The sequence below is a fragment of the Rhea pennata genome, chromosome 8 (genome assembly GCF_028389875.1).
Source record: "Rhea pennata isolate bPtePen1 chromosome 8, bPtePen1.pri, whole genome shotgun sequence".
In the NCBI taxonomy this organism is placed as follows: domain Eukaryota; kingdom Metazoa; phylum Chordata; class Aves; order Rheiformes; family Rheidae; genus Rhea; species Rhea pennata.
Window position 1 is genome coordinate 27221015 of NC_084670.1, and position 216706 is coordinate 27437720.

Sequence of the window (216706 nt, forward strand, 5' to 3'; positions counted from 1 at the left end):
TATTTTCGCAACAGCAAGAGTGAAGCTCCAGATTATCAGCTGATATGAACAAACATAGTCATACGAGTTGAAAATCTAGCTGCAAAGTTTAAGTTTTGTGCCTGTATTCGTAATAGAGCCACTCTTAATGCTAAAAAGAGCTATCAGATAAGGATGTGGCACTCGGCAGGATGTAGTCTGGACAGGTGAGCCCACAGAAAAACATTTTGGGTGCAGCAACAGCTAGTAAGTCTTTGCACACAGAACTACGGTTTGCTAGCAGCAGTTGGATCCACTTTTTTTTTATAAACAACTTTATAAATAGAGTTTAATATGGGAAAGAAAGGTCTGTCTTGCTGTAGCTCTCTCCTACTGTCATCTGACACAGCATGCAAGAACTGCTGGGCAAAAATAGTGAGGCCTACAGCAAGGGAGAGTGTGTTGATACACGAGGCAAGAAGGTTATAGACAGCCTGTAAGAGTCTAGGCACCTGGGATGGTTGAATTTCTCAGCCCTTCTGCAAAGAAACATTAGAACCAAGCCTGAATGCGCTGAATGTGTGTGAAGAGCTGGCCATGAAACTAAACAGGAGAACATGAGACAGTCCCTCTTGATTTGCAGAAAAAGGATTGGAGAGATTGCAGAAAAAGGAGTGAAAACACTTGTTAGGAATAATGCCCCAGAGAGTGGAGTAGCTATGCAGTAAAAGGACGTTGAATAATTTGATTATACCACAAAGAAGGGAAGTCTTTGAGATGGTCTATTCTTTTTCTTTAACAAAATGGTAATACAAACTATAGATACATGCATATTTTAAATACATGAGAACTCTGACATCTGGATGTTGCTGGTGATACAGAAATTCCCTAGTTAGAAACGGGATTATTTCTGGGAGAACTGCTTTGTGTTTAAAGAACAGAGAAATAGTCTGAGAAGGGGGAAATTTCTAGAGAAATTTCTAGAGAAATGCCTCCAAAGAGCAAGGATAAATGATCTATTTGGAAAAAATATGCCGACTTCAGCACAGGAAGTTGCCCTTCTCTGCATTCGTTCGTTCATTCTTGTGACATCTGTGGCAGTGACCACGGGAGTGTTGACAATTCATAAAAAATGAAGGCTGACAAGCTCAAAAGGTGCATTTCGTAGTGGTAATGATATACATAACGGAAATACAACATCAGCGCTGCTATGGACTTTGGGTTTATCCTTGAATTGCTGTGCCCGCGTTGTGGCTGCTTACGCGCTTGGAAACAGTACGGGTCTTCAGCGTTCGCTGGTGTGAGACTTCTACCTTAGGTCTTTGGGCTCAGGGAAGAGTAACGAGAGAAACGAGCAAGCCTCATCACCCTCACAGGGGCAGAGATGTTTCCTATCCGATTCCCAGGTAAGCCTAAGAGCTCGCGGAGGGCTGTGATCCCAGGTCTCCGCAGCCTTCCCTGGGGCGTTCCAGACCTCCGCGCTTTGCGTACGGTGGTGACACCGTTGATTGAAACAGTAGCCATCTCAACTCATATTGAATTATAAAGGCTTCACTACACTCTGTTTTATTCATCCATGTATTAATGATAAACTGACATCTCGACAACCTTTTAAGTAGATCACTTTGCATTTATTGAAAGTTAGTAAAACGGACACTGAAGCCCTCCAACTGAGCAGTTCACATATAGCCTGAATTAGCAATGAGCATGTGAAGTCCTGTCCTCAGGAGCTGTCTCTCTTAATTTTGATGCCTTACTGAAAGGGGGGTGGGTGGGAAGGAGGAATAAAAATTAAATTCCATGTAAGATGACTGAACATAGAAGCCACAGTTATAATTAAAACTTGCAGTAACTTAGTTGTTAAACTATACAATTAATAATACTTTAAAAACTGCCACACACTTCAAGATATCTCTACATCAATCCTGAAAAAAAAGCTGCATATGCTGACCACAAAAATGGTATGCATGACTTGAGTAGTAAAGAAATAAAAGGGAGAATTTTTCTTTCCTCCTGTCATTTCCTCCTGGAGAGTGTTAGTGACAGGTAGAACTGAAGATCATTCTACCTTAATCCAAGAGCTGTTATTTTCAGATTCTTTTTCAAAATAAAAGGCAGAGAAATTTTAGAATAATGTTTAGTAACAAAAATAGCATAGCACAAACATTTACAAATGAAAGTAAATGTGTACATATTTATATATCTATATATACACATATATGTACATTGACCAGATGTTTAATGACACTGTGTTTAAAATAACATTCTCGGCCCTTTGTTACTGCTATCTGTTTGCAAAAAATTAGAATACAAATATTTGATGGCAAAGGTAGTCTATACAGCAGAATTTAAACACATAAAACAGACACACGTTAGAAGAGCATAAAATATACCGCTATAAAAATTAAATAGATATTCTTACGTTCCTCTTAAATTATGCAATAGCAAATTTTACTTATGCAGTGGCTGTAGTTAAAACCTTTGTAATTTTACTTTTTACCGAATTAATGTTACTGTGTGTTCTATAGCATGAGAAAATACCACAAAAAGTGTGTGCTTAGTGTAGGAAATACTGCAAAAACATATGTGCAAAGGCTGGGTCTATAAATTCAAACTGTGACAAAAGTGTTCTAAATAATACAGGGCCAGGATACATGATGGATATTATCAACTGGCATTTTAAATAACTAAATATAATTAGAAATCTTGAGTTAAAAAAAAAAAATGTATGAGCCCTTTATATCTAATGCATCTTGCCGATATGTTGCCTTTTTCTCTATTGTAAATGAGATTAATCACTGGCTACAGAACTCTGACCTGACATGAGTAGGTGTAACTGTGCTGAAGTCGCATACATTTACATCAGTTAAAAATTTGGATTTTAAGACACACATGATTTGCTGCTGTAGCTAGAATACATGTGGGCTGAGTTTCCCTGTTACCAAATGGTAAAGTCTGATCGCACATCCTGGAATTCATTGACAGTAAAAGACCGTGATCGTCTCCTAAGGGCAGGACGACTGGGATTTCTCCCCTTAACTAAATTTAAATAAAGATCAGATCTTAGGAAGCGTGGGTAACTGTCGTGCTCCATCAGCTTGTAGACTGTGCTTTGTGCTGCATCAAAGGTGGTGGTGATGGGCTGCTCGATGTTCTGACTTGTGACTTCCTTGGTCTGAAAATCCAGATTCACCTGGAGAATAGCAAAAAATGTATTTCTTTAATGAACATCAATGCATTTCCTATATTATTATCCAAAGATTGTCATAAATAATCTGACAGAATTATGGGCTGAAATTGTAACATTTTGCAAATGTTTTCCTAAGATGAGAATTATACATTTTTCACCACGTTACAGGGAAGTAGCTGCTAATATTTAACACTTGCTATTCTGACAAATAAAAGAACAACACATGGAAAAAAGGAGCATAGGCAAATGATATACTTCATCTGTTCAGAATTAGTAGAGCTATATGAAATTATAAATCCAAAGGATTTATTGAAGAACCTGATCTTAGGTTCAGTGAGAGTTTATCATCTCCCAATCTGCTGATCGCCTTCCGAGAGTAGCCAAAAAATATTCCTTTTTCTCGTTTATACATTTATACTTCCTTTATAAAACACTTCAGCAAGGTGAAAATTTGTAAATATAGAGACTTCTTGCACTACTAGAGTAATGTAAGTACGTCTTAGTGTTAATGAGGATCACTGTATTTTTGTGTGCTGCCTGTACCATACCAAGAATATTCTATTAGAACTTTTTTTCAAAAGGAGTATTTAAATGTTATGATTAGTCCTTCAAAAGATGTTTAATAATTTCTTTTAGTCATTTGGGTTATTTAAATTACATAGCTGAGATTCAGAATTTTTTAGTAGTTTAATTTATAATTACTGGTTAAGAGAATGAGAGAATTTTCTGCTTTCCTGGAGGTAGCTTTAAAGGCAGACAGGCAAGATGTCTTCACAAATGCCAGCTGGTATGTCTCACAGCAGCATTAATGTTTAGCATCGCAATATTTCCTTAAATATACCCTGTATATTTAAATGCATTTCCTGGCTTTATAGACCATTCGGAATCTTTGATTCCTATGGCATAATATTTAAACTCATGTTCTTTCTTTACACCTTAATGCTACAGAGGTGACATTGAAAGGAGTATGAAGGAAAGTGAAAATATTAATGCAGTGGCTTCCAGATTTCCCTCTGAAGCTTTGACATTTGAGTTATAGACTTCTTATGTCAGTGGCAACATGATTAACTATTGTCACTGCTTCTGGGTATGCACTCCTAAAAGCAGATTGCATCAGATGCAGTTGTGTCAAATAATGTCTACCCTGAAGAGCGTGTTTTTACTGTACCTCTTTTGGTGCATCTTTCTGTATGAATGTTTCATAAATGGTCTTAGCTTTGGGGAAAAGTTCATGTGCAGTTTTGCTTTTCTTGTAATCCTCACAAGCTATCCAGAACTCGATGTTCTCCTCACTGAACTCAGTTTTCAGAAACTCTGTAAAGGCATCCAATCCAGCTACAGAAGGGAATATTGAATTGCATTAAAAAAAAAAAAATCTGTACCAGACAGTTACTCTTTACATACAATCTGTGCAAGGTACATAGGTTGTGCTCCCTTTGAAATACATCACATTACAGGTAACTGCATATAAGTCTTAAAAGTGCAGTTTTTTTGTTAGGATTCTGCATGCTGCGACTCCCATGAAAGTTTGCGGAAAGAGTTCTCAGCCTCTATAAAAACCCACTACCAAAGGCTTGTGAGCTAACTACTTAGAAATGGAGGCAATGAAAACATGTGATGTTTCAGACAGAGATGAACTTTGTTCCGGCTGAATATCAGATTTAGGTTGCTCCAAACAGTCTTTGAATCTTGGCTCAAAAGTAGACTCTTCTCCAGGAGTAATTTAAAATGAATGGCTTTCAGCATTTTTACAATTTGTTTATCCTACTTTTGTCATTATGTTGCAGATATTTCTTTCCCCAATATTGGAAAGTATTGCAATTGTGTTAGCTGTTTGAGGAAAGGATTTGAAGAGCACATGGTGTCCAGCACTGTGCCATTCTCATTCCTGCTGAATCAAACATGTCTCCCTCCAAAATGGAAAGCGAGTGGCCTATGAATATTCAAGCTCTTGTTATATGTGCACTTGGTAATTATGTAAGGAATGGACCTTTCCAAATAATGGCCAATTCTGTTCCTGTCACTGGTTTAGAAACAAATTGCATCAAAAGACAGATCCTTTTCCTAAGGACATAGAAAATGTTTTCACTTGTAAGGGTCATATACTTAGGAATACTGGAACAGCATTCAAAACAAAGGGCTGGAAGATATTAAATCTTTATTGTAACCATCATGAGTAATCTGTTCTCTGGCCAAAAATTGCCTCCTATAGGTCTGTTATATCTAAGCAAAAGGCTTTTGCCTTGGAAAACTTTAAGCTTCTGCAGATATAAGGCTAAATATTGTGAGCGCTTAATTCACTTGCTTTGATCACTGTCTCTCAGCTTAAAACTACTGAGATGGTGATGCTGGAAGGATGTATCTACCTGACAGGGGTACTGATGACACGCACCAGAAATGATGGTCCTAAATCAATGACCAGACGTTTCTAGACTTTCCTGATCTTCCAAAGCCTGCTTAATTTCTCTTATTTTCCCAACAACAGAATAGTAAAGTAGTCTAGCTCCAGTGTAACAATGAGAAATGGGCATTTGCTGGAAGCAATGGCTACTGTTTTTCTCTTGTTAATGTAAGAACTGATACATTCCTCTAAGAAAACCTTTTCATTAACAACCATTTCACTTAGTTCTAGCCTTTAGATGAGATCCCAATGAATACTAGTAAGTTGTTTGACTAAGGAATGCAGAATGAAACTTACAGATCATCTGCAAAAGTGTGGCATTTATTGCCTTGCAAATTCAGATTTTTTTGCTTATTCTTGGATTTCTCCCCATAAAAGTTTAAAGGCATTTTCTACAGCAAGTCCTTTTTTAATACAAGCTCATTTTAACAGTCTCTTCTGCCACACATGGCTAGTTATCCCCAGGATAAAAATAATTACCATGAAGTATTGCAGAACAAAAAGCCTATAACTTCACGCAATATAAAGAAAAGGTTTTGTAGCCTTCATTAAATAAAACTTATAATAAGACAGGATAGTCACAACTCAGTGGGATGTTGCGAACAGGTAAAATGATGGATGAGATAGTAGCCAGATAGATATTTCCAGCCATTTTTAACAACTGCCATTCAGGATTTATGCTAATATAGCAGTTAGCTCTCCAGAATATAGCAAATCATCTTTGCTAGTTCAAAAAATATAGTCCAAGAAAGATAAGGCAGGCCTCTGTTGATTTCATTGAATATTTTTTCTAAATAATTGGTTAATAGGTCACTATTTTAATGGATTTTATCTAAGTACTTGCTAAGTGTTCATACAGGAGAAAAAACTTAATGTTCATTACAGAACAACAGTTTAATTACCTCTGTTCATCTCTTACTGTTTATTGAAGGAACTCTTCACTGACTCTTACATCATTCGATTCAGTGAAATACTAAACTTAAAAATTATAAATCAATTCTTTGTTCTCAGTATTTGGCAGCATGCTATACCCTAAATGCACAAGTAGAGCAGAAACTCATACTGATATAAATGATACCTCATTAATTTAGGTAATGCACAGGTCTATCTAATTTGCAAAACTGTATTTTATGATTTTACATCAAGCAAATGATAGTCTTCAGAGAGACAAAAACACTACTAACCTTTCTGGGAAAGCAGTTTGTCAAAAGATTCACCCCATTTAACTGCTTCTTCAGGAGACACACTGTTTACAAAGCAAGAAGTGGTTTTGATGAAGTGCATGCATTTATGAAGCTGCTGTAACCAGTTATCTGTTAGCATTATTGTTTTGTACTATTTCACAAAGTGTTTATTAGATTACATTACAAAACAAACTTGTTCTATGACAGACTAAAGAAACATCTGGTTTAACTTTTTCTGACTTTTTTCCTGTAGAATTATACTTTTTTTCACCTTTTTGAGAAAAGATTAAAGAGATTTTCTCTTTAATGTTTGTGTTTCACTGCTATTCTTAAAGGAAATTGAGATCATGCAGCACAGTAAAACTCATACAGGAATCACCTTTTTAAACTTCAGGGTTAGTTGCCTAGTTAAACTTAAAAAAGAAGGCTTTGGTTGCTAAAACTGACATTCTCTTGCAAGCATGTGGTTTTGAATGCGCTCGATCTGAGACTGTGTTACCACAATCTATTTTTAATGAAATACGGAAATTCTATAGCATGAAGACAAAGCTGTAGCAATATGGTTTAGACGATGATCTCACTAGTTAATATCACACGTAGCCTAGGGGGGTTTTGTTTGTTTTTTTTTGGTTTTTTACCACAAGCATTTTTAAAGTGTCATTATATTTTGGGATGCTGAACTCTATTTACCCTCCACTTTGTAAACCAGTACTGAATTAGGCTAGGAGATGAAATTTATTGGGCTAGGGCTATGACTTATATCTAGGCCTGAAGAGGAAGACCAATGTGTTAGGTGCCATGTGAACACCCATTTTCACTGAAGGGCAAAGGACTGCACAATGAATGTATCAAAATCTTCACATAAGCAACTTGTCCTGAGTCAGTAGGTTGGTAGTGGAGCTGAGAAGCAAATCAGCTTCTTATAGATTAAATGCTCCCTGAAAATGGTTCCTCCTTCCCAGCTGAGGCTTGAAGTTCTCTTATTGCCTGATTTATATATCCTGGTTTCCGCCGGCAAAATTTGTAGGCACCTGAAGTTTAGATGACGTGAAATTCCAATCACTTTGGGAAGGAATTCAAGCAATAAGGATCTTGATTTTACACGAAACTGAAAGGAGTGTTTGTTATAGGTGTCATTTCTCTTCCAGCTGAAGTCATTGCTTATAGGAAGGAAACTTTTAGCTAGGGAGAGAAGAATTCTCAAGTCGTACAAATACTAGAGAACTGAAATTTAAGAAATGAGGGTAGGCCAATGAAGAGGGGAATTCCATAGCTGGGGAAAATGATACCTCACTCCTTGAAGGAGCTTTCTAATTGTAGGAAATATAAAAAGCGCAGTTCTCTGAACTGTGTGGATCTGTATGTTTGGGAATAATGGGTTCCTGTAGCTACAAAAATGAATCTGGTGATAGCAAAAGATAAACTCAAGCCACATATACAGTCTAAAAGAGTACAGAATGCTGAAAGACTTCTTTACTGTTTTTGGAAACTTCTAGGGTGAATTTTTGATTTTCTTTCAAACTACACCAGCTCAGCCTCACACATCTGACCTGGGACCTGGAAGCAGCAATAAGTGGGGCAGTAAACAGAAACCAAGATCTGTTCCTCTTTGCCACTTTTTAAAGATGAGAAGAAACATGATTAGTTTACAGGTCATACGTATTTCCACTATGACCACACTGTCCATCTGCAGTCTTCCAAAAAATTGTTTTCTAGTTAGGCTGTTTAGTATCTCTGTGTAAAGAATGGAAATCACTAAAACTAAGTAAAAGCACTAGGCATCCAAAACTATTATCTGGCTTTGTTACTTGAAAAGGTCCCTGTTTTTTTTTTTAATTTTTTTTTCAGTGAAAACAATCTAAATCTCTCTATATAGAGAGTGTGTATATACAGATCAACAAATATCTACCAGTTGCTCTTCTATACAGTAAGAATGGTACGATCCTTCCTAGTCAACCCCTGGCTGAGAGTAACATGTGACTAAAAGCAGTTGGCTGAGCAAGGAAGCAATGATGTCTGGTGCAAGAGGAAAATTCTGCAGAGCATTATTTATTGCCATTGTATCTACCTCCCATGAACGTGTTTTTTCACGTTCACGATGATCAGAATGTATTGATGACTGTGTACTTTACATGAAATGTCTGTGTTTTATCAGCTACTCTCTCTATATATATGTGTGTATATATATATATAACCACCTGTAGCATGGTTTTACATGTCTAGAAATTAGGTGATGAAAAGGGATGTTCTCAGGCCTATTTCACCTTTGCTCATAATTGCAAGGTCCTATATTTGAGTGAACTGTAAAACTTTTTGAGTTAGTTAAGCTTCCTGTCAGCAGCAACACAAGGTGGAGAGAGGAAAAATAGAAAAGTCCTGACCCCCACTCTGACTGTGGAGTGGAAAGTATTCCACATCATGACTGTCTCCTACCATTTGGGTGTGCAGGATATTTGGATACGTGAGCAGCAAACATAGCATAACTACCCAGATGCAAATGTTTAGATACCAAATTCTTAGCTGCTTTTTCATGGATTCCAGAAACAGAGTTTAGGCCTTTATATAACCTTTACCATATATTTACAGTCAGTAAGGGGTTTGTAGAAGCAATTACTGAAGTGTTCTGGTCAGGGGCAGGCATCTTGGCCCCCCAAAACAGTAACTACTGAAACAAGCTGGGTAAGTTTAACAAGGAGATAGAATAAAACCAGAAGCACTGAAGTGTTCTGAAGTGATCTGTGATGAAAAGAAATGAACTGCAAAATTTTTAGACCATTAAGTTGTAGTACTCCAGTACTTCTTTCCAATCAAGCCCTACCACTGCAGTTCTTGGCAAGTTAGTGAGATTCTGGCTCCCCAGTGAAGTCAGGAACAAACCTCGTAGTGAGTTCAACAAAACCAGAATTCACCCTACATCTTTAAGGGAAATAGTATAATGTGGATAATATTACACAATATTTAAATGACTTTTTTGGGGGGGGAGACAAGACAGTGTTCAATCAATTATTGCAGTCATTGAGGAACTACGAATTCAGTATTTGACTTGCAGCTGGTGTTCACACATCACAGGATTATTTGAAAAAGCTATTTGCCAAGGATCTGTATAAATTCTTTGTAAGAAGTAATTTGTCAGGTACATACTCAAGTTAATGCTTGTTCAGTATTGTCAATGAACTAAGAAAAATGCTGTCGGCATGACTAAAGTTTTATATATGTGTGTGCATATGTACATACTTTTTTTATACAGACACAAATACATTTGAAGTCAGCAATATGAAGGAAAAGTTATGGAAAAATTCTCAACAAGTACAGACTTGCCCCCATACTAATTATAATAAAAGTAAGCAGTACACAAAGATTAGAAGAAAATGAAAGCTTGAATTTGAAGTAGCTGAGAAAGCAGATTATGCTATCCACATTTTTCTTCCACTTTGTTTCTTCCTTCCTTTTTTTTTCTTAGAAAAAATGTTTGCTTTTTTTCTTAGAAAAAATGTTTGTTGGATCAGATCATACTTCATACCACAGAAAATCTCTCTGAAAACTATGTAATGACTTGAGACTAACCTATTTATCGCTATGAATCTGAGTAGCAGTCTATGCCAATCATGTAAAAACATGAGTCGTGAGTTAGCTTGATATATGTTGTTTGTATGCTTGGGTTAGACTGCCAATTTATAAGTGAAATCGATCTTAAAAGCATTATTCTGTGCCAAGCCTGAATGCACACAGACAAGCGCAGGAAACGTTCTGAGTCGCACAACCACTTCCTGAGAGGAATCCCCAGCTCACAGCACTTATACTCTTACCTTGCTGCTTTTTTCAGGTTTGTAGGTTTGCCAAGATGATCATCTTCGTGGTATTCAGATTTCTGCAGGAAAAGGCTCAGCCTATTTCTCTTCTGCTTAGCTCTACAACAGAGTTCAGATGGCCTTTAAAGCAACGTGTTTAAAGATTTTTGTTTCCAACGTTTCCTTTGACTAATACATCCCTGCCTCTGCGTCGCAGACCATTACCATTCAGTTCTACATTCAGTTACAGTAATGTTGATGTTATTTCTCCTACATACTGATGTAGGAGACTTCTCCTTCCAGTAATGCTCACATTAATGCCTTTTTTCTTTACACCTTAGCATGAATTTACATACGAAGTACTGGCAAAGGGTAAAGGAAATGTCTTCATTTTCATTTACCTTTTTCATTTATTTTAAAAAAGGGGTAGGTTGAATTTTATGTTATTGAACAAGTGCAGTTGGGTCAACATCTTCTATTTTTATCTTTTTTAAAGAAAAAAGGAAGTATTGCTTCCTGTCATTTGAAACTTTTAAAAAGAAACTTTTCGCGATCATATTTAGGCTTTAAAAAGGGATTTCTCAGAATTTCCTGTTTTTTTGTTAATCATTTGATTTGTTTCATACTTCTGTTCTTAAGTACTCCCTTGATGAATTAATATTTTATGTATACAATTCCCAGACTTGCAATTCATGAGTTTTTGCATATATCAGCCAAAAATGAAAAGAACTGTGCCCTAAATTCATACCCACCAGCTGCGGTAGAAGAATCGTCTATGTACACAGAACACTTAAAGTATCGATATGACCTTAAAACTTACCCAGGCTTGCTTGCTTTATTCATCTCCTCTTCATTTGTTGATTTCGTGACTTTGTAATAGGATTTATCCTTTGAAGCGGAGATGTTTAATTGAGGGAATAAAAGAAGTGGATTCTCCATCTTCCTCTAACAAAGCTTCCTAGTTTCAGCAAATGTTTCCTCAACTTCCTTACAGGAGTTGCAGCTGGTATAATTAGTGCATGCAGGAAGGTTGTCACATGCTGTATCTGGCTCGGCTGTTGCTCAACTGGCAGTTGAAAAGTTTCCAGAGCAGGTAGTGGAAAGCGGGAGGTTCTCCACCTTCGCTGTCGCTGCAGCTGCACGTAGGCAGGACTTTAAGTAGCGTTTTGTTTTTACGGTCGTCATTTAGGGAAGTGAGACTATAACTTTGCAAAATGGCCGTTGATTATCCACGCAAACACGGCGCTTAGCAGAGAACAGCTCCTGGTTTTGAGCGCGTGGAACTCGATGTTTTGCTAGACTTAGATGACACCATCGTTTTCTCCCAAACACTTGGGAGAAGTGAATACAGTTGGTCTAAAAGGAACTCTAACAGAAAATCGTTTTGCACAAATTAATGGGCATCATTGCCTTAAGCTCTTAGAAGAACTTTTAGCTGACTTTAAACTGCCCTCCGCAGTCTCCGGTGCTACGTGCTGGACGTAGAAATCAGGTTTAGCTACAAAATGCTAACCTGGAACTCGGAGCCTCCCAGAAGGGCCAGATGAAGCTGTGTTTGATCAGATACTTTGTAAATAGAGATTTAATTTTTTTACTATTTTTCAGAAGTGATAAGTACCTACTTCTAATTTTGAGTTTGTTCACGTATCAAGGAAAGGTTTGCAATACTGAACAGTGTATTATTCACTTTATATTCACCCCTAGGGCACTGCTGAGTAGTGCAGTTTTGAAAGTGCATTTCTTCTGTGCGGTCGCCTCTGTTGGGCATTAGATAGGAAAGTCATTGATTATGTATCAGCACCAAGGCCAGTGATTATTAACCCAGCTTGGTTACTAAACAACCTGATCTAGAGCTGAACAAAGATTTTTGAGAATGAAAAATGGTGAGAAGATATGACCTCATCCTTTTGCAATGAGACTGACCGGTTCTGCCCGCTTACTGCCACACTGGCATGTTCTGATGAGAGTCCCACCATGGCCTTTCCTTGTGGCTGGGGATCGAGGGGAGGAGATGCTAACAGTCAGAAGAACTAAAAAGACTGTGCTAGAACTCTGAATTCCTGAAATAGAACAAAGAAAGAAGCTATTTTAGTTTTAAGAAAAAAAAAACAGGAAGAGAGAAAAACAAGAACGAACATTGAGTTATTACATGTGTAACAAATTTTAAGATCAGATGGAATGAGAAATATTCAGTGCAAAGCTTCCTTCTGTAGCCCAAAAATCTCTGAGAAACAGGGTTTTGTACTTAAACTGCATTTTCAGTTTCAGAGTAGGCCTATAGATCATATCCTGCTTATTATAAATTGGGTTGAACAACAGAGCTGTCTTTAATGTATTCTGCCTTTTACCAATATGTAAAAGACTATAGAAAATATTTTGATTTTTTCTCCAAGTCACATGAACTTTTTTTTTCACCTACTGATAGGCATATAATACTATCTTTGTGTTGCTCAGTCATAATTTTATTACCACATAATTTTATTGTGTTGCTCAGGTGATTTTAGTCCCTGAAAAAATGTTGTCAGTTGTGGCCTTAATAGTTCATGTAAGCTGATTTAAGAAAGATTTGTAGTATGGAACTTCATTCATAACTGAATTACGTTCTGGTGACCTTGCCACTACATCATGTGCACTACAGATGGAAATGACCCGTTACGTCACCTGTTGCAATGCCAAGCCTGTGATGAGATCTTCCCAGAATATGCTGGAATGGCTTGTCCAATCTGTTTTTAAATGACTCTAGAGCAATGGGTTTTGTGTCTTAGATGCTTGAAATTTTTCTGTAACATATCATGATGATAACATCTATTCTGAGTAGAGCAATGTAATGAACATCTCTTGGGAATTTATTTGGAACTCTTGAAAGGAAACAGAATAATTGCAAGCACTCACTTTTTTTTTTCCCCCCATTAGTAGAAAGCTAATGTCAAATCTGGGCCCATGAAGTAGCCAAATTGCATCAAAGTCAGTCTGTGTCTTGTCAACAATGGTGCTGGTGCTAATAGGCATTTCTACTTTCCTCTGCAGGCCTCAGTAGTTATAGCAACAGTATTAATGACCTTATTATGCTTTGGGCAGTCTTGTGTACTCCAGGATCACTTTCACAAAAGTGAAGAAGAGTTATTTTAAGCTAGAATAAGCAGACACAGAATACTATGTATGTTGCTGATGATATAACTAGAACAATAGAAAGCTCTAAAGAAATTTATGAAGAGACCCAAATGTCCTGATTCCTGACCTTTTCTCTATCCACTGAACTGTATTCACAGACCTTTTGGAAAGGATATAATGATTTTAAGACCCTCAAATCAAAGTCATCTATGCAAAGTCACAGACATGTTGATATAATGATTTATTATTTGTAGAAAAGAATAAATATGTTTTTCAAGAGCTTTCATATATAGGTGAATAGAATGTGTATTTTCAAAATATCCTTTATTTAATGAAAAAGCAAAACTGAATAGCTCATAATGTCCTAGAAGTTCTTTGAAATGATGTCCTAGTCTCTTTGGGCCTCTTCTTCAGTTCTAAAGTCTCTGCACTGACTTCCATTGGTATTTGATAAGGATCCACTATAGCTGATAGCAAAATTGTGCTTGACTGATCTAGCACAGTAACTGCCCTCTGTGAAAGAAAAATAGGCATTAGCAATAAGGATATTACATTATATTCTGAATAGGTCATAAAACTCCTTTGCAAAATGGAAGCACAAAAGTATTCAGACTTTCAATTCAGTTGAACAAAAGTGAAGCTAAGAACTAGAGGGCAGTTCTCCTTCTTCAGCAGTCCTTCTGTGTGTCTCTCAAAATTGTTTTTGTTATTTGCTAGCAAAGTGTTAACTTTTCTTACTTTATATCTGTGCTTGTGTCCTATCAATGTCCAGGCTTCTCCACAATGGAGCTGTGCCACTGTTCTCAATTCAGATTTATTTTTACCAACTGTGTGGCTTTTGTAGGGTTGCATCTGTTTTATTTTCTGCTGAAGGAAAACAATATTCACCTCCACGCAAAAAAAAAAGAAAATAAAAAGTAGAACAATGTTTTCGCTGTGTTGTGAAGAATAAGCATATAAGCATGGAAAGAAACGACTGAAGAGTATAGGCTGAAAAGATGTATTCCTTTATTTTTCTTTTTACTGCAATGGGAGTTGAAATGTTTTAAAAGAATTTGGTTTGGAAAAATAACTTTGATGCTCTTCAGAAACATCTTGACAGTTTATCAGTCTCATCAATATTTATGTTGTTTACCCACTACTGCAAACCATAGAATCAATAAGGTTGGAAGGGACCTCTGGAGATCATCCAGAGGATGGAGATCACCCATGCTCAGCAGGGTCACCTAGAGCATGTTAGACAGGGTTGCATCCAGGCGGGCCTTGAATATCTCCAGAGAAGGAGACTCCACAACCTCTCTGGGCAACCTGTTCCAGTGCTCCGTCCCTCTCACAGGGAAGACATTCCCATAATTGGACCTACTATTTCGTAATGCTATAACATACAGTTGTTCTGTTTATCTTCAGATAAAAACCCATTTTTGCTTCACAGAACAATACCAAAGTGAAAATAATTTTACTTTAAATCTCAAGTAGAGGTGCTTGTAGTCTGCTAACTTAGTGATTTTCTTTAGTGGTGCACTTAAGAGATTCACCCTAATGGAGGAACCTGGCATGTGGGATACTTCAAAATTAGTGGAAGAGAAACATTATAATGTCTACACATAGTTCATGTTACATAACTTCCCTTTGTTGCTATTTAAAAGGAAGGAAAGAAATTGCATTGCTTCAGATATGCATCGCTCTAAACAGCAATGTAATACTTTTTATGGTCCATAGGTCCTCTCAGCTAGGGATCGCAAAAGGATTTTGTAAGACATCCACAGGGAAAACTCATACTTCATATCTCTCATGTAGCCTTATGTCTTCTTGACACACAGGCTCTGATTCTGGAAAAGCTAGTGAATGTTATTTTGGGCAAGCCTAGCTTATTTTGAGATTAGAGGGTTATATTATCACAATCCTGTTGATTTCAGCAGGACTCCTTAAATACTACATTTTAGCCCACCATGAATAAGCATTTAATTGCTTTTGTTTTCCTCTAAAAAGAAGTACAATTGCCAGTAGATTGGAATAAACTATATTAATTCAAATGAAATACCATCTCTGACTAGGTATGTATAACATATCTAGAAATGAAACAGGCAGGTTACGAGTAGCCATGGAAAGGAAGGCCTTTCCACTGCTTTATTCATTACTGCACAGTAGCTCTGTAATGATGGTCTTGCAGGGATTTCTGTTTTTCTGGGTTTAAGGTGTAGTGGGCTTCAAAGTTCTAGGGTTTTTTTCTGAAATGGCACTCCTAGGCTTTAAGAGTTTGACCTGTTTACCTAAGTTCATCAACTTTCATGAGCTATGTAAATCACTTTTTATCTATAGTTGCAGCTAATGTGGTCTGCCAGCTTGCTTGTATTTCAAATGGAAATTTTAACTGTCTTGAAAATTCCTTGGGAATCCTTAGTTTTTGCACAACTTCAGCTGTGGAATATGCTTACCTGAATGTTAAACTAAATTAATTTATTTAGTCTTTTGAAAGGTCAAAATTAGAAAGTGAGTCTGCAAAGTCCTCAGCTGTGTTCATTTCCTGTCTGCCCCACTGTTATTTGGCCTGTGTCTCTGGTTAATTCTATTTATGTATTATATACATCACTGTCATAATTAATCTACAGGAAGCTGGTTTCTCAGTTGAACCACTCTATGTTTACAACTAACTTTCCACAAGTGTATAGCAATGACACCAGTGGTCATTAGACAACTGTTTTAATGTCCAGCCTTCAGAAATGCTCACCTAGGGCTTGTCACAGAGGAAATATATATTTTGAAATGTGTTTTTTTTAGTGTGGTATTCACAGGAAATTTTGAAGGCAGGAATGTATTCTAAATCCTGCCCAAAATATCCCACTGGATTTATTTCTGTCTATCAGAAGCTCGTAGGGATTCCCTATATGATAACCTGCCTGTTTTCCAAGATAAAGGTTTTATCCAGCCATATTCACAATGCAAGCAACAGCATGTATTCAGCTGAGGGTTTTCTGGTCCTTCTGTGAAAGATGAAGAAGAAGGGATAGGAGAGATTATGACTCAGTAACCTCATAGTCCCATGGAAGAAAGCAATGACTCCTGGGCCTCTGAGTATTAGCCATAAGATCAAATCCCCTAGCATTTGATAAAGGAATCAAACCTCAACTTTCTACACCAGAACAAACTCCACTTCCACTGAGCTACTGTGTGGTTTGAGCAGAGAGCTCAGGTATTAGGTGTTAAGTATGTTCTCACTCTGCTTTTCTGCCCAGATGATTTGAGAGTATCTCAGGGATGCCTGTGGCACAAGTTGAACTCCTCTGCACTGCTAGGCCTGGCCCTGTCAAGCCTCTGTAACAGCAGAACCTGGGAAGCCATAAGGAGTATTTCATAACAAAAAGCTCTCCAGGCAAGTACCCCTAGTGCTGGGAGAGAAGTCAGAAGAGGTTTTGAAGGTCACAATTTTAGGTATTTAGGATGAAATTACGCAGGATGTAGGAGCTTAAGTTCTGCTCTGGAGCACCCTCAGTGGCATCATATGCTCCCTCATTATAATAAGGAATTATAACACAGCACCTATACAGAAGGTACAGAATTCTACTCATTTGGAGCACAGCTAAGATTTTTGCAAAAATACTGCCTTCAGCTTATACATTACTATGTTTTATTTGTTATTACTTTTTCCTTAAAGTACATTGTTTTGATGTCCTGACTTAACTGATCTAAACAGTGCTAGGGTTCCCAAAGTAGCATGGCAGGTTCCTCTTCAGAGCAGTAACAGAAGTGATGCAGGGAAGTAAAAATGAGTGTCTCAGTCATCACTAAAAATATAAATACAAAAGTATGAAAAATTAGCTTCAGCATCTCTCTGTCAAAAGAAAACAATATTTGAAGCCTTAAAGCTACCAATTATTTTGTTTTTTCTCTTTAGTATATAACCCAAGGGAGTTCACCACTAAAATTATATATAAACCTAATTTCAGGTCATACTTGAATGAGTATCAAATCTTCAGAAGGACTGAGGAATTGTCCAGGAGGGTTCACGTAGTTTCTGAAGATCAAGAAAAGCTGTATTCTAAAATGAAAGTTGAGGCAGTTTTATTTCCTTTATGATCTGAGTTTTGCAATAGTAGTTTCCTGTATCTCCTCCTAAATTGTTGCAAACCTTCTGTTGAGGAAAGGCTGGCTTCAGGGTAGGGGCAGCCCACTCACTGTTGGTGTTTGCCAGCCAGTCATAATCTCCCCTCTTCTTAGTTAATCACAGAATTTCCAACAAAAGGCTTTAGCTGTCAAGCCTCAGGGTGAGATGAGCTTTCCCATAGCCTACCAGCCACTATTTTGTTCAGATTTGCAAAACTCTTGTGAACAGCTTGTTAGTTACCCAATGCAGTAATATGCAGGGGACAATGATCTTAATTAGGCTTCAGAAAAGTTTCAGGTACAGTATAGATTTTGGACCTGTAAGTGTATAGAATTTAGCTTTAAAGCTCCACTCTATGCATATATTTAACTTATGAAAGAAGTCTTATCTGATGAGTTTGTTTTGTTGGACTGAAGACTATGTGATCTGGGCAAAATCTGAGACATCTTGAGATGCACTGAATATGAGCAGCAATAAAATCAGAATGGAAGCAGCTCTTCCTTCTGGACTCTACTTGGCAGTAGGGATTTTGTGGATTCCTCCTTGTCAGCCTTGCCTTCATGAAAAATGACCTTGCTGTCTGTGCACTGTTGGTTTCTCTAATGCTTCTGGCTTCTAGCCCAAATCATGATATGCTTCACTGTTTGGCTTTTGATTTGACACTGTCCTTGTCTTCTCTAATTTTTGAACTTGGCCAGCGTTGACTTTGACACCCACATCTAAACCTAATTCTCTACTGGCCTGACCTGCAGATGCTCTCTTTCTCCTGATGGAGTTTCCCTGACACGGTTAAAATACTGTTGTCACAAAAATAAGTTTTGCAAGGCATGCCAAAAATGTTTCCTCAAAACAGAGGAAATGTGATTTTTGCACTTTAGTATGCACACCAGGAAGCAAGCTATTCTCATCCCTTTGTGTTGAGTAAAAACAGATGATCATTTATCAGTTTACATTGTCAATTTGATAAACATTAATAATTTTCATATTATTATAGCCACCAAATCTAATATAAATGCTGCATTTGTTCTGTTCCAAATCAGGTCAGATTGCCTTGAGCGGAAAATTGTTAGTCCATGTGATATGTATGAAACTATTTTAATTCCAATTCATGGTGATCACAAGTTACTGTTTGTAACTCATAGAGGTCTGTAGACTGCTTTGCTTGATCCACAGATGCTTTTCAAATCCTTACTGTTAGAGGTTGTCAGTGAGGCTAAGTAAGACTTGATTTTTTTTCAGAATGGTCTCTAAGTTTAAAATCTGTGCTTTCTGATGTTCAGATTATGACCCAATCGTGCCAACGTTGTATAGGGCAAGTACCAAACCAGGCAATGCAAATCGATGGAGTTGAAGGTTAAACCCCACAACTAGCCCATGGCTCCCTCTATCGGAAAAGATCTGATTTTTTTTCTTTTCCTTCAAGAAATGGAAAACGGATGACCTTGCTTGCAAATCCGTGTCCTAAATCTTTTTTGTTCGACCCCAGAAAAGCCGCGCACGAGTGACACGCGCACGCGTGCCAGGCTTTCGCTCCTTAAAAACTGCAGGCCCTTCATCTTTCCTTCCCTTTATTAATGTGCACTGCTGAGAATTTGTCTGGCACAATCCAGCAGAGAGAGGGTTCCCCTTTTCTCTTTTGAACCGCAGCAGCACTAACACAGATCAGTAGGTTTTTATGACCTTAAAATAAATAAATAAAAAAAAAGAAGGCCGCGAGACTACATCTCCCGGCGTGCTGCGACATGGCGGCCGTCACGTGACTGCCCCCCGCACGCGCCGCGGGGCGCGGACTCCAGCTCCCGGCATCCCCCTGGGCAGGCCCCGGCCGGAAGTGGGGTTGGCGGCGGCAGGGGGCGCCCCGGGTCGGGCGCGATGGCGGCCGCGGGGCCTGTTGAGGGGCGCCGCCATCCGGGAGGCGCCCTGCAGACCCCGCAGCACCTCCAGAGGCGCGGGAGCAGCCTGGAAACGCGGCGGCGGCCCTGCAGGTTCTGAGGCAGCTGCCGTTAGAGGCAGCCCAGGCTGCAGCCTTGCGAGGGCCACTGGAGGCCGCCGCCTGGCGGTACCCCTCACCCTCGGTGGAGGCTTTTGCGAAGCGGCCGTGCTCCACTGGCTCCGCAGCCAGCAGCAAGGAGGGGTTTGCGAGGCGATCGCTGAGAGCGTGATTCAACACGTGCCTCTAGTCTGCCTCTGGTCTTAACCGGACTCTTGACTTCCTTAAATGGGCAGAGAGCAGAGTGCAGCAGCAGGGCAGAGGCTAAAGAGATGTGACCTTGGAGGCGTGGCAAGACCATAGATCATGTCAGATGGAGTCATAAAAATAACATTCTGGCCACGAGGTTTCCTACCATAAGCGAGTAATGGAAAGTCCTGCACCATCAGTTATTGTTGGTTGTAAACAGTTGTGCTGGGTCTGGGTCAGTTGTGACTAAAGACAGGCAGATTTGGCTGTGTGGTCTCACTAATTCTGTTCCTTTTCCTTATCGCTACTATGCTGCTTTTCTGGAGAACCACGTCCTCTCCTGTTGTAGTTTCCCCCAAGGTTCAGCTTGCTCTTTGAGCAAGGCCAGGACTGCAGCCACCAAAAAGACTAGCTGGCAAGAGCTGAAAACAACTGGGCCAACCTGAGGTAGAGGTGAGAGCTCATGTCAGTGGTATGCCCTATAGCTGAGCCCTGCTGTGTCTCTTGGTGGGCCATCTGAGTATTGTCTTGATTGTTGTTCTGGCTTTAGACTTGAGATTGCAGCCCATGTTCCTTGATCATCTAATCTGTGGGTTAGGAGAAAGCTCACATGTGAACTAGGCCTCTTTCAGACCTTCAGTTTTGCTATCCAGTACCCATCAAAACTCACCTCAGAAGTTGGCGAGAGTATGAGCTTCCCTGTCAGCCATCTGGCTGACAAGGGCGTTGGGCTCCTTCAAGTCTGCAAACTCAGGCCTGAATCTGACCTCAGCTGCCCAAGACAGTCTGCTGAGCATCTGACCAGGACTAAGAAGAGGAAGTCTTGAGCCCAGGCAAATGAGCACTACCCCAGACAGAGCCTAAGTCAGTCTGAATCTCAGTGCTTGAGGTAGGCACACAGTCAAGGGCAGTATCTTGCAAGCTTTACTTGGCTGCACATGTATGCAAGTAGGGGTTCAGGAAAGGTCTTTTCCTAATCCAACTGACAGAAATTAAATACGTTGCCAGGTCTGGAGACCTCAGATTCGTGTGTTGTTTAGGATGTCTACTAAACTGTTAGCTTTAGCGTGCCTCATTCAGAGGCTACATTTAGAGCTGTCGCTGCTCCATTGCAGTTTCTGAAATGATTCTCAAACTTTGAGCTGACCCTAGAGCTACTGGCTCTGTCCCTGCTGTGCTGTGTCTGTTAAGTGCCTGGGTTGAATCTGGTGGCCTCCATGGACACTGAGCACAGCCATGTAGCTCTGGCGTGAGCTAGCAAGGTGTATGAATGAGTACCAGTGCACAGTGTGCAGTGTTTCATGTTGCATAGTTGTCTGTTGAACAGCATTTCAGGACACCCTACTCCTTCCACTTTCACCCCCCACTTTAAAGATTATCTACATCAATGAAATGCCTGACTCTGCTGAGAATCACCAAGATGTTATTATCTAACGCATCTGATCAACCTATACGTTGTAGCTTCTGGTGAATCTCCAGTGTCTAGAGCTAGGAGATAACGCACAGGTTTCCTCATCACCATCTTCTACTCAGAGCCCCGTCAGCAAGAAATCTGTGTTTGTGCTGAGGGCCTGCAGACTGCTCTCTCAAAACTTGGGGTCATTATCTAGTAACTGAGTTCAGGAACTTGCATAGTCTCTGTTGCAAGAAGCGGTTGGACTGTAATCCTTTTATGGCTGCTGAAAGAACATGTTACTGGTTTGCATCTGTGCCTGCCACACCCTTCATTTAACCAGACTGACTGTGATGGATATTTGAGCACAGATGAGAAGGAACCTCACTCCTACATGTAGGCCAGTCCTTGGGGCTAAGCCAGAGCAGACCCTAGGCTTGAGCCCATGACAAGTGAGGGAAAACCTCTCTTGCACAGGTGGGTTGCTCTGGGGTCCCACTCAAGCTCCTGCAAGATGTGTTTGTTTTCATGTGGCTGTGTTATCTCTGCTTTCTGCTTGTAGTCACTTCGGGCAGTGAAGCTTGTACCTAGTCCTAACTAAGCAGGAGTTGATCACATTTTAGTATTTTAAGCTGTAAAATGATTTAAAAAAATAGCTCAAGCAAGGACAAATTAATACAAATAGAATAGAGCAGACATGATCAAAGTTTCCTTGAGTGGCTTGAGATCTGTTTCCTAGAATGACATTCAAGCAAGTGAGGGAGGGAAAAGGACAGAAAGGGTATGAGAAGAGAAGCAGAGGGAGGGGAGTTGTATTTTCAGGCTTTGCTGAAAGGATAAGGTTTAGAGCTCCCAGTAGTGTTCTAGAAAGTGCCAGTAGAGCAAAGTAGGAAGCCCAGAACAAAGGAGATACAATAAATTTCTTTTTTCTTCATCCCAGTGTGACAGAGCAGCCTTCTTGGGAATCATAAAGGACCAGGGACTTGGGGCTGGGCAGTCCCATGCAGGTAAAAGCAAGCTGGGATGAAGTGACCCATGTAGAAGATTGCAGAGCAGAGAGAGCTGGTACTGCTGGAGTGACGAGACAGAAGGAGAGGACTTAGGGGCTGTGCCAAGGAACTGCTATGGTGCCTCACATTTAATGGTGAGGAAGCTGTTTCACATCAACTGCTATTTTTCACGGTGGGATGGGGTGCTCCTAGCTTCTCCCTTTGCTTGAACACTGCCTGCTTTAGTAGATCAGCTGGTGCACCGTAATACTCAAGAGCACTAGGCATTAGGATGGCCTGTGGTATTTCTTAATGCAATCTGACCCATGTGGAAGTCAAGCCCTTGGACAGAAGATGTTGGCAAACTGTGTGTTAGTCACAGGAGAACAGTGGTCCTCCTGTGATGGAGGCTAAGTGTATTTAGTTGTAGCTGAATGCCACAAAGTTAACAGGAGGCTGACTAAGTCCTGCCTCAGTGAGTTTTTTGAATGGGATAGAAAATTCTTACCTCTGTCCCCACTGGGCTGGACTCACTGGCTTTCTGTGGACCATAAGTAAGGTATATGTGGACACATTAGAAATGAGCACTGGAGCTCCCCAGCTTGAGGGTTGCAGTGTTGAGGCCAGAAGGCCAAGATGCATATAGAGAAGTGAGGTTTCAAGTCATAAGCATGTGGTGAAAACCAGTATAAACAAAAGGGATGCTCGGTGCAAGTAGGTCCCCAGCGAACTAGAAATTTGTAGAGCAACAAGTGAGATGGCACAAACTCCATTGACCTTTGGCTCGATCCAGCACTACAAGTGAGGGAATTGTACCCTGGATTCCCAGCCAGTTTTGTCTGAGCCACTCTTTCTAGGAGCTGCAGGTCCCTGGTATGGGGGGAACGTACCTCAATATGCCTTGGGCAAGTACTCCAGCTGCTACTATTGTATCTGAGTAATTGACAGGGAAGGATGTTTCAGAGAGCAGCTACATGAGGATCTCCCTGTCAGTCAGAAATTGTGGAGGGTTGTTTGGCCAGATTTAAGACAGAAGCAAAATACAAAGTTTTCACCAAAGCTGATGTTTAGCCACTACAGGACTGTTCTGTGCACACCAGCAGTGGGCAGTCTAAGTCTGCTCTAATCCACCCAGTGTCTGAGAAGCACCTGCACCAAGCAGGGGGGGAGCAGAATTTTTGCCTTGTATTTTTAATTGCAGGATGATGCTGAATTTCCATTTGGTATCAGCACTGCACTGGAAGCCAGCACCAAAGTGGACTCTGCAAGCCAAGTAGGAGCTGGAAAGAAGTTTCAATGTAAGGAAAGAGGTAAAAGAGCTTTGATTAATTTTCTGAGACAGATGAGATAATTTTTTCCCTCCAAGCACAGTCCTAGGCTCTTGTATTTATCATGCTTCATTACAAGTGTTTGTAATTATATGAGTGGCTTTAAAGGCCAATTAAGCCTTCATTTTGAGGTTGCTCTGGATGCTGGAAGTCCTCCATTAGCCTGGGTTGCTGCCAGAGAAAAACACTACATTGTTTTTAAAAACTGCACCAGCTCCTGTCTGCTTAATGTTGATTTTCCTATTAAGCTCAGCTAATACTTTTCTAATTGTGTGAACTGTGCCTGAAGCCAGGCGGGGTGACTTTTGCCTGCTGCCTCTTAGGCTGAAGCAGAGATTAGCAAACCCTGCACAAACAGCTCACTGTGCACTTGTTCACTCTCATTTAAATAGCAGGTATCCTTCCCAGAACTGACTTATGCTGCACATCTTGTGTTAGTGGTACCCAGGAAAGACCCTGGCAGGAACCTGAGAGCTGATATTAGCTTAAAGTGTTTCTTCCTTGTTAGCCTGGTAAGGGAAACATGGCATCTCCTGAAAAACAGATCAACCTCGGAGAAGGATTGTTAAGAGATCCAGTGTGGCATGCCCCCAGAGAGATTCTGGTGACAGAACACTTATGGAAAGATGTTTTTTTTTTTTCCTTTTTTCTTTTGGAAGTGAGTTAACAGGCAACATCCAAAGTCTGTATCTTACTATATTGGTAGAAGAAAGGTTGGCTACTCTCTGAGAGTCAGGCTGGGTAATGGAAGCCATTACCAGCATATGACTGATAGCTATCAACAGAGGAGACCCAAGGTCTACTCTTTGAAAGTGTGTCCTTCCCAAGCCTTTGCTCTCAGGTTCTAGTTCAAAAATACGTGTGATTAACCTTAAGGAAATGTACACAAATGTATAGATTCACTATTGAATAGGGATGAAGCTAAGCCCATGTAAGATCATTTTATTTAATAATTGAATTGCATATTCATTAATTAAATGTGACAGGCAATCCAGAAATTAATAAAAACACTTATTTAATTTGAATTTGCTGTAAGTAATGACTGTACCTTCAGTTTAAAGGATCAATAGGGATAGAACAGTAGTTTTGAAATCTTCATTTTAGAAACATTACTCTATCTTAACTGTAAAACTCTTACAACTAATAGACGCTAGTCAAGTTTATCGTACCGTAATACTGACGAATTCAAAGGAAATGGACCCCACCTTTTGAGAGTTTGTGTCTGGAGCTGATTTGCTTCTGAATGCAACAGCCACTGTCCTATGTTTCAAGCTTTGGATCTTCACTGAGGCCCAGGCTGGGTCATTAACAACATCTCTACCTACAAACTGAGCACTGGCCAAACCCACCAGGGTCAGCCACCTTACAGCGAGCTTGGAGCTATCGCTGTCCTGACAGCACCTGGTGTTGGCCAGGGTCTCCAAGCTAGCGAAAGGCAACATTTACCCTGATCCGAGGGAGGACGACAGCCCGCAAGCAGGTGTGTCCTAGTCACAGAGCAGTGACTAGTGGGTGGCACTGTTGGGCACTGCGGCTGCTCTGTGACCAGGCACCCCACGCAGTCTGGATCAATATTCCCAATGCCCTGAGTGATCAGGAGAGCCTTGTGTCACAGCATACGACAGGCTCATCCCGGCATCACCCGTGACAAACCACCATAACTCATTGGGGCTTTTAGGATTCATGCAAATGGCTTAAAATAGAGAATTTTGTTATAAAATAAAAGGTATATAGTGCTTTTCATCTCTTGCCAGCGTCGCTGGTTAGTAAATACAGATGTTTTCCCTTTTCTGTTGATGTTGCTGGGCTCGTGCAGGTGACTGGAATCTGTGCAGTTACTACTTATCCCACAGCACCTGCTAGCATGTCCCCCCCACCAGCTGTGACAGATGGGGGAAATCACTGATGGCCACACAATCACTTGCCGTCATCGCATGCTTAGATTGCACAGACTAGCAGGTCTGATCCTGTAGACCTGTTGGAGCTCTTGTTTTTCAAGCAGGTTTGTTCCTCTACTAATTTGGGAGAAATAAAAGGAGAAACATTGTTGAAAAGATAGTTTAGGATGGTAAATAAGGCGTGGTAGCAAAAATCATCATTAGTTTCTTGTTCATAAAGAATAAAATCAAATCTAAAAATTAACCAAGTAATAGGTTCAGAAGTTAATTCATTTTGGAATTTCTGGCAGCAAAATGTACCTCCTGCTTCAGGTGTTTAATACGCAGATAGAAAAGTTCAGAGAGCTTGAAATTCATTGTAACAGAGCACTAGACATCCAGGCAAATCATTATTGTTGAATGTTTCTTGGTAGAGTGAAGAAGCAAGACAGAGCCAGGGCTATTTCAGTGCAAAGCTGAAAAAGCTAATTGACTTTTACTCACTGGGAAAAAAGATGTAACATGACAAATGGGTTTGTGGTTTAAATCATTAGAGAATGAGGAGGGAGCTGGTGGCTAATGGGACTGTTGCTGGACAGATACAGCAGAATTAAGATTACTGTGAGCAATTTGCAAGATTTGCTCATAGACCGCAGGAGGAATCAGCAGGAGCCCAGGTGACACTGTAGCCAGGAAGAAAGTGAGGAGGTGGCAGAATGAGATTGGAATGGATCAGAGAGGAGCCAGGCAGCATCTGAGGGTTGTCTTCCTGTCTAGGACAAACAATGCTGCACAGATCTTCCTGGGGAGCTTCAGAGATTGTTCTGCCTAGCTGAGAAGTAGGCCCAGAGAACAGACACAGTTTATTGCCCTGACTAGCCTCACCTGGGCCCCTGCCCATGCCTTGCCCACAGCCCAGGAGCTCCATTTAAGCTCAGGCCTGGGACCTCCATCCTTTGTTGAGCTGCATTATAGGTAGGCTTGTTTCCAGCCCCACTCGTGCTGTTCCTGATGAGGCTTCATGGATGACATTGGTCAGCCTCCATGCGGTGCCTGGGCCTGTCAATGGGCTGTTAGCTCCTCTGCTACCTGTCCTGCTGGGGCCCTGCAGGAGGGCCCTTATTGGTGAGGGTGTAGCTCGCATGGGAGTCATCCTTGGCTCCCAGCTCAGCCTCTCATGAAGCACATGCTACTGCTACTTTCTGACAAACAGTGCATTTCAAAGTAGGGTCTCCTGAAAAGTCTGTCAAGCTGCGGAGCATCACTAGACAGGCACTAGATGGAAGTGCTCTTCTGTCTCTGTACTTTTTCCTGTTAGCACTGGAACAGATTGCCCAGAGAGGTGGTGGAGTCTTCTTCTCAGGGGATATTCAAAACCTGCCTGGACATGATGCTGTGCAATATGCTGTAGATGACCCCGCTTGAGCAGGGGGGTTGGACTAGATGATCTCCAGAGGACCTTTCCAACCACAAACATTCTGTGATTGTCACCTGGAGGAGGTTTTCCGGTTTTCTAACATGAGGCTAGATTTGTCTTTATTTTCCTTAACATATCTGGCCAAGGCTCAAGACACTCTGATGTTATGTATTGTTCAGTAAACACAATTAACTGGAAACTCAGAAATACTGAAATCATCCTTTCCCTGGGGACTGGTCTCTGTGAGCTGCCTTCTCTAGGCAGGAAATCAACCTCACTTTCACCAGGGTTGCAGAGTGCTTGGAAATCCGCTCAGCTCAAAAAAAATAGAAGTTTGAGCGTAGGGACACAGACGGGAAATTTTGGAGACAATGATCTTCTATATCCAAATGAAAGATTGTAGTTTGAGTTTGACTGTGTTGCCTGGGCCAGCATGACTTCTGCAGAAAGGCTGCTCTTGGGCGCCATAGACCTTTACAGAGTTTGCAGCCTGAGAGCCTTCAGGTTTGATGATGCAGCTGTAGCTTGACTGCAGTGGTCGAAGATGCAGTAGCAAAGCTTGGTAAGAGAAGGAAGGTCTGGACTGCAAAGGGCAGCAGCCTCGTTGAAGATAGGTTGTATGGAGCCAGTGGATGTCTGCTGTTTGGTGCTTATTCAAAAGCAGTTGGATTGAAGCAGTCAGGCAAATCTTGGGGGGCAGTATCTACTGTGCACCCAACACTTAGCCAAAAAACCTACATATGGATGGCAAAGCTGAACTTTAGACTCCTGTTTTATCACCTCCAGAATAAACCCCACTGAGGGTGTGTGTAGAGGACATCTAGACCCTGCAAAGCTAGGCAGAGACAAGTAAACTTCTGATACAAGCATTTCTAAGTAGTTTTTACAAGCCCTTCCCCAGGTGATGCAGTGCGGTACTTCACAATCTTAAAGCTAGAACATGTCTAATCTAATCCTCCCTTACTGTAATTCAGGACAAACATTTCTTGTCCTAACCAGCTTGGACAGGGTGATCAGTTTATCATCTTTCTCTCTGTAAGAGCAACCTTTTATGGATATGACATTTAGGTACTACTTGTATCATTACCCTGTGTCCATTTCTTCTGCTCACCTCTAGACTGAATGAACTCTCATTCTTCCGTCTCTGTAATATATCTGTGTTCTGGACTCTCTCCAGTTGGTCTACAGCTTTCCTGAAGAGCAATACCCATCTTCCAGCCTGTTGCTGAGTATCTGAATAGAGCAGAATATACTGGTTATCCCCTATAAATGTATGTAGAGATTTGTAACAGAAATGTTAAGGTTGAGGCAAGTCTGAGTGGAAATCTGTGTGTAAACACAAAATATGGAATAAAAGAATGACTAGCATTGCTAATGAAGAACACTGCTTCCAGGACGCTATTCCCAGCAGTAAAATTGAGGAGTGTGTTTATGGCATGTCCCAAAAGCCTGTGCTCTGATAAGACCACAGCACAGACGACTCATCAGCAGGAGATCTCACATCCTACTGGGAGGATGACAACAAGGTTGTAGCATATCACAGACCCTTCCTTTTCCTCTTAGACCCCCAGGAAATGAGACATGTATTCCAAACCTGGAGAAGCAGACAATGGGTAGCAACCTGGCTGAACATTTATGGAAGCTGAAGTTGGCAGGATTCAGAGGCCAAGAATTGCTCTATAATAATTGATGAGTCCTGTGTCACACACAGATGATCCCGTCCAAACCCCTTGGACACTTGCACCATGGTGCTTGTGAGTATGTGAGTGTGAGAGTTTGAGTGAACAAAACCTATAAGATAATTATTACAAGTACATAAAATAGTTCTACTTAAAGATTTTCTAAATAACTATGAGCATTCCCTTTCATAAGATCCCACGTTGAATATTAATACACATTTTTTTTCTACATATAGTCATAAGTAAATATCTGGTATTATTAGTAAACCTCTGGTGTTGTTTAACCAGTATGAATGAACCCATATTTTCAGACAGAAAAACAAAGGGAAGGTCTTAAGAGTCATTAAGGACAAGTTAAGAGTCAAGGACATTTCTAAACCACTGAGAAAAGTGGAGTTTCTTGCCTTAAGAACTATATGAGCACACTGTAATTATAATGCACTGAGACTCTAGCTTTCTATGGCACCTGCAGCTCCTCCCCCAAACATCTCCTGTCTTAAATAATTCTCAGATCTGGAGAGTTTAGCCAGTGCTGTTGGCTGCAAGAAGGGTGCTGTTATGGCTTCAGAGTGATATGCCTGGCTTTCTGCACCTCCTGTGTCTTGCCCTGCTCTCAGCAGCCTTGCTGTTCCCTTTTTTCTGGCAAAACTGGGCTGCCCCAGGCTTTGATATTCTCTTGTCTGTACTTCCAGGTCTTTCATTCTTTGGTCTCTGCTTCCCTTGTGCAATCTATCATCTTTTTCTCATCTTGCAAACTTTCAGTTCTGCTGCTGCATCCCAACTGCCTTTTATTTTTTTTCCCAGCTGCCATGAATTTCCAACTACCCACTGCCCCTTGGGCTGCTTCCTGTTGTGATTGCTTAATGAGGCTTTTGGCTGCATAGTCCCAGTCCTGCTTCTCAGTGCGAGGTGGCCCCAGGCTGATGGCCTTTTTCCTCCAGGGAAGAAGTTTGAGCTGCTTAGCTGTGTATTTGGTTGAGAGCTTCTGTATCTTGTCCATTTTTCCTGCAGTGACCTTCAGCAAACTGCCTTTGAGGACAGCATGCTATGCTCTCCCTTCCTTCGTTCCCTATGCTGGATTGCTCATGTTATAATTCTCCATGTCTTTCCTTAGGTGAACATGTCTCATTACCATGTCTCTTGTTTACAGTGCTTCTTAGCCCTGTATGTGCTAGATCCACCACTGCTTTCCTATGGATGTATATTTGAATATTCTGGACCTATCAAGAAGGAGGTATGCCTCCGCCCAAGCCCCTTGGATGTCCCAATCCGGTGTATCAGCAGAGCAACCTATTGCACTGACAGGGTGCTGTAAAGCAGTGTCAACCTCTCAGTTGGGGACCACTCTGAAAGCCAGCTTGGATAGCATTTCCCATGAGAAAAGTTCATCTGGGGAATCTGATTATCATCTTATTTCAGTGACCTTCTTTCAGACCCCACAGCTGCATCAGTTCAGATAGGTCAACAACCAAGTTGGGGATGGGTGAACTTCTCTTTGCGTCTGGACAAAGTATTTGCTTCACTGAGTTGGAAGCTCTGGGAAATTGAGACAGGTACCGTGGAGCCAGATAATTCAGCCGTGGAGGTGGTTTGAGATGGAAGTCATCTTTCTGCACCAGTGCTGAAACAGGTTTCCTGAAAATATATTAGCAGCTCCAGAATGCAGAATAGGATAAAAATTGGATGATGTCTCAACTGGGAATAACTTGCATGTTTCCATATGATAACACCTGAGCGTGTACTGCAGGTCATTTGAGGGTTCAGGGTATATTCCTGCTTTGTGTAAGGTCTAGTGGAGATTGTTTCAGATTGAAGGATTTGCTGCACAGCTGGGCTGATCTCAGGCTGGAGGCAGCATATCCTTTCCCCCCGCTCTTTCATGAACAATTCAATATGAAAGGAAAACAGAAGAAAAAGAAAGTCCGCTCTTTATAGCTGTCCCTATTCCCCTTACAGCCTCTGCTGCACATTGCTTTGTGACGTTGCCAGTGACTCAAGACAAGCAGCAGGATTTCAGAGCTAATGTCTTTAAAATTTGAGCCCACTTAAGTCTCTGCTACTGACAGAGTCCAACTGCCTCCCCGCACTGCACTGATGGTTTTGGACCAACTGTGCCTGTATTAGAGAATTTAAAAAGCAGCAAAACACCATAGTAGGATTCAGCCTCTGTTGTCTGGGAGCCATAAAAACAGACAGTGTACAGCTGGATGCAGTAGAAATGGAGAAAGCAGAAGCACAAAGTTCTCTAGTGAACACCAGATTGAATGAAGCAGAATAAGTCCGTTAAGCTCAGTGCTGACGTACTCTGGCTATGAAGGTGCATGATGTAGGTGCCATCTGCTTGGTCAGCAGTGCCCGTTCCCTCCTAGCATGAACATCGTGGTGTAAAATCCTATGAACAAACCAGCCCTGGGGACTTTGTAGTGATCAGAAAGTCCTAAACTGGAATATGCCAACCCCAGGGCAGTGGGGAATATGTATGAATTCTTGAGCAGGAGCAGTCTGAGCTTCCCTGAGAGAGACAGATTTTCATGGGATACAGCGTTCACTGAGCAGGGAATGCCCTCGGTTCCCAGTCACTTTCTTGATGACATATTACACTTTTTGTGATAGGGATGCAGCTGGCAAGACAGCTGGCCTCTGTGCCTTAAGGCTTACTTCCTTCACATCCAGTTGATCTGAAGTTGTCTCAGGGGTTGCTCATTAACTCTAGAAGAGAAAAATCCTACTGAAACACATCTTTTTGCTGGATACAGAAAATTTCACAATCCTAACACCAGGAAGCTGCAACATAAGAGCTCTGCAGGCCAGTAGCATATGCCAAGGATGATGCCCTTGCCTCACAAAGATATAAGGCTCAATGATTAAGAGAGAAACCAGGCTTTAGGGCTTGTTTTGATTTCTGCTTCAGTCTTTCAACCTAACATACTTAATGCACATCAGGGAACAGGGCAAGGAAACACTTTGTTCTCATATCTTGCAAAGTCAATCAGTTGCATAATAGGAATCACAGAGGCAGCAGGAACGTGATCAAGTGCAGAAAAGAGACGCATCAAACATTTTATTGTGGCTATGGGGAGGGAGAGCCAGGCCACTAACTACCCAAGTTATCTTTCCCAAACTGCCTTTGAACCTGTTCTATATCAGCTGCCTGTCATTCTAAATACCACTCAGATTGCAAGGTAACTTCCCTGGAGGCCCTGCCTATTTGAACAGGAGATGTAAGCACCCCCAAAAGCCTCTGGAATGATTCAAAGTCTAAATTGGCAACTTCCTTCGCTTTAGTCCCACAGGGGTAGGGGTTACTCAGTGTCTGTGCAAAGCTGTGCATTAAACAGAATACAGTTAGAGCCTGAATGGATGGGAGAGAGGTGTGAGACAGCACCAGGTCAAGGTTTTCACCCCAGCTTTTTGGTTCAAAGGGCTGAGCTTCTTTCAAGGGAAAATGGCCTTATTGTTAAGATAAGAGCTCTTGCTTCTTGGGAGAGGTGTCTAGGCAGTTGGCTGTCCTGTGGCACAGGTAGGTTTCTTTCTATGCCCTTCTGCAGCTGAACCGCTGTGCCAGGAGTAGCTGTCACAGTGTCTTAATGAGTGAGAGCAGCAGGGATCCAGCTGTCTTGTAGCCTGACCTCTCTGCTGTTTTCCCTCCTGAGGCCTCTGCTTTTTATTATTATTATTATTTTATTTATTTTTTTATCAGCAAGTGCCTAACATAATATGACAAACCTGTAGTGCTTCAGCTGCAGATGTGCTGGCCTGCATCAGAGGGGACAGAATCTCCAACAAGGGCAAAAATTGCAACACCTTATCTGATAATGAGATTGGAAAGGCTATGAGAATTTTTGGCAATTTCTGTCTCTAAGAAGAAACTCCTCTTTTAAACTTGCTACCGACTTAGAAAATGGGCAAATAGTCAATGTGTTCTCTCCCAGTGCAGCATTTGGTGTGGTGCATTACCAAATGCTCTGTGCACACCTGCTGGCAGCTAAAGCCCCACATATTTTGATAGAAGAGATGCTAGGGGTTTGGAGAAAGCAGGATTGTGAGGCAGATCCCATAGAGGCATGTGAAAGGAAGAGGAAACAGGAAGAAATCACTCCAATATGGAGCCTTCCAGTGTCTTGCCAGTGTCTTAGGCTTGCCAGTGTCTTAGGCAATTTCCTTCTTTGCCTAACAAACAAGAACATTTGCTGTTGATGAGCCCAGCTGAGAGCTGCGGAAGTGCCTAATGACTGTAAGGGGCTTCTGGGCTTTCTTGCTCCACCTTGTAAATTTATCTCTCTTCCTCATTATATTAGCAGTATTTTTAGCTGCTCTTGCTCAGAGAGAAAGTAAGTTATTCTCCATTATGAATCTCGAGCACAAGAAAACAGTAAAGACTGTTAGAGACAATGCTAAGCGGAGATCCCTCTGCACTATCCCAGAAGCCTTGTGGTGCTGGTTCAGCTCTTAGTGACCTTCCTTGGAGGGTAGTAAGCCATGCAGCTCATGGACATGCTCCCCCTGTGACAGCCAAGTCTCCTAGGAGATTCCCAGCTGCCGGACAACGTTCCCATGGACAGTCTTGTTCAGATGCCAGGAGATGCATCCTTCTCCTTCCCACGGCTCATCTCTAGCGTGTCTCCTCACATGGCCTTCTGCCCTTTCTGTTGCTGTGCACTTTTCTGTCTCCTGTTCTCTCCTCTGGCTCTGATGACCCTGCTGTCTTTCCCCCTTTCTTGCCAGTCTGTTCTTTGACCTGGTCTTCCCTCTGTGGCCACTCCAAGAGATGCTTGTAGGGTGAGGGGGAGTGTGGCCGGAGCCTGATGGGAATGAGCTAGGGCACATCTTGTGGAGTGGATGTGAACGCAGGGCACTAGTGTGATCATGCTGCGAGGACTTTTGCAGCGGCGGAGGATGACAACTAAGAGTGCCAAGAGAGGGTTTACTGACTGACAGGATGCGTGTTTTGATGAGGATCTAGCTTTCTCTGTAGCAGAGCTGGGTCCTTGTCCATCCTCTTGTACTGTGTATGATGATCTTCTCTAGGTGGGACTAGCTCTTAAAATTGAGCTGACTGGCAATCTCAGATGAAAATGCTGTGGATGAAGTTTAGCTGGACTGACCGGAACTGTAGCATTATTTAACAGAATGTGGAAGCACAATTTGTCACCAGAGACTTGCAATTCCCTATTATATGTAAATACAATTTAACAGTCTCTACTTAGGGAATATCAAGCTCTTTGAATATGATAGTTTATACCATGATAATGCTGAGCAATACAACTCCTTTCAGAACTACAAATGTCTCTGTGATGCCCTGGATCTGAACATACCTGATCTCAGGAAGTATAAGTCCAAAATGTAAATTATTGGGTCCACCTCTGAGAATAGCAGGAAGCATCTTGTTTGATTTTCATGTTATATGGAAGTCTAAGGACTACTCTGTCCTCATCTTGTCCTGAGTTATCAGCTCAACCTTAACATCTGTTTGAGTCAGAAAGGATCTTCCCCCGCCGTCACCCTAGGTGAAGCACTAAGTCCTCCTCAATCTACACCGTTCAATTTCTTGTCCCTTCGTGCCTTCTTACAGGCCTTACCTGCGCCTGTCCCTTTCCTCACAGGCAGCTCTGCTCTGCTACCTGGGCTATCTCACAAGTGTGACACCTGGAAGTCACCTAGTGGCCACCCAGTCAGACCTGTCTGCCACCCTGGCCAGAGAATGCTGGTCAGCAATTCCAGCAACCATCCTGATGACATCTGGTTAGGAAGATGCTCAATCTGGCTTTTAAAATGTGAAGAGAAGGGCCGCCTCCTGCACCTTCAGTTCCATTATTCCTCTGGCTGAGGTCTGGCATCTTTTTTTGGCATCTGCAAGACCTGGGAGCTCTTCCCCAGCAGTGGTAAAGCAGTGCAGACACTGAGCAAGGAATGGAGAAAGTGTTGGGAAAGGCTTGTTATGATACCACTTAGCACATGGACTGCTCCTGGCCACAGATGTTCTGGTACTGCTGTGGAAGCTGGATTTCTTCTTGGCATCTCTTCATTTATTTATTTTACTTTTTAATTGCTTCACTTAGAGACCTTTCCCTATGGAAATTTCCAAGTGGTGCTTGTATTAAAAGAGCCAGTTTTTGGATACTAGAGGTTGATTCAAAGTAAGTGCAGAAGCCCATATGTTTTCTTCTATGTTAAGCCTGTTTTCCCAGCTGAAACACCAAAGCACAAATGGGCCTTGGGATGGAAGATTACAAGAGTCTCACCAGCTGAGCCAGTAACTGCAGTCTTTAGTGTCCAGCCTACATCAGAAAGACAAGCAAATACAGTTTCAAAAGAGACAGTAAGATTGCAACCATACCCTGCTAGGAAGTTCGAAAGGATGAAATAAAATACCGTGGAGCATTTTTTTTTCTTTCTTAGAAAGCCTAATTGTCCAGAAGCAGAAGTGTCTAACTGATGAAGCATTAGATGTGTTCTCAGCTTTGATACTGTGATCATCAGCTGCAGGGCACAACTACATGCTGTGTGCCATTGATTCTGCTCCCAGCTCTTTCTCTATTTTTTCTGTGTCACAGCAGAGCTCAGACCTGCTTGGATTTTAATCCCTGCTGCAACATACATTTTAAATAGTATGAGCAAAACAGAACTCACCGAGAGGTGACTCTTTTGTAGTAGTCTTCATTACATACTACTACATGTTTCTGTGCAATCATTCACTTCAGCAAGTGACTTTTTCCTGCTGTTTCAATTCCACATTTTTGCTACACTGGGAGTCTGCCACTTTTGTAGTTTCCTTCCGTCTGATTCACCTCCAAGACACAGAACAGGGAACTTCAGGCTAGAATCAGCTATTTTTCAGTGCATTCTTATTTTACTGTTTTTTGTGTGTGTGCTGTCTAAAGTAGCTGCCCCCCAGACTGTGAGAGAGAGACATTAGGGCTGACTGATCCATTGAATAACTGGACCTGTTAGAATTGCCATTCAGGTTGGGGGCACGTGAAAGGCATTTACTTCAACTGCAGGTCAATTTTGCTATTGTATTTAGCAAGCTGGCACCACAAAGTGCTTTTGAATGGTTGCTGTTTCTCTGCTGCAGGTGCTTGTCCTTGCTTTTGTGTTTCTCTAGCCTGCAATCGTGATGTGATGCTCGGTAAGCCCAGCCACAGACCTGTCAGACATCACCTTTTAAATAGCAGGCATACCCTTGAGGCAGACATTGACAGATGCTTGCTGTTTCCAGGCTGCCTTTTGTAAGCAGGCTTAGAAAATTAAACAACTAAACTGTGACCAGAGCAGTAAGCAGTGTGCTTTGGATGCTGAGCCATGACCCCAGTGACAAAATGTCCCCTGGGCACATTTTGTGCGCAAAGCCACTGGGCTTTGTAATTCTGAACGAAGCTGTAGCCTTTGTTCCCTAGCATGGTCTTTTCTGGTGTAGCAGCTCGAGTAATGCTCAGCTGCCAATGGAAAGCAGAGAAGGAAAGAAGGTTTGTCAAAAGTTAAGGTGCAGCACTTTATCTCCTTGGATCTGCAGCTAGGAAAGATTTAGCCTTGCACCATGTAACTACATGTCCTCTAGTAATTGCCTAGGCGGAAGATTCTTCACGCACATTAGAAAGCCAAGTTATTTGAAGCCATAGAAAAGAAGTCAGTGCACAGCTGAGTTGCTAAGGTGCAGAAGGTGTGAGGAGTGTTTTAGCTGTACACTGTACAGGCAGGAGTTGATGCTCTTAATTTCTGACGCATCAACCCTCTTTGCCTCCCTTTATGCCTCCTCCTCTCTTTGTACCTTATGGCACATTTGGGTGAAGCAATCAGCCCGCAAGTGAGAGATCCCTAAACGGGGTGTGCACAAAACACTGCGTCTTTTAGCTAGCGTGGTGATGGGCCCACATAGGCTAGTTAGAGCTGTTCCCACTGCTGTCTTCATAGGGAGTTTCTAAGTAACCTTCAAATATTAAGCGCAAACAACTTGCAAAGAAGAACGTGAAGGAACATAGAGTGGTGTGCTTGCATGAACAGCAGCTTACTTCCTATTGCACTGCACACCAGGTAGAAACACGGAGTGAAAATGCTTACATATGGTTGCTGTTGAAGGTAAAACTCTCTGCTGGGAGCGGTCCACAGCGAATGTGTGTCTCTCTAGCGAATGTTTGCTTGACGGGAGCTGCAGTCCACTCGCAGCTCTTTTGGCGGGGGGTGCGGTGCTGAGCTTGCTGCTTGCACGCAAATAGGACAAAATCGGCTGCTTCCCCCCCACACACACATGCATTTGGGGAACAAAAGGAGTAATGGCAGCAGTGGAGGCCTAGCACTGGGAGACTTCAGCAGAGCTGTGGGCAGAGCTGGGACATTCTGTACGAGCACCTGCTTGGTGTCCCTCGTATGGACCCCAGCAAGTGTACCCCTGTCTGGAGGCTGCACAGCCCCAGGCACAGTTTAGGGTTTTTTATATCAACCAAGTACAACAGGCTCGCAACAAAGACTCTTGGAGGAATAGGCTAAAAAGCTCTTGCGACCAAGGATAGTCATTTTAAACGTATTTTAGAAAAAAAGAGGATCCCAGAAGAGTGAAAGAAAGCCATACTGTAAAAGGGGGTAAGCTATACTGTCGTAGAGCTATTAATCTTTTGGTCACTGCAGGAGTGCTATTAGTGTAGATGATAGCAGACTCGCTTGTGAAAGTGGTGATATAACTGATGCTAGCTGACATGTTTTTATGGAAAGATAGGCTACCTCATTAGAGGTATGTGGTGCTGAAATATGTTTCTAAATGCGTATGACTTGCTATCAATATTTGGATTAAAATATCGTAAAATCCATGTTGGATTTTAATGGACTTAAACTGGCTAAGCAAGAGATTTCAGAGTGCTTTTAGTATTGGTAAAGCGTCAGTGTATAGGTGTATCCTGGACTGGCTTGCAGTCTAATGTTATTCAGAACTTCTGTAGTGATTAAGAGGAAGTTTTTTAGGGGCTGTTAATCAAGATGGCAGATGAGATAGAGATTTGGAAAATCAGAAAGAAAATTACACAAATTGTAGCTTTTTCTGTTGTTTGAGACTCTGGGAACAAGAACAGCAATAGTCAGATAGAAGACTACTTATTTTATTAGCAAACCCAAACTAGGAGGAAAGAAAAGTCCATTAGGGGCCAGACAAAAGTCTACCATTGATACAAAATGAATTTTTTATTTTGATTTTCCCAGATATTTTGATAAATAATAATAAGTAGGCAACTAAGAAACTAGGGGTTGAAGCAAACAAAAATAATCCCCCAAACTCTATTATGGTCCTTCAGGAAGATAACTGAACAGGAACTTCCAAGCACTAAGAAATTATGAAATACTGTTGATGTTGTAGGTGCATATGTAAGTGGAAAAAAACTGAGATTGATGGGAAAACTATGTGATGTGTGATGTTTGATTGTGTGAACTGTATGAAGTTAGTGCCAGGAAACCTGATCCTAGAATCTACTGCCTTCTGTAGAGAAGAGCAGGTTCAGCAAGAAACTACAAGAATGAGCCAAAGCGGGGAAAACCGCTCTATCTTTAAAAATTTCTCTTCAGGTTGGTCAAGAGAAAAAAGGTGACTGCGTGAACGTGAAGGTGCATCCACTTGCAAAAGGTTTTGAGCAGCAAATTTACCACATGCTGGAGTGGTTAGTTATTCCTTTTGTGAGGACTAAGTCAGGAAGAGATGCCTTCTCCTAAAAGGCTGCATCTTTGGACTGGGTTTTGAAGGCTGTGACTGTGGTCATGCGTGAAGCCGGGCTGTGCATTGCAGAGTCATGGGAAAGAATAATTTCCTCAGCCTGTGCTGTGGGACATCATTTCTGGGAATCCCAGTGTTGGCTAAGGGAACCCATGGGGACAAACTTGGCTGTGCCCATATCTCTTACAGAAGGCAGACCACAGTCAGTGCCCTGGGAGAGGAAATTTCGCTGTCTACAGTGTCAGGCTAAGGCACACGCTGAACTGATTCATCTAAACTCTGATGTCCTCCCAGAGTGCTGTCAGCTCATTAGCCATAATTCAAGGTGCACACACATGTGGAGAAGATGTAGCCATTATTACTTGAAGGAAATCTTATCCCAATGATGTGCTTTTTTGGAGAAGAACTTAGTGAGCGGGGAGTTAGAGTGTAAGGATTTTCATGTAAAGAGTGCTTGGGGTGGGGGAGAAGAAGAAAAAAACTGGGGAGTTCAGCCCAGCCCCTCTCTGCAGCAGGACCTGGCACGTGGACCTGGCACATGGGTGTGCACTGTGCTGCACACCCATGCAGCAGTGTCACAGTGGCAGATGCTTGTGTGGGTCTTACAGCCAAGGCCCTGTACCATGGACAGTGTTTCTCAAGCGTGTAGGTGCCACACAGAGTCCTCACCAATGCTGTCTGTAAAACAGATCCAGAGCTAGATGCACTGGGGTGGTGATGTCTGTGAGCAAGATGGGCCGTGCCAGCAGCCAGTAGGCCCTCTCAGTGCTCTGCCCGTGTCCCCAGAGTACCCAGGTGATTTGCTAGCCTGGTCCCAAGGAACTTGGCTGCCTTTGCAAGACTAATAGGAGTGGAAGGAAGATGAGTGGGCCTCTGTTAGCCTCAGCAAGATGGACTAGGGGAGAAGCTCATGACAGGGCTCTGTCTCAGTTGCACATCCTCACAGCTCCCATGTCATTCCCTTCTCTGTTTCCAGTGACACAAAGCAGCCACCTTCCTCGTGCACTAGTGCATCCCACAGCATGCTGCTCTGAGGTGGGAAGGGACCAAGGCAGGAGAGTTTTAGGCTATTGGGAGGGCAATAGCCTCCGGTAGCTTGACTCTAGGCAATGACCGCAGAAATAGCATCTCCATTCTCCCTGCCTCTTCCCACAGCCTTCCGCTTGCGTCACCCGTACACTTTCGTGTGGGAGTGAGGACGTGCAAGTGTGCAGTTATCCCTTAGCAATGCTGATAGGAGAGAGTGCTTTGTTTAGTATCCTTGTCTCTAGCTGTATCCTCCAGGCCACAGTGAAGAATTTCTTGGCATTTACTAAATGCTCCTTAGGTGTTTCTTTCTTCTGGTCAAGCGTTGTTTTAAGATTAAAGTAGTATTTTGCTTTGAACTGATCTTTAAAGGCCCCTAAAATCATACCAGCCCAGCACAGGGACATCAGTTGCTGTGGCCAGGTTGGAGGATGCTGATGGTAAAGCTTGGGAGTTATTTGGATCAGCAGGCAGAAGCATGGTGAGTTAAGTGGATTGTCACATCCAGGGCCAAGCCTGCAGTGCCAGCGCACCCTGCATGCCTTTAAAGCTGCTAGGTCTTCCTGATGCATGCCACTTTGGAGAAGGAGGGAGGATGATGCACAAGATGTACTACTGTGACCTGGTATCCAATATCTGGGGCCATATACTAGTTTCAGAGGGCTGAGACTCCACTCTATCCCACGGAGGCAAAGGTAGGTTGGCCTACTTGGACCCTTCCTGTCCCCACCACAGCAGCAGAGAGTCTGGGCAGGTAACCAGTGTCCTTTAGTGCACAGCAGGCTCAAAATTGCCAGAAATCCCCTCAGAGCAGGTACAGTTATGCATATTGTTTTAATGAAGTATTTTCCAGTAGAAGTCTGTACTTTCAAGTCCAAAGGCTGTAGGTTTTTAGTAGAGGTAAATGTAAATGGAGGATGAAATGTTACAGCAATACCAGCATATCCAAAGCAGCCATGTTCTCAGCCTCCTGTCTTTCTTTTTTCAACACATGTACATGCACAGTCTCCAAATGTAAGCGTGCTGGGATGTGCTAACTCATGCATATGTTTGTGGTCAAGTACTGATCTGCCCCTCAGAGCTTGTTCTTTCAGCATCACCACAGGTACATATCCCTATGGCTTTAAAAGAAATAGAGACAATCTCATTTTCCTGGGTGGTTCCCTGGTGATTTTCTGTTCTTGTTTCCTTGAAGCTCCTATTCCTGCATTTGTTGGGATTATGGGAGCCTTTTTTGTTTAAAATTCTTGTTTCTTATTTTTTCCAGGCTGCTTTAAATAGAAGGGGAAAATGAATGGAAAAACCCACAAAGCTCATCTCACTTCTCCAGATTGATTCTTTGACCCTTTTCACTATCCTAGGCCTTCCGAAATCTCCTTCAGTTTGTATCTGCACCCTTCCAACTTTTGCAATACAGGAAAGCCCCGAGAGATTTTTTCTGTTCTCTTGAAAGATTCCACCTCTGCAGTCAGACAGCAAGCTTCATTTCTGGTAAGGTTTTCAGTCCCACTCAGTCCTTTGTCTTGGCTTTTACGTCACCAGCTTCCTCCTGGGTGGGCAAAAAGGGGATGGGTGCTGCTGCTGAGCTGTCTCCTGACTGGGTCACACACTGCTGCTGGGCTGTCTAGGCTAGGCTATAAAACAGAGCCAAGCCAGTGCAGCTGGCTTAGAGAAAAGACTGAATTCTGCAGCCGGCAAAGGACCCTCACACAGCCTCTATCACCTCCTGCATTTTTTTTCCCCGGAATACAGAGCTGACCTTTGGAGCAAGATGTGCAAGGGACTCGCTGCACTGCCAGCCACATGCTTGAAAAGGTACTGTTTGTTTCTGAGCATCTGTTACGGTCTTGTTAGTCTGTAGATATGCTGATGTATTGCATTTTATGTCTGAAACAGGAGTGGCAGGCTTGGCTCCGATTCTTCTGTAAGATTAGATACAAATGATTTGTTTTCAGGCTTTTTTTTTCTATCACTTGGAAACAGAATTGCATAAAGGTTTTGTGCATTTAAATTTTGTAGCTTTTTTTTATACCTTTTTGTACCTGTAGGAACTCTAAACCCACCCTTCCTATCAGCAAAACAAGCAGCTCTCAGCGGTGCTGTATTTTAATCTCACTGCCCTCTGCTTCTGCTGCTGGCTTTGCACTCCTTTTTTCCTTTGAACCCTCTTTCTCTAGTGAGTGGAGGCAATTTGCTTTTCTTGATTTTAAGGGGAAAGCAAGGTGGACGGATTTCACAAAAATGGAGAATTGTTCCCCCAAACCCAGCCCAAATGCAGGAGCTGAGCTTGGCAAGACTGATGACTTGTTTACAGGCACCTGGGTGCCAGCAGGCAGAGCAGGGTGTGGGCTGGCCAGGGTACCATGGTGCCGTGGCCCTGGGTGCGGCAGCAGCCGGCGTGGGGTTGCAGTGGGGTCAGGCTGTACCCCCAGTGCACAGTACTGAGGGGCCAGTGTGGGCCTGACCTGAGCTGTCCCCTGGCATGCAGTAGTGGTTGGTGTGGCCTGGGTCAGGCTGGGTTGTGCTGCCACTGTGAAATCGGGTGGTGCCAGGTCAGACTGTACCCTGGTGTGCTCTCATCTGGGAAAAATAATCCTTGCTTGTGGTCAGTTTGAAAAATGTGCTGAAAAAATGGTGAAAAATGTACACCCCCCCCCCAAAAAAAAAAGAAAACTTAGGGGAAAAAAAAGAGCATTTTAAAAAATCCACAGGAAAAAAATGACATCTTTTAACTCTGTCCAGGTATCCTCAGGATTTTCCATCTCTCAGAAAGTTGCAGAAGTCACTGCAAATGGCAGTGACTTGTTCCCTTCTGCTGCCTTCCTCCTGCAGAAGCAGAGTGGTCTTACTCTTCTTGTGGCAGCTGGCATCACAGTGAGTCTGGCACTGCAGAGCTAGCGCATCCTCAGCTCCCTGCTTCTACCTGGTCAGGGCCTAGATTTGTCCTGGTCATAAGAGCCTTGCATTAGAGAAATTGTGAGTTTCTTCACTCTCACCTTAGTACTGCTGAAATAGAACTGAGTCTGCTCAAGTTGTTAAGAAAACATTTATGAGAATAGGCAAGCAGTGGGATAAGATACATCTTAGACTGCTGAAAGAGTTCTACTAGTGGAGCAAAAAACAGTGCTGGGAGGCCAAGCAGCTGCCAGGACTCAGCCTTAACAGCACATACTCCTGGTCTTTTCTAAGCTCTGATATGAGAAGCAAGAGGAGAATTTCCTGCTTATACCAGTGTTGCACCCTGAGGCAGGCTGTGGCTCACAATGCTGAGCAAGCAGGATTGATTAACTACCACCATCGTTCTTAAATTGAAAGCAATCCTGAAAGGTGCTGAGACCAATATCAGTTGCGTATTTTTATTGTGCAGCCCATCACTGGCTGCACTGGTCCTGAGCATGCTGAAAAGCAGAACAAAGTTAAGCATGCATCCTCTTAGGAGCTTGCTGTAGAAGAAAGGAATAACTTGCAATCAAAGTGTGGGCTGGATCTAGTGAAGATCTGGTCTCATCTCCTGATCTCACCATATGTAATCCTGCTCCTAGCCCGTTGCTTCCTTCCCTCTGTGTCACAGACAGCTGCTTCGTGGAATGGTCCGGGAGGGCACGGTTGCCTGTGCAGCCCAGTGATGAGTTGTGGAGAAGGCAGGGGCTATAGGGGTGGATTGGTAAGTGTATTAAAACCAGCCATTTGGTAGCTGGGCAAATCAATTCAGAGAGAGATGTCACATTTACAGAATTATGGTACCTATCTATCGCAGTCTTTTTACTGCTAACGAACGATAGGAGCTTCTCCCCTTTTGCTATCACTTCCCACAGGCTGATGACAGCCTTCTTCTCAACAAGAAGGTTGTGCTGTTGAAAGTGAGAAATTACTTTTATTTGACTCTGATGCTTAACAGAAGTACAAACTATGAAGAGTGACATGTCAGCACTGGAATCAATGACAGCAACCTGCATTTGTGTCACTGACTATCTCTGAAAGTACTTATAGTGGGTGAAGAGGCTGCAGGAAGAGTTTTAAAACACTATCTTCATTTCATTCTTGAATTATTTTTTTCAGTGCCAAAGATATGAAACATCGTCTGGGCTTCTTGCTGCAGAAGTCAGATTCCTGTGACTACAGTTCTTCCCAGGGCAAGAAGGAGAAAATATCTCCTACTCAGAGGTAAGAGCAAATGTGGCTATGTAGTTAAGCCCAGGCTGGCTACAGGATGCTTGCTTATTACTTCAGTAAGCTGAACTTCATTAGCATTTCTGCTGCTACTGCTTTCCAGTACGTGCTGAAGGCATGTATGTTTGACTCTAGTGTGGGCAATAGTTCTCAAGTATTGATGACAGTCCCTTTCCAAGGAGAAGGTTGGTCTAAATACTTCCCGAGGTCCCTTCCCACCAACATTCCGGTGATTCAAAGCATGTGCGCGTATGGAAAGATTTGTGCAGTCTCCTGCGCAGGGGAACAAGGTGATCACAAGACCTAGTGTGACTTCACGTAATTCAGAATCAGCAGCACTGGTTCTTTAGACAGATTTGTGCAATGGTCCACGCAGCTGCACAGAGTTATTGGCACAAAAAAAAAATAGAGCAGCCTGTCAAGGTATCACTTCTGTCACTGAGGTGTAAGCAGATGTTGTTTTCTCTAAGGAGAATTCTAAAGGCCAAGACATGTCCCTAGAACAGATAAGCCCTAGAATGCCCCCTTACCACCTCTCTGTGGTAGGGAGATTAATGCAGGGTGTGCAAATGTGGTATGGTAGTTCCCTCATTTCCCTCTTTTCTCTATAACCAGTGTTACTCTGACAAATTAAAAGAAATCGGCTTTGATTCTCTTTGGAGCTCACTGATGTGACCTGAAAGAGTGATCTCAGCTCCATACCCCAGAGAAAGATGCAGCCAGCCAACAAAATAGAGTTCCCAACTATTTTTCTAGAAAAATTCCTTTCCAGCCTCTGGCTGGTGACTGGAAATGCAAACTGGAATTTCTGGGATTCCCAGAGGTCCCCTGTAAACCAGGTAGACATTTCCTTCTTGGTCTTGCATGTATGCCTTTGAACAATTATGGAAAGAGACTCTGTAATGGTACTGAACAAAAAACCCAAATCTATCCTTTCTGTACTCCCCTTAAACCTTCTCTATATATCTTCCTTTGTTTCCTTTTAGGGTTAGCCAAGAGGAAGTCAGAAAGTGGGCAGACTCTTTGGAAAACTTGATCCATCATGACAGTAAGTAGAGAGAGCCCTTCTGCTAGAGATGTTGAGGGGGAGTCAGCATGCTGAGCAGTCCCTGGAGGTGGCATGAGACATGTTATCTTTTGTCTCCTGGCAGTATACAATAACTCCTTTGGTCTCCTGGGTCACTGGGAGGAATGATGAAGCATGTCTGATTGTGAACAGGGCCTCAACCTACTAGTAAGCTGTTCCTTTTGTGAGGGCAATTAGAAAAGGAAAGACCCTATACCTATGGCTCTGTGGGGCAACTCTGCAGGCTCCTATGCTGTCCTCTGGCTTGCTGAGAAGAGATCTCTTACTACTTCAGCAGCTGAGCTGAGTTCAGCTACTGACCCTTTCTACTGTATGCGCAAGAGAAGAGAACCTATTGAACTAAATCCAAGTTGTGTGGCTGCTCAGCAGTCAGCAACGCTCCTGCAAACAGGTGTGCTTAGTCCATCTTGCTTCCCCTCTCACTTCCACTTTGCACGCTGCCTGCTGTGGTGGTCACAGTGGTGCCACACTTGTTTCCCTTCCTCCCTCCCTCCTCCCCAGACAGTGGTCTCCTGAGTGCCCTGTTTCAGTCCTTGTGCAAGCTGATCTCAGGGGCACCAAAACTGCACCACACAGCGGGTTAAACAAGCCAGAGAGTGGAGAAACTGTTTCCAGCTGAGCCCATGGGAGTCTGTCTTCCCATCAGTTCCAGGCTAAACTTATGTCCTTGAGGTTTCCTTCACACTGTTCCCATGGCCTGAGACTCTGCAGTGTGTGTTAGCTGTCTTCTCAGGGCTTCCGGGGGACATATGATTTGCGTGTGTTCTCCTGGCTGTGTCACTAAAGGTCACTGTTTGGGAGTAGGCAGCTGAGGACCCACGCATGACATCCCTTTGGGGCCTGTCTGAATTCCACCTTCCCTCGGCTTGCACAAGCAATTGCTGTGGAGGCAGACAAGCATCTCTGACTGCCTGCAGCAGGGGAGTTGCTCATTCAGCTCTAGGAGGGAGAACCCAGCATTGCTGTTTTCCGAGGTGTTGGAGTTCACAGGCACTTCCAGTCACAGGAACTATCAGTCTGACCTGCTCTGGTTTCTTCTAAACAATCTATAGGAGGACTGGCTGCTTTCCGGGCTTTTCTCAAATCTGAGTACAGTGAAGAAAACATTGAGTTCTGGGTCAGTTGTGAGGACTACAAGAAAACCAAGTCACCAGCCAAGCTCAGCCCCAAGGCTAGAAAGATCTACGATGAGTTCATCTCTGTGCAGGCAACGAAAGAGGTATGTGCACCATCTCTTAGAGAATATTCCTGGGCATGGGCATCACGCCAAATCCTCAACCAGGTGAGAAACACGGGGAAGCAGGGGTTTGGTAGTGTCACAGAAGTTGAAGGGTGCTGCTTGTCTTCTCATTAGCAAGAGAATGATGCTATTTGTATTACTTAAAAATTAAACTTGGACAGAGTGAAAGGGTGTTCAGTTAACGACCACATGGCTGTCCCACATATTCAGGTGGGAAAAGCCTTTGAGGAATAAGATTCTCCAGTATTCTGGCTGCTCCTGTGCAATTACTTGAGTTTACTGGCTAATCGCACCCAGAGGCATGTGTGCCAGTCCCTGGTGGCTGACTGCACAGATTCTCCCAAGGCTGCACAATGTCAAATGGCCATTTCAGACAACTGCCCCTCAAGAAGAGCTTAAGCTTACTTGGTGAGGATTGGATTCTCCCTTACCTATGCTAGCTGCTTCTGGGACAGATGCTATTTATGCTGTCCCTCTTGCCTGCAGGTGAACCTGGATTCATGCACACGGGACAAGACAAGCCGGAATATGCTGGAGCCTACACTGTCCTGCTTTGATGAGGCTCAGAGAAAAATATTTATCCTCATGGAGAAGGATTCTTACCGCCGTTTCCTCAAGTCCCACTTCTACCTGGACTTGGTGAGCCCACCTGCTGTTGGCTGTGGGCCTGAAAACTGCAAAAGAAGCCATGTTCACACCTTAGACTGCAACTCTAACATCGTCTCTCAGTGTGCCTGAACCTGTAGCAAGCCAGGAGCAGGCAGGGCTCTTGCAGGAATATATGGCAGCAAAAGCATTCATTGGCATGAAGCAACAGAGCTGTCTCCAGTAGCTGTCTAATATCCCAGTTGTGTTCCATGTCATGCAACAGTCAGCATTTGTAACCCAAGCCAGGCTCTGTTTGTGTAGCAAACCCTCCTGTGACTCCATCTGTGTAGGAGCCCTGGAGTCTGTTCGACATGAAAGCTGGGTGAAATCATTGTGTGTCTGCTGTGTTTTTGATATGCATTGCGAGCCCGGGTGGGCTGGTGCTGTCAGAAAGAGGTGCACTCACTCAAACCTAGCAGTAATCACAAAGGGTCCAGATGTGCAATGTTGCAATGAGACACCTAGAAAGGAGCAGGGGGAAGAGGAAGCCAAGGGAAGTGTTGGAGACTGCGATCTCCCCTTTTATAATCACAAAAGCTTAGATAAAAAGAACTTTCTCTGTACCTTAGCTGTTCATATAGCTCGTAAGTATCCAGGCTTTCAGTAGTATTTGCACAGAGTTCAGGATGTGTTGCATATACTAGTCAGACTTAGGAACCACTCCTACCCTTTCTTAAAAGGGACACCAAAACTTTCCAGACTAACAGCATCCCTTGATCATTACAGCCAAAATTGTATGAAAGGCCTCCTCCATGGGTGCTTTTCCCGCTGTAGTATCTAATTTATGCTGGCCAAGGATCTTTCCTAGGACTACACAGAGCTCTTATTGGGAAAGGTTCATTCCTTCAGTAATAATTGTATCTTTCATGCTCTCAGATTAAAGAGACCTTCCTAATACCATGACCAAGCAGGGTAGAAATGTTTCCTTCTCTGCCAGACTGGCAAGTCTATATTGGCAAGTGTATGTTACTAACTCTGGGAGGAGCATCTGAATTTATATTTGCCTGCTTTGGCTTGTCTGAAGCAGTTTGTGATTGGGACTGGATCGCTACTGCACTAGCTGAGAAGAAGAGGACATGCTTGAGAATGCTTGATACATGAATACTTTTTATGTGAGTCTGTAGTTCGGTAGTAGCGTTACTCATTTTTTTGCCTGAAGATGGTAGGAGATTGACACATTTGTCAGTCTCCTTACTAATCCTGGGCTTGGCCAGAGGGCAATATATTTTTTAATCACTATGTTTAGATTTGGCTTTCACTCAGGTGCCTTGGGACCTGACGCTGACCTGCACTTGGAGGCAGAAGGAATAAATGCTGAGCTTGCTGTCTTGGGCTGGAGATACCAGGCATTTCCAGTGAGCAGCTGGAGAGCAGTGGGTCCTGCTCTCCTCAGTGCTTGATCTTTCCCTAGCTTGGATAGAGCTGCTCTAACAACTGTGTATTCCTCACTCTGCATCCCAGTCTTGTCACACCAGGGTTTTGTCATGGTAGGAGAAGGTTGTGGTTTTTACAGTAGGCACTTCCAGGCTCACGAAGAAACATCTTTTTTAGTACTTGCTTATTTTGTATTTATTAGCTCATATTGAAACATACTAGCTTGCATGTTGAGCTAGGAGGAGATGGAGAGGCTTGCTAAGGATTCACTCAGCTCTGAACTTGCCAAGCATGTGGCTTTATTTTATTTTCCTGTGGTACTGGGAACTCCTGATAATGCTTGAAAAAAATGTATCGATACTTAAATAAGGACAAATGCATTCTAAATAAAAGATACGTGCATTAGTCTCTTTTAAGATACTATTCTGTGAACCAAAGAATGTGCACAGATACAACTCACTGACTCAGCTTACTTTAAAAAGTCATTTTACAAATGGCTTCACTCCAAGATTGTTTTAAAACATGGAAAGGGAAAGAGCCATTATATCTCTCAGGTACCCTGGGTTCAGAGGAACCCAGTCCCTTTCACTTATTTCTGATATTTCAGTTATATTCGGTGGAGGGGAACCCAGCTGCAACCCCCTCTGAGGAGTGGTGCCGCACCGCAGCCGGCACAAGCAGAGCCTGTCCTGCTCCATGCCAGGGAAACCTCGGGGGAGCCTTTCCCGCTAGCTCAAGAGGACATTTTCCTCGCCAGAGCTCCAGAGGAGCCACATTTTAGTTCAGCTGCGTGGAGCTGCTGGCTGAAGGCAGCATGGATGCAGGGTGAAAAGGGCTGGCTCTTACTCAGTCCCCTGGGGCAGTGAATAAATGTTGCACCTTACTGCAAAGAGACAAAATAAATAAACAGTCCATCAAGATAGTAGTAGAAATATGTTTATATATGGATTACTGAGTGGTACAGGAATATGAGTTAACACAACCACCCCAACGTTCCGTGTCTTCACCATGCGATGGAAATCTTGCTAGTGGACCTCACACAGGAGAGCTTCAGACTAAAAAATGACTACTCAGTTGTGTTGGGTGGCCATGGTCAGATCCCTGGCTGTGGCATTCAGCACCCTCCAGCTGGGACACTTCTACAAGCGGCCAAGGTGGGAAGTGGGTCTGGGCAGGTGCTCGGACTCGCTCAGCCTCACGCGCGGCAGCTCCCACCGCTGTCTCACGGTGCAGCAGCCACTGAGGCTGGGGTGGGTAGGTCGTTCCGCTGTCAGCATGCAGGGAGCCTTGGCAGGCCGGGGAGGTTGGGGTTGCCAAATTAACCAGGTAACACACAGTAAATAACGCCCAGGGTGGAAGGGAAGGAAGCAGCGAGCGAGTGGTGCCGAGCCGCAGCGGGGAGCTCGCCTCTCCGTGGCCCCGGCTGGGAGCTGGGGACACACAACGCCGGGCATCAGGGACCGCCGTGCTGCGGCATGGGGTTGCCTTGCCCCATGGCAGCGAGGCAGGGACCCCTGGCTGCATGGGGAGCACGAGACTCACCGCCTGCACCTGCTTGGTCAGGGTTGCCCCATGGCTCTGCAGAGGCGGGCACGGGCTAAGGGCGCAGAGGCTATTTCTCGAGGAGATGCGTGTTCATTTTCACCCCAGCGAAGGCCGAGGGGGATGTGCTAAATCCACTCAGGCTCGTCCCCGCGACAGACCTGAAGCCCTAGCCGACCGCTCTGCACTTTGAATCAGTGCCTCGCTGGAGATCACGGTGCCAATGTCAGGAGTAGGGTGTGTGTGTGCTTATATAGGTCCGTGATGCTATGGCTAGGTAACAGTATGTGTCCGGTGCTCATACATACGTCTAATTTGATAAGAGCAAGAGTGACAAAATATATGAAATATTTCTTACTAGAAGTATGGTAATTGGTGTTGACCCTACAATAAATGTTTCTTGGCCTTCAGACAGCAGAGTGGCCGGGGAGATGCAGCCGCTGCCGCCCGATCAGCCAAACCCGCATGCTGCCCCAACACAACTCAGCCGCCCTCCGCACCGCGCTCCCGTGAGCCACGGCCGCGTCGGGCCCCGCTGAGCGCCGCGGCGCATCCCGGAGCGGGCTGCCCGGCACGCGCCTCCGCCGTCCCACACGGGGAGCTGCTCCGAACTCAGCCGAGGACGCGCTTCTCGCAGACCTCAGGAGGCTGCCCACGGAGCCCGTGCGTTCATCCCGCATGCGAGTCTGAGCCTCCTGGGCAACGTTTTCCACCTGACGTTTGATGCTCGGTTAGCACTTCCAGCTGACACCTCGGCAGAAGCTATTTCACCTCTCCTGATTCTGGCCTCCACCTTTCTTTCCCATACCTACGTAACAAGACGCTTTCTCTCTGCCCCGCACAGCACTGTTACAGCTCGTGACACCTCGGGTTTGTCTCACGCGCAGCAATTCACCCTTCAGCAGGGGACGTTTGCTAGAATCCAGCTGTCTACAGTATTAGCATTGTATTTAACTGTGAAAATATGAGAGTAACTTGAAATACATACTGAACTATTAAGTAAATATGAAATACATGAGTCTCTGCAAGGAAGCTTTTTGGTTTTGCGTTTCTATGAGTAGAGCCATGAACGAGGAGCATAAACACACCGAACCCAGGTTATGGTGATACCACTGCGTGAAGATGCCGGGACCGCAGCAGAGCCCACCGGCTCTGGATATTCACAGGGAATACCCCGTGTTGTGGCTGCTGAAGCAGCTGCCCTCTTGCTCTAAGCCCTGCTCTTGCCTCTTGCTCGTTCCACACCAGCTCCAGGCAGCCCAGAGAGACCTCCTGTTGTTTTGAAGGGTAGACTTGCGCTTTCTCACAGCAGAGGTGTTATCTGCTTGGGGTCCTCTTGCCAGGCATTGGCCACGCTGCAGCTCTGCTGATCTGTGGCAGCCCAAGCTGACTTTGGAAATGCTCCGTGAGCATCACCCACTGCTGCTCTAACACCAACTTTCCCAGGCCATTTGCTGGGAAGAAGAAAAAGCCCATGTGCAGAGTGCATTTGGGATCTCCTTCATCTTTCCTCTGCCTCCCCAACCCTGCCGGGAAAGTGCAGGCCACTTCCTGCAGCTAGAGATGTATTTTTATTCATCACCATAGTGACAACATGTAAATATTTGGGGCTGCTGGGGTTTTTTGATCAGACTTTTTAAGTCTTTAAGAGGTTGGCAAACCCATTGTTTATGTTCTTGCATTTTGCATGGAGTCTCATGATTTGTAGTGTGAGTATAGCAGTGTGAGGGCGGGTGGCTGGTCTGAGAAGCCTCCTGGAAGCATAATCACAGATATTTCAGCTATATATGTTGGAGTGCCCGCTGCTCAGGTGGGTCCGCACAGCATGCTCACTGCAAGCCGTGGCCCTGTGGTGGCTGTACGAAAGCTCATCCCAGGGACGACACTTTCAGACCCCAAGGACTTAATACGTTCACATCAGAGAACTCTCCAGGCTGAGACTGAGATGAGACCCCAGCTTCCTCTTATGCATGCCTTCGCCCCATTGCCAGATGTGATACCTTCTGTCAGCAAAGCGGGCTGGATTTGAATCATTTGCAAAGAACTGGTCTTTTTAAGAGACAGCCTTAAAAAACACTTGCTCTGGGCAGACTGGAGGAGACTGAGGAGAGAAGAGCAGGCTTCACAAACTCAGCAGAGTTTGCCATCTGTTCAAGAAGACAGGGTTTTATTCTTCATCTTTCAATAGTATTTTTTCTTTTAGGAATTGGATCTGAACAGTTGCAATCAGCAGCCTTTTTCTCCCACAGTAGGGTTTTCCTCCCTGGACTACTCGATTGCTCTTGGTTGGGTGTGTGCAGAAGTATCGCTTCGGCATGCCTGCTGCAGAGAGAGCTCCAGCTGGAAGGAGAAGCCGCGGCAGCAGCATCCCCAGACATGCATCCAAGTGCGCCGGCAGCCACCTCGGCAGTGCTGCTTGAGGCCGTGCGTAGGCACCGGGGACAGGCTGGAAATTAAGAGCTCAGTAACTAACGCGAGCGGCTGGAGCAGGCAGGAGACCTGCTTTGCTAAACAGTCCCAGTGTTTTGAGCGGAGAGGTTCGGGTCCATCCCTCTTGCTGCCTCCAGCAGGCTCTTGGGCAGGCAGCTCCCAGGAGGAGCCGTTCGGCGAGGTGCCGCTGCACCGCTCGCCTGGTGCGCGCTGGGGGCACGGGTTCACGGCTCCCTCCCTTCCCTGTTGCCTTCTCTTCCGCCCACTGCATCTGCCCAGCTGCCCTTTTCCAAAGACAGGCTGCTGCCAGTGCTCGGCTACGAGCTACCCCGGTCCTTGGGGCCGCAAACCGGCCGGACTTAGCCGGGGTTGGGAGCACACGGCAAATAACCAGCGGGGCCTCGGCGACAGCCCGGAAAGTTGCCAGGAGGGAAAGCACCTGGGCCAAACTAGTGGCATGGGCAAACCTGGGAAAAACACGGGCCATGTCCCAGCAGCTTCAGACAAACAGCCGAGTCGGAGCAACGATCCCGGAGCAGCTGGGGGCACCAGCCCTCACCCTGCGCGTGCAAACGCAGACCAGCAGCGGCATGTGCACGCACGTGGCAGGAGTTTGCAGCAGAAACATTCGCGCAGGGGACCGGTGCGCTGGGGCTGAAGTGGCTGGAGGGGCAGGCAGGGCAGTTTGCCTGGGTGAAACCCCGCTTGCCTGGGTTAGGCCGGCACCCAGAACTCCTCCAACAGCACTCACATGGGGCCTGCAGGGCAGAGGCTGGCAGCTGAAAACCTCCATTGAAGACGAGCGTTGCAGCCCCAGGGAAGTACTGCCTGGCCCTGGCCCTGGCCCTGGCCCTGGCCCTGGCCCTGGCCCTGGCCCCCGTGCTCCAGCTACTGTGGGGTCACAGCCAGGATCAGCTGCTCAGCTGCTTCCGGTGCCCTCACCTAAAGTCCAGGAGAGGTTCACCAGGTGTTTCTGCTAATTGGTCTTATGATGAGAGAAGACAGAGACCATAACAGAAGAGACATCAGGCATCTCTGATGGAGTCCAAAGCACTGGGAGGGATGTTTAGCAACGCTCCTGCATGCTATTGAGAAAGCAAAGCAGCGAGAGGAGAAGGGGAAGGCAATCAGACAGAAGCGGTGGAATCACTCGGGGAGTGCCTCGCACAGCCTGGCCACGTTGCTACTTGATCAACTCCTGATAAAACTCCGACCGCACAAATCTGGGCAGGGAGTCCTTCTCCATCAGGGCAAAGATCCTCTTCTGGGCTATGTCAAAGCTGCTTACTGATGGCTCCACCAGGTTCTTCATGGTCATGGCTTTGGTGAAGTGGTCAATATTCACCTGTGATGGGAGTGTAAGAATGATGGGCATCTCCCTGGCCTGCTTTCTCCCACCAACAGCCAGGTAAAGATTGAGGGGAGTGACTGAACCAGTCTGGCTTATTTGGGTGGTGCAAATCTGTAGTGACAGATGAGGTCTCTTCTGCAGGGTCAGTAGCTTTGTGGGGAAGACTACAGTAACAGCTGCTAGGCTCTAAGATTAATGTCAGTGTAAAGAGCCCGGTGGCAGTTCCTCCATGGGGTGCAGGGGCTGGAGGTGTGCTGGAAGCTCCTACAACAGGCATTAGCCCAGTGAAGGCAGCTCCAGGGAGCTGCTGAGTGCACAGCTGGGGGAACCCAGCCCAGGGCTGCCCCCCCTCCCCAATCCCTGGGGCACTGACCTCCTTAGGTGCCTCTGTCTGGATGAACTCCTCGTAGATCTTCTTGGCCTTCTCTGCCATCTTCTCAGGAGACTTGGTTTTCTTGTAGTCCTCGCAGGCGACCCAGAACTCGATGTTCTCCTCGCTGAACTCGGAGCGCAGGAAGCTGCTGAAGCTGGCCAGCCCGTCTGCAGGGGAGCGCAGGGCTGCAGCTGAGCGCCGGGGACCAGGCAGGGATGGATGGACAGGCAGCAGGGAATGGTGGCAAGCATGGTGGCAGGGGGCACCAGACTAAGCTCAGGATGGGCCACGTGCAGCAGTGGGGTGGGCCCTAGGTGTCCCCTAGGGGTGGTGTGGGGCCCAAAAGGGCTTTCCCCGGGCCAGCTCCTCCCTCCGCAAGCACCAGCAGCTGCAATGCCTCTGGGCTCCTGGGGAAACGGCGGACGTGCTGCACCGCGCTACTCATCTCGGAAAGCGGAAAAATGCCCCGGGCTGGCACGGGGCTGACGTGCGGGAGGGCAGGGTGATGATGTGAACTTACAGGTGTTTTGCAGGAGCTTCTCCAGGGAATCGCGCCACTGCAAAGCCTCCTCTGGCGATGGCCTGAAGGGAAGAAAGGAAAAAACCTGGGGAGTCCATGCTTGCAGCACGGGGGCGTGGGGAGGCAGGATGCCGCCGGGCAGCAGAGGGCCGTGCCGGCGCCGGTGCCGTGGCCTCTCCTGGGGAGGCTCAGCCGTGCGGCACGGGGCCGGGAGGCTGCGCTGGGGCTTGCCGCGCTGCCCTTGCCCAGCGCTTTGCTTTCGCTGACTTTTCGCAGCTGGGAAGCATCCCCGAGCCTCCCGCGGCGGCCGGAGTCTCGGTGGTGGGACGAGCATCTCCCACCTCTGACCCCTCCGCGGTTCCCCGGCGCCTTCCTGCGCCGAGGCGCTCGAGCAGCCCGTCTCCAGCGGGACGCGGGCGTCCCGGCCCGGCGGGGAAGGACGCTTCCCCGGGGCGGGGGGCGGAGGCCGGGATGGTTTTGGCCGGGCGTCCCCGCGGGGCCGTGGCCGGGGGCAGGTCCCCTCCGCTCCCACGGCCTGCGGGCCCGTTCCCACGGCCGGCGGCGGGGCAGGGCGCCCGCTCCCGCTGCTCCCTCGCAAGGGAAAACTGTGAGTGCTTCCCGTGTGTTGGGGAGGGAGGATTTCTGTTAGATTGTGTCCTGCCGGAGCCGGGGACACACTTCTGGGGCTGGAAAGCCGTGTGAGCGGTGCATCCTTTGCTGGGGCCGCCGTGCCCGGGGCGAGCCAGCGCATCGCTCCCGGCCAGGCTGCGCGGGAGAGCCCGCGGCAGGGCTCGGCGCAGAGCTGCTCCGGGCGAGCCGCGACAGCGGAAAACGAAGCGGCTCTGTGCCCGGGGACGGGAGAAGCAGAGGGTGCAGGCGCCGTGCGAGCCCCGGGGCGCTGCAGCCGCCCAGCGCAGCTGAAGGCAGGGTCACGCGGAGGCACCGGCGCGCTCGGAGCTGCTGGGCTGTGCAGAGCTAATAAATACCTCGGCTGCTGCCCTTTCCCTGCTCGCCCTCGCCTGGCTCCAGACGTCGCCCCGGGGCTGCGCTTCCCTCCCTACGTGCCGCTCCAAGTGTCCATGCACGGAGCAGCCCCTGAGCGACAGCTCCCCTGGGCCGGGTCCTGGCGTCAGTGATGGAGAGCTCAAAGGAAAAAGCAAATTGAGGCTCAGCAGCCAGGAGAAAAACAGACAACAGCATAAGAACTACTAGGGGAGGAGTAGCTCTTCCCCATCCCGCTCTCCGCGTGCTCCCGCGTGAGTCAGCGCCTTGCTGGTGCCTCGGGATGGCATATGGCTCTGCTCCTCTCGGGTTGCTGCCCCAGGAAAAGGCTTGGGGGGCAGCACGGCTGCAGCGGCCTCCCCGCCGGGGCATGACGGCGGGTCTGTGGGGTGGGAAGCGCCAAGCAAGGACCGCGGTGAAGCTTCCATCGTCAGGTTGAAAAACGGGGAGCATGTTTGTGACGACAACCAAGTGCCCTTTTGTCATCAACCTGGCAGCATCCAGCCTTAAGGGCCCAAGATGAAGGATTATTTGTTTTCTAGCTCCTGAAACGCTCACACTTGCCATCAAGGATCATCACCACCCCCAAGGAGTTTATGCATGTCCTTCCCAAGCCAGGCACTCATGTTCTCCCTGCAAGAACTTTCCCTTGTCTCTTCACCCCCAGGTGAGTGTGAGGGAAAAGCACCTAGCTGTAGTGGCCTGATACAATCCAAGAATCCAGATTTCCTGGAAATTAAATTCACTTTTGTAGCAGCTGAATGTCCCGGGGACTATATTAACTGAGACAGAGATGCTCATTGATGAATTATAGCTGGGCTGAACAACAATAAAAGGCAGGAGAAAACAACCCCTCCAGCTAGCCGGGAGTGAATACGCTCTCCGGTTGTCAGCAGGGACAAATAACGGGGACGAATGTGTCTCCTTCGCAGAGGCATCCTGGCCACGGCAGAGAGCAAACGGCGCTGCCGAACAGCTGCTCGCCCCCTCCTGCCGTGCCCCGGGCAGCTCTTGCCGGGCACCGCGGCAGTCGGCAGGGCAGCACGCAGGCGTTTCACCGGTAGCGCAGCCGCCACCTGGAAAGCGCGCGGCAGCTTCCTGCAGACCAGCGGGAGAGCGAGCACCGGCGGCACACGGTCGCCCGCGTTCACCGGAGGGTTGTGATTTCAACCTCCTGGTTTATGCTGGCAATCTCTTTTTGGAAAGTTATCGTTTTAGACTAACTGCCTGGACTGAAAGAGTTTGGGGTGAATGCAACCAGAAAACTTTAGCTGTGATTTCGTTTAGTAGAAATAGAAACTCAATGAAGAGTCTCCTGGGAGAGAAAAAATAAAATGTACGTTCCTATCTAAAGGTGTGGAACTTGCTGGCCCTCTGACGGAGAAACCTGCTACCCCAAAAAACCTGTGGAGCAACAAGAGCCCCCAAAGTGCAGCCCAGTTGGGTCTGGCAGCTGTCTAGGAGGGCGCCCAAAAGTGCCATGTGTTCTCCTGTGCTGTGTCGGGGGGTTGGTGGCATCCCAAATCAGGAGGTACGTATGGCACTAGCTACTGTGAGAACACTGTACCTCCTTTCTGCTTAGGGGCACCTAAAGGGATGGAAGCAACTCCCAGGGACCAATGCTCATCTCCAAGAGAATCATCATCTGCCTTTGGGTGGCAGCAGGGCTGTGAGACACTACAAGAGCAACCAGCATCACGGCTCAGACTTGCTGTTAGGCTGGAAAAATCCTAGGTGAGGCTATCATCCTACCTCTAGGAAGGAGTCCTGCTTTAAAATTTAAGCTAAATTTTCCTTTAAAGGTTTATTTTGCTTTCTAATGTATGGCTCAATCCTTTGAACTGATAATCCTACAGACCAAACCATCTGGCTCTCTATCATCTCCTCCTCTGCTTTGCTCTCCTCTTAAGCCAGCCTGGTGCTGGACAGCAGAGGATCAGGATGAAAACAACCAGGCAAGGACGTGCGGTCTCTGTGGAACCGCCTAGAGCAAAGCAGCATGTCCAGGGAACTACACGTCCGAGGTCTGGGACACGCGCTGCCAGCCTGAAACCACCACCCCGCTGCTGCGCAGTGATGCTGAACAAAGCTGACAGTTTCTGGTCGGAAACGTCACAACAACCTGAGGCAAATGACTCAGAGACGTCTAAGTGCCTTGCGCCTCTAGAGTAACTTTTATCAAATGAACGTGAAATCTCATCAAATGTAAATTGAGTTTCCCTGGGAAATCTGATTTCCAAAACACTATACTGCCTGACATCCCTCATGCTGCCGTGACGTAGTTCTCCGAGCCTGCAACCAGCGCAGGTCATGGGGAATGCGCCATGAGCCACCTTTACATAATACCCTACCATGCCTGCCCTGGCCACCTGTAGCTAGATGTTAGTTCCCCCTTTTTCCAAAAGGGCTTGAATCTGCGCTGTCTGCATGCCAGAAAAACACCAGCGCCACAGGGCATGGGGATGCTCCATGTGAAAGCACTTGCTGGCCCTCCTCGAAGCAGTCAGGACCGCTGCAGCTGCAGGTCCGGAGGGAGCAGATGTGGATTATCTCTGTATTCTGCTCTCCGGCGGGGAGGGAAGGTCCGTGCCTTGGGCCCCAAGGCTCCCAGCTCACCTTACAGCACTTAAAGGCACTGATACAACGACACAGTCCTCCCAGCAGCTGGCAAGCGATATGCCTCCGCACGGCGTGCAGCTGCCAGGGCTGGGGGCGGTGTCCTGGGACGGTCAGGGCAGGGCACCAGCACTGGGGGCTGAGCCACCGAGGGATGCTGCAGCGCAGGGAGCTGTGCAGCCCAGCCCGGCCCAGCCGCGCGGCTCTGCCGGCGCTGCCGGCTCCAGCGGCCTCCGCCTTGCTCACCCAGTGGCATTGGCCATGTCAAACGGGAAGTACTCACTTCTGGGCTTTGGCAGGCTTCTCCGGCTTCTCCGGATAGGGGATGATGAGGTCAATGGCCGAGTCAGGCTTCTGGAGGAGCGTGCCCAACTTGGTCTTGATCTCCTTGGCTCTGCAGAGGAGACAAAAAGAGTGGGTCAGATGAGGAGGGCACTGACCTGGCTGTCCCTGAGCCCCGTGCTGCTGCCAGGGAGGGACCTTGCTGCAGCGTGCTTGGGGCAGACCCTGCAGCCTCCACCACCCAGACTGGATGTGACAGAGGAAGAGGCTGGAGAAGTAACGAGACCGGCCACCAGCAGATCCCAAGCAGCATTTGCAGAGCTGGTCCCTGCCCTACAGGACACTGGCAGCAGAGGAGACTCAGCGAGATGTTTGAGCTGGCTTGGCCAACACCAGGACCAGGTGCAAAGCTGAGCAGCTTTGCAGTGGCAAACAGCCCTCGATGCCCTGAAGGTGCAGGTTTGAGGCACGGCCAGCCAGGCGCTCAGAATCAGTGGTGACTCTTGATCTTGATCTCTCCGCTTGGTCCCCATCTGTGGCGGAGCTAATCAGATCATCCCCACGCGGAGCCAAATTAGCAGGCGTCTGCGCAGCGCGTGGTTTCTGCAGCGACGAGCCAGGAGGAGCCATCGGCGGGGAGAGCGGTGCCCTCCTCGGAGAGGACCGGCGTTAACGGTGCTCTTGGAGAGGACCGGCGCGGCGCGTGGTGGGGCAGGCCCGCGGCAGGCAGCGAGCTGCGTGCCCAGGCCTCAGCCCCGGGAAGGAATACGGGGGGAGCCCCGAGCCCCCGTGCCCCGGCTTTGCCCGGAGCCGCCGGGGCGCCCGGCCGGGTGGTCTGCAAACCCGTGGGAGGCTGCGCCGGCTCCCCGCGGCTGGGCCCTCGGGGCTCCTCGCTCTTCTGCTCGCCGCTGTTTATTTTCACGTGCCTTCCCTTGCTATGTCTGCTATTTCGTTTCCATTCCTTTATTTTTATTTATTTCGTTTCTCCCCCTCTTCTTGTAAAACTGCCTCTGTGTTTTGTTTTCCACCACGCAGGCTCTGCCGAGGAATTTGCGAGACCTGGTGCCGGCCCCTCTCGAGCGCCGGCCGCGGCCTGCGCGTCGGCCGGGGAGGCGTGCGAGCCGCCGGCGCCGCCTCCGCGCTCGCTGCGGGCTGCGGGCTGATGCCGGGGGACGCTCGCGCCGCAGAGCGGGCGTGCGCGCCTGGCGCTCGCCCCCGAGGGCTTTCTCGCGGCCGCTGCTCGCGGGCGGCTGCGGCACCTTGCCCTCCCCGCTGCTTTCGCAGGAAATCCCGGCGTTTCTGAGGGCGTCCCCTCTGTCTGCGGTTTTCCAGGAGGAAAAGGGCAGTCTCCGTTTGCTCGCTGTTTTCTCAGTAAATATCAGTGTTACGGGGACGATTTCCCTTGCTTGCGCTTCCAAGGAAACTTGCGTCTGGCCTGGACCCTTAGGTGAAGGTGATGAGGTCCCCACGCTCCCACCGCCCGAGATGTCTCCAGTGCGGAGGTGCCGGCACGTCCCGTGTGTCCCTGTCCCTCCGAGGACATGGAGAGCCCCTTCAGGGGCAGCGCCGTGGCCGCGTTGGGCCAGCTCCCCCCCCCCCCAGACCTGGCTCCCGGTGCTGCGGGAGCGTGCAGTGGCTTGGGGCCAGGAATGCGTCCAACGTCCTCAAAAAATCCTTGACCACGGCGCTCCAAAGAGAAATGGGGATGCTACATGGAAGTGAGGAGGTTTGTTGAAAGGAAGCGCAAAGGGGCAGCCGAGCAGGCTCATGGGTTAGCAGGAGGGGAGGACTTCTCAAGGACACCATCCTGGAGCCCTCCAGAAGACGCATTACTGGCTTTTAGGCAAGGCTTTGGAAAAGGCTAAACAGGAGGAGAAGGCAGCTATAAATAAAAAGGCATCCTTCAAAAAACCCCTGAAACTATGTCGGAGTGAGAAAAATTGAAAGGACCATAAACTATGGAAGGTTAAGTGTAAAAACATAAGCAAGCAAGCCAAGAAAAAGTCTGAGAAACAACTTCCAAAAGGCACTAAAAGAAAATATGGACTCTTTCAAACACATCAAGAGCAGGAAGGCTGCCAGAGGAGGGCCGAGAGGAGATCAAGCTTAAAAACAAAACAAAAAAAAAAAAAGAAGTTCAAAGAAGTTAAAGCTATAGCTGAAAAGAAGTATGTATTTTTTTATTTGCTTTTAGTTAGCTTTCACACAGAAAATTCTTGGAGACTGTTTCCCCAGGAAAACCTTTCTCTGTGCAGGATCTGCTTTGGGCAGCAGGATGGGTTGTGGCAGGAGTAGCCAAAATGTGGCAAGGTACCCCAACCGCACGGTGGTCTCCACGGAGGCCCAAGGTCTCCAGGGAGGATGGAGGTGCTGACAGGTAATGTCTTTCTTAACACTGCTGCCGTATCTGAGGTCAGGGAGGTGCCAAATATAGTGCCACTTGGGGAAAAGGATTGCAGAGGAGCTTCTAGGAGCTATAAAGCTGCAAGTCTGATGCCTGTATGGACAAATTAGTAGCAACTGTAATAGACAGCCTTAGAGGACACATGCACAAATATGGTATATTGGAGAAGAGTCAACATAGCTTTGGCAGCAGGGAGTGATTCCTCACAAACCTATTGGCCCTCCCTGAAGCCAACGAGCATGCGCCTTGGAGAGACGCAGCAGATACCAGCCCTTGGGTTTCCAGAGGAGCTTTGACAAGATCCTCGCCAGGGGCTGCACACACCCTGTACTGCTGTAGGAGGAAAGGTCGTCTCATGGGTAATGAGATGGGAAACAGCAAGAAAAAGGAAAAAAAAAATAGGAATAAAAGGTGTGTTTTGCTACATGAGGGAAGTCCTACGGGAACATGGGCTGGGACCTTGTTGTTTAATGCGGGGGGAGGGGGTTCGCAGTCAGGCAGCATCTGTGTTGAACACTCAAGGACTGATTGTGAAGCACTGCAGGAGGGTCTTGCTAGACTGGCAGCAAAGTGGCTGGTGAAAGTTCCCAGAGAACAATATAAAATGATGCCCTGGGAGAAAACAATCCTAAATCCATGTGTAAAATGGGGACTATAAGCTAAGTCATCTTTCAAGAGCAGGAACATGGATGTGTATGAGAGGTTCATGAAAACATCGGTGCAGTGGCACTGGAAAAAAGCAAATCCAGTGTGAGAAAGTAGGAGAAAAGATAAGAAAGCAAAGAGGAACATTATAGCATAATACAAATCTGTGGTTCACCCACGACTTGAAGAGTGCTGTTGTAGTGCCTTCAGCTCAAAAGGACACAGGACAGCAGGAAAAGGTTCAGAAAAGGGCCACAAAGATGATGGAAGACCTCGAGTAGCTTGTTTTGGGGGAACAACTAAGTATCGAAGACTCTTCACTGTGGGAAAGAGACATGTAAGGAGGCTATAAAGGTGGACTAAAAAATTATGAGAGCAATGGAGAGTGTAAACAGGGTTCACTATGCAGTTCATTAGAGACCTTCCAACATGTGAACCACAGGACCCCAAACACAGGGCACATTCAAAAGAAAGAAAAGCAGCACTTTTCCTAAAAAAAAAAAAAAAAGAAAAGAGCAGTAAGGACTGCATCTTTCCCATGCTGTGAACAACTGGGCAGCTGATGGCGCTTGAGCTCTTGCAGAGGGACTTCTGCTATGCCTCCGCATAAGACACCAACTGCCATCCGTGGTCCGCTCTGACAACAAGTTCGCCTTAAAAGAGTATTTGCAGCTGCCACCCTCAGTTGATATTTCACATTTGAAATGCTTTACTGAGTTTCTTCCTAAAGAGAAGGGTTTGAACGCATGCTGTCATCCGCAAGCAGCTGCTGCCAGTGAGGCTCTCCTGTGCAAGCCCTGAGCCTTGGGCAGCAGTTCCAGCTCTCCTCCCACCAAAGCCAGGACTGCATCCTGCAGAAAAGCCCCTGGCCACCTCACTAGCATGGAGAGACCCTCCACAAGAGGGACTGGAGACCAGCGACCTCACCTCAGCCCCCTGTGCCAGAGCTCCCATGCTCGCTGACCGCGTTGGACCTACCGTGCTGTGAATACCCTCGCACAGGCATGTGCTTCTGGTTCCAACCACAACCCTTCCAAAAATCCCTCAAATCTCAGACGTTTTTCAATGAATTACGTTTGTGGACGGGGCTTGGCTAGCCTGCTGGCCGCTTCCTTGGCTGCTCTGAACCGGAGACGAGATAAATGTTGTGGTGCCACGGGCTGAGATAAGGGAGACGGGGCAATGTTCCCATTAGTGAACGGGCAAGAAAAGACCCTGTGCAAAGCAGCGTCTTGTGCGAGGGATCAGGGTTTGGTCCCCCACCATGTGCTGAGGGAACTCTAGGAAACAAGAGGGGATTTTGAAGCACTTTTTACAGCCAGAGCAGCTTCTGAGCACACATGGACTGTTCTCGACTCAGAAAGGCAACTGCTTGCCTGCTTTTTTCCCTCCACACCAACATTAAAGTTGCAAATCGGAGTCCCAACAGGAGACAGCCACTTTGAGCTGGGACTACATGCAGCCCTCATCTCCAGCTGGTCCACGCCAGCCCCCAAGCCTGAGGATTAAAATGCTAAAGCAAGGGAATTGCCTTGTTTGCAGCAGGTCTCTCTGGGCAGCTGTGCACCCCAGGACGGCTTCACATGGGGCTCCAGCCCCACTGCCCAGGGCGAGGAGTCCTGAGCCACCGAGGCCCCTCTGGGGCTTTTGGGAGGGAGCAGCCAGTCTGCACAGATCCTCCCCAGTGTGCTGGGTGGGGAGAGAGGGCAGAGACGGGTCCTGAGTGCACCCCTCCGCTCCATGAGCAACGCAGCCACCAGCCCTGCTCCAGGGACCACTGCCCCCACCCCGGACCAGCGCCGGTCCCTGTCCTTCTGCAGCACAGGTTTCCAAACCAGACAGGGGCCTCTGGGGCCACAGGACCAGCACCCACCCGGCCAGAGGGAGTAAAGCACCAGCAGCATCTCGCTGGAGCGGCCGACAGCAGACAGTCCCTTCCCCTCGCCGCCCGCCGCCGCGCCGGAGCGGAGCGGGACCGTCGGGGCAGCTCCGTCCTGGGGCCACACCGGAGCGAAAGCTGCATCGCTCCCAGCCGGGCGACGCAGCCTCCGGCCGCCCTCCGAGCTCTGCCTCAGCTCCCGCGCCGGGCAGCCGCAGCGGCTGCGCCGGGCGGCCGGCCAGGACCCTCGCGCCCCGCGGGAGCCGCCTGCCCCTGCCCCGGGCGCCCGCCGACGCCGGGCGGCTCTCACCTCTCCAGGCACGTGTGGGGCAGCGCGGCTAATCCTTTGCACATCTTGGCGCGCTGCGGTTCCTCCGGCTCCGAGCAAAGCGTGAGCGCGTGCTAACGCGGGCGTCTCCGGCTCTGCCTGCAGCCCTGCTCCCCCCTCTCCCGCATATATAGCAGCCGGGCGCTGGAGCCCGGCCAGCCCCGTAAGCAGCGCCGTCCCACAGCAGCTGGCCCCGGAGAACGCGGCTTCTGGCGTCTGCTGCGTCCTCTCCAAACTCACACGGGTGGAAAATGGTTTTTTTTTTCCTGGGGTGAGAGCAGGTAATCAAACCGGAACGGCCGAGCTGCAGTTTGGGAAGCTCCAGGGAGCCCGTGAGGTTTCCTCCTTCTGAAGCACCGGGCTCCAAAGCAGCATTTAGCAGACTCAGGTAGAAATGTTTGTTTGTGTGGATTTCTTTCAACAAAAATATCACTTCCATCAAAATAAAATGCTTCGGAGAAGGTCATCCCTTTGATTTTAGAGCTGCACCTAACGTAAAAAATATATATGGTTTCAAGAGTGGTTATCAGCTGGGGGATAACAGATAATTTTTGTTCCAGAACAAATTCATTTTTATGTAAGCTAAAAAAAAATAAATTTCTTAACCATAGCAAATGTTTCAGGTTTATCTGACAGTAACGCTTGGATAAAGCCAAAGATGATCCTCTCCAGAATTTTGCTATGTGGGAAACTCTGGTATTTTGCCTCTCAGGTGGATATAAACAAATCCCGGAGCACGGCGCTGGCTGGGAAGCGGGCTCGGTCCCTGCTCGGGGCCGGCCCTCCGGTCTCCGCTGTCCCCCCGGCTCCGGCTCCCATCGCTCGCTAGCTCTCCCGGGGAAGCCCACCAGCTCGGACCCCCTTGCTCAACCGGTTTTAGCCCATCGGCCCTGGGTTAAAACCCGCCAGAGGAGCCGACGGGGAAGCCCTGTGAGCAGGGATCACCTCCAGGACTCGCCGTGCAGGGGACGGAGTAGCTGGATCCGTGTAAAACTTATTCTGGGGCGTTTTAAGTGCAAAAACTTAACACGCGACGGCCCCACCGGGGCAGCCCGGCGGCCGCAGCTGGACGGCGCCGCGCGGCACCGGCCACGCGCGAGCCCCGAGGCCGGCGCGTTGGCTGGCAGCAGCCTGGGCGCCTGCTTCACCCGGGGCTGTGCATTAGCCGACGTCGCCTGAAAGCTGCCCGACGTCTGCTCCAGACGTCCGGGCCGGGAGCGGGCAGCGCGGGAGGCGCGGGGGCGACGGCGCTGACGGCCGGGAGCGGGAACGCGCACCCCCCCGGACCGCGGCGCTGGGAGCGATGAGCTCACGGCTGTGGGCTTCACGGCCGGGGAGCAAGGCGGGCCCTGGCCCCGCGTCAGCCAGGGATCGGCGCTGAGCGGAGGGCCAGGCAGCCCCGTCTCTGGGCCTCGTCTCTGACGCTGGGTTTTTGTCCAGCGGCTCCTTGCCGTCGAGCTCGCCCCGCCGGGCTGCACGTCGGTGCGTCACCTCGTTTCCTCGGGCAGGGCGGAGGGGCAGGAGGAGCGTCCCCAAGGGGACCGAGGGGCCCTGGCAAGCAGTGTCCTGGGACAGTGGTTTCTCCGCTTGTCCCGAGCGCCAGTGCCAGATCTCTTCCCTAATGGCACGTTACTGGCGTGTGCTGGATTGTGTTGGCATAGCTGCACCAGGAGACGGCGTCTTTTGGAGCTGACCCTCTCACCGCCTCCAGCTGGGGGGAGCAGCTGGGGACGTGGGAGCGTGGTCAGGGGCTCCCACGCAATGTTGGGGCGCTATTCTCTGGAAGTCACCCACTTTCTTCATGTCACCAGTTCACAGGAAAGCCCCCTGACAAACAGGCCATGAGCCCTAACACCACTAACTCGAGCCTTGAGCTGCTTGTACGAAGCTGGGCAGTCATAGACCCACATCAGCTCAGGGCAGCCAGAACCCAGGACAGAGGTGGAGGTTTCTGAGCAGAGTGAACTGGTGCAGGAGGGTCTGAATAGGTTCATTTGGGACATGACTTATTGCCATGTCTGCAAGAGCCCATGAAGCTGTTGGGTCCTCAGCACCACCTGCTTTGCACTGCAGATCTGCTCTTCTTGCACAGCAGGACTTCCTAAGCGCCTTTTCTAACACCCACAAGTCAGAGGCAGAGCTGGGAATAGGAGATCTCACTGCCAACCTGGTTGCCTGGGCCCCAAAGGCATCAACATGCCTTAATCGCTCAGACCAGCCCCACCTGGGACCTCACCCACACCCTGCCTGCAGGCCTGGGGGCTCCATTTAAGCTGGGGTTTGAGGGCCAATTCCTTCCTTAGGCTGTATTGTAGGTGTGCCTATCTGTCTCCTGGATGGATGTTGGACCTCTGCTGTAGCTCTGTCTCTAGCCCTGCTCTGGCTGCTCCCCGGTCTACCCCTCACTGTGCTCAGGGCTGTTGATGGGCCACAAGCAGTTGGTGAGCCATTTGCATTTCACTGTGTGAATGCAGTAAGTGAAGAGCAGAAATCTTCTAGAAACTGGAAGCAGTCATCTTTGCCTCTCTGAAGAGTCCGATTTAGCTTTTTGCTGGTTTGTAAAGGAAATTAATGAAAAAAGAACACTCCAAAATTTCAGAGGAGAAGATGCACAAATGGCCTCTGTCAAAGCTTTCTCCCCTGCAGGCCAGTATCATTTTGATCTTTTTAAGGGTGGTGGGGAGCTGGTTGGGGGGAGAAGGCTCTCTGTTAGCATGCCCTGGGAGCTGAGGTGCAGCCTCCCTCACTGAGGGAGCTCAGGCATGCAAACTACACAGGGTGCTCTACTGTATTGCCTGCCTTTGGGGCTGGACAGTCATCCCAGACTGCTAATTTGCTAGTATGGATGTCACACAGGTGACCTGGGTTCCAACCTGGTGCCTGCTGGCTCAGCTCTATTGCTTTGAAAGACTCCTGTAAGCCAAGGTGATGTCTGCAGCTGTTTTTGCCATCTGGCTGAGCATGTTCTGGGCTCCGAGCAGAAGGGGACCACGGCTGGCATGGTGGTAACATGGAGCAGATGGGGAGATGCTGGCTGCTCTTGCAGTTCCCTGGATGGGAAAGGTAGCAGCTGTGAGAGCTATATGGGAAACCTCAGCGGCCTTGTGCTTTGCTGAAGAGACACTGAGATGATGTGTATTTTTTTTCCTTGCTAATCTTCAATAATAAGGTCAACGTCAAACCTCAAGGGAGCTCTGCTCTGTGGGATCAGGCAGTTCGTATGAATGCTGTCCGGCAGACACTGAGCAACCTTACGTGCTCCTTGTTCCAACCGCAGCCTGGACCAAAGGCCAAGCACTCTGTACAGCAGAGAACCTCTCCCAGGCACCATGGGCCCAAGCAGAGGCACGTTGCCAGCTCTGCAGACCCCCTCCTGCTTAAGGATACCCGGAGGTTTGCCCTGTGTGATTTCGTGGGGGAATTAGGAGCCTTCCTTGGAGTCTAAGTCCAAAGACCTAGCCCTCTATCCATCTTCTACTTCACCTCTTTCAGACCTGGTGGGGGGGAAGTCCCTGGACTTGTGCTTCTGCCATGGTTAAATGTGCAAACACTCTATAATCTCTTCCACAGCCCTAGAGCGAATGTTTTAATAAGTGTACAAACTGCATTGCACTGCAACACAGAAAATAAAGGCCCAAAATAAGAGCTATGAAATTCCACCCAACAAGCTCATAAGGAACCTGTACTATGGGCTGGCAATGGCCTCCCGTTTATGTACAAAATTCAGTGAGTTTCATGTAAGGCAGCCACACTGGGGTGCTTGCAGGCAATGGTTGCTTCCACCTGATAATGTTTATAAAAGTGGACTACAACAGCTCCATGTCCTGGGACTGAAGTACAGGACAAGGGTGTGGTGGTCCCTGAAGAGAAAACAGCAAGCAAGCTGGAGAGCTGCTCCGTGGGGCGCAATGCCAAGGCATGACGTGTCTGGCAGGCAGGTCTGGGTAGCCTCTGCCTTGACCAGGTCCCCAAGGCAATGGAAATATTGAGAAAGGAAAAGTCTGGCACACCTTGTCTCTCCTCAGTGTCCTCCTACTGGGCTGCACCCTGGCCTCTGCTGGCCCAAATCCTTCATCTCAGAGCCAGCATCTCCAGGATCCTCTTTGATAGCTATCACCAGGGTATCATGAACTACATCTAATGGTGAGTAAAACGGGCTGAGGATGGTTCTGGCTGACTTGGGCTGTCTTTCACCTTTGTGGCATGCTCCAGCCTGCCTCAGCAGCAATGTCCCGCCAGTGCTGACTTCCAAGCCATGCTGCGTGCTGTCCAGGGCATGCCAAACAGTTCACAGTGCCAGCCACAGTGGGACTGTGTCTGCATGTGCCCTTGTTCAGCTTCCTGGTTTAGATCTAGTTCTTTCAGTCCTTGTGCCATTATTATATAAAGAATTGTAATGAGGTATTTCAGAAAAGATTCATTCGAAACATGAAAGGAAGTCTTACACCATGGAAGAGAAACAAGAGTTGCACAGAAATAGCTCGTGTTTTCCACAGAGGTCTGTCTAGCAATAAATGTTTGTGTGCTTCAAGGCTTTGGAGCACTAAGAAAACATTTCCATTAAGAGGACCTTCCTTTTCTTCCCACGACAGCTTAATGTTTTTAAGAGCCCTTTTGGGAGGGCTTTTTGGAAATCCAAGTGCACTCTGTGGACCAGACTGTCTTGTGTATGCAATGGCCATTTCCTCGAAGAACTCTATAGGTTTGCAACTTTTGACTTCCCCCCTCTAAAGCCATGTGGAATCTCCCATCACACCATATTTATCCCTGCGTCTGTTATTTCAAGACTTCATTAGCAGGTCTAACAACTTGCCTTTTATAGAACCTCAGGCTTACTGATTTGCCATTTCCTGGTTCCCACTAGAACTTTTTAAAAATTAACATTTTATTAATAACATCTAGTGCTTGGTAGAAGGACCACTGTACTGCTTGCCTGAGTGAGTATTTGGTAGTTTATCCAAGAGTATCCAAGAGTTCCTTGTGGTTCTGGCAGGTCTTTTTGTATTTTCTTTTCCTTTTTTTTTACTGTATGTTCTAAAAATAAAGTTAAAATGTTTTCTCCTGATACTTTGAGATAGTCCTGCAAATGCATGCCCTCTAAGGAACGATGCTAGCAAGAGCTGTGTCACAATAAAGGCTAATACAAATAATTCATTTAGCTTTTCTGCAATGGCTCTTTCATACCCACACAACCTGATCATGCCCTCCCTGTTCCATGAGGTTCTCTGGAAAGCTTTCTGCTTCTCATGTAGTCATGGTTTTTATGCCTTTGGGATGCTTTTCTGGAATCTTGTGGCCTGCCTTGTACGTGTAACTTTCCAGAACTTGTGGGTTTTTTTTTATTCTTTTGTCTCTATGCAATTTCCACATCTTTTAAGGTCTTATTTCCAGTGTTTGTTTCTACTCTCCTGTTTAAGCCTGTTATTTTTCTTTAAATTAGAGTCTCTTTGAGCATTAGTGGGCATTTGATCCTATGTAACCTAATACTGTAGGTTTAAATAGCCTTCATGCTGCACACAAGTTTGAATACCCTCCAGGTGAAGCCCATTTGACTAGTCTACCTCTCATTCCTCTTTTGTAACTAAATATTATTTTAAGGTACCACTTTTGTCCTTGCTAGGACAGTCTGATCGGTAACTGCTGCTCAATTGCCCTTCATCTATTACCTTGTGAGCTGAGCCCTGTGTACGGCTCAGGAGCATGGCTCTCCTCGGAATAACGTCCCTGCAGTCCCTGTGCGTAGTGTGGGGTTGCACCATCTTCTTCCCACCAAGCCTGAGGTACCAGCCTGCTGTTCAAAGTGCCTGTGTAGACACAAGGAAACCAGGGCTCCCCTCAGCTCATCAACTCCAAGTCACTGACACTGGAGCCACGGGTGAGGTCAAAGAGGAGAAAACCCTGGAAAGCAGCATTACCCGGAGCACTGGGACTTCTGCCAGCTGGGAATTTGGGAGTCACGTAAGTCCCCCAGGCCTGCTGTGGCTCAGCTGTGGAGTCACCAAGTTCCTTGACCTCAAGCAGAAGGCCTGAGAACCGCCAAGGCGGCAGGGGGTAGCAGCTGGGATGCGGTGCTGCTCTTAGCTCCTGCTTTGTGCAAGGCAGGAGAGTGTCCTGGCAGCCCCAGTTCCCCAGGCTTGTTCTCCTCAAAGCCGAGTCTTCCCCAGCCTTTGCCACAGAGGGCAAAGCTGCTGAAATGTCACACTTGTTTCTCGAGCAGCTGGTCCATATGGGGTCATAGCACAGCAGAGTCAAGCTGTCAGTGTGAGGAACTGGGACCTGCTCCCCTTTCTGCACCACAATAGTGTAGAAGTACCAGGCTGGGAAGGCAGAGGTCAGGTGTTCCAACTACGGTGCCAACACTTCGGCATAGTAGCAGTTCTCTGCCTTGGAGGCAATCTGCTGGTTACTCCTAACATAGGTGCTGAACACACTAAACCCCAAGTATTTCAAAGGGACAGCAGCATGGTATTTCCTAGAGGATCCTACCAGCAAGTAGCCCGGCATTATTTAGACCTGCATGATTCTAAGGAACCTGAACACATCACAAGAGCTTCATCTCACTTGAGTGCAATGGACATGATGATCCAGCTCTGCTGACAAAGCAAATGGGAGCATTTAGCAACCAGTGGGGTGTGTGAGGCAAGCCTTGCCTTGAGCCACGCATGCTGCTGGCCTCACCTTTCGACATGGTGAGTGCCTTTTGTAACAGGGCTGAACTTCAGTTTACTAAGGCTTTAAGGAAAATCCAGCTGAACCTGCAGTGACAGAAGTTTTCAAGCCAACACAAGTATTCATGTAGGGTTGACACACCTGGGAAGTAACAGCTTCTGAAGAAATGGCTCTGATCTCATCACCAGTGTCCCCAGAGCAGTCCCTCTGTGCCCAGAACAGAAGTGAGCTCAAATTTGCATGCTCTGTGTCTGCAGGGACCTACTGTCAGTACAACCATTGCCTCAGGGACACTCAACAACCATGTCTGAGTTTCCAAGAGCTCCATTAAACAAGCTGTACTGGTGCTGCCATGTGTCTTGCAGGGTGCAGTCTCAGGCAGCTGCTCACTCTTTTCCTGTGTTATTCTACAGTATGGACACAAACCCCAGCTGCTTGGCCTTGTCAAACCCTTGGAGTGATGCAAGACAGTCTGTGAACAGATCTGATGGGGTCAGCAGTGTGCAGGTGATAAGACATAATTTCAATACAAAATTGGCACAAAGAGACCAGTCACAGGATTTTATTTAAGGATTGAAGAAATTGCCTAGATTACCCAATTTTTACTTGGATTCACATGCTAGATCCAGGAAGCGCACAGCACATTTTCTTCACCCACCAGCTAGCACCTGCATTTCTAGATCACTTAAGAGAATTAGCTGCCATGCAAAGAAATGCACCTCATTAGCCATGCAACATGCCACTTCTATCCCATGTCTGCATCCATCCTTGGTCCAGAAGAGCACCTGAAAGGTGAATCATGCTCTCCTGCCCTTCCCTTTTACTCTGTGCCCTGTTGCGGCTCTGCCTTTCCCAGCTCATGGATGGCCTTGTTCTCTAGCACCTCCACCTTCCCCTCACCCGGCTTCAGCACGCTGGCCACCATTGCCCTTGCCACTGTCTCCACGGGAACTGAGTAAGCAGTGGGGCAGACCCGTGCCACAAGACGGAGAAACTTTTGGGCTATCCACTCAGCAGGGCGGGACTCCTGGCGTGCGCACAGCAGCACTCTGCGGAGCGGGGAGGTAAGGCAAGTCAGGCTGAAATAGTGGCCTGAAGAAAAACTAGAAACAGATCTCCAGATACACTGGGAGCCCCAGCTTGGATTGCTGAACTTGTGTAGGGCCCAAGGAGGGGCTTCTGTGGGGCTGTGGAACATGACCAGATTGAGCCCTGGGACACTCAACTCCTCTCCCACACAGTGCTGTCCAGACAAGATGCCAGTTTTCCTAGGCCACAAGAATATGGCAGAGAGGAGGCAGGAGACACTCCCCTCTGCACAAGGTCAAGCTCTGTGCAGAGCTAAGTTACAACCTCTGTCCCCCAATCTCTTCTTTCAACTCCATTCTCTCCTAGTGTGACATGTGTGACCTTACCTCTGGGAAGGTCCCTGAGAAACTGCTGTGTTTGCTCCCTGCTGCAGTGGGGAAGGGGTGCACCGAGATGGGAGCGGTGTTTGCATCTGGCTTTCTCCCCTCTCCTTCCCTCCCCAGACGCTGCCTTATGTATCCTGGCCCTAGCCCATCCTCAATCTCCCCAGTCCTCTGGCCTCGCAACCCGCCACCCGAGCCCCATGCCCTCCCTCTTCCAGTGCTACTCACGCCGGCCGGAGAATGGTACAGTGATCAAAACCAACAGTCTGGACCAAGTTCTCCACTTCTCCCTGTCAGAGCAGTCAGGCAGGATGAAACAAGACAAGGATGACTACAAGTACCATGTCTGCGGCCCCCAAGAACTGAGGAGAGAGGAACTGCTGCACTGTGGGTAGAGCAGCACTAGGCAACTGGCTGGTACCGCACTGAGGCCCTGGAGATGCCAGGGTAACTTGCAGTCTAGAGCCATGTGCACAGCACAGCTGCACGCTTCTGACTCCGCTTCAGTAGCGGAGCTGCATGGCTTTAGCTCGTGGGCTCCACAAGATGAAAAAGGTAAAAACAAAGACCTAAGGGAAATTGCTGAGTTGGCGATAGTAACCTGGGAGAAAAATGCCGACATAAAAAGGGAAAAAGAATCAGAAGACAGCATCTCAGTAAGGTAGGTAGCCAAGGAGCAGCAGTGGCTCACCCTTCCCCACCTCACTGCCACCTGCCTGGTCACAGACTCATCAGGTGTCTCGTGAAGGGCTTTAAGCACACCAGTGCTAAGCCTAATAGTGCCTTAAGCCCTGCCACCTCCCATGCGTATAGCTAACAGTAACTGGCATGTACTTGTGAACCATACACAATCCTGCTTGCAAAGGACACGCGAGCAACAACCTAGGAAAGAGGGTTAGCGGAGAAAATGCACCGGGTGCCCAAGGAGGCAGGAGAGCAAGTGTGTAGTGAGCCATGGATAAGGGTCACCGAAGTCCCAGCCACACACCCCAGAGAAGAGCTTCAGAGAGGTGAGGAAAGGAGGAACTGCAGCTGATCCTGGCCACAGTGCAACACACGAGGCCAAGAGGCCACTTATTAAACTGGAGGGCAGGGCTGCTGCTCGGGGGGATCTCCACAGGGCACAAGAACGGGCCAGCAGCTGCCCTATAAACGTCAGTAAAGCTAAATGCAAAGCCCTGCCCTGGCACCGGCGGGACACCAGCTGGGCAGAGCGCAGCCTCCAGGAAAGGAAGCGCGGGCAGAGGGCTGTCTGCGCAGGCAAGCTGACCGCAAGCCGGCAGCGCACCCTTGCAACCACAGTGCTAACTACAACTGTGGGCGCGTTAGCAAGCGTGCAGCCAGCAGGACACTTCACATCTCGCCTGGACATGGTCCTGAGCTGCCCAACCCGCCAGTGAAGCTATCCCAGCTTGGAGTAAGGTTTGGACTGGACACCCCAGAAGGTCTGTTCCACCTCGAGCTTTCTTGCAGCTCTAAGAGGCAGAAGGACGTGACGTGCAGGCGTTTTGCTGCTCAGGTTAAGGCAGATCACGCTTGTCCTGCCAGCCTCATTCCCCGATTTTCTGTTCTCCAGGTTCAGGAGGACCCCAGAGCCATTTGGACATTTTGCAGCCTGAGCCCTTGCTTCGTTCCCAAGCATCCTGGTGTCTCCTGACCCCCTGTTGCTTCCCACCTCACCTTCACCCTGAGGTAGAGGAAACTGCTGTGCTCGTTCGCACCCTGCGAGGACTGCAGGACGAAGTGTTTGCACCCCCCAGCCCGCGCCAGCTCTGCTGCCTGCGCGACGTAGTCCCGGTCCACACGGACGAAGCCGGCCTGCAGGCAGAGCGGGAGAAGGGGATCAGTGCAGCCCCCGCACAGGTCGGGGAGCAGGTCGCCCAGCCGAACGCTCCGTCCCGCAGCGCTCGGCAGCGCCGGACGCGGAACCCCGGACGGGCTCAGCGCGCTCTCGGGGCACGCCCCACGCCGTGCCCGCTCACCGCGCCGGCCTTGGCCCGCGTCGTGCCCAGGCAGCAGAAGCCGACGTCGTGGCCCTGGAAGGCGGCGGCGTGTTCGCTCAGCCGCTCAAAGTCCACCACCACCTGCTCCTGCGGGGACAGCGCGGGTCAGCACGCGCGGCCGGGGCTCCCGGGCGCCCCGCAGCGCCTTCGGGTGCTGCAGCGCTGGGAGGGTCCGAGGGTCCGTCCCCGTCCCCCTCTGCCCCGGGCCACGCACTGGGCACCCCGGACGCCCCAGCACCCCCACGGCCCCCGCGTTCCCCTGGGCCCCCTCGATCCTGCACCCCCCGATCCCACACCGCCCCCACGGCCCCTGCACCCCCCGGGAACTCACTGATCCTCCACCCCGGATCCCACACCGCCCCCACGGCCCCTGCACCCCCCAGCACCCCCTGATCCTGCACCCCTCAGTCCCACACCACCCCCACAGCCCTGCACCCCCCGGGAACTCCCCGATCCTCCACCCCGGATCCCACACCACCCCCACGGCCCCTGCACCCCCCAGCACCCCCTGATCCTGCACCCCGGATCCCACACTACCCCCACAACCCTGCACCCCCCGGGACTGCTGCGATCCTGCACCCCTCAAATCCCATACCACCCCCATGGCCATGCAGCCCCCAGGACCCCCCCGGTCCCTGCACCCCCGATCCCGCCGCACCCCCCGGTCCCTGCACCCCCGATCCCGCCGCACCCTCCAGGACCCCCCAATCCTGCACCTCCGATCCCGCCGCACCCCCCAGGACCCCCCCGGTCCCTGCACCCCCGATCCCGCCGCACCCTCCGGGACCCCCCAATCCTGCACCCCCCGATCCCGCCGCACCCCCACGGCCCCCGCACCAGGGCGGCCGCCTCCTCGCTCTCGCCGCCGCCGCCGAGGCTGAGCCGCCGCCGCCCGACGGCCGCCACCCGGGCGAAGAGCCGCCGCGCCAGCAGCTCCCGCACCAGCGCCCGGCCCGTCTCGCCCGTGGCGCCCAGCACGAAGCAGGAGCCGCGGGGCCCCTCGCCGCCGCCCGCTGCCGCCGCCATGCTCGGGCGGCCCCGCTGCGCCCGGCCCGGTCCCGCCGGCCCGGCGGCTGCGCGCGCGCGCACGGGGGAGCCTGCGCGTGCGCAGGGGCAGGCTGCGCGCATGCAAGGGGAGGTTGCGCGCGTGCAAGGGGGAGGCTGCGCGCATGCAAGGGGAGGCTGCGCGCGCGCACGGGGGAGGCTGCGCGCGTGCAAGGGGAGGCTGCGTGCGCGCACGGGGGAGGCTGCGCGCGTGCAAGGGGGCAGGTTGCGCGCGTGCAAGGGGGGAGGCTGCGCGCGCCCACGGGGGAGGCTGCGCGCGCGCACGGGGGGAAGCTGCGTGCGTGCAAGGGGGGAGGCTGCACGCGCGCACGGGGGGAAGCTGCGTGCATGGCCTCCCTGGGATCGGCCATCGAGGCCAGCGGTGGTGGTTCCCGACGCCTCTGTGCTGCACGCAGAGAGGTGCTGTTGTGTCCCCCCCCCCCGCCGCACCCCTTCCTGGTTAAAACACCAGGATTTGATGGCAGCGCGTGGGAAGCGGGCAGCGGTGGCGGCATTTCGACTCAGTGCAACGTTTTGATTGCTTTTCCAGTTTGTAGGCGGTCTGGAAACCCCCCCCCCCCATGGAAGGAAACGCTTCCCATTCGGCCTGCTTTGGCGTGCATCTCTCCGGCACCAGGTTTCCTCTGATCCCCAGAAAGGCCTGTGATTATGATGATCTACTGATGGCCAGGATTTTTTTCAGTCTTCAGCCAGGAACTTTTGTGTTGGCAAGTAAAATGCTGAAACAGTGCAATTTCCCACGTGAAGCAAAACTTTCCCGCAGAAGGAGGTGTGCCAGCTCGTGGCCGCAGGTGTAGTTGGGGGGAGTGCACTCTGGGCTGCAGCAGGCAGAGCGCTGCCGCGGGGCGAGGGAGGGAATCGCTCCCCTCTGCGAGGCACAGCTGGGGCCAGCACTGGGCTGCCCAGGACAAGGGAGATGTGGACACACTGGAGTGATGAGTACAAAGATGAGTAAGAGGTTGGAGCATCGCCCATATAAGACTCTTCTCAGTGGTATCTAGGGGCAGGCAAGATGCCGTGGGCACAAACTGAAATGCAGGAAATTGTACTTAAACATAAGGAAAAACCTTTTTTTTCTTCCTGCAAATATGGTCAAACACAGGAACAGGTTGCCCAAAGAGGTGTGGGAGTATCTCCATCCTTGGAGATACTCAAACTCAACTGGACAGAGTCCTGGGTAAACTGCTGTAGGTGGCCTGTTAGAGCCGGGGTTGGACCAGATGATCTGCCGAGATCCCTCCTGACCGTGTCAGTTCTGCAATGCTGTAAGCACATGTGGACAGCCGGACAGATGTGCGTGACTTTCCTTCCCTCTTGTTTCTCTGCTCAGCATCAGGGACAGCTGGAAGGGTCCGTGCCTTGCCGTGCATCTCCTGATGCTGAAGGGGGTGGCAAAGAGGGAGGGTGGCTGCCCCTGAGCAGGATATGAATCAGCCACACAAGCTCTGACTCTGGCCCTGGACATGGCTTTGGGGCTCTTACCTCACCCGGGACAGCTGCTGGGCCATGTGAGCCATCCATGTCCTCCCAAACAGGAAGAGCCTTGTGGTGACTTTGGCATCAAGCAGCCCTCAGGTGAACATGGCACCCTACGAGCAAAGGCCGTGGTGCAGGAGCCACATCGTGCAGGGTCTGTGCTGCTAGGTGCCAGGAGGCATCCTCAGGAGGCCCTGGCAGGTGCCACCATCCCCGCTCCCCCTCGCCCTGGCACTGCGCTCCTGGCAGCTCTGCAGACGGCAGCCCCGGAGCAGGAGCCGGCCGTGGCTGTGGCTCTGGAGCGAGCGCGTTGGCGAAGGAGCCCTGGGGAGCCGGGAGCTGGATCCAGTTTGTCCTGATTCCTGGAGAGGGAGGTGGAGCGGCCCGAATGGCTGCATCCACCGGGCGGTTTTCCAGCCCGACTCGTCAGCTGAGCGCTTTCCTTTGCCGAGGACGGCGGGCGAACTCCCGGCGCGCGTGCCCCGCACGCGAGGCGTGACATGTCCCGTGATGGTTGCCCAGTTAACAGCCAGCATCCCGCCGAGGCTGCCAGAGCGCAGGCGCGAGGCCGTGCTCATGCGCGTCAAGGAGGAGCTGCCCCTCTTGGCCCGGCCCGGCTTCGCCGCCGGCCTCCGGCGCTGCCTGGCCCGGGAGGGAGGGGGCCGCGTGGGACGTCGTCGTCATGGACTTCCCCGGGGCCGACCTCGTGCGCCTCGTCGGGGAGAGCAACGCGCCCGGCCCGGGCACGGCGGCGCCCGCCGAGCAAAAGCGCGATCCCGGCTCTTCCCGGCTGCGTCGGGAAGGCTTCGCCCGGCCGCGACGCCCGCCCGGGTCCGCGGAGAGCCCGCGGCGGCGGCCGCCCCTGGGACCCGTCGCGCCGGGGCCGAGGCTAAGGCAGCCCGGGCCCCGGCGGGGCGGGGGGCGGTAAGTCCGTTCTTTGCAAAACAGTGATTTTCCTTTCACCAAGAATTAAAATAAAAAGAAGCTAGGAAAGCACTTAGTATGCTGCCTAGCAAAAACGTGGAGAATAGTGCAGAAAAGACTCTTTGCTTTTGCTGCTTGGCAATTAAAAGGCCCCTATCCTTCTGTCCCTTGCCCAAACACGGTTAAATTGGTGTTTGTAGCCATCTTGCTCTTAAACAAGAGGTGTAAGGGGTCAAAATATGGAGGAGGAAGAGGAGGAAGCAATTTCAAAGGTGGCCACAAAATGTTAGTTGGGAACATGGTTCCCCTTGTTATTTTAGGTTATGCTTTTTTTTTTCTTGCAGGGGGCTGCCCCAAAAGTCAAAACTATAAAAAAGAGGCAATTTCAGCAGGCCAGAGAGATGCATTCCTACAGGGAGACAGCGCGATATGGTCAGGTCCAGCTTGACACCCAGGAGGAGCCCACGGCGAGAAGCTGTCAGCACTCAGTGCAGGACCTGGGACCCGCTGCAGCCCCAAAGTCGACATCTCCTGTCCCCCCGGAGACCAGGATGTCCTCGGGCCAGGCAGGGAGATGCGGTCCGTTGTGGAGCAAAACCAAGGAAATGCCAAGTGGTGAGAGAAGTGTCATCCCCACCGAACAGCGGGACCTGAGGTCTGTGCACTCGGCGCATAGGTGCCGGCAGCAGCACAGCATGGCCTGACAGCCCTCGGCACACGTTATGCCCCCAGCGTGCAGCTCCCTGCCGACCCGACTCTCTGTGGAGAGCTGGACCTCCTGCTCATTTTAATCAAAACGACCATAATAAATATTTCTGCCTAGGAGGACCAGTGGCTGGAGCACAGCCATAGCCCTTCTTGGTTGCTCTTCACGAGGCTCCTGTTCAAACCCAGGCAGTCATGCAGCAAGACCCTTAAATGTCCGAGGCAAGAAGCACCTTGGCGTCTCCGGGCCCCGAACGCTGAGTGTGCCCAGAGGTGCCTCCACAAGCATGGGAAGGTGCCCCACGCAGAAGAGAGTTTTTCAACGTCTCGTGCATTAGCCTCACATGTAGACCAGTTAGGAAAGTGTAAGGGGAAGTAAAACTCACACCTTACCAGCAGAAAAGCAAACCAGCAGTTTAAATAAAGCCTGACCCAGGACACAGCCCTTGTTACTTGCAGCAGAAAAATGGCCAAGAGCCCGAGAGACAAAACATCAAGCTGTTGGTTGCACTGAAACAGAGAGGTCAGAAAGCACAAGACAGAGTGTGTGCCCAGGCTGGCTGAGTGGAGGAAAGCTCAGCCTTGGCTGCCGAAAGGTGAAGAGCCTTTGGCTCAAGGATGCTCGTGTCAGCAGGGACAAATGCAGCTGTCCTTAACAAGTGCCGCGGGGGTCGCCTTGGGGTTTCCTGGCTGGTGGGGAGGACGTTGTTTGCTTTGCAAGGGCCAGCTCTGGATGGAGACGAGACTCGCCGTGCTGAGGATGTTCATCTGTCCGCCCCGGGCAGGCTGCAGCGATGGACGAGGGAGTCCGTCCTGGCGCTCGTTGTGGTGGACACAAGAAGGTGGAAATCACCACGCTAAGCCAGGTTGTCCAGATAGGTGACGAAAGCAGTGGTGAGGTCCAGGCTGCGTCGGGCACCGAGATCTGCACAATTCTCCACCTCCTGCCACCGCCGCCTCCGCATGGAGCCGGCACGACAGCTCCGGGCACCGCTCGGGGATACGGGAAGGGACAGGTCTGCAGGGGGTTCAGCGCAGCCCGGCCCCCCGGCTGCTGGCGAGGACGGGCGGAGGCGCGCTGCCCGGGGTTCCCCGTGGGCAGAGCCGCTTGTTTACTCCGTGCCACACCGGCAGCGAGATAACCTCGGTGCTACCTACGCCCCTGACATCCTGTTTGGCAAACCGTTCTCCGTGCCAGGCACGTGCTGCCGCTGCCAGGGGCCGCGGGGCTGGCAAGCATGGCGCGGGCAGCGGCGGCACACCAGCTCTCGGCAGCCCGCTGCAGGAGCAGGGGAACGGACCCGCCTGGTCTCTGGTGGGGTCCCCTCAGCCGCCGTCAGCCGGTGCGGGGAGCGCGGTGGGCCTGGTGAGGCCGGGGCTCCCGTGCGAGAGAGGCGCGAGGTGGAAAGCCCTCCTGCAGGAACGACCGCAGGAAACCTCTCTGAGAGGCGTTAGCAGGGCACACGGCCCCTGTGGGGCGGGCAGGGATAACTTGCCCCAAAATGCTCCTGCGCCCTATGGCGAGAGCACCCGGAGATGCCCCCGATCCGGTCTGTGCGTGGGGGCGACTGGGCCGTGCTGTCGCACCCTGCCCTGCTCGGCGGCGGCGGCGGCGGCGCGCTGCCCAGGAACGGCGCTCGCGGTATCGCCGGCAGCAGCCGAGCCGGCGGGCGCCGCGTCAGGGTGACTCGGTTCCTGTGCGGTTTGCCGGGGAACGTTGCACAAGGCGTGGGGGGAACGTGCTGTGCCACCGAGGGACAGAGCCTCTGCCAACAGCAGCGCGAGCGTGCCCCGCGTGGGCAGGGGGGTCGCGGCGGTGGCGGTGGCGGGGGTGCCCCTTCGCGCCCCGCGCTCGCCTCCCGCTGCCCTGGGTCCTGCGGGCTCCCCGGGGGGCTGCAGCCCAGCCTTGGCCCACGTCGCGCTGAGCAGGGGCTAAGTGGGAGGGGGCAGCCCCAAGGCAGGTGCAAAGGAGCAGAAGGGAGCCCTGCCTCGGGAGGGTCCTTCCTCGGGAAGCGCGTAACGCGCTCCCTGGGCAGGCGCGGGGGGCTCCAGAGCTGGCATAGGCTGTCTCCCCCCTCCACTGCAGGAACCTCCTTTCCACCACCCGCGAAGCAGCCCTTGGTGCTGCTCTCAGGATGCCCGGAGCAGAGGGCCAGCCCCGTGGGCACGAGCCCAGGGAGCCCGCAGACGCTGTTTCCGAGTAGGCACGCTTCGGATTCTGGCAAAGCAGTGAATTCGAGCCAACCAAGTGATGCGGATAGTCCCTGCTCCCTCTCTAAGCCGCAAGGTAAACACGCCACCATTCCCTGGAAATAGCTGCTTGAGCTCTTGGCAGAGCCAGGCCAGGCTGCGATCCCAGAGGAGGAAGAGCCGGGGGCTCCTCCAGCACAGCCCCTTGCTGGCGGGGTGAGCTGGTTCTTGGCCATGTTCTGCCCTTTACAACAGCAGCCACTGGGTCTCTGCCACCTTGTTTCCATTTTGAAAACAACATCAGAAATTATTTGTAGTTACAAAAATAAAGGAGGGCGTATTTTTTTCTACAGCTCTGCCCTACCACGTCTTGTCATAGCAGAAGTGAAACTGGCAGGGGGCACAGCTTATTTTTCTCACCTTCTCCCCTCTGGGCGTGCAGAGTGGAGCACACCTCTGAGGGTCCACGGCATGGGAGATGCAGCTCCCAGCCTGCCCGGGTGGACCTCAGCATTGCAGAGAGGCCACGCCGCTCCGCAGCCTTTCTGCCACCAGCTTTCTTGTTTCCTTCTTTTCGTTGCATGCCTTCTGCACATAAGCTCATCGGAAATGAGTGCTTCTGAATTAGTGGACATAATACAGACTGAGCACTGAGCACTTCCATAAGAATGGACAATTGCAGCAAAACATATTGCAAGGAAGATTACCAGAGACAGGAACTGAGCTTGATTTGTATTGGCCAAGTATAGGCTCATTGTAGTAGATCACAGATTTTGTGGGATGGGTTCCTCCTTTTGTCTAGTATTGCTCCCAGTGGAGCATCATTAATTTCTCTGGAACTGGAAAATTCATGTGACCTGAAAGTTCTCACTTCAGCTTTAGCTGGAAGTGAGCAGAATAATTCCTGCAGAAAACCCTGCCAAGGCAATTTTACTTCAAAGAAGGATAGGGTAAAAAAAGATTTATGATGATTCAGGAATGATCCCAGAGGAGATGGACACAATGGGGGATGTTTCTAAAGCGTTGGTGGAAGCTCATAAAGGATATTAACAACTGCGGGGAAGTTCCTCTGCCCTGCTCTTAAATCTTTCTAATACAGGCTTAAGAGACAGGAAAACACATTGTGTAACTAATTCTTCATAAACAGCCTACACGAAAATTCAGAGCTGGAGCAAACCCCCTTTAACAGGGAGCGTGCCCAAGAGCTCCTTCGCACCGGCAGGAGGTGAGGCCCGCCGCTGCGCGCCAGAAGCACCGCGCTCCTGCAGCACGGGGAGACCCGGCCGCGCTCGCTCGTGAGCCGGCGGCTGGTGCGTCCCCTCCGCCCGCGGGACGGGTGCCAGGGCCCGGCCAGGGCAGGGCCCGGCGGGGGAAGCGGTGCCGGGGCGGGGGGGGAGGCGATGCGCTGCGCTGCGCTGCGCTGCGCTGCACGCTCGGAGGAAGCGCCCGGAGCTGCGCCGAGCGCAGGGGCCAGGCGCGGCGGCTCGCGGGGTGCGCGCGCGGCGCCGGCGTGGTAGGTCCCGCTCCTCTGCCCGCGGACGGGGCTGGGGCACGGCAGGGCGGTGGGCAGGCGCTGCCGGGAGCCTGCAGGCGCTGGGCTCCCCCCCACCCCCGGACAGCAACCCCGGCGCGGGGCGGCGGGGGTCCCCAGGCGCTGCCAGCGCGGGCGGCCGAGGCTCCTGGACGGGCTGGGGGGCGTCGGGGGCGCAGGGCACTGGGGGCGACTGAGCCCCCACTGTGCCCCCGGCAAAGCCCTGGCCGCTGCCCAGCTGCGCGCCGGGCAGAGCCGCGGCCGGGCACGCCACCCTCACGCCTGTTTCCCCGACACGCAGGGCACGGCCATGGGACTGCGCTCCGCTGGACGGACCTGGCGTCCTGCCTCCCGTGGCATCTGCTACCTGGGCATCGCTGCCGCTACGTGGGGTAAGGCGCCTGCCGCGGGCTCGGCCGGCGGAGCACGACCTGGCTGCCTGTGGGTCTGGGGAGGTTTATTCTGGGGTGCCACCAGCCTCCTCGGGCCGCCAGCCCCCAGCGCAGACCCTCCAGGGCCCGGAGGGGGCTGCCTCTGCCGGGCTGCGCTGGCTGCGGGAGCGCTCTGCCGCCGCGGCACGGCTGCGCGGCGGCTCCCAGCTGCGCGGCCAGGTCCCCGAGCACACCAGCGCCTGCTCGGCCAGCAGCGCGGTGGCCGACACGTCGTTTCGTGCCTTGTCTGGGCAGCGAGGGGAGCCCACGCCATCTCTCCTTCCCCGTCCCCACATTTCCTCTTAGTCACTAGTTTTGTTGAACTGGAGAAAGGCAACAGCAGCTCTCCTGCCTGCGCTGTGCCCAAGAGCCAAGCACGAACATAGCCAACACGACCCACGGGCATACGTGCTGGATTGAATTAAAGCTGCTGATTCACACCAGGAGAAGCAGTGGGTCTCAGGGACAGCCAGAGAAATTAGAAGAGGAAATTAATGTTATTTTGGAGAAAGCTGGGTTGGCTGCCTGTAGGACCGGCTTTCTCTCGCACATCGGCACTGTACAGAGCAAGAGCTGCTGCTACCTGCTCCGTCCCCAGAGATACTAGGCTTAGATCCTGAGCAATGTGGGTTATTTTTCAAGTGACCTTCTGTGATATATCTAAGGAACAGAGGTAAATGCAGAAATATCATGAGGAGACTGAGATTTAGGTCTGAGGGAAAAACAAGCATGCAAAACCGTCCTCCAGCACTGCAGATGCTCTCAAGTGCTACGTGGGCAGGAAGCTGCCTGGGAGAGCAAAGGAGTCAAAATCTGGGCAAACAGCACCCAAATGTGAGGTTTTCATTTCCAGGTGGGGCAGGGAGAATTAATATAAGGCTGAGGATGAGCAGCAGAGAGGAGTAGAAGGTGTGTGGATGAGCAGTGCTCCTGGAAAGGAGAGGGTGTTATTAGTACATGAGCTAGCAGAAAGGAGCAGGAGGGAGCATGGAAGGCTGGCAAGCAGTGGATGAATTTCCTGGTCCTTTTTGGTTTGGGGATGGGAAGTGTGAGGGCATCAGGAGCTGCTGCTCTGAGCTGTGCTGCAGAGGTGGTGATGGTTCAGGTGCTGTGTGGTGGGAGCTGAGGGCCAGTCAGGTTCCTAGGAGGCCCCCGAACTCACAAGGAGTGAAGAGAAGGGCTATTGTTGAAGACCAGACTTTCTTCAGCTTCAATATTGTTTAACAAAATGGCTAGTTTGATCTTTGATGATGAAAAATAGTCAAATTATGGAAATTTCTTTTGCATTACTGTTTCCTTATGAGCCCAGTTGGAACTGGGAAGCCCTGAATTTGCATTTGATCTTTGATGCCCAGACCTTTGCCTCCATAATGAAATGATGTGATATGCTTTCTTGAGAAAAAGGTGTACCTCAAGCTGATTGTTTGGAATGAACTGTGATATCCATCTTTATTTCAGATAGTTTTCTGCAGTTGTGGAGATGCCTGATTACAAGGAGGAGGGAGGAAGCTTTTTTTTTTGTGGCTAAAATCTTTTGATTGCATCAAGCTGTGGTGAGAAATCTTGTAAATAGAAGCAGCATTTCAGCTAAATCCCTTCCATTTCTGGGTATGAGTTGCAGTTAATCTTTGGTTTTGCCCTGCCTGATGGGCATAACCAGCATGTGAACTTCACTTTTGCAAGACTTTGTTTTGCAATGTTGCATTCTACAAGACTCTTCAGACTTCTAGCTTAGGTTACAGCTACTTGAAAACAAAGCCTGTAGTAGCTTTTGATTTCAAAAGCTACTTGAAATCAAAAGCTACTTAGGAACCAAAGGCTTTTGCTGGGGAGAGGTGCTTATTGCTCTTTCTTGCTCCAGGATGACTCATGTAAAAGTGTGAAGCAAAAAACTGAAGTAGTATGTTTCTGTACCTGTGGAAGGAAATGGTTTTTTTTAAGGAAACATCTTGATACTATTTTTCCTCTTAGGGAAACCTTTGTGGTCTTCCCCAGTGACAGCCTCACTATGCTTTGCAGGGGCGGTGTGAGATGCTTATGGAGTTGATGAACATCAGGCGGGTTTTAGTGGGGGAACGGAGCTTCAAGGTCTGGGACTTCATCCTCTGTGCTGGCTCTGTGTGTTCGCCAGCCCCACTCTGCCAGCTGTTTGGCTGCATGAGTGAGGTGGTGGCACTGCTGTCCTCTCCTGCAGGCCTCGTCGTGAAGCTAGAGGTGGGAGCCTGGACGTACCATTACAATGATCAGAAGGACTACACATGGGAGCAGTCAAGGAACTACTGCCAGACCTATTTCACGGACCTCGTGGCCATCCAGAACAAGAAGGAAGTCGAGTACCTCAACAAATGGCTGCCCTTCCACCAGCCGTACTACTGGATCGGCATTCGCAAGCTGAACGGCATCTGGACCTGGGTGGGCACCGGGAAGGCACTGACGAAGGAGGCTGAGAACTGGGCTGAGAAAGAGCCCAACAACAAGCGCTCCAACCAGGACTGCGTGGAGATCTACATCAAGAGGCAGCGGGAGTCGGGGAAGTGGAACGATGAGCCCTGCAACAAGAGGAAACGGGCGCTGTGCTACCAGGGTGATGTCCAGGGGCTGTAGTGGGGTGGGTGGCCTGGGCAGGGGGCACCGGGGATGGTGTCGGGGAGGGTGCTGTGGGACTTGCTGGCATCTGGGGTGGCGCAGTGGCCACCTCATGCTGCCACCTCTGTCCCCGTTTTGGAGCACAGTGATGTGAGCACAGCCACCTGGGTGTGCCACGCTGGGGATCTCTGTGGGGACATCGGGGTGCTGCCAGGCAGGGCCTGGATGGCTCCTCATGGCAGTGTGTGCCCACAGCCTCCTGCCAGCCCTTCCCCTGCAGCCAGCGTGGCGAGTGCGTGGAGACCATCGGGAACTACAGCTGCGAGTGCTGGCCTGGCTTCCACGGCCGCGACTGCGAGAACGGTGAGGGCACGCTGCAGGCGGCTGGGTATCGCAGCCCAGGTGCTGTCGGGATGTTGTAGCCTGCGTTAACCCCTTGCACCTGCAAAGCAAGACACACAACCTCTCCATCTGGGTTGCCACTGTGCTGCCCAAACAGCTGCCCCTTGCAGTGCTTGTTCTGGCGCAGCCAGCACGTGCAGCCAACTCCCTGGTCTCCCATGCAGCACTTCATCTTTGCATTCTCATCCTCTGAGCTGAGTGTCGTCAAAGCCCATTTGTCACCTGCCAGCCCCATGTCATAGACAAAACAGTCTTAACTCAGGGAATTTCTACTTAATTTAACTTTTTGCTAGTCAACGCAATGTTCTGATTGCTGATTTGGGGATTGGTCATGCAATAACTGTTTCTGGCTCCTACTCCTCCATGGTGTGGGTTGCTGTCGGCCACTTCGAAGTATGTCCCTTGGGCATGAAGCGTGTCTCCTCCCAGGGATGGGACTATCCTCCAATACCAGTCTTGGGAAGCAGGGAAAGAATCAGCCTTGATGTGAACCAGAATTTGTGCCACCCTGGCTGGAGCAATCTTGGAGCTCAAGCAGTAATGGTTGCCTGGACCGGGTCCAGTGCTGCTGGGACACTGCTGCTCCCACTGTGCAAACCCTGCAGCAGCTCGTGCTGCCTGCTGGCCGCAAATGAGCCCCCTCACCATGAAGAGAGGCTTCCTGCGGCTCGTGGGAATAGGGAGTCTCTTAGTGGGATTTCAGTCCAGGTGATCCAAGTTTGCTGTCCCCACACACTTTGTGTTCTCTTCACTTTCCTGGGGGTAAGCAAACTGCCCTCCCTGGGTCTCCCCTTCTCTCTGCTTGCTCTGTCCTGAGTCCAGCCTTGGTGGTGGCACCTGCCCTGCTGAGATCATGGGACCAGAGTTGCTGCCTTCGCCCCTCCACTACCTGGCTGCCTGCTTCTATGCCTTGCACCCCCAGTCTGTCCTGGTCAGCCTTGAGAAGGTGTTTGGCATCTTGGGGGCCTTGAGAAAAAAGCAAGAGGAAGATATTGTCAGGCTGCTGGAGGAAGGGAGTATCCTGGCAGCACTGGGCAGCAGATGGCATGGGAGAAGTTGTGGTCAGATGAGGTTAGATAAGCTGGGAGGGGGACAAGTGAGGCAGGAACTGGCAGCACTCAGGAGAAAGCCACAAAAGAAAGTAAGTAGAGACATGTTGTGCAGCAGGAGTAGAAAGAGCCTTCCCATTGGCACCCCGCGGGGCTGTGGCAGCGTGCTGGTGCTGCGGTTGTGCTGAGCTATGTGGTGCTAGGTGGCCATGGAAGCCCTGCTCCATCTTCCTTGCCACGCAGGTCCCGGGCCTTGCACCAGGACAGGATGAATCAAGGCTGGGAGCAGACATGGGACACAGTGGTCCACCCCAGGGGTGGCCTTTCTAAGGCTGAGACCAGCAAAGCTTCCTGCCGTTAAGGGAAGTTGAGGCACTGAGCAGTGATACGACAGCCCTGTGTTCAGTGTCCCAGCAGCAGCAGGATCAGGAGCAGCCTCCAGCCAATGTGGAAGTCCCCGTGTGCACTATCTTAAATGCCACTCTGAGCCTCCCCACTGAAGGCTTTTCAATTTGCCAAAGTTTTGGTTTTTTTAAGCAGAGTTAGCCTGTTTTTTTCCTGTTAGGCTTAAGTAGAATTTCTTTCTTTTTGTTTTTTTTCCAAAGAATAAAATGAGTCAGTCAAACTGCCCCTGCTGATAATAAAGTTGCTCTAACACTTCTAGTTGGTTTTAGTCCAAGAATAAGAAAAGCATCCTGCTGTGGAGGGGCTGAATGTGCTGCGTATACCGAGCGTTCTGCCAGGACGGAGGCTGCCCTTTTTGCACTGTCCTCGTGCGCGTTGGATTGGGTCTAGTTGCAGCCATTTCATGCCCTGAGCTGGCCACCCTGTAGCAGTTATCACCATCAGGCAGAGAGATCCTGCCATAGTCCAGTGTGGCCCCAAAGCCACGGGACGTCCTTCCTCCTGCCACCGTGATGGGGACGGAGGCAGGTCTGGGAGGACGCTGATGCCTGTGGGGCTGGGGAGGGAGGTGAACAGGCCTGCGGTAGCTGTGATCTGCAGGGTGCAGGAGATAAACGAGGCTCTGGCAGAGCAGCAGCTGTCCCTAGTGGCACCATTGGTCTGGTGGAAGAAATTGCTGGAGCAAAGGGAGCGTTAATCTAGTTGAGTGAGATGTCCCTTTTAGCATCTGGGGGAGGAAGGTACATCAAGGATGTGTTGCTGTAGATGTGGTTTTATTTAATTAGGAAAGAATCAAGAGTAATTCTAAGCCCTATCCCTGGATTTAATCTCATTTATATCCTGCCCCTGAGACCTGCTCTCCCATTACAGTCGTCACATGCCCAGTGCTCAGCGCTCCAGACTGGGGAGAGCTCAGCTGCTCCCACCTCCATGGAAACTTCAGCTTTGGCTCCACGTGCACCTACTCCTGCCAGACAGGGTTTGTGCTGATGGGACCACAGAGCCGCGAGTGCACAGCCACCGGGGACTGGACTGGGCAACCCCCGCAATGTGAAGGTAGAGGTTGATCCTGGAGGTCAGGGGGTCACTGGCCTGCGGTGACTCTGGGATGCTCCTGGACCCCTAAGTCCTCTGGTCCCAGCAATCTGACCCTGTGGTCCCCATGCTCCTGCTTCACATGTGCCTCCTTGACTTGCAGCCATCAAATGCCCTGCACTGGCCGTCCCCGCCATCGGACACGCAACCTGCTCCCACCTCCATGGAAACTTTAGCTTTGGCTCCACGTGCACCTTCTCCTGCCAGACGGGCTTTGTACTGACGGGACCACAGAGCCGCGAGTGCACAGCCACTGGGGACTGGACTGGGCAACTCACCCAGTGCAAAGGTAGAGGTTGATGCTGGAGCCCACGGGGTCACCGGCCTCTGCCCCAAAACTCGGCCTTCTGGCACTGCTTGCATCCAGGTCTGCCTGCTGATACTCCTTTCTTCTTGGGGAAATCAACCCTCCTGCCCTTTCCTGAGGTCCAGCCAAGGATCCACACTCAGCCACCAGCACCAAATAGCAGCTCTTGTCCAGAACTCCTTCGCTGGCAGACCCCTCTGTTGAATCTTGTGGGTGGCTCACAACTCCAAAATCCCTTCCCCTGTTAGCGCCCACACCAGTGCCTCCAGGTCTCCTGCTGTCTTTCTGTGCTTGCATGCAACCCTTGCAGTCAAAGTTCACGGCACATCTCTGCCCAGTGCCTCAAGTCTGGCCTCCCAACTGCTCTGCCTTTCTGTTGCACCCCTCAGCCCCAGCAATGCCTGCAGTGGTTGCGGCTCCCCTGGTACTGTCCCCGCCTCACAGCCCATAGTCGGCCTGGCACACGCTGCATGTCCCCCACCAACAGCCCTGCAACCATGAGCAGAGGGGATTGGGTCTGCCTACACCTGCCTGCCCAGCTCACCAGCCCTCAGTACAGCTGCCCCCACAGAGGATGGACAGGCACTGTGCCCATCACCCCAACCCAGCAGGCACAGGTAGTGACAAGGACCTGCTGCTGCCAGCATTGCCACGGTCCTGCCCTTGAGATCTGGTTTCCCATTGCAGTCGTCACATGCCCAGTGCTCAGCGCTCCAGATCAGGGAGAGCTCAGCTGCTCCCACCTCCACGGCAACTTCAGCTTTGGCTCCACGTGCACCTTCTCCTGCCAGACGGGCTTTACACTGATGGGATCACAGAGCCGCGAGTGCACAACCACCGGGGACTGGACTGGACAACCCCCGCAATGTGAAGGTAGAGGTTGATCCTGGAGGTCAGGGGGTCACTGGCCTGCAGTGACTCTGCGATGCTCCTGGACCCCTAACTCCTGCAGATCCCACAGTTCAGTCTCGCAGTCCCCATGCTCCTCTTCATGTGTGTCTTCTTGACTTGCAGCCATCAAATGCCCCGCACTGGCCATCCCCGCCATGGGACATGCAACCTGCTCCCACCTCCATGGAAACTTTAGCTTTGGCTCCACGTGCACCTTCTCCTGCCAGACGGGCTTTGTACTGATGGGACCACAGAGCCGCGAGTGCACAGCCACTGGGGACTGGACTGGGCAACCCCCACAATGTGAAGGTAGAGGTTGATCCTGGAGGTCAGGGGGTCACTGGCCTGCGGTGAATTGGGATGCTCTTGGACCCCTAACTCCTGCAGATCCCACAGTTCAATCTTGCAGTCCCTGTACTCCTCCTTCATGTGTTCCTCTTTGACTTGCAGCCATCAAATGCCCCGCACTGGCCGTCCCCACCATGGGACACATAGCCTGCTCCCACCTCCATGGAAACTTCAGCTTTGGCTCCACGTGCACCTACTCCTGCCAGACGGGCTTTGTACTGATGGGACAACAGAGCCGCGAGTGCACAGCCACCGGGGACTGGACTGGACAACCCCCGCAATGTGAAGGTAGAGGCTGATCCTGGAGGTCAGGGCATCATCAGCCTGTAGTGAATTGGGGTGCTCCTGGACCCCTAATTTCTTCACATCCCACAGTTCAATCTTGCAGTCCCTGTACTCCTCCTTCATGTGTTCCTCTTTGACTTGCAGCCATCAAATGCCCCGCACTGGCCGTCCCCACTATGGGACACGCAGCCTGCTCCCACCTCCATGGAAACTTCAGCTTTGGCTCCACGTGCACCTACTCCTGCCAGACGGGCTTTGTACTGATGGGACAACAGAGCCGCGAGTGCACAGCCACCGGGGACTGGACTGGACAACCCCCGCAATGTGAAGGTAGAGGCTGATCCTGGAGGTCAGGGCATCATCAGCCTGTAGTGAATTGGGGTGCTCCTGGACCCCTAATTTCTTCACATCCCACAGTTCAATCTTGCAGTCCCCATGCTCCTCCTTCACGTGTGCCTCTTTGACTTGCAGCCATCAAATGCCCCGCACTGGCCGTCCCCACTATGGGACACGCAGCCTGCTCCCACCTCCATGGAAACTTCAGCTTTGGCTCCACGTGCACCTTCTCCTGCCAGACGGGCTTTGTACTGATGGGACCACAGAGCCGCGAGTGCACAGCCACTGGGGACTGGACTGGACAACCCCCACAATGTGAAGGTAGAGGTTGATCCTGGAGGTCAGGGGGTCACTGGCCTGCAGTGACTCTGCGATGCTCCTGGACCCCTAACTCCTGCAGATCCCACAGTTCAGTCTCGCAGTCCCCGTACTCCTCCTTCATGTGTGCCTCTTTGACTTGCAGCCATCAAATGCCCCACACTGGCCGTCCCCACCATGGGACACATAGCCTGCTCCCACCTCCATGGAAACTTCAGCTTTGGCTCCACGTGCACCTTCTCCTGCCAGACGGGCTTTACACTGATGGGACCACAGAGCCGCGAGTGCACAGCCACCGGGGACTGGACTGGGCAACCCCCGCAATGTGAAGGTAGAGGTTGATCCTGGAGGTCAGGGGGTCACTGGCCTGCAGTGACTCTGCGATGTTCCTGGACCCCTAACTCCTGCAGATCCCACAGTTCAGTCTCGCAGTCCCCATGCTCCTCCTTCACGTGTGTCTTCTTGACTTGCAGCCATCAAATGCCCTGCACTGGCCGTCCCCACCATGGGACATGCAGCCTGCTCCCACCTCCATGGAAACTTCAGCTTTGGCTCCACGTGCACCTTCTCCTGCCAGACGGGCTTTGTACTGATGGGACCACAGAGCCGCGAGTGCACAGCCACTGGGGACTGGACTGGGCAACCCCCACAATGTGAAGGTAGAGGTTGATCCTGGAGGTCAGGGAGTCACTGGCCTGCAGTGACTCTGCGATGTTCCTGGACCCCTAACTCCTGCAGATCCCACAGTTCAGTCTCGCAGTCCCCATGCTCCTCCTTCACATGTGTCCCATTGACTTGCAGCCATCAAATGCCCCACACTGGCCGTCCCCACCATGGGACATGCAGCCTGCTCCCACCTCCATGGAAACTTCAGCTTTGGCTCCACGTGCACCTTCTCCTGCCAGACGGGCTTTGTACTGATGGGACCACAGAGCCGCGAGTGCACAGCCACCGGGGACTGGACTGGGCAACCCCCGCAATGTGAAGGTAGAGGCTCATCTCATACATGTTTGTGCATGTTGTGAATATATGTCTCTTCTGCAGGCCTCGAGCTCCCTCCGTTGTCCTGGACGAGTATTTCTTTTGGAAAGGAGGCCGCATGAATGCTCAGGCAGGAGATAGTGATAGTGGAAGGGAGCTATGTAACTAGGCAGTGATGTGCCCCCTCCTCCTTTACTCTCATCCTGATTGCTTCTGTGATGCTCCCGACACAGATGTTCAGTGGATGCACCACGCTCTGGGGTGCTAGCCCTCTGAAATCTCCCTCTCTCTTCCAAGTCTCCTGGAAACTCGTGTTTCCAGTGCTCTGCCCTGCCATGCCATAGCCAACATGGTGCCCTCCACTCTCTTTTAACTTTCTCCACGATCCTCTTCCCCTTAGCATTGCCAACCTGTGGCTGCCCATCCCCTGGCTCTCCAACCCACACATCCTCATCCCTTTCTCCCGCTGCCAATGGCCCCCTCTTTCTTGTGCTTTGCCCACCAGCCATCACCTGCCCGGTGCTAGACACTCCCAGCAGAGGCAGAATAAACTGCTCTCATTTTCACGGCAACTTCACGTACAACTCCACATGTGCCTTCTCCTGTGAGGCGGGATTTGTTCGGATGGGAGCAGAGGTGCTCCGGTGTGTGGCCACAGGGAACTGGACCCGACGCCCCCCTGTCTGTGCAGGTACTGTGGGGCCTGCGCTCCACCACTGCTTCTGTGCTGGCTGCAGCCCTCTCCTCTCCGCGGGGCTCTCTCCCCCCTCCCTGGGAAAGGCGCTGAGAGCACACGTGTGCGGTAGCGGGCACCTCAGCAGCTTTGGCTCCACAAAGGCTATTCGATAACTTTTTCTAATGTGTGGGTTTGTCCATCTGTTTCAGAGGATGCCGCCTCCTTCTTGAAGCAAGTGCTGGTTTACAGCGGCAGCACTGCTCTGGTGGCAGCAAGCGTGGTGCTCTCTGGGACGCTCATCGCCCTTCTAGTCAAGCGGCTCAGTGACAGAGGTGAAGAAGTGACTGCTACAGCTAGCAGCAGCTTTGGCTGGGGACTTTTACACAAAGTGGTTATGGAGTCCCAGGGGAGGGCAGATTGGTCAGAGGAGCTTAAAAAATGCAGCTCTCTCATTCCATATATCATATTGCTGTGGCTCACTGTTGGTCCAGAAGTACCTCACTGACAGTTTACGTGGCTGAAAGTGTTAGCAGCCAGATTTGAAAGCTAAAGCCAGAAAAACGAGTTATCTAAGCAGGCATTGGCCACAGGCTTCCCCTCAAGTCCCATGCTTGTCCAACTTGGTTCAATCTGTCAGATACTGTCTGCTTTTCATGTGCTTCACTAACAAGATCTGGTTCTTTCTTTTGTATCTGCACCATCCTGTGGACATTTTACCACCATTACTAGAAGAGAAGAAGAAGCTCCTGAATCCCACCAGGTGAGAGTGGTGCTATGCAGAAGGGTCACTTTGCCCCACAGATATGGCAGATCTTGTCCCTGTGGGACACCCTGCTATCTCCATTGCCCAGATCTGCCAGCGTGGAGCTGCTTTTACATGCATTGGGAGCATATTCACAGGCTAATGAGGTTCTCCTAACTGATGTTCTCCAAAATCCTGCAGTATGAAACCCTGCAATTGTGTAGCCCCTTGGGAGAATCTCCCTAAGAGACACGAGTGCTTTCCTCACCTGAGCATGAGCTTTCCCATTTCTTTTTATCCCAACTTTATACTCTTGTGTTTGTTATCTAGTGACTTGGGATCACCAGGCATCTTCACCAATGCAGCATATGACCCAAACTTGTAAGGTAAGCGCAAGACTGCCAGCAGCGCTGTGTGCTTGGGCAGCTGGCTGGGAACACTCCCTGGTGCTTCTCCTTGAGGTCACTTGTGGAAAATTCACCTGCTTGTTGGCAGCATGGGGGGCCCTCAGCCACCTGGCATGGCTGCAGGGACATCCACGAGCAGTCCCAGCTGCAGAGGCTGCCCTGTAGGCTGGGAAGGGAGGGCACCATGTTGTTTCTGTGCCACGTGAAACGGGGCAACATGGGCTTCTGCTCTCCTGCCCTTAGCCAGCTCAGGAGTGGCCAAAACAAAAGTTACTCTTAAAACCCAGCCCTCTCCTTCGGTTCATCGCGCCTGTTTCTTGCAGAGCACCTGGGACATGCCCGGGGCTGGGACGTCCCCTCGAGGAGAAAGGACCTGACGGTACTTCACGCCTCCACCTCAGCAGAAGCTCGCTCCCACCGGGCAGAGCAGCCGCCACCCGGACTCGGCCCGTGGTCGCGGCTGCGCCGCCGCCGCGCGTCCCCCCCGTGCTCGGCGACCCACGGCTGGCGGGGAGCGGCGGCGTGGCGCGTGGCGTGGGGCGGTGGCACCGCCCTGCGCCCTTCCCTTAGCGCGCAAGGACACCCCACGCACGCAGAACGCGGCTGTTCCCACCCACCCCCTCGGGGGCACCGGCCCACTCGTGCTTCTGGCGAGGGGCCTGCGCCGCGGACCGAGTAAAGACCGCTGTTTGCCATGTGCCGCCTCGACCCGCTTGTGCACGCGTGGGCGTTCCCGCGGGTGTGGGGCAGCCCACGGGGCGCTCCTCCCTGACCCGGGCAGGGGGGCTCAAGGAGCCGTGCCGTGGACACCCCCCACGCACACACTCGTGAACAACGTGTGGGGAAGGCGGGGCGCGGCGCAGCCTGCGGTGCCCCCACGCGAGGCGGCGCGGGCCCACGCGGGACTGCGGGCGCCGCCCAGCCGCCGCCGCCAGGCCCCGCCCCCGGCGCCCGCCCCGCCCCGCCCCGCCCCCGCGCGCCTGCGCTCTGCGCCCTGCGCCCGCGGCGCCGTGTCCGCCGGCGGCCGCCGTAGCCGGGGCGGGGCGTGGCCGGGAGGGAGACGTGTGTTTCGGCAGGAAGGCGGAAGCGATGGCGGCGGCGGAGGCCGCGTGGGAGCCCGTGGGGCTGCTGCCGCCCCCGGGCGGCGGCCTCGACTGGGGTGAGGGGGCCGCGGGCTGGGAGGGGGCCGCGGGGAGAGGGTCGGGGCCGAGGGCGGACGGGCGGGGAGGGCAGGGCAGGGGGGCGGCGGCGGCGCGGCCTGCGGGCTCGGTCGCTGAGGCCGCCGTGTCTGCGCGCAGAGGCGGTGCTGGGCGAGGAGCTGGGCGAGCTGCTGGGCGCCGGCGAGCCGCGGCGGGCTGCGGGGGACGAGGCGGAGGTGAGCGGCGGGGGCGGCCGGGGGCGCGCGCGGCGGGGGCGGGCGGGCGGCGCCTGAGGCGCTCGCCTTAGCGCCGGGGCGCCGGAGGGGGGCTGCGGGCGAGAGCAGGTCGCTCGGTCTAGTCGGTTCCTCTTAACCACCTGCCTCCAAGCACAGAGCGGAAGAAAGTACGTTCTCGTTGCACAAGTGAAAGCGTGAATTCCTTGCAACGGCGCGCTGATGGGGCAGTACGCTTTGAATTGCATGAGAGGAGGAGGAGGAGTGTGAAGAAGTGTCGGTGTGTTGCATCAGCATTCACCAATTATGAGCTTATGTATAGGATGACTGCCTGTTTTCTGTTTTAGAGTTTTCTGCCAAACTCTTCTCTTGCAACCCTACACACTCATCCCCACATTTTTCAGTGCCCAGCCACACACTGGTCTTTCCATGTCTCACTGATTCTCTGCAGTCTGTTCTTCCACCTGGGTTCTTTCTTCTTCCCATGTTCTAAGCTTGCAACACAGCCCTGCTCCTGTGTTATCAGGCATAAATCTCAGTTACTGACAGTGTTCCTAGGCATTGTGGAACAGGCACTGGAGCAAATATGGGAACTACTACATCATGCCGGGGCAAGGTATCATCAATCAACAGGTCAGCGTTAGCTGGCTGTGTGAAGGTTCATACTGCACAGCTCAAGATGTAATTTCTGGTCATTCTTCCTGTAAAAATGCTCTCTTGAGCTTTTTCTTTATCCTAGACTGCGCATTCTAAATTCTCTGCAGTCTGGAGATTCCTGAGACCTTGTCTCTAAATATAAGGTAAGATGTGAAGCATTTTTGCAGATAGGTTTTTTGCAAGAAAATCCTTGGTATATATTTGTGTATAAAGTATATAATATTAGCAAACTGGATCTATTTTTTTCGTGCTAGTGTCCATAAAAATGTTATACTTGATTAGAGAATTGAGACTTATAGATACATCAGCAGAAAAACAAACAAAAAGCTGATTAGTGTTATGAAGGTTATACAATAAATAGTACATGTGAAGTGATTTTAGTTTGGTACACAGTTGGAAAAGGGAACCAGTCTCCCTAACTTTAGAAAATAGTCATGTCTGCTTGCTCAAGGTTAGGAAGGTCTAATAGATACTATCATCAGGTAGCTGATTTTGAGCAAGTAGGTCTATGTGTCTGTTTCTGTGCTGGTAAACTGAGGCCAATACTGATTTCATTTTTGTGTGCCTTGAGATCTCATGATGGAAAGATGTTATTTTTTTTCATGAAGATGGGGAGAACAACAACAAATTGTCAAAAACTGTATTGTGGATGAGGTAGATCAGTGACTGGACTTGGAATTTTTGCATTACTAATAACTACTAACAGTACAGTAATCACTGATGTCTTGAACTGAAACACCCATTTCATACAACTGAGCTCTAAGCTTTAAAGGAAACCCTGTCCTATGTATTCCAGTGGAACGTTGTCCACTTTAAGGTTTCTCATCTGTGTGGTGTAAGGCAATTCAATTTTTCTTTTTGTCTAGAGCTGTAAGAATGTGAATTTAATGCCTGACAGTTTCAATGTTTATTGTCTTTTTGTCTTGTTTCTTTGTTGCTGAACTGTCATTTCAGGAGAATGATCTCTATAACTTTCATTTTGATTTGGATTTGATGTCTTGGGACTCAGACCTTTGGAATATTACAAGCCATGCTTATTCAGGTAATATAGCTGCCGTATTTTGCAGGTATGACTTTCTTCTCCCCCTTGCCCCCAAGAGTGAGCTGTTGTAACTTTGGGGACAGTGATAACTTATGTGAAACTATTTGATGGGCTGCAAGGCTTAGTTCTCTGGTGACAAGTTGTGCTATTTTTCTGTAGAATGGGTACAACTGATAAAGGTTGTTCTGCAAGCCAAATTGTTCAATATTTTTAGTCTTGCAATGTTTTCTGCTGTGCCTTGTTTTAGGAGTGAAATAGTTGATGTAGGGCTGTGTAATTTTTGCTCATCTCCCGTTGTTAGAAATTTGTATGGTGAAAATTCTCTGTGTTCATCCCTCGCAGATGCAAGCGTGAAGGCAGAGCCTTTATCACCAGCTGCTTCAACGTGTTCAGTCCCTTCTCCATCATCTGTGGACTCGTCAGTGCAGAATGTGCCTGTATGCAGAAATCTCCATGTAACAAAGATAGTAGCAGTTTTTAGAACCCATTCTGACCAACAAAATACCCTACTGGTTTGTCTGTCTGATCAACCACATAGCATAAGAGGCAGCAGCTTCGTTTTCTGACCTCTGCAAAACAAACTTCCCCTCAGTGGTTCTTCCTTCCTCTCCTACTGTGACCAATTCTGAAAAGACTGTTTTCTGGATCTGTTTCTCAACTGTGTGTGTCTGGTAACCAAACAGCATGCCTTCTAAAGGCTTCTGAGTCAAGGAGCTACTGCCTTCTCACCCAGTCTGACGATATGCCAAAGTGCTTTTTCAGTGGTACTTTGCATTGATCAAAATAAAACAGCAAAATACAACCTTTATCCTGTTTCCTGTAAGAGCAACCTGGACGCAATGAAAGGGAATTACACTCTAAGTCGCTCATAGTCGTTCTCATCTGTTTTTAAAGCATTTACTTCATGCTTTCTGTCCACAGGATGATGTAGACTTCAACTGTAGCTCCCAGATGTCTCCCATCTCCCTTTACAGCAAGAGTTCTGGAAGCCCCTCATCCCCCGAGGGAGATGGAGGGAAGAAGCCCATCAGCGTCAAATGTCAGTCTGGTACAAGCAGTCGAATTATTTCAATTCTCAGCTAGTGGGCTTGTTTTCTTGCATGGACAGGTGTTTAACAGATACTAGTAAGTCCTTTAATTTCTGACTTAGATTTGGGATAGGATATGTTTATTTTAACAAATACTGTAGGTGGGTAAAGAAACATGTCAGGAGCTATGCTATTACTGCTTGAATTCTTTATATTTTCTGGTGAAACTCAGATCTTCTTCCTTTCTTAGCAAATAATTCTGTGAGGAATCTGAAGAGATGTGGTCAGACAGCATTCAGGCCTTCAATACAACCCAAACCCCTGTTGCCTGCTGTACCTGAGGGTCAGGCTAACATTGGTATCCCAGCTAAAACCATCATCATTCAGACTCTTCCAGCGCTCGTGCCACTATCAAAGCATCAGCCGGTTGTTAACATTCAGCCAGCTCCTCCTAAAGGTAGGTGAAAAATACTGTTTCTTTGTGGAACAATTTCTGCATTGAAGTTCACTTTGTCAGGAGGGGGACATTAAAAAAAATAAATAAAGCTACGTGCTTTGCTGCAAAGGCTTTGTACTGAAAAGAAGATGACCTTATTCTGGCCTCTTATTGTCGTGAGAAACAAATGGCACTCACCTGAGCATTCATGGGAGGGAAGCCAGTAAGGCAAAAGAAGCTGTGCTGACTGTTCGGAATTGTGGAGCTGAAACTACTGATCTGGAAGGATCTTTAGACAGCCTTTCCCCTTTTGCTTTACTCTGCTTGCAGTGGCACGTGGTGCGTAAGGTGAATCCAGTGCTACACTCATAACCAAAGAGAAGAGCCAGTAGAACCAGATAGGATGGCTGAGTGAAGCTTAAGAGCTCGGGAAGGGGCAGAAAAGCTTCTTTCCTCACATGGAGGTTGTTGCCACAGGGAACATGAGTTTGCTGTTTCTTTTTGTCTCACTAAGTAATATTAGAATGTTATCAATTCTGTTAGCAATTATGGGGTGTGAGTTGGTGTTAAGGGGAGGCAAGTTGTTTCCTGTCCATTGATAATTCTTTCTTCCTCTTTAAACTCTTACTTTGTAACAGTCTACTGAAGTAGCCTTCATTTCTGACTCCCAAGCATTATTTTACTTTTTGCAAAGACAGTAGGGATGTTACCTGCTTTGTTGAAATTGTCAGATGCAGTTGCTTGTTTTCACCAGCTGATGGCTGCAGATTTGTGCAGTTGACTTTAAATGCAGTGAGGAATGGAAGGAAAAGGAGACAAATACTTAAGTGCATGTATCTAGAAATCAATTGTGAAATACTTGTCTTCATTATTAATTGCTCTTCTATCAAGAGTTAAGTCAAGGCTGGAGAGGCTGGCATTTTCTGTAACAGGCTTAGGTTTGTTAGACTGCTTAAAACACAGGTCAGCACAGTCAGAGTGACCTAGTTCTTACTCCCTCTGATGTTTCAGCTGATAAAATACCATCTGGAATAAGGAATGTTGGGGGATATAGATTTTTCTGGATATAATTATAATATTGGGAAGATCGGCTTCTCCCTTTGCCTGAAGAAATGTTAGGAAAGTAACTTCCTGCTATTTTCTAGGAAATATTTGGGGGAAAGTATTTCCATGCCATGTGTTTACCTTGGCTGATGGTGTATTTAAAAACTATGCAGTGCCACTTCCAAAACAAAAACTAAGGATTTTTTTTTGTTGTTACTCAAAATCCTCTGGATGTAACAGGTTGGAGCTGCCTGTTTGGAATGTGCCAGTATCCTCAAGGAGCATGAGGAATGGTGTTTTTACAGCCCCTTTCATGAAGGCTTAGAAGAGGAAAGCATGATCTTAGAATATCACGTCTTTTGCATTGGAAAAAATATTGAAAGCATCTCAAATTCACTGTTTGAGGTTCTTTAAACAGGGCAGTGCTATTTTTTTAAGCCTTATGATGTCTTCAAGCCCTTTTCTGCACAAAAGAGATCTAATTTTACACCTTATACATAAAAGATCCTGGCGTTAGGTAAATGACTGCCTTTCACCTTCCAAAAGGTTGAGTAAGTGCTTTAATATACGGTTATGCATTTTGGTTGGAGCACTCAGCTGGAACACACTGTTTCTAAAAGCCAGCTAGGTCATTCTGTTACAAAGAATTAAGCAGATGTTCATATGTTTTCATGCAACAAAGTATTATGATGAGATTTGCACCTGTTTGAGTTAAATGTATTTTTGGACTGAAGTTTCTTGGATGTAATTTTAACTCCCTTTCAAAGTCTTTTTGGAATTATCTACTACTTTCTTTTATTTCATGTCTGTTAGGTTGTACATGAAATTTCTTATACAAGACAGCACTTTTTCCAAAAATTGATTTTAATTTAGGTTGAATACAGGATATAACAGATGTTTTCAAAATGTAACTTGCTCCTCGCCCTCCCTTCCCCCCCCCCCCCGAATTCTGAGGCTTCAGTTCATCTTCATTTGCTGTTTCTGAACTGATTTCTACATGAAGATTTTCATTGAATATGACTGTAAGGTGGAGATGGATAAGAGGGAGAAGGTTTGAGATAGGTCAGACTATTAATGCTGATTAGCCAGAATCAAACTTATAAATCTGTGGAACTATGAAAGGGCGAAGCAGGAGCTTAGATGTCATCTTGGGCTTTTTCCCAGTCAGACTCTCACTGCTAGCTTTGACTGAAGGAAGTCCGCAAGTCTTCAATGGACACTGATTTGGGGTATTCTTACTGTTGGTCTTTACCTGGAGCAATTCAGATTTACCAAGCAGCGAATTACACTCTGAAACAGCAGCAAGCACTTAACTGTTGTACACATCTCTTTAACTTTGTTCTGTCACAAGCTTGGGAATTGCCCTGGGTTGTGTGATATAAGTGAGATGCACAGGCCCCTTGTTTATCTTCTGTACTTTCCTCCCTAGAGTTGGCATGACATGGTTGGGCTCTGAAGCTGAAGGAAGAAGTAGCGAGGCATTGAGGGTATTGTCTGTCTTTAAACAATATCCAGGTGCTTGATGCCACAAATCCTGCCAGGCAGGAGTGATTTCCATTAGCTTATGGTAAGGTAGGCACCTGGAATTCTGCAAGTGCAGGTGTGCAAAGGCAGTTCTCAAATAGTCGCTGTTTTTTCCTAATAGTGAGTGAGAATAAAAATATTTTAAGTAATCAAACTTAGACATTGGTTTCTGGCTTTACAGTAGGTTTCATAAACGTGATTTGCAAACCATGTTTTATTTACCTTTCTTTTTTCCTATTTGGAATGATGTTTACGCTAAGACAGTGGACTTCCAAACATTCAAAGTTAACATTGGCTAAGTCCTCTGAAAAAGTTACTCAGAATGCACTAAACGTTAGAAATATTATTGCTTCAATATTGCTAACAAATGACTTTTAGCAACACTGAAGAGAGGTTTTGGGAGATAGCTGGAGTTAGCAGATCCATTTAGCATCTATAGTTTTGATTTGCAGGATGGTTTTGGAGCCCTGTGAACTTCTTTTGACTTCAAACAAGTAGTGTGGGCCAGGAGAGGAAGCTAGGCTGCCTACCTCCTGTGTCAGTACTGCCCTACACAATAATCAAAGCAAATCCTTTCTGTGTCTTACACTGAACACTCCTCGTGTTTGTTCTTTTGTTCTAGGTCAGTCGGTGGTGCTCCCGCAGCCCGCGGTGGTACAGCTACAGGCTTCTGGAGTGCTTCCTGCCTCCCAGCCAGTCATTGCCGTCACTGGAGGGACCACCCAGCTTCACAATCATGCGGTGACTGCATTGCCCCCAGCTGCTGGAAATGGCTCACCAAGTGGCAAAATAGCAATGACTAAGCCCTTGCTTCAAAGCAGCACACCAGCGATGGGGCTAGATGTAAGTTCTGACTATGTGATGACAGCAAATAATCAAAGCTTGGAGTTACCAGTTTTCATACCTGCATGCTGCTTGTCATGGGAGCAGCAGGTCACTTTAGAGCCTCAGGAAGAAAGCACTGTAGTTGGGATCATCTAATAAGTTTTCTAACAGTGCCTGGGTATTCAGCAGGCTTGCTGAACAAATCATTCCATTATGTAATGGAAACAAAGAGTGAGGAGAAGGAATAGCTTGATATATGCAGGTCTGCCTGGAGCAAGCAGGGTGTGCAAGCACCTTCTACCATACTGGGTGAGGTAGAAGACAATACTGATGTATTTTTGCCTTCACTCATCTTTTAGACTACTGGCTGTCAGTGACTGGAGCTCTCTTACATACAGGATGATTTGATGCATTTGATTAGTGCTGAAGCTTTTTTCTAATCTGTATAATTAAAGCACTCTTGTGGAAGTAGATGAACTGGAAATGTCAGCAATAAGCATGATTCTTTTTCCAATCTGTATACCTCCAAATTTAACTCTTGATTTTTGGAAACTTCAGATGTTGGGTTTCATAGGATTCTAATTTCTTAACGCTCTTTTTTGGTCATATACTGAATGAATAGAGAAAGGGTAAGCATTCAACAGTTAGTGCACAAATAAATAAGGTCTTCCACAGTAAATTTCAGTTAACAATAGGTTTTTAAAAATAGCTTTTTTTAATTATTATTATTCAGTTTTGACATCGTAAGTAGCAAGTTGAGTGTAAATTTGGTTTAATTCCTGATGGTTTGGAATTCCTCTGGTTGCTTCTGCTCTCTGAAGAAAATGTAAAAATGATTGGGGAAGGGTACTAATGTTTCTCATTTGTGGGGCTTCGAATTTTGGGGTGTCATTCTCTAGTGCAGTAGTCCAAGTGCAGTCATTGTAAGCTGAGGGTCCTGCTGCATCTATTGATGTGTGGGAGAAAACACTGATATCCTTTCACATGGACTTCTGCAGCAGAGTCACTCACTCTCTTGGTAGAGGTCATGTATTGAACTGTCCCATTCTGTTGGCAACAGTTTAACTTGGTCTTCTGGCAGAGAGATGACAGGCATTCAGTCTGAACAACCAGTCATGAGCTGCTCTGGCTGTCTTTCTGAAAATATCTTTGTTGAAAGATGTCTTATTAAAGCAATTAATTTCACATCTCTTAAATGAAGAAAAGAAATTTGGAAAAATGTTCTTTAAGAAGTGACCAAAACACATAGTTTGGAAAAGACTGAAGACAACCTTAAGTGATGGACCTTTAATGAGCTGTGATATGGAATACTTTGTGAAGTCTTTAATCCACATCCTTAGCTTAGGTACAAATCAGAATTGCTCTATTCAAGTTAGGATAGCAGTGCTAACTTTCAACTATGTGTTATTTGGAATTAATGCAGATCAGAGAGAGGGTGTTGAATCACTTTGAGAGCTGGATGGCTTTCCAGTATGTTAATTATTTGTTGGTAGTTCTGACTTAGTAATTTTCTACCCTTTCCTGAGTAATATCATATTCTGCAGAAATATTTCCATCCAATCTCTGCTATGAAGAACTCTGATATGCAGAAACACACACTGCTCTCAGTTTCATTATGCAAAGAGGACTCTGCTTCTTAAAATCTTTTCCATTCTTCTGTCAGTTGATGGTAAAACTGTTCTGTTTTAACTTTAAAATCTCAGCTAATATTTGAAAAACTGTAAGGCTCTTGATCCAAACTTGCTGGAAAAAAAATGGGTTCCATCTTTGCTTCTGATGCAGATTTTTTTATATCTGACCAAGGGAACCTTCAAACATTCTTGTTGGAAGGCATGGTTGTCTTTGAGTGGAATGATATTTATGTGTTAACAGGCTGACTGACTCTGTGCTGGGCCAAACAGTACTAGATTTGCCTAACTGTGCAAGAGTAAAGTATTAGTATTTTCAAATTGTTCTATGGATTTAATTTAAACTTGCAAGAATATTTTTCAGGCACTATTATTAAATCTATTTTGGTGCTACAGGATAGTATTGATATCTTCTCCCTATAATTGAGAGAATGTGGTAAAGGGCTCCACTGTATTTTGGTTTAGTTGTCAACTTTGCTGTGATCTTTCAAATACCTTTTTGTACCTGCTGCTCAGAGTCCTGGTCTATACCTCAAGGATCCTCTCTAATGCATCCTCACTCATCAAAGGGTAAGCATAAACTTGACCAAAACGATTGGCATTTTAGCTTTACTTGACAAAGTAAAATTGATTACAGTATCTTTTCATCATGACAGTTTGCTCAGTACTCCCCCTGTATGCCATTTTGTCCTGCCTGGCATGTCACCCTGGCTGCTAGAAACCACAGTGCAGGGCATCATTTCTCTGTCTTCTGCATTCTGACTTCTTTGGAAAGATATTATTATTGAATGATTTCTTAGGATTTGAGAATTGTTGGTCTTGCTTGATGTTAGATTTTCTTCGCTGTTTATGTTTTTGTGGGGGCTGCATTTTTTAAATGAAAAATTACTTGCTGCAAATAATTCAGCAGCCACACTGCAGTGTTAACCTAGTCTTGAATTTACAAGCAGCAGAAGGTCTGTCAGTAGACAAGTTATGAGGATTGCATTTTTAAATGATAATAGCCAGTCATACAAAAACAAGCTGAGTAAATGTGTCAGCAGTCATTAGATATGTGACTCCCTATAATCAGAACTCGAAGGATGGAACCTTACCTTACCAATGTCTGATTGTAAGATTTAATAAAAGTAGTTAGGGAGAATCCAGTTATTATCATTATGCTTTTATACATACATCTGTGGCAGACAATCAAATGTGTAGCTAGGGTAATGAATTACTGCTTAATTTGGTTGATGTTATGAGTATCTCTGCAGAAGCAAACTTGCATCTTTTCCTAAAAGGCAGTTTTAAGACAAGGTATCAGGCTAAATGCTGCACATCTTACTTCTGTTTATTGAAGTAAGTCAAAACAGCTGCACCTGCCCTTTGGTACAAATTGTGAAATAGCACTTTGAAAAAGAACAAATATTTCAGGATACTGCCAGCATTAACGGAGTTAAAACATCTAACTAGAGTAAAGACCAGATGTGGCATTGAGAACTGTACAGATGTGGCTGTTATGAGCTGTATAACACGTGTTTTTATTTGCTAATCTAAGCAGATATTGCAGGATAAAAAGAAACACCACAGGACTTCCTTTTGGGCTCAAGAAGGATAAACCATTAGCTTAACACTCAGCCCTTCAAATGGGTTGGCGTAAGATCAGCTGATAGGAAGTTATACCAGTGAAGGCCTAGTATTGTGCTTAGCCTGATGGCTTACACCTTTGCAGCTTGTCGATACGAGAGACGTGCCAAGCTTTTGATGCAGTCAACCAAGATGAATTTTTCACTAGAAAACGAGAAAAGACACTGCCTAAGGAAGCTGCTCTTTTGATTGAAACAAGAGAGAGCTTCTTAAGTTGCTTTTCCTGTTGCATTAAATGATATGATGATATAAAGAGTAGAGGTGTGAGGGAATGTAGTTGAGTTGTGTTTCATAAGCTGTTTTGCTTATATGTCTATCCTGTAGTAAAAAAGGATTTATTTCTGTCTCCCAGTTCTGCTACCTCTCCACCAAGATTATGCAGAATTAATTCAATGTATATATAAGGTTCTATTAAAGAATCCTATTCTGTGCTGTGCGTGGGTTAAGTTTCATTTGAAATAAACTCTTTTGTCAAGGTCTGTTGAGTTAGAGTAAGAAAATCAGATTTTTCACATGAACAAAGAAAATGCCTTTATAGGCTTTGTGTTTATGCATTTAAAGTGCATTGTGAAAGGCAGTGGTTCTCATAATCTGATGTAAGGAGCCAGCCAATGTAAAGTTGAAGTAGTCTGGACCTTCAGCTGTTGGCTAACTTTTCCAGTACCAAATTGTGTGGAAGGCAATGGTTTTCGTCATTAAACTCACTTTTGCCCAGTGACTTGCATTTGAGACATTCTAGTCACCTTGTCTAGAAATATGCCCAACGTTTGAATGGAAGGTACTTTGCTGAGAGCTGAATTTTCTGAAAAACTGATATGTGGTAAGAGTGTTTATTTGTGAAGGGCATGATTTTTTTTTTGTAAAGTGCTCTGAAGATAATAAGGCAAACTGAATCTAATTAATACTGTTTAAAGCAAGATTTTTGCAATGAGCTTTTCTCTTTCCAATATTTACATCTTTTTGGGTGTAATGTTAGTGGTTAATGTTGGGTTTCTTTTAAGTGCCAGGATTTTGTTTTCACTTTTTATTGTCTGTGTCTGCCGTGAGCCAGAAGTTACTGTCTTGAATGATAAATTGATAAAATAGAATCTAAAAAGGAGCCTAAAAAAGAAGTTACTAGAGATATTTATTATCTTTCATCTGTTTGCCACTTGTGCAAAGTAATGTTGTTCAAGCCATCAGTCATTATAAATTGCTTCCTGCTCTTTTTTTCTGATTATTGAAATGCTCAGTAAGTGGCATATTTATCTTGACGCCAAACTAGTGATGTAATACTTTATGCTTACTATCTCCCAAGTTTGACTTATTCTACTGTTTCACCCACAAGACTTTCCTTTTCCTGCCTCAGATGTAGGATTAAGCTTGCAGTACTGACTTGTTGCCTATAAAAAGCCAGACAAGCCCTAGAGGGTTAATTTAGGATGCTGCTAATCTGTTGTAGGGACTGTCTACTTAAACAAAGGAATCCAAAGACATGAATACTTGGGCTTCGTTAAGGCAAGCTTAAGAAATGAATCAAAAGTGAAGTTGATGTGCTGTAGACCAAAATACAGCAATCGCACGGGATACCTTGAGTCAGGCTGGGTAGAGCTGTTGTTCGTGATGGTGTCTGGAGAACACCGAGTAGAGGAGAGCTGTCTAGGTAACGCCATCAGAAAGGTAGCTCGCGCTGTCTGAGGTGGTGATAGATGGACCCTTAGGACTTCCAGACAAGCTGCACTTGTGGTTTAACTCAAACATTTCTCAAGGGAGCGAGTAGATCTTCCAGAGGTTCCAGACATTTACAGAGAGCCCAAAGCTATCCAGTAGTGAATAATCCTGCACAAGTCCTGCAGATGAGACTATATTTGTCTCTCTTGTTTGAATTTAGGATGCCAAGCCTCTCTTTTAAAGGCAGGAGATGGGAAAGAATGTAACAGTACTTGTCTGGAGTATCACACATCTTGCAGAAGAAGCTAAACCCACTGTGTGAATTCCTGCCGCGTTATTTCATCTCTGGACAGCTGAAATGATTCTGGCCTGAACTGGTGTGTTTTCTGCACTGCACTCTTTGGCCAGCCTGAAACATTTTTTTTCCTTTTTCCTTTTTTTTTTCCCCAAAGCTTTTCATATGTCTGTAAAAGTTTTCTAATGCTAGATACTGATTTTTTTTAAGTGCCACAACACAAGCTTAGTGCTAATGAGAACATTTTAAAAATTTCTTCCTCTCTCACTAAAGAGATCTTGGAATACAAACAATTTCACTCTCACAGGCTTTTGTTGATGGCAGCAGACTTAGACATACAAAAAGTAATTAGATCAACTGGAGACAATCCAAAATATTAATGCACTGTAACATGTTTTCTTAGTCTTTGTGACTAGACTGTAATATGAAGAATTACTTCAAACAGCCTGTAGCCAGATTTCCTTGCAGATGCTAAAGCTGTAAAGCAACAGATTGCCTGTGTAAGGGTATACTGGAAGAGGTGGGAGGGGAATGGAAAGCTATGGTCAAGTTTCCTCAGGCAGCCAGGCCTCAACTAGAGCACACTATTTGAATTTGATGCTGCTGTTCTGTGATTTGTTTACTTTTCCCTACCCCAGTACTTTCAAAATAGTTCTCGGCTCTTTTCTTTAGGTTTTAGCTAGATTCTGGTGACTCCAGCATGTGTGTATGTGTGTGTCTGTGTTGGTAGTATAGTGTGATATAGTGGAGCATATTCAGGCTGCTATAAGATAGAGCATTCAGTTGTCTTTCAGCATTAACATAATTAAGACATATCCTGTTGTGACTTAATAATGTGATGGAAGTTTTCTGTTTTTATAAAACAAGAATGTACTTGCTAATTTGTTATGGAAAGGAATTAAACAGCAGTCTTCAAGCTTAGGGTTTCAAGTAGTTTTGTGTAATTCTGCAGTTATTGATAATTTCTGCCCATGTCCATAGCAAGATGCTTTCAATCTAGGTCATCCCACTCAGCGCAAACCACAAGATGATTGAGTGGTAAATGATGATAGTTTGTGTTACTGCTTGGGAAAGAAATCAGAGACATCGTGACTACTGAGGAAAGAGGGAAGCAGTTACTTGGAGCTGCCCTCATCTGGCCTTGTGGACTGTTAGTGGTTGTCGTGCATTATGTGCTCTCCTGCAGTATATGAGCTGGTTTAGCTTCATCCAGAAGGAACCCAGTTTGTGTGGTCCAAGACTGTTGTGTGGTGCAAACCAAAGCATTTTAAGTGGGATCATCAGGAGATCTGTATCAAACATCATGCTCCTGATCTGAATGAAAAGGCTAATGCAGACATGTCAAGGATGTTCATTTAAACGACCATATAAGTGCTTGGCACACCTAGAATGTGCTGTCTGGGCTCAGAGGCGGTATTCAAAATCTCAAAAGGCATATAGCAGAGGCAGAAGTGTAGTAAGCGTGGGAATGGCTTCCATACAGGGAGAGACAAAAGAAAGGTTAGACTACTCAGTCTAGAAAACAGAACTTGCTGTAGCCTCTAAAATGATGTATGGTAAGGTGAAAAGGAATCATCGTTTGTCACTCCTGAAGATTCAAAGGGTACTGAAAGCAGTTACCTAGAAGCAGGCTTAAAGCAAGCCAAAGGAATTTTTCATGAATCACATAGTGGCTGAGCATGTTGTGGAAACTAAAACATAAATATGTTAAAAGTAGATGGGGAACTTGGGGAAAGAGAAGTCTGTCAGCTGAACATAGTGGCATGGGTAAGGACTTTTCCAGGAGGAAATTGTAGACTGTTGGGTGCCAGGGCTAGGAGAAGACTCTTTCCCTATTTGTTGTACTACTTTGAAGTGTGTGCTGATTATTGTCGGGCACAGACTACACTATGCACCTTTAGTGTCATAGGGTTTGGGAAGACTTTGCTGTCATTACTCGGTGCAAATGGTGCTATTCTGAAAAATTAATGAAGAGGCTTAGTGAATAAAGACACTTGCATTTGGATATTTTTGATTAAATATTCCCATAGCAGGGACTAGAATTATATTCCGTGGCATTGGAATGAAGCAGCAGAAAGAAGGTGCTGAAACAAACTAATAGAGCACATGAAGTCATTTGTTCTTTTTCCCTGGATCTTATGCTCTTGTTTGTCACACTCTGGTTTTGATAACCTGTGCTTAGTTGCCTTCTAAGTAATCTTAATCTTCCTTCCTCCTACCTGATCACTTCTTTGGTATCTTTTTCTGATACCTCCATTCTGAGTAACAGGACTGTAATTCAAAGGTGGATTTAGATGACTAAATCATTGAGGAAAGGATTAGTGTCAGTTTGACTTTAGGGCTGTAGGCAAAGCTTACCTTTCAAAGCTGTTCAGAAATGTTGAGTGAATCTATCCATATATTTACTTGCATTTTGCTCACTGGATGAAATAGGCTAGAATTAATGTCCTTTAACTGGTATCACAGAATCATGGAATAATTGAAGTTGGAAGGGACTTCTGGAGATCATCTAGTCTAACTCCCTGCTCAAGTATTTGTATCATCCGTATAGTTCTTGATCTGCCATCTATATAAATTTAATTCCATTGTTCTTGTTTTTCTCTCTTTACCATGATAAACGTTTTTTTTTTTTTTTTTCTTTCTTGATCCTGGTGCCACTGTGTTGGCTATTAAAGTTCATAATGCAGACCTGTAGACTTCTGCTTTATTTCTTTGTAATTCATCAAATCAAGTTGCTTCTTGAGTATACCTTTTGTATCCCCTGCATGAGGAAGGCTGAGAATACAAGAGAGAACAGAGACAGTGCAGGATATTTGTAGGTTTTTTTTTTCCTCCTCTCTCTTAGGTATAACTCCTGGAGGTGTTATATAAAATAGCTGTTTTCTTTGTTGATGAGTGTGTTGGCTCATTTGAACTGCAGTGGGGAAGAATAACCATGCAAGCTTTTGATGAACTAGAAGACTAGAAATGGTACATGAAGCAGAGCTAGTTTTAACTTAGACATTACTAACAGACTTCCTTATTGTCCATATAGGTCAATGTATTGAGAAGACAGCAGCGCATGATCAAAAACCGGGAGTCAGCCTGTCAGTCACGGAAGAAAAAAAAAGAATATATGTTGGGACTGGAGGCCAGGCTGAAGGCAGCCTTACTGGAGAACGAAAGACTCAAGAGAGAGAATGGCTCACTGAAAAGGCAGTTGGATGAAGTGGTGTTAGAGGTAAGAGATCTGGATGAAGAACTAACTGTAGGTAAGGATGGAGTGGTTCAGGTAGAAGGCGCTTAAATAGAATCATAAAAATGTTGATTGGAAGAGATCTATGGGGGTTTCTAGCCCAGCCTCCTACTTGGAGCAAGATTTTTGTAAACTACAGGTCAGATCAGCTGTCATCTTGTCTAGTTGACTTGAAATAAAGAATTGAAACCATTCATGGTGCTTCTGAACATTTCACCTAGAAAATGGACTGGTTAGAAGCTGAATATAATGTACAAAGGAACCAATTTCAGTTTTTAAGTAGTTCTGGGTATATTCATACACAATTAGACAGGTATAAATCTAGAAAACAGGTATAATTTGGTTTATTTAGCTTCTGAAGTACTCTTGCAAGTGCCTGTGATTTCTTGCTGCATATCTTCTCTATTCTTCCTTTCTAGAATGAGAAACTCAAGGTCTCATCTCCAAAGAGAAGAACTCTGTGTGTGATGGTGATACTGGCTTTCATAATGCTGAATTATGGTCCTCTGAGGTAAGCTGTCTGGGAACTCCTCTCTCCTCTTCCCCAGTTCACTCACAACTCACTGTAATCCATAGCGAGTTTGCTGCCCTGTGATTTTTGTTTGAATCTTTGATACAGACTGTGGTGTTTAAAGCATTAAGCTTGAAACCTAGCTTTTCCCTTCTGCTGTACATCATCAGTATAATGGTGCTTCTTTTGGAGTACCTCTGGTGAGGAGAGATGTATATTATACTTTCCATTTATCTTGGTTTAGCATTTTGCTAACTGCTGTAGCATTCAGCAGTTTATCTTCTGCATTTACAACTGAAGAGACAACAGTCTAGAATCCTTTTAGCATTTAAAAAAAAGGTTGGAAAGAGCTTTGAGAACACTGCAGCTTGTTTATACCTGTGTTAATCTCAGTAGCTGTGTGTCTAAGCTGTTTCTAGCATCTAGTGCAGGAGATTCCACCACTTGTTACAATGCTTTGTGATCCTTACCATTAGATGTCTCAGTCTCCCTCATTAGAACTTAAACCCTTTATTACCTGTTTTAAAAATCTGATGGAAGACGTCTTTCCCTCTTTTTCCCTTTAATGACTTCATACAGCCTTGAAGGCAGTTGCCAGTTTTGTTCTTTGTATAATGAAGGATCTTTCTTTGATGTTGAGTGTTTTTTTTTCCCCATGAATTTTGAAACTATGCAGATTAATTTATCCTTTTATTTTATGCGTATCTGTCATTAGAGTATAGCTTGATTTCTTACTGTAAATCATCACAACTCAAGACTTTCTTTCTATGCTAATCACTTCCAATGCTTGATTTTGAGTTCTTAATTTCAGTTTTAGTAATTCTAATAATAATATTACTTTTGAAGTATTTGCACTTACTATTTCTTTTCTCTCAGACATTGAAGTACAGCTGGTAATTTTACTTTATGGATCATATTAAAGCAGAAAGTTTCCAAGTGCCTTTAGGAATTATACTGAATTTAGGAATTATACTGGGATTTTTGATTATCAAGCAGAAAAATAAGCTTCCTTTTTATCAAGTGATTGATTTTTATATCCCACCCTGTTTACAAGTATTACCACTCACTTAGGGAGTTACCTCTTACTTTGTGAGAACTAATAGAACCAGTAATATTTCTAAAGCCAGAAGAAACTTTAATTGCATCTGCATTAGAATGAGGAATTGGAATGCATGAAGTGTTAAGAATCTTGGGAACAGAGGAGGAGAGTGGGAAGTCTTTTACCGCAGACCTTTAAAGTTTGTATGTCAGCTTCTCCACCCTCTGGCCTGAGTAATGTGTTGACAGCAGTCTCTTGCTATCAAGTCAGAGTAGACTGAAAGGTCAGTTTGTGTTTCTATCTCTGTAACAATAGATAACTGTACAAACATAACAGGGTGTTTTTTTTTTTTTTTTTTAACCTGACTGTTCAGTAAAGTAGATAAAGTGAAAAGGATATCAGGCTTTTCCTGGCACTTGTTGTAAAAGCCAAGTCTGAACTAGATGGCCTACATCAATACTGCTTGTCTATAATGGGGAGAAATGTAACTGATAATTAGCAAGGAATTGCTCTTTCTACCTTTTTTTTTTTTTTTTTTAGTCCTAGCAGAATGAATGTTTGTCTTGCAGTTAAAATACTAGACTGTATCAAGGCGATATGTGAATGTTGATTTTACAATACCCTTCAGAAGGCCTGTAACATGGGATATACAAACTATTGCTCAAGATTTCACTACTTATTTGTACATTTTCTTCCTCTTATAGAGGTGTTAGTGATTGGTAGCTCCACAAACATGAGTAATGATTGTTGTTCTGCTGAGGCCTTAACAACAGAAACTTGCAATACATGTGCTTTCCCCCCCCCCCCCCCATTCCTTGCAGCTTTCTCATAGCTCAGCAAACATTTTTTCCCGAAGTAGCTAGCTGTGAAATTCCTAATTTCCAGGCAGTGACCAACTGGAGATAAATCTGACTTGAAACTTCATGACAGTATTGTCATTTCCTCTTTGTAGGAAAGTGTTTCATCCACATGCTATATAGAGGTATGACAGCATTCAGGCCCAGAATGTTTCAGGACCATACTAGCAGTGTATATTTCATTATTTAAAATCAATGAACCATTACAGAAAGAGAGAACAAACAATATCTTAAAAGAAGGAGAAAAATAAGATAGGAATTTAATCCCCCCAAATTCTGTAGCTAACTTTGAAATTTTTAGTTGACCTTACTGTAAGATGCTTTAGTTTCTTAACTGGAAGGGATAGGATTATTTGAAGACTAGAGGTAAAACAGAAGAACAGATGTGCAGGTTTGCTCTTTACTTGTCTACTTTTATCAAATCAGAGAAGCCAGGAAAATGGTCAGGTTGTTTGGGGACTGGAATACGAAGTAGAGCAGGGAATCCTGTAAACTCTTCTTGGCCTGCGTGAGGAGACCTACTATATGTTACTTCTGTTTGAGGGGGGATCTGTTCCTGGTTCACTGAAGGAAGGCACGGGAGAAGCGCTGTGAAAGGTGGAAGGAGGCATTGGTAGGACCAGGAAATTCTGATGTTCTTTCCCAAAGCCCAGAGGATAAGGCACTCCACGGCTAGCTCTTCCTTCCTACAGATCTGCATGGCTGCACGTGGGAGAGACTGAGTGCGCTAAGTTCTTCCTAAGCAAGTCAAAACCACCCCCAGACTAGCCATTAAAGAAACCCAAAGGCTGTGGTGGTAATTTGATGCAGCTTGCAGCTTCCTCAGCAGATATGACCCAAAGTCAACGTGTGGTGCGGTGATACACGCTGCGTTCATCTAAGCAACTGGTCTATAGTGAGAATCCTTTCCTCGCACACTGTGATCTGTGTACTTAAACAGTCAGTGTGATGTTGACTGCACAAAATAACATCTGGATGGTTGGCTGTGTAGTTTTGTGTTCTTTTTTCTGCATTAATGGGGTGTATTGCCCTAACACTGGTTTATACATAGTTTTATTTATTGGTCTTAAATCTTGTTTACTCTATGTAAATGGTGAGATGTTTGTGATGTTTTATAGAGGATTCTGAGGCAATGCTGTTCTTCTATTTTAAGCTTATGGGAAGTAGTCCAAGATCTGGCAGCCTCTGGCAAGCAGATTTAGCAGATAAAATTATTCTACTGGAGAAGAGGTCTTTCCTGCTGACAAATATACTATGTGTGGGGATGATCTGCAACTTACGAATATGGAAGTGGGGCGGAAAACCTGATAGGGAAGCTGGCCTATTAGCCCAGCAAACCTGTTTGAAAATGTTTGAGGGAGAGTCTAGTCTCATGCACTTAATTGAGAAAATGCTTTTCAAAATATCCTTCAGCCTTGGAAATGGCATCATGTTATCTCTGTTAAAAGAATGCAAGTTGAGTGATTTAATACTTTCTGATCCTGAATGTGGTTTGTATAGAGTTAATGATAACTCTAAGCTGATACTGCACTATGTTATTAAACTATTTAGTGTGTTGATACTGGATGTTTGTATGGAAAACTGAAACTTCCAGCTCCTAAAGGCAAAAGGAAGAATTTAGCAGGAAGTCGGTTCGTGTAAGTTTCTCTTTAATGTATTTGCTTTATACTAGATGAAGGGTGCCCAGGAATTTCCCATCTGTGTGTCAGTGAGCTATTCTGTAATCTTAGTGAGTTATTTAGACTTGATTGTAACTTCTATAAAAATTTCCTTTTATTATTATTTGTGAATGATTGGTGAGGTGTGTGAAGGGAAAAGGGTCTATTTTGATTTCATTGCTTTAAAAGGTCATCCCCTTGCCCCACACTTACATACCCCGAGGTGCAAGACAGGAATTGGCAACCCACAGTGTTTGCACAAAAGGTTGTGGGCGTGCAGACTTTGGCACACTGCATGGCTGGGAGCTGGAACCGTGGTATCGGAGGCAGGCGTCTGTGAGAGGCAGTGTCAGTCAGTAGGTTTACCTTCTCAGCTGCTTAGCACTCCTGAAAGACTGCTGACCTCTGGCATTAAGAAACATTTGATTAGCTGTGCATTTTGATGCATCACTTAGAGCATGAAAATTCGAAATGTTTAGGCTCTTACAATTCCTAGATTCCTTTTTCTGTTCTTGTTTGATTTTTGACATCTGTGGTAGTCTGTGCCTGAGTACTAACCAGATTTGAAGATGTGTTAAACAAGCACTAACAAAGCTGAAACAAAACAAAGCACATGTTCTAGGCAATCTCACCTTTTTTTTGTGGAAGTGCTACATGTGATAGTAATGTATTTGCAGAAAATTAATTATCGAGTTGGTGGAGATTGGGAACTGTCAAAAATCTAACCCCCTTTCTCTTTGTAGCAGGAACAAAAGAAACCTTCCAAAATTAGGAAAGAAGATACAAAAGGGAATTTTCAGAGTCTGTATTTCTTGAGGCAGTAGTAGCAAGCGAGCAAGCCAGATACTTGCTAATGATCCTAATGTTATTTTCTTGGCTATGAAAAGCATTCAGCTAGATTCTCTCCTACTTCCCCCTCCCCCCCCCCACCATCAGCCTGCTGAAGCTACGTGGTGGTCATCTTCCAACAGCAGTTTTAGAACATTTATAAAGATGTTAGCCAGCCAGAACATGTCTTAACTTCTATTTCAGATATTAAGTGGATAGAGAAGAAAGGAAAATATCAATTTGTAGAGATGAAAGACAGATCTGCAAGGAGAGATTGGAATGGGAGGTTTAAGAGGCTGATTTGACTTTTCCCCCAACCCCTTCCTTCCCTTAGACCTCGGCGATCTCTGCATGGATGGAACCCCTTAGAAAGTGGAAAAGAGGCTTGTGATATAATAGAAAATTATTGAGCTGTACTTGTGGTAGGAGGTGACTGAAATGGTGATTGATGGGCTAAGTGAAGTAGCAGCTTTAAAAATTTCTTGTGTCCTATTGACCTGCAGCAGCTGGTCACTAGAATTGCTGGCCTTTCATAGAGACTCCCATGCAGCTCTTCTCCTGAATATCCTAATAAGTTTCTCTCTACTTCCCAGGACTCTCCTTGGAAACTGTGTAATCTGTTATAAGTTTAGCTCCATTGAGCAATGCGCTAGTAAAGACACCAGCCTGTATAGCTGAGAAGAGTGATTTGTCTGCTCTAATCATTACTGTCTATAATGTATAAAGAAGCAGTGATTTTGACCTTTGGAAGACTGAAGGATGTGTCTTGTTTCTAGATGTTGGGAAAAAATAGAAATGTTAGGGGGAAAAAGTTAGAAAAAAAATGAAGTGGTGAAATTCATCATCTGTACTACTAACCATGAGGAAACCACCCATGGGCAGTTGCATGCTACCATGATTTGCTGCTTGTATGTGGGTACACTGAGTGTTTAAGAACACAGTACTGACGAGCACTCTGCAGACTAGATGAAACACTAATCTGGGTGGTGGTGAGAGACTTGTGTTTTGCTCACTTCATGCTTTAATGTTTAAAGTAATGAATGGCAAGTCTCTTATTTAAAGCTTTTGTTACTTTAAGCTCTCAGTTTGCACCATTTGTCTCATGATGTAGTTTCCTCTTCAGGAGAGAGGGAGATAGGAAGGAGTGGAGCAAGCTGAGATACTTGGACATGTGTTCAGGTTTCAAACCTCTTGGTCTCTTCTGATGGGTTGGTGGATTGAATAAAGTTGAATACACAAATTTCCTTACAAACTGCAAGTGATTCCTTCCTTTACTGATCATGGCCACATGTTCCTCCAGAATCCTGGCTGAGTTATGCATTGGGCTACCTGTGTTTTTCTTTACCTTGTCCTTCTGGTGATGGAGCTGTTGCAATGTCAGTGCAGAATGCTGGGGTTAAACTGACAGCTTATCCCTTTCTCCATGAGTTCAGGCTTTGCTGCTGCCCTGCTGTGAAAGGGTAAGAACATCTTGGATACTCAAGGTTTAAAATGGGATGATGTGAACTTAAGTAGTGTGCTAGTTGTGTTCATTATGTTCTTTGAATTTTAGGGGTGTTTCTCTCCATAACTTCAGGGAGTATAGTGACTGCTTGTTGTTCAAACTCGCAGCCTGTAGTTTTTGTTTCCCCAAGAGTTGCTCCTCAAAATCTATCCTGCTTCGTGTGTCAAAGTTGCAACTTCTTGGAAGCGAACTACTGCCCTGTGTTTTTGTTTTTTCTTCTCCCCTTTCTCTGCAGCTTGACACCTAGGGTCCCCTGAATTCCTATATATATTGTAGAATGGTGAATTACTTCAGTTGGCAGTAGTTCCTTGCGCTTGTGCAAGGCAGCCAGCTTCACAGGATAGAATATAGATATAATTAAGTCACCACCTTGGTTGCAGTTACTGCTTCATGCATTGACTTCTGAAGTTGAATTCAAAGCTGTTTATCCCTTTATCTGTTGAAATATTTAAAAATAAAGAGTGAGCATAAGAAACATTTGCAAAGAGACTAGGACTCTTGCTGAAGTTGTTTATTTATGTACTCTAAAAGCACCTTTTCAAATGCATTTAAGGGTCACTGGTGATTTATCTGAAAAGACTCTGGAAAAGAGGTGGTTATCAAACTAAATTATGGCCTTGTCTTGTGTCAAAACAAAGTTATCCAGTTAACCTGAAAGTAGTAGGACTAAGTTAATTGTGTCTGATGCTGTACTGTGACCGTTTATCTAACGTTTTGGATTTGTCAGGGTGTAGGAGGACCTCTAAGATGTTCTAACATAGCTTTCTAGAGAGAAAATTGCCAACGTTGAAATCTGCATCTGAAGCACATCCTGTTGTTATGGTGAGAAGCTGCCACCTGTAACCAGTAGAACAGGGAGAACTTTGCAGCCTTATTTCACACACTGGGGCTGGGAGTCAAATACACGAAAACTTCACCCCGGATGAATGTTGTGGTTGAAAGTGCTTGTATCAGGTCTGCCCAAACGTTGGCACTAAAGGCAAGCCCACTTCCAAATAGTTGTATCCAGTTGTATAAGCGAAAACATGTGCGCCAGGTGGTGATACTTGCTTCTTTTCTAACAGCTTTATCAAAAGTAAATTGCTTAAAAAAAAAAAAAAAAAAAGTGCACATGCAGACTGTGCTTCCAGTTTATAGGTTTCTTTCCTCATCCTTCCCAGCAGGGGGAGAGCGGCTGGGCTCCTCTTGCAGGCCCTGCAGCCCGGGCAGAGGTTAGTGCCTTGCTGTGAATTTGGAGCGGCCCGGCAGATGGTGCCCTCTTCAGCAGTAAGACGTGAGAAAGCTTTCCAGAGAGCATTTGGCTGCCTTGTCTGGAACTGGTTAGGAAGAAGATGGTATCTTTGGTTGGTGCCACCCAGTATTGTCAACTTCTTTATCTGCTTGGCAAGATCTTGAGTCATATTCTGAGATGATTCTGTCTCCAGAAAACCTTTTGTTAAGATATCACTATTGGCTCTGGTCTATGAATTACTGTGTGACTTAAATGTTAGTATTCAAAACTTCAAGTGCAAAAGATTTGTTCAGCCAGAGTTACAAGTGAAATTTAGTTCAGGCTCCTGGCAAGACTTGCTTTCACATTTATCAAACTGACATTCAAACCCAAGAAGTAAAAATACAGCTAAAATACCAGGTGCCATGGAATTCCTGGAGAAGCAAGACAAGAGTGTTGCTTTTCTTTCCCTCCTGTAATCAAATTTATCTACATTTTTGAACAAACATCTGCATGAAGTAGTTAGAGGTTCTTTCTTTTTTCCTTTGGATCTGGTTTTGCATCTTAAACAAGCCCATATTTCAGCCAGCTTGGACAGAGTGTTTATGACTATGTGAAAACCCTTTAATGCCCAGAATATCTATAAAGTCCAAAGAGAGGCCGCTAGCCCTGGGTAGGCACCTCAAGTTTGTAGGTGTGGCAGAACACTGCCACAAGTTCCAACACTGCCACAGCAGTTTCAACCTCTTACTGGTCTTCTCGTCTGATAAAGCTGGGTCTCAGCCTTCGTCTTACCCGACTTGTAATGTGGGGCAGGAACTAATTTCCTGAAAACAGTAGAACTAGCTCAGAGCAGATGTAGCAAAGTGCTCTGTCTTGCAGCCTCTCCAAATTTGATTTTGTAACACAACAGAATGAAAGACTTATCCCTGCTTTTGCCAGCTATCATATTAAAACAACTATTTTTGCAGCTATTGATATTTTAGCTGAAAATGCTATTTTTCAGGAGCTTTTTCCATCTGAATGGGATCACCTACCACTCCTTTCACTGTTCCTATTCTCCTCTATGTGATACTTTTAAATGCTGAATATTAACTTAATCTTCAGTGTGATAGAGTTGGGAGCTGCTCTGTAGTCGCTTTCTGTTCCAGCTCACAGTGCTGCTGTTCTGCCTGGTGCTTGGAAAGCTCAGTATGCCTTAGCTAAGGCAGGTATTTTGATGCACCTCATGCAGGAGGGGTCTGTCCTCCTTCCTCCAAGCTGCTAATGAGATTCAATGATCAGAAATCATGCTTTTCCCATGTCTGTGTGAGAGGTCAAAGAAGAAACGTTTCTGATGTCCTTTGTTATACCCTCATGTGGCTACTTGACAAAAAGCGGTCTTTCAGGGAGAGGAGGAAGAGAATATAGACCCTAACTTGAGTGTCCTCTGTTTTCTGAAGATGGACCCCTATTTACAGACAAATCTACAAGTTAGCACTTGTGTCGGGAAGGAAAAGGAAGAAACTATATGATGGAACAACAGAATCTTCTGTTTAGAAGGGAAATAAATAACAAAACTCTACAAATAACTGGAAAGTAGAACAGCAGCAATATTTCAATTTTATTTTTTTTATTATTTTTGTCTTATTAAAAAGGAACGTTCTCTTGGTACTTCGTTATTATCACAAACCAAAGGAGTAAGGAAGGGCTTCCCCCCCCCCCCCCCCCCCGCCTTCTCCTTCCCCCTAGCCACATTTGAGACCAAAAAGAATGCTTTTCATCATCGAGATCCTGCAAGAGTGAGTGGGGTAGGGGAGGCAAGTGTAGCCCACGTAGCTTAAGGCAGCAGGTGCTGCTGGCCCTGCTTCAAAAGAAGCATTTTGTGGAGAAATAACACTCCTGATAAAGGAAAAACAGTGCAATAAAAGTAAGATATTATTTATGGTATTTACTTTCAAGTTGGTGCCTTTGTTCTCAAAAGCAGTAGTAATGGTTTATGCCTGTAAGGACTGCAGAATATAGTCTGTTTGTGTTCTTCTTTGTTGCTCACTGTTGAAGAAATCTTCTTTCAGGTTGAAACCTCACATGCCTAGTTTCTGCCAAAAGTGAAATTTTAATTTTGATGAAAAGCTTTAGGTGTTTAAGCAGGAGGAAAGCAAAAATAAACACTTCCTCTCTATTAAAGCAGATGTAATAAAATAAGGTTTTTGATTTGTTTTTTAAGTAGCTATACAGCTAAAACAACTGAATTAGAAAAACTGAAGACTAGCTGTGACTGCAGAGTGATGTATGTCTTCATCCTGCATGAAGTTGCTTTGGATTTCTCTACTTTCATTCAGCAAATTCAAGCTGAACTGAAGTAATAATGTTACATGTGGTATTTCAGTATTTCACCTGACCTAGTCACCTCCTCAAACTGGGACTTGAAATTATGAATACCAACTTTGCAGAGCTAGACAAATAGAGAGAAAGAGCTGCCATGGAAAAACATGGATTTTATTTTATTTTTTTTTTTATTTTTTTTATTTTTTTTTTTTTGAGTTCTACTGATTAGGTTTTTAACAGCTTTAACTAAATGCTTGTGTGGAAGGTTTCCCTTTAGACATCAGATTGAGCTTTGAGGTCTGTTACTGGCTAAAGTTGCTGCCAGCTGTGCCAATGCTCTCATCAGAAGAGAAGAAAGATGACCTCGTAAAGTACTAGATGGTGGAAATTTTTTCTTTGTAATTGGGTCATGTAGTGTTGTTGATGCAGGTCCTTCTGTTTTGTCCTGGTTGTTTTCATTTTCTAATCTTTCTTTTGCTCGTTTGTTTCTTTTAATTCTTCCATGCAGCTCTAGCTTTGAGGAACAGAAGGAAACTAATACACTATTTATTTTGACCCAGATAGCACAACTTTTATCGCTTACAGTTTTTAATCTATATTTTTCTTCCCATTGGGTATTGTTTTCTTAAAACAGATACTGCAGTGTCACAGAATGGGGTTCCTCTCCTCAGCGCTGAATACAGGGCCAGGCCCTTTGCAAGCCTAGATCAAAAAGACTGTTGCTATTTCATTAAATCTATAGGGTACTACTGTCTTCTGGTCTCTGTGCTCATAGGGTCCCCCTGCCCCTGCTCGTGTGTTCCACCTTTTCATTTTGGATTCATGATGCTAGTGCTCAGCAGCTTAAATGTGTTTTAGCATCCCTGTTGTTTGAGAAAGGAGTATTTGCATGAAAGAAGACCCTCAGTCAATGGGGAGAAGAAGCTGTTTCCTATGTGAGTCACTTTCTAGGTATTCACAAAGCATGTGCTCTGAGCAGGAGGGAAGTTTATATTTGTGTCGTAAGCATAGCTGCATTTAAAAAGAACATAAATGTTACTTGGAAGTATCAGTTGATGCTTAAAACCTTAGGTTTTTGCTAAGAGTTACCACCTATCAGGTTAGGTACTGTTGCATATAGTGAGAGATAACCCCTGCCCATGGCTGCTCTTGCTTTGTTTATAATGCTCGTCCTAATCTGCAGGACTCTGAATAAACGATCTGTCTTTCCAGTCTATGCATCAGAAGCAACGAGACTTCTGGATGGTAGTTTTACATATAAAGTAAGAAAGTTACCTATGAACGTTTTTCTGTCAACTTTTATTTGAGTGGAAACCAAACCTGTAACATTTCCAGTGCCCTGGTTCTGTGCTGCTGCCTGGAAACCTGGAGGAAATGAGACGGTTCAAGTGACGGTTCAAGTGACGTCAGGTCTTTATCTGGAATTGCCCTGGCTCCGATGGTTCTGCTGAACGTGACACAATTACTCACAGGGAGACCTGGCTTACTGTTAACAGGAGCGCAAATGTGTTGGCAAAAGAGAAGGAATTGCTAGGAAACTATGTCTGCATACCTTCAACTTAGTGTTTGATCTGCTCCCCTTGCTGGTTCTCACTTCTCTGTTATTATCATTTGCATTCATTGCCTGTTACAGTGTGATGCCTTGTAACAAATAGGAAAATGAGATCTTACCCTGCAGAGTTTATGCTCTGCTGCACAGGACAGATGGGGCATGAATTAAAATATATTCTGTAAGCGGTGATCTCATCAGCATGCTGTGGGCTTGTTGCATTTTTGCATTTTTGCTGTGTTGCTGCTGGCAATGCTTTACTGTTGTCAGCTAAGAAGGTTAGAACTTGATTTTGTAAATATAGATGTTTTGGGAAGTACCATGTTTTCAAAAGAGTAAAGCTGGCTTCTGGGCAGGATATCTTGAAGTACTACTTTTATGCCTTCAGGATCCTTCGCTTTAACTTGCCCTTCTAAACTATGATGGAGTCATTTCCATATAGTGGTTGTCTGGTGTTTTCTCCATCTCCTGCATAAAATGCTGTGCTGCTTTGCATCGAGAGCTGCACAGAAGTTCGGACGCTGTGTGGGTGGCTGAAGAGCCCCCGGGGAGGATCCTTCAAACAGTGCAAGCCCACCCCAGTAGGGCAGTCTGCCTGGGAACAGGCCCCATGGCTGCTGTGTAGATGGAGTTGTCGGTCTTGCCAATATCTCTAAATCCATGCGGACTTGAGCATAGATAAGTCTGCATACAGTTTTGTTAAATGATTGGCACAATATTCCAAGCCAGCAGCTGCATAGAAGGTAGTAGCTATATTCTCTTTATGTATAGTATTCATATAAAAAGATGGATTTCAGTTTCATCAGATTGAGCTATGAGGGAACAAGAAAACCAAAGCATCAAATTCTTTCCAACATGTAATACAGAAAAAGAGAACAGAATTGCATTTCTCTCAATTAGTGCTTTGAATCATAATAATTTAATGACATAAGATGCTGTGTCCATGTAACACAGATACCAGCAGCCAGAAAGTTATTTACTTGAGTACATAACACCTTACAATAAAGTGTCTTGCAGACCCTCTCTGTATAAGGGATATATTTTGCTATAGCTATTTGTGTTTTCCAGTGTATTCGAAAAGGTTCCCACTACAGTTGATTCCACTGTGAGTTCTAACCGTCGGACCAGAAATCTGCTGGAGTTCTCAGCCAGCCAGGAGTCCAGCACAGCTCAGAAAATACCTGGTAGCATAATTTCCGAGAAGACTAACAGGTGAGATGACTATCTTTAATGTTAGAGGCAGAGGACAATTGTCCTTTTACACCTCACTATCCTTCCATTTGTTTTTTGGTTAGAATTATTCTTACAGAGCAACTGAACTTACAATCAGCGTTTTGGAAGTTGATTTATTTTTTTAGTTACAGGAGTTACATGACCTGTTGATAAATATACGCAAGATACTTTTTTTTTTTTATATCAGTTGAGACTTTATCTTAGGGAAAATTGGTTGGTATATGCTTAGTGTGGAGGAAGACAATGTTACATGCATGTTATTGCTGCAAACAAAGGTGAAGCACATCTGTCATTCAGTGTGCATAGCCCTTAGAGAAGTCCTGTCACTCTTCTTAAGGTGAGCAGGCCTACAGAGCCTATGATACTTGTCCATGAGAATTTCCTAATCACTTGATTAGGAGGGCTGTCAATGACAGCATGGCTGCCAGTTTCCCATGCTAATTATTCTTATTTTGGACTTTCTTTGGTGGTCACAGCTGTTACTGATTTTCTGGCTGATTTAGTTTTGAGGTTCTTTTCTAGGAAGCTTTCCTTTCAATATCTGGCCTATTTGGAAGAGCACTTGCAACTACTGATCCTCATCTGTCTTCCTTGTGTTGAGAGCTATCATGCCCTTTGGGGGAACTGACTAAGCGCACCAGATGCTAGAACAGTTATTCTCCTGTTTAGAAGACTTTATAGGAGTAGCTGTATTTTGTGGGTTTGTCCATGATGATTCTTTGGGTTTGGTCAAAGGTTTATGGGAAAAATAAGGGATTTATTGATGTCTTTTTCTCTTTCTCCCAGCTATGATCATTCAATCTCTGATAACAAAGCACTAATGATAGTATCAGAAGAACCACTATTGTATATTTCGCCGCCACCACCACCCTGCCAGCCCCTGATCAACCGGACAGAGTCGCTAAGGTGAGCCAGCATCCTCTTCTGAGCATTTAAGCTTTTATTTAGAATTTATATATAATCTGTGTGTTTGCTGAGTGCTGCTGGACAGACAGCTCTGGAGAATGGCATTATCCATCCACAGTATTTAGTCACGCAGTATGGGACCGGTGCCTCTGTAAGTGTTTGGACTGTCTGTCTCCTACTATGGAAATAAGAGATCTGAGTTTAGTCTTGGTAACCTGCTGGGATGGCTCACTGGGTTGCTGACCAGAACTGCTTGGTCTGAAGGAATTGGTAGCAGATCGCTACTCTGGTTTGGCGTGGGAGATGCTTGAGAGGGACACAAACACCTATGGGCCAGTGGACCATTTTGATGACTTGGCTGGTATCTTTTCAAGTTTGATTAACTGATGGATCTTAATGCTACCAGTTCAACTGAAAGTGCATTATTAAGCTAATTCAGTATTGTGTGTGAATGCTATAGATATCTAGATCATTGAAATTAACTGCTTTTCAGTTTGTTTGTCAAATGTGAATTAAATAAGCTTAACCTTGTAACTTTCCATGACTCAATGAAATCAGTTCATATGTGGAAATGTTTATAACATGGAAGTCAGGCCTGTTGTGTCTGAAATACATCAAGATAGTCTCTCTAACTTCCAATACAAGTAGATTTACCTGACACTGCCAATCTGCTTTATGCTGCTAGAAAACACTTAACTCTACCTTTTCTGGAGATGAGTGCATCACTAAACTTGGTACCTTTTTGCTTTGTACACTCTTTCTCTTTACTATGAAATTTATATTCATTATTTTACTCTTTTAACCAGTATTTAGTCTTGAACTGATAGCCTTTGATTTTAAATTTCAGAATTACTGTTCACGGTAGCAAAAGAAAGTCCTGTATCTACTTTTCTTATGAGTTTTCTCATAAATTTGGTCTCGCAACGAGATTTTCTTCATGTAGTGTTCAAGATACCATAAGGTAGAAAGAGTACTAAATTGCAGCATCTTCAGAGTGGCTAGTTAGACATTTTCTAAAATTAAATTCTGCCACTGTTCCTAAAAAACATCTCCTGTTAATGCTGTATTTTTTATAGATTGAATCACGAACTTCGAGGATGGGTTCATAGACATGAAGTGGAAAGAACAAGGTCTAGAAGGTCATCAAATAACCAACAACAGAAAGCACGAGTTATGCAGGTAGGCAGGTTTGTACTGGTGAGTCAATAGCATGCCAAGTTAATTTCAGGCAACATAACTGAATACTCTCTCTCACTTCTCTGTTCTTGTTATTATAGACAAAATTAGCCAACAGCACCTGGAATTAAGTTTACCCAACACTTCCCATTTCAAATGGCTGTTTTGGGTCATGTATGGTGATGCCAGAGTTCTTGCTGAGGCTTAAATTTTCTATTTCTGCCCTCTGATTCAGGCTGGGAAGTATTTATTTTTTTAGCAGTCATCAGAATGTTTGGTGGTTTTCTAAAATGAAATTGATAGTTGCCTCCTTATGAGTTCTCTGGAAGGCTGTGTAAAGATAAATAATTGATTAAGGGAGAGAAACATAACCTACAGCACACTCATTAGGCTCACTGTTAAGGGTCGCAGCTGATTGTTTTTTGTAGAAATATTTCTATTTCGTTTTTTCAGATGTTTGTTAGAGGGATACTTTTTGTGTAAGAGTACAGAATTAAGAGATTTGTGTTCCTACTTCCCATTTTGTAGAATCCCTTTCATCTACATGACACGTTTATAGTGAGAATGAAATTAAGACTGTAAGTTTTTGATGTTTCATTTGATTAAGAGATTGAACAACCTGCAAAGCAATTGCGCTTAAAAATGTGGGCAATGCCACATACTTCTAGAGAAGATTTTCTGAATATTAAAGATCAGATCTTCTCACTGTTGTCCAAAGGAAAATGGTAGACTGCTCAAATGAGGCATGTTTAGGTTTTAGTGTTTCAAATTGAAATGTCATATGGGTATTATATTGGCAGAGATATGAAGTGAATATGACCTCAAAGGAATTCTATAAATATAAGATCACTGATCGCAAATTTTGCAATCAGATGACAAAACATGTGCAGCTATTGTGTATAGTACTACCCTCTATTCTTTGTCATTGAATGTGTGACTTCACATTTGGCTATATTAAAACATCTTTTATTTGGCTCCAGTTTGAATGCTGGTTGCCATTTCAGTTATTTGTATTTTACCATTAAAAGTGTACATTTTGTTGTTCAGGGCATTTGATTAACCCCTGCCTCCCTAACACATTCACTCTTTGCTGAAGACTTGCATCATGTGTGTGCCAAACTAAGAAAATGCTTATTGTTTTCATTTTATGTCATTTTTTTCTGTTTTTTAGAACTCCCTCAGTGAAAAGGTAGATTCTCAGTTAATGGCCATGCCTTACACAGACACCAGCCTCAGGTAAGACAGAAAAACTGTTTTTTCATTGCCTTCTACTTCATAACACTATTTCCCACTCACAGCTGGTAGAAAATGAGTTTTTACTTTTGTCAGAATTCTTAAGCCTGCTAATCTAAAATGCTAGCTTTCGTCTATTGGCCTGACTTCTGTCACTACAGGAAATACTCAGAAAGTAACTTTGCTTCCGAAGATTCAAAGTACACTTAAAGGATCCTCTCTATCACAGCTCCACTTTTCTGGGGGTTTTCTATCAATAGGTCTTAAGGGAATCTTCATCTCGCTCTACAGAGTCCTCTCTTAAAAAGCTTTGAGTATCTAGGGAAAAAATGGGGACTGTCTTGGGGCTATCTGGAGCAACATCAGCAGTTTATATGAAGGTTGTAAGGTGTCACAAGTACAGTAAGAGGAGGGTTTATCTCAGTATCGTCAAGAGTGAAGGCATTGTAGCTAGCACCAAATACACTGTTTGTATCGTTACATCTCATTTGTATAGTTTGTGCTCGTGTCCTGATTTTTCTCTACTGGTTATTAGAACATAATAACTTGGAGAACTGGAAAAAGATGCATAAGGAAAATAAAATAATTTTTTTCCTGAATTCTCTGAGACCATGTTAAAGGGTTTCTGCTTCAAAGTGGCAAAGAGAAATCAGCAGAATGGACTATAAGTAGATTATCTGAGGAAAATACTTTCAATGGCAACATTCTAAGTAAGACAGCTGTGGCTCTTCCTTTTGTATTCCAGTTTTGAAAGAAGGATCAATCTGGGAGAGAATAATGAACTACAAGCAAATGTTCTGGAAATAAGGCTGCCAAATTCTGATGTATCTTAACTTTTATAAGAAAAAAAAATACTCTTTTTTCTTGTAAATTCCACAGGCAAATGTAGGATGTCTGTTTTAACTGAAGACTGGACCAGCAGGTGTATTGTCATGATATAATGCAGTTTAATATAAATGTCTGCATTTCTCTTCAAATAATTTAGCTCGATTTTTAGAAACAATCCACAACGTCATGCAACTCTGCATGGAATAATTTACTGTGCTGAAAGTCAGATTTCTTTTCAGATGAACGATGTTTAAATGAACAGAATCGGTGAGTCATGGCAGCTGCATGCTGTGACTGTCCTGGAACTGCTAAGAATGTAGAACAGATTTCTAGTTCCTCCCAGAGCCATCAGCTATTTATTAGATGCTTCCTGAAATGATAAACTCACATAAGAATTTGGACTGTAAGGGACCTGTGCAGATCTCTGATCCAACCTCCTACTCCAAGTAGGGCTACCTTCAAAGTGAGATCAGATTGCTCGGGGCCATGACCAGTCAAGTTTTGAATATCCCCAGGGAGAGATACCATCATCTCTCTGGGCGCGTGTCCCAGGGCTACAACAATGCCACAGTGAACGATTTTTTTTTTCTTATACCTAGTTAGGTTTTTACTTGTAGTCATTGGTGCCTGTTGCCCATTATTCTTTAACTTTGTCTCTATTAGAAAAGTCAGTCTCTATCTTCTTTGTGACCCCCATTAGGAAGCTGAGGATTGCAGTTAGAGACCCCTCCAGACAGAACAAACCCAGTGCCCTCTACCTCTCCTGGTACGCCCTGTGCTCCAGGCTCTGACCATCCTCACCTCGCTGTGATGCAGCTTGCTATGCAGTTGCCCCTCAAGATGCACTGCTGACTTCCGTTCAGCTTGTCTGCCAGGACCCCCAAGTACTTTTATGTCGCATCGGTATGGAAGACAAGAAACGGCCTGTTGCATCAGTTTTGTCACTGTGAGGCTATCCATGAGGCATTGCTATCCATGAGGCATTGCCCTTGGAGAACTGTGAAATGTACTGGTGGTGTCTGTGCAAATGTGTAAAACTAAAAACTAAACTTCTTGTAGGTTTCCTGATATATAACAAATGATTGCAGGTGGCCATGAAGCTTTTATTAATGATACAGATGTATTTGTAGAGTACACCTGAGTGCTTTCACTGGAAACTGAGGAACCTTTTGCTTCTAGGACACCCTTATTGGTCACCTGTTAGTCGTGCATGATCTAATCTATGAATAGGAGGATCTTAACAGGATCTTAACAGGAGAAAGACTGATTTATCACCCAGTGACTGGTCAGATTCAGCACCATTATTTATGTATAAAACTTAATATGATGCTTTCCTGTAATTGTGGTAATGTATTACTATAACAACTGGTAGCTTTATATCTGTTTTCTGACCATAAATGCCTGCCTCCCTTTCACAGACCAATCCACAGTAGGTACCCTTAAATGCCTAAAGGTTAATGCACTGGTATTGGAATTTAGCACTAGTGGTAGACACTTTCCATGGAACCAGGAGAGATTTGCAAAGATCCGGTGGTTTCCAAGTGCTCTGAAGCAACTTTCTAACTCTGTATGCAGCCCATGGAGAAAAGAAATTTTTGAAGTCTTGCTGTAGCTCATATAGTATGGATGAGAAAAAGGCGCTGTAGGACCAATTTCAGTCTTCAGGATGTGTTTTACTGAACAATACATGGATTTAATGTCTTGTATTGCAGTAAAATTTTAGTGTTAAATCTCGGGGATGGTTTGCTGGCCTACATATTTTTATGAATGAGTAATCGACCTCAGATTAGCTCAGATCAGTTTCTTGTGTGTGAAGAAGGATGTGATCTGATTCTGCTCTTGCATAATTCTACTGATGAGGATGTATTGGATAGAGCTGCCTCTTGTTGAACATCCTGGATTTGCACTTTCAATCCTGTTTAAGAAAAACATGGCTTGGCAGCTGCAGTCTCTCTTGCAAAAGGAGTATGTTAGCAGTAGGAGAAGGGAAAGATGATGGTCTACTACTAGTGCTGCTCAAGAAAATCACTTAATGATAGATTTGTGCATTGTGTTGGTACATAGAAGCATCTTTACAAGCATAATGTAGGTCAGCCCCCACAGTTTAAAATCTGGGTCAACAGGACACAGCTTGGGAGGAATAGACTGATCAGAGTTTTTGCCACAAGTACTGTGAAGAGACAGTATGCTATTAAAGTGGGAAGGAATTAAAATAACTGGTTGAAAGTCTAGCTGATGTTTTGTTTAAGTACAGCTTTCCAATTTGATTAAATGTTATTTTTGAATAGAGTTGGGGAAGTATACTTCAGAGCAATATGGGCTGGGAATTTCTCACCTTTCCAAGATAAACAGCGTATAAGTACCATGATTGTATGACTTGCCAGTGTGTTTGCTTAGAATATTTAACCATGATTGAATGACTTGCCAGTGTTTTTACTTAGAATACTTTAGACAGAGAGCCTTTTCCTTACATCTGGTATACCAAAGTTTAGAATTGTAAAAAATATAATTGTCACAGTTAAATGAATACCTTTTTTTTGCTCCAATGTCTAAGTTGAAAATTAATAGCCAGTTGACTGAAGTGTTTAAAAAAAAAACAAAAACAACAACAAAAAAAACTAAACCAAAAATGAAACTCAGACAGGTAAGAGAGAAGTTAGCATTGCCCATTTGAGAGTAAATGAAAAGTCCTATTTTTACTTTACTTTCCACTACTTTCAGTTAGTGGTTTGTATCCTTAGAGATATAAAAAAATTTTGAAAAAAGATCAATTTTTTACTTCAGAATGACATTTCATTCTAACACTTACTAAAATCTATTTCAGAATTCATTGTGTAATTTTGGTTGGCTTTTTTTTCTCTCTCCCCTCATTGAGCAAACAAGCTGTTTTTTGCCTGCCTCAAAGCCGTGAATAAAATTAAGCCCGGGAAAGTTTCCTGAGGCGAGACTTTCAAAATACCTTGAACTTTCAACAAATACCCATTATTACTCATTGTGTTTTACTGTGTTAAAATGTTATTTGTGCTCTTCTAAATGTATGAATAGTTGCTGCTTTTTTGAGAAGCTGGTCTTTAAAGTTAGTGCTTCATTGAAGTTAACTTCTTCATATCTAAAGTCATTCCTTTTTTCCTTCTTTATTTCAGCAGGAACTCAGGAAATGAGCTGCAAGTGTATTATGCTTCTCCAAAGAGCTACCAAGACTTTTTTGAAGCTATTCGCAGAAGGGAAGATACTTTCTACGTGGTATCATTTCGTAGAGTAAGTGTAGTAGTTTTTCAGCGTTGTTTTTTTAATATATATCTGTAGGAATGTTTCTAACAATTGATGTATTTCCTTATACTACAAAAGATGACCTAGTCAAGGTTTAATCTACGTTTGTTGCTTTATAAGTGATGCTTCTGTATAACCTTTGCAGTAAAAGGGTCAGGTGCTTTCAAGAAAGAAGAGGCAGTGGAGTAAAAGCTGATTACAAGGTCTTTGAAGCTCCTTGTATACTTTAGCCAAAACTGTCTGAAAAAGCTTTTTCCCAAAATGAAATGAGATGTAAAATTTCATATAGGATGGAGTACACACAGTGCATTTTCCAGCATGTTTATACACTTGGCTTAAACATATATAGGATTATGCATTGGTTTTGAAAATAGACTATCATGGGCTTTGCAAAACATGCCTATTGTGGTTAGGAATGGAAGGAGAGCTAGGCAAAAAACACTGTCTTGCAAGGGCAAGATAAGGTGAAATTGCAAGGGCTCTGACACTGGAAATGGATTTGAGGAAACAGTATCTCAAGGTGAGAGATTGTCTGCAGAAGAACAGTCTCCCTTTCTCTGTGATTCTTGAAGTAAGCTGGTAACTGGTAGATTGTATGCGAGTTTCTGATGGGACTAATTGTTAGACACTTACTGAAAGGTTAATATTGACTGCTATAGTTAAAACCTTAAGTTGTCAAAGTATCTGTCCTACGGACTAAGAGTAGACAAAGCAGGAATAATAGGCCTTCAGAGTGAGTAGCTGCTTCTGAAACCTTAGTCATAAAATCCTTAAAAGCCAACACCTGCATCCTGCTACTCTGCAAGGATTCCAGTTAAGAGTTTCATTGTTCTTCTGGGCCTGTCCCCCTTCTCGTTTTTCCAGATGTACAATGTTTCTATTGCTGATTACACAGGCAAGGAGGGGATTAAGCAACACAGTGACCATTTGGAGAGAGAATTTGTGCATGGCCAAGCACAGTAAGCTTTAAAGAAGCAGAATCTAGTTGAGAGTTGTAAGTGCTTTCAGCGTGTTTACAATGTTTATGTTAATTTAGAGACGCAGAGCTGCAGTTAAAGGCATTCAGCTGTGTGTGTGTATCATAGCATCATGAAAGTAAAACCTGACAAATGCTTTGCTGTGGTGTGAACAAGGGCAAACAGTACTAAGATCTGGTAGTCATCCCATTGTGTGCGCTCACTGACATACTAGGTTATTGGGTTTCCCTCTGCCCAGGAGCATGTGGCAGATAAGAGCAACTGGAAAGGGTCTGGGCAGGCTGGAAGGAAGGAAGGAAGGAAATATGCCCAGGGAAAGGAGTTTCTGTGGGTCTATTATTATTGCCAGCTGATTTGTCTTGCTAATTTCTTCCCACTGTCAACTTCTCCCAGCACTGATTAGACATGTATAAAACAACAAATGGACCAATCCATTTTTTTAACATGATCAAGGTGATGGAAAGAACATTCAGTGAAAACTGACAGGCAACAACTTAAATATATTCTTATCGCTTTGTAGAGCTCCTTACCGCAGCAGTATTGCAGCCAGATGGTTAGTGGGTCTAAAGGGTGCGTTCAGGGTTTTATCAAGAGGCTAGCTATCGTTACAAACTCATGCCTCCTTTGAGACCAGCACATGGACTTTTGGGTTTGTGCAGTACTCGCTGGGTCCTGATTCATGGTTAAACACTTAAGCATGGTAGCAGTTCAATATTCAGAATAGTTAACTGATTGATTATTTAAAAGGAGTATAAAAGTTTTATGATAGGAATAAATGTATTCTAAGTGCAAATTGTCTTTGCTAGCTCAACATAATATTATTTACATCTTCCTCTAACACTTGAATTTGCAGTTTTGTGTCCCATATTGTAGCTGTACAAGACTGTGTGCAGTCAGAACATAGGGTTTTGTTTGTTTGTTTGTTTGTTTGTTTTTTCTCTCTGTGCTGTAATATGGCATAGGCTTGTGCTGCAGGAGCTTTGTCAAGCTCATCCTTGCATCTACAGCATGCAGGGGGCCAGGCAGTACCAGTAAAATCCTGTTTAAAACAGGAGTTCTGGGTGTTTGGCACTTTCTGCACTACAAGTCCAAGGGCTGTTGAAGCCAGGACAGCTGCAGGAGTGAGAAGCTGCCTGGGATCTGATGATTGAAATGATGGAGGCAGTGGTTGAGACGGTGACTGGTGAATGGGAGAGTTTTTTTCCTCCCTTCCCAGAGGTCTTTTAAGTCCTTAGACAAGTTTGTAATATGTATCCTGGACCTGGGGGATTGACTTGCTACACCTCCTGCCTTGCTGTTTTGGGGTCCTGATATTAGATGAGGCTTGTTATATGCATGCTCACTCCCAGCCACTGTTGTCCTAGGACCCTGCAACTCCCCCCCCCACACACACACTTTGTTTCCTCATCCCAAAAGTAGCCTGAGAGCGGTCCGAAGGAGGTGGGGAGCCAGCAGTTGCCACTGCAACAACTCATCCAGATACAACTGGTTATTGCCTAAGATCTGAGGAGCCCTCAGCAAAGACAACTGCTGGGAGCAGACTGCAGGAATTGTTCGCATGATGTTAATGTGTTCCTGGCTGCCCGCTTTCCTGGTGGCTTCAGGCGTGGGCATGATCGGCTGGGATACACGTACATGCTTTTGCAAGCCAAGAGTTTAGACATCACTAAACCTCTTGTGCCTGTGTAAGAGCACTGTATTATATGCACGCAGGAAACACAATGTGCGTGATGGGATGAGCCAGAGCAAGAGCTCTGTGGCAGTAGAAGATGTATTTGTTTCAAAGCAATTCTCCTGATACCAAAGTTTGCCAGCTAACTACACTTAATGCAATGCACGTGCAAGGTATGTTGTATAAAAAGTAGATACTGCAATTTGATTCTAGTTGTTACTTGTTAGAGCAAGAGTGATGCTAGCCCTGTGGAAATCAAAGACAAAACCATTGCCAACTTCAGTGGGACCGGAATTTTACTTTGTAGCTTTCTGTTTCGGTGCCATGACGCTTAAACCATAGAACATCAAAGCGATACATTAGTAAGGATGTGCATTTCTGGTCCTAAAAGCCAGTGTCTGGAATGAGCATTTAAGGGTTATCTCAAGTTCTGCAAGCAAGTTTTCGCTAAAGTAATTAAGCTAAATTTAAATCTGAGCTTTTTGTTCTTTGTCAGTTTCTTGGTGTGAGCACTGTGTGCTGGGAATAAAAATCTCATTTGTGTTTTGCTTATGTTGGGGATGAGCTTTGTTATTTGCAGCTTGACATGATGTATTGCTTGCACTTGGTAAAAGATTTAAATGTGTTGAAAATGATTTTTCATTGTTCCTGGGGAATAACAGGAGAGGAAATGCTCTACGTAAATGTAGCATTATCTGGAGGAGTTTCAGGTATGTTTGTTAAGAGGAGCAATACAAACATGCAGTATTAACAGTTGCCTCAGATGATGTCTTCTGGCCTTGCTACTCTTCACACTTAAAAACCATTTCTCTATTCTGTCATCAGGGAATTTGCTGTGAAGGACTGAAGCATTGCTGCTGAAAGATACTGCATGGCTTTGAAAAGCTTGGGTAGCAATCATTTGCTGTGCTGCAGACAGCTGTGGTAGTAGCTTGAATTTATTCAGAGAGCACAAGTGAGTGAGATGATGCTTTGTGCATCCTGCAAGCAAAACTGCATTATAATAAGCTGCTTTAGATAATGTTTCATAACATTCCACTTTGTTACCCTTAACATTTTTTTTTTTCATGAACACAGTTTTCTTCATTTGACTTTTTGTGGACTGCCGTGGACAGATATGTAATTCGGTCTCCTATTCAGACAAAAATGTGATGTTTAGACCCACTTAATGCTACTGCTGCTAAAGACACAGTAATTTGTCTCTGAGTCTTGTGGCTTTGCAACTGCTATAAGTTAAGGGCAGATGCTCAAAAGCTTTTATGAACAACTATTTCTCCAGGGGAACCTGACCTTAGCTAGAGAGAGGGGGAAAAATGACTTTATGGCAGGATCCTAGGATTTTAAGATCTTGCTCTGTATTGTATACAGATGCTGAGCCATAATGTATGCTGAAAGAACTGTGGCTAAAGGCATAGTATCCATAATGAAATTTCATCCTTTTCAAAGCAGAGGTCACCTTTTAGTCTGTCTTGTCTGTGAAGTCAACCCTTGCTGTTTGTGCACTCCTCTGGGGAAAAACCTGAGAAAGAAAACAATGTGTTTGATTGTGCTTCAACATGCCCTGAAGCTCCACAAGCCTGGCCCTGTCAAATAATGGCTGCAATTGACTTTCAAATTTTAAAATCTTTTATGAAAACCTCCTGTTTCCATCCCAGTATCCTTAGTGAAAATGAAGTCTGGCCTGCTGCAGTCTTTATTACAAATTCCCTCTCCTGGTTAGACAATGTGGATTCTCTCTGTGTCAGAGAATTTTTTCCTCCTGAAGCCCTGGTATTCCTTAGAACACAGTGAAACAAAATTTTGGGGGGCTCTCTAGAGCTGACAGCTCTCCCTGGTATGGAACATTTCTGGTGCATGAGGAGCAGAGGAGAGGCTGGCTGTCTAAGGGCCTGGGAGGTGGAGAGGAGGGTGGGATTTGCTGGGATCTTCTGGATGTTCAGTATCAGTTGGGGAAGATGTTGGTTTTAGCATCCTAGAGCTGTTTGTGCTTACTTCAAAAATTTTCGGAGAGAAACCTATTGACCTAAAAGTAAGTCTAAAAATGTGCAGTTGTCTGTGGAGCACAAATTGGCCTAATCCTGGGATGGATTATCAAAATATGTGCATAAGAGAGCTACAGGATTTCAAATTTAGGTAATGGGAAGCTCAAAATAATTGGTTTTTTTAGGTTTGCAAATAAATGCCAGCAATTCCAGTAAAGGCATTCCTGTGAACACCTTATAGTATTTTCCAGCAAAGTCTCCAGCTGCTCTGCTATGCCTGTCTTCTCTCCAACATGTAGAAGTTGTTGCTATGTAAGAGCATACCCTTTCAAGAGTGATGAAGCAAAGGGTTACATTGTGCCCTTTGGGAGGGGAGGAAGAGCAGGATCCAGGCAGTGTGACACCTTGGATATTTAGTGAGTGGAAGCCAAAAAGGAGCAGTCAGCAAGTATGGGGTGCTCTACAGCTTCTTCTGGGCAGCAGCTGTTTGGCTCAGCCAGATGCAAACAGCGGTTAGGAGGGACCAGAGCAAGAATGAAAAAAGCATTTCTGGGAAGGGATGTAATGCTGTTGCATCAAGTGGGGTTTTGTTTTGGTTGGAAATGTCTGTTCTGTTGCTAGCTCTCAAAGATCTTCTGGAAGCAATGTCTTAAATATGAAAATCATACACTACAACTGAAAAAAACACTATTTTTTTAATCTCTCTGGAATCCCTTTGAGCACTACTGTCCTCCAAATAAAATTGAGAATGAGTGTGGTGTTGAGGATAGATGAATAAGCAGAGAGAGCAGAAGTGACTTGAATATGTCTGGCATAGAACAAAAGACACTCTTCTGTTCTGTGTGCACGTTCTTGATTCATTTATCTTCAGTATGGTTGCTGGAACTTCATGAATCACATTAATGCTGTCACTGAACCTCTTTCAGCCTTGTACGTCCCAGGCCTATCTAATACTTTGTTATTTTTAAACTAGCATTTGGAAAGACAACATACACTGTAGATAATTATAGTGAAAGTAGAACATACTGCAGAAGATGTCTCCAAAACCCAAACTAGTTGCAGACAGATGTGACCATTAATAGTAAGTATGTATTGAAAATGTGCTGCATGCTTGACAGACAAAGAGTTGTGGAGAAGAGAGAGGGGAAGATTATTGGTTTTTGAAAGCCTCTGTAAAAGACTCAGTGCTTATGGAACTGGTGTGGACTAGACAAGTGTAACTGGGAAGCGTGAGAGGAAGATGTGATTATAAAGTGGGCGTTGTCTTAGCAAAGGAAGTGACGACAGGTTCTCACTTAAAGAACAGGGAATAGGCAGTTGCCAAGAGAAGGTGCCTTTTCCCACAATGGGAAGATGCTTTGCACTTGAGGCAGGAACGTGTATTTAACCATAGACAAGTAAGTTGCAGACAGTGAAACTGCAGCTCTGAAGTAATTTCTTTCCTTCGGGAAATAACCCAACCCTTAAGCTCACGCAGAGGTGCCAGGGAATAGTGCTTTTTTTTCTTTAGCGTTAGCACTGTATTAGTTGAACTAAATGTGGCTCAGATTGTTCTTTGCAAGCAGATCCTAGAAGGAAATGACAGGCTCTTGCTTATGATTAGTAGCAATATTTGATTATGGAACCCATGCTGAACAAGTCCTAGCTGTGTAAAGATGTTGGTGGTGCCTTTGACTCCAGTGCTGCACTGGCCAGTATTTCATTGAGCTAATGTTTGGCAGGAACTAACTTCTACATGAAAAAATTACCTTTGCGATCTTTCTTTAGTCTTAAGTGACAGTATACACTCAGAGTACCTCAAAATGCCCACATTTGTATTCTGAGATGATCTTCATGCTTTCAGAGGTTAGAACTACTGTGGGGTTCCTCCCCTACTCTCCAATTTCAGTTTTTCTGCCTGTCAACCCTAGATATAGTCTTTATAGAAGTAAAAGTTTCACTGTGCAGAATTCAGATTCCTGAAATGATGTTTGCATCCACAGTAGAAATCCTACCTTTTAGTAAATATTGATCATAATTATAATATTGCATTTGAGAGTGGTATTTAACTGTAAGAGCGTATCTGGTTTTTAATTCTGGTCAGATGAAGTTTGCTTCCAGTTTGAATTAATTCTTTTGCCAGGTTTTTAGTTGGACAGCACACAAAGCTTTTATAGTTTATGGATTAAGAGCCCAGGTGTTATTATGTGTGTGTACAGATTATACTTACCTCCCACTGGACCAAACAGAACATTTAAGGCTTCCAGTTTTTATTTTTAAATCACTTACACTCCTAGGACAAGAAGTGTGATGAAATTAAGCGTACAGTTTTATCTTTAAACATGCTTCAGCTTGAAACACACAATCTGTTTTCTGTATCTGGGGCTATTTGGTTGCCTGCAGCTTATTTGCTGAGATGGCTTATGGAAAGACAAAGTAGTAGCTATAGAAAATCACTTGCTTCTCATAAGGGGCTAAGACAGGTTTGTAAACTCTGTGGCATCTGAATCTTTGTGCTGTTAATCCTAAAAAGCAGAAGGACACTTTCATAATCTTTCTCACTTTGTTTTGTCAAAGTATCAGTATAGGTCTGTTGCTGAGTTGTATGTACTATGACTAGAAGTTGTTTTAGAGGGTGCTATATCGGTATGTTCTGCCTGTGCTGAAGCAGCTTCTCATCAGTTAATTCTTTTAAATCTTTTCCCAATCAGCTCCCAGTGGGGTGAACTTTTTTATTCCTTATAGTTAAAGCAGAGAAATGGATCTGAGATCCAGATTGTTTGATGACTATGTGTGAGTTGGTCCTCACCATATAGTTGGATAAGCTCCAGTTCTGCCAGCATAGTTGCAGAAAACTGTCCAAGTTTGAGTCAGTGATTCAGAATTTGGAATATCTTGGTCCAAGATGAGAAGTCTTGTGTGCTGGAAAGCACTGTTCGGGAAATCCTCTTTGTGTTTGGATGGCAAGCAGTAAAATGTGCTTGTAAATAATTCTAGCACCACAAAATGCTTTTCATCAAGTGAAGATAGAGCTATGCAATGGGGCGTGTAGACAACTTGAGCAACTTGTTCACCACAAGAATCCTAGGTACAAATGGCCTCTATCACCATTAGACAGAGGTGATCTAATCTCTAGCTCTAGAGGTGATAGAGGTGAGTGTTAAATCACATGGGCCACTGTCCTAGGAATTTGTTTAGCAACACTTCATGAAGCATTGCATTGCATGGGAGGTGATTATTGTTCCTTGGCTATGTGACTGTCCAAAATAAGATTTGAAGTGTCAGTTATCTCAAAGAGAGGTAGTAAGTGATAAGAGGAAAAAGATCTCAAGTTCTGCTCAGATGGAGAGGTCCCTGTGTGCAAGGAAGGCACAATGGCCATCTTTTGTCTTAAGTCCAGCTAGGCTTCTATTTATTAAACAATATTCTCCTTTGAGACTTTTGCTTAGAAGTAGACATTCCCAAGCTGTTCCTCATTGATTCCTTCCCTGAAGCATTATCCTGTGTGGAGTTCCCCTGGGCTGAGTCACTTGTAGCATCTGGGAGGCCCTTGTTTAATCTCCTTTCCAGGAGACCTGTGTGTAGCTCTCTTCCTTTCTAAGAAGAATCCTCAGTGCTTGAGCCTGGAGTTTTCAATTAGGATCAGGAACTCCGTAGTAGCTTAAGTAATCTCTGGGCAGGTGATTGCTGAAAAATGAGTCTGGGATGAAATCGTTTTGCTTAAAGAACACTGTATTAGGTAGTCTGGGCCCTGAGTCTCCAGAGGGGTATCTTCTTGACAGCAAGGAAATACCTCGTAGGTTTTTGTTTGCTAAACCATCTATTTAGTATTTGCTTAGCAGATGTAAACTGTAACGCTTCAGGAGGCCCCTGAGGTGCTGCATAAAATATAGGGCAGGAGTTTCCCAAGTTCTCAAGCTCATACTCTGAAAAGCCAACCTAGATAATTGTGTATAAAAATGAAATGGTTCGTTAAACACACTGTTTGGAGAAGAAGAACAGATGCAACAGTTTTTTGGGCGTAAAATTTTAATGAAGGCAGTTAACTGTGGCTCTAGAAGAATAGTAACAAAGTGTAAATACTACATTTACATGTACAGAAAGGAATTGTTTAGGTTCAGGCTGAATATATACTAATACTGAAAGTGAGGAGTTAAGCCAGCTAGATGAACTGGTGCCGCCTTGTGATTTGGGCATGTCCATTTTGGCTGAAAGTTGATTTATGTCTGATGCGGACATCCAGAATGGGAATTTGCTCATGCTGTGGTACCCACAGCATGCGGTCTGTTATAAATGATATAACTGTGTATAGAGTTTAGTCTCATTATCTTGCATGCTTGTGTCTGTAAATAAGAGAGTCAGCATGCAGACCTTTTCAGGGAGAGCAGCTTCATGTCCCATATGTTCTGGAATAATCAGCATTTAATTCCCTCTGGCAGGTCACGTTTCCTCTTCTGCTCTCATGGCTGTTTTAACAGTCACTGTTCATTATCCTCCTGCGGATTCAGGCTGGGGGTAGTTCAGGACCTTTTCACCTGCCTTGGAACTGACAGCCCTTACGACTTGCAAAATTTTTCCAAATCTGAGTGGTTGATTTAAGAATTTATTCACTTGCTCACAAAAGTCAATGTCAGTAACTTCTTTTAGCAGGGAAGAGAAACCTGAAAATAAGAAAGGCCTGGATTCAAAGAAAAAGAAATCCAGAACCCAGTATCTTGGTTATGGTACCATTCTGTTACAAATCACCTTTATTTGCTTGCAGTGCTTGAAAACATCATGCCAGATCCTTGATGCAGCTACTTTGGCTTATATAGAATTGGACTACTAAATTTGACCCATCAAATAATAATTATTGTGCCCACTTTCTGCCTTTCCCTCCCAGTAACACCATGAGCAGTTATTATATGACCATGTGCATTTTTAAGTATGCATATAAACAGATTTGTGTGTGGTTGTAGGGGAAGAGGGAAATGATCTGCAGCTGAGGGACTATCTTGAGTAAATACTGCCTTTGTGTAGGTTAAGGATAGCTCTGCAGAGCCAGGAAAGGTTCAGAGGGCAAGAGGGAGTGAAAGAGAGTGTGGCCACCAGCGTGAAGTAGCATGAGGCTTTGCTGTTCTCTCTGTTTCCTCACTTGGAGGATCTGATGAGTTAGATGTGAACTCTTCATAGCAAGTGTAAATTATGTGGAAATGATGAAAGTCACCACAAACTTTTCAGAACTCACAGTAGCTCCAGAATACCCTGGTAATTTCAGTAACCCGCAGGATGGTACATCAAAAGATGTTAGTTGCTTCCAAAATGTATCCTATTTCTTCAATTTCTTCATATTTTCTACTGCAACTAGTAGTATGAGTAGGGAAAAAGTAGTACAGGTGATACAGGTTGACTTAACTTTTGGCAACACTTCTGGTGATACTACCCCAAGCAGGCTAGGGACATAATGTGTTTGGTTTAAGGATGTGACAAAAGCTGTATGCGACACAACAGGGTAGTTAGATTGGGTTGTGTGAATCTGCAGAGATTTATTGAGTAAAGGCTCTTTGGACTTTCTTGTATCTTGTGTTATCTCGTATTTTTATCGAAGGGTTGGGATAATGGAGTAGAGTCCAACCACATACCTACGTGTTGTGCACACCTTTATTCTGTGATTAGAATTCTAGTAGAGCCTTTATTTGATCTAGAAGTATACAGTATTTTTTAACAGTTAAAAAGCTGGAAAATCCACAGCTTCGTGAAGTGTCATGAACAGAGTGTTTTATTTTTAAAGTCCACATTTATAATAATGTGGCTTCTCTGATATGAACTTCTCTGATATGGTTGCATCATATTTTGCAAGATATTGGCAGAAAATGTGAAAATAAGCTTGATACTGCTATTTTACAAATAGTATGTACATAATTAGACTTAAAATACTTGAATGTGAAAATACTTACCATAGTCCTAGAAGTTTTAGTTAGTTGCAGGTGTTGAGAGATGTGCACAGAGGATGCATGCATTAATTTATATTTTCTGTCACTGGCACCATCTCCCTGAGCACCTTCTCAATAATCCCCCCCAAGTCTAGCCCAGCATTGCAGTTTGCCTGATTTGCAGTGTTCAACTATTATTTTTGCTTGCTTAACTTCTTTGCATCTGGCTTTTTTTCTTAAATCATCTCACAGACTACTTTTGCTGTTTTATGGGCTACCAGGCACCTCAAATTGGCAAGCACTGTGCAAGGTTCCTACTGTACTTAGTGGAGACAGAGAACCTCCTCCTTATTTTTTTCCCATTTACCCTAAACACCTACCATCGTATGGGTTGAACTTCCTTCTGGAGGTGCCTGTCTCTTTGAGCAGGTTATAAAGGACGCCCAGACAACACTCTCAGAAAGCTGAAACTGGGGGAAAAAAAAAAAATCTTGTCCTAGGCAGCGAGATGAAAGGCTTCTATCTGCTTGAGTCATTAAGCTTTAAATGTGGTTGAATGTCAGCAAGCACTGATGGAAACAGACATATCTCCAGAAAGAGCAGTAACACTGGGACTGGCAGGACAAGGTTGAAAAGCTGTAGCTTGATCTGTCTTTTGACTAGGATATCAAGCAAATATCTCTATGCTTTTATCTTTTAAAAGTTGCCGTTTCACTCTTTTCAATCTAATATGATACCTGTGATCTTGTTCATGCAATCGTTGCAGCACACAGGCAGTTACTCACATGCACAATCGTGAGATGGACAAGGAGTGCGAGGTTCCTGTGCCAGGAGTCCTGTTCATCTCTATAAGAGAAGAAACTACCTTTCCTTGTGCTTCTGCATCAGACTTTTCCTCTTTGACTCCCTCAATCAGTCTCCAGACCAGGATCTAAGTAAACTATTGTCACCAGAAAAAGCTTTTTCTAAGGCAACTCCAGTTTTGGTTATGAAAAGTACACAGTGCTTTGCACCAATCGCCGTGCTATGAATTTTGATGGTTTTTATAGATTCTCACAACACGTTGAGCAAAAACAATGCTACTCTTTCACCACTATTCAAAATTGGATTATTTCTTCTCTTCCCAGCAAGAATGAGCTGCTTCACTGATTTTTAGGGTAAAGATCAGCGATCCAATTTAAGCATTTATCACCATTGGAAAGGAGAGCTTCTGTTACCAGCTTCCTCACTTATGCATGCTCTTGTCAGATCTTTCCTTGAGCCATTTTATCTTTTTAAGATGGTAGAAAACTAACCTGGGGAAGAGGGTAGCTGTTTTTCTGCTGTTTAGGGACTTTAGGGGACTCACAGAAGTGTCTGACTGTTGCCAGAGGCTGGCAGAGAGGGTGCAAAGGCTGAGGGAGGAGGAACGAACCCTTCTGCTTTCGGTGGCAGTGAAAGATTAGGTTGCTCAGTACCTGTACAGATATGCCCAGACCTTGTGCACTGTGCTCTGATATTACCCACTGCTCAGCAGTTTTTCAGGTAGTGTGACTTCTGGAAATTTTTAAGGGCCTTCTGTGGGTGGTTTAGAAGTGATGAAGAGAGAATAGTAATGTCAAACAACCAAATCCCTTTACCACTAAGTTTTAGTTAGTTATGTACCTTATCTATACCCTTTAAAACTGTATTCTATCTGGTTGTTTTCTTGCTTTGGTTTGAAATTTTCTGTTTTTTGGAGCGAGAAAAAGTTAAGAAATGATTATAACTCCCCCCCCCTTATAAAATGGATTCTGTTTCTAGAACTGATTTACATATTCCTGAGCAGCACTAGAGATTCAAACAGAGCCGGCATTTGGCAACAAAATTGGACTCAGAAGTGAGATATAGAAGTCAGACTTAACTCTGAACAAGAAGGGGAAAAAAACTCTTCAGGTCAGGATAAGTGTGAGTTAAACAAACCAACAAGTTAAACAATGAAAATAAACTTCATACTCTCTTGATTTGACTGAGATTATTAGTAACAGAGGTGACAACTTCTTTAACATTATTAAATTGAATATCTCTTTAATTAGAAGAAACTATGAATAGTTGATGGATACTCAGCCATACAGATGTCTTGGGATCTGCAGAATGAGAAACATCTTTCCAACAAGCATGTGTAATGCAATACACATTGAACAGTTTAAGACATTTCTATCAAATTTGGATTCAGCCCACTGCATCTTGATGTTAAAACCTTGTTGTCTCTGAACCGACATTTTGAGAAAAACAAAAGACAACTTGGATTTGGAACAGCAGACACCATAGCCTGCATCTGGCAGACCACTGTCCAGCCATAGGCTGCAGAGGAACTTGGCTTGCCCTTGCTGCCAAGATGTGCAGAGACCCACTCAAGTCTGAATTGAAGTTATTGCAATGCTCCGGTTAATTCTAAGGGAATCAAGCAAAAATGCAGCCTCTCTGCTGATTGGGAACAGCATTTGTTTCCTCCCTTATCTGGTTATGTTGCTTTCCTGATCGCTCATGTTGCCATATTTTTGTGGTTTTGACAGTGGCATTTACATTGCTGGAAATTATACTTGTATAAAGGCATGTTTTTATTCAGCTTTGGCAGTATGTGGCACGATGAGGGAGTCAATCTCTCTAGTGAAGTCAGAGGGGAAAAAATGACAGATCAGTAGAGAAGGAAGAGGGCCCATTGCCTTCGGTTCCTTAGAAAGGTACTACGAAAGCCTCCTTACTTGGCAGACACTGTCAACATGAATGAAACCTGAATTTTTAAAACCAGGTTATGAAAATACAGCCTGTACTTATAAAATATCTTTTAACCTGTGATCTAAAACCTCATTTCTTGTCAATACTTAGAGGTGATACCTCCATTTCAGTGACGAGGAATTGCCCTTATGGAGTTTAAGTGGTGTCTTCAGGTACTTTGAGTGTACGAGGCTGGAGGATCAGGGTCAAGAGCAGGTTACTGGAGTCTTAATTCTGTCGGTTGCTTTTTCCAGAAAGTTGAAGGGTAAGAAATATTTTGAACACTAAGAATTTTCAGTCCCTCTGATGTATGTCTGTGTAGTTGATCCGACTTCTGCAATTAGGAAAGATTTGTTGATGCTAATTTCCTGTACATCTGCTCCCTCTCAGAAGCAGCATCTTCATGCAGCAGATTAGAGTCAACTTGCAACTGTCTCATCTTGGGCGGTCCTGGGCAAATGGTGGCAAGCTGTGACCATACCAGCAGGGAGAATAGAGAGGAGCACACTGTATTATTGAGATCTGATTTTTCGCTGTAGACTAAAACTTTCCACAGAGCAGAAGTTTGATTTGCAGAACTGGGATGCTTTTAGGTAACTTTAATTCAATTTATTTAACAATGACTTTGGCCTAGAATTCAGTTCATAATATTGGTTTGTTTGCTCCTGTCATGATTCCTTTGGGAGGAATTCCTTTTGCCATTCATTGTTTTCAGTTCTTTTCCTCCCTTCCATATGCACCACCCTTCCCAGAAAATGTATTGCCAGTAAGTTAGCAATGGTCAGAGAATCACTGATAAATCAGGAAAGGGAAGGGTTTTTTTTTTGTCCAGAACTTTATGAAAACACAGTCCATGTTATCATTTTGTGGACGTAACTGAATACTGTCCTGAAAAAGTTAGTCTCACTTGGAGTATGTTGTAATTCACATTCCATTGTGCATGTGCTCTCACAGGTAGGTTCGTTCCCAGCATCGTACATTGCTTCCAAAGGAATGACATTTTGAGAAGAGCAAAAGACAGCTTTGGATTTTTCTATGTGAGCTGCTATTTCGTATTTGTGGAAGACTGATATCTGGCACTAGCTGCTGCTTGTGACCTGTTGCAGACACCAGAGGAATTAAGACCATGCTTCATTCCAAGTTCTTGCATTACGTAGGCCTGTCTTTAACTAGTCATTAGTTTTTATCATTAATATATTGTAGGTTCACTGTTGAAAGTTCACTAAGTAGGAAGTAGGAGAATGGTAAGTCCTACTTAGTGAACTTTCAACAGTGAACCTACAATATATTAATGATAAAAATCATTAGTGAACTAATGACTAGTTAAAGACAGGCCTACGTGATGCGAGAGCTTGGAATGAAGCGTGGTCTTAATTCCCGTACAGTTGACTATTGATGGCTTTCCACAGACAGTGTGAAATGAATTGGTGGTCATAACTCATTTCTCAATGAATGATATTCATGTAACAACAAAAAAGCCAATTGGTTCCTTTTTGTTCCCAGCTCAGGAAGATAGAATAAGGATAGAAGGATCCTCAAGGCTTGGAGAGGATCTCTTTCTCAGATTGGGGGAAACATGTCAGCAGTGTCCTTTGCATCTGCTTAGTGTCTAAACTGAGGGCATTATTTTTTCAGGTCTTCTGTCAACAATTGTTACTAGTCTAAAATTTGTGGCAAAGATCAGGAGATATAGAAACACATTTGAGAAATAATTTTAGACTTTGTTTTTTGTTTCTTTCTTGAGCTATTTTTACTTGACTGATCTTTGTATGTTCTAAAACTTTGTCTGTGCACAAGGAACAATCCAATTGTTCTTTTAATCAGAATGTTATTTGGATCAACTTTCTAAAAGTTGCCCTTCAGACTGAAGCCTGCACTTGTGTTCAAATTCTGCCTGTTTGGCTGAGCTATCCAAGACAATGGGTCTTTTGCGCTGACAACTGCAGGTGGTCTTGTTCTTGCCTTGCAGCTATTTTACATAGTGTGGAGATTCAACAGGAGACTTAAATTACTTCTGTTGCTGCAGAACACAGAAAGATAGTAGTTTCAGCCCTGAGCTGGATTTCAGCCATGTGCATTCTAGGCCAGAACACAATGCAAATGAATTAATTGCTCTGATTTTAAAAAGAGGTTAAAGTTTTAACTCTAATAGACAGTTGCTTCTGATTAGGAATTTAAAATATCTTTTACTTTCTTGACTACCTGCATGTGTGGGCGCTCTTGCTCCACAAGTAAGGATGCCTTCTTCAGTTTCTCAAGGAACTTGCTTGGTAAGAAGAATGTCCAGTCACAGAGTGTATGGCCCTTCATGGACTTCAGTGGCTATTCCTAAATGTTTCTCGTGTTTACATAGCACCGATTACTATTAACATTGCTCTGTATAGTCTTTTCATGAGTGGTCTAAGGCTTAGTAAGACAGGGGAAGTGTAAGGTAGAAGTGTAATCTCAACAGCCTCGTCCAAATTTCAGGCAAGGTCCTAATGGGTCTTAGAAATATTGGTTGGAAGAGCCCTCTGGTCCTGCCTTTCATTTGGAGGGGGACCCTCATCAATATTAAATGAAGTTGGCTGTGGTGTTATCTAGTGGACTCTGAAAATCTCTAGGCATGGTGATCTCCATATATCTCTGGGCAACCTGTTCGCATGCTTCACTGTCCCTTGAACTCAAAAGATACAGAAATAGAAAATAAGAGCATAAGTGCACTAGCAAATGGATCATGAACCCCAGTGTCATGTTGATCCAGCATTTAGAGAAATCCTTCTACAAGCCTTACATAAATCTTTTTTTAACCTGTCCAACTTTTTCAGGGGAAGTTCAGTCTAGAGAGAGAGAGCGGGATTTATGATCCAGTCTGTCTCGTAGCATGGATCCAAGGAGCATGCCCATAAACCATGTAATATTTTTTTCTGCTTTGGTTGGCTTCATGCTTATATGGCAGGGCTGCTGCTCTTTCAGCCCATTCCTGCAAGGGCAGAACAGAGAAGAGGAAAGGGGTGGTGGTTGCTAGTAACTTTCCCTACTCTAGTTTGTATCCTCCATGCTCTTTTGGGACTCAGATTCCAACTGGGTAGTAAATCTGGGAATTTGTCTTATGTAGAGGTCTTGCAAGCAAATATAGAAACTTTGGGTTAACATTTTGTCAGAGAAGCAAAGAATCTGGATTATATCCTTTTTGGTTTTCCTGGACCTCATTCACATGCCCTACCTAAATTACATGTTTTTGCAATTACAGACTGCAGTTGCAAAACTAATAGCCTGCAGCTGCTATGCAAAAGGAGAGCTCTGCTGCAGTGAAGTTAGAGAAGGAGGGGAGTATCTTTTTATTGGGTAGTAGTCATAAAACAATTAATTTCTTTTATATCTTGTAACTTTGTAAATGCTACAAAGATAATTGACAGACTCAAGCCGGAGTTGCGTATTAAGTGCTTTTCTGTACTGATACAGCCAATAGGAAGGACACAAAAAGGCAAAGAAGTATGATTTTTCCAATAACTTAGAGCAAACTTTTTAAATTTTATGATACTGATTTAATTGCAAGAACCATTAGGAAAAATCTGATCCTTATCAAATATAATAGCGACTCTTCAACTGATACAAATTGAGATTTTTTTTTTGTCTTCACAGCAGCACAGAACTGAGTCAACTATTCACATATATATGTTTTTTCCACTTTATCTTGAAGCTTGGCTAATTTCCACATATAACTCACAAATTATCAAAGTGTTTTCAAGAACTTAAAGCCCTTCTTATATGAGTTTAACCAAAATTGTTTACTTAAACATAGATTTCTGCTCTTCACATCCTCTTACTTTGCATTTAGGAATTTTTTTTTTTTAATCTGATGCCAAACCAGAATTACGTCATAGCAAATGCATGCATTGTTCTTTACTTTTGGGTCTTGCAAAGCAGTTCTGCAGAAAAGTTTAATTGGCTGGATTTCTTTTTTTTCTCTATCCTGTGCCCTCTTTGTTCACATGGGCTTTGTTTTCTCTTTTGTACACCCTCCTGAGGAGGGGGGGAACCCTACACAGGAGAGTACTTTTATGATAAAAAATACAGTAAAAATGGAGTGCTGTTACCTCTTTCTCCTTCACTGCAATATGATTTGCTTTGCTTTGCCTCATTCTGTGCCTAATTAATTTATTTAAACATAAGCTTCTGCTAATTGTGATTTTTTCTACAATATTACATATTCACAAAGGGAAGCTGATGGTATTTAATGTTTATTACTTAGGATGTGTTGCAAGTCAAAAGTGAGATTCAAAAAAGCTCAGGTAGAAGTGGGACTCTTTTGTCTAAAAGAATTACACAAAAGCAGATTTTCAGAAGAATGGGAAGAGTGAGACTAGCTGGTCATGTCCAGGCAGCCTGAAACTGTTCAGAAGCAGCTGATGTCATTTTGTTAACAGGATTTAGATAGACATTTCAGTAAGGCAGAAAGCTAGCTGGTCTGTCCTTACGTGCTTATGTACCAATTCTTGAAGGGAGACAGGAATTCCCTCTCAGAGGCCACTAAGTAGACTCCATTATTTGATTAATAAATGCTTAATTACTAGCATATTTCAATGTTTTTCTTGAAGAATGATTCCTCCTATTTGGTCTTGGAAGTTGGTTCTCTAACTTGGCTGCAGTACTGAGGGATTCTTTTCCGTCTTTGTTCTCACTCCATTTCTCAGTTGTAACCACTGTTCTCTACCTAAAGAGGACAGAGCTGGGTATCAAACAAAACAAGTGGCAGCAAACAAACGTTAGAGACAGATTCAGAGCAAGCAAATGAGATGGTTCATGCAACACAATTAAACCCGTGGAACTCCTTGCCAAAAGATGTTATGGATGTTGTGAGTTTCTATGGGTTTAAGAAGAGAGACTAGGAAAATTTGCAGAAGAGAAATCTATTAATAGTTATTAAATATGTAAAGCCAGGAGTTTGTTAGGAAATCTCTGAAACAGTAGTTGAAAATGTTTAATGGCTGAAAGTTGGTTTGGAGAAAGTATCATCTATATCATGTCTGTACACACTGTTCTTACTCTTCTCTGGATATCTGCTTATAGTAATTTTTGGAGTAGGTTCTGACTGTCTGGTTTCAACGTGAGTGGAAAATGCACTCATCTACGCTATCCCAAAACCTAAGACTTACATACATTCTCTTCGGGAGTAAGCAGAGGATCTGCCTCTGTTGATGAGTGTCTAGGAGTCAGTTCTCTCCAATTTCTAGGCAAATGTGCTTACTACCAAGTTATTGTATGAAAAGAAAAAATGGACACGTGATCGTGAATGAACTGCATGTGGAATGTGGACTGTCCAGACTTTAGACAGACTATCCTTAGTTGTTCTGGGCAGAGTATGGACATAATTCAGCACAGTTCATGAGCCTGATACTACTAGTCTCTCTAGAGTAGACGCTTTTGAAGGTAGCACCAAAACTTGAATGTGGTTTTGTGATGCAGGTGAGCCAAATTAACAATTCACATGTTCTGAACTGCTTTCAGTCTTCTTCCTATCCTGCACATCTCTCTTCTGCCTTCAGCCCTAGGATCCTCTTTTCCTTTCCTCTACTGTACTGGACCCAAAATAGTCAAATAGCTACATGGTAGTTCAGCTCTGCCTCTTGGCTAAAAAAACACCCAAACCCACAACCCTGGTGCACCGTGGAGTTAATTTCTTGCCCTTTTAGCAAGATGAATTGGTTTTCCTTGGAATCAGATGCACCAGCAGCAGCAATGCCTAGCCCAGGACAGGCAGGAAGAGGAAATCAGGAACAGCTTCAGCAACAGGAAGCCGTAATTTGCCTCAGGTCATTTTGTGAAACTATTCTCTGCTTTTACACCTGGAGAGATGCTTACTCTAAGACAGAGATGATGCTATTATGCCTTGGATCTTTCAGAAGTTAAGAGATACGATCTGAGTAAATGTCTTAAGCCTGAGATAAGCCTTGAAGTCCATTTAAATTATTCAAATTAAGTCACTTGAATTCAGCCTCTGCTGCTTAGGTTACTTTTGATCCTTAAGGAAATGTAACAAATTCAGCGCAAGAGGCGAAGGGCCAAAATGAAGTAGGAGTTCCTGCTTTACTAACATTTGCTATCTCCACTTGTGAGCTGCAAAGAAGACACAGTTCACATGTCTCCATATCCTTGTCAGTTCTTAATCCGGAAGATTTCCTTTGCTGCTGATTCTGCCTTTACACTGAGGAAGAGCTTAGTCCTGACCTCGAAAGGTGAGGTTTGTAGACGTGCAACAGTACTGCCATTGAAGACAAAAGAAGAAACCCCTCAAAAGCAGGATTGTCCTATAGCGAATTTTCAGTTTTCCCGAGGGCTCCAGGATTTTCATGATGGTCTCTGATTCAGAGATGCTTTCCAGTTAGTTTACTCTTAGAGCCCAGCATAGATCACATCTGGCAATAGCTCAGTTGATAATAAGAGGCACTAAAGACTTCTTTATTAAAGGGTCTTGCATGTGGGAATTAAAGTGGTTAACAACTCTCTCTTCTGCAGTGATAAAGTGACCAGAAGCTGTTGTACAGTTAAATGTTATTTATAAAAAATTGCCTGGGAATGTCAGAAAGGTGTAATCTTATACTACAGGACATTTTATTGACTGTGGAATCGAGCTATTTCTGGTAAAACAATTAAATAAAAAGCATATCTCATCACTTCATTGCTGTGTGCAAAATATAGGCTGTAAAAGCCACCTGTGCATAGAAACACTGGGATTGGAACAGTATTGCTGTGACTAAGAGCACTTTTGGCAAAAATTAAAGCAAATTACAGAAAAAGACGCTCTGCTCTCACATGTGAACCACCATTTCCAGGAGTATTCCTGTTAAGGAACTGTTCCCACCCTCCAATATAACAAGACTGGCTTAAAATAAGGAGTTACAGAAAAGTAATTAAATTCTATGGTTAAGGGAGGGTTGAATTCTCTGTTCTGACATCTCTTTTTAATTTGCTGAAAAATCACTGTGTTAGCTAACACAGACTGGAATATAATTGCAAGCCTAATATATGCAAAACTGGTGCTAATTTCAGTCTGTGTTAAAAGGTTAATGTAAACCTAAAGGAATACCATTCCTGTAGTCTCTCAGGGTAGACAGTCAAGAGCTGGTGTAGAGAGGCTAAGACCTTGTGAATTTTGCTGCAGGTCTTCTATGGGTCCATTGCAATCCTCCTCTCATCTTCCACCCACTCTCATGACCCTGAGTGTGTCAGGTACTTCCCGTAAGGGTCCGTGATATACTTAGATGTATAAGGGTTATCTTTTCAAAAATGAAACAAAAAATGTTTACACACCAACTTCACAAATAGGGAAGCTTGTACAGTTCATGGTGTCATGGACAAACATTATGGCTATGAATCACAGTTCGTATAGAGGTTTTAACTGTTTTTCTCTCTCTTTTTCTGCTTTTAAAACCTTCTGTGTGCTTTACAGACATGAGGGTCAGACTGGTAGGATGGCAGTAGTTCCAAAAGCACCTTTCCCTCTACAGTTACTGCCCTGTTTAGCCTCCTCTGAAAGCAAAAGCAGTAGTGCAGGAAAATTCTGACATTTTCAAATGAGCTAGTGCTGTATCTAGTGTGGTGTATCCTCAGGACACCATATGGTTGCCATCACCCAAATGAATCAATAGTGAAATTTTACAGTCGTTTCCCCTACAAATTCATAAACTTTCATACGTATCATCTCCAGTTGTTCATCGAACTGACAAAGGAAACCAGAAACAGATATCCCAAGACCTGATTCTCATTTATACTGTGATCCCCGTTAAGTGCTTGGCAGTGTCAGGAGCTGCTGGGGTAAACGAGAATTGGCCATTTAGACCACGTATATGTTGCAGTAAGTGCCCTTCCCTCAGGAACGTCGTCGTCTTGTGTCCAAAGAGGCATGCCTAAGAGAGCTCCGAAGTTCAGTCGTGGCTGTGTTGAGAACCAAGTTCCAGCATAACAATTACCACTTCCCGGTTAGAAGGTGCGTGCCAAAGGCTAGCATCGCTCAGTGAAGGTGCAGTGGTGTATTTAGGAGATCGGGGAGTAAACTTCACCTCTCTGACAGCAGCCAGGCAGCCTGAAAAAATTAAATTGGAATCTTCAAAAATTGTGAAATCTGTGGCAGATAAAAGAAAAACTGGATCATTGGTAAGTCACAGATTGAAGTCTCCCAGGGACTCCTCTGTCAGCTAAGGGTTTTAAGAAGTTCGGCTCCTAAGAGAACTTGTGCAGGTCTCTGAAGTTGCATGCAGCATTTTGTGGCTATTGAAGAGCACATTTTTATTGCACAGGCTTTGTATAACCAAAAGCCTAGCTCAAAAGAAGGCCCCAGTGTCATCTCATTGACCTGAAATACCTGAAGGTGCTCTGAAAAACTAGATTTGAAAGACAGTACGTGAATTTGGTGCACAATTTTTATGGCTGAATATACACTTGATTTGTATCTACTTCCTATTGAGATAGCTCAGTGTGGTTGGATAGCTGATAGATAGATGTTTGAGCCATCAGTCTGTATTGAACATTATTGAAAGTAGTACAGTTAAAGAAGAATAGTACCCCTGGCAACTTCGAGGAATTGCCAGCATTTCAGTAGGGTATAGACAGTTCTTGAGTCTCTATCAACGATTGCTGTATTATGGTCCTAGAATCATATCTATGAAGATTTGAGCTGGAAGAGATTGAGGCATGATTCTCTGGCTGGCTGCTTAGTCATAAGCAGAGATGAAACGTGCTCAGTTACATTTTATTTTGTTTACTGTAAGAACTCTTCTCAAGCTCTCTTCCTGGAGTGCTGCGGCGCCTGACTGTTTGCCCTCTGCTTTGGCAAGTGTCTTTGCTAGTTGCAATATTTTAGCACATAGCTTGTTAAGCATGTTAATATTTTCCTTTGGTATTTTAATCCAGCCTACTTAGAACTTTTATTCCTGTAAAGTAACAAGCATCACTTGTTTTGGAAAAGGTTATCCTTAGCTGTTCAGAGATGGATCTCTAATGGAGGGCCACGTTCTTTTAAACATCTTGACGTCTTCCTGAGAAGAGATGCAAGGTAGGGCCTGTCTTGCAGGAGTGGAGTCATGACTTCAACATGAATCACATCTGTACTTTGGAGGATATGTGCTCAAAACTGCTCTAGGAGGGTCAGAGGTGTGGCTTGCCCTCTAATAGCATAACAAATAATGTTTACATAGCCATGCTGAATGCACTGCAGCAAGCACATTTGAATCAAGGTACATTAACTATTTTCTACTTAAGAAATCCTTTTGTGTGGGATACTTGAAAAGGTTTTGAAAAATATTTATCCATACTTAAGCACAACAGCTAAGAAAAATTTGGATGAAACAATTCAACAAAGTAGTAACATCAGGAGGAAAGATAGTTCAAATTGAAGGTGCAGGGCTTTAGGAGTTTTGGAAATCTGTTCTTTTGTGTCCTATGTCACTTGGAAATTCTTCAACTATATGCACATATCCTTTTAAATGTTTCCTATAGCACTAAAAGTATTTTTCAACATCATAGGCATGCTGCAAAAATTAATGCATGGATGTTTCTTTTTAAACACATAGAAATGGCAGGAGGAGTTCTGTAGATTGCCTATAAATATGTGGCACACTAACTGTGGGGAACTGTTTGTCGCCAAGTGCACTATGCCTTATGGAACATGCATTACAAAACCCGAGAGGAGCAATATTTCCAATTCTAATAGTTTAAAAGCAAAGAATCAAACCTACAAAGTGATGATAATTTAAAAAATGACAACATAACCCCTAAAAGCCAAAAGACCTTTGGAATGCTGTTTGCTCTGCTTAATGAAGCTTCATGGTATGCAGTGATGATGTTTTTCTCTGTATCCCTTAACTATGAGAATCGGAAGCTTTTTTTTTTTTTTTTTTTTTTTTTTTTAATAGTGAAAGCTGCTAAGATGTCACAGATGTGTCTAGGTAGCCAGGATTTTGAGAACAAAGCTTCATATCATGAGACTTAGGTTAAAGTTCCAGGAGCAGACAGTTTTGGAATATGCTAGCACAATGAAACAGAATTTCCATTGCTAGTTGAAGCTGTGGTGGTTAGAGATACATAAGTCTCCAAAGCTTAATCCCAGTTAGAGCCCTGACAACACTGATCTTATGTAAGAAGCCTTAAAATCTTTATTACGGCTCCATGTGTTGTTGAATCCAGAAGCAGATCAGCAAACACTGAGATAGCCAGTGGAGTAGGAAGATTCAATTTACAACTCTGGTTAATTATATTCTAATTTTTGAACTGCCCTGAATATTTTGTGGTGGCAATGACTTAGGAAATACAATGATTATCAGAAGTCTATCAAGTAACAGCCTCAGATTTTATCCACAGGAAAAACGGGTTTCTGTGTGCCAACTTACTAAATTAGAGTGATGCATCTGTGGCTGGATTTTTAGAACCTATATATGTGTGTATATCTCTGTCTCTGTCTCTCTCTCTCTCTATCTACCTGTCTATCCATCTATTTATCAATCATCTGGCTTCAATATCGCCAAACTGTAGAGGTGATCAAAAGCAGAATGAGAATGCTAAGGCTAGGGTCTCATTTGAAATATTGCCTTTCCAGGCTGATATTTTTCCGGTCATTCTGCCAGCACTCTCAGGTTTGCACAGTCTATTTAAATTGTCATCTCATCTAAGTTTAAATCTTGTCCCAAGCCAAAGCCATCTGTTGTTGGGTAATAGCTGTGATTTATTCTGCCTCTGGTTAACATTCATACTCATGGACCAGATGCTGGCTTGTAGGATTTGCTTTTATTCATTTTCAGCTTTATTCCATGTGTCAATATCACAAACAGCCCTTTAATTTTAGGAATTATTGTCTAGTGCTTAGAAGTAGGGATGAGTAATAGTATCACACACACACACACACACACACACACTCACACTCACACACACCCTTGGAGTGTAATTCAGCATGTTTCCGAACAGGATAGGACAGGAAAATGTTTCACATGTTAGAAATACATTTGAACAATGTTTATAAATGTCTTGTTTTTTTCTAATCATTAATCTTTACATTGATTTATATTGCTTGTATGTAAGTAGCTAATACATTCGAATAAACCAGGTGGACCATTTGAGGACTTTTGGACTCAACAGAACATTTCAGATAGAGTAGTTAAACTGTAGACAGTATTTATGATATTCTGCAAACTGCCTGCCACTATCTTTTCCTTCAATATAGAATGAGGGTAATAATGAAACCTTCTGTGTTAGGACTAATTGTCATAGAGACTTTCCTGCATATTAAAGAAAAAGATGGTAGGGAGATGAATAATTTTCCCTAACTCCAGGTTAAAAAAAAAGCACTAAAGACAGCCAATTCTTTGTAGTAGAGATGAGCTGTGTTCAACTTCCAGACAATCTGTGCATCTTGCACATTAGCTCCTGCTAGCATTTTGGACCTACAGCTGACTGGCTTTTTATAGAGCTGTCTTCCAAAGATGATGTTGAAACACAGAGGATTTGTACGGAAACTCCAAAGTATGTTTGGATACACAACTGCAAGTGGAAATGACTTCACTGTCTCACTATCTGCTATGGAAACAAGTCTCTGGGTCTTCCTTCCCACACTGTTCAAATTATACCAGTAAAACAGAAGAGGAGCAGGTGAATTGATGCACGAATGTACCACTTTATTGTGTGGTTTTTGGAGGCGTTTCAGAACCTGAAAGATAAAGGGAAGTCTCTCTTAATGTCTTGGGTTTGGTTAGCAGAGCAGCTTCAATGAAACTGATCTCCTATGCAGTTTGTTTCAGATTCAGTGGGTTGATCTTGTCTGGTTCTGTTTAGAGAGACTGCTGGTAACAGTGCTCTGATAATAGACGGTTTTATCTTTTCAATTTGTCGCTCAAATGAGATTTTGTGTAACTGAGCAGGATGTGTTGGCTCTGCTGTGATTTGTGTAAAGTAAGTTTCACTTCATTAGATAAAACTGAATTCTAATGTTGTCACTGTTCTAGTAGTGTCACTGTCTCTATTATAGCATGCATCTCTCCCCCTTCTTGTACTGCTGTAATGTTTTGAGCGTCTATAATTGTCTAGAAAATGGTGCTCCTTTTTGTTCCTCTGTGGGAGGACAAGACTTTCTGGTTGGGATTCACTGAATATAGCTTAAGGTGTTTGAAAGTTAGTTGCCTATGTCTTGTCTAGTCCTTGTTCTTATTACAGTCAGCAGAGAGCAGTAGGCACCTCTGGAGCTCTAGTCCTCTCTGAGCTATCTTAGGATAGAGCGAAATGAGAGGTGACCATTTCATGACATCAACTAGATAGTCTACATGTTAAGTTTAGACTTAGGCCAAATATCTAAACCAATTGCACTACTCACTGCTACCAAAATAGGGAGGCCTTTTTCCCTCCCTGCTCCTGCCACATGATCACAGCAGCCCTGGGAAGAGCTCCAGCCCCCTCCTTGAGCCCCATCAGTTGGCTGATCCAGCAGAAGACTACTTGCTGATTTTGTTGTTAAGCAGAAATTATGAGGAAGGAGAGAAAGTGGTTATAAGCCGTGAGGTTTCTTCTTCACAACTCTAGAAAGACAATTCACAGAAGTCTAAAATTAGTTGAAATTAAGTCTAACTCATATTATTAAAAGTATATATTGGCTTCTAGTTGGGACTGAATAAAAAAAGGTGCATTTTATATCCCATTTTGAACACCAGGCTTAGAATAAACTATTGTTTGTTTTCAGAAAATAAGTTTGATGGAATCTGAACCTGTCCAGCAGCATTAATGCATATAGTTTGGCTATGCTGGACCAGCCCAAGGTGTTAGCACTGCCTCTGGAATTACCAAGAGCTCTTGAAAGAAGCTGTTACTGCCAGCATCTGCCTTGTGGTCTACAAGAAGCGTGCACAGGATCAGAGAAATGTTGGGTGAGGAAAAGCTCTGGGGATCCCTAGTCCAACTTTCTACTTGAAGTGGAACTATTGCCAGCTCTAAGTAAGGGCATCCATGGCTCTGTCTAGCCAAGTCTGGAAAGCCTCCAAGCACAGAGATCCCCTAGCTCTCTGTTGACCTGTTCCAGGACTGTACCACCATCTTCATGAAAAAGTCTTTCCAGATGTCCAACCCGAACCTGCTGTGGTACAGCTTGTGGCCATTGCCCCCAGCTGTATCACTTGGCACTACATGGAAGAGTTTGTTCCGTTATCGTTTTAGTTACTCTTCAGGTAGTGGTGAGCTGCTGTTAGGCTGCCCCTTGGCGTCCTCACTGCCGGAACGAGCAAGCGCAGCTCTCTCGCCTCTCCCTGTAGGCAGATGCGCCACGCTCCGGACCGCTTACCAACTTGGTAACCTCTGCTGGGTGCTCCCAGGTTCTCCCTCTAACCTTTCAAACTGCTGTTTTGCCCTAAAATGTTTTTTAAAGGGCCAGCCAAGGAGGTAATGATAGAGGGGGGGAAGGAGGAATTTTCTTTGTTTTGGTGCTATGCAGTCATTTGGTATTTCTGTCATCACTGTCATCTGTGGTTTATTTCCGTAGAGGTATTCAGATCACAAAGTCTTTGTGATAGCTCTTAACATATTAGCCAAGTACGCCTTCACATTTCATACATGCAGTAAATAAAGGTGCCATTATAAGCAAAACTAAGTTAGTATCAATTCATTTACCACTCTTGAAGTGTGTTAGCAAAAAAAATAGTAGTTGTAATTTGCAGTGCTTGTTTTTTCTTGCTAGATAACACTCAGTGTTATGGCTTCTCAGAAGCATTCAAAAATTAAGAAGAAACAAGCCTTTTTAAAGTGCTGTTAAAAATAGACCTCAAATCATGACAAGGACACTGTTACAAAATGTACATCTAATGGCTATCTTATCTTTAGGCTGTTTCCTTGGGACATATGCTCCTTTGAACTTCAGAATTTTTCTGTGAAGTTCATTGTCTTATAGCGTGTTTTCTCAATCTCAGCAGTTCAGGAGTGAAATGGGAATTACATATGTTGTCTGAGAATGGTTATATGAGACTGGTTTTATAATTTTGGTACTAAGATGTTTTTAATTAGATTCACTTATTTAAGTCATTTTCTCTTCTCATGGTTAGTCATCTGGGTTTTTTTTTTCTTTGTGGGGGAAAGAACAGGATGATATTTCTGAAATGTATGTACAAAATATTATTGATATATTTAACACCTAATGGTGTTTAACTCAGTACCCTGAATCTTAGACATAACAATATTTAGATTTTTAAATGGGAAGAATGTAGTTATCTTAAAATTAAGAAGCTAACAACTTCTGTCCTGAAGAAAGTATAATTCACTCTGCTGAAAGGTAACCTTGTTCAAAAAGCATAGGGTGTGTGTGTGTGCGCCTCTTCTTACCTTTAACCAAAGAGCTTCCTGTAAAGCCTTTCTGAGTTGCCAGTTTTCTAAAATACAGTGGGAGTTTTACAGATGGGGAAATACAAGATGAGAATATCAAACTTGTTCTTTTTTTTTTTTTTAATCAATTTGAGATAGACGTCTGGTAAAAGGCAGATGTTCAGATGGGCTTTAGGAGAACTAGTACCCATGTATGTGACATAGTAGCACTTGCTGCTTTTCATTCTTTCCAGTGACATTGGGAGCAAGTTTACTAAGAGAGAACAAATACTGCTCGCTCACAATGCCCACTGTGTTTTGAGGTGGGGTAGTGAAGCAGCCTTCTATGAGAAAAGCTAACCTTCGGAAGTGAGGGGAAGCTGCCCTTGTCCTTAGTGATCTTTGGTCCATCTAGATCAGCACAGTACAATATTAGAGATGCCTGGGCTGGCACCTTATGCTCTGTTAGTTCTGTTGATAAGGAACATATTTTCCCAGGCTGCAAATCCAGCAAATTCACTTCAGTAACAGTTAACAAAAACACGGAGGAAATTTTTCCTTGAAGGTCAGGTCCACATTAGGGTTCCTCCTGCAGATACAGCTTTTACTGCTAAAACCCAGCACAGTTGGTTTGAACATTTCTTTCCTACTGCACGCAGCCAGCTCACAGCTGAAATAAAATACTCTGGCAAAAACAACTTTCACTTCAAACTTCCTGGTTAGATTTTGTCAGCAGAGCTCACATTTCACACCCCATCACAACCCTGACTGATATGGTCCTGCTGGAAGAGACATGTGGTGTAGACCTTGAGACAGATATAGCAAAATTACATTTATATGTAAAGCAAACAGCACTGGCAGTAAAGGCTCCAGTTCAACAAAGCTCTTAACCACATGTTTAAATATCATTGAAGTCAAGTTAAATTACTTTAATCATATACGTAAGTGCTCTGTTGAACCAGAACCGAATAGTAGTTTCCATCCCTTTCCACATGATCAAGGCTTTTTCATATTCTTCCACATGCGATAGGGATTTCTTCTTGGTTACACAGCATGAGCAATTGCTTTGACTTCTGGAAGACTCTCTCGACAATTTGAAATTGCTAAGCTGTCGTAAATAGTTTTATGTGGAATGCCTATAACAGAGAATGTGGTGGAATTTTCCCAGCTCTGTGCTGCCAGGGTAGATTTAACACATCTTTTCCCCTGTTTTCTAGGACCACCTGTTATTGCCAGCCACAACACATAACAAGACCAGAAGACCAAAGATGTCTATAGTATTGCCAGCTGTAAACATCAATGGTAAGTCCAAAACATGAAAGAGAATGATTGGAGAGTAATTTCAAAGAAATGTGCCCAACTTGTATATGGAAACCAAACTGAGACCAAGTGCCTGTGGTAGCTTTGAAAAAGAAATCAAACTTCCTCATCACTGAGCTGTAGTTCCCAGGGTCCCCTCTGGAGCTGGGAGGCTGGCAAGCTGCCAAGGCCTGGTCACTGTGACTGTAATGAGAGGCCACACGCCTTGGCCAGCAGTTCTGCAGTCTCTTATTCTACCTCCTTCAGGGCTCTGGGGTGACGCCATCCAGCCCTGGTGATTTATGTATAGCTCATTAGGGGTATTTCATTTTGATCTAGCTCCTCTAACTTGGTGGCTGCGAAGATTGCACTGGGTGCAGGGCCTTTCTCCAGCACCTTCAGCAGTGAATTCCAAAACAAAGAATTCACTGAGTTTCTCTGCTGTGGCCTTATCACTCTTGAGTGCCACTTTTCCGTATTGCTCACCAGGTACTCCCACTGATTCACTGACTACCTTCCTGCTTTGGGGGTTTTTAAAGAACTCTTTATTACCATTTAGAGCCTCTTCTGAAAGGGAGCTCCTCTTTGGCTCTTCTGATCTTGTCTTCACATTTGACCTGCCATGTTCTCTGGGCTTTCATATGCTCATCTGGATAAGCTAAATGCAAGCCTCTACACTGTGAGGCCTCCTTAGCCTTCCCAATGATCCTTACAGGGTGGGAGTTAGGATCACTTTGTTTCCTTTTTAAATTACAACCCACATGCTACCTGGGCGTCTGACGGACTATTTGAGATCAGCCACCAGGCTGCTTGCAGGTTTTTGCCACCTCCCCCCTCCCTTTTTTTTTTTTTTTTTTGGCTGTTGCTTCTCAGAGATTTTTTCCTGGCTATTTGTCTTACTTTGATATACTCAGTTTCAAGAAAATTAACTATCAGCCTACTGGGTTTATGTGGCCTGCTGTGTCTGAATACTGGATAGTCCCTCACAGTCCCCTGTATGTCCAGCTAGAATTTCATAGCATGTCATTCAGCTGAATTAATTCATCACCCCTTTCTTCTGGAATCCTGAGGATTAGGGAACAGATTCGATCCCAAATGAAACAAACAGCCTCCTATTTTACTACCTGATCACCTATACCAGTTGATCTGAATCACATTAACTCCCTGTTCTTCCAGCTAGTGATGATTCTGCTGAAAGTTTTGTTGAAACTTCAAGGGAATTTGAGAAGACAAAGGCAAAGCTAGCACAGCATTAGCTTTCACTTTTGTATTTGAACTTCATCTTCACTTTAAAGCACTCCACAGCTTGTACTCTGATTAAATATTAGACATTTAGCTTGTGGTCAAAAAGGTTGGCACTACTTAGGTAAAACAATTGTAGAACGTTATGTAATAAAATCCATCCCTTTGTGGATGCTGAGTTTCAACTGTCTGATGTCAATATAATAAACCTAGTAACATGCCCCATCCTCAGTCCTTGGCCTGTCATGCCAACCTTGCAGACCTCAAAAATCAGCTTCACTTTTTCACCTTAAGAATGGGGGCGGGGGGGGGGGGGGGGGGAACACTTGTTCTTGCCCTTTGCAAGAGGACTCTATTGTAATCCCACAGATGTAACCTGCTCACTGCCTGCCCTGCTTCCTGCCCTCTCACTTGGGCTCCTCCTGCTCCTGCCTAGTAGGGCAGATTTCTTGGCCTTACTGATTTATTAGGATGCTGACTGCCTTCCCTCAACTTCCTCAGCTGTTCACCACTATGTTGTACAATAGTCAGTAGGAGTACAACCCAGCACTATATGGTCAGTACTGATAGTAATCACATTAAAGTGCTGCAGGACTAGAGAAAACAGCTTTGCATTGAGGACACAGGATTACTAGTGATCAGAAGCATTCATGATCTCCATTTTAGACCCCCATGAGAGATAGGGCACAAATCATATGTCATTAATTCACGTGGTTAGGAACTGCCACGTTAAGATATCTTTGGGGTGCAGAATCACCATCAGAGTGTTGATGATGTGCACAATGTGCAAACACATTGTGAACCCGGTAACAGTATGAACTTCTCTTTCTGATTATCTACACAATGTAATGCCTTTTAAAAAGTTGCTTGCTTTACAGCATAAATGAATCATGAGCCCAAATGTTTTGTTAAATTCAACATGCTGAAAACATTGTCTGATGATACAGAATTTCCATAAACTAAAAAAAAAAAAAAAATCAGCTCAGGCTTCCAACATTTTAATAATTACATTTTCCCATGCAGTATGGCAAGTCAAACGTGATAATATATAACTAGCTATCTTAGGAAAATTTTTGTTAGGTTGTATCAGAATTATTTTTGGCATTTTTCTGCCTGAAACTCTCTTTTCTTGTCCATTGCAAGAATCTTTTTCTGGCTGAGCTGAATTATCTCATGCAAATGGATACTTTATCACTTAAAAAGTGAACTCTATTTCTAATTTAGAAAGTATTTCATCATGAAGTGTTACTCAGTCTTACTATAAGTGAAATAACTTTTCAGTTTTCAGAGTAAATATAATTTGGAAAATACCTATCAGAATCCAGTGCTAAATCACATTATTAATGATGAAACAACATGAGATTATAGTTCGTTGAGGTCAGTCTTTCTTTTCTTGAAAACACCAGCATAATCCAGGAAGTAACAGGTGTCCAGGGATTTGGGCAGAGATGTTGAAACACAGCAGACATAGAGCAGCTTTAAGTAAACAATGGCATCAAACACTGCTTCATCTGTGACACTCAGCCAAATGCTAGGAAAGATATTACAAGATATAAAGGAGACGGTAGATAACTTGGTTTAAAATTTAAACTTGATTTTTAGTGGATTACCTGGAGGAGACTGTTCTCCCAGAAGTGCTGCCTGAAGAACAGCCTTTCTCTCTTCTTTCAAAGCACTGCTCCTCCGCCCTATCCTGCCTCCGCAGGGATTGAGCGTGTCCTGAACAAGCATCTGGAAGCTGGCTGACAACAAAGTGCTTCTCCCAGCTGTCTGCTGTTCTTTTAAGCCCACCTTAATTCTCTGCCCACCTGCAGAGAATTGGCTGCTGGAGGGAGGCTAGGTCTGTCTGTGAGGAGTTAACAAAGTCTTCAGGAAAGAACTTGTCCCATCCTGCTTCTTCTCATGCTTTAGCCAGATCTTTGTGGAAGAAGGGAAACCTTTGCCACTTCCACTTGCTTGCCCTTTCATTTTGCTGCTACAATCCTGGCAGAGCAGATAAGGGAATGCAAGTGAAGCAGTGTTTACTTTGAAACATTTTCAGAGTTCTTCGCTTGCTTTTTTCTATAGGTTCTTTATTTTACTTTAGGTTCTAAAGTTTACCCTTGACACTATTTTCAAATGTGAAACAACATACAGTTCAGTAGAGAACACTGAACAGCTTGGACAGCCTCTTCCCAACAGGACTCTCATCCTTTTCTGACTGCTCTTTGACTGCTTGAGTGCCTTCTGAGCTCAGTTAGAGACTCTGCCTTTAGCGAGCTTGAGCAGTTCCCACCAACAGCAACAGTGATCCAGACAGAGAACAGGTGGAGACAAAGGTCAACAACCAAACTGAATTGTCATTCACTGTCCTTGGTGACTCCATGGAGATTAACGACTTGCTTCAGCAAGATTTATCCAGCTGTTTTCACCAGTATACAAAACTGAATCTAGTTTATAGTTTGGAAAGTTTTTCAAAATTCCTCTTGGAGAAAAATGACATAAATCTGACCAGTGGCAGCTCTAGTGCTTTTCAGCTGATAGCAAATCTTAACAGAAAATTTTGTAGTAGGCATATGCGTTTATGCGTACACGTGTGCATTCAATATAATGGAACTTTAAGCAAACAATATTATACAAAGCAGAAAAATATTATTAATTTTCAAGACAAAAGCTTGAGAACAGTTATTTACCTCTTGTGTATTGCAAAATAAAAAAGGGCATTACCTTGTAAAGAACCTGTAAAGAACCTATGTGCCCCTTTGCATGCTCAGCCCAAACTGCCGCATGCTCTTCTCTGTGAGCTTGGAGATAGCCAGTGAAATCCCCACTGCAGGCTGCTGTGCAGGTGCATGAGTGCATGAGGACTCTAAAACATGTTTTAGTGTTAATTAAAAAAAAAACTTATAGGAAGTTATTACACGTTGATCCTTCCCCTCCCACCAATTCCCTCTTCCCCACTCTGTTTCAAGCCCCCTCCAAACTTCCTGGGCCATCTCCCACAACTCACAGACAGTGCTTGCTATCAGTTCCTCCATGTCTGCCTTCCCAGATGCTTTCACTGTCTTTCATCCTTCTCCCATTTTTTCCTTGGCTGCCATCACTCAGCGCAACTCTCTCTGACCTCCCACAATCAGTGAAAGACAAATCCCCAGCAATGTTTGAAGACGCAAGAAGTATTCATATAAAATCCATCTGATGGGACTTTAAGGACCTCAGTGCTGCATACCTGGGGGAAAAAAACAAAAGTGGGTAGTCTTAGTCCCACTGCACATGGTTTAGAGGGCACCATTGGTATGCTTTAAAAAAGATGTTATTCCAAGAAGAAACATCATACAGTTTCTCATGGGAATGAAAACCTACTACAGTTAACAGTTAAATTCTAGCTTTTGTTTTTAAGCAAGTCATGTTTGTTATGCTGGATTGTAGCTATTATTTTAGAAATCTAACTATGCACTTGAGACCAGTTAAGTCTCCAGTAGATTTCATTCCTACATTTGCTTTTATTGTAAGTCAGGGTCTTGTTGGCTTATTACACTGATTCCAAACTGACATATAGGCGGTGCCTTCCTTGAAGTTTAAATGAAAACATCTGCCATTAGCCTTGTATTTACTTAACTGCTATAAAAAATGCAGTGGGTTATAACGTTGATCTTTGTATCGCAATAATCTATAGAGTACAGCATAACCAAGTCGCTCTTGCTACCCCAAGTACAGGCCTTCTGTCTCTGCAGGGTATCTGCAGCATGGCACACACAACCTCTCCCTGCAGTATGCAAAAGTGAGAACATAAGTACAGTCATTCGGGGTAGGAGATAGCAATCAAAATTTAGCCAAAGAAGCCACTTTCATTACTACATTTCTCCCTAGGATTAGATTCTGTGTTTGCATTTTTACTGCCTGCCCTTTCTTCCCAGTAGGAATAGCTGTAAATGTCCATAAAGATGTATACTCAGTGTGAATAGTGGTGGCCTCAGCAACAGCACAGACAAAGACCAAAAGGGCCTCCTTCCTTCTTAGGAGCCCTGTGCAAAAAAATTCATCACGTGTGGAAGGCCATCCATCATTTGCTGTCTCTAAATTGAGGCTTGGCGTTTTCACACTCAGCCGAACAAAAGTGAGAGACTTCATGGGAAAGCTCCTAGAGAGATCCTCTTGCCTGGACTGTACAGGAGACAAGTCTCGTCCTAAAGCCTGTTAGGTGTTGTCCTAGGTATTCGGGGGTGGGCAACGGTGTAGCTCTGCTGATCTGCGGGGGCCACAGTCATGGAGACTCTCAAAGGCTGTGATCTGTTGCTATATGGAAGTAAAAAGAACGGCCTTTAACTTTTGTCTTCTGTTGGGGTCCCTAGAGGAAGCATTTTCCAGCTTCATGTATTGAACGCCAGAATATTAATATTCTTTCTCTGTTTGACTGAGGTCCTCCCTGGTCTATTTGCCAGCTGGTATTTCAGGCATGCCTTTTCCCATGATTGTATTGTTCTGGAGAGTGGCAGACTTCTGTTCAAGGAGTTGTCCATACCCTCTGCTAATTAGCTTTCTTCCAGGTCACTTTCCCTCCTATCCTTTCTAGCAGCTTGAAGTGCATTATTCCCTATATCCCCCACAAAAGGAAGCCTGGGCTTTCTTACATTATAGACTCACGGTACTCTACCCCAAAATGAGCATCTCTGTGAAGCCACTAGGCCTGTGGTCCTCTCCTGTCTCAGGCTGTCTGCTCTTCCTGATTGGGTCTCCTGTGTTAGTCCTGGGGACAACCAGTTTCTGCCAGGGAGATATTGGCACAATGAGGCCTCAGTGGTTCCTTTTTTTCTCCATGGCTCCTGTTTGCCTTGTCCAGTATCTCAAGCGTATTAACTTGTAAAATGCCACCTTGGGAGGAGCACAGTTAGAGCTCTTGGCCTTTCTGCCAGTTACAGATAACAAAGGTGCGATGCCACTGTTAGTATGAGATATCAGACTATTTTCCATAAAGAAATCAACCAGATGGGGACTGAATTGCAAACTGCCTGTTATTTCACGTAAGGGCTAATGTCCAACCTTCAGATAGGCATGACAGGGGTCTTCAGTGATCTGGAGGTAAAGGGATCTCTACCCTCTTACTGGAGCCCCTAGCAAAGTCGGGAGCAGAAGCTGTTTACTTGGAAATTGCTTGTTGCAGGTCAGTGCGTTTGCTACAACATGGAATAAGTTACCAATAGGGTACTTAGTCATGAGTGTCCATTAATCTGAGAAAGAGCTGCTGAAAGGAGAGAGTAAACAATAAGGATGTTGAACAGAATAATTCAAGGATTACGTGGAAATAAACAAGGCCAGCAGATAAGTCTTAAGTTCCTCACCTAATTTTCTGGGAATTGGCATAAATTTTGAATGCTATCTTCTACACCATGACAGAGAGTGGTTTGAATTTTCTATTCTGGATATTCTGGATGTGTCCTTAATGTAATGACCCACAATGGATTTGTCTTTCTGTCTTCAATCTGCCTTTAAGATAATTGTTTGTGTGCCTGGGCCTTTATAATTTGCATGTTCTTGGTAGAGTTCTGTAAGGGATGCTTTCTGTAATGAACTTCGACTGCCAAATAAGCTCTTAAAAATAATACTGTGAGTGTTTCACAAAGTCCATCTGCTTTGTTGTATTGGCCAGCTTCTCATTCCTACCACTTCCCTCATCCCTGTTTTTTTAGCATTCCTCATCACAATGATGTAACAGAGACTTTGGAAATGCTCTGAAATAATGCACATTCCAATTAAAATGGTCAATAATAAATCTCGTGGTAAGGCTTTTTGATCAAAACTGGAGAGCAAGCAGCTTGAATATTTCTATGCAGTTACAAAGAACGTTCTTTTAACTGACAGTCACTTCCAAAGCTACTCACAGATGTCCAAGGTTGGTTGCAAACTGTGTGTGAAAGGTTTGTAAGGCAAACAGAACTCACAAAGGCTGAGAAGGAAAATAAAAATAAGCAACTCTTTGTGAAGTGACAATGTTCCAGAAGTTCCCATGTCTTAGGGTTAAATAAATAAAGTCCCTAACTTCCTCTGTCTTCAGGGTCAAGCAAACAGAAGATTCCATTTCCATCTTTAGGAGCAAGAGGCAGAATTCCCAAATAGTCATTGAAGAGGAAGATCTAGTATTTATATGCTCAAATTTGAAACAATACATCCCACGTGTGAGCAGCTGACTTTCCTGAAGGTTGCTGCTTAACTGTTTAGGTAGCCTTCTTTCTCAATTAACTCATCGTACCTTTAATAGCTTTAAAATTGGTTTCCAGGAGCCTAAAGGCCCCAGCTGTTTCTAGCTGCTGTTGGTTCATTCTTTTCTTCATACTTAGAAGTCAAGTACAAGTCCCTAAGGCTCTCTTTTACAGCTGCTTTCCTTGGCCCCTCCAGCAGGTACAGAAGACTCATCTCTGAGCTACACAGGCATAATCAGTACAGATACTTCTCTCATTGCTTTTTGCTTTTACCTCTGCATTTAGCATGAAGTGCTAAGAACTCACTATTGCCTTACAGGCTGTAATGTATAGGCAGAAAGCCTGCAGGCTCTGAAAGTGGCCAGGAAATGGAGTTGTATGGGCAGCAGGGCTTGAAAGGTTGAGACCATGAAGTGTATGAAAGAAAGAAGAAGAAATTGCACTTGCTGCTATTAATGGTGAAAGGATGGTTTTGAAGGATGTTTGGGGGAACTAGAACCAAGTAGAGTTTGAAACTGTAGTTGTCAGACATATTGAAGTGGACAGTATCTGAGGAGAGTGGAAGGTGGAACGGGCAGCCACAAGCAGATTGTACAAGTATAAAGCAGAGAGTGGTTCATGGAGGTGACTGGGGAGAACCAAGGGAGTCCGAGGATTTCCAAAGGAGGCAGATGCCAAAGGAAGGTGTAGACATAAGTAAGTATTAATCGTGGACAGTAGTGAGGTTGGTGTGCTAGGAAGAGTGAGAAAAGAGGGGCTGCACTTGGTAGCTGTTGTGTATATAGAATTAAGGACCTATGTATTAAATGAAAGAAGAGTAAGTGCTAAGACTTTTTTCAGAAGGTCGCTAAGATTTCTTCAAAGCATCAAGGCTCCTAAGTCACTTGCAGGATATAGGAGAATATATCTGAGGATGTCTCCATTCTATAAGTCTACAGGTCATTTTGAAAATGCTGCCCTTCTGCTTTCTGAGCTGCTGAGGAATAGAAGTAGTCTAATGAAGCTAGACCAAGGAAGAATCAGAGCTATGGTCAACTCTTGGCTAGACTTCACTGCAGCAGCTGATTACTAAATGTGGACTGAGAAATGTGGAGAGCCTGCTGTTTTCTGTGTGCAGTCATGGACAAGCAACTCATGAGCTATTGTGCTGTAGTAAGGATGGTTGCTAATGTTACAGATGTTCTTCACTTCTTGTGTTCATCAAAAGCTCTGCTGTAGAGGTCAGGATTGACATTTTGGGAGAGGAGACTTCTTGTCTGCTTTTTGAAGAGGTATAAAAGTGCATTTTATCGTAACAGAACACCCCCTACCCTGGAACTTTCCTGCATTTCTTCAAGCATCAAAGTTGATCACTGTTTAGATTCATTTTTACATGAAAGATTTTGATAGATTTTATTGCTTTTGAGAGATTTTGCCCTCCCCAACCATTTTCTGTTAATATACGTAGAATTTGACAGGAAGGAGATTAATTTACTCAAAAAAGTATGAAAGAAATTGTTCTGTGCACAAAAATAGCAGAATCTGTGTCACTTAAGTTCATGTTTATTTGGTTAGACAGGAAACGATCAAGAAATGAAATCATAAAGGCTTGTTCCCCAGTGACTTTTCATAATGCTCTGTTTACCTAAATTGCTAAATGAGTAGCCTATTTTTATGTATTCGAAAGAACAGGAAGATGATTTCAGAGGATCTTCTGTTCTTTTTTGCCTTTTCATTAATACAAAAAAAGAGTATCTCTTGAGTTTTGTGTGATATAGCAGGACAAGTCCCAGCGTGACTGGTCTTCGCTGGTGTAAGTGTAAGTGGTGTAAGTGCTACAGATGGCACTTACTTAGGAACACGTTGTTCACAAAGGGGGCAGAGAATGAGTCATAAATTAATTGGACTTCATGTTTAGTATTTCAGATGCCAGGATAGGATTATTACGCCAGATAGTTTTTCCATATAAAAGACACATTATATAAAGTCCACAAGCTAAAGGGAAATAAGCCATGATGTTAGTTGGATATATTTCCAGAAGGAGCCAAATTCTGTTCTTAAAACTGAATGAGTGTGAATCTCCCTGCAGAGTCTATCTTCTAGGCATTCGTTTAACCCTGGGTTCTGATACTGCAAGGTGGGTGTGCATTAAGCATTACACTTACCACTTATTACATTATTACTTACCATTACCATTATTACTTACCATTATTACATTACCACTAAGCATTACAGAGAGCACTCTGCTGAGCTGTACTGCAAACTGAAGAGGAAACTTTAATCCGGGATGGTGATTGCCTTCACCATCTCAGTGATGCTGAATTCTCCTTATGCGACACATCAGAATTCTAGGCTTGAGTCCAGCTACTTAATACATTTCTACATGTTGTAAATTTAGGATTACATAATTCCTCTTAGTGTTAAATTATAGGTGGCAAATACAGTTTTACATTTGCAACAGGCCAGCTCTGGTTACTGGTAGCTCTGTACGTCTAGTGATCTGAAGCATAATTACCTAATGAGCTCACCCTGTAAAAACATAAAAAACTGCAACAGAATTGGTAGAGGAGATTCACATTTATGTGTTCAGTCTTGAGAACATCACTGGAGAAAACGTAGAGATTAATAAAAATACAGCGGTCCAAGGCAGTCTTTTTCTGTGTTTTGATTGCAGTCTCCTTAGAGACTGCAGCCAGCTGGGCTGGGAGGCCTTTGCCTTGTGCTCATATCCTAGTCGTAGTCTTCCATACTGCAGCTTTCCTCGCCTGCTTCGTACAGTGTGCCTTACCTACAGCACCTCCTCATGATGGTGTGTCGTCCTGGTGTGGTCATGAGCAGCGAGCAAATGCCAGGAGCACATTTGAAAAATGTGTTCAGAGCATCTGAAGAATGTTTTCAGTTTCAGTCGTCCTCTGCTTCATTGTAAAACGCCTGCCTTATTTGGTGGTAGCCCCAGATGACGAGATCTTGGTGTGCACCTGCACAGCATAAATACTCTCCAGATGGGTGTTGATGAAGAGGTGTCTGAAATCTGAGCTGACTTTCTATGATAAAGGAGGCAGCTCTGTTTCAGAGCCAGAACTCATATCTTAAACCAGTAAATCTCTCATTGCTGTAGCTGTGAGATAACACAGACAGAAATCTTTGAAGCAGACTTATTAGTATGCCATATTCAGATAGGCAATGTGCAGCATATGTGTATGATTTGTTTTTTAAATAAACTGACAAATGCGTTGAATCAGAGAGGCTCCCATGGAGGCAAGTGCACACCCCACACAGACAGAAGCTTCACAGAAATGGTGTTAAAAATACTCTTCTATGAGCAAGGGCTAATCACAGTATCTAAATAAATGAGGTAATTTTATGTATCCAAGTGAGACAGGTGGAAAATTCAGCTCACTCTTTGGATACCATCCAACCTATAAAGACATTTGGACAGTAAGTGAATACAGGCTGTCACCAACCTTCACTCTTAGATCGGTGAGACACTTTAACACTAGGGTACAAATGACACTGGGTGATAGAGTAGGTCTGTGTCAGTGAAGAAGTGATACTACCTCTTGAAAAAAACTGCAGTCAATTAATGAAATTAATTGCATCAGTAAGTACCTATTGAAATGATGAAGTATATACTGTGGTAATGTTCAACTCTGAAGGCAAGGGCTCCATAGTAATAAGAAAATACATTAAAAGTAAAATCAGTAAGGTAAAATGCTGGCAGGTGGTGTGGGAATTGATTAAAGATTAAAACCTCAGAGCAAGTCTTTAAAATGACCCCCCAAAAAGCTGACACGGTTAAATAACAGAGTAAAGTAGATTGTTAGAAGTAAGGAGAGACATCTCTTCAACAACAGACATTGTGGCAAAATGAGCAAATAGAAAAAATGTACAGTTTCTGGCAGACTGCATGTTAAACCATAAGAAGTTACACAAAAAAAAAAATATTGAGGAACAACTTGCTTGAGGCATAAGAAATAATAAAACTATTTTTCAGAGGATCCCTGGCAGGGAATCTGCAGAGCCTATAGAGGATCAGGGTGTAAAAGAGCACTTAGAGTATGTCAGCACCATAGGAAAAAAACTTAAAGAGTTCTTGTGTGGTGTTACCACCTGAGGATATATAAGAAAGTGGCAAGTGACAAATGAGGCAAATCTTTCTAAAACAGCCTCAGGAGCTGGAGAGAATCAAGTTTCACTTTTGTACAAGTTAGTTCAATCTGTGAGAGCCGGGAATGCTCAGATACGTGCCCTGGATGCACTTGTGAATTAGTATCTCACTACAAGATACAAAAGAAGGAGTAGAAACAGATGGTTGGGTTTTGCAGTGAAGGGGAGGTTACCCATAGACTCCCGTGCAGATCTATTCTGGGGTCAGCACCCTACAGCATGATTGTACATGATCTTGAAAAGGGAGATAGAGTTGGAGGTGTTACTGTTATTGAATCTACATTACCTAATTATTTAAGCTAGTCGAATATAGAATTTCTTGCTGGAAGATCTCATCGCAGAATGCTAAAACAACAGGTGAAGCTTGGTGTGAATAGGTGCAAAAGAAATTAAGTGGGAAAGATGTTCCTGACTAAATGTACGGAGTGACCGATATGAACGAAGCTGTTACTGTGTGGCAGGCAGAGCGCACAGTAGTCTCACAGCAGCAGGCCCTTTAATGTGCTTTGAGAAGAAAGCCACAATTACCAAGAGGGCAGCTTTGTGCTGGGTAATGAGGAATCCCCCTCCTCCATGTCCATGCTCCAGGAAAGCAAGTGCTGGAAGTTGCCCGGAGTTGGCATCCCTTGCAGGCGCCCCCGTCTTGTCCTGCCCTGTCATGTCACAGCCTGGAAAGGGCAGCAAAGGACAGCCCTTTATCCACACATCCATCCGTCCTCATCCCATCCATCATCCATGCTGCCTTAGCAGACCCAGGGGCTGTGTACGGCAGCGGTGCTGGCAGAGCACACCAGCCCCTCGTGCCTCAGTCTACAGACACTGCCTGTCCCGCATCTGCCCAGAGAACGTTTCCCTTGCTGCACACCAGGCCAGCTGTCCCCCTGCCCTCCTCACCGCCCACCAGCCCATGCTGCTGAGCAGCCCTCAGCTGCTGAATTTCACCCACGGATAAACGTAGTCATGGCTGAGCTGCGTAAAGTCCATATTCCTCTGTAGGGTGACAAAGGAATTTGTTTATAGTCAGTGCACGTGAGCAGAGGTGGACTTGCTCCCTTAGCAAGGCCCCGAGAAGGTTTCCGAGCTGCAGCTTCCTCCCTGCAGGATCCGCAGTGGGCGCAAAAAGTATCGTGCCCCGGCCGCTCGGGCACTCCCCTCCTGCACTTAGGCGGAGCAGTCCTTTGCATGCTGCCCTGTGAAAAGTCCTCCATCTCACGGGGGAAAGACAAACAAACAAACAACAACAACAACAAACTGCAATTCCTTTTTAGGCTATTTGTCTTACAAGTGAGTATGTCTAATTTTGTAGAGCATGCAGGGAGTTTGTTTATAGTTTTTCTGCCTCCCAAGCAGGCAGGGGATGGTTCTGCCTAACAAAGTTGTTCTGTCTCCAGCCTCTTCCCTTTCTTCTTTTCCCAAGAAAGTTTGCTGTGCTTGAACAGAACTGTTTTGCCCTTTGCCTCTCTTTTTCTCTTATTTGTTACAGGCATTATTTAAGCTGGTTAGGTTTCAAATAAGAGCATCCTGCAGCAGTGATATCCTAGCAACAATAAGCTGGTTATTCATCGCTTGTTTTCTTGAGATGACCATCAGCTTGCTTTTCAGATCAACAAGAGCAACTAAGAGTCAGAGTAGGCCCTCTCCTTCAGCCATGCTCAACATCCTCCTCCTTGTAGAGGGAAAATGGCTGTGCAGCATGAAAGATGATTTGAAAGGGAGGTAGGAAATGGTTGTGAAATGATCCTTGATGGGACTTTACTTACATGGGTCCAACATTTCTGGTCCTGGTCCTCTCCCGGGCACCAGGAGAGCAGTCCCAGGGGCAGTGCTTGCAAGGCTGCTGCTTCAGTACTTCTGCCTGTCCTAGCAGATGCTGTCTGCACCAATCATCTGCAGCCTCCCTAGCTTTTCCGAGCTCTCACCATCAGCCAGGGCTATGGAGGACTTTATACAAGAGGGGAGACAACATGACTGTGTGCTCACTGGAGGTTTTCATCATAGCAATAGGAAAGCAGCCTCAACAACTGCTGAGAAACACTGAGTGAAAAGGTTGGAAAGAGGAAAAGTCCTGTTCCTGTATTGCATAATAAAACCAGCAGCCTGGCTTACTGTTTGAGAGGCACTAGAAGATCTAGAAACTGCATTTCTGTATAAATGCTCTGGATCTCATTTAACCTGTGTCAGGGATGAAGGACAACAGAGTCCACAGAAGTAAGACAATTGCAACTGGTTTGTTTGGAAATGGTTTGGTACAGATACTTGCTTTTAAAAAGAAAAGCTACTCAGTTAGGTTGCAATATAAGTTTCTCCCTGGCCTGTTTAACAAGCAAATCTGTAAATATTTTAGAAACCCTACTGCGTTGTTGCAGTGAGTGTATTTTTAGTCTTTGTAGCTGTTAAAGTAACATTGCTTCATTTATATACTTATTTGGTAGTGTATACCAACCCTTCAGATGGAAACATAGTCCAGATGTACTAGATAGGACAGTGAGGGCTGCTAAGTGGAGATGAGAGAGAAGAGTTCAGAAGTTACAATATGGAGAAAGCTCCCTGGGTGATGCCTGGGGACAGCCCAGCCTGAGCTGCCTGCAGCTGGCAGGCACCCTCACCTTCTGTGAAGCTTGCGTCTTCTGAATTCTGTGCTGCCTTAAACATAATCTCTGTTTTGGGACAGGGCAGGTTGCAATACCGTTTTTTTTTTTTTTTTTAATTTCTTACTAAATCATTCTTTAAACAAAACTTTAGCGTTGCCGGCTTGGCACAGCTGTCGCAAAGCAAACTGATAGCTCTTTGAAAGCTGTTGAGCTTCCTACTGGTTTAATAGATGGATGTGAAGAGTAGGTTTTAAGTGTAACGCAACACTGATGTCCACTGTTGGGACATTGTGGCAAAGCATAGGATGTGAAAACTATAGAAGGTGTGAACATTTTTCCAGCAAGGATGGATATAAGAGAGTTTTTGTGTCATCTTTTTCAGAGGTAATTCCCTGGCACTTTTAAATTTTGCATTAGCTAAACAACATGAATAGTAAATTCACTCTTCTCTATTGTCTATGAGGGCAGGATGATTGTGTAGATTTACTATATATTTCTAACAGACACAGGTAGTTAAAGATTTGGGCAAGTGACTTCCCTCACTACATTTTACCAGAAAAAACAACGACATGTAGTCCAGATCTAAATGGTCAATATTAGCTTAACTGTGCATTCACTGAGTACAGTGTGGGGGGTAGATATGCAGGTACTGGCCACTTTTGGAAGTCCCTACAGTAGGCACATGTGTTACCTACTTGAAAGACAACCGGAGTCTTAGAGAAGCATCTGAAGATTGGGGGATCTCAAATCAATGGCCTAGGCACTGAATCGTACACTGTTGGCCAGACAGACAATTTCCTTGACTTTTTTGGATAATCCACTGCAGGACTGCCAGGAGTAACGTGAAATTTGTGGTTGATTTAGTAGAGCAGGGCTCTACCAACATACTTAAGGCATGAGTAAATTTTCGGAAAGCTGCAAAGCTCTTCAGTAGCGTTTAGTTACAGCTTGAAAACACTTTGCTGTTGATGTTTCAACAAGGTCAAGCAGCATGTTCAGGGGGGAGGGGGTCTATTCCAACCTCTCTGCGTATGTGCAGTCTTTAAGGCTAGCATTTTCTTGCGGCAAAGAGCTGTTGGTATAGTACGTGTAAGTGGAAAAGGATAAATTATGGGAATAACTTACTCTTGTCCTGTGATTGCATCCATAGGGCCAAGTAGCCCACTGGCATTTATAGAGTTTGAGTCTAGAGAGACAATTCAGATCACCACGTTCTGACTTCCTGCAGAACAACACTAGAATTTCATTGCCTGCCTCTCTAGTCTTCTGTCTTCTGCCTTCTTCTAAGACAGCATCTCTTATCGGACATACCTGATCCCAAAGATATTCCTGAGGATTTTTTTTTTCTTTTTGAGCATATTAGCGATAGAGAAGTACCAGTTCTACTGAAAGGAAAAGCAGGAGTTTTGGGTTTAAGCCATATCTAAAAAGCCAGTTTTGAAAATCTCATTTTTCAAATATTAGAGACTCTTCAACCATCTTTGTAACTTGTGACAACAGTTATTACCATCAGCCTTATTTGCTAGTTTTAGTTTGGACTGCCGACTTCAGCTTTCATATTGACTGGATTTTGCAGCATGTTCAATTTTAAGAGGAACTGCCTTAAACCCTAGAGAGGAGCCCTGGGCCATTGGATTTCTGTTCCCTAGATCAAACTGACATATGGGGAGTTTAGTACAGCCCCAGGCAGCAAGCTTTTTTGAGAAAATGCAGTCAGAGATGGGCAGTGCTTGGCACAATAACGTGCCAAATGCTATTGTTTTGAAATAGTCTAGCTGTATCATGGCTTTTAAACCCTTTTGACTGAGCAGTGCTAACAAATAATTAACTGCAACATAGAGGCGCCTTTTGGCCTGAAAGGATAACTTCTTACGCATATTCTGGAGTTTTAGTCTGAGGCTATATAATATGAAAGACTATATGTTCTGAACTTTAAAGAGAAGTAATAAAGCTATTTATAAATCCAGACACCTCTACAGGAGATCTGTTCCCCTGTTTTCACTTACGTAATCCAACAAAACATCAGTCATAGGTAATTCAACACAATAAACATTCGAAGTCATTCAGTGTCGGGGCTGCCGAGCAGCCCCATGTAATGCACGTTGGCAGTGCTGATATTTCAGCCAAGGAATGAGCGGCGACAGCAGGCCGAGACGTTGAGCTTTCAGACCTGCCTTCACAGACACCGCCTGGCAGCATCTGCTTCCCTGAACGAGGCTGTGAGGTTTGGCGGATACCTACTGAGGCAGTACAGCACACGGCCGACCTGAGTGTGGAGATGAAGTACTGGGTTAAGTACGCCAGCCTGCTGCAGATAGCCCCGAGGATGAGCCATATGCAACTGCAGAGACCACTGCTGTTCAGTGCCGCTCTCGAAAGGCCACCTTATGCTGCACTGGTGTCTCCAAGCTGTTGCCACTGCCAGACTGCCACACAAGAGATGGGAAGGAAAGAAGAGAGAGCCATCAAAAGGGCTTCATCCGGATTTTATTGAGGGTCCTCTCTCTTCAAGGCGTTTTAGACCAGTCTCCCTGTGTCCTCTTGCATCTCTGGGAAATCACATCTCCTGGGGAGAGTGATCGCAGCTTATAGCCCAACTCAGGGCCTTCCTCTCAAGGTGCCTACCGCTTCTCTCCTTAGAAGTTCCTCTCTTGACACATCATCAGCAATGCCACTGACTTTACCCTGCCTCTTTCCCAGCAAAGAAGTCTGGTTATATCAGCCCAATCCCTCTCCCACTCCGGCAGCTGTGGCGAGTACAAGCTGCTTTAGATTTACCTCCCTGTGACAGCTCATGCAGTCACAGCATGGCTTTATAGAGCTTTGCTGTGTTCACTTGTCCAAAGAAGGGATGGTGGTGGAATCACCATCCTCAGGAGACTTTGTTTTTAAAAGATAGATACACTAACTCATGTTACCAGCTGGAGGCAGGAATCACCAGGCAAAATTGTTAGCCTCTTCTGTGCATGAAGGCAGACTAGGGGGTCCTCTCGCCTGAGAACCGAGGACTGTGCTCCAGATATTCCCCTCTTGCGGACAAGAGATGGGAACAGCATGGCTGAACCTCTGCTGAACGTGTCCAGTTACACCACTGTTGGATTTAAACTGATCATCAAGGAAACATGGACACTAGGTTTTTCACTGTCACCTGAACGATTGGAGGTAGTTGAGGGTACAGTCTTAGTTTGTGGCAACTGTTGGTTTAAATCTCACTGAAAGAGTTTATCGCAAATTGCACTGCCCTGTCTTTGTCATGGACAAAGAGCAGGTAGACCGTCGCTGCAATTCAGTTGCCATATGACTTCATTGTGGAGCTGGGCTCTGTTATGTTAGATTAAATTGCACTGTAATGTGGTTCAGTAATGACCAGCCACCTGCAGCCCCCAGAAACACAGGAATGCAGGGGTCGAAGGGACCATGACTGACTGTGAGTCCCCGTGCCTGGGCTGAGGTAGGATCAGGTGTACCTGGGTCATGTCTGACATGTTCATCCAGCCTGTCCTTAGAAACTACGAATCACAGAGTTGTCTAGTCCCTCGAGATAGTCTAGTCATGCTGCTGGATCACACACAGAGATCTCCAGTCCTCAAGTTTTTTCTGCTGAGCCCTGTTTTGTACTCGTGTTCCTGAATTCTGCATATCTGTACTTCACTCTTGCCTTTGTTGAAATGTATCCTGATGATTTTGGACAACCGGTCTCTGTTAGCGAAACCATAGTCTAATCCAGTACTCCAAAGTGGTTGAAATCTCTCCAGTTCAGCATCTTCCAGAAATCTGATAAGTATGCTCTCTATTCCTCATCCAGATCGTGAAACAATTAACTGGAATCAAACCCAGAATGGAGCCATGTGGAATCATTTTTGAAATGCCTGTCCAGCTGACAGTGAACTCGTCGTTCCAAACATTGGCTTGTATTGACTGTGTTAAGGTTGTATTTGCCTGTTGTTTCCCTGAGAGTCGCGTGGGTTTCATGCAGCACATCAGTCTCGCCACCATCTGTGCCGAGGTGACATGAGATCCCACGGCGATGAGGGATACTAACACTAGCACAGTCTTCAGCCTGCTCTTTTGTACGTGGTGCTTTGAACACAGCTAGTCCAGATGCCTAGCAGCGTCACGGCCCGGTAACTGCTGTCTCTGCAGAGAGTCGCAGCTCCTCTTCTCAGTCATTTTGGTGCTAGCTGCGATGAGAGGAGCTACTCGAAATGCCTGCGATGGGAGCTGAGCCTTTCCCTCCGCTGTCCTTCTTCCTATGAGCAGTGACCCTTTGCAGAGGTTCCCTGCGGTGGTTCTTCATCCACAAAGCCCTTAAGCCTTTTAACCCAGAAGGTGGAAGAAGCAGAAAGCTTCTGACTGGCCCTCATGTGGCACCGTGCGCACACAGGGTAGGAGTGAGGCCCTTGGCTGGTGTGTAAGCCAGTGGTGTGGGAGTCCCCTCCGCGCCTGCTGGCGAGCGAGGCCGGGTCGGGGCGTGCTTCCTCCCAGCTGTTTCAGCTGTAGTGGCCTCGGAAGACACAGCGCCTCTTGCCCAGGCAGCAGCTCAGACCGCAGCGGTTCAGAGCTGTAACGTGCTGAGCCGTGGTCACGGAGGGAGCCGTTCTTGGAGCTGGGAGAGACGCAGGCTCCTGGCTTCCGCGGGCGGCTGGAAGGGAGCGCCTGAGTGCATTCCCATGCTCTTCGCTGCCACCCACACGGAGCACAGTTCCCTCGCTCGCACTCTGCTTTCTGCTATTACTATTATTCTCTGTGTTGTGCGATGCCAGGGAAGCTAATGATAACCCACTGTGCTGGCCACTGTGGACAAACTCGGGAAATTCTTACTGCCTCAGGATGCTTACAGAGGGATTTTCCTGGCCCTGGCCTCCATCCCATGCCTCTTCACCCACTTATGGCTTTGGAGCATATTTTCTTGCATAGCCAGGGTCATTTCAAGCCTTCACCTCTAGAGCATTAAAGCTGGTTGCTGTATTTTCAGCTTCCTGTGTCACATGGAGCCGTTTGGTGCTTCTCCACCCGAAAAGCCAGGCTCTTCCCTCCCCTCGGCTTTACACAGTGCTGCCCATGCAGCCCGTGTCCTGAACCATCTGTGGCCTTGGCTGAGCCTTCTCGTGCTGTTTTGGGGGTCTGACCAGCCCCGTCTGTGCTCCACCTTGTCCCTCTCCTCTCTGTGGGCACTGCTGGCTCTGGGACACTAGGCTGTTCCAGGGAGGAGCAGGAGCGCCCAGTCTCTCCAGAGCCAGGCACAGCTAGTCCTAGCACCAGCATTGCATGAGCCTTGGGCATGTTATTCCTCCTCCTCAAGGGCTTCCCCTGCTCTGGGTCTGCCCTGTCTCACTGCTTGAGCGTTGCTGGCACCATGGCAGCACCATCCGCCAGCACCAAGCCCAGCCTCCGCAGACCAGTCCTGAGCACAGCTTGTAGGCACCAAGAGCAAAGCCAAAGGAAGAGGGAAAGCCAGCAGAAAGGGCCCAAAGTGGGGACATGCAGCTAAAGCTACAACAGGGTTTATCAGCCCTGCCAGAGCCGGGTTAGCAGCGTGCCTGGGTCAGCAGGCTGAGCTTTGGCAGGGCCGCAGGCACAGCTGCTCCTGGCCCCACTCCCATGGTGGCACATTCAGAGCATTTTCCATTTCATTTCTGCAGGTGGGAGCTTTGATTTCCCTTGCAGGCCCTCAGCCCCCTAAGCAAAGGCTTGCTCCTACTTTTCATTACTATACCAGACTTATTTGATCTGATGGCTTCTGCAGGTGGCGCGGGGCACAAGAGGGCCCAGCCACAGTTGTCAGCTGTCATCCAGAATCGCAGTTAATCCAGGAAAGCAGTAAAAATTAGTAATGTATATTGCATTCCTCCAGTCCATACGTTTTCCATTAGGTGATCTTCCATCCTCTTGGCACAGAAAGCAAATCCTGCTGATGGCAGTCAGCGTTTCTGACTCCGAAAAGCAAGGGCTGGTCATGCCTGGAAATCTGATCTCGGCTCTTGCATTCCTGGACATGCTGTCTTTGCAGGGAATAATCTCCCACCTTTAAATCCAGGCAGCAGATGCTGGCCACATGCACGGCCACTTTTGCAGCTGTCTGGCCTCTGCCTGCAAGCCCGGGAGCCCCTGCCGCAGCGGCAGTGCCCAGGCTGCAGCTCTCCTTCCTGCGCTCCCTCCCTCTCCGCATGCTTTGGGATTTTCCCCAGGAGAAAGTCAGTCCCAGCGTCTCACGGTACAAGCTTGGCCTCCCCGTTCCCATTGCTCCGCTGCGTTTGCCGAGGTGAATGGTTGCTGTGCCTGCCATGACGCCAGGCAACTGCTTTTTGATGATGTCTCGGGATCAGGGATGGCTGTCAGACAGCGGGACCTGTCACCAGCTCCTCCTTAAGTCCTGCTCACATCCCCCCCCCCCCCCCCCCCCCCCCCCCCACACACACACACCTCAAAAGTTTTTTGGCTGTGCCCATCGTACTCTGCTTGGTCGTGTGTTTCTGGTCAGTGGGACGAGGCTGGTTTTAACGTGGGGCAAGTACTGCAGCCGGAGGGGCATGGTGATGAGGCATGGATAATTCTTTAGAAGGATCGCATTTTAACCTTTTTAATTTTTGTAGTAATATCTGATGGAAAAGATCCTCTGTATTGGAAAGATTACAGAATCCTTAACCCCCCCCCCCAAAAAAAAAAAAGAAAAAAGATCAGCCTTCTTAAGTAAGCCCTATGTTTTAGTACCTCTTGAGCAAGAATTTGGAAAGAAACCATGTACAATTACAACGCAAACGCCCTCAGCATGCAGATAAAGCAGGGGCAAGCGCCGACACGCGTGTGTAAGTAAGTGTGCCTGCCCACGCTAGCTGTGGCCTCGGCCCTTGAGTCACGCCGGCTGACTGGGGCTGCGAATGGCTCCACGTGCGGCACGGCAGGGCCGCCGGGCAGGGCCGTGCTGTGGCTTCGTCGCCGGCTCCCACGCCACCAGCCTCGCGGCGTGCCGAAACCTTGCTCTGCGGCGCGGGGCGCTGTCCTGCGGGGCTCATGCTGCCTTTTCCTTCCGCAGAGAACGTGATCAACGGGCAGGACTACGAGGTCATGATGCAGATCGACTGCGAAGTGATGGACACCAGGATCCTCCACATCAAGAGCTCGTCCGTCCCTCCGTACCTCCGAGAACAGCGCCGAAATCACACCGACACCTTCTACAGCTCGTCCCCCTCGGTCCCGGAGATGCCGCACGCCCTCAGAGCTGTTGTGAAATCCCTGCGGTAGCTGCTGGTGCCTCCTGCCCGGCCCCGGCGCGGGGTGGGGTGGGGGCCCGTGCCTGGGGCTGCCGGTGCTACGGCCTCCCGGCGCCACGCACGTCCTCCTGCGCCCGGCCCGATCCCCTCCCGGCGCAGCCCGAGCTGGAGCGCGGGTACCGCCCCGCCGGGGCAGGGCTGGGGGCCCACGCCGCCTGACTGCAGCCACCGCCGGCGCGGTGCCCGCCGCAGCGGCCCTGGGGAGCACGGGCCACTCTCCCTGCTCATGCACTGCCCAAGATTGGGGGTTGTTTTTTAATTTTTTAATTTTAATTTTAATTTTTTTTTCCTCTCTCCACACTAAACCATCTCCCCGGGTCTGGTGCCAAGCTCGGGGGTCCTGCTCGGGGACTCTGCTGAGGCCACTGCTTGTGGCCAGGCCCTCCCCCAACCCCAATCCCCATCCCTCCCGCCGGGCTCCCTCCCGGCCCACGTGCCCCGTGCAGTGCTGTCCTCCCTCACCAGGAAGCCCGGAGCTGCTGCTCTCTTCCCGAGCCCGTGGGTCATGGTTTAATGCAGCACATCTATTTCTAAAGATTTTACTACTGTTGTTATTTTATTTTTTTAAAACTATTTAATTCTCTTCACTGCTAAGAACCTCCTGAGCGGCCCTGCCATGGCACAGCCCCGCACAGCGGGGCAGGGAGGCCGGGCCGTCCCTCCCGCACTGCGCTCGGCGGAGCGGCTCCGGCGCTGCCTCCTCCCGCACCGCGGCGCCTCGGCCGAGCGGCACCGCAGCGAGGCCACCGTTGCGCACCCTGGTCTCCGACTCGCCAGCACTGACACCTTCCCGCCGCCCTGCCGGGGCGCCTGGCGCTCGCCCCCGCGCCGGCTCCTGCTGAAGTCCAGCGCCGCCCTCCCAGACCCTGCTGCGAAGCTGCATCGGCCGTTCCCGGTTTGGCTGCGCCGCGCTCCAGGGCAGAGCGGGGCCGGGCGCTCCCGCGGCGCTCGCCGGGACGAGCAGGCAGCGGAGCATCGTCCGTCCGTAATGACTTCAGCATGTTGCATCCCCCCCCAGCAGCTAGCCCAGAGGACGATCCGCTTCGTTTTGCCAGACAACTGGCTCCCCTTCGTCATCGGAGCCGCTCACCGGCTGGTGGTTTTCTGTTGTTGTTACTGGTGTGTGTAGCTGTTAGGAAATAAAAGACAACCCTGCAGAAACACAAACAGCCCGGGGTGGGGGGGGGGGGGGGGGGGGGGCGGGAGGAGAAGTACACCCCTGGACACGACGTGCCGTGCGGCGCTTCGGAAAAGTTTTGCCCTTTGCCACGTAGTCAGCGCGAGCCGCGCAGGCCCCCGTCCCCTCAGCGCTGGAAGCGCTGGGAAGCCGCCGGGCTCGGCCGGGGTTTTGGCTGCGCTCCGCGCACCAGTTCGATTTTCCTGGCCCCGGCCCCGCCTGAGCGCGGGCCAGCTCGCACAGCAGTCAAAGCTGCGAGCCCCGGCCGTGCCCCAGCGAGAGGCACGCGGCTCCCCGGCCCCGCAACGCTCCCGCTCCCGGGCAGCGGCTCTGCCCGGGGGCTCCCGCGGCAGGGGCCTCTCCGACGCGGTCCCCAGTAAAGCGGTTCTCCCTGCATCGGTACTTCGCTCGTCGGTAGTTCTTCCTGCGGCGGGAGGCCGAACGGCAGGCAGAGGCTCCCGCGGGGGCTCGGGCCGCCCCCGGCGCAGGCCCCTCGGCTGCGCTGCCAGCCCCGGGGGCTAAGCGAGGTGGGGGGAGGCGCGCTTGACCCGAGGGGCCCGTCCACAGCACTTGCAGCTTGATTCAACTCGCGCTGTGAACTGGCAGCCCCAGGGCCCCGTGCAAAGCGGGGTGTGCGTCCCGCGCCCTCGCCGTCGGGAGAGGCCTGGCCCCGCGGGGCAGCGCGCCCCGAGCCGGCGCCTCGGGCTCACGCGCTTGGATTCGCGTCTCCAGAAAGGCAAAGGGGTCTGGGGGAAGGAGAGAAGATGCCCGTGGCGCTGCCGCTACGGCTCTGGCCCTGCCCCGGCTGAGGGGCTGCCCCGAGGCAACGCGCGCTTGCTGCACCCCGCGCTCCTCCAGCGCTTCCCCGTCGCAGGGCCGGCTGCAGCCCCACCGCGACGCTCGGGGCCCTCCCGCCCGGCACTACCTGCACCCACGCGGCCACCCGCGGTGCCCAGGGCCGCCCGGGTCACACAGCGCGCCCTCCCCCTCCTTCCTCGGGGGCTCTCGCCCGTGCCCGGCCCCGAAGAAAGCCCCACACAGCTGCCGCAGTACTTGCTCCTTTATTATAAACAGCGGGTAAATACAAGATGCTGCCAGGCCGCAAGGGCAGCGGCGGAGCCTCCGCGGCACCCTGGCAGGAGGCGCAAGGGCCACGGGGAGCAGGGAAGGAGGCGGCCTGGGAGCAGGGGTGGCCACGGGTGCAGGAGACGAGGGGGCAGCGAGTGCCCAGGCCGGCCAGGGCCCCTCGTGGGTGCTGCCTTCGGCCCCCACGGCTGCTGAGGGGCAGTGCGGCCCGGCGCCGGGCAGCGCGGCACGAGGCAGAGCGGAGCCTCCGCCCAGCAGCAGCCGAGGGGCCTCTCGGGCTTACAAAGCAAACAGGAGTCACTGCAGGTCCGTACAGTGCCCACCAGCGGCCCCCAGCTGCCGGCCCGGCCCCTGGCCCAAGGGGAGCCGGAGGGAAGGGGCAGGGCTAAGCGAGAGCAGAGGGGCCCAGGCGTCAGCGGGGGGGCTGCCAAGCCCTGCTCACCACCCCCCTGCGGCTCGGGCGCCGGGGGAGATGCTCCAGGAGAAAGGACGCTTCCACTACGACGCGCACACCCTCCGCCAGGGCAGGCTGACACCAGCATCCCCCCGGGACCTGCTGTGTGAAGCAGAAAGGCCAGCTTTGCACCAGATTCTTCGTTTATTGCCGATTCTTTTCGTATAAAAACCACAGGCAGAGCCGTGTCTGGATCCCATCCTGCGTAGCGGCCTTCGTGCTGGCCGCATGCAGGAGCGCCGGGCTCTCCCCTCCTGCAGGAGCGGCCCCGCTGCAGACCGGCACCTCCCCGCTGCCCGCAGGCTCCCCGTAAAAACAGAAGCAAGGTTACACCAAAGACAAAGGGGGTGAATCTGGCCTAGGGGATCGATCCACGATCCACCTTTAAAAAAACAAAATGAACATAACATTTACTCTTTGATTTGTACAAAATAATAACAATAATAATAAAAGGTGCTGGTGGCCCCTTACAGCATCCCACTCTCGCTGGGGTCTCAGTAGGCAAAGATCACGTGGTAGGTGACTTGGTGCCCATTGTCCCAGGCGTAGAGCAGGCGATCCTTGGGGTTATAGTCTATCTGGGTGGTGTAGGCATACTCGTTCTCAAAGAGCAGCCGAGGGATGATCTGGGTGTTGGTGTGAGTGTCAAAAGCATAGGAGATGTTGGCGTTCCTCTTGTTGTAGCTGTCGACCGCGTAGAGCACGCCGCAGATGACAAAGCAGTTTCCGTAGAAGTTCTTGCGCAGCCCCGTCCGCCACGTGGTCTCCTTCTGGGTGCTGAGGTCGGCTGCGTTCAGCTTGCTGAGCACAATCACCTCCTGGTTGAAGCCCTCGTAGCTGATGGCCGGGTAGATTACCCACAGGCCGTTCTCATCCACAGCAAAGTCCACGTCCGAGTGGCCTCGCCACCGCCATGGCGTGGACTCCTCATAGGCCACATCATGCAGCATGGCCCAGGCAGCCACATACCGCTGCTTCAGGTCGTATTTGATGATGTTGCGCGTGAAGGCCCGGTTGTAGTAGAAGGACCCATTGTAGACTACGTGCCCCGTCCCGATCCAGCTGTATGGGAGCTTGTAGGAGTTGCTCCAGCGCCCTGAGGGGCAGAAACATTTTGCTGGTGAAAATCTCCCTTCACTTTGTGGTGCCTGTCCCCATCACAGCCGTTCCTGCCACCCTCTGCCCTCAAGCTCTGCCTGAGATCCCTTCCCAGCCTCCATCCACAGCCTATTGTGATGGTCTCCTCCTGCTGCCTCAAACTCTCCTTTGGCCCTGGTCTGTTCTGTCAAGGGCATCTTGCCACAGTAGCCCCTCTCGGGCTCAACACTGCCTTAGAATAAGCCAGGCAAGAGCTGCTATGGGCAGCAGGCCCAGCTACAACCCCATCAGGCCAGGTACCGGCACCAGAGAGGAGCTCCCCATCTCCACAGCTGAGAGGGTCCCCAGTAGGGCCCTGCCATGGAGCAGGCGCCCTGGGAACAGGGCATTATTTGGACCAGCTGAGCTGCAGCCAGGGCAATACTGGGGACACAGGTTCCAGAAACAGGGCCAGCGCAAGCCCACCTTGTTTGAAGTTGTCGAGGTTCCTGAACTCCACCAGCGTGTTCCCATAGTAGTAGTTGGTGACGTAGATCCGCTCTTCCTTGGCCAAGGGGTCCTTCATCCAGGCACCCTCGTTGCGTCCGTACGTGTTCTGCGTCGTGGGCCCCGAGATGGTGGAAAGCGTGTCCTTGCAGCGTCCTGTGTGAGCAGATAGACGCTTGCAAGGCACAAGCCAGGGCAGTCGCGTTGCTCTCCCCGCTCCTGCCGGGGGTATCACCCACCTCTGCCACTCACCCTGTCCCCTTGCTGACCTAGTAGTTACCTTGGCCGTCTCCGCCTGGGCTCCCCAAGGCCCCATGTTGCTGGCTGGATCCTGCACAAGGCTCTGCCTCGCAAGCCAGCCTGCTCCAGCCAGGGCACAGTCCAAGCAGTGCTCCCTGGACCTGTGACATCTGGGGGCCATGGCAGGAACTGCTCCAAGTTTGCCAGCTACCTCTCTGATCCATCTCCAAAGAGGCCTCTTTATGCCCCACTCAACCCCTCAACCTGGAAGTGGGCCACACTAGGTTTTGGAGTTAACAAGCAAGTAAAACATCTTGTCCTGATAAAGCACTGCCCAGGCCCAGTCTCCATGGTACTTTCCATGGGTGATCAAATTCAACTGTGCCGCATTTAGCAGGGCACCATGCACCCAGCAGTAAGCCCTGGTGGGGGTCCAGCATACGAGTTAAACTGGGGCATGAGTCAGCCATCGAGAGTACAGCTGGATTTGAGGCAACGTGCAAGAGCAGGAAGGAGGCACATGCACTCACCGATGATGTTCCTTATGTCCTCCTCCTCCAGGGTCTGCTTGGGGGTGGCAGGGATCGTGGGGCTGGCTGGCATCAGAGGGGTGCTCACCTCTTCCAGAGCTCCTGGGCTGCTGCCTGTGGCAGGGCCAGAGCTTGTCCCAGTGTCTCTTGTGGTCTGGACAGTGGTGGTGGCTGCAGCAGGGCTAGGGATGTCGCTGCTGGCGGCAGGGGGGCTCTCCACAGTCGTGGGTGCTGCTGTGCTGGCCAAGAGGGAAGCTGTTGGCAGCTGTGAGGACTCTGTGCCCACCACCTCTGTTGGGGCAGTTGCGGTCTCCAGGGTTGGGAGCAGCTGGCCCACAGCAGTGGGGTTGGGTGTTGGCTCCACGGATGAAGCAGGGGACAGGGGCACAGTGGCCGGGGCAGCAGTACTGGAGGCTGGTGCGGTGGTGGGGTCACTGCCAAGGGTGGGCGGCCACCCGACTGGGGCAGGCTTCCTCACACCCTCGCCGGCCCTCCTGCTGGGCCTCAGGAGCTGGTCTTCAATCAGCAAGTCCACTGTGTTGTCCCCGCTGAAGAGCTCATCCTCTGCCAAACACGCAGACAGGGGTGTCAGGAGAGCCATGCACAGCCCCGTGGGCTGCAGAACAGTCCTGTGCCCCCTCAAGAGCCCACGCTGCAGCAGAGCGACGAGACGGTGCCCACGGGGGCCGTGTCGTCTGCCTTCCATTTGCCTCCTGCTCTGGCTTCTGCTGTCCTTTCTCCAGCCTCTTTTGCACTAAATGTACCCACTTTCATTTCCAGCTGGAGATGGGCTGCAAGAACAGCAGGGGTTGACAGCACCCAAGGACCACAGCAGATCTGCACGCAGCATCTCAGATGCTGGCCAGATCTGGAGGCAAAGGACAATGACTGGCAACTCAGAGCTCTGGGGTAGGCTGCACAGACTGACTGCCATCACCTCCTAAGGGTCTGAGGAGGGACAGACACTGCCACCAGCCTAAGAAGAGCCCATGAGGGAGCCTGGACAACCAACATCCCCGTCCACCATGTCCCAGCAGGGAAGCCCGTACAACCCATCTAGCATGATACGTACTTGGTGCTTGCAAGTGTGAGGGTGTGTGAGCAGAATGGCAGGAAGGGAAACCAGTCCTGCTTTAAGGATCTCCTTCCCCTCCTGAAAGGTCTGGCAGTGAGCTCTGCTGCATTACTAGGAACAGTTTTTCCTGCAAGTATGCTGATGAAATACTGCTTGTTCTTGAATATACACAAGCTTTCCAGCCACCTGGCGTGATTGCTTCCTCCCGTGCTTCATGACAACCACAAGTGCAGGGTAAGTGACCTTGCCACTTGTGTGTGTGGTGGTGTGCCCTTTCCCTGCCACGTGACCAAGTATAGTCACCAGAGGTGGCTGCAGCTCCCTTCCCACTGCTCTCAGGGACTCCTGCTCCTTGCACCAAGGCTGGTGGGTGCTGCTCCTCCAGGTAACTGGTAAATGCCTGGATCTTCATCTTGCTGGGCCAATGTCACCCACTAGGCTTCACTAAAAAGAGGTGCTGCCTTAGGTCTCACAGTCCAAATCTGGGTGCTACATGTGTCCCCAGAGCAGAGGAGCCTCACACTATGGTCACAGTCACAGAGGTCACTGCACAACCAACTGTGCTGACATTAGTGTCACAGCTGTAGCCAAAAGGCTGCTTTCACTGCTTTGAATCTCTCATGGCTCCAACCTGATGGGCATCACAGCCTCTACCTACATCCAGCAAGATCTGGGCTCTGTTGTGTTTGGCTAGGGGACAAAACCCATCCCCCTCCAACCAGACATGGCCCCTCTGCACAGCCTGTCCTGCAGCTGCACTGTTGTCCATGCAGATGATCTCATCCCAGGAGTGGGAAAGGTTTATGAAGACAAAATAGCTCTCCTGCCCACATAAGCTCAGTTTTTGCTATGAGCCTTTTTCAAGCCCCCCCAATGCGTAGGCACCAGGGTGCATTTAAACAGTCTCTTTTGAAGACATCTGCAGCCAGATTCAACAAACATTTTTCTCATCCTCATTTGGGATTTAAGACAACAAAAACAACCAACATCATCTACCCCGCCATCTCAAACAGATTTTACCCTTCCTCATCTGGAGATGGCAGCGCACATTTAGCCACCTGCCTTTCCTGCACAAGGGCTGGATGAGACAACCCTGCCTCTACAGTGAGATGAGATCCAGGAAGGTTTCACGCTACTGCCTGGCAGGCGGCAGACTGCCTTCAGCGCTGCCTCTGCGCCCCGAGCACCCCGGGCACATGCACAGGCGCTCTCCCCAGCTACGTCCACAGGCAGCTTCAAAGCACCTTCTGCTACACCTCAGAAGCTGCAGGTCCCAACTTCAAACTGTTTGGTTTCTTCAGAGTTCCCCGTGTTACACAGACAAATAATAATTTGGTGGGTAAGCAATTTGCCAAATAGCATTTGCTGCAGTGATCCTGCCAAATCTCACACATCTAACTCAGTTTGCCAGTATGTGTGACTCACCTAGACCACAAGGAACACTTGGGCTGCAGGGGCTTTGCCTGCCACATCGCTAGACAGAAGCGGGCACAGGTGCCACTTTTTTTTTCGTGGTCTCACCCATCTCATGCATCAATGCATGGCTCCACTGATCTGACCTTGCTGCTGAGCCAGTTTTGCACAGAAGGGGCATTTGTTTTGTTTGTTTGCACTTCCAGAAGCTCCCATTTCTTTAGGGCTTAGACCCATTTTCATTTGGGGGGTAGTGATAAACAGCGCTTTGCAAATGGTTGTAAAGTTACTCTGGGCCACATGATGCCTTATAGACACCCAACCCTGAAGGAACCTTCCTCCACCTGTTCTCCCCCTTCACTCTCCCAAGCCATTGCCACAAATGTCTTTAAGGTGACATCAGGGAGGCAGATCTACAGGACTAACATACATAATAAACTTGCATTTACTTTCTGGAAAGGTGTTGATTCTGTGTATTTTAAGCAGTAATAGTGCCTTATTTCCTTAGATACTACATATTTTCCTTGAAATAATATCGTGTCATTCTCCCACGCACAATTCAAAGGCTGGGTGCCCTCATTGCTGTTTTCAGCAGTGATTTACCAATGGTTTTGCTGTTCTCAGTCAATATTCCCAGCTTTAGCTCCACAACACACCTGAGAGAAAAAGGATTTGGTAGTTTCTTTTCCCTCTGTTCCATGTTTTCATCTCCTGTCTCTGCATTTCCATTCTGCAATTTCAGTTTTCCTGCTCTTTGGCCTCCTTTCAGAAACCACATCTCCTGGATTAGCAGCTCATTCGTCCCTGCGGTTCACTAATTTCACTCATTCCACAATTGCTCCAGCAATGTTGCATTAAATTTCTACATCCTGCTCTCATCTTCCCATCTCTCCTCTGCCTGCCCCAGCCACATAGGCTCTCCCTGCTGCTTGTATCTGCTCCCACAGCGCCCAGCATCAGGTCCTCTCTAATAAATGACTTCCAAACTCCCCAGTCCTCCTGCAGCCCCCAGAGCCGCACTCCCCGTGCCTGCGCTGCCGGACTCTCACCCCAGCCTTCCCGCTACACAAAATTGCCAAGTTTCCTGTCTTGCCTTAGCCCCGTCCCGCAGCACACAGCTCCCCTCTATTCGCTGGCTCCTTACACCTTCACAGTCCTGCTCCTCATCTTCACTGTTTATCTCCTTCTGCATCCAGCCCCTCCTCCTCTCTGCAGTGACCCCATATGCTTTGCCCACACGTTCCCAGGGGATGAGAGGCAGGATTCGGAGGCTGGGGCAGCAATAACAGGAAGCATCTGTTTATAAGAGAGTAATACAGAGCAGCAATGACTTCGGATGACTGCCCCACAGCCCTGCACTCCCACACTATCCTGTGTGCACTCACAAGAGTATTCTTCCATGATGCCCACTGCAAAACGTACTGCTGTCCTCAGCCAGCACAGATAACCACTGAGCATAGTGGAAAGGCTGCAATGTAAGTGCTGGTTTTGCCTACCACACTGCTAAGGAGCGCAGATAGACACTAAAGTCAGATACTGCTACAAACTCAACTCACGTTGCTCCTCGATGTCATTCTCCGAATCCATGAATTGGGCCTTGTAGTAGGTGACCCCTCGGACGATAGTGGGTTTAGAAGGAGCCCGGCTCCTTATGTGCAGTTTCCTCTGCAAGAGCTGCCTTGACTTCTCGTCCTCTGGAACAAGGTGCAGCTCCGGGAGGGACTCAATGGAGTTGATCTGCTGAGAGATGGTTTCATCTTTCAGGAATCTTTCTTCATATTTTCCCTGGAAGAGACACAAGAGGTCATTACATGATAGGCCAAAACACACAGTCGTGCTTTGGGGGAAGGAGCATGAACTCCACACTGGTTACTCCAGCCAGCCAAGCTCCAAGCAGGATGCTGTGTCCTCCCTCATTTGTCAAGGTCACCTACAGTCCCTTTTGCCACAGGAAAAAGTCCTGTGTAATGATTGGAGATAAATGACTTGGGAAAAAAGCATTGCCACTGCAGGATTTTGCGTGCCACCCTGCAAACACAGGCTCTGCTGTTCATAAGGCACATGCTAGCTGGATGTGGCAGATAGGAAGTACATGTGAAGATCCCCACTGCCTCAGGGCTAGCATTAGCAGGATATGCTGTCTTACTGCTCAAGGCTTCAGCTCCCTGCAGCAGCTCATGCACGCACCAGACTAGCTGCCACTGTCTCGCACTCATGGAGCTCCTCCTTGCAAACCAAGGACCTGCTGGGGCCAGCAACCAGCACTGGATCACTAGCAACAGCACACTGTGCGTGCAGACAACTGAGCTTTAGTACAGCAGCTCCACTGGCTGTTCTTTAGCACATCCAGTGCCTCTGTCTCAGGCCCTACTCCTACAACACATCTGCTGCCTGCGGAGCGGGTGGTGGTTTAGGGAAATGTTCCTAGCTCTGGGACTGTAACAGCAGAAGATGAAGTGATAAAGCCAGCAGAGACAGACTGACTTCCCCCAGGGGAAAAGGATGCAGATGTGACAGTGAACACCAAGCTATACCCTAAAAGGATACATTCCCCTACCATTGCCCATGATGCAAGAGAAAAGGAAAGTGATTCAATTAGAGGAAGAATCCAGGCCTGGAGAGAGGCTGGAAACACCTTCTCTGAAGCGCTGGGAGCTCCCTGGGGCCAGCTCTGGGAACCCAGAGCTCAGGCAGCCACCGGCTGAAGCAGCTCATGGCTGAAGGATTTCATCTCATTAAAGGAAAACGGAAAGACAGCCTGAAACATTGAAGTGACGCCCACTTGGCTGAGAAGACAGGCCCAGGATTCCTTCAAAGCTCTGCTGCAATTAACAACAAGAAAGGGGGAATATTGGGAAATGAGGTCACTTGGGGTAATAAAAGCCCTGTGCTTTGCACTCCTGCCTGGACAGGGCTGGAGTCTCTCCACCAGTCACTTGATTCTGTTCCCATGCGGAGCCTCTGCTCAGGTTACGACACAGAATGAGCGTGGCGTGAGCGCCTGAAGCCCAGCAATGGGAGCCATTTAGCAGCCGCATCCTCTCCTCTTGGGTACAGTGGCCTTCTAAAGGGCTGCTCTCCATGAGGTTTGGTCTCCTGGGGCTATCGCAACAGCTGAGGCAGCAGAAGCTGCCTGAGAGCAGCAGCACGAGTGGTGGGGATGCAAATGCTGCTGGTCAGTCTACTAGGAGCTCTCTGCTGTGGGGGACAGCCTACAGAGGAGAGCATGCCAGTACCTCAGCTTGGGTGCATTTGCCCATCCTCAGGCCCCTCAGATAGCTGTAGGAGCCAGTCCTGGCCTGCCCTTCTGCTCGCCAAGGCTCAGGAAACCCACCCCTACCACAAGAACCAAAACGCTTGTTCTCAACCCCTCACTGATCATTTTTTTCCTGGAGGACCCATCCCATAGTTGACCTAAACACCCTGGGCAGGCAGACCAGCCTCAAGATGTTCAGCAGTGCAGCAAAGCTGAGCATGCTGGATTATGTAGGGGACAGCAACAAGGCAAAGTCCAAGAGGAAACCCTCCTGCTCTGTGCAGCCTGGCCCCCGCACCTACAGGGTAGGAAGTTCCCGTGGCAACGAGCAGGCTTTCCTCACCAGCTAGCCCAGGAGGTGAACATCGTCTTGTCTGGAGCTAGGAAACGATGCAGGAAGGTGGTGTTTCCTTCTGCCCTTGTGGATGCCTCCAAGGCCATTCCATCCGCTACCACCCTGAGACACCTCCTTTTGCCCCCACACAGGTGTCCCTCTCAGGGCGGGGAGTAGCCATGCCACACCAGCCAGCACAGACCAGAACAGCATGAGCACAACCTAAATTATACCATCAACAGCAGCAAGAGTGTCAGGATGCCCTGGGGGAACCAATTCCCCAAATGCCCCTCTCACACGACACAGCAGTGGTGCAAAAACCGCTGCCCCACACAGAGCAGTCTCCACACCAGGCGCCTGTAGGGACCTCTCTGAGCCACCGCAGTCTGAGGCTGAGCTCTGGAGCCAGCAGGACACCCAAGCCTCTGCCCAGAGCCCACAAGGCGCAGGAGACAGCTGGGAAGATGCAGTCCCTCGAGGCGGAGGGCGGCACGCTGCCCGCCCCCAAGCCCCGCTAATCAAAGGCTCCGAGCGACTTCGGCGCAGAGATTCCCAGCCATTTCCAGCAGGCCACACAATGACATCACTCTTTCCGAGCAGCAAGGCGCTCGGCCGCCTCCGACCTCTAAAACCAACAGCCCGCGGGAAGGGGGGGCGGCCCGGGCAGCAACTTGGTCTGTTCGCTCCTACGTCCCGGCTGCAGCTAGATTGTGCTGAGAGAAGCAGGCTGGAGTCTGAAGAACGGAAACAGGGTTTGCTCGGTGGGGAGGAAAATAACACTGGGCGTGTGCATCTGGAAACGCCCTCTGGCACTCCGCAGGCCATGGCTACCTCGTGGTGTGTGCGCTGAGCCAGAAGCTCAGCACTGCTCCCCTCTGCCCGACGTGGGCCCCAGCCCCTTCCCCTGCCTGCGATGGGAACAGGGCTGCGCTGGGGGCGCAGGGCCACAGCAGTGCAGGGAGCTGCATGCCCCAGGGAGCTGAGTTGGGACCAGCATGGGATGACAAGGCAGAGGGAGCAGGGGAAGGTGCTGTGGGAGGACAGAGCTCTGTGTACAGCTCATAGGACAGAGTAAAGGTGCCCGCAGCCAGCAAGAGAGCCAGCAGCAAGCACAGACCCTTAAAAGGGCAGGTGAAAGAGCGGGGGAAAGGAAGGGCGGACAAAGCTCTGCTAACTTTTGGGCAGCAGACATCATGCTGCCTGGATGTCTGAGATGTTCCTCTTCTTGCATAGAGCAATTACATGGAGCCAGAAGTGCCACAGGCTAATGACCTAGGAGCTGGCTCAGTACCAGATCTGCCTTACGCAGCCACAGTAGAAGGGCGCTGACTGGCTTGGAGATCCAGGATGGTGTGGAAGGGATCAAGCCCCTGCCAGAACAGAAGGACTCAGCCCACTCTCCTGGGAGCTACACCGTTATGAACGCTGCAGCATCATGCACACACCGCTGAAACCACAGGGTGAGCTCTCCCCATTACTCTAGCACTCCATGTGCTGTGCCCTCAGCCACAGTGTCTCACTCTCCCAAAGGCCCTCTGGCACTTGCTGGTCACGGCACCAGGAGGCTCCTTATAGTCTCAAGGAGCCACACATAAGCAGCTGTTGCTGCACTGAAGCCGCCTCAGCTGGGAAGTACTGAACCCAACGCAATGGCGCTAAGAGTCTTGAGGCGTGCAGGCAGGCAGGGCTTTCATCTGCCTCATCAGAGACCCTCAGAGTGGAACCAGCACCAGCAGCCCTGGATGATGCTGCACTGTCCTCTCCAAGAGCCCACCAGCATGAGAGAAAGGCTCCCACCTCTGGGGCACACTAGTTATGGATGGAAGCTGCTGGGATGCTCTGCTGGCTTGAAAGGGACAAGTGCTCCAGGAGGGCAGTATCCACCCAGCAAGCCCAGGGCCAGAGCCTGAATGCCACAGCATGTTGTCCCAGCTGAGCCCAGGAGGATGGTGTGGCGGCTCTGGGCTGCCCCTTTTGCCATCAGGAGGATGTGGGGACACTACTGCCTCTCAGAAGGGACAGGACAGACGTGATGCTCAGGGAGACCAGCTTCACCACACAGGGCCAGCCTCTCCACCCACTCTCAATGCCAAAAAAGCTACGAGAAGAGTTCTGCAGCTTGCTGAGGGGCCATACCTCCATGTGCACATAGGCAGCCTCCGCGTCCCTCTGCAGCGAGCTCTCGATGTCAGCAAGACTGTTAGTGATGAGGCTGGAGCAGTTCTTTTTGTCCCTGTGGTGGGGCTGCTGCAGATGCTCCTCCACATCTGCTCTCTCACCATCGCTCTGCTTTGTGAAGTTCTTGGACATATTCTAGAAAAGCAAAGGAAAGGAAGCTTTACGTCAGCTCCCCCATGCAGCCTGATCTCTGCCTGCTCACCGCTCTGTGACAGGGATGCTCCACAGCACCCAGGTCAGTCCGCCTCCCACTGTTCCCTGGAAACAGGGAGGTAGTGAGCTCCTGGGCTGGGCTCATACCTATGCTCCTCAGAGCTGTTCACTTACACTAGCTGAGAAGATGCTCCTGGCCCCTGTGGGGACCTGCAACCACATCCCTGGTGTACAGATCTCCAGATCCACTCTGCTACAGGCATTATGGAGAGGGGTGCCCCATGAGCTGAGGTCAAGGATCCTCATGGGGTGGCAGCTCTAGCAGAGAGCTGTACAACTCCACACTGCATCCATGTCGTGGTACAGATCATACTTTGCCTGGCACTAGCTTAGCTCATTGCAGAGATCTTCACGGGATGAGAACTGCTGCAGTAAAGCAAAGCTTGTGCTAAGCTACTTAGACATCCCAAGGGACCTAGCTAACCAATGACCACAAACATCACCTCCTCCGCTTTGTTTCCACACATGCCTTGTGTGGATAGGGTCATAGATCCTGCCTAGGAACTGAGCTCCTTCATTACCCCAGGCAGCCCTCAGCTCTGAGAACAGCAGAGACCACTGCCTTTCCACATTTCAGGGAAACAAAGCTCCAGGCTGAGAGTTTGTACAATGGAGAACGTGGAAACAGGCTGTCTTCTCCAACAGTTTCTTGTCCCCAAGGTTATAGCTTACGCTCCTTTTCTGCCTTTCATCTCTTCTAGGTACTGCCTTGAACCTGGGAGGCTCGAGAGTCCTGAGACAGCAGACTTCCCCATGCCTTTGGCCTAGGAAAGTGGCCTCAAGCCTATTAAAAATCGCCTTAAGCCAATACTTAACAGCTCATAAAAGAGATGGAGGACAAGGCAAGGCAAAACATCAAGTCTCAACCTTGCATCCTTGGCCAGTGGGGTGCGTGGCCCTATCCAAGCATCTTGGTGAGTTCAGCTCATCTCCCATGGAACAAAGACTGACTGATGCCATTTATTAATCCCACTTTTCTAACAAGGACCTGTCCTGGCTGGCAGGGGTAGGGTCAGCTCTGTCTGACTGACCCCCGAGGCAAGTTCTTGGAGGTCATCAGCATACTTACCTAGTTTGGAGGGGAAAAAAAAAAAAAAAAAAAAAAAAAAAAAAAAAAAAAAAAAAAAGCACAAGCTTTCTAGCTTCTGGCAAGCTCCAGACACAACAGCATACCAGCCTTGCATGCCTGCCTGGCAAAACCCAGCCCCAGAGCCTGCAGTCCTTGTGGTTGCATGGTGGCATCCAACACTACACACTCTGGTGGAAAGGAACAGTCCCTGAACACACCCTCTGCTCCCATAGAGTGAAAGAGAAGTTGAGGAGAGTAGGAGAGCCAATGTCCCTTTAGAGGGCTGTCCCAGGCCATGGGAGAGCTGTGGCTGCTGCACCTTGCTAGGCAGGAAAACTCCTTTGCCCTTTCTCAGTCCCCTAGCTATGGGAGGGACTTGCATCTAAGAGCTGCTGTAGTGTCTGTCTGTACCTTCTGCATCTTCTCTCTCTCAACAGCTGCTTTGAATAGATGGCACACCAATCAAAGCATTTTTACACAGAAACTGGAGGCAGTTCCTCCTGATCCTTCATTTTGAAACTGTGCTGCCATTAATTCCTCCTAAAATCCTCCATGACCTTCATCTGTGACCTCAAATTGCCAGCTGAAGCAACAGCTGCAAGCTAAAAATCAAGCCCAGAGAAATGAGTGGCTCAGGCTAGCTGCTGTGCTACAGAATGCCTTAGCTCTATGGACCAAATACATTGGGGATTTATTCCCTTTACTGACATCATTTGTGCAAAATACCTTATTATACTGGGAACAACTCAGTACCTTCTCCTCTCTGCAAAAATACCATCCTAAGCTCATTTAAGCCTCTACACCCCCTCCAGGATATCTGAATTCCCAGTCTTTACCCAGGCTTTGTGAGTCACAGCTTTATGATCCCATTTTGAGGCCAAGTCCAATAACACAGCGACTTTCCAGTAAGCAGTTTGCTGTAGCAAGAACAGAAATAGAGGAGCTCACAATGCTGCTCTAGGAGTGTCACAGCAACAGAAGCAGCTTCAACATCCTCCTTTCAAGAGGGCAGATGTTTCTGGTAGCCTCCTGTTCTTGTCACTTGTGTAACATTTGGCCTATAACATGCTCTGAGTACAAAAATCCATCTCTACTTGAGCAGAGTGTCACCACCAAAGAGCTGGCCTGCAATGCTCCTGGAGGCCACTCAGCTGCTCTGCTGGGGAGCAGCTGCTGAAAACATGCTTGCCTGGGAGCTGTGCACAGAGGCCAACCCTTTGAAGCAGTGCCAGGCTCTTGTTCAGCATCTCAGCTGTCCTTTGCATCAGACCCCATGGCCTACCCAGGGGGTGATCTCCCTTCTCTCAGCAGGAATTCACCCACTGAGCCAGGAACAGGCGGCTTTTCACACCTGCCCCCTGCACCCGCCCAGGCTGCTGCGGCAGCACAGCTCCCCAGGCTCTGCCTGGCCCCAAACCACACACCAGTGGCATGGCGGAAGCGCTGGCTAAGCCAGCCTCTCTTGTGCCCCTCTTCCCTCACATCTGAGGGCCTGCAGGCAGATTCACAGTCCTGTGGTCCCACTTCAGCAAGGTTATCCAAACCTGTGAATTCTCTCCTTCTACCACCGCTTCCACCTTCCTCAGTTTCTCTGGGCTAACTTGCCTCCACCCTCCCCGTCTCACATGACTAGTCATGTGCAGAGCAGTAGCATTGCAGGGCCTCCATGATGTGCCCTGACAGGTAAGTGCCATCAGTACTGCTCTTTGCTGAACCCTCTGTACAAAAACAGGCTGGTAGACAGGATGATTTTGGCACTAAAGAAGAGTACAGTGATACTAGCACATTGAAGACATGTTTGTGAGCACTTGTGTCATTTATCATTATACAAAGTCCTAACACTTACCTTTGACTTGCCTTAGCTTAGCTTAACCTTTGGCTCAACCATTGACAAGGTCTTCGAGGAACTCGCGCTCTCAGCTCATGACCTGACTAGTTGTGTCACTCTACTCTGACCTGTTTGAATGTGACAACACCTAACAGTGCCACGGACTGAGGAGTAAGCATAGCCCACAAGCCACATGTGGTCTCCATGTCTCACGTGTGATTCTCAGCAATAAGAATATTTTGCACGTCCTTAGCAGTATCAGAAGAAGCCCTGCCTGCAGGATTAAGTCCATGGCAGGTAACAGGCAGGCACTGTGCTCGGAGCTGGGCTCAGGGACTATCTTCTGTCAGACCACCTAGTTCAAGATCCCCTCTCTATCCCTGCAGCCAGAAGCAGACACTGACAAAAGAGCTTAGGGCAAGCATAGATGATGCTTATCTTGGTACTCTCCAAGCCTTCAACCATTTTCAGTTACTTAGTTTCAGAGTCAGGCAAATTCATGGACAATAGATCCATAAATGGATGCCAAAAAGACTAGGCAGGGTTGTCTCTCTTCTAACATCCCTAAACCAATGACTGCAGATCTCAGCAACAGACCCCAGAAACCACCCTGGTGTACTTCCCTAAAGAGCATCTCCTCTTTCCAGAGTCAGAGACAGCACTGGACTGGCTGGCTGATTGGTTTGTCCCAGTGAAGCTTTTCCTATATTCTGAACTAGCCTTTTTTGTTTGTAGTTGTGATCTTCTCTCTGAATGAGCCCTGCTCCCTCTGCTATGGAGCTGAACTCATCCCAGGAGCAGATCCCCAGTGTTCACGCAGCAGGGAGCCACCCCAATGGAGAGGCTTAGCAAGGGACTAGCAGCACTGGTCCACACTCCACTCAATCCGATTCCCAAATTATCAAAGACTCAGCTTAACTTAACTGGAGAATAAGTCAAATCACAGGAAGAAGGTGGGATTGCAGACAAAAACACTGGGTTTTTTTATTATTTATTTTTAGACATCAAAACCCATTACCCGCTTTTGGGAGAGTCACCATATTTGGAAACCCAGAATCTTCTAGTCAGGTATGCTCCTCTGAGCTGTCTCTTTTTTGACCTCTGAGATGGAGCGTGCCGTGCCTTTCCGAAACACTTTGCAAGTGGAATTTTGGCTTTATAAATCATCACTTCTTGGCTCCCGATTGCAGTCAAATGGGACTGCTCTACACCAACAAGAATGTGGAATTACTGTCCCAGATATGGACCAAGGGAGAAAACTCCAGTATTTAATCTGGCAACTTGTTGCTACATAGTTGAATATAGTTTAACAAACTACAAACCATACATTGTACTAGCCAAAGAAATATTAAACTCCATAGAAGTAAAAATGAATTCACGGGAAATCTGCTCTAAGAAATTAATGGTATTTTATCTATCTTTTTAGCCATGTTAAGGATTTAGCTCTTTTTAACTCAAGCCAAGATGTAACTTGGCCGTTAAGGAATTTGACTTTCTTGGATACTAGCAGGCCTGGTGAGTATACCCCAGCAACGCCCCAAACCTCTCACCCTGACATCAAACAACACACAAGCACCCAGTAGAGAACAACTATCGAGCCAGTACAGAAACAAAACAGAGAAGAGGAAAAACTACCACAAGAGCAGGCCAGCCTGACCCTGAGGAGATGCTCTCATCACAAGTAAGGCAAACCATATCCTTGCCAGATCAAGGGAGGTTATTAAGCCCTCTGCTTGGCCCTGGTGAGGCCTCAGTCAGGCTCCTGCATCCAGTTTGGGCCTCAAGGCACTTGGGGAAACTGGAGAGGTCAGAGGAGGCTGCCAGGGTGGTTGGGGCCTGAGGCAGGGTTGACAAGGAGCAGTAAAAAAGAGTCAGAATGAGTCAGGTTGGGCCAGAGGTGCCCAAGGCAGGTCTAACCACTGCCCACAACTCCCTGGGGGCAATTGCAGAGGTGATGGAGCCACATTCTCCCCTGCAGGGGCAGACGACAGATTGGGAGGCCACTGCTGCAATGCTCCCTCAAGTGGGACGCGAGGACATACAACCTCCCCAGGTAGGTGCTGCTGTCCTGGGACTAGGCAGAAAGCTGGGGGGTGGTTCTGGTCAGGGGGCCACAGTGCCTAGACTCCATGCTGGGACAGACCCGCTGCAAGTGGAGGGTGGGCTGGAGACACCTGGGAGCCCCTGTCCCATCAGTGCCACTTCAGTTCTACAACTCTCACGTTGGGAGACACCTACCACCCTGAGCAGAGAATTGAGTGGCATTATTAAACACCGGTCAGGAGAACCGCAAGCAGAGCCTGCTTTACGTACCAATACAAGCATATAGGCTGCCTAATACAGACCAGCTTCCAGGAATGCAAAGCCCCCTTCACGTTCATGCATGCACAGCTTCAGGTCCTTGACTGAGTTATCTCAACTCCTCCTGTAAACCTGCAGCTTCAAAATCATTAGAGCACTGAGCACAAGTTTTTGGAAGTGAAGTTTCAGCTCTTACTGCCAAATACTAGGGCTGTGTAACAATATATATATATGTGTGTGTATGTGTGTGTGTGTGTATCATAGCTGGTTGCTGCAATTTCTCTTAGCTAAGACAAACTCTAGCCACAGGGTTTCTGAACTGGTTTTACTTTAGTTTTGTTTGTTTAGTTCAGATCCTCTCATTTAGTTTAGTTTTAGTCCAACAAAGACAAAGTGAACCTCTTCAAAATAGTGTAAAAACAAATAGTTGTGCCCACACAAAGTGTTTTCTCACAATTCTTTAAGAGCTCTTTGTGCATACATGGTTTGGCCCACAGATATTTCTCAAGAGGAAAATAGGGCTGAAGGGATTTACACTGTTTACCCAAAAAGCCTCTGCATCTGCTGTTGGATAATGCTTGAAAAAGCCTCTGCTGGGATATGGATATTAGGCTGCAGTCAAGGCTCCTTTTCTCCTTCACTCTGAGTACTCAGATGCACGCTGAGCCAAAATACAGCAACCTGAGCCTCTGAGTAGGCCCTCAACATACCTCAATGTCTGTGCTGCAGGATCTTTCATGATTTTCCCCAGCTTACAGGTCATTATCCCACAAACACATCCAAAGTCAGACAGAGGATTTTCAGAGAGTGTACCAGTGGGATCTGCAGAAGCATCCTCTTCCTGGTCACGAGCGCCTTTCGTCACCTCGAGTCTTTCTCAGATCTGACCCTGTGCTGCTTAAAAAAAAGTGGGACTGAGGCACCTAACCCAGTCTGACGCATTGAAACAGTTCCCAAACGATCCTTTCAGGTGACAACTGACAGTACTGACAATAACCAAGCAGCAAAAGTAAACAATAGTTATTTGATGTCTCTTCCATAAGGAGTAAGGCCCTGAATGCAAAGGTATAGAGTACCTGATTTTACATAAGTCCTACTGAAGACAACCACCCCAAAAAGACAAGAAGCAGGACTTGTCTTACCTCCTCAAGCTTTTCTACCCGGCCCACCAATTTTGTTGTGACTGAGTGCAGCTTCAGAAGGTCTAAGCCATAAAATGCACTTTCCAGCATTTCGATGATGGAGGACAGCTGTAAGGCAAAGAGCAACAGTCAATGGGATATGCTATAAAATATCCTGCACCATTTCTACTGCTTAAAGTCAAGAGAAATGCATAGATTTGAGCACAAAGATTTTTATTAAAAGTAAATACACAAACTAAAATATCTCCATGCTTACACAAGTCTCTATTAAAATTAGGATGGACTGTGGAAATACTAACCAGTCATTTGACTTGCAAAATCTTTTTCTCAGTTAGATAACATTAAACATGTGAGCACCTCATAAGATGGCAGTCTACTTTGCTTCTCCAGTAAGATCTGTGTTTGAGGGTAGGAACTGCATTTCAGAGGGATGGGAGAAAATCCAGAAGTCATTGAAAAATACAGTTTAAAAAAACCACACACAGTAAAAGACAACAGTACTAGCTAGCATCCTTGGAGCACCACTCCATTCAGGAGATGGTTGGATGCTATTAATAGGCCTTTTTCCCCCATCTGTATAGCGTATACCTCAGCCCTCCAGCTCTGCCGCACTGCTGCGGCAGTCAAGCACATAGCATGCAGAACTGCACACACCACCTCCACACAGCTTCCAAGGTTCAGGAGCATGTTTTGGGTGCTGGGGATTAGTAAAGAGAACAAGAGGAAGCACTGCACTCGCTTCCAGCGCTAGATGAGGTCTCTTACAAGCCCAAATGTTTTGCTGCTTCACTCTGGCCCCCAACTGACATGACTGGCAACAAAAGAGGCAATGAGTGTACAGAAGCTCAAATAAAAGTGTGTTTGAGACCTGATTCTGGGTTCATGCCATCCCATGCTTTTCTTCCAGGAACAAGGGGAAACTTCTGAAGAAATACTCATGAAAGCAACAGAGAGAAATGAAGTGACTGAAATTCAGTGCCAGGCTGGCAACAGCTTGCTCTCTGGCAGAACAGCCATATTAGAGAGAGGCTGTCTACTGCCATCTCCTTCAACCACCCATTTCAGAGACAGACCTCCCCACGTGTACCCTTCCCGATGCGTACCCACACTCCCTTGCTCCTCCTGCTCCACACCACTGCCTTCTCTCCCACACAAACCCAAGCTCAACATCCCAAGCTTACAGCCCCACAACTGAGAAGTGCTTTCCAACACGTAGCAGTTACTACAAAAAAGCAAGATTTCTCCCAACAACTAAAAACTGTTCAACAGAGATCCATAAACATGGGATTAATACAGGCAACACTACTGGCAGCACACTTGAGTTTCCACCTCAGCCTCTGCACTCTCCCCGTGGAGCTGACAGCAAAGGAAAGCTTTTCATGCCAGATAAAATGGCAGCATTATGAGACAGGGATTGTTTTATGGCTATACATCTACTTTCCACTGAGAATTGGACCAAGACAACCAATACAATGTATGCAAACTGCCAGACAACCACTAGAGAAATGCACTTTTCCTCCAGGCTGGATCATCTCCATCCACACACAAAGATTGTAGACTTCATTAAGTGCCTTCCAAATCACACTGCACACGCACTCATTGTGTCTAAGACATCAAAAATGCAGGCCACACCTACTGAGCAGGGAACCAGCAAACTAGGATTTTGTAAAAATAGATGTGCTATTTGGCTTCCCTTTACCAACATTGACTTGGCCCTCACTGAAACATCACACTGATGCATGTGCCAACTAATTCTATTTTCTTCACTTTATCCACCATGGACTTTGGATTTTACTGGTTAGTAGTCCACAAATTCCCTTGGGACGTTCTCAAAAGCTAGGATCTCTCCTCAGCTAGGGTGCCCAGCTCAGCTGTTCGACACCTGTGCTCCTTCAGCACTGGGGTGACCCAGCAGTATGTCTCTGGGTTTAGCTATCCCATTCCTTACACTCCCAATGCTTCCTTCAGGGAGGCATCCTCCAGCCCAGCTGTCATCAGGGAGGGCTCTCATTTCTGGAAACTTCCCACAACTTTCCCACATATGGCGCACTGAGGGCTTCTAAGTCAGAAAAGAAAAGCACCCCAGTAGGTGTTAAAAAAAAAACACAGGCTTCCACATTACAAGTAAGGCACAACTCTTAACTGTTCCCAAGCTGCTAACAAATGTGATAGCTTGTCCCTTATAGAACATGCAAACGTGATGCTCACTAGAACAGCAAAGAGGGTAAAAATGCTCAGACTGCCGCGTGCAGTAAAATGACCCGGTCCATCGGCTGACGAATGTGGGAGCTACGTCTCATGGATGATTTAAGAGTTGAAGCTGTGTGCTCTTATGCCTCTTGGCTTCTCTTAAGACAGGTCAGTGTTCTTGGTTCGTCTGACCCAGGACAGACTTAACACTCTGTGAGAAAGCAAGCCTGTTTTCCACAACTCCCGTGGTTTGACTTCTACGGCAAAGAAAAACCCTACGTGTATATATTTGGATAAACTTCGTGAAATCATCTGGATGTAGATCCCTACAAAATGAGCTCAGAAGACAGGGCCAGTTCCTAGAGGACAAACGTTCACACCGCAGCTGGCTGTGAGCAATCCCCCGGAGGGAAAAGTCAGCCAGAGCCAAGCTCGGAGCTAGCCATGAAGGCTGTGCTCCTCCTGGAGGCTGAGCGGCTCTCAGGAACAGCCTGCGGGGATGCAGAGAGAGGCTCGAGCTGCGGGTGGAGGAGCTCTGCCTGCCTCTGCCTAAGAGGCTTTATGTGTGGCTCCGTCGCCCCAGTGGGAGTCCTCTTCCCCAACCACAGAGGGCTCACAGCTCTTCATCTAAGTCCAAGTCAGACATTCTAGCTTCTCCCATAGACACTGGACCAACAAGAAACTCCAGACCACGATTTGTCCTACTCAAAAGTGATGGATGATCTGTCTGTGCGTGTTTATCTCCCCTAGCTGCAGGGGAGCTCGGACAACAAACTGCTAGCTGTCTGCACTCCGGCAAGACAAAACACACCCTCTAGAGCGCAAAATAATTAGAAAAAACAAATCTTGCTAATGCAGGCAGGAGGCTGCCCCTCAGCACCCGGGACGATGTCCGAATTCCCATTTGAGCTGGGACTACCAGTGCCCCCTCAGAGAGGAGTCCCATCACTGCACACAGGAGGGCCACTAACTCTCCCTCTTTCACTCCGGGCAGACTATAGACCTGGACACAACCTGCTCCGTGTCAACGGCCATTTAGGAAGGATTTCTGCTACCTTATGCAGGTAATGGGGAGACTCTGCAGGGTCTTACTCCAGCTGGTAGGCCAGCAACAGTAAGTATCAAGCAAAAGTCAAGAGTGCTTAGAATCAATGCTGTCACATTTAGAAAGTAAAATACTACAGAAATTTTTATAATATAAAACTGTCATTATTTAAGAACAACAAAACCCTATTAGTTTCTGTTAGATCTGCATCATGCTTTCTCATTGACACATCAGCAGCTTTCATCCCACGGAAACCAAAACAGCTTTCTGCATAGATCCTCTTGAGTCCCTCTCTCCGCAAAGGGCACGAGATCTGGCGGCTGTTAAACAGTGCAGCCTTACAGAGAGCGTCCAACGACAGCCAAAGGGCAGAGAGCAGCCCAGGCCTTCCTGGGTTTACAGCACTGCAAGCCAGTATCGACCCCCAGAGAACACAGCACGAACTGAGCAGCGTGCTTCAGAATTAGCAGTGAATCATTGAGCACAGCTGTTTAAATCAGTTCCTTCATCTGAGCTTGATTTTTTACATAAGTCATGCAAATATAAGAGCAACAGCGAGTTTTTAAGCTTAAAAATATTTTAAAGACTCTTTTAAAGGAAAAGAAAAAAAACAGAAGAAAAGTCACTGTTAAAAGCTATGAATATTATGGTGAGTTGGCCACATTTAAGGGCCCTATTTAGAGCAGGCAATGTCTGCTGAAAATACTCTGGGCTCTGCTCTTTCCCGCTGCGCACTCACTGCTCTGCAGAGCTCGCTTCTTTGAGTGCTCTGGCACGTGAAGTTTCCATCACTGCGAGCAGTAGTTCTGGCTCGGGCATACAAGCCATACCCCAAAGGTCAGCTGAACAGCTTTGCTATATGGATTGCTGAGAACAACGCTGTCCAACTGCCTATGACTATTTTGACACTTGCCAGCTGGTGGCAGCAATTTTCCCAGCTTGGAGAGGGCTTTTTGTATATTCTCACAGCCAAGTCTGGACATGGATAACTTTACTGGAAAAGGCAACACTTTCGTTTGAGTCTGTGCTCTGCAGACCTGCCCCTCCTGCTGAGGTAAGGCTGCAAGAGAGCAGGCTCTCGGTAGCATACCCCTGCTCACAGGATGTGCCATCGCAACACGAGAAGACCCTGAATTCAAACCGCACTCATACCTTGAGGTCACTGCTCTCCGCTTCCCGGAGCTTCTTCAGCCTAAAGTCTCCCTCGCAAGGATTCAGTGCGGAAGGAGGTGCCACACAGGCACACTTGCAGCTGGGCCCAGATGTGATGGTTTCCACCGTGTAAAAATCCTCCGCTTTGAAAGAGCCTTCGTTAATCCTCTGGCAGGCGCCACGGCCCAGGGGTCTGACCAGACATTTACACCGACAGTCGGAGCCTTCAGACACCGCCTTCACCTTGTCGTAGTCACCTAACAACTGAGCGCACACACACACAAATAACCGTGAGGCCGTTTAACCCGATTACAGGTTAACAAATACCTTGTTCTGTGTTTGCATGGTCTAGTTTTTAAGGACTGTTTGGACATCCTGAACCTTGAAGAAACGGGCTGGCTGTACTAACAAAGAAGTTTTCTAGAGAGTATCTAGCTCTGTGATCCCTATCTGCACAGGAAAAAACAAGCTTCTTCCAACAGTGTATTTTTTTGTTCCAATTTTCTTTCCATAAAATAGGTCTAGCCACCCCATCTTGCTATCTTTAATGCGCTTCGGGTCCTTCCAAAGGACAACGAATTCAGTAGTCACCTGCTACCCTGAGCAAGACTTCATTTCAGAGGCAAGTAAGGTTGGGGTACACAGGAATGGTGACTCAAAGCAACCCTATAAGCATTGTAACCTGGCAGTGAAATAGCATTTCTGATCAGCTCCATACAACGGCAGGAATTTCCTTTATGAAGATTTGCAGAAAGAGCTTCTGAAAGCCTAAGCACAAAAATAACTTTGACAGTATGTTTCCAATAGTCTTCAAGTTAGCCGTTTCCGAGGGCAGATAATAGCACACGGTTTGATCAGCCAAATCTAACAGAAACCTCCACCACATCCCGCTGGCAGGGAAAGAGTCTGGGTCTCGGATCCCTCCCCGCTGCACACGCAGAGGCTCCGCCAGCGGTCCCCGGAGGAGTCCTCCAGGCCCCCCGGAGGAACGTCCCCCGCAGCGGTTCACAGGGACGAGAGCGCCGTGAACTGCACCCCAGCCGGCTCTGGCGAGATCTCCGCGGGTGGCAGCACCCGGGGCACTCGGCACCCAGCACCATGCGGCAGGCACCCAGCAGCACCCCGCGTGCACCCAGCACCACCCGCAGCGCGCAGCACCTGGGAGAGGATGTTCTCCTGGTTGTCCGCCTCGTCCTGCAGCGGCTCGGCGGAGGGGCCGGCCGTGGCGGCGGCCGTGGGGGGCGGCCCGGCCCGGCAGCCGGCGCCCAGCGCGGCCAGGCAGAGCAGCAGCGGCAGCGGCCGAGCCATGAGCGGGCGGCGGGACGGGGCCGGGGCCGGCGCGGAGCCGCCGCTGCTCGCTCAGGTGCGGCGCGGCGCGGCGGGCCGGGGCGGGCCGGGCGCGGCGCCGCCCCCTCGGCGCGGGCAGGGCCGAGCCGGGCCGGGCCAGGCCAGGCCGGGCCGGGCGCCGCCTCGCGGGCGGCTCCGCGGCGCAGCGCGGGGCGGGAGGCGCTGCCGCCCGGCCGGGCTGGGTCGGGCCCCGCCGCCGCCGGGTACCTGCCGCCCCGGTGCTCGCTTGGGAGGCGACACGACGGCAGCCGACGGCATCGCAGCGCCAGGAAGGGGCCGGGCCCCGCTGCTGCGAGCACGGCGGCGGAGCAGCCGGGGAAGAGGAGCCCCGGGGGGGCTGCGAACCAGCGGAGCACGAGCAGCGGGTCACCGGCGCGCCCCGGGCTGTGCTCTGTCTGCGCTCCAGGCGCACCACGCTTCCAGGCACCACAGTCATTCGGGGTCCTCCTGCACACACAGGCCTCGCAGTGGCTTTGGCCATAACTGATTTTAAGGAACTAAGAGCCGAGGAAGGACTGGGGGTGCCAGGCTGAGGACGAGCCACGGAGGGCAAGCAGGGAACCTAGCCCCAGCCTGCAGCTACCTGGGGGCAGCTGCACACTGCGGAGCCAAACCCTGCTCCGTAGGGGCTCCTTTGAACTGGAGGGGCTTTAGCAACCCCTATCTCACAGCCAGCTGCCAACACACTCGCAAAGTAACATGCGTAGAGGATTCAGGCATGGCTGTTGCAGGAGCAATGAGCAGTGGGAAGAGGGGGAAACACAGGCCTAGGGTAGCAGCTGGCTAGCATCTGCCTGACTGCCCAGAACAGGGGAGACAAGAGCCATTAAAATAATGGCCAGCCGGTTTCAAAGTCACACAGGCAGAATTTACTTGGGGGCGCACATTGTAAAGGAAGCACTAAAAAGGACTTTCAAAATAAGAGACCTGAGCCTAGCTACTGAGGCAGCACAGGACAAGCTGGGACTCAAGACAGGGAGAAGCTGGAGGTGGATGAGGAAGCAGACTAGGCAGCCTTGCAAGACAAACGGTTTCCCATCAGGCCTGACAGCTTCTGGGTATCACACACAAAGCTGGACCAGTTTCAAGCAGCATTTTGGTCTTACAGAGCATCTTGACTTTTGTGCTCTTTTTAAAGCTCCACCTTCAGGAATCAAGTGATCACAGAATAATTTAAAAAGAAAGAGGGATTTTCTAAGCCTTATCACCTCCAAAAACAGCTTAGAAAGATTTTCTAATGGTTCTGACAGCAGGAGATAGAAAAAAGACCCCTCTTTAAGTCTCTCCATCTTCTGAAGCCAGCTCAGTGGGAAGGAAGACAGGGGACACATTGGCTTGTGACTGTGAGCTCACTTGCAGCATGAAGGAACTGAGGTGGTCAGCACTTTCCAAACTGCGCTTAGCAGAGTGCAGGAGATGGAGCTATCAGCTGGCATTTTGGGGTGGCAATCAGCAGGCAGGCCCTGAAAAAGCTGAGGTGCAAATAAGGCAGTACTGGAGGGATCAGCAGTCCCCTTAGTGTGCTCTACTCCTCCCAGAAAATCCCAAGAGCCAGGAATAGACATGATTACTCTCCAGACCTGAGGGCTTTCAGCACAGGTGGCAGAGCTGCACTGGGGAGTGGAGCTGGGAGAGAAGCCAGGCAAAGTCATTAATTACCTGAAAGGAGCCTGGGTCTCTGAGCAAGCCCAACAGCAGCACTACAAACATGTCAGAGGCAGCAGATGACCAGGTGGGGCTGGGAGCAAAGCTTGTGCCCCATCATGTTCTCTGGAGGAAAGGCTGCAGTGCTGGAGCTGCCAGACAAAAAACAAACAGCTTGTGAGAGAGAGGAAGTGGCTGTGGCATGGGTGACAGCAAAAGTTGCTGACTCTAGGGCCAGGACCGCAGGGCTCTGCATGTGGATGGCGCCATTCCCCCCCTGCTCTGCTCTTGCTGGGAACTGCGGTCTGTGAAGCAGGGGGTGCCTGCAGCAAGGCTGAGCAGCACAGAGTACAAAGAGAAGCAGCCTCTTCTTGCTGGCACAGAGAGGGTGGACAGCCTAAGGGCAACTGGAGAGAGCCAGGGAGGGAAAGCCATCTCTGGCTTCTAAAAACTCCCCTCCCTCTTGACCTGCTGAGGGACCCCTCCATCTGGTCCTCTCAGTCTCACACCACCCTCTGCTGTGGGGTGACAGTGCTGGTCTCTCTCGAGGATAGTGTTCATCAGGCACCAGCTCCTCCCTTTCTGTTTCTGACACTTGCTCTTTGTTCCAGGCAGTTAGGAGACAGTCAGGAGGGGGGAAACCAAGCTGTAAGGCTCAAAGAAGCAACAGAACCAAATCCCAACACCACAGGCAGAGGGCAGGAGCAATGACACAACCTGGGTCTCATGCGAGGAGCCAGGGTAGCACTACCCACATACCTTGAGATGCAGGTCTCTCCAAAGCTGTGGCTGAGCTGCCTGGTTCCTGGGAAGCAGCTCAGGCCTCGCTCTTTCTTACAAGCAGCTGACAGCTGCTAGGGCAGCAGTAGGTGCAAGCAAGACCACTCTCCCCTTTGGGCTCAGAGCACCAGGCCTCCATGCAGTCTCATCCTCCTCAGGGCTAGCAGCTGAGGTCAGCCAAGAGAAGCTTGCTAGGTCCCATGGCAAACATCCCCTATAATTTTAGCTTTTTCCTAAGATCACTTTGGAAGAAAAATGAATCAGACACGGCATTTTAAAATGAAGTGTTTCATGTATTAATATCCTTCTCTTTTTAAGGGGAAGAAGAATCTTTCTGGTGGTATTTAGTTTGGGTTAAAGATGGGTTTAAGCCTGTCCTTTGGGGGCAAGAGGAGACAGTGACAGGCAATCTGGGTTCACTGTGGTGATCTCTGAAGTCTGAACATTCCTCCTCCAAGACAAGAACAAAACAAGCCCACGTCAGAGGGGGACAGTGGTGTGAGAAAAGGCAGCTCTGGCTTTTCCATCTTGCTGCTAGAGAGGGCCTGGTCCAGACCACAGCCTAAACAGGATGCCTCAGTTTCTTCATATCTGGCCCTGCTCTATACAGCTGGTCCAAAGATGCAGATAAATGGTGTTCTTCAAACACAAGTGAAAACATCACCAGATCTGGTACAAAGGCAATTTAACAGCCCCGTGACAGGCCAAGAAGAGATATGGGAGTAAAGGTGCACCACCACCACACCCCTCCCCAGGAAGGCATGCCCTGGACCTGCCATCTCCCTGTGTCACCCAGGGCTCCTGCAAGGTCTGAGCAGGCAGCACCTCATCAGAGGCATTAGCAGCACAAAGACTGAGAGGTTACGCTTCAAATTAAGTCAAGGACACTGTGGTCAGGCAGGAAGCGTAAAATTTGGGTTAAGGCTGATGCTAGATACAGGGAGTTATTCATTTTGACTTTACGTGACACCGAGTTAGCCAAATCAGTAGCTTGGGATGGCCAGGACTAGGAGAAGCAGTGCAATTATCTGCACACAGTGTTTTTAGGACAGCCACCAACATTCTCAGCACTAGAACAGTCACGCGTTGCTTTTGGCTGGGTACCACTTATTTCTGGAGGAAGTTCACTGCCCATTTGCACCAGCATGTGAGTGATCCCCAGACTGGGTCACTGCACTCAGGCTGAGGGGAGGCCTTGCACCGGGCTGAGTGGCCACTCAGCTCTCCAGGTTTCCAGACTTCCCCCCCTCCAATTCCTCTTTGAGGCTTGCACAGCAAGAGTGCAGCACCACCCTGTGGCATGCACAGCCTCGCACACAGCCTGCCAGACCTACGTCACCTTGCTGGGGAATGCTGCTGGAGCAGAGGGAGCTGTTTAACCCAGCTCCCTTCGAGGCGCTGCTGCTAAGGCAATTGAGTTCTCGGTGCCAGATGCAAGGCAGGAACACCCTGCTGTCTCAGAAGAGCACATGCACACCCCAGGGCAGCCCCACCTGAGAAGCTGCCCTGCACACACACAGCTCCACATCAGGTTGTGCTGAGGTACGCCTCATCTCAGATACAGATCTCTTGAAAGGGGAGGAGGGGGGTGATAGCTATGTTGATGAAGCACACAAAACCTTTCCTTAAGCTTTTAGAATACAGTGCCAGGCCCTTTCCTCAAGGAGCACAAGACTCATACTGATGAAAACTGAGTGCTTGCAGTTTTCAGTATTTAAAGCCTGTTGCAAAGGAAGTGCTTCATATTGGGGCCAGAATACTGGTCCTAGCCTGCTTCCCATGGGTGAGATCTGTGCACATTCCATCCCCAGCTGACTGCTAAACAACCCTTAACCTGGTGATCACAAGCTGTTAAAAAAAAATACACCCACACAACACTACTTCTATAGAGATAACCCACCTGTCTGAACTGAATAGCAAGGGTGGAAACAACACACACCAGCAGTCTCCAGGTAACTTAGGGCCACAAGAGAAGTTCCTGGCATTCCTGGTGGGACATGCTGTCTCCATTGTCTCATCCAGACGTGAGCAATGAGAGCTAGAGGCTGTTGTCAATCCCTACACACTCCTCACCCATGCTGTTGAACCTCCCGGCATTACATCCTGTTGAGAGAGACCAAAATTGCTGGAAGCACATCCTATTATTAGCATCCCCATGCTTGACCTTGCAGGGTCCTGTCAAGCAGTCTGGTCATGCCAGGGATAACATACAGAAACACTCCGGCGGGCTGTGCTGTCACGTCTTTGGGCTCTACAGCTCACCATCTGCTGCTGACAGCAGCTAGAGGCTTGTGGAGGCAATGCTTCTGCAGCTGCCAAGAGCTGGCTGGGAAAAAAGCATCTGAGGTGAGAGGTGGACCCAACAGACACCTTTCACCTGGGGACAGAACAGATAGCTGCTGAGTGCAGAACTCTGGTAAGATCACTGTAGCATGAAAAAAGTAGGACTTCATACAAGTTCCACTGTATAACCAAATTCTGCTGAAAGGAATGGCTTCCTGGCCATCCCAGTTCACCAAGCAATGCCAGACCCCAGGGCCTGGCAGTTCCTTATCTGAAGCAGGTATTAGCAGCAGAGAATTTCTCAGGCTGCCTGGGGCTTCCTGCACATTTGGTGCATGCCCTGTGCCAGTGTTGCCTGTGTCTTGGTCTGACTGGGACTTGCAGTGGTCTCAGAGACCCTGAAGTCCTGCTCTTCATCCATGAAAACCACTGCCCCTTGATTCCCCCACACAGCTTGAAAAACCAGTCTGACCACAAGCCCTGCTTTGAGCTGCACAAAAGCAGCCAAACAAGCCAGAAGGTAATGATGGGAAGCATCCATTCCCCTCTTCCTCCCTCACACATGTATGCAGCTATACACACATCCTGCCTCCCTGAATGCCACCTGCTTGCATCCATCCCCACTGCACACTAATTAAAGCTGACTGAGCCCCTATAATCATAAGAGGTTCCACCTTGTTACATCTGAAAACACAAATCTGCACAAGCCCACACATCACAGCCGCAGAACACATCCTGTTTGCAGCACATGGCTGCAAGAATATTCCAAGGTTTGAGGCCACTTGGCCAACATCAATGTCCTACCACATTGGCAAATGCTTACGTTACCCACACCTCACAGGCTGCTCTAAACCGGATCCAGACCCACAAGGATCCATGATTCCATGATCCATGATTCTCAGTTTTTGGGCCTTTTGGAGAGGATCAGTATGTCCCCCCCTTCTGCTCTCATGTCTGCAAGTCCCACCCTTTGGTTAAAGGCTCTGCAACAGCATCAAAGCAGCCATGGTTCCCTCCCTTCTGCACATACAATGGGCTGAAGGACTTTGCCCCATTTCCCTCGGCACAGGGACCAAGAGTGGCTTTCTGTTGCCACCATTTCCACCAGCATGTGCCTGGGGGACTGAGCTGCCTGCCAATCAGTCTCACTGTGAAATTGCTTCACCAGCAAAGCATGGCTGGTCCCAGACAGCTCCCTACAGGCTGTCCTTGCTCAGGAGGGCTGCCTGGGAAGGGAGCCCCTCCTCTTCTCTGCAGTGCTGCTGCTCCCAGCCTTGTGAGCTCAAATGCACTGCACAAGCTCAGTGGTGCAGGCAGCATCCCAAAAGCAGCAGGGCCCCAGGAGGGTACACTGCACCTTGAAATGCCTTTCCATTCCCACACTGCCAGGGGTTTGGTTGCACACTTGGGGCACCCTGTGCTCAGACCATTGCTCATGCACAACAGTGATACAAAACTATTTGCCAGCTGTGGTTTCACTTCCTAAGGTTGCTCAAGGCCCAGCTACCCTCATCTTCTTCAGAGCAGTCAGCCCCACAACCCTACACCGAGTCCTCAGCCACCATCCAGTAAGCAGCAAGCCCTCAGCAGCAGAACCACGGGGACAAGCTGTGGGCCTGGCTAGGGAGCAGCTTCACAGCACTCCACAGGGAGAAAGAGGCAGGCAGCAAGCACTTGGCAGCTTTGTGCCGAGCTGTTGTCCTGAGGACAGGCAAGGAAATTGGGGCCTGTCAGAGCTCCAGAGAGCATGAACATTGAATGAACATGCATCTGCACATGTGCCCATTGCACACGCTCCCAGAAAGACTATTGCTAAAACCAGGCATGGTCACAAAAACAACACCTCTAAGATGACTTTTCAACTGAAAATGTAAGATCAGTGTTTTGCAGACAAGAGCTGTATTTTAACAAGCCAGTACAAAAGAACAGAAATATTCAAAAAAAAAAAAAAAAAAAAAAGCACTGGCTGTAGTGCTTTGCACTCACACATTCTCATGCTCCTGCTCCGCAGTGACACAACAGCACTCAGAGCAACACACACGGCCCATAGGAGAAACAGGGGCTTGGGAGACACAAGTCAACAGCTGCTGGGGGCCACAGTGCTGGCTCACAAGTTTCTAAAGCAAGTGACACGTTTTGTTTTGATCTCCCAGACAGAAAATCCCACTAGATTTTCTGGGGAAAATTCCAACTTGAACAAAAGCAAGCCTCGCAAGCCTGTGTTTGGCTTGAATCTTTTTGGCTCCAAGTGAATAAGCCCAGCTCTCACATGCAACTCCCAGCCGCTCTGGTATTCAGCAGAGGATGCCCCCCAGTAATGCCTTGCTCTGCTCTCTTTTGAGGTAACTTGAGAACTTCAGAGGCCTGGGGACTTGGGGTATGCAGGAAGAGGTGGGCAGAGCTCTGTGCGCTCCAACTAGCCACCACAGAAGTTGCGGGTCAGCACTTGGCAACACTGGTGAACTGAACGTGGCAAGGTCCGTAACAGCCTGCATATCCTGTTTGAACACGCAGTGCCTTTATGATGTATCTGCAAGTGTCCAGGATGATGTAGTTCAACCCATATCTCACATACCGACAAAAAACCTGACCCATCAGTGCGCCTGCCACCCTGGCCACGGGGGCCAAGCTGCCAGCAGAAGTGCTGCTCTGCTAAACGCTTTTGTCAAAAGCTACAGTGACTGTATCACTACTGAGTACCACAAAGGGAGGAAAAGGTGGGGAGGAAATGTAGATTAACAAGATTGATAGGGGCTCCCTGGCAAAGGTCTGGATCCTGAGTATGAGCAGGCTCTGCTGCAACTAGTTATGAGGCTTGGAATAACAGGTAGTGGGCAGCAAGCACCAGCCCTATTGGCAGGGCAGGTCACTGATTAGGTAGGACAGGTCTCTCCAGAAAACAACCACCACACCTCACTGAGCAGAGCTGGTAAGGTATTCCCCCAGCAGGGCACGCAGGGACAGAAATGCCAGGGACAGACAGCTGCCTGCCAGGCCTTTGCTCCAGAGTGGCTCACCAGCCAAGGGATGGATTTTGGCAATGTCTCAGCTCAGCCTCAGTGTCTTCTGTCGGACTCAAACCATGCACTGCTTGTGTGACTGTCTGGACTTCTTTTCTCCTCTGCTAGGTGTGCTCTGCCCCTACCACAGGGACCTCCATTAGCCTCTGGCCCCATCGCTAAAGGGCGACAGAGCTCCTGGTAAGGTCCACCACATGACAGGGCAGCTGCCTGCCTGGACATGTAGTTCAGCCTGTAGACCCACCCCAGGTAAAACAGAGCTCCATCACAGACTTCAGCTGCCTGAACTCAATCACACCATCAATGAGCACCCCTTTATCTCCACCTCCCCTCAGCACAACTGGCCATAGCAGAAGGCCACAGCAGGGATCCCACAACAACTCTCAGCAGGAAGGTAAGGCCCTGACAGTGAGCGTTGAGTCCTGCATTAGGGCTCTCCAGCCACATAGAGCAACAGATGTCCTCTCTTGCTCTTGAAAAAACTGTGTTTGGTATAGACACCTCACCCCCTGAAGACAAACTCAGGCTGTGCACTCCAAGCTAGGATTCTTAGAGTTGTATGAGGGTGCCAGGAAAGCCCACTACATCCACCACAAAGGTATTCCTCCTCAGAGGAAGGTTACCCTACACAGATATTTGAACACACAGATATCTGAGCACAAAGAAAACCTAGGTCTCAGCCACCCTTTAGCAGAGCAGCAGTCAGCATTGCCTTGATAGCCCTCTTACAAGGCCAACAGACATGACGTTCCCCAATCCAAAAGTGCCATGATTAGACAGGGCATGAAAGGAAAGCAGACATGGTCAGCAAGCATTTCATGGCCCCACAGAAGCAAGAAGAAAGGTGATTAGTGCCAGTGCTAGTCCTCACTGGAGAGGGAGGTTGGACGTAAGACCTTCAGAAGCCCATCATCAACACTCCAGCAAGTCTATGATAAAGCACAGATTCACAGCCTGTCTACACAGAAATACCCAAAACATCCAATTGCCCCTCCCAGACTTCTTTGATCCTTAGATCTAGTGTTCCCTTCCAGCAAGCAATGTCTGCTCCAGTCTCTTCCTCTCTAAATTCATTAACCTCAGTCTCTCCTGTTGCCTGGCAGCTAGCCCACAGTTGTAGTCATTCTCACAGCTGGTCTCCTAGACACCTTTGTTGTTACATGGACTAAAGGGCTCCCCACATGTTCTGTCTGCTCCCATCTCCACAGCCTGGACCCAGGTGGCAACCCACCCTGCTCCAGACAAGGAAGATTTTCAGAAGTTGACTGGGGAACTGCTGGACACAGAAGAGCCTGAGTCAACCCAAAAGCTGTCCAAGGCAGAGAAGCCATAACTTGCTGAAAGGTATTCAGAGAATTCAAGGCAAGAGCATGATGCAGCGCTCTCAGGCCCAGAGCTGTAGCTGCTGTCAACAGCCAAGGGCTTTTCCAAGACAGAGCAAGGCTAGCTACTCTGAGGATCTAAAGCTCCTGATAAGGTTACTCTGACACTGAGCAGCATTACTGCATTTTAAGCCCAACTCACTAGTGCCTGGAGCCTTGCAGCACATGTCTCTGAACTCCACAGGGCTGGCAAGCTCCCAGGTTGCAGGAGCTGTGCAACCTCCATCCACAGCTGCTTGGAAATAACTTATTCAAACAGTCTCAGCAGGTCTGGCTTTTGCTAGCTCACCACACACACACTATTCAGATGACAAGGATGTGAGATAGTACTCATCTGCCTTGCACTCAACAGATTGCACAACCTGAGATGAATCTCGGGAGCACACAATTTGTGGGCAAGCACGTCTAGGTCTCCAGAGCCAAACATGATGCTCAAAAGCATGGCTGTCATCACTCCTCAACCCCATTCAGCGCAGTTACCTGCACAGGCTGGCCAGTTCCCCTGGCCTCTCAGGTCATTGCTGTCCCTTGATGATGAGACTGTTCCTTCCATGATCCTCAGCTGGGCGTGGTACTGCAGTGTTTCAGTGCCATGGTGCCAACGCAGCATTAACAGAACCTCTCTGAGTGGAGCCAACCCCAGCGGGGGGGGGGGGGGAGGCCTGACCACCCTGCTGCTTCCCTTCTGCCAGACTCCCATGGACCTCCTGAAATCACTACTCTTTTCTCCAAGGAGAAGGGAGAGATTCTTCCAGCAGGCACTATTCCCACAGACAAATGCACATTGAACCAGACTAACCTGACAAAAGCTTCTGCTGGAGATAGGCAGGAACAGAGAGGGCAAGTGCAGAGCAATACCTCCATGGTGTACACTAGACACCTTGAGATTGTCTTTGGTAGGTGTTAGAGGCCTTTCAAAAGAGAGGCCCACTTGTGCTGCCCTATGGCAGGATATTCCACAACTTAATTTCAGGCTGGATACCCAACCACCTCCTTGGATTTGCTTTGCTTGAGGCAATTTTCAGAGAGAAAAACACAGTGATCAGTTCAGCTGCTTTGCCTCAGGATGAATGTCATCCAGCCCTGGTCATTCATTTGTCTGCCTTGTAATCTCTTCTACTAATGCATTGGTTTGATAAAAATCCTTTGACGCATCATCTACAAGAAGGGTTCTTGCAAAGGAACCTTCCCATGCTCTTCTCAGTAAATGCAGATGCCAAAAAATGTTAATTATAGCACCATAGGCTCTCCAAGCCTGCTTGAAGTAGGGGTTGCACTGGAGGCTCAAGAGCTCCTTCACAATCTAAGACTTCCTGTGGTTTTACAATTTACCCAATCTCAGCAAAACTCACCCAGATCTGTGCCTCTGCTGGTTCTCTGCTGCCAGACAGACCTGTCATGCTCCTGCAAAGCTCCCAGAGGAGTTTCTGCTCAGTTTCTAGCCAAGCTCTTCCTAGCAAGAGCTAAGTCTTGCCTCTCCTCGCATCCCTCCTCTGTGCAGTCCCCCTCCAAATACTTTCAGTGGCAAAGTTTTCATCTAAAGGTAAATGCTGGATGCTTCCAAAGAACCTTATTCTAACATATCCACAGGGACACACACTGGTCCTTATTGTTTCCTTAATCACATTGCCTCCCACTTTACATTCTGGAGAAAGAAGATTAACCTTGTCCAGTGGATTTCAGCACAGGTAGATGTATGTCAAGCCTCCTCCTCCCTCTGCCACATCCCAGGCTGCAATTTCCATACTCTGTTATCAATGCCCTAAACAGTTTCAGCCAGCTGAGCTGTAAACTATGGTGACCTCCAACTATATTTGGAGCAAGGCAACTCATTTGCTCATTAAGATAGGAAACTGCTGACCTAGGACCAACTATAATTATTGACAAAGGAAGATCATAAAGTCTAATTGCACAGAACACTATGGCAACCATTCCAAGTTTTCATGCTCAAAACATGCCCCAAAGCATCTCTGGAAAGCTCCATATCTGGGAATTACAAACAAAGCTCCCATTTTAGCACAGATTCAAAGCCACCATTCCAAGTTCTTCATCTGTCCCACATCCTGTCACTTGTAACCTGCCTGCATCACCCCTGGCCTAGACACATGGCACCATGCCCTGGACAGGAGTTGTTGTAATTGCATAAAGGACTTGATAGCTCTGCACACAAGATGTGAATGGAGGCAGCTGACTGATGCAATGCTGTCAGCAGGGTCTCCAGGCCCAGCACCCTATCTTAACACACAAAATGGCCTAAAAGCAAGATAATGCTGAGAAGCAGTTGATGGATGCATACACTTGCGTGATCTCCTTGATCCAGTTGCCATTTCTCCATTAGTGCTTTCCTGCTTAGATGCATCTGACAGATCAAAGCTCTGCTGTGGTCAAGAGTAAAGACTCTTTCTAAAGTGGACTCCAAGGAGCCAGGGAACAGGGAGCATTGCCCTTGGCCAGTTTGGAGGGGGATACAGTTGCAACAAGTCCAGATGAGCAGGGATATATTCACTCCCGCTTGTTTTTCAGATACAGTCAGAGTCTCAGCAGTTCATGCTACTTGTCTCCAACCATCCCCTTGCTTAAGAGCAAACTGCAGAACTCAAGGAAGGTCTGTTGCAGCTTTGCTGTCTGTACCAACTGCTCCTGTCCAGCTGTGTCAGACTTACCAAGCTTAAGGAGCTGATCAATAAGCACCTGTTAGCCAAGAGCCAGCCTTCCTTGCAGATAGGCAGCTCCAGAGCATCAGCCAGCTCTGCTCACAGTCACCTGGAAGAGATGACAGGTGGCTGA

At 47.0% G+C, this 216706-nt stretch overlaps 7 protein-coding genes across 17 annotated transcripts; 3 read left to right on the forward strand and 4 right to left on the reverse strand.

Annotated features, from left to right (window-relative positions):
• Positions 1–1567: 1567 nt before the first annotated feature.
• RGS18 (regulator of G protein signaling 18) lies at positions 1568–11576 on the reverse strand. Of its 2 annotated transcripts, none has more exons than XM_062580996.1 (5): positions 11342–11576; positions 10540–10641; positions 6734–6795; positions 4317–4483; positions 1568–3151 (listed from the first exon to the last, which is right to left on the reverse strand). In XM_062580996.1, the coding sequence occupies exons 1-5, from the start codon at positions 11458–11460 to the stop codon at positions 2897–2899; spliced, it is 705 nt and encodes a 234-aa protein (XP_062436980.1). In that variant the 5' UTR covers positions 11461–11576; the 3' UTR covers positions 1568–2896. The 2 variants fall into 2 exon arrangements, with proteins under 2 accessions (XP_062436980.1, XP_062436979.1); XM_062580995.1 differs by having other exon boundaries at positions 10540–10662.
• Positions 11577–40995: 29419 nt separating this feature from the next.
• Positions 40996–46790, forward strand: RGS4 (regulator of G protein signaling 4). Of its 2 annotated transcripts, XM_062581640.1 has the most exons (5): positions 40996–41128; positions 43373–43477; positions 44470–44531; positions 45623–45789; positions 46297–46790. In XM_062581640.1, the coding sequence occupies exons 1-5, from the start codon at positions 41085–41087 to the stop codon at positions 46546–46548; spliced, it is 630 nt and encodes a 209-aa protein (XP_062437624.1). In that variant the 5' UTR covers positions 40996–41084; the 3' UTR covers positions 46549–46790. The 2 variants fall into 2 exon arrangements, with proteins under 2 accessions (XP_062437624.1, XP_062437625.1); XM_062581641.1 differs by lacking the exon at positions 45623–45789 and having other exon boundaries at positions 40999–41128; positions 46297–46367.
• Positions 46791–48752: 1962 nt separating this feature from the next.
• LOC134143687 (regulator of G-protein signaling 5) lies at positions 48753–63323 on the reverse strand. Its single transcript, XM_062581921.1, has 5 exons — positions 63187–63323; positions 57950–58060; positions 54049–54110; positions 53529–53695; positions 48753–53149 (listed from the first exon to the last, which is right to left on the reverse strand). Exons 1-5 carry the CDS (start codon positions 63228–63230, stop codon positions 52988–52990), a joined length of 546 nt encoding a protein of 181 aa, XP_062437905.1. The 5' UTR covers positions 63231–63323; the 3' UTR covers positions 48753–52987.
• Positions 63324–70420: 7097 nt separating this feature from the next.
• On the reverse strand, positions 70421–74314 carry HTATIP2 (HIV-1 Tat interactive protein 2). Its single transcript, XM_062581663.1, has 5 exons — positions 74126–74314; positions 73268–73375; positions 72966–73103; positions 71514–71575; positions 70421–70922 (listed from the first exon to the last, which is right to left on the reverse strand). The coding sequence occupies exons 1-5, from the start codon at positions 74312–74314 to the stop codon at positions 70694–70696; spliced, it is 726 nt and encodes a 241-aa protein (XP_062437647.1). The 3' UTR covers positions 70421–70693.
• A 6793-nt stretch (positions 74315–81107) lies between these two features.
• LOC134143377 (P-selectin-like) lies at positions 81108–93127 on the forward strand. Of its 3 annotated transcripts, XM_062581399.1 has the most exons (19): positions 81108–81161; positions 81481–81571; positions 83805–84194; positions 84452–84559; positions 86923–87108; positions 87251–87436; positions 88142–88327; positions 88469–88654; positions 88796–88981; positions 89123–89308; positions 89450–89635; positions 89778–89963; positions 90106–90291; positions 90434–90619; positions 91119–91304; positions 91499–91621; positions 92022–92049; positions 92362–92417; positions 92762–93127. In XM_062581399.1, exons 2-18 carry the CDS (start codon positions 81490–81492, stop codon positions 92414–92416), a joined length of 2832 nt encoding a protein of 943 aa, XP_062437383.1. In that variant the 5' UTR covers positions 81108–81161; positions 81481–81489; the 3' UTR covers position 92417; positions 92762–93127. The 3 variants fall into 3 exon arrangements, with proteins under 3 accessions (XP_062437383.1, XP_062437385.1, XP_062437384.1); XM_062581401.1 differs by lacking the exon at positions 91119–91304 and having other exon boundaries at positions 92019–92049; XM_062581400.1 differs by lacking the exon at positions 88469–88654 and having other exon boundaries at positions 92019–92049.
• Positions 93128–93485: 358 nt separating this feature from the next.
• On the forward strand, positions 93486–180363 carry ATF6 (activating transcription factor 6). 6 transcript variants are annotated; one of them, XM_062581402.1, is made up of 16 exons: positions 93486–93597; positions 93737–93813; positions 95422–95509; positions 95852–95946; positions 96431–96557; positions 96788–96994; positions 100164–100384; positions 108600–108785; positions 109220–109311; positions 121332–121475; positions 122283–122402; positions 123479–123581; positions 124750–124814; positions 128783–128897; positions 157689–157773; positions 178959–180363. In XM_062581402.1, exons 1-16 carry the CDS (start codon positions 93528–93530, stop codon positions 179165–179167), a joined length of 2004 nt encoding a protein of 667 aa, XP_062437386.1. In that variant the 5' UTR covers positions 93486–93527; the 3' UTR covers positions 179168–180363. The 6 variants fall into 6 exon arrangements, with proteins under 6 accessions (XP_062437386.1, XP_062437387.1, XP_062437388.1 ...); XM_062581403.1 differs by having other exon boundaries at positions 128786–128897; XM_062581404.1 differs by having other exon boundaries at positions 96431–96548.
• A 1058-nt stretch (positions 180364–181421) lies between these two features.
• OLFML2B (olfactomedin like 2B) lies at positions 181422–204771 on the reverse strand. 2 transcript variants are annotated; one of them, XM_062581871.1, is made up of 9 exons: positions 204622–204771; positions 203464–203727; positions 199077–199184; positions 192482–192658; positions 188312–188540; positions 184268–184831; positions 183477–183653; positions 182385–183009; positions 181422–182015 (listed from the first exon to the last, which is right to left on the reverse strand). In XM_062581871.1, the coding sequence occupies exons 1-8, from the start codon at positions 204769–204771 to the stop codon at positions 182408–182410; spliced, it is 2271 nt and encodes a 756-aa protein (XP_062437855.1). In that variant the 3' UTR covers positions 181422–182015; positions 182385–182407. The 2 variants fall into 2 exon arrangements, with proteins under 2 accessions (XP_062437855.1, XP_062437854.1); XM_062581870.1 differs by having other exon boundaries at positions 181422–183009.
• Positions 204772–216706: the final 11935 nt, after the last annotated feature.

Coding starts and splice junctions, on each gene's coding strand:
- RGS18 (XM_062580995.1), bottom strand. CDS start 11,460: ATGGAGAATCCACTTCTTTTATTCCCTCAATTAAACATCTCCGCTTCA. Junction 10,663..11,341: donor AATAAAGCAAGCAAGCCTGG/GTAAGTTTTAAG, acceptor GTTGCTTTAAAG/GCCATCTGAACTCTGTTGTA. Junction 3,152..4,316: donor AGAAAGATGCACCAAAAGAG/GTACAGTAAAAA, acceptor GCTATTCTCCAG/GTGAATCTGGATTTTCAGAC.
- LOC134143687 (XM_062581921.1), bottom strand. CDS start 63,230: ATGTGCAAAGGATTAGCCGCGCTGCCCCACACGTGCCTGGAGAG. Junction 58,061..63,186: donor CCCCACACGTGCCTGGAGAG/GTGAGAGCCGCC, acceptor TCTCCTCTGCAG/AGCCAAGGAGATCAAGACCA. Junction 53,150..53,528: donor AGACAGAGGCACCTAAGGAG/GTCAGTGCCCCA, acceptor CTCCCATCACAG/GTGAATATTGACCACTTCAC.
- RGS4 (XM_062581640.1), top strand. CDS start 41,085: ATGTGCAAGGGACTCGCTGCACTGCCAGCCACATGCTTGAAAAG. Junction 44,532..45,622: donor AAACTTGATCCATCATGACA/GTAAGTAGAGAG, acceptor AACAATCTATAG/GAGGACTGGCTGCTTTCCGG. Junction 45,790..46,296: donor CTGTGCAGGCAACGAAAGAG/GTATGTGCACCA, acceptor TCTTGCCTGCAG/GTGAACCTGGATTCATGCAC.
- OLFML2B (XM_062581871.1), bottom strand. CDS start 204,771: ATGGCTCGGCCGCTGCCGCTGCTGCTCTGCCTGGCCGCGCTGGGCGCC. Junction 192,659..199,076: donor GGGTAGAAAAGCTTGAGGAG/GTAAGACAAGTC, acceptor TTGCTTTTCTAG/AATATGTCCAAGAACTTCAC. Junction 188,541..192,481: donor CTGCCTATGTGCACATGGAG/GTATGGCCCCTC, acceptor TGTCTCTTCCAG/GGAAAATATGAAGAAAGATT.
- LOC134143377 (XM_062581399.1), top strand. CDS start 81,490: ATGGGACTGCGCTCCGCTGGACGGACCTGGCGTCCTGCCTCCCGTGGC. Junction 88,982..89,122: donor ACAACCCCCGCAATGTGAAG/GTAGAGGCTGAT, acceptor TTTGACTTGCAG/CCATCAAATGCCCCGCACTG. Junction 90,620..91,118: donor GCAACCCCCGCAATGTGAAG/GTAGAGGCTCAT, acceptor TTTGCCCACCAG/CCATCACCTGCCCGGTGCTA.
- ATF6 (XM_062581402.1), top strand. CDS start 93,528: ATGGCGGCGGCGGAGGCCGCGTGGGAGCCCGTGGGGCTGCTGCCGCCC. Junction 100,385..108,599: donor CACCAGCGATGGGGCTAGAT/GTAAGTTCTGAC, acceptor TTGTCCATATAG/GTCAATGTATTGAGAAGACA. Junction 109,312..121,331: donor CTGAATTATGGTCCTCTGAG/GTAAGCTGTCTG, acceptor TGTGTTTTCCAG/TGTATTCGAAAAGGTTCCCA.
- HTATIP2 (XM_062581663.1), bottom strand. CDS start 74,314: ATGGCGGCGGCAGCGGGCGGCGGCGAGGGGCCCCGCGGCTCCTGCTTC. Junction 73,376..74,125: donor GCGAGGAGGCGGCCGCCCTG/GTGCGGGGGCCG, acceptor CTGTCCCCGCAG/GAGCAGGTGGTGGTGGACTT. Junction 73,104..73,267: donor CGCGGGCCAAGGCCGGCGCG/GTGAGCGGGCAC, acceptor CTCTGCCTGCAG/GCCGGCTTCGTCCGTGTGGA.